Source organism: Ascaphus truei, chromosome 5, assembly GCF_040206685.1.
Source record: "Ascaphus truei isolate aAscTru1 chromosome 5, aAscTru1.hap1, whole genome shotgun sequence".
NCBI classification, from domain to species: domain Eukaryota; kingdom Metazoa; phylum Chordata; class Amphibia; order Anura; family Ascaphidae; genus Ascaphus; species Ascaphus truei.
In genome coordinates, this window is record NC_134487.1 from 271,789,284 (window position 1) to 272,034,225 (window position 244,942).

The following is a 244,942-nucleotide window of genomic DNA, read 5'->3' on the forward strand; positions in this document are numbered from 1 at the left end:
ATCACTCGAGTCTAGGCGCAAAGTTCACATTTCCTGTCTTGCCTGCAAATACTTTCTGGGCAAGCTACCCATCTATCTAACAAGCTCCTCACCCCTACCACATGCAGCACTTATCATCTGAGATCAGACTCCAAAAGACTGTTCATGGTCCCAAGGCTCAACAAAGTATCAGGCTGCTCCTCCTTCTCTTACCGTGCACCCCAAAACTGGAACAACCTACCGGAGACTCTAACATCCACCACCAGTTTAAGTTCTTTCAAAACTAAGGCTGTCTCACATTTTAATCTGGTCTGTAACTGTTATATAAGCCTATAATATACATCTTCTCTAACTGTGCATGCAATGTATTATATATAATGTATACCCTGTTCATTTATGTAACTGTATTTGTAACCATGCATTATTTGTCATATTAACGATGTCCAGGACATACTTGAAAATGAGAGGTAACTCTCAATGTATTACTTCCTGGTAAAACATTTGATAAATAAATAAATAAATAAATAAATATAAGTCCTGTCAGCACTTTATTTGCTATATATTGTGATTACCTTGTGTGGGGATATTTGTGGTAGTGTCACTATCTGTGGTTGGTATGCAAACACCACTAGACACTCATCTAGGTCTATTTATGACTGACTTTTCATCATCATCCTATCAATATCTGGACATTTAAGGATTATTATTTCTACAATCAAGTTTGATATAGAGCCTAATACTGATTTTGAGCACCATGTTCCACACCTCATATTATTTCTAATTATAGAATCATATTCCTGACATTGTGCTTGGGATCATTGTCCTGTTGCATGACCCAATTTCGGCCAAGCTTTAGCTGTCGGACAGATGAGGGGGGAAGGGGGGAGAGGTGGTGGGAAGGGGAGAGGTGGTGGTAAGGGGGGAGGTGGTGGGGAGGAGGGGGGAAGGGGGGGGAGGTGGTGGGGAGGAGGGGGGAAGTGGTGGGAAGGGGGGGGGAGGTGGTGGGGAAGAGGTGGGAAGTGGTGGAAGGGGGGGGAGGTGGTGGGAAGGGGGGGAGGTGGTGGGAAGGGGGGGAGGTGGTGGGAAGGGGGGGGAGGTGGTGGGAAGGAGGGGCAGGTGGTGCAAAGGGGGGGAGGTGGAGGGGAGGTGAAGGGGGTGGGAGGTGGAGGGGTGGTGAAGGGGGAGGGTGGAGGGGAGGTGAAGGGGGGGTGGAGGGGAGGTGAAGGGGGGGTGGAGGGGAGGTGGAGGGGAGGTGAAGGGGGGGGTGGAGGAGAGGTGAAGGGAGGTGAGGGGTGGGTGAGGGGAGGTGAGGGGTGGGTGAGGGGAGGTGAGGGGAGGTGAAGGCCGCTCCCTCACCCGTCCGGCCGCTCACTCACCCGTCCGGCCGCTCCCTCAGCCGTCCGGCAGCTCCCACGTGGATCTGAGGCGGGAGGCAGCTTGTTGTGGCCGCTCCCCCGCTGTGTCCCGGGCGCTCGCTCCCCCGCTGACTGTAGCGGCGCCGGGGGGGGGAGGGGCGGTGAAGGGGGGTTAGGGGTGGGTGAGGGGAGGTGAGGGGGAGGTGAAGGGGGGTGAGGGTTGGGTGAAGGGGGGTGAGGGGAGGTGAAGGCCGCTCACTCACCCGTCCGGAAGCTCCCACGTGGATCTGAGGCGGGAGGCAGCGTGTTGTGGCCGCTCCCCCGCTGTGTCCCGGGCACTCGCTCCCCCGCTGACTGTAGCGGCGCCGGGGGGGGGGGGGCTGAAAGCGCGGGAAACAGGGAGACACGGGAAGAGGAGGAGGTGCGCGCGGGTGTGGAGGCTGATGTTCGGGGAGGAAGAGGCGGAGGCTCCGGGACCGGCGGGTATGTGAGCCCCACCCCCCGGGTTATACATGCTGCTAATGTACACCCCCCCCCCTACTCTGTGTGTGTGTGTGTGTGTGTGTGTGTGTGTGTGTGTGTGTGTGTGTGTGTGTGTGTGTGTGTGTGTGTGTGTGTGTGTGTGGTGTGTGTGTGTCCCTGTGTGTGTGTGTCCCTGTGTGTGGTGTGTTTGTTTGTGTGTGTGTGTGTGTGTGTCCCTGTGTGTGTGTCCCTGTGTGTGTGTCCCTGTGTGTGTGTGTGTCCCTGTGTGTGTGTGTGTCCCTGTGTGTCCTTTGGCCCGTCACTCCGCCTCAGGCCAATGAGAGGTGTGCGGGGGCGGGCCAAGGGACCAATCAGATTTCCCCTAGGGACACCGGACATCCAGGCAGGCAGGCAGGCATACAGTGCTTTCACTAATATAGTATAAGATGTGTTGTTGTTCATCTGAGGTTGTATTTACCTAATTTTTAGACCTGCTAAGGAACAGATGATTGTTATTATGGCCTGATATGTAAAACCATCGAATTCAAAGAGGGTGTACTTTCTTTTTCACACAACTGTATATAGCTAAGCTACACACTGCCCCCCCGCTGGCTCCTCTCTGTGGTGTTCCCAGGATGTGACTCTGTAAGGCTGCGGCCCCGCTGCCTGCGCTGCACGCACGTCTGCGAGGCTGGCGGCGTGTGCAGCCGAGTCCCCTGGTCTGCAGTGAGCTGCAGGGGGAAAGACAGGGGGTGGACGTGACAGGGGCGCGGCCGTGACGTCACCCGGCAGGTGCGCCCTCATTGGCTGAACATCCAGGGGGCGTGACCTAGCGCTCTGTTGCGAGCCCTGATCTCAATTCTCTTGAGAGCAGGAGAAACTGTCGGCGCAGCGTGGCCCCCCCTCGCAGCGGGCCCGGCCCCATTGTGGGACGGCTCTTGTCCCTGCAGCATCCGCCACAGCCACAGCGGGCGCTGCAGTAGCCAGTGGGGACATGGCCTAATGGTCATGGCTTCAAGCCAATGAGTTGACTCCAGAGAAAAGGGACTAAAAGGGTGAGTCTTCAAGGGTCCCTGGCGGAGCACAAGGGGGCAGAGCCGCCACGACCCGAAGGGACGTCAGGCTGATTCATGGCGACCTGAGAACCAGTCCCGAAGGAAACAACTCAGCAGTACTGGGTGACGAGGTCACAGAAAAGCCCTTGTTGGAGTCAGAAGCAGAGCTGCAGCCGACCAATCTCAGAGAGGTGTCAGTAGTTACAGAAGGGATCCTCACCACATGTAAAGGGTACCGAAGTCTCTGCAAAGTGACAGGCCTGGTACAATTCACTCACTGACCTCACAGAGCTCCAACGATAGTGCCGTCACCGACAAATAGGCCCCTCATAACACAGGGTCATTTGGAACATTGGAAGAGACTCTTATACACAACCGTGCAGCGATATATGTGTATAGTATACTGTGGTTAAGAGTGACAGGACCCTCTGTTTGGGGATCACGTATATGCATATAGTTAGTACTGTGTGATTAGGGGTCATATATATATATAATACTAGCTGATATACCCGGCATTGCCCGGGATGTACATGCGTAATAGGTAGTATTATTTATAAATGGTGGAACAATAGATTGAGTATTTGTTGGAAAGGTTGGATAATAATGTTGAAAAGAAAGATGGAAGAAAATGTAATACGATGTTGTATAAAAATGGTTTATTGTAAACACACCACAGTACAATGTATATTTTGGTGACATAAGTGATGTGAGGCGTGTGTCCTGCTAGGGTGTGAGCGTGTGTGAGGCGGCGGGTGGGTGTTCAGTACAGATGGCGCGTGGGTAGTGAGTGCTGGCTGTGGGTTGGGGTCCTGCTAGGGTGTGAGGCAGCGGGTGTGTGGCGAGTGCAGGTGACAGCTGGTCAGTGATGTTGTTGCGTAGTGGCAGGAGGCGGCAGGTGTGTGTCGAGTATGGCGGGTGTCTGTTGAGTGCATGCGGCGGCTGTGTGGCGCAGGGGTGTGAGCGGTGGGCGGGTGAAAGGCAGAAGTGCAGGTGGGCGAAAGGCAGAGGCGGGAGGGCGGCCGAAAGGCGTTGAAGGAGGGGAGGTGAAGGGGGGGTGAGGGGAGGCGGAGGGGTGGTGAGGGGGGGGGGGTGGTGAGGGGAGGTGAAGGGGGGTGGAGGGGAGGTGAGGGGGGGTGGAGGGGAGGTGAGGGGAGGTGAAGGGGGGGTGGAGGGGAGGTGAGGGGAGGTGAAGGGGGGTGAGGGGTGTTGAGGAGAGGTGACAGGAGGTGAAGGGGGGGTGAAGGGGGCGTGGAGGGGAGGTGGAGGGGTGGTGAGGGGAGGTGGAGGGGAGGTGAGGGGAGGTGAAGGGGGGGGGTGGAGGGGAGGTGAGGGGAGGTGAAGGGGGGTGAGGGGTGTTGAGGAGAGGTGACGGGAGGTGAAGGGAGGGTGAAGGGGGCGTGAAGGGGGGGTGGAGGGGAGGTGAAGGGGAGGTGAAGGGGGGTTGAAGGGGAGGTGAGGGGGGGTGAGGGGGGGTGAGGGGAGGTGAAGGGGGAGAGGTGAAGGGGGGGTGATGGGAGGTGGAGGGGGGTGCCGGGAGGTGAAGGGGGGGGTGACAGGAGGTGAAGGGGGACTGACAGGAGGTGAAGGGGGGGTGACGGGAGGAAGGGAAGGGGGGAGGTGGAGGAGGGGAAGGGGGGAGGGGGAAGGGGGGAAGGGTGGAGGAGGGGGAAGGGGGGCAGGGTGGAGGAGGGGGAAGGGAAGGGGGGAGGTGGAGGAGGGGAAGGGGGGAGGTGGAGGAGGGGAAGGGGGAGGAGGGGAAGGGGGAGGAGGGGGAGGAGGGGAAGGGGGAGGAGGGGAAGGGGAAAGGAGAAGGGGGAGGAGGGGAAGGGGGAGAAGGGGAAGGGGGAGGAGGGGAAGGGGGAAGGGGGAGGAGGGGAAGGGTGGAGGGGAAGGGGGGGGGTGGAGGAGGGGAAGTGGGGGGAGGTGGGGGAGGGGAATTGGGGAGGTGGGGGAGGGGAAGGGGGGAGGTGGGGGAGGGGAAGGGGGGAGGGGAAGGGGGGAGGAGGGGAAGGGGGGAGATGGGGAAGGGGGGAGGAGGGGAGGTGGGGGAGGGGGGGAGGTGGAGGGAGGTGGGGAAGTGGGGGAGGTGGGGAAGGGAGAGGGGGGAGGTGGGGAAGGGGGGAGGTGGGGAAGTGGGGGGAGGTGGGAAGGGGGGAGGTGGTGGGAAGGGGGAGGTAAAGGGGGTGAAGGGGGGAGTGAAGGGGGGGTGAAGTGGAGGGGAGGTTGAGGGGAGGTGAAGGGGGGGGTGAGGGGAGGTGAAGGGGGGGGTGAAGGGGGGGGGGTGAGGGGAGGTGAAGGGGGAGAGGTGAAGGGGGGTGACGGGAGGTGAAGGGGGGGTGACAGGAGGTGAAGGGGGGGTGACGAGAGGTGAAGGGGGGGGTGAAGGGGAGGTGGAGGGGAGGTGAAGGGGGGGTGAGGGGTGTTGAGGGGGGGGTGAGGGGTGGTGAAGGGGGGGTGATGGGAGGTGGAGGGGGGGTGCCGGGAGGTGAAGGGGGGGGTGACGGGAGGTGAAGGGGGGGTGATGGAAGGTGAAGGGGGGGTGACGGGAGGTGAAGGGGGGGGGGTGACGGGAGGTGAAGGGGGGAGGTAAGTGACAATTAATGTATCATGTGGCCGCTTGCTCCCCCTTCCCCCAGTGTCTGCCGGTCGTCTGTCCCCCCCCCCGAAACCTTCCGTCTGTCCCACCCCCCCGAAACCTTCCGTCTGTGTCCCCCCCGATATCTTCCGTCTGTCCCCCCCCCCCAAAATCTTCCGTCTGTCCCCCCGAAATGTTCCGCCTGTTGTGGGGCGCGTGCATCATGTGTCGGCCGCTCCCTCACCCGTCCGCCTGCTTGCTCACTCATCCGTCCGCCTGCTCGCTCATTCACCCGTACGCCTGCTTGCTCACTCACCCGTCCGCCTGCTCGCTTACTCACCCGTCCGCCTGCTCACTCACTCACCCGTCCGCCTACTCACTCCCTCACCCGTCCGTCTGCTCGCTCCCTCACCCGTCCGGCCGCTCACTCACCCGTCCGGCGGCTCCCACATGGATCTGAGGCAGGAGGCAGCATGTTGTGGCCGCTCCCCCACTATGTCCCGGGTGCTCGCTCTGCTCCCCCACTGACTGTAGCGGACGGGGTGTGAGCTTGGAGGCAATGCGGGAAGGGACACAGGGGTGTGTGTGTGTGTGTGTGTGTGTGTGTGTGTGTGTGTGTGTGTGTGTGTGTGTGTGTGTGTGACCTTTGGCCCGTCACTCCGCCTCAGGCCAATGAGAGGTGTGCGGGGGCGGGCAGGCCAAGGGAGCCATCTCATTGGCCTGAGGCGGAGTGACGGGCCAGAGGTCCAATGTGATTTCCCCTAGGGAAAGGGAGACACATACAGACAGGGAGACACATACAGACACGCAAACACACATACGACGGTTTGAGAAATATATATATATATATGTAGCCCTGCTTCCTATCGCTAGTAAGCCGCTACACTCTGCTGTGTTACCTGTAGGCTCGCAGGGCCTAAGTCTCTGCCACGGAGAGCCTGGGGTGCGCGCAATATTTATAATGGGTGCAGCGCCTCCACCTGCGACAGCTCCCGCCAACGGGGGAGTGGGTCTTCGCAGGACGTATATGCAAGAATTACACTCACACAGCCAAGTACTATAACCAACCTCCTTTACTTGCCGGCAAAACTCACGTTCAGGTACATACAATAACATTACAGTGAATACACTTTATAACACGCCACGGCGGACGCCAACTCTATCTTGCACCACGGCGGACGCCAACACTATCATGCGCCACGGCGGACGTCAACACTCTCCCACACCCTTCACCGGGTGTTTCCACCCCGTGTCCGATCCTTACGGATTAGTCCCCCCGCTCTTTCTGTAGACAACTGTGTGTGTGTATGGGTGACTGCGCAGCCACAGTGTCTCGAACGTATAATAGGTACCGTTGGTGCACTTGTTGAAATACCTGCCGAGCACTCCAGTGCCCGGGACTGCTACGGTCTTCACAAAGGGTCTCTGCACGTCGACACTGCTCTCTCCCTCTAGGGTCCGAGGCGATCCCACGTGGACTCCGACACCAACAAGCGGGGTCTGAGCCCAGACCTCCCACTCGATAGTATAGTCCCGATCAAGGTCTAAAGATACTACGGGAACAGGAACCTCGCTAGGGCGATCCCTAATTCAGCTTGTCTCTACCGTGACTCAGGGCTAACTGGGCCTGGGGCACATGGCCTGTGCCGGGGCGGATCAACCTCCCCTACACAGACACTCCGTCTCCTCTCCAACCAGCTCTACTCCATGTGCGCACAACCACCTCCCTATATCTCCTTCACCTCCTCAGCCCATTGGCTCAACTATCTCATCTGACACTCCCTGCGGGGTTGCTGGGACAAGGGTCTGCTCCCTCCCACCAATTAGCACTCTCTTCCTTCGCGGGCTTTTGCAACTCACTCTGTGCAGGCGCAACCTCCCGCTCTTTCAGGATGAATCAGGGGTCACGGCTACATCTATATAATATATATATATATTGTGGTGCCATCGCTGTCCTCTAGGGGCTGAATAGGGCAGTTATATGACTTTGCAGCTCTCATAGAGTTAATCCTCTCTGGCATGACTGCTCACCTGCTGGCTGATTAATCAGGGAGTGCCTTAAGAGTATGGAAGCAGCAAGGCACTGTTAGACAGTTTTTCCCAGAGAAGGGATGAGACAGAGGAGCTCCCCAGCTAACGGAGGCTGGAAAAAGAAATCTGAGAGACACTGCTGAGAGAGCTGTGCTGAAGCAGTGACATCGCCGGCTGGAATTACAGATAAATCAAACCCTTATTTCCGGTATACAGAGACTTTATGTGCTAAGCAATAATATCTGTTTGGGGTGGAATGAGCTTAGCTATCCACCCGGGCTAGTAAGGGTTGCTGCTGAAATGTGTAGTTAGCTTTCCTAATGGAAATAGGATTTGATTTTATTATTTGGTTTTTCTCAAAGGGACCGGGGTCCTATTCATATTGTTTATCCCTGTAAATAAACCCCAAGTATACAGAATACAGTGTTTCCTGCCTCATTTGGGACAAAAGAGACTGCAATGTGGTGTTGGCATCACAATATGGTGGAGAATGCGGGCAGTCCCTAAGGCAGAAGCCGTGGAAACTGTGGGTTTGAAGATAAATGCGGGGATTTAAAATGGCCGACCAACTGAAGTGGAAAGCAAGCAAAGTTTGTCCCAATGTGTACGACCAGTTGTGCTTACAGCATGCACAGAGAATGTGTGAAGTGTGGATGCAATAGCACCCAGAGGTCAGAAGATTTAAAGGTACTGAACTCAAGCAGAAAACCAATTTTCTTTTTCTAAAGCGAGTGAATTTGCAGCTAGCAAGTGCTGTGTGTAAATGAAATAGCGCCTCCAGTAGTTCAAGGTGAAGAATACACCTGAAGGTAGAAAATGGAGGATACAATATGTTTTATGTGTAATATGCCTGGCCACACAAAACAATGTCCTTTCAGGAATGAGTATCCTGGCGTGGTCCCACAAAAGGAACTGCACCCGGAATGTTTTTGGTGTGAAAAGCGGAAACACACCAAAGACTGTCCCTTCAGACATGGTGATGATGAGAGAGAATGTGTGCCCAGTATTGCTACTTTAAAGCCGAAGTTACAGCGGAGCCATGATGAGAATATTGCTATGTTAAAGCAGAGTTTGCAACAGATGACGATGTCCCTACACCAGATCCGAGATGAGCTATGGCTCAGAGCGTTTGGCGCAATAGTCACGGGAACGACGACACGCCTAGAGATGACAGAGGCTGCCGCTACCACCGTGTGCAGAGAGCTGAGCGAACCCAAGGGGGTGCAACGTGTCTCTCTGGAGCAGCACACACAAGCAGCGCACCCATGGTAGAGCCAGCTGCAAGGGCTACGTACAAGGCTGCAAGCGACCATGGAGAAGCAGCGAGTGCTACGCGAACGGCTGAGTACCCAGTATGTCCCCACAGAACAGCATGAGGAGCTGAGGGCCACGCTGTGCGCCGCAAGAGCATCGCTGGGGGCAGAGCTTAGGTGCCAGATGACTTTGTATGAGAGGGAGCGCGAGAAGGTCCAGAGACTGGAGCAAGAGCTGGAGAAGCAGAGAGGCAACTCCATCTCCATGAGTCAGTACGCCAAGGAGAAAGAAGCCTGGAAAACAGAAGCAGTGGCGATACTGGCGACAAAAACTGCAGAGCTCCAAAAGATGAAGGAGGCGCTGACGCAAGCCCAGAGCAAGCACCGGGAAGAGGTGAAGGCCCTGAGAGGGGACTTGCAGGATCAAACTGATGTCCTGCAGATGCAGATTGCTGAGTGCAGAATACAGCTCGCCAAGAGGGAAGAGGTGACCGTCCGTCAGGTGGCTTGCCTGACATTGCGCTATCAAACCGAGATGGCCGATACCCGCAAGCTGCTGGACTATACGGCCAATGAGAGGGCCCGACTGCAGCTGGAGCTGGACAAGGTCTGGGAGGAGCACCGGCAGTTGTAGGTCAGAAGTAGAGGAAAATAGACAGATTTAAGCCTTGCGCTAGGAGATGTGGAGTCGTGACTCAACGCCAAAGAAGCTGAACTGGCAGCTACACTAAGTGAAAAAAGAAATGCAGAAGGACAGCTTCATGACCTGAGGAAGGACCTGGAGTCTGAGCGTGCTGACCGCCAGGTGGCAGAGAAACAAAAGCGTGACCTGGACGAGATACTCGAGGCCCTAAAGACTGAGCATGAGGCTATGTTGGACTCTACTACTGCCCAACAGGTGGTTTCTCAGCTGAAGTTGAATAAAAAGGTATTGGCCCAGCCCAAGCTTCTGTGTCCCACAGAAACGAATGCCCATGAAGACAACGGTACCATGAGAACTGGGGACACCGCTCAGTTGGAAAATAAGATTACAAAGCTTAAACTGCCTAGGCAAGTGAGGCGCTCAAGGAAGAATGACTGCAATACCGTTGCAGAACTACATCTACTTTCCACAAGGCACAGAATGGGAAGACCAAGGTGCTATGGAGTAGCACAGTGGGAGTCCCGTCATACTGCAGTGCCCAGGGGACCCAAAGTGAATTCCGTGCCATGAGGGCAGTCACTATGAAGAGACAGCCGCGAATGAGACGGAAGTGTGCCCGTGATCGTAAGAGGAGAAAGACCGCACAGATGGCACAAGACAAGGAGATAGGGAGGTACCAGTCTTCAGGCCCAGATGGCCTGGTAATTACCCCAAAAAGGAAATGCCTAAATTGGAAGGCAAGGAAAAAAAAAAAAGGGGAGGGAAGGGCCGATGTCTGACAAAGAAGTGGGTGCACGGGAATAGTGCACAGCCCGCTCACAGGATAATGTTTCGCTGGGGGGAGGGATAAGTGGTGCCATCGCTGTCCTCTAGGGGCTGAATAGTGCAGTTATATGACTTTGCAGCTCTCATAGAGTTAATCCTCTCTGGCATGACTGCTCACCTGCTGGCTGATTAATCAGGGAGTGCCTTAAGAGTATGGAAGCAGCAAGGCACTGTGAGACAGTTTTTCCCAGAGAAGGGATGAGACAGAGGAGCTCCCCAGCTAACGGAGGCTGTAAAAAGAAGTCTTAGAGACACTGCTGAGAGAGCTTTGCTGAAGCAGTGACATCGCCGGCTGGAATTACAGATAAGCCAAACCCTTATTTCCGGTATACAGAGACTTTATGTGCTAAGCAATAATATCTGTTTGGGGTGGAATGAGCTTAGCTATCTACCCGGGTTAGTAAGGGTTGCTGCTGAAATGTGTAGTTAGCTTTCCTAATGGAAATAGGATTTTATTTTATTATTTGGTTTTTCTCAAAGGGACGGTGGGCCTATTCATATTGTTTATCCCTGTAAATAAACCCCAAGTATAGAGAATACAGTGTTTCCTGCCTCATTTGGGACAAAAGAGACTGCAATGTGGTGTCGGCATCACAATATATATATATATATATATATATATATATATATATATATATATATATATATATATATATATAACTTGGGCCCCGCCTTAGCCATAAGAAGTCAATATTCCTTTGAATAATTAACCTGGCCCCATTCCTATTACTCTGTAACCGCTTCATTTCCAGAAATGCCTGCGTTTTGTCGCAGGTGCGCCTAATGAAGAAACGAATACAGAACTGTTAGCTCACACTGTTACCCCGTGTGACACCTGGATTCAGTCCCCTGCTCCCGGTCTAGTTTTGAACTCACACGAGGGTCTGTGAAAGGAGTGTGTCCAGGTGTTTTGGGGTGAAATCCATGCCCGGCGGGAGCGCGATGACGTAAAATGCACAACCTTGGGTGGGGCTCACGGAGTGTTGTCTTCCCTGCTCACCCTTTTGCATGGCTACTATTTCTATGAAGGAGTTAACTGCCGTAAGGGGTTAGCTGGGAGGGATCGCTCAGGGTTCTCCCATTGCTATTCCGGTTGCCAGTGATGTCACTAAAGTTAGTACAAAGGTTTTATATAGCTCACCCTTTATTCTGGAAGCAGGTTCCTCAGAGTTCTGACTGGGATCCTCACTCTAAGTCCTATAAAGATTGTTAGTGATAGGTATAAGTCGTCTCACTGTTTGTTGTTTGAAAGTTAGTAACATGCCTGTAACAGGCGAATGTTCAGAAATGTGCCTCTAATCCAGCAGTGTGGTGGTTAACTGCTGGTAGACAATTAACCAACACCACCTGGCTGATTACAGGTGTCAAAAAAGCCTGCCTCAGAGACAGGAAGAGAGATTTTCCTCAGTACACAAGGGTGCTGACAAGAGGAAAGAGGTCTTGAGCAGAAAGGCTCTGCTGAGATCAAGACACCCAAAGACCTATATTCCTGGACACAGGGGACCCAGGAACCTATCAGAGACTGACATGAAGGGCCACCTGCTTTATGGTATCTCTTGAGACTTTGGGGAATAGGGTGGTAATGGGATTATCCCTCCAGCCCTGGAAAAAGGGACTGGGGAAGTAAATTAGCCCTTAAACAGGGATAGGCGTTTGTTGTTTTCATATGTTTTGCTGTGGGGACAGGCACAATAAAGCCTTATTTTAATTTCACCTTAAAAACGGTTTCCATTGCATACCTCTGCACACATCTCTTACAATGCCCCTTCTCAAGATAGCATAGAAAAAAATCCTATATTGGAGCACTCATTTAAAAATTAAATAGTAAGAGGGTTAAGTACATAAATACTGGAGCTGCAGATCCAAGGAGTTGTCTTGCTGCTATCCCTATGACACATTAATCCAAAGGAGAAAACAAGGAAATGGGCACTGTGGATTGATCTTCAGAAAATGTATTCCATGTCAGACATATTGCAACGTTTCAGCTGTCTCTCTAGCCTTTATGTCCTTGAGGCCGAAACGTTGGAATATGTCTGACGTAATACATTTTCTGCAGAACAATCCACAGTGACCATTTCCTTGTTTTCTTCCTTTTCAAATTATCGCCTGTAGAGGATCAGGAAACCTACGTTTCTGGGAGAAAGATGCAACACTGTCCTGTTCCCATTGCGTTGCCCCTGACAGAGCCAGAACTCTTTGTCCTCCAAGGGTTACCTATACTGCTCACTTTGAATCTGCCTGACCGGCAGGTTCTCAATGCATCGGCGTCTCCCTGCAAGCTGTTCCCATGTCATCCTTTTCAGTGGGTAACACAAGTCAAGAACCTCCTCTGGCTAGGATCGGAGCCGACTAGGGGTGGAATCCCCTGAAAGTATTATTTGTCACGGTATCTCCTATGTCAATACCGGACATGTTTTCAGACGGCTGTTCAATAATCACCTTTTTCATTGAAAGACGTTCCTGGCGCCCATTTCTATACTGCACTTTCATCCACATCCAGCCAGCAGTTACACGCACAATCTATATGGCTGAAAGACTGAGCTTTTACTTTACGGACAAACCTGATGTGATACCATTCATAGCCGGGGAATCTGGGTTTACATTAATATCACACTGTCGGAATATGTTCAACGTTGTTAGGACTACCAATTTAGTTTAAGGCCGAATGCATAGTGTGCGCAACAGCGTGCGTGCGCAGAACAGACTGCACCTCTATGAGGCCGGCCATAGTGCGCGCGATGAAGCGCGACGGTGTTTTGAGGAGACAAAGAAATGTGTTTTTTCGTGCAACGGCCGTGTCACGTGGCTATTTTTCAACCAACCAGAGCGAAGCTACCCTTTTCTGCCTGGTTACTGCCCAAGTCTTTCCCTTTGGAAGTTTGTACTGTGGAGTTGTACTTTGTATGCACTATGGATAATTCTACCATAGAACAACTAATTTCAGAGGTACTGTATTTAAAAGAGATCCTTTGTGGAATCAGCGGTGCAAGGCATACCACGACCGGTACCTGCACGATAAATTGTGGAGGGAAATTGGGGAAAAATTATCCATCACAAGTCAGTAAGTTGATTTAATCATTTTTAAATTGTGCATAATGTTTAATGGCAGAATGCTTGTTCCATAGCCTAAACTTATGTATAATGTTTAATGTCAGAAAGCTTGTGCCATAGCCTAAAATTATTTATAATGTTTAATGGCAGAATGCTTGTGCCATAGCCTAAAATAGTGTAAAAAAATGTGTTAAATGCAAATGACATTACCATTTGATGTTAACCTGTGTGTTGTCTTTTATTTTTAGATGACTTAGCAAAAGGAAAGTGGGAAAATGTAAGAGATTCTTTTCGCAGAGAACTTAAGAAAATGAAACCTCCACGCTCGGGGCGCAGGTACAAGTGCGTATGAAACCACATCTTCATGTCCGTTCTTCAGGGTGATGGAGTTTCTCACAGAGCAAACGACGCCTTCAAAAACGGTGTCAAATCTGGAACTGAATGAAAGTACAGAAGATACTTCTGGCGATGTCACATTGGATGAAGATTCATTGTGTGAGACTGCAACATCCCCAGAGCCACAACCCAAAAAAATGAAGGCGTCAAGTGAATTAAAAAAACCAATTGATTTCTCTAGAAGAGAAAGAATTAGGAAATGACGAATGCATTTAAAGACAATGCAGATGAAGAGTTAGATTTCTTTAAAAGCCTACTTCCATATATTAAAAAATTGGACCCAGTCGAAAAATGAATGGTGCGGTAAGAGATTCAAGCTGTTTTGAAGGTGTTCCAAGAAAAACGGGGGGGAAAAAAATAGTTAGTAACAACTTGTTGTTGTATATTGAGTTTGTAATTTTTAACCATTGTATCAGTTTTAAAAAAAAATTATATTGAGTTTTCCATGTTTTCCCATTCCACCTGTTTATAAGTTTCTTACTGTCTCTCACCATGTCTATGTTTTTACTCTTATATAAAAATACTATACGAGAACATTTATTCAATGAAAAATTGCAAATTAGTGGATCAATATACTATCACTTAAATCATTAATAAAATACAGGACCACAAGTTCAGATTTATTATGTTTATTGGTTATTAACAATTATTAAACACTATTTTGCCATGGGACAGCTCCTTCAGCATTAAAATAATCTTTGAATGAATCGCGAATGCATTTTCCCATGTTTGCAGGTGAATTATTTGCCCTGCATCTCTGAAGCTGGGTATCAGCTATAGGCACACGATCCGACATTGACACATCAGTATCAGTGCCTTCCACATCTATAACAGTATTATGTAGTAACGCCAGACATTTTACATTTCTCTTTGCATTTGGCACAGGCGTTTCTATACCTTTTAATAGTAATCGCCATTTAGCAGTCATAATCCCGAAGGCGCGCTCCACACAGCGTCTTGCTCTGGAAAGTCTGTATTTAAATATTTCTTCTTTCGTTAATCCTTGGAGACTGTACAGCTTCATGACGTATGTGAGCAACGGATAAGCCTCATCCGATAACAGTACATGGAGGTAATTGTTGGCTTGTTGTACTCAATGGCAAGCTTTTATCCAAAGGCAACTGCACTTTCTTTTCTTCTAAAAGCTCATAAAGTGATGAGGCTCTAAACACCCCGCCATCGCTTTGCTTTCCGTATGCTCTGTCAATGTTCCAAATTGACAAACGGGGTTCATTTGATAATAAGTAGTTTATTGCACAGTATGATCATACTCATTCAAAAGTCTATCAGACTCTCTCTGTCAGGGCGTGTCCAGGCAGCCTCTTTATACATTTCATTGCCTTTGTTCAAAATGTGTTACTAGACAGATTATACTAACACTCCTTAATTCTTAAACCAATCATCTTATAGCATTAAACCTGGCTAGAACTGGCCTCAGAACAGCTATGAATAGGTTCCTTGGTACTCACTATCACTAGAATGTGGGCGTTACTTTAGTCACAGTCGTAAATCTACTTAGAAGCGAAAACCTCCCCTCCACTAGACACACATTCTTACTCACAAAATGGATACTGAAAACAACAGTTTTTACAAAATGAAAACTGAACATCACTTTCAATCCTTCTCCAGAGACCCCCCCCCAGTCCATTTCAATAATATATATCAGTATCTTCATTTTATCAATATTATTTCGTCAGCTCCTACATCAATTGCAATAAATTTACATTGTGCGTCTGCAACAGCTTGCAAGACAATAGAATGGAAATGTTAATAATTGAAATACATGGTGCCTGAATTTTTGGGGAGCTTTATGCGAATATGTTTGCCATCTATACAGACAACGCAATTTGGAAAATTCCATTTACTGTCAAATTCACTAGCCACATTATGCACATTTTGAACACTAGGAAATGGCATATGATCAGCCAGGAATGCATTGTAAACAGCATCGCATGTCTCGAACAATTTTTGCCGCTGTAGTTTTCCCCATCATAAATGAAAATACCAAGTCACGAAATGGTGTTCCAGTCGAAAGAAATCTGTAACGAAAAAAAGAAGTATATTAAGGAATTGTTTAATCGATATCTACAGCATTCATTAGTTTTATTTGTTTATTTGTTTTGCCTAGTACAGAACAATCAGCTTGTTTACTCCCACATAAGAAATACAAACACTGTAAACCCTGCATTCAATGAGAGGGATATTAAATGGCTTAGTTTATTAAGATGTCACAATAACAGTAGTAGTACTAACCTCAAAGCATGAGACTTTCTTCTGCACAAATTGTGTGACAAAAATGAGTCTGAACAAGACTTTATCTGCCCCAAAATATAATCAAATGTAGCTTTTGCCATTCTCATGTACTCAAACAATTTCCTGTCATACTTATGAAGTTCATGAGAGGTGTAGATCCAGTGCTTAGACAAACAACTCTCCTATTAAAAAGAAATAATGAAAAGGAGGACCTGCTATAATGTTCCTTTTAACGTATATTAGCAGGGAAAGTGATGCCTAGTGTCTCCCGTAGGTAAAGCACATGTAGCCCTGGCTAATTTTGGGGTTATAGGTCTGCCCTCCTCCTGGCAATAATACTTAGTAAGGGTAAGTTTGCCAGGAGTAATCATGGGGGGTTTCCCCCCCTACTGCAGCTCTCTGAGTCAGAGAAGGCAGTGCAGTTCTGTCTGTGTCCAATAAGGGACAGGGGCGGGCTCTTGCTGAACCGGATTTAGGGAGAAGCACTTCTTGATTTAGATCAGTTCCTCTCCCCACTTGAGAGAGGTCAGTCACCAAACCCAGTTGTGCAGGGCTCTGCCACACTGTGGGCCCTCCCTTAGGGGAGAGGCGGGTAGACTGTTCCCACTACTCTGATAGGGGGTAGTGGAAGAGCTAGGCCTGCTTCCAGGGCCCTGACTGGGAGTGTATGGCCAGGTCCATCCTGCAGGAGAACTCCTGTGTTTCTGTGTTCCTGTACTGCTGTGTATGCTGCTCCAGTGTATGCTCTTGGTGCAATAAAGTGTTCCTGATTTATAAAGAAGCGGTTGTGAGACTGGAATCTCTCATCCCTGAGTGGGACGTTCTATTCCAGGGATTCCACCCCATATACTGGGGCCTGCAATACATGGAGGCGCTGTCACCGTGAGTACGTACTGGGTATGTCCCCAGAAGCCTGTCCTGACCTTCCCCATAACATCGAGCGGGAGACTCAGGATTCCTGTAACCCAGCAGGTGCACCACACTTTTCCATGTGTAGCCCATCGACCCTGGGGCAATCGCAGATCGGCCCCCCTACTCTGTACTAGGGTCTGGCTACATGACTTAGTGTGGTGCATATCTGCTGGCAACAGGAGGGCCTGAGTCTCCCGCGATGGTATGGGGGATAGGAGGAACAGGTTTCTGGGGTGGATGCCTTCGTTCTCTTCTAGTGGTGCAGTGCCTCCATCTCTAGTAAGCCCCAGGAATGCGGGTGGAATCCTTATATAGAGTTCCCACACAGGGATGAGAGATTCCAGTCTCACACACACGGCTTTCTTTAAAAGCAGCAGGTCTTTATTCACAACAGCAGTAGTACCAGCAACAACCGCAGCAGTAGCAGCAGACAGGTACAGGGTGTCCACTCCACTCTGATTGCTCTCCTTCAGGATGGTCTCTTCCCCTGCCACCACCCTGGGCCAAGGGCACCCAGGGTGGGGCTAGCTCTTCCCTCACCCCCTAAGCAGGGTGAGAGGCATTGGTCCACCTCACTAACTAATACTCTCTCTAACTGTAACTCTCCATACACTAACTAACTGTCACACTCCCACACTGAACTCACTCTGAACTGACACACTAAATAGGAAGTGCACTGCTCTTTATGATTTCAGCAGGCCCCGCCCCTGTGTCTCTTGCCTTGACACAGGGTCAGGTGACCTACCTCCACCACTCAGGGCAGTGCTTGAAGCGGGGGAAACCCATGATAACTCCTGGCAGCCTGCCCTTACCAGGGCTTATTCCAGGAGGAGGAAAGAACTATAGCCCTATTTCTTACCAGGGCTACACATATAACCAGTGTCAGTTTCCCCAAGCTAGGGCCAACATGAGATTGGGTGGGGGAAACACTGTTACACACACATAGCCAAGGTTGGCACATCAATAATCTCCCCCTATTTAGGTACACACATAAATCCAGAAAATAGAGAAGGGAACTCACTTTTAGGAATCCTGTTAAATCCTTTGGAGGTCCTGTGATGTGCTATCCGCTGTGGTAGAAGAACAGGTGAAAGAGGAGAAACGGAGCACTATCAAAACGAAAAATAAGGATCCAGGGAGGGTATTCAATAAAAAAGTGAGAGCTTTAATGGATCATATGTAGACCCCCAAAAAACACACAACGCGTTTCGCACATATAGCACTTCATCATGGTGTATCACAGAGTAGTAAAACCGGCATTTTTAAATTCTCTCGCTGCGGTGACGTCAAACGCTATGCAACAACCCCTTGCATACCTCCGTAAACCGAAGGGCACGCGGGTTATCATTGGCTAGTACTATACAAAATGAGAAAACTTTAATCCTAAAACACGAACAGAATTCCATATTAACTTGCAAGATCGCGTGACGTCACGCACATGCGCACAAAGAAGTACGTCCTCCTCATGGGCACGCACTCCTGGATATTATGTTCAAAAATAAAAAAAACTTTAATAAACAACCAAAAAATTAATATTAAAAATTTAAAAGAAATACATAATAACATACAAACATTCACTTAAAATATATATGTAATAATAACAATGTACAACAAACCACATTTGGGATATCTGCAACTTGGCAAATTGCCAGGTCAGATAAACCCAATGGAAAAAATGAAACTCATGAAACAAAAAATGGACCATAACAAAGCATATAATACTAAAAAAAAACACTAATATTAATATAAACATTATATAATTAGAGATCCGTAATGAATGATAAACATGGAACAGAAATGTTGCTATCTTGTTATATATAGTAGATTTTAATTTCAATCATGGACCAATAAATGGTCCATAATATAATATAACTTAATTCAATTCGAAATTAATTTAGATTAGTTTAATGTAATTTCATTTTGATTGAATTTTAAACTATGGCAGCTTTTTTCAGTGTGCCAAGATATACTAGCAATAGCTAGCCTGGATAGGGAAATCCTAGCATGTCAGAGCCACATTTGTTGCAGCCAGAATAAATAATAAACAAAAAGTCCATAATTGATCACTAGGCTTAGTTGTCAGAAAATGGGGCCATAGACATTGAAATTCTAATTCCAATTTGCTCCTATCAGAGTGTGAAGAGTCACATACAAAAAAAACCAAGTTGGACAGAATGGGTAACAGTCAAAAGGTATGTGTCAAAAACAACAACAATTGAATTGAATTTGGAAACATCTGAGATAATTTAGCCATAGGCTCGCAGAGGGAGGCTCAGAAGATCACAGGAAATGACCCAGATCCCAGTCAGTGTAAACCTCGTGGGACCTGTGTCCTCAAGGTGAAAATCCAATAAGCCTCCCTCTGATCGAGCCTCCTGGTACGGTCATCTCCTCTAGCAAGAGGAGGAACCTACTCAATAGCAGTAAACATAAGATATTTGATGTCTCCCTTTTCACAATTAACAAAGTGTTTAGGGACCGGATAATTAAGGCCCTTTTTCCTAATAAGTCGCACATGTTCCATGATTTTCAACTTCAAACACCTAGTGGAGCGACCCACATACTCTTTGCCACAGCCGCAGGTATGTATATTACAAATGAAGTCATACAGTTAATAAAGTGATGAATTTTGTATACCTCCTTCGTGACCGTGGATTGGAATGTTTTAGTTGGTTTAGAGAATTTACATATTATACAGCGAGAGCAGGTGTATGAACCTATGGACGATTGAATCGGTGCTGAAATTTTGGAAGAGAAGAGGCTTGGTGAATTTGCAAGCGTTTTAGATCTTCTAAATACTTTAGAAGGGCTTGCCTGTAGTTCCTGACCTAAGACTAGGTCTAACCGAAGCACCTCCCAATGTTTCTTAACAATATTCCTTATCTGATCAGCCTGTTGACTAAACTGAGTGACAAACAATGGACTGTTTAGAAAAAATCTTTTTGGGCTTTCTAATGAGAAGTGTATTATGATCCTGTGTGGATTGGGCTTCGGCCCCGCGTCCTGTGACGAGACGGGTGACGAAGTGCAATGATCCCCAGCTACGTGTCAAGCATCAATTGTGCTTCTTGTCTCCTCCAGCCTAAGGCCTCGGACACGCTTACCGTTGGCGTGCTGAGGCGCGCTGAGGCTCAGGGAAAGCGGGTGCTTTCCCTGGCCTTGCGGTTGCTTACCGCAAGCGCTCTCAGCAGGCCGTCAGTCCGGGGGCTGTCCGGGGGCGGGCGCGTCACTGGCCGGGGGCGAACCGCTCACGTGACCGGCCTGTCTCGCCGGCAAGCGGGGGAATTTTAAATTCCCCTAAGACCTGCGCTTCCGCAAGCGCACGGAAGCGCAGGTGAGCCCCTACTAAAGCCGCTCTAATTGCGGCTGTAGGGGCTCAGTGCTGAGCGGGAGTGCGCATCAGCACGCTTCCGCCAACAAGCGCCAAACATGGCCAAGGCCTAACCCAGCTTCTGCTGGGGTCATGCCCCGCTCAACCCCCTGTCTGTCTGAAAATTTATACCCTGTTCCTGCTCTGTCAGTGCTCATCTTAATTCGGCGTAGACTCGCTGCTTCCTACAGTTGTGCCTTGCCTTCTTCCAGTCTTGTCTTTCAGATTAACCTCTTGTGTACAGACCTGGCTTGTAAGTGAACCTCTCTGGATATTGACCGCGGCTTACCCTCGACTACGGCGACTTCTCCAACCCCTGATCACGGCTAAACGGACATGGACTATCCTACCATCTATAATCCCAGACCACGGATAACGAACTTCTACGTTTCTACTCTCTCCAATCCCAGGACCTGCAAGTACACTGGGCCTGGTCTGACCCAAGGTAAGTCTGTATTTGTAAATGTATTGGGGATATTTTTATATGTATTGGGGTGGTTGGGGGTATTGTTATATGTATTGGGGGGCTTGGGGGAATTGTTATATGTATTCGGGGCCTTGGGGGTAATTTTATAAATATTGGAGTGCTTGATGGAGGAAGAGGAGAGAGGGGGTGAGGAAAAGAGGGAGCAAGAGTGAGACAGGGGAGAGAAATACATGCGAGGATGGAGAGTGAGAGGGGGTGAGACAGTTGAGAAATACAAGGGAAGAGGGGGGGGGAGAGAAAGGGCTTGTGAGGTGTAAAAGGGGGGGCCGGCTTGCAATCCCGCCAACACGGGGGGGAGCCTGCTTAAAATGTTTGTCCTGGGCCCCACGATTTCTGTTGGCGGCCCTGCTAACAGCTATTGGCTACCTGTTCCTTAAATGCTCAGCCAAACCTGCTGCAAGTTGGCTGAGCATAAACTTCTGTTTGCTCCAAGCATCCTCCTGCCTTGTTTAACCCGTGCCTTGCCTTCCTTGCTCCTGTTTGACTTTGGCTTGTACCTGGTCCTCCGCCTTTTCTGATCCCTGACTTCGGCTAGCATTTGGGCTTCTACCTTCTCTACTCCTGGACCCCGGCTCCACACTACGACTATCCGATCTCTCCAACCCTAGACCACGGAAAGTACCACGACCATCCCGACATCTCCTACCCTGACCCGAGGCTACACGACCTTCCCTCTGCACTCCGGACTTGGTTACTCGGTTGCAGGTCTGTGGTTACCAACATCCCCACCTCAGCCTCGCGGTCCTGTCCTGTTTGTGGTGAGCACCCGTTATAGATCCATGTCATTCCCCTCATCCCATGTATACATAGTATATTTCTGATAACATCCTACTCTGGATAGCTATTGCTAGTATAGCATAACCTCCGGCCGCTATTTTTCTTTTGGGCCCCTTCAGTGTAAGTTCTGGTAGGTACAGGCAATGTGAGGGGTTAACTCTCTCATAAGGGATTAGCTTGCTATGGCAGCCTGGATGCATTGGTACTGTATCCAGGGGCGGGCCTAGCAACAACCAGAGCGTGTCATCCTGGGGAGGATACTGGTTGGGTCACATGCAGTTAATGTGATGCTTATCAGTATGAGACCTGCCCTGTTATGGGGCAGGGTTACAAGCCCATCACCATGGTATATACAGGCACTCTCCCAGAAGTCAGTGAGTCTGTCTTCCTTCCCCTGAGGAGTGGAAGTGTGGGATATCCTGAACACCATCCAGGATAAGGAGCTGGATGGGGCCTGCAAGGCCTTATCAGTAAAGGAGGGCTGTGACAGTCTGTCTGACTTCTGTTGTGTATCAGTTGAACCATCTCCCTGTGTGGTTAACTGTCTGGACAATAAGAAGTTGCCAGCATGGACCATCCTGGTACCCCAGGATCCTTGCTGGATGGAGGCGCTGTTCAACAAAGATGAATCACACTGAAAACCTGTCCTGATAACTCCCCACACCATCGTGAAGCACTCAGAGCCTCTTGTTCCAACCACACAGGTATGCACTGCACCAGCAACACCAGGTTGCTGGATGAACTCACTTAGGGTGGGGGAAGAGGTGCACACTAGTATATCTTGCACACTATAACAAGTTGCCATAGTTTAACATTAAATTAAAAATAAATTAAATTAAACTAATCTAAATTAATTAAAATTGAATTGAATTAAGTTATATTATATTATGGATTTATTATGGTCCATTTTTTGTTTGATGAGTTTCCTTTTTTCCATTGGGTTTATCTGACCCAAGTTTCAGATATTCCAAGTGTGGTTTGTTGTACATTGGCGGCCGCTTTCATTCACCTGCGGCCGCCACCGCAATGTGCGGGCAGACCCGGCTGATTTTTTTTCCCCGACGCGTGCCGCGTGTCACTGGTGCGCCGGTCACGTGTGTCAGGGTGCATGCGCGCGTGCCAGGGAACCGCCGGCATCCCCGAAGGTTGAAGCGGTGGCGGGGTAAGGGGGGGATGCATGTGTGCGCCCCCGGAACCCGGAGAAGCAGAGGCAGAGCAGCCAGGGGGTCGCGAGGGGAGGGGAAGATGCGGCTGGCGTGCGGCCAAGTTCGGAGTGAAAAACGGGTTGTGTGAAAAACGGGTTGGGGGGGGGGTGGGAGTGAAAAACGGGCTGGGAGTGGGGGGGCAAATGGTCTGCTGTGGGGTGGGGCAAACAGAGTGGTGTGGTGGGGGGAGAAGGGATGGGGAGAAGGGGGAGAGAGGAGGCAGGGGGGGGAGAAGGGGGAGAGAGAGGAGGCAGAAGGGGGAGAAGGGAGAGAGAGGGGGAGAAGGGAGAGAGAGGGGGAGAAGGGAGAGAGAGGGGGAGAAGGGAGAGAGAGGAGGGGAGAAGGAGGGAGAAGGGAGAGAGAGGGGGGGAGAAGGGAGAGAGAGGGGGCAGAAGGGAGAGAGGGGGCAGAAGGGAGAGAGAGGGGGCAGAAGGGAGAGAGAGGGGGAGAAGGGAGAAAGAGGAGGGGAGAAGGGAGGGAGAAGGGAGAGAGGGGGGAGAAGGGAGAGAGAGGGGGCAGAAGGGAGAGAGAGGGGGCAGAAGGGAGAGAGAGGGGGGAGGGGGAGAGGGAGAGAGAGGGGGCAGAAGGGAGAGAGAGGGGGGAGAAGGGAGAGAGAGGTGGGCAGAAGGGAAAGAGAGGGGGGGAGGGAGGGAGAGGGGGAGAAGGGAGAGAGGGGGGGGAGGGAGAGAGGGGGGAAGGGAGAGAGAGGGGGGAAGGGAGAGAGAGGGGGGAAGGGAGAGGGGGGGGAAGGGAGAGGGGGGAGAAGGGAGAGAGGGGGTGGAGAAGGGAGAGAGGGGGTGGAGAAGGGAGAGAGGGGGGCAGAAGGGAGAGAGGGGGGGCAGAAGGGAGAGAGGGGGGGCAGAAGGGAGAGAGAGGGGGCAGAAGGGAGAGAGACGGGGAGAAGGTAGAGAGACGGGGAGAAGGGGGAGAGAGAGAAGAGGCAGAAGGGAGAGAGAGGGCGAGAAGGGAGAGAGGGGGGGAAGGGAGAGAGAGAGGGGGGAAGGGAGAGAGAGGGGGGGAAGGGAGAGAGGGGGGGAGAAGGGAGAGGGGGGGGAGAAGGGAGAGAGGGGGGAGAAGGGAGAGAGGGGGGAGAAGGGAGAGAGGGGGTGGAGAAGGGAGGAGGGGGTGGAGAAGGGAGAGAGGGGGTGGAGAAGGGAGAGAGGGGGTGGAGAAGGGAGAGAGGGGGGGCAGAAGGGAGAGAGGGGGGCAGAAGGGAGAGAGACGGGTAGAAGGGAGAGAGACGGGGAGAAGGGGGAGAGAGAGAAGAGGCAGAAGGGAGGGAGAAGGGGGAGAGAGAGAAGAGGCAGAAGGGAGAGAGGGGGAGAAGGGAGAGAGAGGGGGGAGAAGGGAGAGAGAGGGGGGAGATGCGGGGAGTGGATGAGATGAGGAGGGGGAGATGCGGGGAGTGGAAGAGATGAGGAGGGGGAGATGCGGGGAGTGGAAGAGATGAGGAGGGGGAGGTGCGGGGAGTGGAAGAGATGAGGAGGGGGAGGTGTGGGGAGTGGAAGAGATGAGGAGGGGGAGGTGCGGGGAGTGGAAGAGATGAGGAGGGGGAGGTGCAGGGAGTGGAAGAGATGAGGAGGGGGAGGTGCGGGGAGTGGAAGAGATGAGTCACTGTCATCCACCCACCGCCATTCACCCACCCACCGCCATTCACCCACCCACCGCTATTCACCCACCCACGGCCATTCACCCACCCACCGCCATTCACCCAACTGTCATTCACCCACCCACTCACTCACTCACCCACCCACCCAGGCAGGCAGTCACATGTCTTTTGTTGAAAATATAAAAAATAAACAGGTTGCATTGTAATGTTTTTTTCTGTATCACAATAAGAAAACAGTTAAGTAAAAGTTGCGCGCTAAAAGATATTTTTTCGTTGTAGGTGCGCTATGGGTTCGGGGGGGGGCCTGCTCCTTTCATTTGTCCCGGGCTCCATGATTTCTGTTGACGGCCCTGTGGGTGATGTGAGGTGCATGGCGGGAGAGGGTAATGGGTGATGGAAGGTGCAGGGGGAGGGTGATGGGAGGTGCAGGGGGGAGGGTGATGGGAGGGGCAGGGGGGTGATTTGAGGTGCAAGGGGGGTGATTTGAGGTGCAAAGGGGGAGAGTGATGTGAGGTGCAGGGGGGAGAGCGATGTGAGGTGCAAGGGGGGAGAGGGATGTGAGGTGAAGGGGGGGTGTGATGTGGGCGCTGTGCAGGGGGGCATTGTGTGTTTGATGTGGAGGGGGAGTATTATGTGTGTGGGTGAGGGGGAGAGATGGGGTTATGAGAGATAGATGGGGAGTACCGCAAAGGTTGATAGTGAGGGGTTCTTGGGGAGATATGATGATGATGATGAGGTGCTGGAGGAGAGATGATGATGATGATGGTGATGGTGATGATTTTACCCGTGCGGCCCAATTTTTTTTCCCATGGAGCAGTTCGGCCCTTCTCACTTTACGAGTTGTGCAGGTCTGCTCTAGGTGCTGGAACAGTGCAGTAAGTGTACTTTTCCAGCTCACAGAGAGTTACTCCTCACTGGAATGGCTAATGCAGCTGCTGCCTAATTAATCAGCCTGGTCTGAATGAACTGAATGAGGAAGTGTTTTAAAAGACACAGGAAGCTGCCAGACAGAGAAACTGTTTTCCCCAGAGAAGGGGGGAGATAGAAGTGCTCCTCAGCTGCGGAAGCTGGTATAGAGGACCTACAGAGGAGTTCTCTGGGCTCAGTGTGGGGCTGAGTTCCCCTAGGAAGAAAGGAGGCGAGACTGTGCTGAAGCAGGGACGTCTGCTCCAAAAAGGACTAAGATAAGCAAAACCCTTATTATTGTATGCAGAGACTGTGTTACACTGTGGCATATGCCAGTGCATGTTTTTGGCTTGGGAACCAGCTTAGCTGGCTATGCTATGAGGGCAAAAGCTATGGTCTAGTTAGCTTTCCCTAAAGGGAATAGGTGTTTATTTTCTATGATTTGGTTTTCTTAAAGGGAAAGTGCACCCGGAGTTTATTTTGTTGTGGCTAATAAACCACTACAGTTTAAAGTTTCATACCGTGTCTAGCGTCTTACTGACCCTGCCGCGAGGCCGTCCTGCCACATTACTGAGAAAGTGACATAGGGGTCTCAAATAAACAGTACTAAGCAGCCATTTTGTTCGCAGCCATCTTGGTTGCCTGATCTTGTCAGCCATTTTGTCCTGTCTGATTTTGTCCTCTCTGTCATCCATTTTGATGTGTTTCTGTGAGTTAGTTTGTCTGCTTGGAAGCATAGCCTGGGTTTGAAAGAATATTTCACTCTCAGCAAAAGTTTGTTTATACTAGCCCGCCAGCTGCAAAGGGTAGGAGTATTGTTTACAGCTTTGAGAAAGTACTAAGCAGTTAGGTGGGATCACAGATAAAACCCACTTCTCACATTTAAAGTGTAAGGTGGTGGAATCAGAGATAGAAATAATTTCTCACATTCAACCTCTTAAAGAATGCACAAACATAGCAGGCCCCAGATATATGGGGTTAGAGTTACTGAGCTGGTATAATGAGTTTAGCTGACTTTCTCATTTTCATTTTGTTTTTCTCATACATTTATGTTATTTCTATGACGTACAAGCCATCCCATAAAGGGGCGTGAGCTTTAGTTTTAGGGTATAAATGTACCGTTATTCCATATACCTGGCAGAGAGCTTTGTTTATAAGCCTGTGTGCACCTGTACACCAATAAACTCGCTTGTTAGTCTGTGATTGAACTCTAAACTTGTTTTTATTCACGCTTTCATATTACATATATATTTTAAGTGAATGTTTGTATGTTATTATGTATTTCTTTTTAATATAAATTTTTGGCGATTCTGGGGTTAAATGTTCTTTGTTTTTTTTTTTTGGTTGTCTATTAAAGTTTTTTTTTATTTTTGAACATAATATCCAGGAGTGCGTGCCCGTGAGGAGGACGTACTTCTCTGTGCGCATGTGTGTGACGTCACGCAATCTTGCAAGTTAAATTGTAGTTCTGTTCGTGTTTTAGGATTCAAGTTTTCTCATTTTGTATAGTACTAGCCAATGATAACCCGCGTTCCCTTCGGTTTACGGAGGTACGCAAGGGGTTGTTGCATAGCGTTTCACGTCACCGCAGCGAGAGAATTTAAAAATGCCGGTTTTACCACTCTGTGATACACCATGATGAAGCGCTATATGCGCGAAACGCTTTGAGCGTTTTTTGGGAGTCTACGTATGATCCATTAAAGCTCTCACTTTTTTATTGAATACCCTCTCTGGATCCTTATTTTTCGCTTTGGTAGTGCTCCGTTTCTCCTCTTTCACCTTACGAAGTTCATGGTACAAAGTTGCAAATTCCCCAAGTGATTACTCGCTGACGATTTATTCCATAGACGTTATTTCAGGATTTTTACAGACCATCCCTAACCAGATGAGCTTCCAATCTATTTTTTGATGCCTGAGGCACAGGGAGATAAAGTGACTAGCCCAAGGTCACAAGGAGCTGACACCGGGATTTGAACCTGGTTCCCATGTTTTAAACTCGATGTCATTGTTATCAGAGTCAGTGTCTTTACACACTGAGCCCCTCCTTCAGTCCTGCTCAAAATATAATGAGGACCCTGCTCGTGAGACGCTTGTCCCTATACTCAGATATAAATGGGACTTAAAACTTCTCCTGCACATCAGCATATTAAATAGGGTCCCTTGGGACAAATGTATCAGGTGCATAAAAACCTTTGCCATGATGCACGGCAATTATTTATTTGAACTCTGTTTGTGTCAAAAGTAACACACTTTTTAATCAATGCTCGTACATGATGTGATATAGATAATTAGCCGGGCTGTTTGTCACCTCAGACCCAGCCGTTTTAGGATGGCAAGGAAAGGGGAAATGTTGACAGAGATAGAGAATTTGAAACACATCCTATTATAAAAAAGGGTATTGCCTAACATCCACCGTGACTCCTAACCCTCCTCAAAACCTGCGCTGCCCTACACAGGAAAATGCAGAGAGCATTATTCAATATGCTGTGAATCCACTTCCCTGTGCCGGAGAAGATGTTAGTCCCATTTCCACTACTGCCCAGCTCTTTTGTGTCAACTCAACCATGTATACCTATCCAACAGTGTCATGCAACACCCCCTCCAAAAAAAACAACTTGAAATATAATTCCCCAAACTGCAGAGTGATTTGGCTAATGACATTGGGAGAGGACAATGCTCCCAAGGTCTCCCCCTCCCTCCTCAAATGCTGCAATGAACCAACAGGAAAGTAGATGCAGACTGAGGCACGGGAGAACAGAGGTGATTAAGTGCACCAGAGCTAGGATTCTACAATGTCACATCGGCAAGGGAGGTCTGCTGCATTGATGAACAATTGTGTCAGTTTACACTGTGCCAGCGGTAACTGCTTGGAAACCCCGAGAGCCGCAGGGTAACACGTTTTGCTGCAGTGACAGTGCTCGGATTAATCCTTTTTTTTTTTTTTAAACAGATATCTTCCATGTGCTTGGGTTTTCTTTAGCCTTAGTGCTGACAGCGGGGCCAGCCAAGCGCTGCCGGGGTTTATTAGGAGGGAGAAGGAGCGGCTCAGGGAGTAAAGACACTGTTAACAGCGACACTGAGTTTGAATCAGGGGAGCCTGGTTCACACCCCCTGGTGTCAGCACCGTGTGACCTTGGGCAAGTCACTTTATCTCCCTGTGCCTCAGGCACCAGAAACATAGATTGTCAGCTCTGCGGGGCAGGGACTGTGTCTGCAAAAATGCCTATGTGCTGTGTACCGCGCACTGCGCTGTAATTGTGACGCGCTTTTAGACCTATTGGGAGAAATACACTATATAAAATAAAGGGATTATTACACTGATTTTAAATGCAATGCCCTCGCATATTACCAAGCAGATTTTGACATTACTGGCTGTTTCTGAATCACCAAATGTAAATGCGTTTTGGAAGAGTCCCTACAAGAATCAAGGTGCTTTTAACAACTAGTAGCGCGGTCTATACCCGATTTCAGGAAATCCCAAACAGGTTCAACATTGGGACAAAATTATTTAGTTTTTCTTTTTTTTCGTAGCGTTTTCACAATATTTATGCAGCAACAAACAAGTTGATGGCATATAGGAACCACTTGGTCCATCTTGGGTCAGATCCACAAGGCTCCATGATGTGACTTAACGTGATGTGAACTTAACATCACATTGTGCCCTAATGTGCATCTTCAAAAGCATGCAACGTTAACTCCTGTTTTCGGTCGAAAACAGTATTGTGTTAACCAAGCCGTTTAGTGATAATTCTATGCAAAAGATTCATTCCCCAGCACTCCTAAAAAGGGACTTGACATGACGTTAGGTCAGTTGTCCTCAACTCCAGTACTCAAGACCCCACCAATAGATCAGGTTTTCAGGATATCCCAGCTTCAGCACAGGTGGCTCAATCAGAGGCTCAGTCAAAGACTGCACCACCTGTGCTGAAGCAGGGACTGATTGAGCCAAATGTGCTGAAGCAGGGCTATCCTAAAAACCTGACCTGTTGGGTTGGCTGGAGAGGAGAGGGGAGTGAGAAAAAGAGTGGGAAGAAAAGTACCCAGTGACATACTTACCCAAATACTCCTTTACACCGCACGAGGAGAGATACCTGGGAACAAAACAGATACCAGGGACATAGTCGGACTTGAATAATAAGTACAGCCGGCCCTGTAACAGCCGTCGGTTAACGGACCATCGGATTGTGGCTCCATGTTAATCGGCGGCGGTGACCGTGGGATAAGCAGGTCCGACGTCGGATACTGCGTCCGGCGGACTGCATTATGCGGCGTTGGATAAGGCATCCGGTGGTAAGCGGCGACTCCCTGTATATTCAAACTCACTTATTTCCTGTAACGGTGCTCGTCTCTGTTAGAGTAGTCGTGATCCAGGCAGAGGACAAGGCAGGCGGCAAAGGAGCAAGTCCAGGTACAGGCTGGGGTCAAGGCAGGCGGCACAGGAGCGGTGGTCGGGGTAACAGGCTGAGGTCGGCAACAGGGAATCCAAAGGAACAGGGAGGGCTCAGGAACAGGGCATTCTCAGGAATCAGAACACAAGGAGGCCAGGCACACAAGGAAATGCATACAATGCTCAGGCAGGGGCTGGGAGCCACTGACAGCTATTTTAAGCCCTGGAATAGGTGCAGCCAATTCAGGAAGTTCAGGAAAAGCTTGCCAGGAACCAAGACGGCCGCAACAGCCAAGTAAGGGCAAGCTCAAGCAAAACCCTGGACCGGAACCCTTACATTCCCCAGATATCTAAGGTGTATTCACAGGTATCTCCCCACATGTTGTATTAAGGAGTGTATTGGGGGGAGGTACATCAGAGGCCACTATTATCTCATGCTCAGGATAACGCTGTCATTACACCGTGAAATCATGATGTAGAGAAAGGAACCCCTGCTATCAGCTTTTCTTCTGCGTATATACACACCAAAGGGGCGCAAAAAGAGAGAAAACAAAGACTAAATGAAAAACAAAATAATACTTTGCATGTCAAATATTGAAAACATATAACTTTCACATTAAAAGAAAAAGATCTAATATCTAGTGGTCTGAGTACACACAAAGAGCATCAAGCTCTACACTGAGAAACCCCGCGTTCTAAAAGTGTCCTTAGATGTAGAAAGGAAAAAAAGTCCAGCTGCAGAGATGAAACATAGCTACCAGCCTTAACTTTCAGTCGGCGTCCTCCTCGTGGTGTGCTCTGCTAGCAGCTTCCGGGTATCCGTCGTTACGTGTGTCCCGTTGCTGCCTTGACCTCACCACACAACGCGTTTCGTGTCGACCTGACACTTCTTCAGGGAATTTTCTTCTGCGTATGTTCCTCTCCCACCCTTCCTCTTTATTTTGCTTGGTGTGTTGGTATGTGCTTAGTTATTTTGCTTGGTGCTCGGAAAACAGAAGAATAACACTTGTTTCAGTTTGTCTTATACAATCATTAACTTCCAGCTTTTATCACTTTATGGCACACACAGATCATTTTCCATGGCATTTGATTAACCCCTTGTTATTCTGGGGTTGAACATTTTATATATACAGTAGCTTTAACAGGAGAACCAGGGTTGACAATAGAATTTAACAAAACAAATGTATCCCTGAACAACAGTGAATATCTAACTGCTGGTATGCCCTGCCAGATTAAAAATTGATATGCCAGATTCACTTTCCTTTGTCTGCAACTTTGCCATTGAACCAGGGGCGTAGCTTTAGCCTGGGCAGCCCGGGCAAAGCCCGGGGGCCCGTGTTCTTGGGGGCCCGCTCTCTAGGGTGACCAATCCAAATTTGTCACAGCACTTGCCAACTGCGCACGCGTGATTGGCGTTTTCCGGTCGCGCATGAGCAACCACCAAGTTCCAATTGCGCATGCGCGGCCAACGCAATAGAAATATTTTGCTTGGAGATCCGCGCATACCCAGCTACGCCACTGCATCGAGCCCTATGGAAACTCGAGGCATGCCGCTGTATTTCGAGGTATCTGTGAGAACAGTAATTCTGGCGACATCTGTATATAAACTCAAATCTCCAGGTACCTGCCATTGAAATTCCAACGTGGAATCTGCACTAGTGTGTAATCACTTACACCAGGGGTGGCCAACTCCAGTCCTCAAGAGCCACCAACAGGTCAGGTTTTCAGGCTATCCCTGCTTCCGCATAATGATTGAGCCACTGATTGAGCCACCTGTGCTGAAGTAGGGATATCCTGAAAACCTTACCGGTTGGTGGCCCTTGAAGATCAAGGGCCACCAACAGTTGACCACCCCTGACTTACACTAATTACCTTTAACAGTGTTTTTTGATACAACATATTGTTCTTACTTTCAATTAATTCTAGAAGTATTATGTGAATACAGCCACGAGTCTCTCAAAAAAACATGATGAGTTCTGTTCTCTTCCATCAACGGGCCTGTTAGAGATGTGTGCAGAGGTAAGCAATGGAGACCGTTTTTAAGGTGAAATTAAAAATAAGGTTTTATTGCCTGTTCCTTTAAAGTTTAAACAATACCGCAAACAAAAATATACATTAAACAGGAAACACCTATCCCTGTATAAGGGCTAACTTACTGCCCCAGTCCCTCTATGCAAGGCTGGGGGGGAAAGCCCCTTACCCAATTATCACCCCAAAGTCTCAGCGGTACCTTAACGCAGGTGGCCCTTCAGGTCAGTGGTGTCCGGGTAGGTGTCTGCTTTGTCTTGCTCCCAGAACACAGCCCTCATTTTCCTTATGTCAGCTCCCTTGTGAGCTAAGGAATCTCCTTCCTGTTTCTCAGATCAGGCTTTTTCTAAAAGTCCTAATCAGCCAGGTGGAGTCTGGTTGATTGCCTGTTTTCAATTAACCAGCACACTGCTGGATTTAGAGGCAGTTTCCCTCAAACAGTGATACTGTAAGTCCCTGTTAGAGGGTCCAATAATTGTTGCATAGACACATTTTACGCTGCATCGTTCTAACAATACAGATCATAAGTAAACCAGCGGCGAAGTGAATAAATAAATGGAGAAGTAATTTCCCTATCCTGCAGGACTGGACAGGTCACCGGTAACCCCATTATTTCGTTTTCAGGACTAAAGATGTGTGCGCTCAGGGGCGCAGACAGCCTTCTCAGGGCTTTAAGACCCATTTTAAAACCCACCTCCTTATCGGAGCATACGAGTAGCTCCGTGGCTGATACTATGCACCTCATGTGCATGAGAAAAGATTCTCGATAATGCATGATGTGAACTCATGAGACCCATTATTGCACAACACAAAAAGAAAATGGTCATTGTAGATAAAGAGATTAATGTTATAAAAGAAAAACTAGAACCACTTGTCGAACATCCAGTGTACAAAGGAAATTATATAATTTTACAGAAAAGGTTAGAAACCATAGAAAAAATATAGTTAGTATCAAACAAAATATATTTAAGAGAGACGAAGAAGTTTATGCCATGGGTCGTCATAATGGATAAAAGTTTTTATATAGTATAGTGAAGCAAATAGGATTCTGGGGGACACAGATACATATTCAATTTTAAATCATAACCCAACTTTACAATTTCTTGCATAACTAAAAATATTACTGGCCAAGTGCAAAGACTTAGGGGTTCTTAATGAAAATGAGTATAAATATCTGTGCAAAGATAAACCAAGACTACCTCTATTCTATTTTCTCCCCGAAAATACATTAAGATATTTCTAATCCACCCGGGAGGCCAATTATATCGGCCATAGAGTCATTGACCACCAATTTATCTGAATACACAGACCGTTTTTTTTTACAAAAACATGTTATCTCACTTAAATCGTATATTAAAGACACAACTGATATTATTAGATTTAAAAAAATATTGAAAGGCAAGAGAACTTCATATTGGTTATGGCTGATGTTACATCATTCTATACCTCCATCATACATAAAGATGGAGTGGAGGCTGTAGAAAGAACACCAAAAGCAGATAAGGACTTAAAAGAAGGCCAGGTATGATTTATTGTTGAAACCATAATATTTATCCTACAAAATAACTATTTCTGGTTCAATGATAATTATTACTTGCAGAGCTGCGAAATGGCCATGGGGACCAGGTTCGCACCGAGTAGCGCAAATATTTTCATGGGCACATGGGAAGAGGACCACATTTGGCCAACCATGAACTCTTTGTGAACCGGGTCACATGGCGGAGGTTCACTGATGATATATTGTTCATGTGGAGAGGAAGTATGGAGGAATTAGACACATTCTTCAAATACATGAATTCTAACGAAAAAAATCTAAAATTCACCACTAATACAAGTAGAACAGAAATAGAATTCTTGGATCAAGTCATTTATGTTGAGCAGAATGAATTAAAAACAAAAACATTTTTCAAAAAGGTGGATAGCAACAACTTTATTATGGAGTCCACTTGTCACAATCCTGATTGGATAAAAAATATATCGTACGGACAACTCCGCAGAATTAAAAGGAATTGCACGGAGGAAAGTGTTTATCTTCAGCAATCTGAGGTTCTGATCATTAAGTTTAGAGATAGGAACTACAGTCCCACAATGATAGAGGGAGCTGTAAGTAAAACTAAAAATACCAGTAGGAATGATTTGATAAAAGAGAGAGATAAAACAACCGATAAATATGTGAATTTTAAAATGTCATTCATTACACAATACAATAGAGAGGCAGCAAAAATTAAAAATATATTGAGTAAACATTGGCACATTTTAAAAAGCGACCCCATCCTTAAAGATCATATACCAGATAGACCTAGTGGAATTTTAAAATGCGCCTAATTTTAAAGGAAGACTTGCCCCAACCACTTTAAAAAAGATAGGATGTAATCAAACCTGGCTTGATAAACCTAAGGGTTTCTACGGCTGTACTATATGTAAAGCTTGTACGTATAGAGACAAAGATAAACTATATTTCTCATCTAAAGTAACTGGAGAAACATTCACCATTGATGGTTTTATGGATTGCAAAACAGATTTTGTTACTGTATATATATGTTGGAGTGCCCTTGTGGCCTCCAATATAAAGGTTGCACCTCAAGACCCTTGAGAGTGCAAATTGTAGAGCATCTAGGGAATATCAGAAAAAGTATTTTAACTCATAATGTAATATCAGAAAAAGTATTTTAACTCACAATTTATTCTGGAAGCCAGAGGGTCACGTGGTGATGACTTAGCTCAGATAGTGTCAACTCGCCCTCTTTTCCAAGCACGACAAGGTCTGTTTCTTTTCTTACTTTATTTTGGAGAAAGCAGGGAAAAACAGTATCTTGTGTAGAGGTGTAGATCTAAATATCTCTGTGTGTGCTTAGTAGTAAAGGGAGGTGAAAAGATAATCCTGCAGCACCATTACAGGGGTTACAGCGAGGTACTCACTAGTCCAGTGGTGTGGTGGAAAGGAAATGGCAATGTATGCTGGGTAGTAAGATAGTCTGGGGACAGACCATCTGTGGGCAGAGCAGAGGGGAAGAAAGCAGACTAGCCCATTTGAGAGAAAGGCTGGGGCTGCTATGGCAACTCACAGGAGTGTCTGGGGGAGCTACAACATGTAGCAATAATGTTGCATCTCTAATACAGCAAGCTGCTGGGAGAGGGGAAATGGCACTGTATTTATCACACAAGCACTGTGTTTGTGTGCAGAACCAAACACATACAGCTGGCACTAATAAGCTGGCAAGCAGGGCTGCGAGGAAAGGGGGGGGGGGTGAAACAGAAGTGCAGACAGGAGTATTCCTGTTCCATGACACAATTTGTCTAAACATTTTTATCTTTATCACCAATCGGATCCAAAATGTTTAACTTACAAGGGCATAGAACATGTACCTAGAAATGGGAGGGACTGTAACAGGATGAACATTTTAACCAAAAGGGAGACCTTTTGGATCCATAAAATGCAGACCCTGGTGCCTAAGGGTTTAAATATGGAAATAGATATTGGTGCATTTTTAATTTGATTTTAAATTTAATATAAAGTCCTTTTAACTCATTCTAATGCATATTTGTATGTACATTTTACCCCTTCGGTGTATATGTAAATATGTATTTGCAATATTTAAATATATTATTAAATTCGATATTGTCACATATTAGTGGCATCCCCATCCTTTCTACCATCTTTGGATATTAATAGCTTTATTCTAACCTCAGTGCATTATTACTGTCTTATGTCATCATCTTGCACTTTAAACATATATGTTATATGCTACTTTTTTTTGAGGAGATAGTAACTATGTGTTTCCCGTTCATATTTTAGACTTACGTCATTTTTCCAAACTACACCGAATATATAAGTGCTTTTTAGTCTTTTTAAATGTTTTAATAAATATTACATAAAGAGAAGCCCAATGCTACATCCAATATGACAAAAATACACAGTAAAATACTTATATATTCTCTTGAAAAAGGGTAATTTAATTTAACATTGGGCATCTCTGTCGCTTGTTGTATACATTTGCCACGCTCAATAGCGTTCCTTTTTGACACTTATATACATATATCTTTTGTGGGGGCTCAGGGGTTCCTAAAAAGAGCTTGCTGGGGTTCTGTGTGTTTGATAACTTAATTTCAGCTGTCTCAGCTGTTGGAGGTTAGAAGCTCCTCCTTCCCAGGTTTTAAGCCCGTCCGCCCGCCCCACTTCCCAAGTCAGCAGGTCCCTTTCATTTTGCTGGATATAAATCCAATGTTGGTCTTTCTCCCTCCAAATAGAGGTAAATGAGAATTTTAATCCTAATAGAGGTATATTAGTATTTTATCTGGTAGTTTTAGGACCTGTGGACAGGTGTCTGCCTTGTCGTGGCTCGCAAGCTTACAATGCTTTGGCCAAAGAGTTAAACTAAATTACCCTTTTTCAAGAGAATATATAAGTATTTTACTGTGTATTTTTGTCATATTGGATGTAGCATTGGGCTTCTCTGTCGCTTGTTGTATACAATTGCCACGCTCAATAGCTCTCCTTTTTGACACTTTTATACTGTACATATATATTTTGTGGGGGCTCAGGGGTTCCCAAAAAGAGCTTGCTGGGGTTCTGTGTGTTTTTTTACACACATAAATACATACATATATTTAGGGCCATATTCACTAAGCAGTCTTCTGCCATACAATATTTTACAGACCACTTTGGCCAATGGGCTGTAAGAAATCTGCCAGCACCAGAAAGGTGTCTTAAGGGCTGAAGGAGCAGCTTGGTGGTCATGTCACTTTTAAGCGGGTGAGAACCCGGTTTGAATTCCAGTGTCGGCTCCTTGGGCAAATCACTTTATCTCCCAGTGCCTCAAGCACCAAACCTGAATTGTAAGCTCATAGACTCATTGCAGGAAATGGTATCCCAAGGGAGAGTTGAGGCGGTGCACCACGTTCCAAGCGAAACCGGATGACGGAGGCTGGATCGCTAAAAAAAGTTACTTTATTGGATACACTGCAGCATATTGACAAACAGGAGTCTTGAGAAGAACCTCTGATGCGTTTCGCACATGCGTGCGCTTTGTCAAAGAGAAAAGTTCTTCTCAAGGTTCCGGAATAAGTAGGGAAATCTAAGTCATAATAGATTATATATAAATTGTTGAATGTTCTATCGAGCATCTGACTTTGATCTATATAGATGACATGGGTAAAAGATTAAAGTAAAACATATTTAAAAATGAAGAAATCCTGTTGGTTAAATAACTAAATAAAGAAAATACGTGACAATATTAATAAACTCGTCAGGGATCGAAGTAGTGTAACTACGAAGTGCGTAGGATTGTCTTACATACTGGACACTATCTCCTAATATACTGCCGTGAAGGTGCTTCCGTTCGAGTGATTCACGGGACTGAAATCGGGTTCACTGTTGATTCTATTGGCCATCGCGGAACTGCGGTATGCCTCAGTGACGTCACCCTCCCGGCACCCTCTGCTAAGCAGCACGGAAGCTCCACATTCCTCGGCGGGCTCAGCCGAGTGGAGTTAGCGGCCTCAGGAGAGTTGTTCCAGCTTGTCTTCTATGCGACCCGGCGGGTACTGAGCTACAGACTTTGTTGTATACTTTACTGGAAATTCTAAGCTGTGACAGAGGAGAGAAGGCTCCTGACCAGATCGGAGGCTGTGTATGCAGATTCCCCTCGTGAAGCAAGTCACCTGTATGCAGTAGTGGTAACATGTACCCTAAACATGCCCTGCTTGTTTAAATAATCCTCCAGTACGTGCATAATTTACACTTTATATTGTAACATTATATTTACTTACTTACCCTTTGAGAGTCGTGCGCTTTGTTTTCTTTTCATGATTCCTGTGTGATGTTGAGCCATCCACTTTAACAAGCTGCAGACTCTCCAATAATGAGTTAAGGTTTTTGTATGTTCTTTATTACTATAATTATCACATATCCGCACCTCTGGAAAGCCCTTCCCCTCAAAACCCGACTAGCACCCTCTCTATCCACCTTAAGACACATCTGCTTAAAGAAGCATATGAATAGCACTGGATAATACTAGACACATGATACATAAAGCTTGGCCTCATGCAGACGCACTTACTAGAACTCCCTCCTGCTGTCTCTGTACGTTCTCCCTACCTACCAATTAGATTGTAAGCTCCTCGGAGCAGGGACTCGTCTTCCTTAATGTTACTTTTATGTCTGAAGCACTTATTCCCATGACCTGTTATTTATTATCTGTTATTTATATGATATGTATTACTACTGTGAAGCGCTATGTACATTTATGGCGCTATATAAATAAAGACATACAATACAATACAAATACATCACTCTATTAGGGATTTATTTTTTGTATTCCTGTAAAGCCACTCAGTGCACATTTTATAATTTTTCACTTTTTATAAGAATTGTATTATTATCACATTCACTTCAGTATAGTGTGCAGTTTTTTGTTTATTCTCTTCATTTTCTTTTATTTAGCCCTGGTGCTTGTGAGATGAATTTAACCTTTTTTACATTTGAAACTGACTAGTGAGTGCTGAGGATTCTTTGGATTTTTGTTTGCTGGATGGTGATCCTGGCTGCACTGCAAGCACCCTGATTGTAAAGATAAGTGATTTATCCTACCTTTAGCCATTTTGAGTGCCCTGAACATTTTGTGTTTGATATATACCAAGACAAGTATATACATGTGCAGTTCTTGGGAGACTACAGTACTTATGTTAATACAAAACCTGGATAAACAGATAAGGCTAGGGCCCCAGTCTTGCCTGGCGACGCGTGCACAGTTGAAAGGTGCGCTGTGCGGTCTGTAGTGGAGCGATGAGATGTGCGCGGGGGCGCGGCCATGATGTTGCATATCTACCTTTCCATTGGCTGCGTGGGACGGGAAGACAACATTCTTGTTTCCCCTGCCAGCGTACGTATCATCGTGGTGTGTGGCACACGCCGTAGTGCCTGCCGCAGCCTACACTGGGGACTCAGCCTAAGGCCGAGTTCAGGGTAGATGCTACGGACGCTTGCGTCCGTGCGTGCCTCCCCCGCGTGCTCCTGCAGCTCAGCGATCTGTTCCTTGGCTGCAGGAGTTGGGTCGCGGAGTGAGGGGGCATGGCGGGGGGGGGGGGGGAGGGGGCGTGACGAATGTGTCACGGAGCTAGTTCGCTGAACCAGCTCACGTGACGCGACTGTAGCCCGAAATATCATTTCGGGTTGTAGCGGCAAAATGTAGCAGCGTCAACGCTGCACTTTGCCGCCGGTGGAGTTTTCAGTTTGAACACTCCCACCGAACAACCCGAAATTGCGACGGACGTGCGAGCACATGTTGCGTAGCATCCAACCTGAACTCGGCCTAAGAAGTTCCCTAAATGACCATGCGTAATGGCATATAAGCCAAAAGAGAACATGGATTGGACACATACACCAAATTCGTCACCAGGAAATACAATAAGTTGTTAATTTGAATTACATATAATAAAATATAGTAGAATATGGTATAATTATTAACTCTGGGGACACTATGATCTTATGTGAGAAAGTGTTTCAGTTCCCAATCAGTGTTAATCCCAGCCGGCCTTAATGTATTGAGGGTAAAGATCCAGAACATCTCTCTTTTGTTGAGGATGCTCTGGCGACTATCCTTCCTGATGGGCAATGGGATGTGTCCCAAACCACTAAACGAAAAGGCATGTGACCTTGAGGACATTGGTCTAGATCTAGGGTTCAACGTTGTCAGCCTTTCGGGGGTCTTGGTCCCTGATTCCATGGGTCCCGTAGACTTCCCCAGCGCATGGATCTTCCATCATACCCTCTACATGAGAGCAATCATGACCCTCCTCAAGTTGTACTCACACGAGTGAACCCAAATATACCATTTATATTATCTTTATTATTCGTCAAGATTTCTTGTCTGTATACATCCCATATGCATGATCTATTGCCAAGGATGTATTATTTGCACACTCTAGAGCACTGAATCAGGAAGCCAAGGTTTCCGTTTTTTTCATAGATTCATTGTGCCTGCCAAATTCAATATACAGCGCTGCGTACACTGTCGGCGTTATATATAAGAAAAAAATATGAGCATTATTAACGTGCCTAATAAACATGCGTCAATGACAATGTCCCAAGAAATATTCTGCGGCTGCTTCATTTAATTCCACCAGAGGGCGCTGTGGTCTGCATATGCATGAACTCAGGTTTGCAGAAGCATACAGCTAAGAGAGCATCCTGCTAAAAGCCTCTCCAATGTTTTGATACCCGACATACAGCAGGGTGTACTAATAAGATACACTTATCAAGATCAAGGCAGAGACACGAATACCACAGCGTTCCTACTTTGTGCTGTGTATTTATAGTAGCAGTTTGACAGGAATGTGCATAAATGTGGTTCCTAAAAGGACAAAATGTTTCTGATGTATCCATCTGCTCTTTTTCTCTCTCTCTCTCCTTTGTCTGTTCCTTGTGCTCAGAGTTGATAGATGCTGCACAATCGTGTGGCCTGAGCTGCCGGGAGATACATTGCTTTGCTGCACCTGGAAAATGAATGCCATCAGATGCGTTGATGTTCATGTACGTGTATGTATGTGGCAGCGTTTGACATTGTTTGACCTTAAACTGTGATGGTCTTGTCATTATTTACTTCATTGATTTTTTTTGTGTGTGTAGCATATTATTACTCTGGCACGTAATAATAATATTAATATGTTCTTGTATAGCGCTGCTAGTCTTACATAGTGCTTACATAGATATTTTGCAGGCACAGGTCCCTGCCCATGGATTACTGTACACTCTATGTTTTTGGTGCCTGAGGCACAGGGAGATAAAGTGACTTGCCCAAGGTCACAAGGAGCTGACAACAGGAATTGAACCAGGCTCCCCTGCTTCAAACTCAGTGCCAGTTAATGTCTTTACTCACTGAGCCACTCCTCGCTCACTTGGGGTATGTTACTTATTTTGTGCGCTATATTTCTGCCATAATAATATTTTTTCTTGTATAGAGCTGACAGTGGACTCAGAGCTATACAGAGACATTTTGCAGACACAACTCTTTTGTAGAGTTTACAATCTATGTTTTTGGTGCCTGAGGCACAGGGAGATAAAGTGACTTGCCCAAGGTCACAAGGAGCCAACACCGGGAATTGAACCAGGCTCCCCTGCTACAAACATATTAGTGCCTTTACTCACTGAGTCACTCCTTCAGCCCTACTAGTTACATAGCTGCATAAGGCCTCATTTCTGTTTTACTAGGTTGGGAAGACATTTAAAATGATGACTTATTATCCATTCTTATGTCTGCTTGTGCCTTTTCCGCCATCTTTTGTGGAAGAATGAACTGTGGTTATTATCAATTCAGGTTTACAAAAGCATAATATAGTAAGCTGGTAACGTTTCCTAGCATGTAAGCGACCGGCCACACCTCCTGTCTCAGTCATACGTTTAGAATTCAGGAAGTGGGATCTCCCTTCCCAAATACTTATAGCGAGTAACCCAGAATATTTTTTTTAGATCAATCTTTCCAGCATGGCAGCTACCATTCCTGCTCTAAACTGCAGCAGCTTTACAAAGTTCCATGGCTAAGTAGAAAAATACAATTGTGTCATTCCTGTGCAGCTCTCTAATATGTATGTCAAATAAAAATACCACTTCACATGTCTCCGACGGGTCTGCAGCCCTGCTTTTCACCATTATCTCCTAGCATACAGAGCTTCCACTGCAGCCAGGGATTCTGGGTAATGACATGCAAATGACCACCTTTTTGCTTCTTGTCAACATGGTTCCCTATAAGCTTTTGCCTGCCGTATTACACAGCTTTTTTTTTCAGCACATCATATGTATATGCATCCTTACATATTCTCATAGGATAAAACTGGGAAATGGTCCGGTTCCCCCTTTCGTTGCAGTCTGGAACGTTTGAATTGTACACCATGTACAGAAGGAGAGAGATCTGCCTAACATACACACAGCATCTTCCAGTGCTTACTGTGTCTACACATTACCAGCTACTCAGTGCTATTCTAAACATTGTATGGATTAGTTACCTCATTCTAATGGCTGTATGCATTTTAAAGTCTGCGCTGCACAATCTCATGTTTGCTGTGCACATTCGGATGCCTTAAGCATCTTAAAGATGTCTTGGCACAATGTAACGGCTGTTTGAGCACTAAGAATGTTCTACCGAAGATTCATCACTTGCTAAGAAATCCATTTCCTCTTCTATGCAGTCTCAGAGTCCCGCAACTTGAAATCATTTTTTCACAACAATTTAATTTAGCAGCGACTAGACACCCATTAAACCAGGACTGTTCTACTCCAGTCCAAGACCCCCCCCACCCAAACAGGGCAGGTTTTAAGGATATTCCAGCTTCAGCACAGGCGACTCAGTCCCTGCTTCTGCACAGGTGGCTCAATCAGTCCCTGCTTCAGCACAGGTGGCTCAATCAGTCCCATCTTCAGCACAGGTGGCTCAATCAGTCCCTGCTTCAGCTCAGATGGCTCAATCAGATATAATAAGTGGCGCAATCAGAGCAGGGATATCCTTAAAACCTGACCTGTTGGAGGGGATGGGGTCTTGAGGAATGGAGTGGAGAACCACTGCATTAAATGGAAGCGCTACTTACACTGATATCCGATTTAACGGATTAAAACACACGTTTGTTGTGCAGGGTTTATAGTATATTATTCCTAATATATATTTGTCATTTGACCCACCAACCATGATTATATTCATGCAATTTGATGGCCCCAACACTGTTCCATAGACATGACTGTGTTATGGTTTACTGATTTCCCTGCAGCTTTAGAATAAGGCATTTTTATTTGGCAGCAAATCATTGCAGAGAAATGTTTATACTGGGTGTCATGATAATGTCATGAGATATTGGGTATTTTTAATCCCTCTGGTGCTTGAGGGGTTAATGAGCTACATTTTTAAGAAAAATACAAAATGCTGAGTCTGAAACAGGTCAGAACTGTTTCTTTGAACTGCTCTGAATTTCAAAGGGATTTACTTGGGGAGGGGTGTCCATGTGGATGGCCCACTCAAGGTGTCAATTGAATTAATCATGGTCTACAGACAGGGTTGGGGGAGAACAGCTTCAAGGTATTTTGTAGAAGGGGTGGGCTCATGAAGGGGCCCTAAAAAAGAATTGTACTTAAGTCTGGGGGAGGTTGTTACAAGTCAGATCTGTCCAGGGCCATGCTTGGAAAGCATGGCAGACCTCATCTTCTGAACCAGTGCTTCTCTGGGAAAAATCCATAGCATGTGGTAACGTACTGTATAGGATTTTCAGTTTTACCCCTTTTATTTTAAGAAGCTGCTCTGCCTTATATTGTCATTGTATGTTTATTTTGTAATACCTTTTCTGTAATTCAAGCACTGTATTTTTATATATATTAAACCATTTAATAAGTAATGCTTTGGGCTCTGAATGAACTTTGTGCACGCTGGAGAGAATAACTTGCTAAATTCAGGCACATGTTACTACAACTGATTGTGTGTTAGAGTGCATAGTTTTTCCTATAATAAACAGGGACCGGAGGCCATGGCGGATATTTTAGTCTAAGATCTTTTATCATATCTGCATAACCTCAGGTGGTGGCAGTGGATGGTTATGATGTGCAATTGAGTAGGGGGTTAATGCTAACTCGCTGGTTCCTTGCAGAGGAGAAAGGGGGGTTGCTAGAGAAGCCTTTGTGTATTAACCTTGGTTGCATATCTAAAGTCACGTGCTCACTTGTGTGCTGTTCGTGGCGGTGGTATATTGGGACGGTTTGAGGAGAGATATAACCCATTTAAGGGACCCCTGAGTGGGTGAAGAGTGGGTACGCTTGCGAGCGTCGGTATTAACCCTTGTCCCGTATGCAGGTCGCGTGCTAGCAGGGGGTCTTACGTGACACTGGGGTTGCCCATTTCTGGGCTACCAACAAGTCATGTTTCCAGTGCAAAACATACCTAAGCAAGTTGTCTTTGTGACAATTAAAGAAGGGATGTGGTAAAAGAAAAAACGGAGCACAGCAGCAAAAAGACGAAAGGGCTACAATATCGAAACTAAATAAAATCAATTTAATGAAAAGAGTGACAACATGGCACAGATAGGTGAACTCTAACGCGTTCCACGCTTCTTTCAGCGCTTTGTCCCCAACGAAGCGCTGAAAGAAGTGTGAAACGCGTTAGAGTTCACTTACCCTATCTGTGCCATGTTGTCACTTTTTTCATTAATTTGATTTTATTTAGTTTTGATATTGTAGCCCTTTCGTCTTTTTGCTGCTGTGCTCAGTTTTCTCTCTCACCGGATTTCCTGCGTACGCACACAGCGTGAGGCACGCCAGCACAGAATGGACACCATCTGATTGTATCAAAATTTCCTTACCACATTGTGGTTTCCTACAGTGGGAGGAATATTGCTGGACCTTGCAAGTGTTAAAAGCTCTAGGGAGGTAGTCCTATAAGGAAAAGAACCGGAGAGTGCTGTTTATTAACAGTGGTCATCTGCACTATCAACCAGGACGTTACATACACACCTCCCCTTATTTTGAGCATTACATCTGTATTATTCATCAAACTCAATGATGCCTTTACAGTTTTTCTACAAGCAAGTCGATATCTCTTACCAGTCATTAGACTTGTTACTATGTAGCCAATATTTGGAAGAACCGATCCATGGAACTTTGTTGTCAAGAGAAGGAATATAACATAACTAACCCCCCTTCACCAGCAACAAAGGAAAGGGTTCTTTACAGTAAGGGCAGTTAAAATGTGGAATTCATTACCCATGGAGACTGTGATGGCAGATACAATAGATTTGTTCAAAAAAAGGTTGGACATCTTTTTAGATGGGAAAGGTATACAGGGATATACCAAATAAGTATACATGGGAAGGATGTTGATCCAGGGAATAATCCGATTGCCAATTCTTGGGGTCAGGAAGGAATTAATTTTTCCCCTAAATGGGTTTTTTTGTTTGCCTTCCTCTGGATCAATAAGTATAGATATAGGATAAAGTATCTGTTGTCTAAATTTAGGATAGGTTGAACTTGATGGACGGAAGTCTTTTTTCAACCTCATCTACTATGTAACTATGTATGGGATTAGAACTAAGAGTTCCTTCAAAGCTGAACCGTGCTAGTTCCGGCACCGGGGACCCACTGGTTCTAGTTACTTACCGGTGAAGTTACCTGTTATATACTTAATGGTTTTTAAAGGGGATTTAAATGGGCATCCAATAAGAAGTTCAACCAATGATGCTGAGGCTTCCTATTGGCCTGAGATTTGGCAGCCATTTTATTTTCCCAATTACAGGGATATCGGCTTTAAGTTTATGTTACATGGTTAAAGTGTGTAATTAAACAGCAATCCAACTCAACATTAGAAGTATTTTTCAAGAACTTTCAAATATCCAGGGACGCTCTACATTTTGTATAGTTTATTGCATAAAACTACAAAGATGGCCACCGAGGTCACAACAGAAAGTCGTCACTGCTTTCTATCGGTGAGCCTGGCAATCAATCATATTTGTAGCTTTTGTGCTGACCCGGCAGCCATCTTGGCGGAGCAGGAAGAGTATTCTTTGGGTTCAATGATTAAACTACGTAGGGCCCCTCCAGAGTCACTCACGTAAGAAAATATGAGCAGCACGGATCGCTGCAGTAACCCTTTGCGTGCCAGCAGAGCCCCTCCGGTACTTGTGATCATGTGACCTACCTCGCCACCTCCTCTTCCGTTCCACTTGGTTACAGATCGCGATCTCCCCTAGAAAAGAGCCTGATCATTAGAACGTCATGGGGTCCCCTGGCGTGCCAGATCTCATGATATTGTAGCTACTGTATATCCATAAGGCCAACAAAGGGGCTAACTAGAGCAAGATAATGGGGCTTATGCAGAGAGGATAGATATGGTAATTGCGCCATCTTCTGGCCAAAAAACTCGCCACAAAACCTTTAACAAATGAGAAAATGGCGCGATTTTTAAAATCGGCCAGAAAAGTTTTCAGCAGTGTAAAAGTCGCCAAACACGTGGCGAGAACCTGGAACTCGCCATGCTAATATAGCGTGGTATTCCAGAAGGTCCGATTCGCGTGAACGCGCCAATATGTGCCTTAGTATGGCGAGTTTGAGGTATCCAGGAAAAGATGGCAAGTTGCAGTTTTTCGCCGAAATGTGTAAAAAGAGGTAACGACGTTCTCTGCATAACACCTTAACTAACGGCAATTCTGTGGCTATTTTATAGCCGTTTTAAAAGTAGATAATGTTCGTCTCTGCATAAGCCCCAATGTCTCTAATTCTCTGTCTTTTTTTAGATACAAAGTGACAGTGTTTATAATTTGTCTCCTCCTAAGGCTGCGTCCATGCAGCAGAAGATCGTGCGGAGGCGACCGCGTTTTGTGGCCAAGGTAGATGCGCCGTGGGGTGTGTGTCTAGGGGTTTGTTTGTGACATCACGAAGCTGGCTTGCCCTCATTGGGCGAACCGCTCACGTGACCTGCCCATTGCGCCGAGGAATCAGATTGAACTGATACCTCGCGAACCGCCTCCTGCTGTTGTGCGCGCATGCGTGGTCTATGGGCATGATCAATGCCTTAAGGCAATGTAATCGCGCTGCGCAGTCTTCGCCAGCATGGACGCCGCCTAACACCCTCACAATAAATAAAAACCTGTTGTGCAACATCGAAGTGAATGAACCATCATGCACCTTTCAGCTTAACCCCTTGCACGACCTAAAAAGTCTGCAGCCCAATAAATTGCTGGCTACCCCAGCAGTGACGCAGCTATTTAATCGCTACAATGATGGGGGCCTCTGGGACTTCCACGCCATGTGGTCGCTCCAGGAATGATCACATGATGTAAGCACATGATGCGACAGAGCGACTGGATTCCGGAAGTTGAGGGGATTCCACTACTATTTCCCTCCCCCCCCCCCAAAAATAAATAAATAAAAAAATCGAGCCAGTGCCCACAATGCACCTGGTATGTCATTAGGGCAACGGTCAATATTCAATTAGAATTTTTTTTCTTTGCATTTTTTTCAAAATGTTTGACTTTGAAAGATATTCTTGTGGTTTCAGGGGATGCTTTTATTTTTTTTCAAATCTGATGCTTTGTTCAGGAGATCTGAACTGTTGGAATATTGAGTGTATGCGAGGTCAAAAAAAGTGCCCAGTGCAGTCTGACATTACCATGGTAATAATGGTCACGTCACACGCTAGAGATGGGGGGGGGAAATGGATTTTAACCCTTAAAACATGTGTTTTTTATTTTTAAAGTGCAGAAAACGCTTACGTCTCGACATACTACAATTAGATGAGTTAAACTCATCAGTTAAACCCCAGGATATACTTGAAAACGAGAGGTAACTCTCAATGTATTACTTCCTGGTAAAACATTTTACAAATAAATAAATAAACGAACTCATGTAGGCTTCGGGTGGCTGGAGAATTGCTGCTTTAACTTGGCAAAGCTGCTCTCTCCGGAAGTGACGCTGTTAACTAAAGAGTATTTCAGCATTAGTGGTTACACAATCCCAGCAACAGAAGTGAATTATTACAAGTCTGCCTTCAGGTGATAGTTGAAAGCTTTGGAAAATATTGAGTTATTCCAGTGCAGAGTTAAACATTTACATGCAATGTAGGAGACGTCTAAAATTGTCTTTATTTCACTGGGCTTCTATATCAAGTCTATTTTTATTTGCACAGTAGCCAATGCGACAGATTAATGGGAGTTTTCACACTTTAATGAACAACTAATTTTAAAAAACATGCATTTGACCTAAAAATGACCAAAATGAACCAAAGACTGTACATAATACCATGCTCTTCCCTATAGAAGTTTGCTGCTGGTAAAAAGATAGGTCTTACATATCGAAAAACAAAAAGAACGATTCCTGTGCTCCTAGCAATAAGGCCAAAATAAAATAGTGATCTCATGAATAAGGGTTATTTAGTTAAACCCTTTGGTCAAAGCGTTATAAGCCTGCAAGCCACAACCAAATTTTGCAGGTGCCTACTGTACACTGAATATATGTAATTATTGTCCCATGGACTAGTGAAAATGTGAGAAAGCCCTGAAGGGGTTAAATAAAACATATGCTTTTAAGAGTAGTGCAATTAAAAGCTGGCCAAAGCCAGTATCATAGTTACCTTAATATAGAGGTAAACAGTGGGTGCACAAATTCCCTGGTGTGAATATAATAAATCTTACACATTTTACTGTCAGTCTTATACATTCACCTACTGTTTAATGGAGGGTGATGTGCAGACTGACACTGGGGTGTATTAAACCTGCACTAATTGGAAAATTGGTAGGGTCTCTGTAACTGCTATGTAAAGCAGACGAGCCAAGAAACCTACCCCTATGACGTTTCAGTGATACTACATTAAAATGCCCTTCTGGAGTATGCAGCAAGGAAAAGGATTGGCCTAATATTTGTGAGAGACTGTACATATTACCACGCTCCTCCCTATAGAAGTTTGCTGCTGGTATATATTCACACAAGGGAATTTGTGCCCCCACAATTTACCTCTACAGTAAGGTAACTACGATACTGGCTTTGGCCAGCTTTTAATTGCACTACTCACAAAAGCATATGCTTTATTTAACCCCTTCAGGTCTCTCATATTTTGCACTAGTCAATGGGACAATAATTACATATATTCAGTGTAGGTACCTGCAAATGTGGTTAGGCCTTGATGTGGCTTGCAGGGTGATAACGCTTTGGCCAAAAGGTTTAACAAAATAACCATTATTCATGAGATCACTATTTTATTTTGGCCTAATTGGTAGGAGCGCAGGTATCGTTCTCTTTGTTTTTATAAAATGAACAAAAGACAAGAATATATTTGCATCTGGGTGATCGATGTCCTTTTTACAAAAATAGGGACCCAAAAAGCATTTTGACATCATTTTTAAAGTACCCTTGTAAACATGGTGTGGGGCTGGCGTCTTCTTTTTGAGATTTTTACATTGTACATGAGACAGGATCTTGTGCAGCCAAAGTGCCCACCCTATCCCACCATCTACAGCACTTATTCACTCACCTGCTGTCTCTGTAAGTTCCCCATCAGACCTCTTAGATTGTAAACTCTTCGGGGCAGGGATTTCCTTTCCTATTGTCTGATTTTGCTGCAATTATTGTATTATAATTCCCTGTACTGTATTCTTTGTGAAGCGCCGAGTACACTTTTGGCGCTATATAAATAAAGACGTACAATACAATATATTAGTCCACGGACAGAGCTAATGAGGGCTCCTGAAGTTTGTCAGGCAACAACATAAGGCAAAAATCTCATTGGAAGCCCAAATAATGAGCAGCCCCAATTAACAAAGGATATTTCCCTTCGTGTCTCCACATGCTGGATGTCAGGAACCGTCAGGCAGCCCTGTTTTGTCTCCCAGATCTACTTTTAGAGCTGGGTAGATACTGAACTCTGTTTTTTCTGGACTTTACTTCTAGAAGATATAATTACAACCTGACACTGCAGGGAAACAGAACACCATCCGTGTCATTTAAAGAGACGGGCAGCTTCCACCTAGCACACACAAAGATTATGACCTTGGTTTCTTAAACTAAAGTAATCATGGTTACAGCAAACATGTGGGAGTCCGATATTAAGAGATTAAGAAATTAAGTTGGGGTGCATGAAGTGCAAACTCTGGATTGATGTGCACCTCAACTTCAGAGTCCCTGTTAAAAAGATGATCTCATCATTCGGGACACGCAAATGTTTGCTTTAAACGGAGCAATCCAAGACGGCAATTTTTTGTTGTTATATAGCATTGAAGCAGGGGGTCTCCAGAGCTGAACTCCCTTCATTTCATCTCCAGGGACCCCCTGCTTCCACAGATATTTGCCTAAAAGTAAGTGTCTGTAGCTGCTCCGGCTGAGCAAGCAGGGCTTTCAAGTTTAAAGCTCCTGTGTCACATGGGCCAATAAGAAGCCGCACCTGATGACATAACGGCTTCCTATTGGCTTGCAGGATGCAAAAACTTTCAACAGCGGACATATTGTGAACCCCGGCAGCCAAGGAAAGCTGCTACTGGCATCTAATTTGGAGGTAAGAATCTCCGGATGCAGGGGGTCCCCAGAGCTGAAATTAATAGGGTACAGCTCTGGAGACCCCATGCTTCAATAAATAAATAAATTATATATATATATATATTCTCAACAAAATCTGATGGCTTGGATTGCCACTCTAACCATGATTACATTAGTTTAAAAAACCAAGGTTATATTGTTTATTTGCTTACAAAATCTTTTTGGTGGGCTAAGTGGAAGTCGCCCAGTCTCTTTAAATGACAAAAATGGTATCCCGTTTACCGGCAGTGCCTAATTCTAGTCGTGAAGTCCAAAAAAACATAGTTCAGCATCTACGCAGCTCTAAAAGTAGATCTTGGAGACAAAACAGGGCTGCCTGCCGGTTTCTGACATGTAGCATGAAGGGAAATATCCTTCGTTAACTGGGGCGGCTCATTATTTCGAGTGCTGCACTCGAATGATATTTATGCTTTATATTGTTGCCTGTTAATTTTAAGGACAGGGACCCAAACTTCAGGAGCCCTTCCCTGCTTTGCAGAGACGTCCAGCAATGAAGAGGACAAGGCGAAGAGATTTCAGGTCGCGCACTGTTCTTCCTGATCAAATACATGCCCCTGACACATCACCTTCCACATCCACATCCTACAAATATGTTTCCTTATATAACAACTCGAAGACGGTCCAAGAAAAAATGAATTAGCCCAGAAAAGTGGGTTTTAATGTGTTTTATTCTCAGGATTTTGTTGTGTTTGTATTTCTTACCATTTTGCATATATAAACCGAGGCTGGCACTGCACAGGGCGCCATTTAAATCAGCAGTCCCGCTTACGGAAACCTACAAAATAAGCATGTTTTATACAAACTAACTTCACATGACCTCTATCAGCCGGATCCCACACACCATTAGTGTTCTGTGTCAGAAACAAAATGATGCGAGATATCATTTGTGGGCGTTACATTAGTCGGTCAGATGCTGTGAATTATTTTCAGAGCTATTGAGGTTGTATATCATAGGAATCAAAGGAGTGTTTTTTTGCCTCCATTACAAAGGTGCTGTAAACAAAAGCCATTTAGATGGCACAATGGTAAATAGCAGGGAAAATGCTATCTAAAAGTACATTTTAAAAGGTATTAAATGGATCTTAAATGCTTTCCCTTTATTGCAATTTTGGAGCACCTTTCTAAGTGGGACTGCAGCTTTATCTGGCAGGGCAGTGCTGAATGTTAGCAAAGCCTGTAGCAGCCGTCCTTGCTGTTAAACTCCCCTCCCACCTCCCTTCAACATGAGGTTTTTGAGCCGTGCAGCAGTGCTGATCTGCAGGAGACGAGCTGTAAATTGTTCGGTGCCTTATCATTGTAATTCCAGCCAAGTAGCTCTCAACTGCAAAACATGGCCCTGCAATTGGTCAGGCCTCTACATTTTTCACAGTGGTAACCAATTTCACTGTTACAGTGAGCTGCGAAAAATATCCCCCTTTTCAGGAGCCACTATAAAACCCTGCAATTATTTCAGCTTCTTGATTTCTCACTGGTTATAGCAGTAGTGTGTAAAGCCGGGCCTCGTCTATGAAAAACACAGGTCTAGTTACTGCATAGCAGCCACACACTAAAGTCACAATTGCTGCCAGAGGTCCCTTGCATGGCGTTTCACCAAAGTGTCTCTCGAGGAAGAAAGATGGAACGAGCCACGGGCACGCTCACACGCAAAAGAAACCGGTGGGATAGTCAATAATGTTGACAAGTCTTCAGCCGGTTAGGGCCAACCTTTAAGGACAGCAATGCACTTCTTCCCAAGGGAAATCTTCTGCGTTCTCTTTAGCAAACCGTGGACAAAAATAAGTAGTATTTTGGCCTTGTGTTGCGTCAATGGTTGCCGTACTGTACAATAATCTGTATGCAACATCTATAAAGCTTCAGATGGGTATTCTATACTTAGTCCAGTGGATACGCCTATGATGAAGGTGATTCTGCTCTACAGCTTTGGGTTTCTTACCTTTTGCTATGGTGTCGCTTTATCACAATGTCTACCACGGATAGAACACCCAACAAGGCAAATGAATAAGCATGTGCTTAGTAAATGTCGAGACCCATGTCCAATCATTGGCAGAGGCCACCATGATCACACTGACAGGAGAGTCTAGAAGTAATCTTCAGTTGGAAATCTGCACTCATGATAGTCAGTTATACTCTAGAGCAAACAGCGAGATGCTGCTGTGATGCAAATTTTGGGGTACATTGGTGATCGCATCTACAGGACCAACAATAACATTTTTCGTTCACGTTATGAAACATGATCTTTCTAACAATCCAAAGCTTTTTCTTCAAATGTTTAGCAAAGTTTTATTTCAGTTCTGCGGCGGTAAAAATGTTACTCCAGTTTAACAGAGATGTTTTTGTCAGGTTGAGAATAATTAAAAGTATTCATTGATAAATCTGTTGGTTACTCGGCACCAACGTAAAAACTGAGCATAACTTGAATTAAAACCTCCTCTTTGTGCCTCTTCATGCACCATGTTAGTGAAAAACCCTTGTGCTCCCATTCCTTGTGCAGCTACCTGTCTCAGTAGCGGGAGGGGATGGGGTGCTGTGCTTTGTTATTCTGCTGAGCTCTTCACTTGAGACACAGGACACGTAACAGGGCAGTATGAGTCGTTAATGTAGGGATGAGTGGGTTGGGGAGGAGGGAGTACAGTAACAGGAGTGGGGCAGTGGGCAGACAGGAGGACGAAGAAGACGACTCAGGTTTTGTTCTCGTCATAGATGTCAAGAGAAGGTTCAATGGTGGACAGCTCCGTCTCATAGCCAAGGCTCCGTGGAGATAGGGAGTTGCGGTGAAAGAAGAGGCTACCTGGAAAAGTCACAAGACAAAACATTAGTTCATTGGAGTCTCGCCACACAAGGTCTGGCGGAGCACAAGAGCACAAGACGGAGCACAAGAGCACAAGACGGAGCACAAGAGCACCCGGCCACTACACAAAGTTCCAAATGGTTGCTAAAATATTGTAGCAGGAGAAAACATACTGGCAGTCCAAGTCATAGGTGCCTTATTGCTTTAGATCGTTTTTTTTTTTGGTAGGGAGTCATAATTCTGTAATATAATTTGTGTTGCTTGCATCAGCAGTGTAATACCAATGCGTAAATTAAAGCACAATATATCCATTTACAACAAAAACATTTTATTCTTAAGCTTCATAGTAACCTAGCAGAATGTGCACGGGACAAATATGTATATGCATCTAAATCTATAATTCATAAATATTACTATTTGGAGGATTTCCTATACAAAGGGGAGTACAAACTGTCCATTAAGAAATTGCAGGTGCAACAGTGGACATAGAGTTTGAATGATTACTGTTAAGTATGAAAAATAGTCATAAAGATTTTTTTTCTCACAAGTTTACAAATGTCATCTGTAGCTAATATGTAAATTAAACCAATGAGGAAAATGAGACACCATATCTTTGTAAGCGGGAAAACAGAGAAGAGAAGGGCAAATTGAAGGAATGCCCAAGTGCCTTGATCTCAGCCTCCACAACCTTAAACTATAACTTTAGTTAGGGGAGAATTTCTATTTTCTGTTAGTGGTGGTTAGAAGGAATCAGACGGCAGGTCAAAACAAGGAGGGGGCAATGAAGGTGTTTTTACTAGGGGTTATCTGTTAGAATGGTGCAGACGCGAAATCTGTATTTTCGACAGTGTCGATTTTGGCTATTTTAGTTCTATTTTCATTAAAAGGGGATTTGGTAGGATCAAAGTGCATAGGGAAACTCAGAATCACTATACGATGCACCAATAAACAAGCTACAGTATGTGCCTTATTCACCGGAGCTCATCATGTTCCCCTGTTGTCTGGGGACCTCACAAGTCAGGAGCGATGAGCTGGCCTTCCACAGGCAAGCTAGAAGATTCAAAAGGACCCCTCATTGTAGGATCGCTCTGGCAGAAAATAGAAAGTCACAACGTCATTGGGTAATGATGTTGCAGCTTTCTACTGGTGAGCCCGCAGCCATGTTTGCTGTTCTGTTGCCCATGATCGCAGTTTGTGTCTGTTAAAACCAACACAAAAAAAAATCCCCTGCAATTCTCTCTGGAACTGGGGGGCTTCCCAATAGTCAGGGGACCACAAAACAGCTTTGAATAATCCCCTGGTTCAGGAAAGATAATACCCCCCCCCCCCTCCTAAATCAAGGGATGGCTTCTTCAAACCTTTCCTGCTGACTCATTATACTATAGCACTATGCAAGACACTACATGGTCTGCATAAATAGGAATCTTATCCAGGCACTAAACTACCAGGGCTGCCAGATATTAATGTTAATGTTTTGTTATCTGATTATATTTGTTTCAATGAAATGTAAGTAACGGGCCTCACTATCTTGAGCAAAAGCATAACTGCCAGAAACCCTCCACCCCAAAAACTCTTTGAATTACAATTGCCACCCAGAGATCACCCTAACCAGCAAGACAACTCGAGTTTTAGTATCTGCTCTCAAAATCCTTAGGAAGATTTTATTCAATTTGTACAGGATGTTTTCTTTTCTTCCCCATTGTCACCTGATATCCAAACGCGGTTATGCGAATTATGAAACAAAACACAAAGCATGTGCGCAAAAAAAAGACCCCAGACTAACATTTTTATTATTATATGAATATATGTATTACAGCTACTACAAAGGAAAAATCTAACAGCAAACATTATAAATCCATAATTAGATTAATTTACCATGTGAACCTCTTGGGTAATGGTGTTGAGTAATCATTGTTGCTCAATTTTAAACATATTTTACTGTTGCCTTTCTATAAAATGACTGAAGCATTTTAAATGTTGCATATCAATGTAGCGCACTTGGGATGTAATTGGTACATTGTGGGGGAGACATTTAGTCTACAGTTTTTTGTTCAGAAAACAAATGTCAACCCCTTGCTGCCCTATGGCATATTTCCTGGTGGAGACAAAATGGCGGCAGTGTCTGGTGAATCTATCATATAGAATACTTGTGGGGTTTGTGGGTCAAAACCAGCACACTGAAAAACTACAAATATACCGGAAACAAGTGGGGCAACCAGAGGCCGGGGAACCACAGACCAGGTCACCCCCTGGTTTAGGTAAACTTAAGATAAAAAAAAAAAAATATCTACCCCCAAATAGTTTTGAAATGTCTGCTTAAAGTAACTACTGTATGTAAAGTGATCTGAAGAAATATATTCAGCACCATATTGTTTCTGTCGCTCAAAAAACATACTGGGAAGGATTGGAACTTGATCAGCAAGCAATGATAGAACTGTAATATTTCCTTTGAAGAAGGATTCTCCAAGTGATTTTTGATCAGTGCTCTCAAAGTGATATTTGTTGTTCATACCTTAACTGTCCTACCAACGTTCTTAATGAAGACGAGAATGTTGACCATATAATAAATAGTCTATTGTGATTATATAGCAGTTTTTCACCAAAATGATAGTGAAAAAGTTGTAATGGATCAACCTCAGATGTGACAATCGACCACACACACACACACACACACACACACACACACACACACACACACACACACACACACACACACACACACACACACACACACACACACTTGAATGAAAGCAGCAATCACCTCAAATTAAATTTCTTTCACATTACCTGAACCAAGGGGTCTTCCCAGCTTCAGGAACCTCCTGGTTCAAGTAGTATCCCTACCTAAAGATGTCAGTACATGCAATAAAAATGCAAAGATGACCAGTGACTACAGCAGCTGATATCTCAAGAACCAGAAAGCTCACTGGATCTTGGATCATTCCTGGGGGCCCCCAAGGGATTGTATATGAACAGCAAATATTGTGGCTTTAAAATGGGTAGACACAAAGAGTTCACTCTGTAATCGTTTGAACACAAAGATTCTGCCTGATCCTCTGAGATATGTTCAGCAGCATACAACATAAAGGTACATCAAACCATTGTTATCTAGCTTCTCACCATATTGAATAGGGGCCTGTGATCTACAGGGAATGAATGCCCTGCCTACCTCTTTGCAAACTCATACACCTTAAAACAACCTGTTCCACTCCGAGTACAACCAAGCTAAACTATTATTTTCTCTCTACAGTCTTTGCATCCAAATGGGGTCTTGTTAAAACCAGTTTGATGCTTGGTTTGGCTTGTCCGCATGTATCCCAACAAATCAACAGCAAGAACTTCGTTCATTCTGGTTTAGCCGAGAGCAAGAGGAGTAGCTTCTAATGCTGCCGTGTGTCATCCATCAGAAATCCTTGTCATAGAAACGCATTAAAGGATATTGCCTTAGCTACATATCATTTAAAAAGGAGCTGCAATTGGTTTCCCTATACAAAATTATCCTTCATGCTTTTTTAATAAGGGAAACATACTGTATAGTAATGTTTTATTCAAGTTTTAACATGTGGCCACAGATGGTTGTGAAATTGTACATATTAAGTGCCTATCTTATATTCTTATTTAAAATGATCCGCAGAAGGTGATCTCTCCCACTTAAATGTCTGTTTTAGTCAGCCAAGAACAGCAAATTAAGTCTTTATGGGTGTGTTAAATAATGCTCAAATTTGGTTAAGATGGAAATGTGGTGAACAGGGGGCATTTTTTTCTAGCTTTGCTGTACAATCTGCGTAATGCAGGCAAAAGTTGTGGAGGAATATCAATGTTCAGAATAGAAAGCAAAAATTGACACGCTAATTACCCAGAATCCTCGGCTGTAGTGTGATCACCGTCATGTGATACCGGGATCCAGATGTATGGGACCCGTACTAGACCCGTAACTGTATTTCTGAGTTTCTCTTCTTTGCTGTACATTGTACAATCAAGGGGGTTTTGTCTCTTTTTCTTAACCATCATAACTTATTGTGTCTGCTTTGTTACCTCTCCTTGCAAAAAAATTGACATTCAAGTTTTACATTAGAAAGAGCTTTCCCAACAATACAAGTACACATTTTGATTTGTCAAGTGATTTTTTGCAGCTCGCGACTCAAATCAAGTGCTTTATTCCATCCTCATTAGGGGCGTACTGTATTTACACTATAGCACGCTTGGAATCCATCTAAAAACCAATGTCAGTAGTAACACATAGGACAATGCATAACAGTACAATACATTCTAACATCCTTAGATGGAATCACGGCTTTACACATTCATTGTTTACACAATCTGTGCAATTTCCTCACATTTTTGAAAGGGTGATTTAAATAAAAATAAAGGAGGAAAAATAAGTAACAGAGCAGAAGACGGTCCAACTCAGGAAACAAAAGACAGGAGTAAAATAAAAATGTGCCACAAGTTTTATTTTATAGCGCAAGAGTGAACACTACCGGTTTCATTCGTGGGGTGGATGGACTAAGGCAACAAGAACCGTATACTGTATGTACCTTGTCTAGTTCTATTCGTCCAAGCATTTAACATATGATCTTGGGTAAATAAGGTTGAATGTTTTTAATAGAATGAGAAAGGAGGGTGATGAGTAGCAAACGGTTATTCATAAAATAATTTCTATCGTTTGATACTGTACTTTAGCTATCCCAAATGTAATGTACGAATCAAAATATAGATTTGCCAACTTTAACCATCTCAAGGGGGGTTTTATTGGAGGAGGGAATAAAACACAAAAGCGCACCGAGGGTCAAGATTTAATTAAAACATGTTAGTAGTAGTAACAATAAAAACTTACATATAAGGGTAAGTACATCCAGTATTAAGGTGCAGAGGAAACAGTCCTGGTGGTGTCCTGGGCATAAAGAGATGGTGCAGAGGCTTACAAGGTAGACCCACGTGCTGGGGCTGCCTGGCTCAGCACCATATAGTTCTTACTTCCGGGTTGCAGCTTCTCGCAGGACCCGTGAATAGTAGCCCACTTCAAATGCCGGTTTCCCAGAGAAACTCACTCCGGCGTGCCGAAGGGTCTCTGGTTGTTGATGGGACAGCTGGGGGTAGGTACACCTGTGGGCTGACTTCTAGCTGCACCGTAGGGCTTTCGCAACGCGTTTCACACAGTGTTGTGCTTCATCAGGCTTATCGCCTGATGAAGCACAACACTGTGTGAAACGCGTTGCGAAAGCCCTACGGTGCAGCTAGAAGTCAGCCCACAGGTGTACCTACCCCCAGCTGTCCCATCAACAACCAGAGACCCTTCGGCACGCCGGAGTGAGTTTCTCTGGGAAACCGGCATTTGAAGTGGGCTACTATTCACGGGTCCTGCGAGAAGCTGCAACCCGGAAGTAAGAACTATATGGTGCTGAGCCAGGCAGCCCCAGCACGTGGGTCTACCTTGTAAGCCTCTGCACCATCTCTTTATGCCCAGGACACCACCAGGACTGTTTCCTCTGCACCTTAATACTGGATGTACTTACCCTTATATGTAAGTTTTTATTGTTACTACTACTAACATGTTTTAATTAAATCTTGACCCTCGGTGCGCTTTTGTGTTTTATTCCCTGCTGTTGCCCGCGTTTGGAGTCATCCTGCGACGGGACCTGTGGAGGAGGGGTGCCTTCACATCACATCAGCTGCAAGAGGGAAGAGTTGATCCACTACGAGATCCTGTTAGGAAGCAAGAGCGCGGTTTGACTTTCTTATCTAGGGTTTTATTGGAGGATTAGGATTTAAATTTTTAGCAAGTAAAAATGTTTGTTAATTAAGTTAACGTAACTTATTCTAAGTTAAAAACACAAAATGACAGGTGGTATATGAAACAGGGGAAACATGTATGTAATATTAGCTGTATTCATGCGCATACAACTGATCAGAATTTGTGTGGTTTCAAAATGGATATTAATATCTTGTACAGATTGTACAGTGTTTTAGCTGTGTTTCATATATCTTTATAATCATGGCTGAGGCGAGACCGATATGATCGTCACAAAATATTTGTAATATACAGCTAGTAAAAGAGAACAAACAACAAATTACCAGAGGCAGGATAAGGCATGTCAGGCTGTAATGAGTGAACCTTTAATTCCACTGAGGGGGCTCCAGTTGCAATGTACAAGGTTACAGGAGATTGGGTTACTGTTCCATCAGCCTTTATTTGATATGGATCTTAATGTAGCTCTCCAGTCTGCCATCCTCAATGTTCAAGTTGGACATTGTTCTATTACATCATTAAGCTCCCATTACAGAATCAGATAATGGGAAGTTAAAAACCATTACAAAATAATGACAAGTTGCATGTACTTAACTAGAAATCGGTGTATATGGACAATGAGATATTCCGTTATCCAGATGTGGCATGCATGTAAACATTGGGGGATTCATTATTCACCGTACTCGTTTGGAGCATATTAATAGTTTCACAATGACAAGTTATGGACCGAGTCATACTGAGTCCTATAGGATATGGAAAATAGCTGAAGCGCTCAAATGCAGGTATATCTCAAAATGATAATAAGCCAGACCACTGTACCAGGGTACTAACAATTGATATAGTACCTATTGTGTCATATAATGGGTACTATCCTCCTGAAGACAGGTGGTGTGTGGTGCAACCCACTCACCATCAGTCTCATTGGCAAGTTCCCCTAAAAAATATACAAGTACTCACATCCTGGTAGGGCAGGCAGGCAGGCTGTGCAGCTACTCAATGCAATACAGGGAAAAGGGAGACCAAAAAGCGCACCAGCACAAACGGAGCAGGAAGAACGTTCGAAATGCATTGGATGGGTCTTTTGTCACATTAAAGTGCCCTTTTAATTATTTTTTTGTCCTGGGTTCTTCCTGCTCCGTTTGTGCTGGTGCGCTTTTTGGTCTCCCTTTTCCCTGAGTCCTATAGGACACATCTTCTATGTGTAGATGGCTTGAATAGCCTTAAATGTCAAGTTTTAGATTAAAAGCTGGAACACACGGATTTGCTGTAACACGGAGACGAAAAAAGACTATGGGCCTCATGCAGAGAGCAGCGCTAAAGTAAATCTCGCCATTTTTTTGAGAAATTCGCGCAGAAAACAGCAGAAAATGGCGAGATACGAAAAACGCGGCATTTTTTTTTTCTATTTCTGAATCTCGCCGCGCGGCTGGCGAGAACCTACATCTCGCCAGTCTGAAAAGTATCCGAATTCAGAAAGGCGCGCTCGCCATCTAGCGGCTGTTTTTGGCGCGATTTTCTTCAATTTTCTCCGCCATCTAAAGTTGGCAAGAAGCAGGAGCTCGCCGGCTATAGGGGAAAAAAAAAATGCGCGATTTTTTTTCCCCTTTCAGCTGCGCGCATCTCCTCATTTACAATTCTCCACATGCAGTAATGCTAAAAATAGCGGATTTCGCCCATTTCTGCATATGGAGAATAAAACTCTCCATTAAACCTACTTTTTATTCCCCTCTCCAATTTTAAAAAGCGCTGCTCTCTGCATAGGCCCCTATATCCATGTTGTGATTTCTCATACCCAGAATTCTTTCCACCATCATATTCTCACACAAAGCTATATGTGGCTTCAAGAACAGTCTGAAGAGTCCAAATTTGGTTCAAGAGTTGAAGATGATAATCAAGAAGGATTGATGACCAAACATTCAGAAGAAAAGTCAGTGAGAGGAGACACAGAGGTTAGAAAGCAAAGAAATCCAAGAGAACGATTAGAGGTGAGTGTGAAAGGAACAGGTAAATGTGTAAGGTGATTCACACAAGTGGTTTCTCATGCCAAGGATAAACGTTCAAAGAGAAATGGAAGTGTTGGATGAAGGTTTCATTTATGAAGGGTGACAAGCCATGGAAGGAATAGAAATGGAAAGAAAAACTCAATAGAAGATGGAAAGATAGTTGGTAGGGAGAAAAAAAGATCTTCTGTTCTGGTGGTCCAGCGGAAAATCAACTCTAAAGTGGTCTCCATGATGAAGTAAACTAGTTCTTGGATAGCCTCTTCCACAAGAATTGAATATAAAGTCAATATTTCTGGCCACAGCATCTTGATACGTCGTCTTCAAAAAGACTAATAAAACAAAAGCCAATAACACACAAACAAACGCTACCTATTTAAACATGTTGATAACATCTTTGATATACCGGTTTCATGGGGTTAGTATTTGACTTGCAACACAATGAGTAATTGCGAATAAACTACGTATGGTCAAAAGAATAAGTAAAAGACCGGCGTCAGTTCTATGTGACCTTTAGCAAGTCTTGTTAATCTACAATTTTCACTTCAGTAATCCATATAGTTTCTTACTTTTAACACACAACATTGTCAAACAAAATCTTTAATCTTATTTGTTCCCCCCATTTATTGTATTAGAAATGCTATTAAATGGTATAACAGAATTTGATCAAAATTGGCAGGGTACCTAGTGTATCAAATATAGAAAACTCGGGTTTCGATACTTGAGGCTTTTAATAAATCGTTTATTTTAAAATAGCCGAATATGAAGAATATGTTTAAAAAAATAGAGGTTATAGGGAAATAAGTATCCATTAAATATATTTCAAATTATTTTGAGACGCTCTTCAAAGGGACCGAATTGTCTAAAAACTGCTCTACAACTCACTACTCATAGTATATTGTTTGCTGCTTGGCTTTCGAGTCCGAACAGGAAAACCCAAATATAACAAATATTACACGGATGAGTGCTTTTCATTGTATTGGAACAACATTTTCTGCAAGATGTGACCCCCAGCCCTTAGCTTGTTCATCACAGATTAGATATTGTTTGCTCTTTGCAGGTGCACCAGGTTTTATAGACGAGCTAGCAACTCTTACGGCAATGGCGTGGTTTAAACTGGTATTGTTCTCGTCTATGTGCGAGTTGGCAGTTGGCAAGGAGTTGCAGGATACAGTGTTATAAGGAAGCATCCAAGTTTGCTTCTGAAAAATCGATGCACTCTCCCTAGTTCTGTGCCAATTTAACCCGCCTGGTCTGCTTTGGCATTAACTTCGGCAGTTAAATGATCCCCATTAAAAACGCAAGAAACATGACTAGCAACTTCCTTACATTAAACTACAGCGCACATTATAACAAAGGAATGTTCTTACTCTGCGTTAAGTAAAATATCTTGGCAGCTGTCCACTTATAGTAGTTCCTTCAGTGTTTAGGTTATAGATTCATTAGCGGTATAGTGGAAAAAGGAACTGACATTTGGGAGTTAATCACCTCTAACTGGGAATCTGCAACCCAGAAAATTTAACATTATGTCATTTTCTGGGCTTAGTGACAACAGTGTAAACCAGAGGTGCTCAACTCCAGTCCTCAAGACCCCTCCAACAGGTCAGGTGTTCAGGCTATCCCAGCTTCAGCACAGGTGGCTCAATCATAGCTGAGCCGTCTGTGCTGAAGCAGGGACTGATTGAGCCGTCTGTGCTGAAGCTGGGCTACCCTGAAAACCTGACCTGTAGGAGGGGTCTTGAGGACTGGAGTTTGAGCACCCCCGGTCTAAACCATTATGTAAAATAATGTAGCAACAAGCATTTACAAATGTGCGAACCATCTTTCAAGCTACTGGTTTGTTCCAGGATAACATCTTCAAAGATTGCATTAATTGTAGCAACAAATGAGGGAATTCAACTATTTGTGTCTTCTGCTTTCAAGCCTCTGTCTTATCCTAGCTTGTCCAAGCTCCATTTCTAATGCAAATAACTCAGATCTGTTCCTACTGTATCTAGTGCATGTATCCAACAGTGGCAGGACATTGTAAAAAAAGAAAAGAATAAGAAAAACCAGGCCCAAACTTAGGTTTCAATACATTCCTTTAATCGTCCATTTACATAATCTAATGAAGCTTTGGCACTAGCAATATCATGAAAAAATTAAATATTCTTAATAAAAATGACATGATCTGCAGATTGTTAAGTGATGCATGAAAATCGGGTTTCCTTTTTTTTTTTTTTTCGTCTTCTGTTTCAGAAAATGCCGCTTCACGACCATTCCGCTCTGGAAGGTGAGCAGAGAAGAAGAAGAAGAAGAAAAAAGAAAAAAAGTGTGAGGACAAGAGAGACAATGCATTAATTAGTGTATGCATTTAAAAACACTGTGCTCCAACAGGGGACAGCAGTACTTTAACAAAAATAATGCACAAAGGGCCAGTTCAAAGGTGATGGGGTTAATTTGGGCCATTCAAATTATTCTATGCAGCACAGTAAATAGACCTTAAAAATCTGTCATGCTGATTATAAACAATAAAAAGAAGTCATATACTAGTGCTATCAAGCATATTTAATGCATGGGATAACTTTAAAAAGGCTTTGCTGACAACGGTGCTCCCCCTATGCCCTTATCTATACGGACAGCTCATTTCATTACTGCGTATGCACTCAAGATGAGAACTCGTTCATGTAGCAATCAGGGCTGCTGCGTATTGATTCATGAATATGATAGGTCTGATGGACTGGCTTTAGTTTATCACCAGCAGAAACTGGCTGCTGGGATCATAACTCACGAGTGGCAGACACAGTGCAAAGTGCAGCCACAGGACTGTAAGCAAGGTGAATACATTGAGAAAAATGATGCGCATGTATTTGAACCCTGTAGAGTGAATTAAATTCTTTCTTGGTTTTCAAATCTTTTATTGGCTTGGGAGAGGATTCATGCAATAACCCAGGGGTTCTCAACTCCAGTCCTTAAGACCCCTTAAAAGGACAGGTTTTCAGGATATCCCTGCCTCAGCACAGGTGGCTCAATCAGTGGCTCAGTCAAAGACTGGGCCTTTGATTAAGTCACCTGTGCTGTATCAGGGACTGATTAAGCCACCTGTGCTGAAGCAGGGCTATCTTTAAAACATAACCTGTTGGGGGGCGTGGAGGACTGGAGTTGAGAACCACTGCAAACACCAGTGCTGTATATACAGTACATGTGTGCGCTTTCCAGGCCACTTGGGTATCTTCTCTGGTCTCATGTATATTCAAAAGCATCTATTTAAATGCAATATGCCCATGAGATACATAAGAAAGGGCAACTTATAAATGAAACAGAAATAGTTGATCAGATGCAAAACTCGTTTGGAAGGCTATTGATCAGATGGGATGCAGCCTTAACACAACATCTTAAGGATAATGACTGCAGTTTTTAGAATGAAGGCCTGGACAAATAAACAGGATTTCTACATTTTTGCCTTGGCATATAAACTAGAGGCTTTTCCTGGCCAATAATGTACCGCTAGATGAAATTATTGCATCAACAATTCATACTGTTTGTATATATATATATATATATACATATATATACATATATATATATCAAATGGAAATATTACTGTATGCTCATTTGCATGTCTTAGACAGGTCTGCAACCCTGTCTTTCACCATTATCACCCAGCACACAGCACTTCCACTGCAGCAAGGGATTCTGGGAAATGACATGCAAATGAGCACACAGTGCCACCTTTTGCTTCAATACCATAAACATGGTCTGTCTGTGGGTGGGTTTACTGGCTATGCATCTTAACCATGGCTGTGCTCAAAGCTGTGACCATGCAGCATTCTTAAGTCTATAGGGAACCATGTTTATGGTTTTGAAGCAAAAGGTGGCACTGTGTGCTCATTTGCATGTCATTTCCCAGAATCCCTTGCTGCAGTGGAAGTGCTGTGTGCTGGATGATAATGGTGAAAGGCGGGGTTGCAGACCTGTCTAAGATATGCATATGAGCATACAGTAATATTTCCATTTGCTATATGCTTTTCTGTGGAGGGTTTTAGTCACTTTTTTTACCCACCATAACTTAACTAAATATATATATAAATATAAATATATAATGCAAGAACATGATTTTCTTACAAATTAGTTTAACAAAGTCTGCTTTCTATTATATACATTGTGAAAGCTCGGCCGCTTTTTAAAGAACAACGTGCACACTTCTCTGCAATAAACGGAGTACGTACAAAACAAGAAAGGGATTGTTACTTACTCTGTGGCATATAAGCTAGCTGTGGCTTTGATGATCATGTAGCACAGTGTAAGGGCGCTGAGAAGGCCAAAGCTGGCAATAATAAACCATTCTTCTGTTGACAAAGGAAATGGGAGGGAGTCACTCTTGACAGCTATTTCAGCAGCAAGGCCAACATTCCCCTCCCATGCCCTAGGGCTGAAGGGTACAATGTAGGGGGCGGCTGTAGGGCCACACAACAGGACTGCCCCGATGGCATCAGGATGTAAAGAGAAGCTTAGTGCAAGTGTTACTTTTCGGTGAAAACAAACAGGAGAATCAGAGAGAGAAGACAGGGACAGCCGCAAGACTCGGGACAGACATGGAAACGTGGAAGGGTTAATAACGAGAAAGGACAAGGATGCAACTGAATGAAGACAGAAGAAGAGTCTGCAGATAAAGTGTATTACTGCTAACAGGATACTAAACATTATTCGCCCACCTCTCAAATCTATACCATGGATAATCTTAAACTGTATCCCATTTACCTTTCCGTATGCAGGCAATAAAATGCTATGGAGTTGTACTGTATTCTCAGATAGTGGTGCTAATTCTAGTAAAACATTACAATTGCCTATCAAGACCACAAACACTTTCTGTGGACTAAAAGGTACAAACAAATCTAATACAGAATACACTTGGATATTGCAAAATGTAGACAGAACCCTCCCTATCCTAAGCAGCAACTCACACAGGGAAAAACATGAAAACTGATAAACAAAAGGACATTATCATTTTACAAATTCTAAGTTTGTTAAAAATAGCATCAAACTTTTACAGGTCACACCCATGATGCCCATTTTAATAAAAGGTTTCCATACATTATGCAGAATGTGAAGCATCTGAAAAAGGTCATGCAGGCCAAGACGGGTCAATTTCGGTGTGTGTACATCCCTCCATGGGGAAAGAAACCCGACAGGTCTCATCACCTCATTAAAACTTGAAAACTGTCACTTTCTTTTTTTCTCAGCCCTGCCAAGTAGGGATGGAAACGCCATTCCGGAAAGGCGTCAGCCATCCGGTACAAACCTTGGCCATAACAAAAAATGGCAGAACATTTTGCCCAGTGCTAAATTATTATGTGAGCTGTTAATAGACAGACACGTCACCTACGAAGGACTCTGGTAACATCATTGATAGCTGCACAGTACAGATGTAGAAGACGCTATTGCACCCGTTAGCACAATGCGTTGCGTTAATGCAGGTGCGTTATTTAACAGCAATAAAAACAATGGTTAGGGAGATCGCACGTGTTATTTACCACGTTATTTTGTGGGTTCTCTCGCGTGAGGCCTCGGATATAGTAGGCGAGCGTGACGGAGCGCATGGCGTCCCGCGCGCCTGCTGCAGAAGCGATCCCTGGCCTGTGGGATCTGGAAGACACAGACGTGGAGGCGTGACATCACCGTGAGTGGTTCACCCTCATTGGCTGAACCGCTCAAGTGATCTGGCCGTCGCGCGTCAAAATCAAATTATTTTGTCGCACAAAAGAACGACTGCGCCGTCGCTCTTGTGCACGCTCTGTGGTCATCCTCTGAGGTACAGCCTTTTGTTTGCGGCGCGGACTATGGAAGCGGCCTTAATGGGGGTAATAACATCTACCACATCTGTACACCGCTCACTAGAAAGGGAGAGATGTGAATAGCTGAGCTTCTCTCGCAGTTTAATTAAGAGGCAAAGCTCGGCTGCTGGATGCTGATCTCAGAAGATGCTTCTGTGATCTGCGTCACGGATACCCTGTCCAAATAAAAACATCCAGGGTTTGAAGGAGCTAGTTTGAGATTCAAATACAATAAATGACCACTGTAAATGATCACTACAAACAGAAGGTCTGTTCTTGAGGCAATGTTACCGAGTGTAAAGATTACAAAGCCATTCAAATAAACAGGCCATAGTCTTGAGATTCAAATGTTTAGATAACCAATTTCATGCTTTGGCGCAATAAAATGAGAGTAAATGGTAATTAAGTAATGGATTCCAACCTCTTCAGGACGGAGACTCTCAATACGTACTTTTAGATTGAATGTGCTTATCTCTATATCTAGTAAAAAAAAAAAAAGTCACCTTGAAAAAGAGCTTACGCTCGAAACGTGGTGGTGGGGGTCTGTGTACCCCGTAATGTAGCTGTTTTTTGTAGTCTCCATTAAATTCATTTTAATGGGCACACGCTCTCTTGGATATCTTTCATTTTTTGTTTCCCGAGTTTCTAGTGCCTGCTTTTTCCCATTGTTTTTCTTGCAACTACCTCAGAAAAAACGGAAGCACGCCCCCTGCTGTGGATGAAGACTGGATAGTCTCCAGGACATCTACAACTCAGAGTGAGTTATTTATATCACCTGCTTATTCTCCATTCCGATAATATATGTTGGGGCACTTTATTGTGAGGTCTCTTACTACATTGCTCGTGGGGACCCTAGCCCACTAGTCGGATTATAATGGAGTAGTGATTACAATATTATTGTTCTACATGTTATGGGTTGATATCCCTTACTCATTATTCAGGGGGTTCACACTTCAGGAATCTTCAATCAAAATTTGAACTTTATTGTGGTTTCTTTTAGTACCATATTGAGGCTTTTTTTTCTGAGCACCACACATTTGCTTTTTTCTTATCTCTATATCTAGTATATCACCCAGAATCCCATCTTGTATACTATTTTTGCAAGGTGTCGTGTATATATGATGGAGTTTCCCTGGGGTAGGGAGGACTGGGGCTCTAAAGGGTATGGGGTATACAACTGAAGAAACTGACAAAGTGCTGTTGCGCAAAACATATTAGTCCGATTCTTGCTCTTCCATTTTTGCATTAAATCATTTTATTCACCCTCTATCACTCTTCTACTTTGTGGTACGGTGCACTGACTTCCTGACAATTTTTCTCATCACGTATATGGCACTACTTAGATAAAAATATGCATTTCAGTCCGATTTAACAGTTGGTTCATAAACAGAACCAAAATGGTACATTTTAATCCGTAGGCCTATGTGAAAAAGCACACCACCATAATATGATGCAATATACTATACATACTGCTTGCAAAAGGCGCTGGTTAAGTGTTCATAACTAACTGAGGAGAACTTGCCACAGCTATTCCAAAGACTCACTGATTGGCTCTTAGTTATGCAGCAATTAAAAAAACATGTTAAGAAAATGACAGCTACCCAAATATTTATCCAAAACAAAAAAACTTGAGAATGTGATCAAGGTAAAAAGAGAAAGTCGGTGCCAAGTGGCACTGCAGCTCTAATCTAAGCATGCACGTGAGGTGGGTGTCAAGACAGCCATTGTAAAGTCGTATCTTCTCGGGTCCGGACATGAGCAATGACATTAGCGGTTAGTAATTAGCAATGATGTTAACGGCTGATAATTAATCTTACATGTGACCTGTATGTGCATTCGCAATACCAATGGGTTGGTTTTAAAGCTGGCATTCCCATAATAGCAGCAAAACATGTGAAATCTTACGTTTTTTTTTTTAAATAAATCAGTTTTGTAGTATTAAATAGTAGCTATTTCTTTTTTTTTAATTCAACTCAATGCCATTTTTAATGAGTTTTAAAGCATCCTTTGATATCTATAGCAGGTTTTAGCCCACTTCCCAAGCAGTGCAAGATCTTTGCAACACTTTCCTGTTTGGGATAATTAGTCACACAATCAGGTTTGTTATAGATTTATTACAGGAGCACCAAACGATTGTCGGCTTAGGTAAGAATGTAGGATTATACATTGTCACATGCTTTACACGTGGGACAGTGCGTGCGATTTCGTGCGCTGCGAGAACCAAGTGCAGCAGCTGTTAAGGGCCGGCCATACTCTGCGCAGGCGCTCTGCATCGCGCCCACGTGGCAGATTTTTCAATAGACAAGCTATTTTGTTTTTTTTCGCGCGGTTCAGCCAATGAGAGCGAACCAGCCTGGTGACGCGTCCGCCACGCCTCCAGCTCAGTTCACCCATCTTTGGGCGACAGGCGTGCGCGCCTACAATAATCTTAGCCTAAAAGTAAGAGGGGAAAAAAGAAAGGGGGAATGGGGGTGCAATGTAGTCATGCTACTTTAAAGCTGGCATTATGTAGCAATAATTCTAATTATTAGTCAGTCGTCGATGTGTTATAACATAAGGTATTTTGTATCACTACTTTTTTAGTTATTAACCCAGCAGACCATCGGTTCTTATGTACAAACGCTCTGTTTCCCCTTTTCTTTACTTAAAAAAAAAAAGGATTGATTTTAGAAAGGCTCTGGCCTTTCCTGTTTTTCGAGCATAAATATTGTATTGGTACTTCTAAAATAAGCTTGGTCTCAATGCTTAACAGTTTAAAACGGCTTGAAATCAATCACCGTAGCACTACTTTTAAAGCAAAAATCAACTACAAGCCTTATTAGACACTTCTACTCCTCTAATAAATTATTCTGCTCTGGCAACTAATCCAATACCTGTGAAGTCACTTGTCCATGTCATTGGAGCTCCGAGCTCCATTCATATCGATGAGAAAAGAGCACCAAAAAACTGGCAGACATCACTGTCAGTCCATGATACCATTAGTCTCCAACTGCAGGCAGCTAAGATGATACCAGATCACAACACCAGTGGGTTACTGTACTTCAAGCTATATTTTCTCAATTGTAGGCTCAGGGGATTTTAGTTCTATTGGCTACCAAAAAGGAAGACAGAAGTAACGTATAGACAGAAATGATAAACTACTAGATACAACCAAGAATAACCGTTCCAAACATTATCACACACGCAAAAGGACATTCATTTTGTAATCCATAATGAAGGAAATGCAACTAAAATGTTTTTTTTGTTTTTTTACAGGAAATACAATAGAAAAACAGAGTATTATCCTGGGAGTTTCCCTTAGCTCATTTTCATGAACCATTAGCCTCGAGTTAAGTGGTGAAGATATCTCCAACAGTGGAGCAGTAGTTTGTGTGTATGCGGAATAGATCACCTTCCACATCAACCTCTGTAAAACTGAACATGCTGCGGTGTTTAAGGATCAGAGTATTGATATAAACTTCTAACCCAGTAAGAATAGGAATTCTGCACTCACTTCTAGGGGTTCATTTGCCCTGTCATTTCTGGTTTGCTGCTCTCTAAACTGCATGCATTTCTAATAGAGGAATCACGACCCAAATGAAAAATCTCTGTGTTTGTTAAAATGACATGAGAGAGGATACTGGAGTTGTGAAGTCCAGAAATTATGGAGCACTGTATGTAAGCGACATAATGAAAATATATTTTGCAAGGACACAGAGGGAAGAACTAAGTGCAGCTACAGTACATTCAGGACTTCCTCCTTGGCTTGGGGTTAAATGGCATTCAAACATCCCTAACTGAGGCATCCCAAAACCAAGTATACAGGGAGAACAACAACATTACAATTCTGAGTTGGTACCGAGTCTGTTTAGAAATGGATAAGGTGTAGCATGAATGTGCATAGGGGAAGCTCCATGTATTATCGCTATTGATTCTTGAACCACATAAGAGTTAAAATGCCTACTACATGCCTGGTAGAGCATCCAAAAATAGGCAGTTCTCTTAACATTTTCCCTGCCAGGTGGGTCAACAACACATTGGTCGGCTAGATTTTCTTCTTTGAGACAATCTGTTGCCAGCAGCTGTGGGCAGACATATTAAACCCCCAAAAGCGCAGGTAAGTCATATGTGTATCCCTCCGAATCAGAGGGATCTTGGTGGTAAAGAAAGCAACCCCGTGGGAAACCACATTTCAGGTAGGTAAGTAAATAAGAAAATAAACAACCCCCTGGATATCTGCAATTGAAATGGGCTTCAAAATCCCTACTCTTGTATACATATCCCCATGTGTCCAAAGCAATTGGTCACAGCCCTAGTGTTGCTGGACTCACTTGTTACAGCGATGTTGATCTCTCCTGTCCTGGGGGTAATCTCTCCATCATGAGGAAGCTGGGATATTCCAGATGAGCGCAGGGGTTCTAGGCTCAGGGAACTTTCGTCTGCTGGGTCACTGGGCGCAGATCTGCGGCTGGATATCTGCCCTCTGGTGAGTCTCTCCATGTCAAAAGCAACGTTATCTGTGCATGGCACATTAGCCTGAGGAAAGAAAAAAAACACAGGATGGAATTTTTTTGTATTCCGCACCCCAAAACCCAGAGGCATCCCCATCCACGATATATGAAAACACCCATTGTTAATAAAACAAATTAATTGTACAGAAAAGGAATTCAGGTTATAAAATAACTGTTTATGGTTGTGAGCTGGACTGTAGATGCAGAGAGATGAGACAGAGAAAGTAAGGCCGCGCGTATAGTGCCCGCGATGGCAACGCGTGACGTCGCCCGTCACCGTCAGCGAAAGTTGTATTTCGCTTTGTGGCGGCGTCGCCGGCGACCAGGGCATTGATTGATTCAGGGGCTGTCACATGAGGCGACAGCCCCATAAAAATCAAATATTCCCGGCTTCCGAAAATTGCGTCGCCCCGTCGCCTTCGCGCTTACTATACGCGCACGCGGCGGCGACAATGCATTTGTTTTCGGGCGACGTCGTGTCGCCGGCACTATAAGCGCGGCCTAAAGCATCTCATCTTGTCAACTCTCCATAAAGAGACTGGTGTCGGGTGGCACAGTACCCACATAGATGTAATCTTTAGGTCGACACCACAGCGTAATTAAAAGTATCCTTTATGTCTTATTTGAAAGCGAGTAACCCTACCAATGTGGTCCCAAAGCAGCAGTCCCTATATTCTTAAATCCTACAGTTTCTTTTAGAAAGTGGAACAATTATTCTTTCCAATTATTTTCTTTCTTCTTGCACCTCCAAGGCAGTAACGGACAAATGGGTTAAAATCCTCCCTTTTGCCGAGTGGGACAGGGGGGGGATAGGAATGCTCCCCTCCTACATACATGACATCTCTTCCTTTACTCCAGCATTGTATGGTATTACCCCAGCTGCAACAATACATCTCCAGTAGTGTACAAAACCAATTGACAAGACACAAAAAGGGAGGGAAGTAGCACTGCCAATGAGTTAATTGAAGAAAGGAAATAATCCATAAGAATAATTAATCCACTTTCCGCTTCCTCCTCCATGGCAGTGAGGACAAATAAGAAGTACAATATCAAAGGACTTCCCAAGGGAGAGAGGAAAAAAAACAAGGAAAACCGAATATAACTGCCTCCTCCCATGGCCCATGCACCTACCGCATGCTGCAGAAACAGCCTGTACGGCTTGCCCACCAAAATATAACCTGTATAAATATTGTTACGTAATTTAAATTACATTTCTTAAGTTGGTTAGTAAATATGGGAAGCCAAAACCTGCGAGGGGTCACTTCCTTTTGTCTGATGTTGTATTTTCAACAAGAGTTTGCATAGGCAAAGCCCTCTTCCTTATGTTTATTGGTTGAGAATGACAGGGAAGGATAAGGGTGGAGGAAACACTTTATTGACAAATACTCCCCCAAATCTGACAGGGATGCACAAACTTTTTTGTCTGTGCCCCCCTGACTGCTTGCGCCCCCACTAACCTTTTCTCCGGCATTTGGATATCACGTTTCCACGTCATGTGACTTCGTGGCGTCATTTGATGCCGCGTTGCCATGGTGAACGCGTCATCAGAAGCCGCCGGAGACAAGGTAAGGGACTTAGAGGCCTCGCGTGCTCCACTAGCATTTAATTTAAATGTTGTGGGGAAGAGTGCCGGACCTCTGTGAGTACCGTGTCCCCCCACCCAGAAAACTTTGCACCCCCCCGCCCCCCGGGTGGCACATGCCCCCCAGTTTGCACACCCCTGCTGTAAGTGACTGTTGAGAGATGAGTAACCACCAATCCATGATTCATGCCTCTGGAGGCTTCATTTGGCTTCTAACAACGGCACAATAACAACTGTAATAAAGAAAATCTGGGTGGCTGTTTCTCATATCACATTACCGCCTCTTGACTTTTACTTATGGGTTGGAAGCTTATAGCCATGTAAAACAACACTCATACACAAAGATTGAAAACACTTGTCTGTCTTAAACCGGTGTATGACAACTAGACAGATATGTTATATACCATATGTTCTCAAGCAGGGCCGCTGAGAGGGGGGGGGGGGGGGGGGGAAACAGCTGGGACTGCTGTCTCGGGCCTGGCAGTCAAGGGGCCCTGCCTCCCTACCGGCAACTCTACGGTTTCCTATGTGCAGGCAAGCTGAGCCCTCCCCTTTTCCTGGGCCACTCCCATCTATCCCTCCCTTCCCTCCTGTCCTGCAGGGCCCTCCCTTCCCTCCTGTCCTGCAGGGACCTCCCGTCTCTCCTCTCCTGCAGGCAAGCCAGGCCCTCCCCATTCCTGGGGCTGTTGCCCCATCTGTCCCTCCCCTCCCTCCTCTCCTGCAGGACTACAGGCCCTCCCCTTCCATCAGCACCCCCATTTGTCCCTCCCTTCCTTAGGCTCCGCGGGCCTGCATGGCTCTCCTGTGAACTGACAAAGTGGTTCCAGCAGGCCCATCCAAGGGCCCCAGATAAGCCCACGTGCCCATGATCCCCTTATACCACCCTCCCAGGCCCCTTGCCCCCACCCAAGTGTGTGTGTCTATGTATGTGTGTATTTGGGGAGGGGGGCTTCTTGTGTGTGTATTAGGGGAGGGAGGCTTATTGTGTGTGTATTTGGGGAGGTGGGATTATTGTGTGTGTGTATTTGGGGAGTGGGGATTATTGTGTGTGCATGTGTGTATTTGGGGAGGGGGGTTTATTGTGTGTGTATATTTGGGGAGGGTGGCTTATTGTGTGTGTTTATTTGGGGAGGGGTTTTTATTGTGTGTGTATGTGTATTTGGGGACGAGGGTTATTGTGTGTGTATTTGGGGGGGGGGGCTATTGTGTGTGTGTATATATATTTGGGGAGGGGGGTTATTGTGTATGTGTGTGTGTATTTGTGGAGAGGGTTTTAGTCTGTGTGTGTGTATTTGGGGAGGGTTTTTTATTGTGTGTGTGTATTTGGGGAGTGTTTTTTAGTGTGTGTGTGTGTGTGTGTTTGTGGAGGGGTTTTATTGTGTGTGTGTTTGTGAAGGGGTTTTAGTGTGTGTGTGTGTGTGTATTTAGGGAGGGTTTTTTATTTTGTTAGTGTGTGTGTGTACTTGGGGAGGGGGGTTATTGTGTGTGCGTATCTATGTATTTTGGTAGGGGAGTTATTGAGTAGGGAGTTGGCGAAAAATACACGGGGGCAGGGAGTTTGAGAGAGGGCTGTAAGAGGGAGGGGAGAGAACAGTGTAAGAGAAGGAAGGGGAGAATGAAAGAAAGAGGGGAAGGAAGGAAAGGGTTATGGAGGGGGTGAGAGAGCAAGGATGTGCATCAGAAAAGGGTAGTGTAAGAGAAACAAAAGGGAGGGGGGAGTTCTTGCAAAACCGTCGGCAGGTGGGGGGCCCCGGTGGAAACTTGAGTCCTGGGCCCCGGTAAAGCTGTGTGTGGCCCTGTTCTCAAGGACAGTACCAATGACAGAGTTGTTCCTTGTTATTTTCACCAGCAACCAAGGAAATGGTTCTTTGTAGTAATGGCAGATAAAATATGGAATTTTCTAGCAATGGAGACTGTAATGGCAGATACAATAGATATCTTTAAGAAAAGGTTAGACAAGTTTTTTTTTTTTGTAAAGTAAAGGTATACATGGATATACCAAATAAGTAAACAAGGGAAGGATGTCCTTCCTGGGAGAAATCTGATTGCCATTACTAGAGTCAGGAAAGAATCTATTTGTCTCCTTATCAGACATCATTGGATGATGTTTCACTGGGGATTTTGATTTGCCTTCCTCTGGATCAATATACTGTAAATACAGATATAGGATGAGTAACTTAATCGCCTAAATTCAACATGGGTTGAAACTTAATGGACATGTCTTTTCTCAACCTCATCTACTATGTAACTATGTAACTATACCTTCTTATCCTTGTTATTGCAGCTTCATGGAACAACTACAGTGGGAGTTTTATTTAATAGTGCGTCATAATTAACTCAAAAGCATAGCTTGGACATAGAACAGGGATAAATGATACAAGAAGATGGTTTCTTTTTCTTCATAGAACGTTTTCACTTTAATGCCCTGCGAGTTACCCAAGTGTGGCTTTTTAGGTATTAATATATTCCTGCTGCCATTCCTAGCTTTGATGTGTGTGAGATAGTTGAAGTACTCTCATCCTCTGCTAAACTAATCCAGGGCACTCTAGAAATAGATCTGCTTTTAGCAGGGCAGGCAGTGGACCTTATAGAGAGGAACTGAAACTAATCTTGTATGGCTTGTACAGTATGTGTGTGTAGTGTACTCGTATACAAGGAGAAGTGGTATGTGTTTTCCCCAGTGCTTTTGTTGTTGTTGTAAACACTGTTAAGACTTTATTTAAAAATATATCCCTACAGAATTTTTGACGAGAACAAAAATAATACATCTGGAAGATCCTCTAAACACAGGAAGTTTGTTCAGAAAGTGGAGGGGGATGGGATATTGTCCCGCGTCAATGTTAGACATGCTGCTTCAGACTGAGATTCAGACTTCTGATGCATTTGCCCCTTGATTTTGGAGAAAAAAATAAATAAAAAATAAAGGCTCTAGATCCGAGGTGGGCAACCCTGTCGCCATTCGCCACTTGTGGCCAATTGGCAATCAAAGTGTGGACAATTTTACTGTGCTAGCGTGAGGTAATGGGAAGCGAGTGTGCCGGCATGCGCGAGTGCAGTGGCATGCGCGAGTGCCGTGGCATGCGCGTGTGTCGTGGTATGCGCGAGTGCAGCGGCATGCGCGAGTGCAGCGGCAGTAGCCGTGCCCGATGGGATGGGCTGTGGATAGTAGTGAGTGGAGGAGAGAGAGAACCAATGTGAGAACGATGGGGGCGGAGCACACACCCCGGCAGCGACCTCGCCACAGACTCCTGTTCTGGTGCTGTCTGGCAAGGTAAGAAGCAACACAATGTATGTTCAAGAGATTGAAGGGGGGGGGGGGAGAGGGAGATGTGATGGGAAATTACGTGATGATTATGGGGGGGGGGGGTGAAATTAGATGATGATGGGGGGGAAATGAGATGATGAAGAGGGGGGTGAAATGAAATGATGAGGGGGGGGAATGAGATGATGGGGGGAAATGAGATGATGATGAGGGGGGGGGTGAGGAGATGATGATGGGGGGAAATTAGATGATGAGGGGGTGAGGAGATGAGGAGGGTAGTGGTTGTGGCGTGAGAGGGGGGTCAGAGGAGGGGGGGGGTTGAGAGGATGAGGGGGGGTGCAACAATCTTGGAAGTAGTGTGAGAGAAGCATTAAAATCAGGGTAGCTCGTCCTGTGTGACTACTAGTATGCCATTTATAAATCATCTGACCGTTAAGTCATTTGTTTCTACATTTCACTCCACGTATGCACGAATTTGCACCATTTCATATTCTATTTCGTAAAAAATGCTGGGTGCTCAATCCCCAAACCTCTCCCAGAATGTTTTTACATGGTGTGGCGATTTTCACTTCTCATTCGCCACACCTGTGGCTACATTGAAAAATAGGTTGCCCACCTCTGAACTAGATTATAGTAATAGTTAGAATATGTAGTTCCTAACACTACCTGGTAAAATTCTCTTTTTCCTCTGTTGGAGGGAGAATGACCACAGTGGGTCTGTCCAAACACAAGAAAATGAAAAAGACCTGCTAACTTAGATAGTGGGGAGGGGCCACTAACCTCCAGACAACGGATACCAGCTGAAAATTACATTAATAAACACCTGCAAATTTGGCTATGCCTTGGCGTGGCTTGCAGGCTTATAACGCTTTGGCCAAAGGGTTGAACTAAATAACCCTTACTCATGAGAATATCAGCATTGAAGTATTGTACCAATATATTTTTTGTCAGATTGGATGTAGTGTCTTTTGTTGTATACAATTGGCCATGCTCAGTAGCACTCCTTTTGACACACACACACACACACACACACACACACACACACACACACACACACACACACACACACACACACACACACACACACACACACACACACACACACACACTATATGATGTAGTGGGTTTTGGGGTTTCTTGAGCTTGCTGGGATTGTGTGTTATTAATACCCTATTTAAGGCTGTTAAAACAGCAACCCCCAAAAGCCTATGGATATGAATTGAACACATATAATGTTAGTATCTTGCCCCCTGACCATGTCTTGCGCCTTTAAAAAAAAAGAAAATGTTTTTTCTAGTTAATGGTTTTCTTAAGCTCTAGCATCTTCGTTACCATGGTAACCTTCAGACAGCAATGGGCTCTGGGTTAGCTTCATTTTAACCTCCGGACCCTTCATATTTCATTTTATCTCCTGAAAGCATCAGCTTTAAAAAAAAAAAAAAAAAACATTTCATAAATGACAAGAGATCTCTTAAAGGAAGTTAGAAAGAACATGAAAAAATATGGCAATCAGCACAGACTTCTGCATTAAATCTGGGTTCCTGGCTCTTATTTGTGACAGTGCCCACTCCTCTCTTCCTGCCAAGATTATGCATACGTTACAGCATCCGGGCCATATCCAATGGTCATTTATTGCACATAAACTTTAAATCAAATGGTTTTAAAAACTACAGGGACTGAACCAGACATTATTCCCAAGAAGAGTTAAAGGATTTGAAAGCACCTCCCATTCTCGGAAAACACCTGGTCTTGGATTTTGTAACACACGTGTGGCATGTGTTGGAATCCTTCAGTGCAGACGTAGGCGGGTGCTTATCTTTACTTAATGCAACTTCTCGTGCATTACTGCTCACTTACAACACTAGAAGAATAATTCTGCCCTTAAGTACCATGCCTCAAGGGAGCCGAGGCATCCTTCAAAACGCTGTAAGCCCTTCACTGCTAGCGAAATACTAATCTCAGGTTCCACAGGGCTGCTCAGACACAGTCTGCTACCAGCCACCTATTCTTCTTACTCATATCATGCTTCATTAGTCAGATTTGACTGAGCAGCCCCCAAACACAACACCGTTTCACACTTCATTAGTGTTAGTTTGCACAAACTCACTTACCGGACCAGTGACACTAAGAAGTGGGTGTTTATGGTCGGTGGAATAAAGACACTAGGCAAGCGGAAACGTTAAAGCACAACACACAAACACGATGGGGGAGATGTAACAACACGCAGAAGAGTTTGCTGGAACATGCTGTGCTCTTTTCTGTTTTCTATTTGGACTGCGTCACATAAGTCGTACGTTAATCAATACAATTATAATGTGTAATATAGCAAACAACACGTACCACTTGTGCGTACATGCACACGTCTCAGAAAGGTCTGCAGCCCTGCTTTTCACAATTCTTAGCATACAGTGCTTCCACTGCAGCCAGGGATTCTGGGTAATGACATGCAAAGGAGCACACAGTGTCACCTTTTGCTTCTTGTCCATTTTAACATGGAACCCTATAAGCATATGCCTGCTGTATTACACAGCTTTCCAGCACAGCTTGGGTTAAAGTGCATAGCAAGTAAACCTACTCACAGATAGCTGTTTCGGCCTTTTGGGTCTCTATTACATGTGTGAAATGCAACTTCTTCATAATATTTTCTATTGACATTCCCTTACTTTTAGGTTGACCCACATGGAACCAAATTAGAGCCCTGATGCTAAAAGATGCAGGGTTAAAATGCCACTTTACAGTAAGTTTGCTGGAAAATTGCATCTTCCCCATTGTGTTTAAATGTCTCGCGCACCATTTCCTCAACTTTTACATTTCATTCTTCCCCCAACAACCATGTGGTTGCATATCTGCTTCCTGCTGGTTTATGGAATTGTCTCCATCTTCCAGTAAAAACAAACAAAAAACAAAAACAAATAAATGAAGGAAAGAGCTTTTCAGGAGAAATGACTGGCTTATCACTTACCACAATTCCCAAGGCCTTCAGAATATTCAGTTTGCACATCGGACAAGTGCAATGTTCGCTGAGCCAAGGATCCACGCACAGTTTGTGGAAAACATGCCTTGAAAATGACAACATACAATGTTAAAGCTGAAGGGGATATGGAGACACGCAAAATGCACCCTTTTATTTAGTACAAGCGTATTGTCTGACACACACACACACACACACACACACACACACACACACACACACACACACACACACACACACACACACACTAATCCAGAGGTCTGGATAGGGTGATGCTTATAAAGCACAAATGTAGAAAAATTAAACAGGCACACCAACCTTGCAATAAACGTGTTGCTTTAATCTCCCATTTTACGGCTACCCAACCGTCTTGAAAAAGGCTCCATCGGTTAGCCGAAATGTCGAGGATTAAATTAACACATGTATGTATGTATGTATGTATGTATGTATATATATATATATATATCCTAACTCTCCTCTTGCCTTCCTCAACTCCTTTTCCTCTGTCACATAGACGGATGTGTTGCTACTGATCTCTTCATCCTCTACCACCTGCCTTCTTGACCCCATTCTGTCCCATCACCTCAAACCTCTTGTTCATACAGTAACTCCTACATTTACACACATTTTCAATTCCTCACTCTGCAACAGTTATACTCTCAAAATCAGCAAGCTTAACCCTACCTGTCTCTCTAACTCTCATTCCCTGTCGCAGTCCTGCCTTTTGCCTCTAAACTCCTTGAACACCTTGTGTTCTCTCGCTTGCTCCATTTTCTCACCACCTACTCTCTCCTAGATCCTCTACAATCTGGCTTCCGCACTGCTCACTCCACTGAAACAGCCGTCACCAAAATAATTAATGACTTCCATGCTGCAAAAAAGACAAAGGTCATTACATTTTGCTCATATTACTCGACCTCTCTGAAGCCTTTGATACTGTGGACCACCCTCTTCTCCTTCACATTCTCCATACTATTGGTAACAATAATAGAGCTATATCCTGGATTTCCGCTTACTTCTCCCATCGTACTTTCAGTGTCTCATTTGCTAACACCTTCTCCACTGTTGATCTCTCTGTGGAGGTACCCCAGGGGTCTGTCCTGGGACCTATTCTCTTTACACACTCTCTCTATGTGATCTTATCATATCTCTTGGGTTCAAATACCACTTCTATGTTGATGACACACAAATGTATCTTTTAACCCCTGACCTTACACCTGCTGTATAGACCAAAGTCTCTGAATGTCTTTCCAATATATCTACCTGGATAGCCCTCCGCCGACTCAAACGTAACATTTCCAAGACACTACTCCTCATACTTCCTCCCAAGCCTGGCTCTACTACCCCTTCTACATTACTGTTGGCAGTACTATCATATACCCAGTATCACAAGCACACTGCCAAGAGGTCACACTCGACTCCTCCCTCACATTCACAATGTAGCTAAAAAAGGAAAAACACAATTAATAAAGATAATAACCTTTAAAGTAACCTTAAAAATTACATGCTACAAAACATTACATAAAATAAGGGTTCACATGAACCCACAGTCTCACAGTTGCAGAGTACTACCATGCAGGGTACAGGGTAGTACTCTGCAACTGTGAGAGTGTGGGTTCATGTGAACCCTTATTTTATGTAATGTTTTGTAGCATGTAATTTTTAAGGTTACTATAAAGGTTATTATCTTTATTAATTGTGTTTTTCCTTTTTTGCGCTTTCTTTTTGTTTTCATGTTTCGTATTTACCCCGCTGATCACGGGAGAGTGAGAGCTGCAGTGGGAGACCACCTATTGTGAATCCAGGGGATCTTTTGAGACTGCGCGCATCTTTATTACAATGTAGCTAAAACCTGTAATTTGTACCTCCGTAACATTGCAAAGATACGCCCTTTCCTCTGGGCCTGTACTGGAAAAACTCTAATGTAGGCCCTCATTCTCTCCTGTCTCAGCCTATTATCCGGCCTTCCTGCCTCCCCTACAATCTATCCTTAACACTGCTGTTAGAATCACTTTATTCCCTCCTAAATCTGTCTCAGCATCTTGCTGAAATCCATCTGCTGGCTTCCTATCAAACCCCATATTACTTTCAAAATTTTCCTCCTGTCTTTTAAGGATATAGATTCTTCTGCCCATCCTTGCATGTCAGCCCTAGTTTCTCGCTATACACCTGCCCGACTCTTGTGTTCTGCGCAAGGATGTCTTCTGTCTACCCCTTTTGTATCTGAAGCCCTCTCCCACCTAAAACCTCTCTCTCACTCACTGTCCCACACCTCTGGAATGCCCGTCCCCTTAATATCCGACAGGCACCCTCTCTGTCCACGTTTAAGACCTATCTAAAAACACACCTCTTTAACAAAGCATATGGGTAGCTCCGCTGGCTGATACTATGCATCTCAGACGCACTTACCAAGATACCTCCTACGATCTCTGTAGGTTCTCCCTAATTACCACTTAGATTGTTAGCTCTTCAGGGCAGGGACTCCCTTTCCAATTGTTACTGTCATGTCTGAAGCGCTTATTCTCACTGTAGGTTATATTATTATGTCATGTGTATTATTGCTGTGAAGTGCTATGTACATTAATGGCGCGATATAAATAAAGGTGTGTGTATGTACGTACATATATATATATATATATATATGCTGTGACCATGCAGCAAGCTTAAGCCTATAGGGAACCATGTTAAAAATGGTTTTTGAAGCAAAAAGTGGCACTGTGTGCTCATTTGCATGTCATTTCCCAGAATCCCTTGCTGCAGTGGAAGTGCTGTGTGATAATGGGGAAAGACGGGGTTGCAGACCTGCTTAAGACATGCAGATGAGCATACAGTTGTATATATATATACACAGCATTGGAAGCACTGTTGGGTGATGAGAGGGTGATGAGAGGGTGAGAGAGGGTGATGAGAGGGTGAGAGAGGGTGAGAGAGGGTGAGAGAGGGTGAGAGAGGGTGAGAGAGGGTGAGAGAGAGAGAGAGAGAGAGAGAGAGATGCCCCTGAGGAAGATCCCTTTGTGTGGATCAAAACGTTGGAACGGTGTTGTTATATTATTTAATACACTTTTTGTGCTTTCCTCTCTGAGCGCTGTTGCCTTTTTTGCCATCCATGCTGTTGGTAAAGTATGTTATGGATATATATATGTGTGTGTGTGTGATATATATATATATATATATATATATATATTATACCACAAAAAAGAACCCTCACATAAACCACTCAGACATATCATAAGTAATACAAATACATTTATTTTTAATCCATTAAATCACAACTCGATACAAAAACATAACAAATTCTAAAATAAAACACATGAAAACTGACTCAAAAACCTGACTGAAATAATCTAAATAACAAAGGACAAATAAAGCGGACTAGCAAAATTAAACAAAGAGAAAGGAACAAGAACCCTCTATTTATAAAACCACAATGGGGACGAAGTACCCAGCGTGATTGTAACCGGCCGGTCATGAACTGAGAGGATATCTTAATACCTTAAACTAAATTGCTGCAAAACTATGGCTAATAATAAAGCCAAAGACAAATGACATGAAAACACCCAAGAGGGCACAAATAAACATGCATCAAAGAAAATGCATTCATCTCCAATCATACATGTATTAGATGACAATAACCCCCTAGGAGACTGGAGGCTGCAAACATTGCCTGAATGAGGGGAGAAAAATGAAACACACGAAGAAAAACCAGATGAATAATATCACGGTTGTCCTAAAATATAAAGCCACTAATGTGACAATGCACTAGAGAGGCTGCAGTCTAATGACTGGTATAATATATAATATGCATAAGAGCAGCAGTAATCAGCGTGATAAGTATACTCAGCTCATAGATGTTTGTAGAGAAAGATGGAGGAAGTGTCCTGATAGTCACCCCAAATGATATGCAGCACAAAACGCACAAATCAGCAAAGTCCTTGAAAATATGGAAAATGTCCATGATATAGCAGCAGTCAGCGAGAGAGCGAGCGAGAGAGAGAGAGCGAGCGAGCGAGAGTGAGAGAGAGATCTGCTGTATCTGTATGTTTCCCAACATTCCACTTAGATTGAAAGCTTCCCGGGGCAGGGATATATATAAAAAAAAATTATATATATATCCCTGCCCCGGGAAGCTTGCAATCTAAGTGGAATGTTGGGAAACATACAGATACAGCAGATGAAGGAATAAGTGCCGTAGATGGCAGTGCTTGGCCACAATGGTTGGTAGGATCGACTGTGGGTGTGGGGCAGTGGCCAGGAGTCCAGGCTATTGAAACGCTTCATTTAAGAGGGGAGATTTAAGGTTTGTTTTAAAGGTGGGGAAAGACAGTGCTTGGCATATACTGAGTGTGAGGGAGTTCCACAGGTAGGGTGCAGTAATGGAAAGGGGTTTAAGGCAAGAGAGAGAGTGCAGGAGACAAGCAGCGGCATAACAAGAAATCAAAGCTGATATGTAGGTAGGAGCAGATGAGTGGAGAACCTCAAACGGTAAGGAGTAGATCTTTGTATGTGATCCAAAATGTGATGGAAAGCAAGGAGAGGGATTTAAGGAGGAGATGAGCAGAGACTGTTATGGAAGCAAGTGAAATTGTTATGGAAGCAAGTGAAATTAATGTAGTAGCTGAATTTTGTTTAGCTTGCAAATGAGAAGGTTGTGAGGCAGGGAGGCCTGTTAGCAGTATGTTACAATAATACAGACATGAGAGGATAAGGCATGTATTAGCGTTTATATACACAGAAAACACCCGCACAGCTTAATGATTTGAACCAATGTGAGGTGCTAACTAGGTAGGAACAAAAGTGCATAGAGAGAGAAAAGAAACCTAGTATATAAGCACTCTATTTCACATCTAAATGTATAGTGAATGTTTTAAAATACTTTATTTGTACCAATAAATAAAAAAATGGGGTTTAAAATAGGATATATGTCAAACAGTACGTGACTGTCATTAGTAACGTAACTCTGGTAAGTTAGGTTGATAGAACATATGGGGAACCCTTATGGATATTCGAGATCCTTTGCTATTATACAGCTGCCTATTAATATAGGACTAGGGCCGTCATCGTTACGTCATCGTTACGTTACGTTACTAATGACAGTCACGTACTGTTTGACATATATCCTATTTTAAACCCCATTTTTTTTATTTATTGGTACAAATAAAGTATTTTAAAACATTCACTATACATTTAGATGTGAAATAGAGTGCTTATATACTAGGTTTCTTTTCTCTCTCTATGCACATGTATTAGCGTTTAGCAGTATATTGACAGAGGAAAGGGCGGGTCTTGGAAATCTTATAGAGGAAGAAGTGTGAAATTTTGCCATGAAGGTGAATGGATAAGGACAGAGAGGAGTCAAATGTCTCTCCTAGGCAATGTGCTTTGGCAACAGGATAGATGGTAGTTCCGTTACTGTGATGGAGAAAGGGGATTTTAGGCCAGATTTAGGGGGGAATATGAGGAGTTCCATTTTAGACATATTAAGTTTAAGGTGGTGGAGCGCCATCAACCAGGATATAGCCAGGAGGTAAAATGAGACTTGGAACTCTATTGCAGGAGTGAGGGTAGGGGCGGATTATCTGCTGATCATCTGCATAGAGATGATACCAAAGGCCAAAAGAGTTGATGAGGTCACAAAGTGATAGTGTGTAGAGATAGAAAATGAGAGGTCCCAGAACAGAGCCCTGTGGTACACCAACAGACAGATAAATCTGAGACGAAGAAAATGTTAGCAACAGAAACTTAGATTGTGCAATGGGAGAAGTACGAGGGGAACAAGGATGGGGCTTTGTTGCAGCTACCAAGAGTTTAGAATGTGCAGGAGAAGACGGTGTTCGACAGTAACAAAAAGCAGCAGAGAGATCAAGTATGATTAGTAGGGAAAAATGACCTAGGGATTTGGCTTCATGTAGATTATTGGCTACGTCAGTGAGCACAGTCTCTGAGTGAGCAGTATGAAAGCCAGATTGTAAAGGGTCCAGGAGGGCATGGGAATTAAGAAAGTTGATCATACGGGAGAACACAAGACCTAACAATTTGGAGGCAAACAAGAGGGGGGGGGGGGGATACAGGGCGGTAGCTATGTTCAGACATTTCTGAAAATATACATATCTACACACAGAGATAACAAAACAAGTATAGTGGCCAGTTGGAATTGAACATCACTATCAACTAAAAAACAAAGCTCTTTCTTGCATGAAAAAAAAAGCATTCTGATTGGTTAGTTAGAGCTGAATGTCATTACCACATTCATTATTAATAGGCTGGTATTGGTCCCCTAGCGTGGATAACAACCAATGGCAAGACAGCTGCAAGAGTCCATGCTAACACAACCATTATCATTGTCAAAGCACATAAGTATGATCTATGGCAAGTGCAAAATAATGTAGAAATTTGCTGGTAACCAATAACTGGTGCAAAAAAACTACCCAAGAAAAGCAGCATTACTTTTATAAACAGACAGGCTGGCATTCCAAGATTTACTGGATTGGGACCCCCCTCCCACCCAATTTATAGCTTGGAGATCTATAAACTGCTTTCAGACATAATGACTTTTAGACATTATCGGCTTTGCTTGGATTCCAACTAGCTTTTAGCCACGTTGCTCCCGCTCTTTGGAACAGGCTGCCTCATACAGTTCGAGAGGCCTCCCTCTCTGGAAATCTATAAGAACAGGCTCAAGACCTACCTGTTTACCAAGGCATTTAATTAATGAACCACAACCTGTCTGGCACTTAATAGCTACAGTACTGTCCCATCCTGTATTGTTTCTTTGCTTGTGTTTGATCTTGTTGATAACCTTAAACGTTTTCTTCATTTTGTTACTGAAGTGCTTTGAGTCCCACTGGGAACGAAGCACTACATAAATAAAGTTGCTATTAAAGTTATTATTAGTGAAGTTCTCTGCCTCCCATTACCCCTCCAGCCACTACATAAGCTAGTTTGACACAGACCCTTCTGTATCTGTGTATTCAATCGTGGAAAACAATTTGCTTTGGAAGAGGACATGATTATCACAGTTTGTATTCCACTTTATTACTGATTGTCCTGTTTTTTTGTAAACGCCAACTGAAACATGCCTGCCAATATTCCAGTCATGGGTCGTGGGAAAGTTCTTACTGAAAAAGTAATATGACTTAACTGGCCGCTCAGTATGTGGCATCTATAAACCCTGAGATTGCTCAAACTTTAATCATCTCAAATAAAATAAAAAATCCCTAAATGTATCTCTGGAAAGAAAGCAGTTTTGTGGCTCATTGCTCAGTCTCATTTCTCACCATTTCAAAGACTTGCAATAAAATAGTGGGGACAAAATACAAAAAAACCCAATGCTACATCCAATATGACGCAAAAGATACAGTTAGTTAAATACTTTGCCTTTTCAGAAGTAAGGGTCATTGGGGTTAGAGCTTGTGTGTGTGTTAATAAAATAGTGGAACATCTTCTATACCAAATTAAACATTTCTGTATCCAAGGTATGTTTAACTGCTTTTAATAACATCATGGGATAGAACATACTTTTATTGCGGGAAGGAAGCTGAAGCTGTAGTGATCAGGGCCAAAATAATTATAGTTGTAGTGATCAGGGTTAAAATAAATGTCGTAGAGATCAGAGCCAAGATAAATGTCATAGTGATAAGAGCCAAGATAATTGTAGTTGTAGTGATGAAGCCCAAGGCTAAGGCCCCGCTCCCTCAGTCAGCGCGCCCGCACTGCAGACAGGCGGCGCGCTGACAGGCACAGACCGCGATATGCGGTCTGAGGGAGCTGGGAGCCGGAATGGGAGGGGGGCGGGAGTGGGAGGGGGGGCGTGTTTGAGTGGAGGGAGCCGCTACTCCCCCCCCCTCCCTCCCTCCCTCCCTCCACGGGCTCGGTCTCCCAGGCTGCAGGAGGGAGCTGCTGCGGGCTGCTGGAAGGTAAGCAGCTCCCGCTCCCTCCCCCCACAAATGCCCTCCTCACACACGCTGATACACACACACACACCACCCCCTACCTTGTGGAGGAAGCTGTCTGACAGCTCCCGCTCCTGATAGGCTCATCAGCGCACCACGTGACGCGTCACCGCTCGGGATCACAATTTTCTTGCATCCCCTGGCAGCTGACACGTCACAGCACGTTGTGAGCCGTGCAGCGAGGGGGGACTGAGACCAGCTAGGAAAGGATACCCCTGCTGGTGAGGAACACGCACGCGGCCGCGCGCGCCACCGGACGCAGCGGGACCAAAGCCTAAGATACAATGGAGATCTTAGGATATTCACAAGGGTGATCATTTTTAGAGTGCCTTAAAATATTTTACATTGCCATTTCTCCAAAACAGAAAACAATGAAACCTTTACAGTGCTGTAATGATGTATATAGTACGACATGGGCCCTGGCCCTGCGGAGGCCCTTCTGACTTACCAGGAATGACAGAGCAGCCAGCCTGATCAAAACAGAAGTGGAGCCCCCTACACAACTTTTTCTGCCGTCCAGAGCCTGGTCCCGGTCATGTGGCCACCAAGGACCATGACCTGTAAGTGACGCAGGTCCGGTGGGTGCACTCATGAGCGCCCGGACCCCCAGCTCTCTAAAGGTTCAAGATTTATCAAAGGGAAAAACTCCAATTGACTTCAACGGTTCTTTTTTAACATTTTTTTTGCTTCTTTCAAAACATACGGTGCTTGTCTTGCATCTGGGAGACGTCAGTAAATAGACACCTAAGCGATGAAGATTTCTTTCTGCTTTGTTTTGTCTGAATCAAATGTAACGGCCCTCTAGAAGTTTTGGTGTGCCAAGAATGCCCTTTGTGCCCTTTTTATTCCGAATATTTATATGATTTCCGAATTAATCATGGCTAAGCGCTGTAACAGGTGATATCTCCTCTATTGGCCACTGCTAAGCCACCGTTTTTAATACACATTGCTCCAAACTGCATGCTTTTTAGGGCAGTTTGCCCATTTATATTGTACTAAGCACAGAACCCTGTAGAGCGACAACACTAAATAAAGAATGATTGAGAATATTACTCTTGGAAAAAAAGGAAAAATGAATTAAGGCTAAAAGGAACACACCCTTAACCAGCTCATAATTGCCTGGTGCTTCAATTGTTTAGTAAATGATGGAAAGATACAGATGCAGCATTCATCATTAACATCCACATCAGTAGAGCTGTTGTCTTTGTGCTTTAGCATCCACAGATAATTTAATACAGACAGACATAAAATCATTACTGTGGAGAGTACTGCTTCTCTGGGCCCTGTTACTGGATGCCAGAAGTGCGGGTCAGACTTCTCTACACACAGGCTGCCTTCATATGATGCACAGATGGTGTTTTTTTTTACTGAAGACTTGCTGAGAACTGTGTGCGATGAGATGACCGAGATTTCTTTTTATCAAGACTTTTAAACCAGATAAATAACGCCATTTGGCAGATACAAGCAGCAATCTCTCCCACCGATCCAACCAAATGTCTTTTGAACCGAATTAAGAGGCCTCCCGGACCCCAGTCTTACCTTTCAGAGACCACCACGTTCAGCTATAAGCATCTAGCACTCGAATAATATGACTCAAGTAAATCAATAAGGAGAATGCCCCAGCCAGAGTTCATATGATCCTTAGTGGAGGGAAAGCAAGAGCTCAGAGTGGCGGTGTTTAGAGTAATTGTTTCATAATCCATTGGATTACTGTGTGCTAATCCAACAAATAGGGATATTAATTACACTGATTTGAAAGCAATTGAAGATTGGGTTTACTGGGCGCCTTGTTTGCTATGCTGCCATAAGAAAAGTGTAAACACTGAGAGGCAGTTTACGTGTTTGGCAGGTGTTTACACCAAATGAACAGATGACAGGGCTAAAAGACAAATCAGAGATATCATGATGTTTTGCAGCCAAAAGATCCATGATGACTTGCTGCATCCTTCTGCCAAAAAGGCAACCTGTTGCTCTCAAAGCCTACGTCCATGCAGCAGAAGGCTACGTGGAGGCGTGCGCGTGACGTCACCCGCGTTAAGCGGGAGCGTTTTGTGGACAAGGTAGACGCGCCGTGGGGGGGCGTGTCTGTGACACCACAGAGCTGGTTCACCCTCATTGGGTGAACCGCTCATGTGACCTGCCCGTCGCGCCGAGGAATCAGTTTGAACCAATTCCTCGCGCACCGCGCCCCCCCTCCTGCTGTCGCATGTATGGTCTATGGGCACGGTCAATGCTTTAAGGCAATGTGATCTCGCCGCGCACGCCTTTGCGCGGTCTTCTGCAGCATGGACGCCACCTAATGCAGTATTGGCCACTCCTACACCTTTTCTTTTTTTACTGTGAATTTAAACGGACTTCATCATACCCACACGTCAGTGGTGGAGCTACCATAGGTGCATCCGGGCCCACAACTGTTAGAGGCCCATCCTTTCACAGCCGGAACACTGGTTCTGCCTTTATATTAGCAGCCGGAAAACAGGCTCACACTCTCTCCACCCCACCCTTAGGCTCTGTGTCCGTCTGCGCCCTGCCGGAGGGGGTCAGCCTCGGCTGGTATATCATGGGCCCAATTTTCGCAAATCGCAACCTGGCAAGGCTCCCTCTGCCACTGGAACACGCACACCCGGCTCCACAGGTAGGGCCCGTGGGGTGAAAGGGGGGGGGGGGGGGGGGGTAAAGCAGAGTCCAACAGCAGGGATGGGGTTATTATGTGTCTTAGCGCCAATCTAGCGGTTCCCAAACTTCGACTAAGGATCCTGAGCCAGACCAGATTCCTGAGGCAACCATCCAATATTTTGGATGCAGGTACAATGTTTATTCCAAAAGTGATGGTGTCATGGGGAGTCCACAAGGAGAAGTTTGCACTAAGCTGTCCTGCACAGACGTTATTGGAGACAATATTGTTACTCCTTTTAATAGCTCCTGGGAGATAAAGAAATAAACGTTTAGCAAGACATTGTCCAGGGTTTAATCAGATCTTACAGGAAAATTAGCAGACTTCAGGACTCCATCCAAACCCTGGAAATGACTGCTCTGGATTTGTTAATCGCTTACCTGCCATCTTAAAATGTCACAGAAATAAAAACCCTTAGGGCTCAATGGGCCTCCGTCCTATTAAACTACAATGCATCATCTTTCAAACATGAAGATCTTAAAATGAGTAGGACAACATCCCTCGGTCATTACAAGTACTACTAGATGCTCTAAAAATGACTGATTTATTTTCTCATAGGAATGTTTGCTGCCTTATGATTAAATATGTATCAGGCTTATTTATTGATAATGAATTTTCTAGTCAATAAATATAGGTTTTCAGAATACCTAACTTTTCTGTTCTGATCACAAATATTTGGTTTAGCCGGAGTTGTGTTTCATTCATTCATTTCCACATTAGAACAATAGCAGTATCCTCCTGGGTTTTGATTTTTTTGTCTCTGTATCTTCATTATGATATGTATTATTGTCTTTAAATGTCCCCATACCTGCCCCTCACAGTCTTCCTTTTTGTATCCCCTCCCCAAAAAATCTTAATAAAAAATTAAGTTAATAAAAAAAAATTTTTTTTTTAAATTATTAATACTGTACTTGGTAACGGATGACCTCAAAATTAAATTAGTCAAGTATACATTTTGTTGAAATCGTTTTTGTAAGTCCATCCTTGAAATGAACGTGAACATTGTAAACTGACTTTTATGGTCTGGTTTTAATGCATTATACCTCACTTATACTGCCTCCCCCTTTAGGATGAAATAAATCTGGTTGCCTTTTTGCAGTGGAGCAAAACGAGATCGATAGGTACCACATTACAAACGAAATTACAGGAACATTTAATAATCCTTTAAAAATGCTTAAACTTCTATTGAATGCTTCAGTCATCAATATTATAACACAATAAGTATACCAATGTCATTGGTCCTATATGGGTAATGTACCTTCAACAGCAGTATATTGCAGACTTATCTTGCAGCAAATAGCAATTGATCAGTAAAAATAATGAAAAAGACCATGCTACAGGGGACTGCAGATCCTAATCCATTTTGCTACTAAGGTTGGCAATCTTAACAGGATGACTTCACCATGACTTCATTTCAAGATGGATTCATCTTTACAGATGAAAATAGTTCAAGAAAAATAAAGAATACTTTTTTTTATACACATGTGTGCGTACAGTATATATATATATATATAAAATAAAACATGAATAGACGATACCGTTCTGTGACTAACTAAATGCTGTTATTTGTGCGAGCTTTCGAGATACAGAGATCAGTGTATCAGTGTATCTCGAAAGCTCGCACAAATAACAGCATTTCGTTAGCCACAGAACGGTATTGTCTATTCGTTTTTGATTATTAAGCTTGGCAAACACGGTACAGATACATACATATATACATATACAGTTGTGTGAAAAAGAAAGTACACTCTTTGAATTCTATGGTTTTACATATCAGGACATAATAACAATCATCTGTTCCTTAGCAGGTCTTAAAATTAGGTAAATACAACCTCAGATGAACAACAACACATGACATATTACACCGTGTCATGATTTATTTAACAAAAATAAAGCCAAAATGGAGAAGACATGTGAAAACCTAAGTATACCTTATGATTCAATACTTTGTAGAACCACCTTTAGCAGCAATAACTTGAAGTAATTGTTTTCTGTATGACTTTATCAGTCTCTCACATCGTTATGGAGGAATTTTGTCTCACTCTTCTGTACAACGTTGCTTCAATTCATTGAGGTTTGTGGGCATTTGTTTATGCACAGCTCTCTTAAGGTCCCACCACAGCATTTCAATCGGGTTGAGGTCTGGACTTTGACTGGGCCATTGCAACACCTTGATTCTTTTCTTTTTCAGCCATTCTGTTGTAGATTTGCTGGTGTGCTTGGGATCATTGTCCTGTTGCATGACCCAATTTCTGCCAAGCTTTAGCTGTTGGACAGATGGCCTCACATTTGACTCTAGAATACTGTGGTATACTCAAGAGTTCATGGTCGACTCAATGACTGCAAGGTTCCCAGGTCCTGTGGCTGCAAAACAAGCCCAAATCATCACCCCCCTACCACGTGCTTGACAGTTGGTATGAGGTGTTTGTGCTGATATGCTGTGTTTTGTTTTCGCTAAACGTGGCGCTATGCATTATGGCCAAACATCTCCACTTTGGTCTCGTCTGTCCAAAGGACATTGTTCCAGAAGTCTTGTGGTTTGTTCAGATGCAACTTTGAAAACCTAAGCCGTGCTGCCATGTTCTTTTTAGAGAGAAGAGGCTTTCTCCTGGCAACCCTTCCAAACAAACCATACTTGTTCAGTCTTTTTCTAATTGTATTGTCATGAACTTTAACATTTAACATGCTAACTGAGGCCTGTAGAGTGAGATGTAACTCTTGTTTTTTTTGTAATTTCTCTGAGCATTGCACGGTCTGACCTTGGGGTGAATTTGCTGGGACGTCCACTCCTGGGAAGATTGGCAACTGTCTTGAATGTTTTCTACTTTTGAATAATCTTTCTCACTGTAGAATGATGGACTTGAAATTGTTTGGAAATGGCCTTATAACCCTTCCCAGATTGTTGGACAGCAACAATTGCTTATCGAAGATCATTGCTGATGTCTTTCCTCCTTGGCATTGTGTTAACACGCACCTGAATGCTCCAGACCAGCAAACAGCTAAATCTTTGGCTTTTATAGAGGTGGTTACACTTGCGGATGATCAATTAATCAAGGGCATTTGATTAGCAGTACCTGTCTGCTACTTAGAATCTTAATTCCTACGGAAGCAGTAAGGGTGTACTTAGTTTTTCACACATAGTTCTCCATTTTGGCTTTATTTTTGTTAAATAAATCATGACACTGTGTTATATGTCATGTGTTGTTGTTCATCTGAGGTTGTATTTACCTAATTTTAAGACCTGCTAAGGAAAAGATGATTGTTATGTCCTGAAATGTAAAAGCATAGAATTCAAAGAGGGTGTACTTTCTTTTTCACACAACTGTATATGTACAGGCAGTCCTTGTTTTACAACGCTTCACTTTACAACGAATGGCTTATCCAACGCTATGCAATGCATACCTATATTCATTTTTACAAAGCCAAAACGGCTTATCCAACGCTCTTACGACGCTTTGCAAAGTTGTTTATGTGTATATAATATATATATCATATAATATAATATTATATTATACTATATAATATATTATATTATTAAATTACATGATATATTATGTTATATATTATTTATATATATATATATATATATATATATATATATATATATATATTATATATATATATATATTACAGTATATACACTATATAATGTGTGTGTGCTGCATATCTTATTGCCTGAGTAAAATATTTTGTGTATTTTAGCATTAAAAATGCCTTCAGGAACGGAACCTTTAATTTAAACAGTGTTCCTATGGGAAAACGTGTTTCACTTCAAGACGTTTCGCTATCCAACGCCATTTTGAGTAACGCATTGTGTTTGATAACCGAGAACTGCCTGTATGTATGTATATATATGTATGTATCTGTATCGTGTTTGCATATATATATATATATAGACCTGCCTAAGACATACAGATGAGCATACAGTTGTATTTACATTTGCATATTTGCTTTGCTGTGGAGGGTTTTTGTCACTTTTTTTACTCACCATAACTTAACTCAGTATTATGGTTGGCCCATCCTTTAGCTTCTTTGCATACCCAGTTAATCAACCCCACACTGATAAGACCCATTAAGGTCGAAACAGTTGTCTGTGGGTGGTTTTCTGGGTATGCACCTTAACCCTGGCTGTGCTCAAAGCTGTGACCATGCAGCAAGCTTAAGCCTATAGGGAACCATGTTAAAAATGGTTTTTGAAGCAAAAAGTGGCACTGTGTGCTCATTTGCATGTCATTTCCCAGAATCCCTTGCTGCAGTGGAAGTGCTGTGTGATAATGGGGAAAGGCGGGGTTGCAGACCTGCCTAAGACATGCAGATGAGCATACATTTGTATTTACATTTGTATATATATATATACACACACATATATAATATATACACAGTGTTCGACAATCCTATACATTTACTCGCCCGGGGCGGGTGGATTTAACCCCCAGGCGAGTAAACATTGGCCCAAGCAGCACACGTGTTTTTTTTTTTAAATTTCCCCCGTTCGCGCTGAAATTTCCCTGCTCGCGCTTAAAAAAAACAAACAAAAAAAACTCCCTACCTGACTCCTGATTGGCGCGCACTCCCAGGATTTGTGGGCGCGCGGCCAGGCTCTATATGAGCCCGCCCCCAACGAGCGGCCATTCTTTCTGCCCGGACATCAAGAGTAAGTACTCGCCATGCTGCGGGCCCTCTGCTCCTTCCCTGCGATCCCCCTGGTCCCTACATGGCTCCCTACTCCCCACCGCGGCAGCTCTCCTGTCCCCTGCTCCTGTCCCCGTCCCCTGCTCCTGTCCCCTTCCCCTCCTCCTGTCCCCTTCCCCTCCTCCATTCCCCTGCTCCTGTCCCCTTCCCCTCCTCCTGTCCCCTTCTTCTGCTCCTGTCCCCTTCCCCTCCTCCATTCCCCTGCTCCTGTCCCCTTCCCCTCCTCCTGTCCCCTGCTCCTGTCCCCTTCCCCTCCTCCTGTCCCCTGCTCCTGTCCCCTGCTCCTGTCCCCTTCCCCTCCTCCTGTCCCCTTCCCCCTCGATCCACCGATCGCTGCCCCGGGCGGGAGGTCCCCACTGCTGGCAGCCCGGTTGGCGTGCTGGGGGGAGGGGGGGACTCGGCCCTCACCACGTGACTCCCACCTACCCTGCCGCCTCCCCGCCAGCTAGCTTCATGCCGCCGCGGGCTGGGGGGAAGAAGCAGTCTGCAAAGCTGCTTGGCCGCGCACTGTGAAGACATGCCGGCGAGGGGAGCAGGGTAGTGGCGGCAACTGCGGGGCTGACTGTCCCCTGGGGGATACCTCCCCAAAGCTTCCAATATGCCCGCGTGAGGTATGGGGGGGGGGGGGGGTGTCGGCCTGCCCCCCCTCGAGCGGGGGGTGGGTGGGGGAGGAGCGTGGTGGTGGTGCTGGTCGTGGCCTTTCCTTCCCCCCCCCCGTGTGTGTGTGTGTGTGAGCAAGTGTATGTGTATGGGAGCATGTGTATGTGTGTATGTGTATGGGAGCAAGTGTATGTGTGTATGTGTATGGGAGCAAGTGTATGTGTGTATGTGTATGGGAGCAAGTGTATGTGTGTATGTGTATGGGAGCAAGTGTATGTGTGTATGTGTATGGGAGCAAGTGTATGTGTGTATGGGAGCAAGTGTATTGGAGCAAGTGTATGGGAGCAAGTGTATGGGAGCAAGTGTATGGGAGCAAGTGTGTATGTGTATGGGAGCAAGTGTATGGGAGCAAGTGTATGTGTGTATGTGTATGGGAGCAAGTGTATGTGTGTATGTGTGTATGTGTATGGGAGCAAGTGTATGTGTGTATGTGTATGGGAGCATGTGTATGGGAGCAAGTGTATGTGTGTATGGGAGCATGTGTATGTGTGTGACACCAGAGGTACCCCCCCAATCAGTCACCACCCCCCCAATCAGTCACCACCCCCCCAATCAGTCACCACCCCCCCAGTCAGTCACCCCCCCCCCAGTCAGTCAGTCACCCTCTCTCTGTGTATCACCCACCCTCTGTGTGTGTCACCCACCGTTTCTCCCCTCTGTGTCTCTTTCCCCCACACCCTCTCTCTCCCCCACACCCTCTCTCTCCCCCACACCCTCTCTCTCTCCCCCACACCCTCTCTCTCTCCCCCACACCCTCTCTCTCTCCCCCACACCCTCTCTCTCACCCCCACACCCTCTCTCTCTCCCCCACACCCTCTCTCTCTCCCCCACACCCTCTCTCTCTCCCCCACACCCTCTCTCTCTCCCCCACACCCTCTCTCCCCCCACTCTCTCTCTCTTTCTCCCCCCACTCTCTCTCTCTCTCTCTCCCCCCACTCTCTCTCTCTCTCTCTCCCCCCACTCTCTCTCCCCCTACTCTCTCTCTCTCCCCCCACTCTCTCTCTCTCTCTCCCCGCACTCTCTCTCTCTCTCTCCCCGCACTCTCTCTCTCTCTCCCCCCACTCTCTCTCTCTCTCTCCTCCCCCACTCTCTCTCTCTCTCTCTCCTCCCCCACTCTCTCTCTCTCTCTCTGCTGCCCCCACTCTCTCTCTCTTCTCTCTCTCTCTCCCCCCACTCTCTCTTTCTCCCCCCACACTCTCTCTCTCCTCCCCCCACACTCTCTCTCTCTTCCTCCCCCCACACTCTCTCTCTCTCCCCCCCCACACTCTCTCTCTCTCCCCCCCACACACACTCTCTCTCTCTCCCCCCCACACACACTCTCTCTCTCTCCCCCCCACACACTCTCTCTCTTCCCCCCACTCTCTCTCTCCCTCTATCTCTCTAACCCCCCCACACTCTGGATCTCTTATTTACCCTATATATCTTACTTGCCCTATACTACACCGAAATAACCTATACTGCTGTCTTCCAGATCTGACTCAAGCTTCACACGGAAGATATCGGAATCCCCCCTAACCCAGAAGACAGGTAGGGAACACATCCCCTCCAATGTGTAACATTGCGGGAATGAGGTACCTGGACATTGAGGGACTGCGGATCAGGTAAGATCCCAGGCGGGATTACTGCTTTAGATATTGTGAAGCGGGGACGTCCAGACACTGGTTAAGAGGTTCAGGAAACTAGTCATTCACATCTGGCTTTTATTTCTAGATCTGAAATTTACGCACACACACACGTAACAAGGCCTAATTGTAGTATAATGTAATACAATAAATACATTTATGTCAAAAATGAATGTTGTTCTGACTAGGAATTTATTAAATGTATTTTATTTATATATTTTATTTTAAAGCGGGGTTGGGGGCGGGACTAGGGTTGGGGGCGGGACTAGGGGCGGGGTTGGGGGCGGGACTAGGTGGCGAGTAGATTTTTTGGTTGGGCGAGTAGATTTTTGGGTGATTTGTCGAACACTATATATATATATATATATATATATATATATATATATATATATATATATATACAGTGTTCGACAAACCTATACATTTGCTCGCCCCGGGCGAGTGGATTTAACATCGTGGCGAGCTCCTATTGGCCGAAGCAGCATACGTTTGGTACTAGGTGGCGATTTTTTGGTGATTTGTCAACCACTGTGTGTGTATATATATATATATATATATATATATATATATATATATATATATAAACAGTGTTCGACAAACCTATACATTTGCTCGCCCCGGGCGAGTGGATTTAACCCCCGGGCGAGTAAATATTGGCCCAAGCAGCACACGTTTGGTACTAGGTGGCGAGTAGATTTTTTTGTGTGGCGAGTAGATTTTTTGGTGATTTGTCAACCACTGTATATAAATATATATATATAAAATATATGTAAGGGAAATAGCCGTGTTAATCCAGTTGCGATAGTGCAGAATAAATGAGTTCTTCAGTATTAGGTGATACCTTTTTTATTTGGATAAACAATTTATGTCATAGGACAAGCTTTCGAGAGTTCTCCTCTCTTCCTCAGGTCAGCGATACTGATATACAAAGGTTTCTATGACTTAGACGGATTGAAAAAAAAAAAGGAAGAATAAAATACAGAGAAATGTAGATGAGATAGGGTGCGTGAGGAATGTTAGAAGGCATGGGAAGGGTGTGAAAACAGAGATAAGGAAGGTGAGAATTAGGGCTGGGGGCGCTGTACATCCACAGAAGCACAGAGGGGGAAGAGGATGCTGGGGGGAATGTGGAAGGTGTAGGATGGCACAATGACAGGGAGGACCATTACAAATTATGATCATTTGTGAGAAACCCCGTCTGCATTAAGTCCACTTGTTTTGGTGTCAAAGAGTCTTATCATTCTGAGTTCAAATGTTTTCCATTCTTGGGTGCGCTTGAACATTCCATTGAGGATTTTGATTTTTAAATAATTTATGGAATGATCTGGTTGTGAGAAATGATGTCCCACTGTGAGCAATATCTTCCCTCTTCGTGGTGTAGTATAGAGTGTCCGTGCATATTCATTCTGCCTTGAAGTTTTGGGCTGGTTTTCCCAATGTAGCATCCTTGTCACATTTGTGGCATTGAATCATATAAACCACGGATGTGCAGCTGTATGATCCTTTAACATTGAGTGTTCCATTGTTGTGACTGGCTGTGGGATCTTGGCATATATGTTTGCAGAGTTTGCAACGTGTGTTATTGCACGGTTTTGTGCCATTATCAGTGTCTAAGTTCGTTGTGAAGTTTTCTGTTGACTCATTTCTGTTTGAGGTTTGGTGGTTGCCGGAACGCAAGAATGGGAGGTTTGGGGAAGATTTCTTTTAATGTCACATCCTCTTCCAGTATGGGTTGCAGATCTTTGATTATTTTTCGTATTCCCTCTAGAGTAGGCTTGTATGCATGTGGTAGGTTCTCTCTCTGTATTGTAGTAGATGTTCTCATGGGGCTTTTAGTGCAGATGTAATAGTTCTGGCAATGGTCTTTGGTTTGTATCCATTCTGTCTGAACAATTTGGTCAGGGTTGTGAGATGCCTGTTTCTGTCTTCAGTGTCAGAGCATATGCGGTGGTATCTTATAGCCTGGCTGTGTATGATACCTTGTTTTGTATGAGTGGGATGGAAGCTGGAGTTGTGGAGGTAACTGCATCTGTCTGTTGGTTTCTTGTATACAAATGTGTGTAGTTTGCCACCTTTCACTTTGTATCTAGAAAGTTTACTAGGTTTGCAGAATAATCCATTTTGAGTTTAATTGATGGATGGAATGAGTTCAGGGACTTGTGGAATTGTTTTAGGTTTCCTTCACCCTCTGTCCATATTATAAACAGGCCATCAATGAATCTGTAGTATTTGTAGGGGTATGTAGTTAGGATTTTTTGTTCAAGATTTGCCATGAAAAGATTGGCATATTGCAGTACCTATTAGTTATACTGTAGGTACATTTCCTTGTTGAAGCTGAAGTAGTTGTGTGTGAGGATGTATTTTATCAGTTTGGTAATTACATCAGTGCTGTATTTCTGATCCAGGGGAGATGTTGTAAGGAATTGCAAGCATGCCTCAAGACCATCCTTGTGGGGGATGTTGCTGTAAAGGGATTCTACATCCATGGTACCTAACAGTGTGTTGAATGGTAGTTGGTTGATGTTGTTAAGGGTGTTGAGAAAATGTGTGGTATCTTGTATGAAGCTGTTGGTGCTTCTGCCAAAAGGTTTGAGGATATTCTCCACTAAGCCTGATATTTTTTCAGTGAGTGTATCCATACTTGTTATAATAGGTCTGCCGGGGTTTCCTGGTTTGCTGATTTTGGGAAGGATCTAGAAGATCCCAACTCCTGGCTTGTCACGTATTAGTTGCTTCAATTGTGGTTGCAGGTGGTAAGGGAATGACTTGATGAGATTCACAAGTTGCTTTGTATATTCCTGGGTTGGATCACGCATGAGTTTCTTGTAGTAGGTGTTGTCTGTGAGTTGTCTATTGCCTTCTTCTATGTATTTATTTGTGTTCATAAGCACCACTGCACCTCCTTTATCTGCTGGTTTGATGGTGATGTCGTGGTTGTGTCACAATTCCTTGATTGCAGATCTCTCCATGGGGGATAGGTTGTACATTGTTTTTTTTCTGCTGTGCTGATGCTATTGAGGAAACTCGCGATCTGAAGCTCTGAATGTAGCCGTCTAGTTTGACGTTGCGTCCTGTTGGGGGTGTGAAATAGGTGTTCTTCTCCGTCATTATGGGAGGGGCTCTCTTTTTTGTGGAAATATTTTCAGTCGTAGTCTCCTGAAGAATTCTTCTAGGTCTGAGTACAATTGGATCTGGCCCAAACCCAGGTCTGATGAAGAAGACTCGGCACTCCAGATTGAAAAATCAAAAAACCTGTATTAGGTATCCATAATAACCAACATTTCAGTCCTGCACTGAGGCCCTTCCTTAGGGTTTATACAGGACCTCAGTGCAGGTCTGAAAGTTGCTTATTATGGATATCTAATACAGGTTCTTTTATTTATCAATCTGGAGTGCTGCGTCGTCTTCATCAGACCTGGGTTTGGGTGAAGTATTTCTGTATTTATTCCATATCCATACATATAAATTCATCCAAGAGAAAAAAAAAATCTCTTCCAGGCAGGCCTGAAGCAGGAGATGGAAGATGCTGCATTTTTAATGCAGATCACCTTACACAGATTAATGTGAGTATTTGTTCAAATGCTATTACTGTACTGTTAGCTAATACAGAGACGAGACAAAAAACTGTCATTCCATTATCTGTATGTAGAGGGGAAGAAAGGTTGAAATATGATGGCTTTGAAGCACTTCGGTGCAATTAGAAAACCATTTATGGATATGATGAGCGTTAAAGTGCAATAACCCCCTTTGAAGAGAAGATAGAAGCAACAAAAGGGTTAACATCAGAAAAGATTTAAAAAAAAAAAAAAAAAACATCCATTATCACAGTTATCTATGTCTAGACACCTCTGCCTGCATCTTCCTTCTCTGTAACAAGCAAACTGAAATATACAGAGCAGCAAAAAAATATGAAAGCATGGCCCATTCATGCTTCATGTTAATATTTTCTTGAAAGCCTACATAATGCACCATCCTCACAATCAAGAATGGATTTGTGGAAAGCTTATGCTGCCGTACTTATACACACAGTGAAGTTGAAAGTGAACGATATTGGGAATATATTTGAGGAAGGGACATGTGGTCTCCAAAAGCTGTACAACATAATGTACGTTTTGCTGCTTGAATACACGACTGCATTAGGCGTGCAATATAGTGCGCATGTAAATTACAATTGGCTGTGTCCAGGCATGGCGTTCTATACTTCAGCCGCGCGCGCGCACACGGCAGTGAGCGATGGCGCAGCAGAACACTGCAAATATATGAAAATTTATATTTTCATGCTGCTGCCACGCCATCTTAAGTTGCCAAGCCAATCACAGCGCGGCTATCACTGTGATGTCTATAGCCACACACGTCACTGCTTACAACATATAAACGAAACACGCGCGCCACATGCATGTGCAACGCCGGGCACACGCCCGCACGCGCACCAGCGCCTACTATATAACCTATAGCCCCAGGTCAAGGCTATAGTGCAGGCGCGCACGACGGAGTACATGGCGTTGCGCGCGCCTGCTGCAGAGGTGATCCGTGGCCTGTGGGATGGGGAGATACGACGGGGAGGCGTGCCCTTAACGTCACGTGAGCGGTTCACCCTCATTGGCTGAATTGCTCACGTGACCCAGCCGTCGCACGACAAAATCAAATAATTTTGTCTGCCTAGGAATCGCGTGCTCTATAGCCTTCCTCATTGAGGTACGGCTTTTTGTTTGCACCACGCGCGGCTATGGACGCAGCATAAAGTGTAAGACAAAGCCGATGAGCTGACAATCAAAAGGTTCTATTTATTAAAGTCTCCAGGTTGCAGCTGGAGCACAAATACTAGGCCATATTTACGAAAGGAAAAATCCCCATTGCATCGTATGGGACCTTTTTTCTTTGGTAATCCCGATGCAGTTTTTTGGCCCCCCAGTTTTGCAGCTGGGAGACTTCTATAAATAGCAGTCTACGCAAGTAAAATAAAAAAAAACCTTGGGTGGAAACAGGTTGTTTTCCCAAGACATTATATAGACGGGGCGATTACTCCTCACAATATTTTTTTTTTTGTATCTGAGGCACCTGAACATTAAAGTGATTTGCTTAAAATTACAGGCAGGTACCTTAACTACAAGGCTACTCCCTCCTCCTAGGTATGGCAAATGAAAAGATGACTGTCTGATGACAAGTGTGCAAGCCCAGAATCAGACATGTGGTCGCAGCCATTTTTCCGCGACCAAGTAGGCGCCGATGTTTGATTGCCGTGGGACCCTTCGCCACTCCGCCGCAGGGTTTTTTGCAGTTAGGGTAGTGTTAGTATTGGGGGTTAAGATTAGGTGTTTTTATGATCAGGTTAGGGGCTTACCTTAGCGGCGAAGCAGCGGTGGAGAGGATTGGCAGCTCAAGGCCGGCAGTGACTCAGTTGCGAAAAAATGACCGCGGCCAAATGTCCTAGACCATCGCAAAGCCCATCAAACCGACCTCCCTTTATGTCTATAACCATGTATTGTCATACTCTAATTTCGGTATTATGTGGGTGGCTCGGAGACTGGTAAAAAGAGCGGCCCCTTTGCTATGCTGAGAAATGGGACAGTAGATGGAATACACTGCAGTGTTCTCACACAACTTACTTGCAAGGCAGGACGCGGACAATGTCATTCTGCTTGTAGCTCTCAATGCACACGGCACAGTGGTCGAAGTCTGGGTCGGTTTCCTAAACGGGATAATACATAGAAATACAATATATTCATTTGAATTGCAAAGCACAATACAAACATACATACATATGTGCAGCCGCATCAGACTTATAATTCTGGCAGCCTATTTCTGTATTGCCGACACCTTTAGCACTGACTGGTATAAGGTCTTTGCATGTATATATTTATTTCGTTTTAATTCTACCTTTAATGCAGATTACAACAGGTCTCAAAATTACTAAAAGAAAAGGACTGCTGAGGACGAATAGAAAGAAGCAAATTAGATGCGTGTTACACAGTTGAGAAATATTAAGTGAATGAAAACGCCGTTACTAGCAGTTAGCATTGCACTTTAGCTGTGCATCTCATTTGTGCACCTAATCTACACCTCCTGAGCACTTGAACTCTATCTAATATACCTTCTCCAGACACACTTGCTTGCACGTTCTTATTCACATCAGCTCATATATTGTTTGATAGCTGCAAAAAAAGTGAATACAAATAACATTTGTCTTCTGTGCTTCATGTGTTGATTGGGCTGTTTGGGCAGAACTTAGTTAATTGGGATCATGTAACTTCTTAGGCCTATATATTTAGAGACAGACTGGGAAAGTAGCGTCTGCAGGGGGCAAGCTGCGTCCCATCTTTCAGGTGGCCCATTTTTAAGTGGGATACACTTCAGTAGTCCAAGCTGCCGTATATTCCTTCCCCCCCCCCACTTTAATATGTGCATCAATACAATCCACACATTGATAATTAATTAGCTAAGTTGGCGATCGATCCGTTCTCCTGTGATCGATCGGCGAAATTCGGCTTGGGGGATCACTAAATGGCTGTCAGTGCAGCAGAAGAGAACCAAAGATGCAAAGTTCTGTGGGGAAGATCATGTGACCAGGCTGTCACAAGATACAATTGGTGCACTGCTAGAGAGCAGGACTCAAAAAGGGGTGCGTCAGAGTCTGTTTCAGAAGAGGAAGGGGATGTGACTTTGTAAATGGTTGCTATACAAAGAAAAATGCTTGTTACATTAGAATACATTAAAAATGTCTTTAAAAATATATATATATTTTTAAATGCTACAAGTATTTTCTCATAGTACAGATTTAAAAAAAACAAAACAAAAAAAAAACATGTAGGATATTGCTTGAACTGCAGCTTTAATGAAGCATATGGGTAGCTCCACTGGCTGATACCATACATCTCATAGCGCTATATCAATAAAGATATATATATATATATATATATATATATATATATATATACATACATAGCTATGTAGCGGGGTACCCCATGGCTACTATTCTACTCTATGGTCTGGCAATAAACCCTGGTAATTACAGGTTTGCCAGTAGTTGGTATGGGGTTTTCCCCCTCACCTTTGGTACTGCACTTGAGTGACAGCAGAGGGTGTTGTAGCTGGGACAAGGGGGAGCCCGCCTTCTGGCTGTACTTAAGGGCAGGACCACACTAAATTTGGAGGTTGTTCCTTCCCTCTGAGGAAGGCAGGTCACACGACTGGGAGCCTGGGATTGGGGTCTACAGGGAAGAGCAAGTGTGATTATACCTCTGCCTCCACTAGGGAGGTGGGGAAGAGCTAGGATGGCTGCGGGTGGCTTGTAGTGACGGTCCAGGAACCATCTCCAGTGAGAGCTGATCTAAGGAGACTGTATCCGACAGAAGACAGCTGAGTAGCTGTTGTAGTAATAAACCGTTCCTGTTTGCAATATACCTCTGTCCCGGTTGTGATCTAACTGGGGGGAGAGGTACAAGTTCTACTGTGGGAGATCATCACATATCCCTGGAGCCTACGGCAGATGGAGGCGCTGCATTGATAAGTATTATGTGGGGTATGGACCCCAGAAGCCTGTTCCTGTGTCCCAAAGTCATCACGGACGACTCAGCCCTCTTGTTGCCAGCAGGTATGCACCACACACACACACCCTGTAATGGCCCCTATCTGCGATTGGGGGGGGTGGGGGGAACACTGTTACAGCTATATGCTGCAACAGGAAATACCTGGCTGTATTTGGACCTACCAGCAGTTAGTATTTGCACTTTGGCTGTGCATCTAATCTGCATATCCTGGGCACTTGAGCTCTATACTAGAAATCATTCACAGGCTTGATAGTGATTGCATTTACAGCTTGTGTGTGTCTAGTGGTCTCGCCTGAGCTAATTAGCTTTACATCTGACTAAGCAACACCAAACTACTATGCATTTGGCTCCTTCATTTGACATTTAATACACCTCTGGCTAGTAATTTAGCTCATAGCATTGAGTGTCTCACATTAGATGTTTCCTAGCCAATTATAGGGACGCTTTATTGAGGTATACAGTATGTCTCTGTCTATTTGCCTTGCATTTCCTCATTCCCCCTTCACCCTCCATTTTAAAGTTGTATATATTTTATTATTTACGTATTAAATGTTATGTTTTAGAATATGTAGTTTACGCATACTCACTGTGAATACAACTAATTAGTGTGCTCATAGGAAAGATCCCAAAGATATGACTCTTCTATCTGTACAACAGGTCCCAACATGTAAAAAAAAAAAACAATGTCTTCTAGAAACACTACGATAGTCACAAAATTATTTATTAAATAAAGTGTGTGGTAGCTTTATTTTTCTCTTTAAAGCTTGGATTTTGCCATCTTTGATTTGTGATATCCTTTTGATGCTGAAAGGATCAGAATTGTTGGAATGACAACTTGTCACCAATCCCGCTGGTCTATTTATTTTGAAACCGCAAATCTGTGTAAACGAACTAGTTGAAGGAGTTTGCGGAAGGGAACTCTAACCTTATTAATAGCAACCTGATATTAACTCAAGTGTTCACATGGCAGCCCCTCGGATACGAACAGTCACAAATGGCATTAGCAATTAAAGATGACGGAAAAAGTAAGATCTCAAACGCATTGAGATTTAATGTTGTACTGTATATGGATATCTCAAGTCATCTGATATCTCAGTGTGCCGCAAAGAGGATAAATAATATGCGTGAGTTTGGTGGGAGAGAGGTGGAGTCATTCAAGGCTTCTGACTTTCCTTCAACCTTTGTCATTATTTAGTACTAAAATTGTGGACTTTTTTGGAGTTTACATGATTTTAAAAGGTTTAACATTTAGGGTGATTATTTCCTCTATATCCATCTATCCCTCCATGTCCCTATAGGTTTCTGATCCACACTGGTGTAACTATCGTGGTCAATAGTGCGTAGCGATTCTTCCATGTGTGAGCCGCTGCCATAGACACCAAACTCAATCTCTGAATGTTAACTAAAAGCTTTCCACTGAAATTAGGTAGCGTTATTGACAAATGTGAAGTGCAGAGGCAAGGGCAACAGAAACCACAGCCGAATCTAAATTAGCAGGCGGTCAATATTTCATGCAGACGAGTCTGATGGGACCAACGTGATGAATGATGGGCGTAGCCCTGTGTTTCTTTCAATTACATGTACGGTAGCTCTCCTGCTGTGTGTAGGGGCCCCTGTATCACAATGATTCTAGCTGTGAAGGGAGTACTGTCGTTTGTTTAGATTCCAATGACAAGACACACACAGCTGGTAACCAAGGAAGATGCCTTGTGCCACCAATGTATTTAAATGAACTGCTGCAAGCTACTGTAGATTTTCCCTTGATGGTTGCATTTTCCAGTAGATGGTACTTAATTACACATAACCAGTGGAAAAAAATGTAAGTTTACTTACAGTACTATTGTCTGTGATGCTATCAACGGTGACCGCAATATTTCCCGTAACATTCAGTAGTATTGCCTGTACAATAAATCGCAACATCTGTTTAACACTAACGCATCTGTGTAATGCATCTCATGTAGGATGCAACTACACGTGATCATTTCCTGGAAGGTCTTATTTTACCTTATGTTAGGAATGCAATCAATCAATTAACTGGGGCGAGAAGGGGCTCCTTATTTCGTTACTAGTCCAGGGTTTTCGGGTCTCTGTTTTGCGGCACAATCTTGTTGACTCACTGCATTTAACGTTTTTTTTTTAACGTTTTTTACAATGCACACGGCACTACAAACATGATACAGATGTCATTTTCAATCACTAACTGTTCGTTATCAGTTGTATCTGATCGCATTTTAAAATCTAGTGACGCTGTTTGTCTCGCTGCAGGAGGTGGCCTAAAAAAATGCATTTGGGGCCCCTGAGGGAAGTAAAGTTGCCAAATACTATGTAATAATCTAAACAAGGTAGCCTTTTTCTTTAGCCCCATATGATTTTTCAAGGTAGTACAATTAACTTTTGTGCCGGCAAGGAAATTGAGAAAACACCACTGTTTTCTTTAAAGCTTTGGATTACACCAGGGGTGGCCAACTCCAGTCCTCAAGAGCTACCAGGTTTTAAGGATATCCCTGCTTCAGCACAGGTAGCTCAGTCTTTGACAGCCACTGATTGAGCCACCTGTGCTGAAGCAGGGATATCCTGAAAACCTGACCTGTTGGTAGCTCTTGAGGACTGGAGTTGGCTACCCCTGCACTACACAAAAGCAATATAGTGTTTAAGATCTATAGTTTAGGGTGTTCCAAGTAGGGATTCCTTGCACTTTTGGTTAAAACCAAAAACAATGGGAAATTAAGCCTCATTTCCTATTAAATTCCATCTCTTGTGGTGGCCCGTCCACAGATAGAAGACAAAAGGCATCATGGGAGAGTATGGAAACTAAAAAAAGAAGGGCACGACAAATTCAAATGTGTAAATTCTTTGTCGAGTGTGATTCTTTTAAAATAAAATTAAAAACACCACAAAAAAATAGAAACTAACAAAAACACTCTAAACCGGAATCCCTTGTTCCAAGGAAGAAATAAAGCATGTACAGTAGCTTCCTCGCCCCCCCCCCCTCCTTTTCTACTCCTGAATAGTTCAGGGACTGACTGTTATAAACGCAATCACACTGGATATGACAGCACAGAGTGTACAGAAAGCGGAACATAGGAGTAATTCACAGCCGTAGGAAAGAGGAAATAATCAGCATCAAATGAAAGATCTTTGCAGCAGTGAAAAGATTAACACCTTCAGTGCTAATGGGGCATTTCTGAGCCTATATATTGCATACTGGTTACGGAAGAGGTTATACTGATCTTACTAGTGTCTCACAAGGGCAAGTTTGCAGGAGCGTATGCGTATAAATCCATGTCTGCACACTAAAACAGAACTCGCTCCTCAATTATGATTTATACACTTACAGCCGTTATTAGGCTGCAACTTTAAGTACCTGGGACTGATGCTACGCAGAGTGCCCCAAACCACACACACACATCATGATACCAGACTTCAGGTCAAACATGATTTCAAACGAGTGGAATTTGACAGAACCAAAATCGGAAATAAAATGGATTGGGATATCCTTATTCTCATGATCCGAGCAACCTGGAGGCAGCCATCTTTGATTTGGGATATCAATCATGACACTGCAAGGCTAAAGTACATTGAGCATCAGAGTCATTACCAATTCTTTTGACTCCCCTTTCTCAAGTCAATATACAGAATAGCTATATTATTAATAATGATATTATTAGTCAACCAGTTGCTGTTGGGTTAACTGCAAATACGTCCTTCTTTTGTTTACCTGTTGGGTTCATGCTGCGTAACTATACAGGTGATCACAGATATACCGCCATGTATGTATAACTATTTATATAGCGCCATCCAGATACATAGTGCGTTACAATACATGTGCCATCTAACCTGTCTCCAGTCCTACACTCTCAGAAAATACAATACTTAACTGTACCAGTCAAACAGTACCAGGCAGCTGCGTTAAAATGAACACGCTTGTCTGTTGGTTTACACTGTAACATAATGTGAAATCTATATATTTTATATATTGGTAGGCATAGAGATTGAACCTGTCTCTATTCTACCAGTACACACCAATCAATCAGTTCCGTTTTTTTTAAATTATTATTATTAACACACCTATCTGTTGGTTAGATTTCATTATCATTATTTTTGATAGTTTGCAAATGATACAAATACTTAATATAGGAAGCAAAAAACAGCTCCCTCCAGATCAGATTCATACTTTCTAGCGTAACCAAATCCTTTGAATGCATTTCGGCAAAAACAAATTTAAAACAGGGAAAACGCATTATTTGTTTTAAAGAACCGAACCCAAAAATAAAACACGGGGTCAAGTGCACATATAATCTCAACGCACGTCAGCCTTCCCGTCTCCTTACTTATATTATACAAAGATGTCTGATATCACTGTGTGTTTAGCAAGTACCCCCCCTCCCCTTATCTTTATTGGCTCTCTGATAAGGATAACTTGGGATAAGGGTAAAGAAAACACTTGAATGACCAGCACTTTCCCTGCCAGAGGCACATAAGAGATGCAATTTGTAATAAAATGATATTACTTGTGAGCACATTTACATGTTTTAGACCAGGGGAGCGCAAACTTTTTAAGCTGCGCCCCCCTGCCAGGCCTCCCCGGTCTCGCGCCCCCTCTCCTATCTTCCACATGCGTCAAATGAAGCTCCGGGGTCACATAGCCTGAGGCGTCATCACGTCACATGACTCCGCAGCGTCATTTGACGCTGCATTGCCATGGAGACGCGTCTGAAACAAGGTGTCGTTTCCTTGTTGCAGAGGCCTCGCTCTGCAACGGCCCGCGCCCGCGCCCACCCCGAACAAAACTCCCGCCCCCCCCCCTGGGGGCACCCCCCCCCAATTTGCGCACCGCTCTCTTAGACAGGTCTGCAACCCTGCTTTTCGCCATTATCATCTAGCATACAGTGCTTCCACTGCAGCAAGGGATTCTGGGAAATGACATGCAAATGAGCACACCGTACCACCTCTTGTCTCAAGTCCATTATTACATGGAGCCCTTAAGCCAATGCTTGCTGTGTTAAACACAGCTTTTAAACATAGCCTGGGATGAGATGCAAAGCCAATGAACACACTCACAGACTTTTGGGTCTCATCAGTGCGATCCCTCTCTCTCTATAGATATATAGATATATACCAAACAAATCATCACTTTTAGCATGGTTAGATTTGCTTCAGGAAGCCAATTAGACTATTACACCTTAAGAATAATTTGTTTTTTTTGCTGGCTATGTTGGCCAAAATTTCTCCAACAAAAAAAATAATGCAGTATGGTCAATATACTTAAATTAACTTTATTTTCAAAATCAGCAATTCAAAAGACTCAAATACAAATACCCAATTCTATTGTAAACTGAATTTTGTATAGTCCCAACATTGCAAATAATCACGTTTAAGTGTTAAAGCGGAATATCAAAAAGGGTGCCCTGTGCCTTAAGTAAGTACACTGGCATGATAAATGGAAATAGCATATCCCATCTCCCTGTACACATTCTGAGAGAGTCCAGAGAACAAGGGGATCCCTCAGAGCTGAAGTTAACGCGTTTCAGCTTCGGAGACGCCTTAATTCCCATTTTAGAGGAGCAATCCAAGCAGCACTTAAAAAAAAATAATATATTCCGCCTTGATTACCTTTATTGAAAACTAATTACCTCAGCTGCTGATTGATTAATTCTCCTGTGATCGATCAGCAAAGATCCCGCTTCCCAGGGCTCACTAAATGCCCGTCTTTCAGTTTCAATCAATCCATCAGACTGTGTAACTCAGCAGCTACAATGTATTCTTACATTACTAAGGTAACATTATCTATTGTTACAGTTTGCAGCTCAAACTGCTGGGAACATTGGCAACAAACGATCACAAACAGGAGAGTGTTGCAAATACAGTATCTTGCACTGCTGGGGAGGTGGGATAAAACCGCTATACCAAACAAAGGATGCTCAGTATATTACAACTCATTAAAAACGGCATTAAGCAAATAATTACATTTTTTGGTTACATGTAGTATTATCTAATCTTACAGAATTTATTAAAAAAAAAAACATGTAGGATATCGCATGGATTGCCCTTTAAAAAAGGGGTGCATTGAACTTGGAATGCACGATGATTTTAGTTATTAATGCATCAAAGCTTTCCCAGTTGCTCTGATTACAGTATCACATCGTCGTTATTTTCATCTAGTAGGAGGTGTGATAATGGAAACTAGGCCAAATTACTCCCGTTTTACGGAAATCTGTGTTGGTGAGACAGGCGTGATTAACGGCTTGGGAAACCTGCAGCATTTCACCAGAACAAAAATGCTCTTTTAATCTCCAGAAAACATTGCAAAGCAATGACTTGTTTATCACTTTAGAGGTTACTGGGCATAATGCCGTCCTCCGATTAAACCTTATTACTGTATTATTCAAAACAAAACTGTTGGAGAGAATGTCAATGGTAAACGGAAAATGACACATTTGCTGTTCTACAGAAATACCGCAAGTTCCATCTACTTTCTTAGTTTTGCTGCTTTTTGCTACTGTAACTGGGTTGTGGACGTTTTAAAAAACATGTTGAAGAAATATGTCACCGAACACAGGCACCAAAAATAAAGTGTCACAAATATATACACCCCACTGGATTAGGGCCACAGAAATGCTGACCTAGCAGCACACCGCATTGCAGGTTTCTTTGCCAGGATCTAAGGTAGAAACAACAACTGTTGTAGAGCTGAACACAGCAAGACAAAGAATGTAAAGCATCTTCCTGGAATATTCGCAAACCTCTTTGGGGTCATTGAGTGAATGATGCCCTGAGGCACAGGCGCTATTAGAAATATACCTGAGGGCAATAAACAAGTAGGGTTGCAAGAGGTACTAAGGAATTTAAAAGGGAAATCCCTCCAAGGACCAATGTGTTCTAATGGAAGTGACATTTAATGTAGGGGTGCAAGATTTTTTTGGGGACACAGCGGTTACAGAAGTCCTGCGCTCTTCCCCAAGGCATTTAAATTAAATGCCAGCCAGCGCAAGGCCTCTGTAACTCACGTACCTTTGCGTCGGGCAACGCAGCGTCAAATGACGCCGCCGGGCCACTTGAGGTCACATGACCCCGTGGCGTCATGACACTGGAACAAAGGTAATGGGAAGCGCGAGCAGTGGGGGAGAGCAGGCAGGGGGGCGCAGCGCCAAAAGTTTGTGCACCCCTGGTGTAAGGGGTTTGATGTCTTTTATCTCTTTTAAACCAAAATAGTGCAAGTATATTTAAATCTTGTTTTAAATTTCAAATGTACGTATACAAGGAGAGCAGAGACTTGGGAGGGGTTTGATATTTCTTCTGGCTACTCCTACATACTTATGTCTGATGTCACCACTGTGTGTTTAGCAAGTACCCCCAACCTTCCCCCTTATCTTTATTGGTTCTCTGATAAGGATGAAGTGGGATAATTGTAAAGAAAACACTTGAATGACAAACGTTCCCCATTCAGAGGCACATAAAAAATGCAACTCATTACTTTAGCATGGTTAGATTTTCTTCAGGAAGCCAGTTAAAATATTACATCCTTAAGAAAAGTGTGATAAACTAGAAAAAGATATACCCTATAACTCAACGCAAAAAAAAAAAAAAAATATATAAAGTGTAAATACAATATGTGAATAATAAGCTTATTGCTAAGTGAAAGCTGCCACGGGGTCTCTGCCAAACAAATTCCTCACAAACTCATTACAAACAATTATACAAAAAATGCAATGACCCGGCGCTTCAGGCTACAACAATACCCCAGTCCAATGATTAGTCCATATAGATATGGAAAGTTCTTTTCAATATTCCAGCTGGTGGATCGATGGTGATCCAATTGCTGGCTGCTGGTTCCGAACTCCTCCTAGTATGTAATGGACAAAAAGGAAAAGACCATTGCGCAGCCACTAGAATCCATGAATAACTCCACAACAGATTAAAGTAATGAATTTACAGACTTGCTGTGTTGTTGTTCCTTTGAGACAATCTGTGCTTTTAACCTCTTCTCTTCCAGATATCACGAATCCCACGTGTTGTATGTCTATCCTCCAGGTTTTCTGTATAAACCAGGCTGTATAAAAACAGCTGACAACGTGCCGTCCGCAGCTTGATACAATCAGGTAGGCAGGCTTCTGGGAGGATGGCGCTATTGTTGTTTGCAAACCCTGAAGTGGCGTCTAACTCTCAGTAGTCTCTTAGTAGACCACATTGCGTCACGAAACGCGTATGGAGAGGGAGGAGTTAGAACTGACACGGTCTTCAGAAGCAGGAACATAGAGATCAGGAGAGACGCCAGAGTGTGACATCACGAGGCGTAGCGCGGGCTGACGGCAGTTACCCAGACAGGTGAGCAGAGCACATTCTGCAGTGCTGGCCACCTCAAGCTGAGATAGAGGAAGCTATAGCAAATAGAGGGGGCGAATCTCGCAGAGTAACTACTGAGAGTTAGACGCCACTTCAGGGTTTGCAAACAACAATAGTGCCATCCTCCCAGAAGCCTGCCTACCTGATTGTATCAAGCTGCGGACGGCACGTTGTCAGCTGTTTTTAGACAGCCTGGTTTATACAGAAAACCTGGAGGATAGACATACAACACGTGGGATTCGTGATATCTGGAAGAGAAGAGGTTAAAAGCACAGATTGTCTCAAAGGAACAACAACACAGCAAGTCTGTAACTTCATTACTTTAATCTGTTGTGGAGTTATTCATGGATTCTAGTGGCTGCGCAATGGTCTTTTCCTTTTTGTCCATTACATACTAGGAGGAGTTCGGAACCAGCAGCCAGCAATTGGATCACCATCGCTCCACCAGCTGGAATATTGAAAAGAACTTTCCATATCTATATGGACTAATCATTGGACTTAAGAAAAGTGTGTTTTTTGGCCGGCTGTGTGGGATTACCCAATTAATTTCTCCTATGGAAAGTAAAGGAGTACTTCAAATAAAAAAAGGTATCGCCTAATACTGGACTGTTGATATTATAAGACAAGATTTCCAGAGCTCTCTTCTCTTCCTAAAGTCAGCAATACAGATTTACAGAGATTCCAGGAGCATAACACCGATATAAAACAAGAGAAACAGGTAGATGATGTGGAGAAGGAATAAACAGACAGGGCAATAAACAGATGCAAGGGACAGTGAGAGTGCAGGGGGTGGGGATGCAGGGGGGGGGGGGGGGAGAGAGAAGAGGGGATTAATTGTAAAATTCCCAGAGAGGAATGGGAGAAACATTACAAAAAAAATGTATGGTAGTGGGTTAAAAAACCCATATCAGCCTTCTCGCTTTAGTGTCCAAGTGTATTATTATTTTGAGTTCAAATGTTTTCCATTATTGGAGTGCTTTCAAATATTCCATTGAGGATTTTGATGTTTAACTTTTGGCACATAAAAAATGCAATTTGTAATTATACAAAAAAAACAAAAACACACAACTCATTACTTTAGCATGGTTAGATTTTCTTCAGGAAGCCAGTTAAAATATTACATCCTTAAGAAAAGTGTGTTTTTTGGCCGGCTGTGTGGGATTACCCAATTAATTTCTCCTATGGAAAGTAAAGGAGTACTTCAAATAAAAAAAGGTATCGCCTAATACTGGACTGTTGATATTATAAGACAAGATTTCCAGAGCTCTCTTCTCTTCCTAAAGTCAGCAATACGGATTTACAGAGATTCCAGGAGCATAACACCGATATAAAACAAGAGAAACAGGTAGATGATGTGGAGAAGGAAAAAACAGACAGGGCAATAAACAGATGCAAGGGACAGTGAGAGTGCAGGGGGTGGGGATGCAGGGGGGGGAGGGGGAGAGAGAAGAGGGGGTTAATTGTAAAATTCCCAGAGAGGAATGGGAGAAACATTACAAAAAAAATGTATGGTAGTGGGTTAAAAAACCCATATCAGCCTTCTCGCTTTAGTGTCCAAGTGTATTATTATTTTGAGTTCAAATGTTTTCCATTATTGGAGTGCTTTCAAATAATCCATTGAGGATTTTGATGTTTAACTTATGTATGGAATGATCTGGCTGTGAGCAGTGGTAGCCCACTGCAGTGCAATATCTTCCTTCTTCATGGTGTGTTATTGTGTGTCTGTGTAAGTTGTTTCTAGTTTGCAGTTTTGGACTGGTTTCACCAATGTAGCATCCTTGGTCACATTTGCTGCATTGAATCATATACACCACATTTATGAACGTGCAGCAGAATGTCCCTTTGACATTGAATGTTTTATGTTTATGTTTGTGCGATCTTGGCATATAAGTTTGCAGCGTGTTGTTGTTGCATGGCCTTGTGCCATTAACAGCGTCCTTCAGTTCATTATGAAGATTTCTATTGACTAACTTCTATCTGAGGTTTGGCGGTTGCCGGAATGCAAACATGGAAGGTTTGGAAAAGAAAGATGTCTTTTTATGTTTCATCCTCATTTCTACTCAATCCTTTGAAAAAGTCATGCACAAAGGTCAATATACTTAATCAACTTTGTATTCAAAATCAATTCAAATCTTTTAGGAGAAAATTATATACAGCAGGATTAAAGTTATCTTCTAATGGGATTCTGCACAGCAAAATAAGACTTTATTTCTGAACTACATCCGCCTACTACACAAGTATAACTAATGCAGGAATGGAAATACAATTTTATAGGTTGATGACCCTCTTCTCATTGGCTTGCAACAAAGTCAACACATAGTCCTGTAACTACTCTCGAGCTTAACTGAACCAATTAAAGCAATTTTTATTGTATAATATGTGAAATTAGTTGTTTTGCTAATGGGCACCATAGAAATCCTACTTAACATCTGTTTAAGCAGCAATTCGTGATAAAACGTTAATTAACGTTTCGGTTCTCTTTAAAAACCTCTCAAGACCAGTCTTGTCTTGATAGGTTCTAAAGAGAATTGGAACGTTGATTTCTGAATCAACAACCGATATTTTGCATACTAGTCTTGGAGTGGCTCTCTTTCTCTCCAATGTTTTTTTTCCCCCTCACATGAACCGGGAGGTCCCAGGAGCTGATCTATGGACCCCCAGTTCATGAGATAATTGTAGCTTTTTTGTGCCGGTTTGTGGCAAAACAAATATTACGAATATTGCCACGGGGTGACAAAGAGAAAGTGGTAGATTACATCTCCGCGTTTAATTGGCCCGGACCCTGCGGCCATTTTTCTCCAGTACCACATCCAGGAGATCCACTGAGGTCATGGAACAATGAATCAGCTCCAGAGGGCTTAGATCATGAATATATTGACAGGCGTATCAAAACCTAAGTCTGTAAAGCAGCATGCCACAAACAAAATCCTCAGCCTACACCTAACAATGATTTTTTTTTTTAAACAGCTGCCGGAAACAAACGTCAGAGGTTTTGGTCCCTAGAATCCCAAAACCCCTATCCTTTGCTCTAATCAAGACACGGCACCACCATTAAGACACTTCAAGCAATGTACTCACCTAAGATCATATTTTTATCCTGACTGATTTAAAGTCTCATGTTCACAGATATATTATATATTACAGTCATTTCAGATCTGTTTTTTGTGGATAGACACATTTGTATGCAGTTCTTGACGCAGTGATGTTGATTTCCCAACCCCCCCTGTTTTCTACCATTTAGAAAGTCATATCCACTTCCTCTTTTGAAACAGGCTCTGATACACACGCCTTTTTGAGTACAAGGTATCACAAAAAGATTTGTTGATGGGTTCCACACAGCACTGTCTATTAATCTGAAAGCTGTAATAATAATGCGTTACACTTCGTAATAGAATGTTACATATCAGCTGCAGCACTTCACAGACCGAAGCACACAGTTAGAATGCAGCCATTTTGTTAGGCACACAATCAAGATTTTTACAGATTTATAACAGGAGCCCCAAACGATTGCCTGGGTCATTCCGCAATATTCTCTAGTGGTTATGTCCAAATTCTTCTAAGTTACAGGATTGTTTAAATGTCTGTGGGTTTTGTACATGCATTTTACATTAGAAGCAGGTGACATTGTACACTACAGTGAGGTGTCTATAACCATTTCACGAAGCACTTCTGAAATGTGCTTAGCTAAGTGGAGAGAGCAGGTTAGGCAGGGTTGAATTTCAGCTGTGGAAGCTAAAAATAGATTGTTCAATTAAATGATCCATCGTTTAAATGTTTGGTTTTGTTACAGGAAACAACACTAGAAACATTATCTTTTGCGCAACCTCAGTGCTGAGACAGTTTGAGAAAACTGTTATCTTACCGTCTCACTTTCGCTGCTTGTTGCCATTAGATCCTAACTCACTGGCTTCTACGAATTAGTAAAAAGGACACTGTTGTTGAATACTCTATGAATACCCCACTGAATGAATACTCCATAGGGGTGGCCAACTCCAGTCCTCAAGGGCCAACAACAGGTCAGGTTTTAAGAATAACCCTGCTTCAGCACAGGCGGATCAACCTGTGCTGAAGCAGGGATGTCCTTAATATCTGACCTGTGAGTGGCCCTTGAGGATTGGAGTTGGCCACCCCATGCCCTGTAGCGTCATTGAGCAAATAGCCATCTACACAGTGCTCTGTAGTCTGGCTCTCAGTCACAGCCGTCGATGCATCTTAGCAAAGCAGAATCAGGAACGCAAGTGGCAGAGTTCCAGAAGGCCCAGCACATTTGTTCTATAGTAAAGCATTCAAAGTCTCACTGTTAACACATTGCTTGGACTGTGGCTAAACGTTGTTGCAGGCTGACCATCCAAGTGGAGTGAAGCGGAAGTTCTGAGTAAATGGCTTCTGACAGCTGTTACCTTATCGCCCTTCTTGACGGTTCTTGTTGTCAGTTTGCCGATGGCTTTCTTAGCTGCATCTCCGAGCCGGCGCTGTGAAAATTCAGAAGGTGAAGGAAAAAATGATTCAATATGAGAGACTAGACAGAACACAGGATGGGCATATACTAAAAAGTATGGCTTTTCTTAAATATGAACCTTGTTAGTCTTCAAAACATTGTGAGACACGTTGATTCTACTCCAGATGTGGTACATTCACTGGAAAACTCAACTATGAAAACGTCCTATGATGTCATCAATTTGCGCTCTTTGATGAGCGTTTAAACCCTGACAGAGCCACATCTTCAAATCTTAATTGTAGACCACCCTCCCTCCCTTTTTATTCCCAAAGAAGAATTCAAGTAGAATAGTGCTAATTGGCTATACCATTTTCATTCTAAAATATGCGTATTCGGCACCTTTGTGTGCTGAAGAATCTTATGCATTGGTGTCTGTTTCCCCCACCTTTACATCACATACAGTAGATCAGGGGCGGCCAACTCCAGTCCTCAAGGGCCACCAACAGGTATCAGGTTTTAAGATTATACCAGCTTTGTAAGAAAACGGTTTGCTTCTTTCGATATATATCAGAGTCGACAACGCGTTTCATCAGTTCAGAATAAACTTTATTCTTCAGTCAGCATGCAGCAGCATTTACTTCACAGTAGTATACATGTAGTTAAATGTGTAGTTTTAGTATGATTATGAGTCACTCATTATAGCAAAAATTCAACAAAAAATACTACAGTAATAGTTTCTACTGCGCAGGCGTGGCCACATCTTGTCTGATAAACCACTGACAAACATATAAACAACACCTGGTGTTTATGTGTGTATTCTGCCACAAGCAATTTAGTGGAATCCTATCTTCTTCTGCCAAGTTTAGGATCTCATTTATCTGTATATTTTCTATCAATTCCCCCTTTGTCACAACGTTACACTTGTGACACTTATGATTTTCCCATACAGTACGTGCTTTAATAAACTCAGTGGGATCTTCTGCGTGTTGTATATCTGCCTTAAGGGCTAGCATACGAGTCATTAGAATAGATGCAATTGATCAGAATTATCATTAATCCTAACAAGAGGATAATTGGATGTCAAAAAAATGTACAACACCTGCTATGCTTCCACTAGAGGAGACACCTCCAAACCATCAATACCACCATGATTAGTTTTCGTTTGAGTATCTCAATTTACCTCATTCAAAACAGTGTTAGTATATTGGAGTTGTAGAACATCTTTAACTCCTTCATACCTGTCTTGGGCCAGAATATTAGCCAGGGTCTTACTACTTTTAACCATAGGAAAAGACTTGGCAAACGGCCAAAAAATGCTCGTGGTGCAGAGCATTTTTTGGCCATTTGCCAAGTTTTTTCTCTCTTGTTACTACACGCGACGCACACTGCTGGAGACCGATGCCCTGCAAGTTGAAACTGTGGATATATCAATTCATCTCATAGTGAGTACCATCTCATTTGTATTAGAGATTGTTTCCACTTAATGGAGGTAGTTTCTATTAAAGGCAGTCCTCGTTTTACAATGCTTCGCTTTACAACGAATGGCTTATCCAACGCTACGCAATGCATACCTATGTTCATTTTTACAATGCCAAAACGGCTTATCCAACGCTCTTAGAACACTTTGCAAAGATGTTTATGTTTATATTATATTATTATATTTTATGTTATATATATATGTTACATATATAATACAGTATATACACTATATAATATATGTGTGTGCTGCATATCTTATTGCCTGCATAAAATATTTGGTGTATTTTAGTGTTAAAAATGCCTTCAGGAACGGAACCATTCATTTAAACAGTGTCCTATGGGAAAACATGTTTCGCTTTGACGTTTCGCTATCCAACGCCATTTTGAGTAACGCATTGTGTCGGATAACCGAGGACTGCCTGTACAGGCATTTAGTGGGTGAGGGAGAGGGGGAAGTGGATGGACTGGGCGCTTCCTAAACAGTATATCAATCAGTGTGATAAGTGACACACCTCAAGTACACACAATAAACCTTACACCATAAAGTGATAAATAAAATGAAATACAGTGTACAATAGCAGCTCAACTTCCTCTGGTGGGACCGTTCCAAATCCCAGGATGTGGAGTATTCTTTTCTTGGGGTTGAGGAGGAGCGCAGAATAAGCTTGTGATATGCAAAAAAATATAAATATATATAGTGCAGATGGTAATTCACTGCTACAAAAATTATAAAAAACGTAAGAAATGAACTCACAAAAATCGTGTTAAATCACTGCATGTCAGAGATCCTTCTCTCTCTGACTGGAGCCCTTTGTGTAACTGGAGTCTGTATACCTCTCAATGAAGTGGATGATATGCAAATAAAGAAAACCACAAATAGTGCATATAGTATAAACTATACATATGTATTAAACACAGATATTAAGGAAACTCACATTTTCCATAATTAAGATGGGTAGTGGAGAGAACCGCCGATAGAAGGTTGGTAAAAAGTAAGCTGCTGCTCAGTGCTTCACTTTCCCCTCACAGTGTAGTTCCGTATCAGTCAGTGCCGTCGCGTCACTTCCGGTTTCGCGTCACGGGTGAGGGTGGGAGGCCAGAATGGGAGCAATCTCAGCAGTAGTTTGCCAGTCCTTCCAGGCGCAGGATCTCTCCAAACTCTAACTCTACGCGTTTCGCAACAGCTTCGTCAGGAGTACCGGCATTTGTCTGACTCAATACATGCTCTATGTAGAGCTAGAGTCTAGTCTGGTAATATCCTCCACAACATGAGCAAAGCTGATACTTTACATTTGTGTCAAGAGTATACCTCATATACTTGCTAAAGGGTAAGGCTCTTTTAAAACTGTTATACCTACGAGTGAAGGACTGCTACTGTTGTGTATTAAGGTTCTCTCACAGATTACAGTGTATCCCATCCCTGTGTGCCCCAGTGTATCCTTTTGAAAGGATACTTTTCTTTACTTTTAACCATAGGATAGGATTTTTTTTTTACCATACCCCAAGGGTGGTTTGTACAGATTTCTTTTCAACATGTCTGTGTTCCGTTGTTTAAAGCAGGGGAGCGCAAACTTTTTTCACTGTGCCCCCCGCCGGCAGTTCCCCTCTCTCCGCGCCCACCCACTCTTACCTTAGCTCCGGCGTCATGACATCACATGACCTTGCAGCGTCATTTGACGCCGCGTTGCCATGGTGACGCGTCTAAGAAGCCGCCGGAGCCAAGGTAAGTGAGGTTTACAGAGGCCTTTGCCGCTTCCCCGGCACTTAATGTATGTGCCTTCGGGAAGCGCCATGAATACTTCATCATTTGGGTTATCAATGGTTAAAAAGATACCATCCTTTACCTTTGGTATGGAGAGGATACGAGTGTCTAATGTACAATTTCCACCATGAGTTTGCACTGAATTATTTGTAGCTGGACTTCCAGTCCACGGATTCTGACCAGAGACGGGAAGAATTATTCTGCAAGTTCGATTCGTTTCTGTAGTTTGCATAAATACTTTAAAGCTCACTTCCATCCCTTCTCCTGCATCAAAAGTGCACTTATTTCTTGTGTCAAAATGGGTTAATAGACTACGTTTTCCTTTTACATCCATCTGTAAATGTTAAGTATGAGTTATATTGGTTAGGTTAAAACATGTTTGTTGACCTACTGTATATGCACTGTCCCATATGCCATGTAATTTCCACAACATAGTCCCATATTCACACATTTAACACGGGATGCCAGGTAAACCAGCCTTTCAGGCTGCCTTATACAGTGCCTGGAAGTAAGTCCAGTATCTTTTTGCTAAAAAAAGTCTTCATTCCCTTCAGGAATTATAGTTATCAGTAAAATCATGAAAGTTATCAACTTCCATGAAGACATTATTGTTCGACTGCCACATTGTCCTCTTGGGTTTTTTGAGTGTGGTGGGGCAAGTGTTCTTTCATCCGGCTGTGTTCGTCTTCCAAAGCAATAGAACTTTCATCCAACCACTAGTATCCAAACCTTCAAAGACGACATCTGTGGAAAAAAGAAAAACAATTAGTACCTGTTGACTAGATTATTCTGCTCTCTGGATTTTAGGGACAAGTTTGCATTGATCTATATGAACCAATTGTCGATTGGTATGCTTTTTGTGGGCAGATCTTTGAATCTAGAACAATTGAGTGAAATCCGGGCGCAACAATCACAAAAACACAAGTCCAATAATAATATTATACCAGTCCTCCTTATACCGTGGGGGAAAAAAAGATAAAGAATGGAAATCCAAGATAGTTCTAATCTCACTGTCACTTCTTTTCTGTGAGGTTTTTCTTAATACTTCTTGCTTGCAGGTTTCTGGAAAAATAGAAGACAGAACACCATTGCGCGATATCTTCTGAATATTACAAATTTTCTCCCCCAGCTGCTAGCTACTTACAGCAATTATGCAAAAAACAGGTACTGATTGGTATTTGTAATTTTCCAATAAGGTCACTACAGCTGGCGCTGAATCTCTACACACTCTGCGTTGTTTCCGGATCTCTCCTTCAATGGTTTTCACTCAATTCGTCTATATCGTATAGCGTCATTGGATAGACTTGTTTTTTGCATTTCTAGGCTGCCATCCCATTGTCCCAAGGGGCTGGGTTGGGATTGTTATCACAGTTATTGATTAATTTATCACAGATAGGTGTGGTGATACTCACTATCACTTTTTCTATTATTACGTTGAGCGCAGTGTGTAATATAATTCTCTTTTGTTCCAGATCTTTGAATCTGTAATGTGGTCTGTCCTATCTTTTGGAGAATGACACCCTGCTTCCCATCGACCCGTCTTGCAAAAATTGCACACCAGGCATTCATTTGGAAGGCAGAAAAACCCAAATGCTACAGCCAATGTAACAAAAACACACAGTGAAATACTTATATATTCTCTTGAATAAGGGTCATTTAGTTAAACCCTTTGGCCAAAGCGTTATAAGCCTGCAGCCACTTCACAGCATGACCAGTAAGCAGGTCCTAACACTACCTATTTCAATTCTCATTTACCTCTGCTAGAGGGAGAATGGCCACAATGGACCTGTACTGCACGAGAACATGAAAATAAGCTAACTGGGATTGTCTTTATTAATTTGGAAGCATTATTTGGTTTAGGAGGCTTGTCCGCTGCTAATTTAGTGGGACCAGGAACATAGGGAAATTTTAGTGCCACGATTCTCCCCCTCATTAACTCATAAGGAGTCAATCCTGTATTTCTATTAGGGGTTGCTCTTATAGACATCACTGCGGGTAAATTATGTACCAAATCTTTTCCATGGGAGACCAGCATTTTAGCCAATCTGCTTTTTAATGTTCTATACATCCGTTCAACAATTCCTCCTGATTGAGGATGGTAAAGAATGTGAAATCTTTGCTGGATCCCCAGCAGGTCACAAAAGTGTTTCATAACTTCACCAATAGAATGTGGTCCATTGTCAGATTCCAAAACCCTTGGAAAACCCCAATGTGCAAAAATATTTTTTCAGAGCGCAGAGGGGGTTACCAGGGCCATATCTGACCGTAAAGGAATGGCCTCCACGCACTTGGAGAAAATATCCACCACCACCATACAATAGCGGAAACCCCCTTTTGCAGCCGGTAGAGGCCCTATATAATCAATCTGCAATCATTCCCATGGGCCATTTGCAACGGGAACTCAATGTAACTGTAGGGACGCTGTCCCTTTGTCGAGGGTTGAGTTGAGCACTTTGAGACAATTTCTCCACATATCTTAGTCAAATCTGGTGAGTAAACCTTTGTTCTTGTATATTCTTCTAATAATTTATCCCCAATGTGTCCCATTGTAGTGTGCTCCTGCAACAATTTCCTAGGGCTGTAGGGAATAAATGCCAAACAAGGAGATAGGCAGTGAGTACTCGGACCACATAAGATCTATTACAGGACCATCATATTGCCTGTTGGACCGCCTTTAGCTCTGCTTTGTGCAAACATATGGCTGGGCAATCTGTATTTTAAAATCGCATCCTCCTGAGGTAGATATAAAGCAAATCCTTCCTGGAAAAATCTAGCCCCATCTACATACAAATAGGGAGCACCTGTTTGTTCTATCATGGAAAAAGGGACAGCCTGCGTTTGTATTTTGAGGCAACAGACATGTCGTTCCTGAATACTGCATCAACCGGGAAAGACTATATTTGGCACTCATTTCAACTTGAATATCCTTACCCTCTAGTTTTATCAACCATTGTACGGATCTCAGAATTTAAAGATACATCTGTTTGTTTTAATAGCAATTTTAAAGGTGTGTGTTTGGTCTGTAAAATGATTCTTCCGAATCAGACATTATGTTCTGTAGCCTCTACTGTCCAGTAGAGCTCCATTGTTTCCCACATTCATACATTCCTTTTTCTACTGGTGTCATAACTTTTGAGAAGTATCCAAGTATGCGTAGGTCAGTCCCCTTTCTCTGCATTACTACAGCAGATATTGAGTCACCTCCAGCATGACATTGAATAAATGTACGAAAGGTATCTTATAGATGCCGCTGATTGCTTTTGCAAGCTCTGTTTTTAAAGTTTCCCATGCTATTTGTATTGTATCTGTCCATTTTATAGGATCGTCATTAGCTGGTCCCTTTAAAAGGTCATAAAGCGGTTTGGCCTTGCCTGCCATATCTTCTATGAACCCTCTACTGAAAATTACCAATCCCCAAAATTTCCGTAAACCGGAAATATTATTGGGCAGGGCAGTTCAAGCAGAGTTTCAATTATCTTTTGCCTTGGTTTCTTGCTTTTAGCTTTAAACCCGCAAAAGCTGCACACACATCCATGAGAACACACAAAATGTTCTTCTGAGGTCTTAGTTTGAATCAATAAATCATCAACATACAGTAATATTGTATTCCATGCCCTAGAGATTCCAGCACCTGTGCTAGAGAATTATGGAAATAAGCAGTTGAGGAGTGATAGCCTTATGGTAACACCTGAAACGATATTGTTTATTGCGGAAGGTGAAGGCAAACCTATACTGCCTTTCACGGGTTAAATGGGACCGAAAAGAAAACGGTGGAAATATTCAGGCAGCTGAAATATTGTGCTTTTCTGTCTACTTGAGACATATCTGGAGGAGATGCCACAATATGTACAGCAGTTTAAAGGAATGTATTTACGATCCTTAGATCCACCATCAATCTCCCTGAGTCATTAGGTTTCCTTACAGGCAATATAGGTGAATTACATTTTTAATTCCCTTACCTTACAACCCATTGTTCTTCCAACCTATGTATGATTTGAGCTACTGGTTCTTCTGCCTCGGTTGGGAACTTGTATTGCCTTGTTACTGGAGGGTCTGGACCCTCAATTGCCACTTGCATTGTCTCACAATCATACTTTTCAATGGCTCATATTCCTGGCTAGTTCTAATACCGGTTTACCATACATAGCAACCTTTTCCTTTATGGTGAAGATCCCTTCCCCATAATTGTGGAAACAGACCGGTTCCATGGCATTTCAGAAGTAATTTCCTTTTCTACTTGGGGAACCCCCTTCTCCTCTCCATAGGATCATCTTAAACAGATCCACTATAAGGCAGTTGGCATTTATAACATCCGCTCCTAGGAGCGTTATATGAAACTATATCCCAAAATGTCATACCTCCCTCAAATTTAAGTCTGTTTGGGTTCCATTGAAACTAATCAATGAAGTAGAACGTGCATCATCAGAGACACATCTATCCTGTCCAGTTCATGAAACTACCGCACCTGTATATATTAGTATATCCACTTGAAACCCCTCCAACCTCCCCTGCATTTAGGGCCGACCATCCGTGCCGGGATTAACTTTGGCAAGGAAGACCAAGGATGGAGATGTTACACCACTATGGGAGCATGGGTGCTTTTCCCACTTCTACCTGTCCCTGTGCATAGGGACTAATACCATCCACCCTGTCTTGTATCTCTAACAGTGGAACTACATTCTTGATGCAAAGTGGGCTGTGGATTTAACAGAACTGAGGCTGGGGCTGTTGGCGTGAGATTACAAAGAACTGCCACTACCCTCCCGGGTGTATTTAGAGACTGCAGTTGAATGCCCTTCACCCTTCCCTTTCTTAGTTTCTGTCTATCATCCCAGTAGGCAGGGCATTGTTTCGTGAAATGTTCCTCCTGCTCACAATAATAACAAATCGGAATATTTCTTGGGGAACCTCATTGTTATTATTATAATTTGTTTGTTTTGGAGGACATACACAATTTGCATATTCTCTTTATTTCCTTGGGACAAATAACCTTTTTGTTCCCCTCTTCCCAATAACCTCCTCTTCAAGCTCTCCTTTCGAAAATACCTCTTCCTCTCTGTACAAAAGCAATAGGCATCAACCCCGTGGGTTCACCTGACTCCTGTTGCTCAGAGAAGGAAAATCCTTTACTGGTCGTGACCTTTTCTGCACTATTTGTTGGGCTTGCAAAATACGTCACAGCACCCTGTACTGTGGAGGCATCACATGCTCTTAATTTAATTTCATCCCCCCAATCCTGATAATCTGGACACAAAATCAGTCACACTTCCTTTGCGATCTTCCAAGTCATTTTATCAGAACCCATTTTCATTACCAATCCCCATGCTTTCTGCCACATACTTGCAGCTGTACGCATATCATCAGCTTGATCAACCTTAAATGTATCAAGCGTATTTGGACCCAACTTTTCTCTTCCGGTCACACACTGTACTACCAACACCAACCTCTCATTTGCATTAGGGTATCTGGAATAATCATTCTCATCCTCGGTTTTAAACAACATCTCAGCTACTTTTCCTCTCACCGATTCACTAACTTGTGAGGGTAACCACACGAGGAGTGCATTCTCTGCATTTGTCATTTAACTACATTTACCCACTTCACCCTCAAATATTCCACAATTTTGAAAGGGGCATTTTTGTCATCATATTTAATAATAAGCTTTGCAAATTTGTCCATTTTCATTTTATCTTTCAGAACTTTATACATCCCTCGTCATTTTGTGTTTATCGGCTACATTTTCTAATATTCTTGAAAGGCATCCCTTTCAAACATAACATCCTGTGCTGCCTGTGGCTCTGCTACCTTCCATAGCAATGCTGTACTGGTTTTAAGCATAATGTAGCAATTTGTTCTTGTAATTTAGCCATATCCTTATGAATTTTATCTGAAATGGTTCTACTCATTTGCTTTTCAATTGTATCCAGGGTTTTTAAATCATCCCTTAAAGCTTGTACCCATTTATCTGTGGGGATTGCATCTGTAGCTTTCATACCTGTTAGATCTTTTATTAATTCTATATGGGTCTTTTTTGTTACTTCGAACACCTCTGCTAAAGCCTCTTTCTCCGTATCGCCATCGTAAGAAAAACAAGTTCGGGTTAAAGGGGGTTGTGGAGTACCAGCAAAGGTATATGGAAAAATCCTAGTAGGTGTGAATAAACCTGCTCTGGAGCGTTATAACGCACATACCCTGGACAATTATTGGAACAAAGTGTCCCTTCACTTGCTTGTTACTGTACAAATATCACACCCATTTTTCAGTGTTTGGGTGAGGTAATTACTGTATGCATCAACTCAGTGTGCAAGAAACCTTTTGCCAATGCTCCCACATTCTGACAATCTTTACCATAGATACCCGCTTTGTATCTATTTCTTTTACAGCATCCAGAAATCCCAACATACACCGATTCCGTATCTGAGCTGGGAAATTGGCTTCTAGGAGAATCACCCCATCATATTTAGTTCCCTTTTTGTTTAGCCACTCCATAGTGGAACAACACGTAGGGTAAAGATCTATAGGGACAGAGGTAACCAATAGTGAGGTATTCTGATATAGCTTTTCAAAAATGCAATAGCATACCTTTAATGAAGTAGTGTTTGCAGCGTGCATTCTTCCTCAGCTATGGATGCACAGAGAAATCCGTTCCGTCTCTGCATCCCACTTTATCAGTGGAAGAACCAAGGGTGCGGACCTTTTTCCCTTTTTCCTTTACTGTGCACCGGTCCATCCGCGTCTGGTTTCCTTTTCGATCGGTAAATCCTTCTCCTTTATCCTTGGGGTCGGCAGGGACAATATTTAACTGGTCAAGAGAAACCCACCTCCTTTTTCAGGAGGGTCAAGTCTAAACACACCTAATCCGTGCTCACATTCTCCACCATTATGTAAGAAAAAGTATGCTTCTTTCGATAAATCAGAGAAGACACAACTAGTTTCTTCAATTCAGCATAATTTTCAGTCAGCATGCAGCAGCATTTACTATGCAGTAGTAGACATGTTCATGTAGCAAGCATCACAATACAAATAAATATTTGTGAGTCACTTCCTTAGATTATAGTACCAAGTTTCGCTTGTGACCTATCGCAGGATTATGAGTCACTCATTATAGCAATAATATAATAAAAAATACTACAATCATAGTTTCTACTGTGTAAGCATGGCCACATCTTGTCTGATAAACATATAAACAACATCTGGTGTTTACATGTGTATTCTGTCACATAAGCAATATACTGTAATACTATCGTGTTCTGCCAAGTTTAGGATCTATTTTGGCTGCATATTTTCTATCAGGCTTCAGTAGAGGTGGCTCGGTCAGTGATTGAAACACCTATGCTGAAGCAGGGATATCCTTAAAACCTGACCTGTTGGTGGCCCTTGAGGACTTGAGTTGGCCACCCCGTGACTTAGATACAATCCCTATCCCCAAAGACTTAATCTATCAACATTTAGTTTTAACATATGTCTAGTGTTCTTGACCATCTGTATCTTTTGTATACTAAACTAAGGTGCAAAGTAAACAAATGACACATTTTATTTTTAAAGAGCACTTAAAAGTATAACTGCATTTGAAAATCACTGCAGTGTTTTTAATGATTTAAGAGGCAAAAAAAGACAAAATTGGAGCAGCGCTTTTAATAATTTTAACCTGAATTCTTTATGGCGACAAGACATGTAGATGTTTTTACTATAGTCACCACATACTGTATTAGTCACTTGCATGTACTGTGTAAGATACTACCTGTTGCAATAGAGAAGAGACTTAAGAGACTGTGTGGCCATGAAAGTACTCATAGAGAGGAAGACATCAGGAGGCCGATACGTGCATCAAACTTCATTAACAATTCATTGATCTTTGTGAATTAGTCGAATGGTGTGAAAAGAAGGGAGCATGGCTTGAAAATATACTCAATTAGCTGAAAAAAAGGCATTAGCTACTAATGAGGTCCTCACTGATCTTCAAACACAAAGCACGGACTATCAGGGGTACAGAACAAAGTTGCTCTCTTATTATTTTAGTAAAAATATGTTCCAGCTAAAAGCCTCTTTAATTTGAAAGAATCCAATTGATCAGTCTTTAGTCCAGGTTTGAAAACAGCTGGTAAAACCAAATCTCACGTTTAGTATGGAAAGGTCAAACCTAATGTGCCCATCAAAGTGGATGAAGGTCAGCTGTAATCTGGTTGTTCCCAGTGGCTGTAATAAGGGCTAATTCCATTAATCAGGGAACAGGCATTAAACTTCATAGAGCAGTTAACCCCTTTCAAGCTTTACTTTTTTGGAGAACTGCTCAGTAAAATAAATATACTGCTCAATTAGTTTGTTTTATTTGGCACTGCTCACTTACGGTGAAATAAGAACCAAATTGGTTATCTTTTACAATTGAAAGGAAACCAAATTCCTGTTGTGTTTAATATGGCTATTAATCCCTTTTTTTATTGCTTATAGGCAATCTATTTTTTGTCGATACAGTGCAAATCCATGAAGGTTAAGAAAGGCTTCTTGCCAGACACCAATAATGATCCAGAGACTGCTTGGAGGCAGGAGAGTTTCAGGTTTCTGCCTCAGAGCAGCATGCATCACCTTCCTAAATAAGACTAGCAATTTCATATTTTTATGTTACTCTGCTTCTGATATAGATATTACCAAAGAAATCCTATGGGAATTACAGGCCGACTCCCCATCCACTGGCCCAAAATTGATTTTCTACAATCTGTACTGGAAGGCTGGGGGGCAGGAGTGTTGTAGCACACACGGCTTAAATAAGGAATAACCAAGTGTGTGCGCTCGATTCCACTCACACACACAGTATGACTGCGGGTAAAACTTCTTCATTTCCTGGTGCTTTCTCCGGACATAATTGAATACGTAATGAGTATCTCAATGTATCTTTGCTGGGGAAAGATCATGATAATATGATACCAGACTCTGGATCGCAGCCAATAGTATTATCCAGATCAGTGGTTCAGCAATTCTTACATTGTGCGCCCCCAAAATATTTGTTCTGCAAACCCTTAATTAATATTATGGTGGCCTAAGCTCGTGGAGGGAACACGTTTAATAAAGCCCCAGACTGCACTCCGTGTGTGCAGACCGCATGGGTGGTATGGCTGTTAATTACTGCAGGAGCTTCCAAAGTCACGCCCCACAATGCCTTGCCCCTGTAAATGAAAAGCATTGTGTGGAGCAACTCTGTAAGCTCCTGCTGTCATTGACCGCAATACCACGAACGCTAAGGTGCAATTTGGGGCCTTACCAAGTGCTCAGACCCCCCCACAGGCACAGGAACCCACTATACTACCTGGGATTTGCCATTACCTTTTTCCTTTGGTGAACCCCTGTAGACACCTCACAAACCCCTCGGGGTTCCCAAACCCCCTGCTGGGAATCAGCAATCCAGACAATAGTAGTAGACTTTTATAAATAATGCCAGAATACTGTACAGTAAGTCATATCAACATTAGGTATCATGACCCAAGGGCACTAAAATAGTAATTGTATTAGCCTATATCCCTCTCCAGAAAAGCTGCCTGAAAAGCATCAACTCTATTTACAACTGTAAAAAAAAAAAAAAAAGGGCTTGCGGGGATCTGGCTTTAAATATGCCAAATGGAGCCTTTTTTTCTCATAGCTAATAGCTCTGTCTTCTCCTTTACAACATCTGAGCATTTCAAACCGAGCTCCTTGAGTGCTGCCACCTCCTCATTAAACATTCATCTGCTGCAGCTTTTTCACCACATAAAAATTTCATCAAGTTTCGCCTGACCTTTGAAAACAGTCAGGATAAAAGGAAAGGTCGTTTCTTACATAGCAACTTGTCTCATTTGTGAGACTTATTTAATTTTTTTGGGTTCGGCTTTGTTTTGTCTCCCAGGTTTATACTATATATTATGCTGGTTACAATTTCCCTGCTGTTCTTTTGAGACACTCCAACTGGTCTCTTTCACTGGGAGAATAATGCAGTTAACTGAACTGTTTCATATTAAACGAAGAGGCACTAAAAAAATACATTTAAATACAAAACCTCCTTTTTTCCCCCCAGTCTTGAAACACGTTCCACTTTGCTCTTGGCCCAGACCCAAACTTAAAGAATACATGTTCAAACATTTATCTTTACATTTCAATGAATCGGTTCATGATTGGAAAGCATTCAACAGCTTGTTCAGAGCCAAACACAGAGCGGAGGGTTTTCTTATTTGTGTAGTTACCATGTGGCCATCAAACAGAACTGGTAAACGTGCCACACACATTTTCAGTTTCTTGAAAGGACTCGGCACTAATTAAATACAGGACAAGGATGTCTGGGCCCATCTAGAAAAATAGGTTCCATTTGAGGGACTCGTTCAGACTTTCAGATTCAGAGTTATGGCATCTTTAGAACTAGGCAACTTTCTAAAGGAGCAGTCCGAGTGGACTTCCCAACTTGTTATCGTAAGGCACGGGTATTGAACTGGTGCCCCAAGTCCAGCCCGTGAAGGACCATGGAGTGGCTCTTGGACTTCTAATGTAAATAAATATTGTACCGGTGTTAGAACTGCTTGCAAATTTGTTACGTTTAATCTATTTTAAGTCTTTAAAGTACGTATCCAAAATTACATTGATTCACCTGTGGCACTTCTACTACAATTTTAAGAACTAGCCCCTTTGTTAAACCAATGTATACATTATAGACATCAAATATTGTGTCATTAAGTTGACAAGGCTCATATTACCTCGGAGTAACACTTTACTCACCACAGGAAAATACTGTTTCTAAGAGAAAAAAAGATACCCTGTGGCACACAATTTAATGGTTTCTGTTAAAAGTTCAACAACTCACAGTTCATTTATCATGCCTCATACTGTATATTGGGGTTTATTCAATACATATACAGTACTTCACTTTTTATGTGACTGTATCTAATGTTTGGCAAAAATGCATATGCACAGGCACATTATTTGAGTAGCCTAAAAAGGGAAATTTGCAGAGATAATGTGGGCCTGGTAGTGATAGATAATGGTTCACCTGGTTCCGATCACGAGCGCTCGTGTATCTGATCTTCTGTATGAAGTAAAAGATCAACCAGGCTGAAGAAATGATCATCAGGACGATGAAGGAGATCGAAACGAAGACCAAGGAGCCTCGGCTAAAGTTCTTTGGTGAGCTGCGAGACCCCACCGCTATGGCCATGAGGACAGAGATGTTCCTCTCCACGTAGCTTAAGATCTCTCTACCTCTTATCTCGGTGATCATTATGGCGACTATCTCTCCCGTTCCTGTAGTGAGACAAAAAAACACCCATTGTTGTACACAGAGCTGTGGAACAACAAGCTACAGATGACAGACTTGTAAATCTCACTCAGATTGATCAGATTGGTAGTGAGATCATAAATTACGTGGCGTATCATGGCCCGGTTATAGTTTACAATACAATTTATGCCATAATAGATAAGTACTTTATTTTGTTAATCACGGTCTTAATAGAGCTAACTGCTTAAAGCACGGATACGTTTCTGATTATGAAGAAAGAGCCCCAGACAGGATGTCTTAAAAAAACATGGCTCTGTCTTTTAATGGATTCCTCAAACTAATAAAACACCATCTACAAGTTCCAATTGCCTAAAAAGGTAGCTTTACTAGTGCCTAATTGATGCCATGCACAGAACTTTATTTTTTATGTTCCCATTTTTGTACAACAGTTTAAAAAATTTTTTTTAAAATACACCATTTTATGGTTTTCCTCATTTTAAAGCTGCAGTTCAGACAATATCCTGCATGTGTGTTTTTTTTTATAATAAATCAGTTCTGTAGTAAGAAAAAATACTTTTAGCATTTTCTGTTTAAAAAAAAACAACCTTGAAAGACCAATTTTCTTGTATTCTATTTTAACAAGCATGCTTGTTCCTATAGCAACGATTTACATTCCCCATATTTAAAGATGTTGCCAAACTTTGCCGATCAATAGACGGAGAACGAATGAACCGGCAGCTATGCAGTTTTTTTTAGGTAAGTAGAGATTGCCCAGATAAAACTATTGAAGTTAAAAAAAAAACTAAAAAAAAAAAAAAAACGTGAGCCTGAACTGCAGCTTTAAATATTATGGGTTTACCACTTTTTACATTTCTAGTTACAACATCCTGAGGTTTCAAGATTCATTCCTCCTATTGAATGTCACATGAAAGCGTGGGCTTGCTTTGTAGCATCTTATCATAGCGAACAGATGTTGTAATATCCACCCGAAGAATATTGCATCAAGACGACAGGCGGTGTGTGACAAAGGCGGCATTGCGGCTACAAAACAGTGCTGCAATTTCTGAATTCACCAACATTATCTTGTTGTTAGGACAGATAACACTGCTCAACATGACTATCAAAAATGCATTGTGACTCATATGTCAAACATCTGTCTTCGGTCTACAGATAATGCTTCGCCATAAAACTATCAAATCCCACTGGTTCTAAGCAGGTGGCTTTTCTTATAGAACGTATAAAGATCTGAAACAAATTGTATTTCACTATGCTGTTCCATGCAATGGATGGACCTTGCCCATTATAGCTCTCTAGCCGCTAGTCTAGCGGGTTAAACTGCACAATGCAATGGTTATTATACTGTAACAAAGTGCAGTAGGTCACGGTTAATATTTGCCAACACATTCAGTAATATGAAAGCCTAACTATATTATTCATACATCTTAAAGCAGCATCCCCCAGAGATGAACCACACTATTTTTATCCCCCGGTTCCAGAGATATATACATTTTTATGGGCCAATGTTACTGGTCCATTTTAGGAAATCAATAGGGCTGCTATCTAAGGCTAAGGCCCCGCTCCCTCAGTCAGCGCGCCTGCACTGCAGACAGGCAGCGCGCTGACAGACACAGACTGTGATATGCGGTCTGTAGGGAGTGGGAGCCGGAGCGGGAGGGGGCGTGGCTTGAGCGGAGGGACTCGCTACTCCCCCCCCGGGCTCGGGCTGCAGGAGGGAGCTGCTGCGGGCTGCTGTAAGGTAAGCAGCTCCCTCCCCCTTCTGACACACACAAAAAAAAAAGAAAAACACACACACACACGCTATCTTGAGTAGGAAGCTGCCTGATGACAGCTCCCGCTCCCGCCCCCGCCGCTGATTGGCTCATCAGCGCACCACGTGACGCGTCACCGCTCAGGATCACAATTTTCTTGAATCCCCTGCCGGCTGATGCGTCACAGTGCGTAGTGAGCCGTCAGCGAGGGGGGACTGGGACCGGCTAGGGAGGATTCCCCTGCTGGTGGGGAACGCTCGGGGGGCCGTCCGCGCCGCAGACCCCAGCGGGTCCCAGCCCTAAGCCTCACTCCTACAGGGCAATAGGAAGCTGCAATGGCCTCAGAACGTGACAAGCCACTTCCAACTGGATGACACCAGTGAGCATCTTTGAATTTACTCTCATTGTGTTTACCCTGAGAGAAATTTAGAGCTGATAATATCACCAGTAAATATCTCGGGCACCGGGGCATCTGTAAATAAAATAAAGAGAAAGAGAGAGAGAGAGAGAGCATGACACACAACTAACCATGTTTTCTACTTAAGTATTGTAGGCTTAAAAAGCATTATTACAGTCTTACAAAATGTGCACGAGATGGGCACCAGGTACATGGCTGCCTTTTAGCTTCTTCCTGACACCAAAATAAACATACTACTGTAAACTAGGGCTCTTCTGTTATGTATGGCTGTGCGTTAGATAGCCAGGGTGTCACAACCCCTTGTTTGAGGATCACTGAACCATTTAACATGAAAGGTGAATGGCTTTAAATCCATGCAATGCTGGAGTAACATTTCAGTTATAAAAGTATTTTTTAACGTACAGTACAGTGTATGGTGATATATAGAGATATACTCAAATATATATAGAAATCAGACACTGGGTCCAAAAGACACACACACACACACACACACACACACACACACACAGTGGTTGACAAATCACCAAAAAATCTACTCGCCACACAAAAAAATCTACTCGCCACCTAGTACCAAACGTGTGCTGCTTGGGCCAATATTTACTCGCCCGGGGGTTAAATCCACTCGCCCGGGGAGAGCAAATGTATAGGTTTGTCGAACACTGTATATATATATATATATATATATATATATATATATATATATATATATATATATATATATTTATAAAATATTTTACCAGGAAGTAATCCATTGAGAGTTACCTCTCGTTTTCAAGTATATATATATAATAAATGGAAATATTACTGTGTGCTCATGTGCATGTCTTAGACAGGTCTGCAACCCTGCCTTTCACCATTATCACCCAGCATACAGAGCGTCCACTGCAGCAAGGGATTCTGGGAAATAACATGCAAATTAGCACACAGTGCCACCTTTTGCTTCAAATCCATTTTGACATGGATCTTTATAAGCTTGCTGCATTGCACAGCATGTTCAGCACAGCCTGGGTTAAGCTTCATAGCCAGTAAACCTACCCACAGACAGCGGTTTCAACCTTTTGGGTCTCATCAGTGTGAGGCTGGTTATACTGGCTTTGCAATTTGAAGCTTTGGACAAGTATCCACCACACATTATTGAAGTTACAGTATGGTCGGTAAAAAAAAAGTGACAAAAAACCCTCCACCGTAAAGCATATAGCAAATGGAAATATTACTGTGTGCTCATTTGTATGTCTTAGACAGGTCTGCAACACTGCCTTTCACCATTATCTATCTATCTATCTATTTAGATATATACACACACACAGATATATGTATGTTTTATAACATCAGGTTTCTTGTCCCATTTCTATCGATCACTTTGGCTACTATGAGCCCCCCTTTGGTGAACACACAAAGTCAGGTATATGAACTATGCAGGTCGTTACATTTTTATTTCTTGTGAAATAAATGTTCTGCCAAGCCTCAAAGGACTAATAATGGTACCAAATGAGTTATTTTTCAGCAAAAACATCGCCAGATAGTGAGCGAAACGTGGTGTGTGCCCTATTTATAGACTTCACATTAAATGAATCTAGTGATTTTAAAGCATTTAGCAAATTAGCATATTAAGCTAAATTGCAATGCACGTTGACTTAATTGCTTGGCGAATTGCTTGAAAACTCGGAATTGGGTGCAATTATTTTGCGGCTGAAAGGAGAAATGCTGCCCGTATCGTCACCCTGGGCGAAAGTTTTGCAGATCTACAATGCCAATATTACAGGACTAATAGGGAGTTTAACATCCACAAAACCATTTACCTTTTCTAATATTTGAAGTTTTGAATTCATTTTTTGGGCCATTTTCACTGAGCTCCGGTTAGGGGCATCAGAGCTTGATCACGCGTTAACAGCCAAGGACTTGTATTGGTGTTAACTCCGGACTGAGATCTGATATCACTTAGTGGATCCCACCCCCCTAATAAAAATAGAACATTGCTCCTTTGGCCACGGGGAGATAATGGCTATTTTCGCTGTACAATTTTTCAAAACGAAAAAAAAAAAAAAATACCTGGTTCCAGACACTGACTTCTGATACAGTCCATGTCCTTGTAAAAACTCAAGCATTATGCCTGTGATTGTGAAGTTTGCAATGCTGCCATCATCTCCATAATTTGATGTGGGTGTTTTATGATTGTTATATGCAGTAGATCTCGCTGTTTAAGTAAAAGCCTTGTTCTCCACAGTAAGTGCTCCACAAAGTACTGTGACAAACTAAACCTGAATTACCAAGAGCTACCCTGCAGACAGCAGCTGGCTGAGGTGAAAGGTATGGGAGGCTTAATGTGCATGCGATCTAGCCCTGAAATATAGGTAAAAAGCACATGTATCCATGTACTACCCCCCCACCCACCCCTTCTTTTTTACGTACCCTTTTTCTTTAATTTTGGAAAAAAATGATCAATAAAAAATTCAAGTAATATTTTTTTTTTTAAAAAGCACAATGCCAAAGAAACGCACACATAAATCAGGCTACTGCTATTAAAGCCGTTGTACATTTTGGAGTCTGTAGACTAGTAGTTCCCAAATTCAGTCCTCGAGAAACACCAGCAGGTTAATTTTTAAGGATATCCCTGCTTAAGTGAAAAGGGAGCCTCAGCCAGGCGCTCCTTGTGAATATATCAACATGTGCACAAATGGAAATCAATTAGTGTATCAATAGTGTCTTGTTATTTGCTAAATAAATAAAGGATTTTGAATAATCACTATAACAGATGAATGTGATATCAATAAATAACAAAAATGTGATAGAAATGATGGTGACTGCTGCTCAAAACCTGTGTGCACTGTCCTTGTAGTGCCTAGGTAGCATGATGTGTTAGGCCGCGGATATAGTAGGCGCGCACAACGGAGCGCATGGTGTTATGTGCGTCTGCCGGCCAAGCGATCTGTGGACTGATATCCACAGCGACGGGGAGGCGTGGCCATGACGTTACATGAGCCATTTGCCCTCGTTGGCTGAACCGCACATGTGACCCGGCAGTCGCGCGACAAAATCAAAATGTTGTGTCTCCTCTAAAATAGTGAGCGCCGTCGCGCTTCATCTCGTGCTCTATGGTCTTCCTCATAGAGGTACAGCCTTTTGTTTGTGCCGAGAATGGGGAGCGCTGTACTTCTACCACTCAATCAACAAATATATCAAATCATTAGAAATAAAAGGAATACTTAAATTGGAACAACGTTGTTATGTCATCTTGCAGCTTTTCAGCTCCCAGCAGCCTCACTGGAATCAGCTGCAGTTGTGTCACAGATCCCATCTGTGTAAAGCAGGGGTCCCTAACATGATGCCCGTCAAGCCTTTTGTGGGTGCACGCGACTGCCTGGCCAACCAGTTGATGAGAATATGGTGTAGTTCAAGGGTCTCCAACACGTCGATCGCCAGCTAGCTGTAGCTCGCCGGCTGCCAGTGAGTACCTTGCCGCAATGCCGCCGACAGCTGCTGCGTGCCTCTCTCGTGTGCCCGAAGTCGGGCCCAACTTCTCGAGTGGGACTGGCGTGGCCCTGGAGGCCTCCCCACAAGGTAAGTGTATTTTGTATGTGTGTTAATTGGTTGGTGCCCGCAACTCTCCTGAACTCTAAATTGTGTCCTTGGCCACAAATACGTTGGGGACCCGAGGCATAAAGAAACCCTTTCTCCAAACAGATAGGGAAGAGAGAAAAAAAAATGTGCAGATCGTTCCAAAGGTTTATGTACAATAATGGCGTGCCTACTCACACTTTACAAAGACTTTACAGCATTTTTAGCAAGTACACCACGCAAGGTTCTGCTCCTTGGTACCGGCACCTACTTCGGAGGTAAGTATCTCCGGAAGCAGAGACACCCTGCTTAAATTATTATTATTATTATTATTAAATATATACATAAATAAATTTGCCGGCTTGTATTACCCCTTTAAAAACAACCCCAATTGCTTTTGCCCCTCCTTTCGTATCATGCTCCACAGTAAAATTCTGCAGTAGTTGCTTCCGTTGGGAAGCAGCTCCTGTTAAAGCAGCAGTCCAAGCTGAGTTTTTTCGCCCCTTTAATATGTGCATCAATACAATCCACACAATGATAAGTAATTAGCCAAGTTGCCGATCTCCGTTCTCCTGTGATCGATTGTCGAAGATTGGGCTCGGGGGTTCACTAAATGGCTGTGAGTGCAACAGAAGAGGACCAAAGATGCAAAGTTCTGTGGGGAAGACCATGTGACCAGGCAGTCACTAGATACAATTGGTGCACAGCTACAGACAGGACAGGGCTCAAAAATGGGTGTGCCAGAGCCTGTTTCAGAAGAAGGGGGTGTGACTTTGTAAAAGGTTACTATAGAAACAAAAAATGCTTGTTACGATATAATACATTAAAAATGTCATTCAGAGTTTAAAAAATAAAATAAAAAATGCTACAAGTATTATCTCATCGTATAGAACTGATTTATTTAAAAAAACACATGTAGGATATTGCTTGTCTGCAGCTTTAATGAGGTATGCAATAGACACAGATTGACACAAAACAAATACCTATTTTAAAAGTAGTTTGAGGGTACAACACCTATAAAGTGTTTGCTTTCATAGAGGCTGCTCTGGCAGCGAAGGTGTTAAATGCACACGAGTCTTACTAAAAACAGAAATGGTCACTGCCCTCCAGTGCAATATATGTTTTGCTGTGCGGTTTCCAAGCTCATTGCAAACAACTTGGCTGCGATTATACTAAGGAACTGCAATGCGCATGCGCGCATCTGTGACGTCGCAGAGCAACATGTGCTCAAGCACATTCTTCTACGCGTGCAACTGCAGGGGAGACAAGGCTGACATCTGTACTTTAATTGGACGGCTGCGTCAGGTGACTCGGCCGTCGCAACCTGAAAACAAATGTGCAAATCTCTTCAACTGTCTCCAGCAGTGCAGTAGAACGCAGCGCGACCGTCGCCATAGGTATAAACACTTTGCAGGGAGGTATACTCCTTGTTTTGGCGTCGCTCCAGGCGTTTCTTGGTATAATCACGGCCCTAGCGCTGGCAGACTACTTCCCCCTTTTCTCTTTTTCATGTTACTTAGCATTATCAAGCGGGCTTGGTTTCTTGGCATATTGCTTTCCGTGCACTACTTTGCAGGCGTTCAAGGGGTTTGTGGTGGCCCCATAATACAAGAGAGTGCTTCTCATGCTAGAGACAACAATGCTAAGTTATACAGTATGAACAAATACAGCAACCAAGGGGTTAACTTTCTTGGTTAAAAAAAAAAATGATGTTTCTGTGTTTCCTGTGAGGGTCGTCCAATAAAACAATGAAAAGCGATGTTTATAATGGAGGTGACTGGTGAGAGTGTGCAGATGTACAAGATGTTTGACTTGATCTCGCCATGATATCTTTATTAAAGGGGGCATCATAAGAGCCCCTAGTTCCTCTCTGGCTTGTAGACAGAGGTGATAAGAGGGTCACTATATTATTATAGATTCCCCTATATTGTAAGATAATTAAAATCTGATGTAATTCACAGGGATAAAAGATTGTGCTGAGCTAAAATACAAAACTGTACTGACCGTAAATATGACAGGGTGTCAGGGTTACATATCTACCATATTTGTTTCCTCTTTGAAAACTAAAAGTTGTGTTAGGAACCGACTGATTTCGTGAGCACTCTTCTGATCGATCGCGTGAGCGCTCTTCTGATCGATCGCGTGAGCGCTCTTCTGATCGATCGCGTGAGCGCTCTTCTGATCGATCGCGTGAGCGCTCTTCTGATCGATCGCGTGAGCGCCTCCGGGTTCCGGCAGCCGAACCAGAAGTGAAGAGGAAGGTTCCCCCCTTCAGCGTAGTTCGCAATCAGCCCCTAAAAAAAAGGATCAAACCATGACATATAGTGCACCAGGGGTGGCCAATACCATTCCTCAAGGGTCACCAACAGGTCAGTTTTTAAGGATATCTCCGCTTCAGCACAGGTGGTTCAATCAGTGGCTCAGTCAGATTGAGACACACTGTATGTCAACAGGGCACTGAAGGAGTTCATTTGTTTCTATTTGCAATGCGGAGTATGAAAGAGGAAGATAATCTTCATATGGTAATCGGATTTATAGATTTACGCTTCTCGTAAAAAGTTTCATTAGGAAAAAAAGAACTGAAGGAAAGAAATAATGGCAATTAAACTCATTTTAACCTTTGTTACAATGTTTTAGGGATACACTTTTTTTATTTAAATGCATTCAACAAAATACTTGTCCGATTCTTTTTAAGGTGACAATCAATTAGTTTAACGTCAATCATATCACTGGCATTAATGAGATTTGCTATTACATGCCACTTCACCTTCAAATGAACTTTCCAAATATTTACTGGCCTACATTTATCCTTTTAAATGGTTAATGCATTAAAAAAAAAAATATATATATATATATATATATATATATATATATTAAAAATGGTAACATTTTAAGGAGGAAAAGTATTGACCAAGTATGGAAGAAAAACCTACAAGATTAAATCAAGTCTGATGCTGTACATTTCCAGACAGAACAAATGAATCTCTAGTGTATTATAAATGACGAGGGGACATTCAATAAAAATGACTGATTTATGACTGGTATGACCCACTAAAGGCATTTAAAATAGAAGGCTGTTATGTTGGAAGTGGTAGCTACAGTGTACATACACATACATACAGAGAGAAAGGAAGAGAGGGTAGCTAATGTGTACATAATACATACAGTACATACTGTACAAAGAGTGAGAGAGAGAGGACGAGGGAGAGAGGGAGAGAGAGAAAAGGAGAAAGGGAGAGAGGAAGGGAGAGAGGGTAGCTGGAGTGTACATAATACATACATACATACATACATACATACATACATACATACATACATACAGAGGGAGAGAGAGAAAAGGAGAAAGGGAGAGAGGAAGGGAGAGAGGGTAGCTGGAGTGTACATAATACATACATACATACATACATACATACATACATACATACATACATACATACATACATAGGGAGAGAGAGAAAAGGAGAAAGGGAGAGAGGAAGGGAGAGAGGGTAGCTGGAGTGTACATAATACATACATACATACATACATACATACATACATACATACATAGAGCGGGAGAGAAAAGGAGAAAGGGAGAGAGAAAGGGAGAGAGAAAGGGAGAGAGGGTAGCTGGAGTGTACATACACATACAGAGAGGGAGAGAGGGAGAGAGGGAGAGAGGGAGAGAGGGAGAGAGGGAGAGAGGGAGAGAGGGAGAGAGGGAGAGAGGGAGAGAGGGAGAGAGGGAGAGAGGGAGAGAGGACGACCTGTTTGAGGTCAAAATCAAGTTTTACAAAACAAACCTTTCCTCGCTTTTCATCTGTTAATTTAAATGGACAAATTAATTTAAATGGACAAATAGTATTAACAGAATAGATTTAAAAGCAAAGATTTTTCAGTACTAACCCTTGGTTGTCTGTTTAACCCTGTGCTGACAGAACACTGCATTATCAATTGTTTAGCAAGATACGGACTGGCGACCCCGGTGAGAGGGAATGGCAATGGTCATAGCGACGCACCCCTCCCTAAACTACCACCCAGGCAATGATGCAGCTGATTGCCTTTGTGACGGAAAATTAGCCCTCAGTTTCTGTTAACGGTTTGGTACCCCATGACATAGTGGCTACTGTACGTTATGGGCTTTCTTGTTTTCTAGGGGAGATGTGGTCGGAAGAGAAATAGAAGAGGACCACTCTTCCAGTTGGTCTAGAACATTTGGTCGCGGCCGTTTCGCTGCAACCAAGTGACAGCCGGTGTTCAGTCACAGGGGCACTCACTTTGCTGCCAAGGTAAGTGCCTAACCTTAGCCCTTACTGCAAACCCCCCTAATCTTAACCCCGAATACTAATGCTACCCCAAAAACCTTAATCCTTTACTCTAGAACCCCTTACCCTAACTGCTAAAACCCCTTAAGTCAACCCCCTACCCTAAAACTTACCACATCGCAGAAGCGGCCAGCAGTGGCGGGGGGTCCAATGGGACTTGGTTGCGGCGAGAATGCCATTACCAAATGTCCCAATGAGGTCGCCTTATCAGTGGTCACATGATCGGGTCACATGATGTACTAGAGGCGCTGTGGCACTGGCGCCATGGCATTTCTGGCACTCAAACAGTTAATTATGCTGAAACCAGGTTTGCTGGAAATCCTTGTTGTACAGTGCAATATTCATAACGCTAGAAATTGCTGTACCCTATAAAAACATTCAATGTACAAATTGGAAGTGCAGGAAGATGCAAGCTGGGTGACGGGCGCTGCAGAGATGCAAATTATTCTTTCCCTGCATATTTCCTCTTGTTGTTCACATTTCATTTTGAAATATGGAAGGGCTCATAATTAAGGAAAAGTTGAAGTCCCTCCTGTATACAGTGTATTTTTATCTGTGTGATGCTGGCCTCTTGCTATTTCCAGCACACACTCTCCCTCCCACACTCCTCCGCTACATCTGGAAACAAAAGCACTCAATTCAATTAATGTCATTTTATAGTCCCAGCTGGAACCAGTAGATGTGAACGCAGGGTTCAAGTCACAGTGGAAAATCCTTACTAAAGAAATGTTTTGGGACAGACACCACTCTAATTAGAGCTTCAATTAAGCGAAAGCACTAGACCTCATCCTATATCACTTTCACTGTTTCACAATGTAGGGCAATGTTGTTCAACCTTCTAAGAACTGTAGAATCATTAATACAGGTTTTATGACCTCCTAGAAACCATTATATTTTTGTGAGTAGAATAGAATCGTGCCAAGTGTAGCCATGCCTGGTCTGGCTACCAGTCTGCCCTCCCTGACATGTAAGTCCTGGTAAGTGCAGGCAGTGTCAGGCCCAATCTTGGGTTTTCCCCACACTAGCAGCGTCCTTGAGTGACAGGGGTGGAGGTGGGACAGGGTCAGTGTTCTGCCCAATCAGGCATTCTACCTTCCCCCTCTGTACTAGGGAAGCTGCAAATCTAAATTGAGTCAGTGTGTGTTGTCGCCCTCTGGGGTGGGACTATAACCTGCAGCCTCATCAAGTGGCTGTGGTAAAGCAAAGGCAGCTGGAAAGGCCTCAAGCCTTAAAGCTGACACAGGAACCATCCAGAGGTCTGGGACCTAAAAGAAGTCTGTAATCAGTGTATATCCATTGTATGCTGGTTGCGGAATCTGTTCCTGTTCAAGTACACTCCTGGCCTGAGTCGGCAGTCTGTCAGGGGGAGTATGTGATAATTCTTCAGCAGGGACTGCGTCCAGCACTCATCAAGTCTGCTGATGATGGAGGCGCTGACTTCAAGAGAAAGAACTATGCATTGACCTCCACAAGCCTGTCCTGTTTCCCCAACAACATCAGCAGGACCTCAGCTCTCCTGCAAGCCAACAGGTATTATGCACCACTACACACCTACTAGCGACAACATCTCCCATAGGGTGGGGGAAAGAGGGCCAAACGAGTTTAGATTAGATTTCATGATTAAAAAGATTTCTGTATGTATACAATTGATTTAATGACTTCATAACCTTCAAGTTACTTTACTTCATAAATTAACAACAATAAAAAAAAGTTAGTGGATCTTCAAGAGTAATTAAATTGTTCTCAGAGAGACACCTAGGTAACCCCGCACAGAACCTCAGGGTTAACAAAAAAACAACATGATGAAAACATCCGATAAAGGATATATATTATAGCCTCGCAAATCTAGGTCCTTATGCCCAACACCCCAAAGATAGGTGCCAAATTCTTCACTAAGCTGACGAGCTGTGCTCCAAAACCAGGTGCTTTTTTTACCTACAACATTTGCTGAATCTGACTTTTCGACTGAACCCTTTCTCTTGCCAACTGCAGTTGCCTCTAAAACACACCAACACTCAGAAAAGAACTGTAGTTTTTGGAACGGGTTCAGGATCAATGTATTCCCATTTCCCACATCTGCAAATAAACTGCACCAATGCATATATACATATATACAGTATGTGTATAAGGAGAAGGAGTGGCTCAGTTAGTAAAGAGTAAAGACACTGACTCTGGCACCGAGTTTGAAGCAGGGGAACCTGGTTCAATTCCCGGCGTCGGCTCCTTGTGACCTTGGGCAAGTCACCTTATCTCCCTGTGCCTTGGGCACCAAAAACATAGATTGTAAGTTCCACGGGGCAGGGACCTGTGCCTGCAAAATGTCTCTGTAAGGCGCTATGTAAAACTAGTAGCGCTATACAAGAACATGCTATTATTATTATAAAAATAAAAAAAAAGCTCGCACAGATTGGAAAGTAAATACTGAATTACAGGCAGAGAATGGCTAAGCTTTTCGAGGATGCTTTGTAAGTCATTCTCTGCCTGTATTCTTGCCGTCTTGTTTTCTGGCCAAAGAATGCATTCTGGGTTGATGCCAGCAGAGCTGGAAAGCTGACAGAGTCGGGTGAAAAACAACTCTGGTTATTGTATGTGTCTTCTCGTTTCAAAAACAAAGGCAAACATCGTGGTGGCATGTTTACTAAACACAAACAATTGAATTACATTTTGGACTAATCGGCTCGTTACTGGAATTCCTAGAGAAAACAGGACGCTCTCCGTCCTTATGTGCAAAGAGCGTATCCAGGCTTAACACTGCAGGGTTTTCACGGAGCGGTTTGCACAACAACACAAACAAACCTGAACCAAACATATGAGCAGAGATAACTTTGGATGTATCATCACAAATAAAAGGGTTCCATTATTTACTCATGGTTGTGGCACATATGACAAACTTGGCAGAATTGTTGTTGCATATCAATATAGCAAAACAAGGGTACAACAGGACTTTATACACTGCAGCAGTATGTGCCAGGTAAGTCCTCCTATTGACACTCCCCAAATCACAAGCTGCTGCATATAGTTACAGCAATGTGTTTTTATACGGAGTTGTAGGCGCCACAATTTGCTCTACACATTTAGCCCCTCTGCTCACCTTGCAATTGCAACGAATGGAGGAGAGTATAAAGAAAAGTAAAATGCCAATTTAAAGAAACAACCAGAACTGCATTTATTTATTTATTTTGATCTGAGTGCCTCTATGTATATTACGGCCATGGTGTTACCTCTGGGAAACCCATGGTTCCACCAGCCTGATCGAGGGGTGGAGTGTGGTGGGGGTTGGGGGCTAGGGGGGGAAGTGGGGGGAACAGAGTGTTGGGAGGAGTAGGGGGGGAGCGTAGGGAGGTTTGTGGAGAGCGACAGATGGAGGGGAAGCGTGGGTGGAGAAAGAGCGAAAGGTGGGGGAGAGAAGGAGGACTTTAGGGGAGAAAGAGCTGAGGAAGTGTGGGGAGAAAAAGTGGTGGGGGAAAGAGGGGAGGAGTGTGAGAGAGCAACGGGGGCATGTGGGGGAGAGAGAGAATAAAAGGTAATCGGGGGGGGGCTGATACATTTTTTTGGGGGCTGATACATTTTTCTCTACTGTTCTGCAAAGCAGTTTTAGATACTTGCAGCTGGTGCATAATAGACAATATTACACCATTAAAAATACATAAGATTGGGAAACAATGCGTTTCCTGGATGATGGAACAAAAGCTTCACCATTTCAATGCTCAAGAGGCTGTGAAATTCGTACCGCAGCCGTACACTGTGAAACTGAAATAGCTTGGAAGGAAGTAAAACTGATGCAGGCTTCTGGCAAGACAATTAACAACATTTAGCATAACTCACTACACGCGAGTCAGCCAAATTGGACCTGTGACCTGAAGTGGAACGACATGTTCGCAGTCATACATCAGTCTGTGAGACGCTTAGAGTTACAGTAGCTTTTCTTTCCATCAGTGATTACACCTATTGTTCTGTCTCCCCGCTTCCACAGTCTGACAACTCCAAACAAAAGAAGGAAGAACGTTTAACAAATGACACTGTGTGGGTGACTGCAGAGCACGCAGGGCATGCGCAGATGCGGTGATGTGTAAACAAGCACACAATGGGGCTTGTCTGGCGATCACTGCATGGTTGCCGTGGGAGCACATAACTTTCAGCCCCATTTGATCTCCAAGAGCAGCTAACATGCAGCAGTTTTGTTACAAGCCTCTATCACTATCTTTCAGTTGCATGGCGCCAACATATTCGGCAGCGCAGTACAATGAGGGAGGACAAGAACATTGTATGACAAAATAGTACATATACATTACGACAAAAAGACAATAGGAAGGAGGTCCCTGCCCGAGGAGCGTACTCCTGCACTGATGGAGTTAGATCATTTATATTGAAGTCTTGATGAAGTGAAAAACACTGAAGTAACACCCACTGTCAAGCTTCATTATTTAACCTTTGCAATGCTGGGGGTCTGGCAGCCATGCGATCGCTCCATTATGGCACAATACAGGGTAAAGCATTAATTTCCCCCAAAACACATTTTTGTTTTCTACCGTAAGTACAGCCAGTTGCTGGTGAAACAAACTTTTCACAAGAAATTATAAATATGGCCGTAGGGTCACCAATAGCAAGCTGGAGCGAGCCTTATCCTGCTGCCGTTTTATGGCCACTGGTCAACTATCCTATGTAGTTGCACAGAGTGGACAAAACCTTTTGAAGCTCAGGAACCAGGAGGGGGGCTCTGTGTAGGTCTGGGAACCACTGACCAGCTCTATATTCAAAAGCCCACTGAACCAAGAATCCCGACACATTGTATCTCTACACCCTGCCTGAGAATTCTATCTACAAAAACCTTCCAATCCTGCATCATCTGTGTCTTGTATAAGAGGGGGCGCTCCTCCCTGAACTACAGATTGTACCGACAGGGGGCTCTGTGAGCATCTTGTAGCATGGTAGATGGGAGGGGTGGCTCCTCTTCTTTTTCGGGGTAGTTACAATGATATTCTCAGCTTGAACTTTCCTTTGCATCAGGACTGCATTGTACATATAGTGTGAAGGGGCAGCGGCTGTTTCAGTAAGAATATAATCAGCAGCGTATATACTTTCACATTATTGTAATAGCCACTGGGCTGAAGAGAATAGGCTATAATACACTGCACTACCAAAGAATGGCTTTATTACAAGGGCAGTAGATGAGGCAGGGGCAGTAGATGAGGCAGGGGCAGTAGATGGGGCAGGGGCAGTAGATGAGGCAGGGGACAATCCTGCACTTACTGGAGGTGTGGAAAAATCACGCCTGTGCTGTCACAGCCATTCAAGACCTCTGGTGGATTTGATGCATTTTAACTCAGCATTTCATTTTGTTCAATCATTAACCATCCCCCCGAGGTCTACTTTGCAGGTTGCTGCCGAATTTGTTTCTGCCGTTGTGCAACTGTTCGGCTACAGCTTTAAAATGTCCAAATTTAGATTCAAAATAGGACTGATTTAGAGTTGAGTGATAAAATAAACCAGAAAATGTAGGGGCAACAGTAAAGAGCAGAAGAAGTTTGCTGAAAAGGCACACAATGCTGTATACAGTATAAAGCAATGCAAATTATGACTATACCATTCTTACAGTACCTTCCTTTATAGCCCATCGCAAATGATTTAAAGGTCCAAAGTGAACTGTAGCCAGTGTTATGGTTAATTAGTTAAATGTAGGCAAGTAGGAATATTTTAAATAATGCTTTAAACTTAGCAAGGTTAGTGCCACAAAGCTCTGTTACAATCGGGGCTCATAACGGGACATGATCTAACGCAATAGCAAACGTTAATTTCCCCTGAGGTTCCCGCGTGTCATCAAAGCCAATTGTATGCAAAAACAGCGGGCGAAACTGAGCTTATTAGTATAGGTGGAAAGTCACATTACTGTAGCACAACATTGCGTTGGATTTCAATAACGGGACGTTAAGTATGTCTTACTCCCCTCCAGACCTTGAAATAGGCCTTGTTGAGGAGAGAGTGGGAGAGAAGGGGAGGGAGAGAGGGGCAAGTGGAGAGAGTTACATTAACGTCACCTAACGGACCTTTGTGGATCTGGACCTTCGAGTATTTCTGTTAAACAGATGGTAAAAAGACTCTTACAATTGTGATCAAAACTTTTTTGTGATAAGACCCAGCCATTTCCTTCCTTGTCAATGCGTAATTATGAAGACATGATCAGCAGTGATACAGGAGTGTGATAACTGACTTATAAAAGATAGCGTATCACAGCACTCCCGTAAAAACAAAACCCCCCACAAATTTACATAGGCCTCTAAATTGCAAATCTGCAAACTTGCACACCATCCAGCCAGTACTGTGGAGACCCATGTCGTAACTAGCATTTACACCACCTCACCTATGCTAGACATAGTTTAAAGCAGTCAAACAGGCTGCATTGCGTTTCCATTTATTACATTTTTTTTGTTTACTTACAGTATTGAAGAAGGGGGTTTCCGGAGCTAAACTGTGTTCATTTCAGCTCTGGGCACTACCTGATTCCAGAGATACTTACCCCCGTAGCGATGCCGGTATCCCTGTGCAGTTTAAATGTTCCGGTTCTGCTGGCCAATAGGAAGCCGCAACAGATGACATCACGGCTTTCTATTGGCCCGCCTGACGTGAGATATTTAAAGCCGCCATTATGTTGGGTACACAGCTCCCTTGCTGCAGGGATACCGGCACCGTTACAAAGGTATCTCTGGAAACAGGGAGTCACCCGGAAACCCCCTGCTTCAATCCTGTAATAAAAAATAATACAACTAAAAAGAACATTTAAAAACACAATGCAGCATGTTCTGCCGGTTTAAATTCTATTTTACCTAAGGAGAAGCAGGGGGTGTTCACTGTAATGACCAAGTAACACATCTGAAAACATTTCCTTAGTTTGTACATTTCAGGGAGTCTTATTGAAAGAGAAACTTCTTGGCAATTGAAGGCGAACATCTTTGGTTCCCTGGATTAATTTAAGATGTGCTGAATATAGACATGGTACTGTACCACCACATGATATATTGCTCTTGACCAATACTTGCATGCGCCACTGAAGCAGCAAACAAACAAACATTTAGAAGAAGGAAGAAAAATAGTGGCACTCTTACTTGAAAAAGGTTCAGACCATTTATTCAATATACAAGAAACCAGTAGATGCACTACGGGCACCTACTGGTCTCTTGTATATCAGATAAATGGTCTGAGGACCTTTTTCAAGTAAGAGTGCCACTATTTTTTCCGTCTACAAAACGTTTGCAACTGTAGTGGTTTTAAGGGGATCCTCATCCTGCCATGAAGATTTACCCTGTACCTCTGAAAATTAAGCTTGTGTCAAAACTGTTCAACAACAGGAGTACTGCAGGTCAAATATATTTCTCCTGGTTAGCAAGCACATGTGTAGGACACCTGTGTGTCTTGATTCAACAGCATCAAGTTAAGAATCTCCTGGCTTACTGACCTCAGATTTCAGCTTTATACTTCTTACCTGCAACTTATGGATGAGACACCCTATTGCTATATAGGGAAAAAGTCCATTGCACCACAAAGCATTGTGATATGTTCATACAGTATGTTAAAGAGGCAATCCAAGCAAGCTTTTTTACTTTTATTTTATTACATAGGAACGAAGCAGGGGGTCTCGGGAGCTGAACCCCAGAAATTTCAGCTCCGGTGACCCCCCGCTTCCGGAGATACTTGCCTCCGTAGGGGGTACTGGTAGCCGTTCTGGACTCACTAGCAGGAATCACGTAATAACCGCTTTTCAAAGTGCCCCCGTCCTGCGAGCCAATAGGAGGCCGTGACATCGTACGGTGCAGCTTCCTATTGGCCAACGTGACGTGGGAGCTTCAAAGAGCACACAAAGTCACTTCAGAGCTGGAGAAAATATTTAGAAAGAGACGGGGTTGGGGGAAAAAACATCCCCCGATGTATGTTTTAAGAAAAAATCTCTCTCCAATTAATCTTTAGTGACAGGCAAAGGAAAAAAAAAAACTCTTAAATATATTCACCTCCCTAGTTTTCTAAATTTGCTCCTTAAATCTCAATGGATTGCCGCTGTAGCAAGAATTGAAAAAGAATTAGACAATGCACAGCAAAACTAAAGTGTAATATAGAAAGGAGGTTACAGGGTATCCCGAGAGAGGCAAGAAGCCATTTGTCAATATCTCATAAGAAAAATATCCAGACACGCCATGAATATTAATCTTGATCTGCAGTATTTATTTTCGAAAGATCTGATAGACAGACGTTTCGACACAAATATAGTATGTAGAGAATAAATACTGTATCAAAATAAATATTCTTGTAGCGCTGGAGACTTCCTTTCCGTTGTAGTAAAACAATCATTGTTTCTTTAGAAATAAACAGCATTTTTCTGTCTACCCCCCCAAATTGAAAAAAATAAATAAAAAACAGATATTTCTGCAGTGTAGAAAAATAAAAGGCAAGAACCACTGCAATGAACATGAACATATTGAAATTTGCATTCATTTAAGCTTACCAACTAGCATTGAAAAAAAAAAAAAAAGATTTAAAGAGGCAATCCAAGGCGGTGGATGTGGATATAGATCTATACAGTTGAAGCAGGGGTCTCCAGAGCTGAACCCCCCGTAAAGTCAGCTCCGGGGACCCCCTGCTTCAATTCTATATATTTTTTTTTTAAATAGATACTTACCTGCGAATTAGGTGCCGGTAGCAGCTCTCCTCGGCTACCAGTGTTCACAATATGTCAGCTCTTCAGATATTTCTCCGTCTGCAGGCCAATGTGACGCGGAAGCTTTAAAGCCATGCTTGCTGAGCAGCTACCGGTACCTACTTCGGAGGTATGTATCTATCTCCGGGAGCAGGGGCTTTCCAGAGCTGAAATTAACGGAGTTCAGCTCCGGAGACCCCCTGCTTAAAATAAATAAATACATTTAAAAAAACACACACATATATATATATATATATATATATAATACTGAGTTAAGTTATGGTGAGTAAAAAAAGTGACAAAAACCCTCCACAGGAAAGCAAATATGCAAATATAGCTGTATGCTCATCTGCATGCTTAGGCAGGTCTGCAACCCCGCCTTTCCCCATTATCACCCAGCATACAGCACTTCCACTGCAGCAAGGGATTCTGGGAAATGACATGCAAATGAGCACACAGTGTCACTTTTTGCCTCAATAACCATTTTTAACATGGTTCCCTATAGGCTTAAGCTTGCTGCATGGTCACAGCTTCTCTTGCATTCCCAGTAAAATCAACCCCACACTGATGAGACCCATCAAGGTCGAAACAGCTGTCTGTGGGTGGTTTTCTGGATATGCACCTTAACCCTGGCTGTGCTCAAAGCTGTGACCATGCAGCAAGCTTAAGCCTATAGGGAACCATGTTAAAAATGGTTTTTGAAGCAAAAAGTGGCACTGTGTGCTCATTTGCATGTCATTTCCCAGAATCCCTTGCTGCAGTGGAAGTGCTGTATGCTGGGTGATGATGGGGAAAGGCGGGGTTGCAGACCTGCCTAAGACATGCAGATGAGCATACAGCTATATTTGCATATATATATATATATATATATATATATATATATATATATATATATATATATATATATATATATATATATATATATATATATATATATATATATATATATATATATATATATATATATATATATATAATCACCACATTTATTAAGGTTATGGTGGGTAAAAAAAGTGACAAAAACCCTCCACAGTATAGCATAAAGCAACTGTAAATATTCCTTTATATTCATTTGCATGTCTTAGACAGGTCTGCAACCCCGCCTTTCCCCATTATCACCCAGCACACAGCACTTCCACTGCAGTAAGGGATTCTGGGAAATGACATGCAAATGAGCACACAGTGCCATTTTTTGCTCCAACACCATTTTAAACATGGTTCCCTATAGGCTTAAGCTTGCTGCATGGTCACAGCTTTAAGCACAGCCAGGGTTAAGATGCATAGCCAGTAAACCCACCCACAGACAGCTGTTTCGACCTTAATGGGTCTCATCAGTGTGGGGTTGGTAACTGGCTATGCAAAGCTGAAGCAATGAGGATGGTATATATATTTATATATATTTTTTTCTTTTAATCGCCGGCTAAAAACGACTTAAATGCGTTTTCATTATGTTTACATTTATTTAAAGCAAAATCAACCATCCAGATTTAGCTTCTAAACATGTCATTGGTTTTTAGGAGTCCTACACTTGTATCGTCCTGAAGTTATACGTCTAGTACAATAATAATAACAATAATTGGCTTTTAGCTCCGTTGCTGCCTAAGGATGAATGCCGCTCTCGGTGTAATTTACCTGGGTGAGTCATAGTCACTGGCTCTTCCTTGGAGACGTTGTTGTAGATGACGACAGCTGTGGCATTGTGTGATGCGGCTCGCAGGATCTTTTCCTTGAATGTGCAGTTCCCCCGCTGCAGTAGCGCAATCCAGTGCTTTGTGTTTGGCGGCACGTGGAAGCGGGTTTGAGGGTCACAGCCCAGGCGATCGGCCACTGGAGAGAAGGAGAAGAGGAGTAGAGAAGTTAATATTCATTCAGTTTGTTTTAAAACCCCATGCTTATGGAGTATAACTTTTCCATAATGTCAACTACTTCAGTGTTAAAGCAGTATTTCATGCATACTACTATGTTTTTTTAATACACAACTAATTATTAGATACTTGCAGCATTTTTTTTACATTTATTCCCACTGCCTTTTTTTTAAACGAATTTGATTGTAATAAAGCATCAATACTACATTCCCCCTTTTTTTCTTTCATTTTATATGTAAAGCATTTATATGTAAAGCATGTGACAATGTATAATTCTACATTCTTACTTAAGATGGAAATCGTTTGGTGCCCCTGTTATAAATCTGTACACATCCTGATTATGTGGCTAACTAGATGGCTGCATACTAACTTCGTGCTGCAGTCTGAAATGCTGTAGATGATATGCAACATTACATTAATAAGTGTAACGCGTTATTGTTACAGATTTCAGAGCAATAGACAGTCTTCTGTTTAGAGCACAGCAGCAGGTCTGATTGTGATACTTTGTTGTCAAAGGGCAAAGCTCAAAAAAAAGGTTCTTGTCAGAGCCGGTTTCAAAAGAGGAAGTGGATTTGACTTTCTAAATGGTTGCTGTAGTAACTAAAAGGATGATCAATACATTAAAAAAATCATTACAAATGGCATTAGTTTAAAAAAAAAAAAAAACAAAACTTGCAGACAGTATAATCTAATACTACAGAATTGATTAAAAAAAAAAAAACACAGGGGATTTTCTTGTTTTGCTGCCTTAAGCTTCCTTGGGTTGCTATACCAGCTATCTAGGAAGATACACCACGTGCGCTTTTGAAATACATAGGCAGCCATATTGCATGCCCTGGGAAGCAGGATCGATCAGCAGTTTAGATAATTGCACGGCCATAAAGTCAATGAACTGCTGCATTTATTGTAACAAAAAACTCAAGGAAGAGGAAATGCCCCTTTAATAAATATTTGGAAGACCACCATACTAAGTACACCAACATTTTAGCTATGAAGAATACAAATGTTTTCCCCTAAAATGCACAACAAACCCACATTTCTCCAGGCTACTAGAACATTGAATTACATATATAAATATTATATATAATAAAATATATATAATAATATATATATATATATAATAAAATATATACAATAAAATATATATATATATATATATATATATATATATATAGTGTTCGACAAACCAATACATTTGCACGCCCTGGGCGAGTGGATTTAACACCGTGGCGAGCTCCTATTGGCCCAAGCAGCACACGTGTGGTACTAGGTGGCGAGTAGATTTTTTTGGTCGGCGAGTAAATTTTTTGGTGATTTGTGTATATATATCTATATATCTATATATATATAGATATATATACTAGCTGAGAGACCCGGCGTTGCCTGTGAGTTAAATTTCCCGCTAGGAAAAAGGGGGGGGGGGAGAGGGGGGAAAAAGGGGGGGGGAGAGGGGGAGAAAAGGGGGGGAAGGGGGGGAAAGGGGGGGAGGGACAGTGGACAGGAGGAGGGGAGGGGGGGGACAGTGGACAGGAGGGGGGGACAGTGGACAGGAGGGGGACGGGGACAGTGGACAGGAGGGGACGGGGACATTGGACAGGAGGGGACGGGACAGTGGACAGGAAGGGACGGTGACAGTGGACAGGAGGACAGGAGGGGACGGTGACAGTGGACAGGAGGGGACGGGGACAGTGGACAGGAGGGGACAGGACAGTGGACAGGAGGGGACGGGACAGTGGACAGGAGGGGACGGGACAGTGGACAGGAGGGGACGGGACAGTGGACAGGAGGGGACGGGACAGTGGACAGGAGGGGACGGGACAGTGGACAGGAGGGGACGGGACAGGGGGACGGGACAGTGGACAGGAGGGGGGACAGTGGACAGGAGGGGGGGGCAGTGGACAGGAGGGGGGACAGTGGACAGGAGGGGGGACAGTGGACAGGAGGGGGGGACAGTGGACAGGAGGGGGGGCAGTGGACAGGAGGGGGGGACAGTGGACAGGAGGGGGGGACAGTGGACAGGAGGGGGAACGACAGTGGGGAGGAGGGGGGGACAGTGGGGAGGGGGGCAGTGGGGAGGGGGGGACAGTGGGGAGGGGGGACAGTGGGGAGGGGGGACAGTGGGGAGGGGGGACAGTGGGGAGGGGGGGACAGGAGGGATGGGGACAGTGGACAGGAGGGGGGACAGTGGACAGGAGGGGGGGCAGTGGACATGAGGGGAGAGACGGGGGACAGTGGACAGGAGGGGGGACAGTGGACAGGAGGGGGGATGACAGTGGACAGGAGGGTGGGGACGACAGTGGACAGGAGGGGGGGACGACAGTGGACAGGAGGGGGGGACACAGTGGACAGGAGGGGGGGGCACAGTGGACAGGAGGGGGGGACAATGGACAGGAGGGGACGACAATGGACAGGAGGGGACGGACAGTGGACAGGAGGGGACGGACAGTGGACAAGAGGGGACGGGGACAGTGGACAGGAGGGGACGGGCACAGTGGACAGGAGGGGACGGGGACAGTGGACAGGAGGTGACGGGTACAGTGGACAAGAGGGGACGGGGACAGTGGACAGGAGGGGACGGGGACAGTGGACAGGAGGGGGGGAGTGAACAGGGGGGGGAGAGTGGACAGGGGGGGATAGTGGACAGGGGGGGTGACAGTGGACAGGAGGGGGGTGACAATGGACTGGAGGGGGGGGCAGTGGACTGGAGGGGGGAGAGTGGACAGGAGGGCGGTGAGAGTGGACAGGAGGGGGGGTGAGAGTGGACAGGAGGGGGGGGGGGGGTGACAGTAGACAGGAGGGGGGGTGACAGTGGACAGGAGGGGGCAGTGGACAGGAGGGGGGACAGTGGACAGGAGGGGTGGGGGACAGTGGACAGGAATGGGGGGACAGTGGACAGGAGGGGGGTACAGTGGACAGGAGGGGGTACAGTGGACAGGAGGGGGGGGGACAGTGGACAGGAGGGGGGGGACAGTGGACAGGAGGGGGGGACAACAGCTATCACCCCCCCCGAACAACCCCCCCCCCCCGCGGCCGAGGTGGCGCCAGCAGGTATCGGACCAGCGGCCAGGCCGGGAAGCCGGGAGCGCGAGAAGGTATCAACAACCACCTCCCACCCCCCTTCGCGACAGGGCAGAGGAAAAAGCAGAGGGGAGGAAGGGGGACACACACACCACAACAAACTGACTGATACACGAACTGCAACACGAACTGCCTGTCTGAAACACACACACACACACACACACACACACTGACTGACACACAAACACAGACTGACAAACACACACACTGACTGACGCGCACACACACTGACTGACGCACGCACACACACACACACACACACACACACTGACTGACGCACACACTGACTGACGCACACACACCCACTGACTGGTGCCCCACTGACTGGCGCACACACACACCCACTGACTGGCGCGCGCACACACCCACTGACTGGTGCCCCACTGACTGGCGCACACACACACCCACTGACTGGCGCGCGCACACACCCACTGACTGACGCGCGCCCACACCCACTGACTGACGCGCACACACACCCACTGACTGACGCGCGCACACAATTACTGACGCGCGCGCACACCCACTGACTGACGCGCGCACACACCCACTGACTGCTGCGCGTACACACCCACTGACTGACGCACGCACACACACTCACTGAATGACGCGCACACACACACTGACTGACGCGCACACACACACTGACGCGCACACACACACACACACACTGACTGACGCGCACACACACACACACACACACACACTGACGCGCACACACACTGACTGACGCGCACACACACACACACACACTGACGCGCGCACACACACACACACACACTGACGCACACACACACACACACACACACACACACACACACACACACTGACTGACGCACACACACACACACACGCTGACTGACGTGCACACACACACACACACACACACACACACACACACACACACACACACACACACACACACACACACACACACACACACACACACACACACACACTGACTGACGCGCACACACACACACACACACTGACTGACGCGCACACACACACACACTGACTGACGCGCACACACACACACACACACTGACTGACGCGCGCACACACACACACACCCACTGACTGACTGATGCGCACACACACACACACACTGACTGACGCACACACACACTGACTGACTGACGCGCACACACACATACACAGACTGACTGACGAGCACACACACACACACACTGACTGACGCGCACACACACACTGCATGAAGCTGTAAAGGAGGGGGGAAACGGAGCTGGAGCTGGAAAGGGGTCGGGGGACCGGACCGGTAAATGGGGGGGAGGGATCGGACCTGTAAAGGGGGGGGTAGCTGGATTGATGGGAACGGGGGACAAACAGAGAAGGGGGAGACAGGGGAAGAGAAAGGGGGTAGACAGGGGAATAGAGAGAGAGGGGGGAAGAGAGAGGGAGGGGGGAGACGGGGAAAGAGAGAGAGGGGGGAGGAGAGAGAGGAGAGCAGGAACATTACATCCCGGGCAACGCCGGGTCTCTCAGCTAGTATATTATATATATATGACCTGTATCTAAAAATTGGCCTTTAGTAATGTAAGAAAATGAGAGCTTGCAGAAGTGAATTGTAAATGAAGACCTTGGCGATTACCAATAAAGTCCGGGGAGGCCAGGTTTGATAACCCTTGAGCTACAGTAAACTCTGGTGCAACTAAAGCAGCACAGATGTCTGTAGAAAGTATTTCCTTCCCCATGAATATGCAACACCACACGTAATGAGTCTCTTTGTACTTTCAACCTGCCAAATTTCTCTCATCTAAGAGGAAACTGAACAAAATATCTAAACACATTTAATTAGATCATGCTGATTTGTGGCACAAACAGAAGAAAGTCTCTCTTTTTTTTTTTATTGTAGCATGTTCTCAACTGGTGATTAAAGGAAATTAGATGCTAGGGGCAGCAACGACAATTAGATTTGTTTTATAGTTGATGTGCAGGGAGATTAAATTAACCATCAAATACCAAAAGACTTGCTTAACATATAATGCTTATTTCGCCATATAGCACGGCAAGATAAAGAACAGTTTCATATAAAAAGCTATTTCATAGAATGAGTTAACAATCTAAACTTTACAACACAAGTGAGGGATGCAAAATAACTTCCCTAAAACCACATAACATCTCCTGGAGTAGTTCCCAAGCTCATCTTCTTATTTACAATATCAAAATATTTTTTTTTTTTTAAAAGAGACAAAAAACATTCTATGGTTATTCCAACGTTTGCCCACACGAAACCGTACAGGATGTGACCAACGTTATTATAACCAGAGGAGCAGCGGAACACACACAACGCACCAGTGGGAGAAGCGGCCACTGTTTTGAACCAGCCATTCACAAGAAGGGGGTGGAGCCATCAGGCTATTTCACCCGCAGAACAGGTTGTAATAACGTTGGCTACATCTGTATGTACAGCATCTAATGTTTTCCCCCCATGTTTACAGGTTTTGTGAGGTTAAACATTATTTTAGATAGACCATGGGTTTCCAGCAAAAAAATAAAAATAAAAAGTACTTGGACACAAAGAACATCAACACTGGATCCTTATATTCCAGCATTGGCTGCAGTGAGATCTGCTCCAGTATTAATGTCAAATTACTAAAAACATAAGTAGTGTATGTTTTGGGGAGAGGGGTATGTTGTGGGGATTCTGAGTTTAACTGGTCTTTACAAGTCATTGTGAATGTAGCATTTATTAATCCACGTACAATAGATTAAACGTAAACGTATGTAAAGTAGGATTCTGGAATTCTTTCATCTTCCAAGACAGCCAGCATGGACGTTCAAATGATTCTCAGAGTCTTAAAGTATATCAAAGTTGAACACCTGCTTTCAAATAGATCTGCTCAGAAACCAATGAATAATATCTTGATTAATAATTTACAATGCTATCTTTGTTTATTCAAAATCACATTACTTTAATGCGTATGTACAACTGTATGATATTACATTAGATCCAGACATTATGTTATGGCAGTTTTAACTACTGTTGTCCTATAATTAATCAAGAGAGTACACATTCAACTAGCTTATTTATAATACATTTTTATATATTTAAAATTGTATTCATGTTTATTATTACTGTACTCCGTTTGCTGTTTGGCTTGTAATTTGTGAAAAGCAAAATACATTATTGAACACCTACAGTAGTTGAAGGTTAAACAAAATGAACTATGCCGCCATGAAAATGAATGCTGAAAATGTATTTTAAGTACCTGACGGAAAACGGTAATCTAATAATCTTCTGGTGTATACAAGAAAACTAGTTTTCTAAGAAGGCCACTATTTAAAAACTTAATTGAAGCAAGTCTGATTATCAAACTGAAAAGCAGCTCTGGATTGCAAATGTGGATGCATAAAAACAAAGAGAAAAATAACCTTTCAAGAGGAATTTTAAAAATCACACATAACATCATCACTTATCAGTGCCATCTGGTCAGAGTTAGAACGTTTAAAATATAAAGAAAACCACATAAATCTTTATACTGTATATGAAAACATCGGGCCAGATGCAACAAGCGTCATTAGCCTATTTAACCTAACGTTAACGGTAGATAAATTATAATGCCTATGCACTAAAGCAAATAACCCAATAATCCCGTGCTAGTCCTTAAATGTATGGTTTTCTGTTTCCAGACATTAGTGGTAATGATATGCAAGGTTAGGAGGAACGCCTCTTTTGCATATGTGATGGATTTTACTAGAGTCCAAAGAGATATAGATATATATTGACATATAAAAGAATATAAGACAGCGCCCGCACTAGCATACACCCAAATTGCTGCAACCCTGGTCCTGACTGTCAAGACGACCCACCCTGCACAGATGCCTATTAACAATCATATAAATATATAACAAATTGTGGTATGGAACAGGATGATGATATATATTAAAAAGAAAAATAAAAAATAAAAAAAAGTGAAAAAATTATGCAAACAAAAAAAAATATCCCCTGATGAAATCCGCTGAGACGGAAGAAACGCGTAGGGTCACGTGGTATAGGAGCTACGGTGGTGGAGCAGCCCAGACGCCTGAGTGCAGACGCCAGTGCAGGAGTTTCCTGTTATCCCATTGGAGAGGGTTCGTGTAGAGCCTTGCAGACAAGGAACCGCAAGTTGCTCATCCGGGTTGTCGGAGAGACGCTGAGACGGTGACACCAGCAGCAGCAAAGCCTTGCAGTACACACAACCGCATAAAACGGAAGGAAGCAGTGGAAGTCTGACGTCTGTCTGGTGCATGGGCTTGTCCCATAAAACGCTTTTAATACACTTGAAAAGTGTGAGTGTGCAATTGTCTATGTCTATGGTAAATTAAACCTTTTATATCAGATTTTACACATGGATCAGGCGCTTTTTCTTTTGTTATATACAGTATAGACATATACAGTGTTCGACAAACCTATACATTTGCTCGCCCCGGGCGAGTGGATTTAACCCCCGGGCGAGTAAATATTGGCCCAAGCAGCACACATTTGGTACTAGGTGGAGAGTAGATTTTTTTGTGTGGCGAGTAGATTTTTTGGTGATTTGTCAACCACTGGACATATATATATATATATATATATATATATATATTCCCTCAAACTCCCCTCCACGTAGAAACATATGGAGAGACAGCTCTGCTCAAAAAGGAGCCACCATAGATACCTGAGAAATATGTTAATGTTGCATGCAAAGTATATTTAAATGACTGACACACCCACACCTCCTAAAAGATTTCCATAAGACCTATACTGATAAGTCCAAGGTCCCTTGTGATGAAGGGGGTACTAGCGCCAGGCCCAACAGGATCAGAACCTACAACGCCTACTACTTAGGGCGGCAGCTCTAGCAATTAAAAATCTCAGATGCTGGATACAGTAGCTCCCCTGTCACAGCATACTGCAGAGCCCTACCACTCACACCAGGAAATGGTCTACTTTTAAAGGAAGCAAGGAGAGTGTCCACTAGTATGGATTAGTTACAGATGTGAGCAATAAAGCTCTAAAGTACGCTGTGACAGTGGAGCTATCCAGTATAAATATCGCTCATTTTTCAGTGTCTGTATGGAGCCAACACCACTGTTAACCAAGACAGGCATAGTTTGAGCCATGTTAAGCTAATTTAACATGGTGTTGTATATGTTTCGCAGATGCCCGTTAAATTCAGGGAAAAGAACGTCTGTTACCTACTTAGGTAATGTCACTGTCACATATAACACAACAAACCCTCTCATCTCCTGTACCCAATGTCAACTTACCCTGCCTATACATTGTAAGCTCGAGTCAGGTCGTCTTCTAACACATTGACGGTCTATCCTACCTCTTCTAACACAATTTTAATCCTGTCTGTAAATGTTACTTATGCCCATAATCCTATCCCTGACAGTCGAGGAATCTTTGCAAACAATGTGTATAACCTTTGTTCATTTAACGCTACCACTTATTATTATAACTCAAGACTTTTTTCCCGTATGTCTCGTCTAACAAAATAATTGTATTTAATTGTAGTTGTTCTCAAACTAAGTATTGTGATGCCCCCTTAAGTGGAGGCCTGCATTTACTTTAAAAAAAATAGATGATGGTGATGAAAGTGGTTAATAACATCCAAATATTCAGCTGACTTGCTTACCTCCCCATAGGGTACTAAAACGGAGCAATAACTCTCCAAAAATCGTCACACTACACCTCAATTACGCTGCCACCACCAAGAATAATTTAAGGTCTTATCCTCAGGAGTCCCTGGTCCCCTTGATATTAGAAAAAGGATGTAATTAACACAAACATCCATTGTAAATAAATGTATCAGAAAATGTGGTTAATGTCTTCAAAAAAGTACTGGGTTTATTTAGAGCACAAAGAGCACTTATTACATTTTAGATTTAATAGAACAAAAAGTGTACAGTGCCTGTTACAGAGAAAAAAAGGTTCGAAAAATATATTATATGTATGTATGTGTGTATTTTCATAAAATAAAAGGGAATAAGCAGAAGACCTATACGTTACCAACAAACAATATCAGATCCTTTCAAATAGGTCTTGAAGTTGAAGATATGAGAACAAAGATGTCCAACACTGAATACAATATCAACAAAATTCCAACAGACAATATGATCCAGTCCATATTTGACTTGGGGAAAGAATTATGATAGAGACAGAGAAGGGTAACAGGAGCACATTAAAATCCAGATCATGTGCAACCTGCAGCTGCTTTTCGCTCCCTCGCACTAGGTAATTTCTCATTTTCAGGCTGAACGCTGGAGTTAACCACACTAGGTTTTTTCCTTCCTTTTTCAGCCTGCACATTCTGTAAGGACGCAAGACAAATTATTTCTGGCCTGCAAGATGTTGAATTACCTCCATGTTTACCCCCTGTATGCACTCAAAAATCTAATTCTGGTAAGGGGGAAAAAATTGCAAAACAAATTAGAACGGGCTGTTCAAGTGGTAGCTCTCAGGCTGATAGCTCTGTGTATTTCTTTTTCTGATGCTCTAAGACTTCAGCAGGAGAAATTGACCTTTCACAGACATTAGATGCACATTTTGTGGCCAGATGGTTCGTATTTGTACAATATTGTCATGAGAATAAGATGTAATAAACACACATTTTCTTTTCAGTGCCGTCGGGCATCTTTTTCTCCCATTCCAGCCATTTTTCATAGCACAAAAGGAACCTTTTAAATTAGGAGATCAGGCACACAGGGATATTTTTCTTATGAACATGTTTTACCATATTATGATGCAAAGAAGCGCTTAACAATTATGATACGTTAAATTTGGTCCACTAACCGTGTCGGCACAGAAAAGATTAGTTAGTATTGGTCCCAGCAATAAATGGCTCTTTATCCAAATGGGGCAAATGTTTATCAAAAATCCTAGAAATAAATAGATATCTATAGAGATGAAACAAAAAAGTATATTGATTCCTGTATATTTATCAGGGATGCACAGTACACGATCAAGTAAAAAAAAAGTGAATACCCTTATTAATAGGATTTAAGATAAATTAGCACACATATTTAAGTCAGATCTGCATGCATAGATATGATTTTTATTAACCACAAGTCAATATGAGTATGCCTTACTTCATCTTCACTACCTCCACCAAGATTAGTGCTTTGCTTCAAAAAGTAAAGGTGTAAAAATACATACATACATTGTCTACCTTGGCCAGCAAGTATCAATACATGGGAACCTTTCAAATGAAATCAAAAGGAGAATTACAATGGGATAGAGCACATTTGGAAGAAACACAATCTTTCAGGGGAACTTTTCACTGTGCCTGAAGAGGAAAAGATTTGCTGGGAGAAGGAGCGACTCAGTGAGTAAAGACACTGACTGGCACTGAGTTTGAAGCAGGGGAAACTGGTTCAATTCCCAGTGTTGGCTCCTTGTGACCTTGGGCAAGGCACCTCCCTGTGCCCCAGGTACAAAAAAAATAGATTGAAGCTCCACGGGGCAGGGACCTGAGCCTGCAAAATATCTCTGTAAGGCTATGGCCCCAGTGACCGCGCTGCACGCGCACCTGCGAGGCTGGCGGCGCGTGCAGCCGAGTTCCCGGTCTGCAGTGAGCTGCAGGGGGAAAGACAGGGGCGGGGGGGGGTGTGCTGCCGTGATGTCACCCGGCAGGTACGCCCTCATTGGCGTGGCCTAGCGCTCCATCGCGACTCCTGATCTCAATTCTCTCGCAGCAGCCCCATTGAGGGGCGGCTCTCTGTCCCTGCAGCGTTGGCGGTGCAGTAGCCAGCGGGGACCTGGCCTAAAGCTCTACGTAATAACTTGCAGCACTATACAAGAACATGCTATTATTATTATCAGTGTACAGTACTTTGCTTGTGCTCGTGCTCCCGTATGGATGTAAAACTTAGACTCTAAATGTAAAGATAATTCAGAAGCATAACACAACTCAAAGTAGTATGGAGAGATGCCGAGACAGGAAAAAGAATGAATAGGCTCGGAAGCAAACAGAAGTCAGTCCTCACAAGGGTGAAGAAATGAAAATGGCAGTGGGCCAGACATAACACAAGAAGAAATTATAATCGTTGTACAATTATAGTACTCTACTGCAGGGGGGCGCAAACTTTTTTCCCTGCACCCCCCTGCCGGCAGTCCCCCTCTCTCCGCCCCCCCCCCTCCTGCTTACCTCGGCTCCGGCGTCATGAGATCACGTTGACATAGCAACGTGACATCACTGCTATGGCGGTGCATCTAAGAAGCCGCCGGAGCCAAGGTAAGTAAGGTTTACAGAGGCCTACACCGCTCTCCCAGCACTTAATTTAAGTACCATCGGGAAGCGCGTGGGGCCTGTGTAAACCTCGTGCCCCCCGCAGTCAGGTCCCCGAGATTGCGCACCGCTGCTCTACTGGATTCCAAAACATAAAAAAGACCAAGATGATGACCAAAAGTAAGATGGGAGGATGAAATCAGAAAAGATTTTGGAGCAACGTGGAGAGGCTTGCAACCACTGTACCTGTAAGATCATTGGAAAGGCCATCATCCAATAGTGGATTGACAAGGATTAATAGATGATGATTAGATATAGAGAAGGAGAGGATATCTAAAAAAAAACAAATACAAAACTATGTACATACACATTGCTTGACCTTTGATAAAACCCTTGAGTGGTCAAAGACAGCTGAAGTGGGGGGCCTTGAGGAAGAGTCATTTCTATGATAACCCATCAGAACATACTGCTGATTTATACACATCCATAAACCAACACCCTCCATAGCTTCCCACGCAGCTTAAAGTAGGTTGCTTAGACAAAGCGATTTACACTGTCATTTTCTAAATTATCTTTAAAACTACTTGTACATTTTTCAATGCAAATTGATCCCCATCATACCAAGATTATTATTGTCGCTCTATGCTTCATTAGTAATGAGCACGGTTTGTTTCTTTCACAGTTTTACACCGTTACCGTTTTTTCCGTTCATTGTTACATACAGTATTACCAAGAGTCCTATAATACATAGCACTCCTGATAAATTGGAATACACATAGGCTGTGATGCACCAAGCTCCAATAAGGGATACCGGGGTGCACCCCACTTTGAGGTTTGTATGTTCGCAAAGTTTATATTATAGCTCCCGTGTCACATGGGCCTTTAAGAAGCCGAACTGGATGACGTCACGGCTTCCTATTGGCCAGCAGGGCACGGGAGCTTTGAAACTCCATCAGTACATGATCCCTGCTATCCGAGCAGCTACGGCACAGCCTACGGAGGTCTGGATCTCCAGAAGCATGGGGTCCCCGGAGCTGAAATTAATGGGGTCCGGCTTTTGAGACCCCCTGCTTAAACCCAATGTTAAAAAAAAATAACTTCAAAAAGCACATTAATTGCTTATGTTAGACTTGTTTGCCTCTTTAAAGTATGTTAGTGACAAACAATCATCAAATACGAACACTTTTTTTTTTTTAAAGATTTAAATGAAAGACATGTTGGAAAAGTTGGGGGGACCATACCTGGTTTCTCTCTCTTTAAAAGGCACTCTTGCTCATTAGACAAACTTTACTAATGTTACAGGCTTCTTTAAAGCAATGATCTGCAGATCTGCTACAGTATATGTGGTTTGCCCAGTACTTATACGTACTGTATATCTTTCATTATATAGCGCAAAACATGTACATAGGGCTTTTCAGCAGTAACACACGTGACATAATAGGAATAAGCGCTTCACACATACAGGTTGACATTTAGGAAAACGAGTTCCTGCCCAAAGAGCTTACAATGTAACTTATCTTCATTTATTTCACTGTGGCTGCTGTCGAACAGATGTTCCCAATCCTTCAACCACAGCAAACAAGCAAAAACTCTATACAACCCAATCATTTTTGCAAATGCAGGCCTGTCCCTAGGCTATGTGCCGCCCTCAGGCAAGCACTTAAGGACCTCCCCCCCCCCATCTCCAGATAGGACGCAGAGGTCTCTGTAGCTGAACCCCGTTAATTTCAGCTCCGGGTACCCCCTACTTCCTGAGATACCTCCTAGAGGGGTGCTGGTATCTCCTGCTCAGGTTTAGATGTCCCATCACATGTGCCAATTAGAAGCTGTGATATCATAGGCTGCTTCGTATTGGCCCATAGTGACTAAGGGTTTTAAATCTGAGCTGAGAAACTGGCACCCCCCTTCGGAGGGAAGTATCTCAGGAAGCAGGGGGTCCCCTGGGCTGAAATTAATGAGGTACAGCTCTTGAGACCCCCTGCTTCAATCCAACATATATTTAAAAAGAAAAAAAGAAACCAAAGCAGCAGTGCTGTTACGCTCTCCCTCCTGCCACCCCCCGGGACCTGCCGCCACTAGGCAGTGCATTACCTGCTTACCGCCTATAGATGGGCCTGTCCTAACGCATCTATGCCTTTCTTACATTATTTCTACATGTTATTTTGTAACTTCTGTGTAATGATTTCACTTTAACCAAAATCATGTTTAGTGAGGTTATTTCAGGGAAAGAAGTGCTGAAGCTGGAGGGTGGCACGTTAAGGGGAAATGCGAGGAAGTACTACTTTATGGAAAGGGGGGGTGGTGGTTTCGGGGAATAGATTCCCAACAGTGGTGGTAGAGACCAATATAGATAGGGAACTAAAAAAAACAATTGGAACAGACATGAGGCTAAATCCTAAAATATAAAAAAAAAGCCAAGGATCAAAAAAAGATCGAGGTTTTTTTTACAGCAGATAAAAAAAAATGGGCAGACAAGTGGTTCTTATCTGCCGTCAAACCCACGTTTCTGTGATATTGTAAATCGCTTCCCATGTCTCCCACAATAATCTGACACTAAAGCCATGAGTATAGAAAATCACTTTGAAGGACTTCATGTAACAGGTTGGAAACTCCAACTAGGAGAGACTTTTCTTTGACTGATCTCTGAGCTTCCTTCTGTCTGTCTTTGTTTCTGCTGACAGTCAGCATAGAATATTCAGAATTAGGAGGTTCCCTTGCCTGCTCCTATTGGTCGAGGCTCAGAACCTTCAAGGTACTGTAATTGGATCGGCTGAAGGGAAGACAAACTTGCTATACGTGTGCACACAGAGGTATTTTATACAGCAAACGAATGTGTCCAGGCAGACCGCCTGATAAACATATATATCAAAAACAAATGTATTGTCATTTTTGTTGAACAATCATGTATTTGATCAAACCCAAAATAAAAGAAGAAATGGAAAAAGAATCATTACGGGTCGATTTCAAAAAGCTCGGAAATGCAAAATCTCCAGCCCATAATCCTGCCATTAGCCAATTTATTATTACATCAGAAATATGTCACCAGAAACCATACGTCATATTTAAGTCCGAGAGAAAGGATCATAGGATGAATAAATCTGCAACTCCACACTCTTATCCGCTTTGAAGTCAGGCCACAAATTGCCACTTAGGTATTTGTTTGAAATAATTAATGGTAGATAAAAAAATATATATATATTCAGACAAAAGATGCATTTCCAGATGAAATATCTGAAATCTGTTTGGTGAGTTTTGTTTGAGAAGAGCAAAGAGACTAAAACATCCCCACACCAAAAATCTTAAGGCATCATCTTATTATATTGCTAGGGTATTATGCAACATGACTGACACCACATTTCATATTGCACAACATATTTACAATAGGAGATGATGTATTGAGATGATGGTGTTTGGCGTGTTGCTGCTTATTCTCTTGTTGCTGTGCAGGAGTTTGGGTGTTGTAGCCTGACTTCATTTACAGTACAAGCACCCTGCTTTTATTTATTATACGGACCCCCAGTAACAAGACTTGCTATGGTGGGGAGCGTTTTACCATTTTTCTGCTACACACTTGTTTGATGAGGCCTAACGACTTTGTATGTTCAATGGGTTGTTTTGGTGATTGACATCTCTCTCAATTACATTCTAAAACGGATCCTAGCACTGTAAATATTGACATGCGAGTTCCTTTAATGCCCTTATTTTCTTCCAGTTTGTTTTACTGCCTGTTCCGTCCCTTCCATTAGTGAGGGGGAAAGGGGGCAACTCAGTAAAGTCTCTTGCAGGTTCTCTCTCCCGATCTGGCCTTAACGGCCATCATGTTTAATGCCTGATCTGGTCTTTGTAAATAACTGCCATAGGCCCCTATTTCATGTCAGTGAATGCCTTCCCCATGCCGAAGAATATTAGAGTCCCATTCATTTGAATAGAGCTCCGTTATCCAGCATAAGGAAGACAGCATATCATATAAAAACCTTAGTTGGTTTGAGATCTCAGATGGGATGTGCAGAAATGTGTTTACTTGATTATTAGGGTGCAGGAGACAAGAAAAACAGGAACCACCATTCCTTTAGTGCCACTACAGTACTATAATTAAACACTTTAGCCGAACAGCCCGCATCCTATTCGCTCAGTCCCACCGCTCAACAATCACTTAGCTAAAAGCAGAAATAAATCCCGCTAGTACTTGCAATTCCAGCCAGACACAAACCATATGCTAATATTGTATCAGTGCTGGACGTGACTCTTTAGGCAGAATCATTATGACGCTTCTATGGTTAAGCCGATTATAAGATAGCACTGGGTGTAAGGAGTTGCGATTTTGGTATGTTGCTGTAGTCATCCTCAAGGCACAGAAATAAAAAGGGCAGATTCTTCATCATGTTCAGATGAGGGTATCACACCCCCATCCGCCGTTAACTGCTTTTCACGTCAATGGCAGTTAACGCCAGATCAGAGTGGGATACCAGAATTCGAGCTTGATAAATCCTGGCGATAGTCGACTATAAATCTCACTCTGCCTTCTGTGTTCAGTACAGTAGCAGGGATGAAAGGAGCAGCCTGCCACAGGTCAACAATTGCTATTTGCAGACTGACCTCTCCCGGAGTCTGTCCGCTTTGACCGTTCAATCAGCTGCTGTGACCGCAGCTCCTCTACAGCCGGACTGTCTATGTCCCATTTAGGCAGCATTGGGGTCTGCTCTCCTGCCTACTAGGTATCATTTACCCACCAATGACTGAACAATTAGATTGTAAGCTCTTCGGAACAGGGACTCCTTTTCCGAAATGTTAATTTTTATGTCTGAAGCCCTTATTCCCATGATCTGTTATTTGTATTATTTGTTATTTATAGGATTGTCCCGTGTATTACTACTATGAAGCGCTATGTACATTATTGGCGCTATATAAATAAAGACATACTGTACATACATACATACAGAGGCGAGAACGGTGGGCAGAGGGGAGTGTGTTTGCATGGACAGTGAGCATGTGTGGACAGAGGTGTGTGTTTGCAGGCACTGTGAGTGTTTGGGTAGGAGGGTACAAAGTTAAAGGGCCTATCAATGAGGTATAGAAGACATAGGACATTAACTCTTTCAGAGGCCTGATGTACTACGCACTGAAGGTCTAGATAGGTCTCTTTTTGCCCTTTCCAACACGGTTTTTATTTATTTATGATGCTCCGCTAAGGAGATCGAAGCGTTTGAAATATCAAGTGTCTGGGAGGTTAAAATGGAGCTCTCCCCAGAGTCCACTGCAGTCTAAAGGTTACTATGGTAACCTCACTAGCTAAAGATTAAGAAATTCATGATTAACACCAAAAAAAATAAAACATTTATATATATATATATGTAGCCATGTGTAAAATTGGTATACATATCTCTTTCTCTTGCTGGCAGTAAACCTGGTAAGTATGCAGTATTGCCAGCAACAATCATGGAGGTTTGCCCTCAAACCCTGGTGAGGTGTCATATGTCCCAAAGGAAGTGACAACATGCTTTGTGTCCACCCTTAGTGACAGAGAGGGTGTCTGTTTTCTGGAGGTGATATAAGACACAGCACTGCCTAAAGTTAGCAGTTCAGTTCAGTTGGTGTTTTGACTCTGTTCAGGAGAGTCATGTGGAGGTCTGCAACAGTGTTGCAGAGGCTGATGCAATAGCTGTGAGTCTGGGCAGCTCAAGAGAGACAAGCTGGTGAATCTCCCTGAGGGGAGAGGTGGAAAGCAACTCCATTAGGACAAGGAGGAACCTTCCAGATGGAGTGCAGCAGAGAGATGAGCGACTGAGCTGTTTGCTGCAAGGGGCCATCTGCCCATACCATCATCAATAAAGATGTCCTGTTTCACGACAACCCCACTGTGTGAGTGTGAAGTTACTCCACAGCGGAAGGCACCATCAAGAAGGAGTTCCTCATCAGAACCATCTCCTTGCAGACGCAGAGATCCTGATGAGGTGGAGGCGCTGCACTGTATGTAGGTAGGACTCTAACACACTACCTCAGCTGCCTGTCTGGGTTGGCAATCCCCACACAACATCATGCGGGAGACTCAGGAGTCCTGTTGCCAACAGGTGCACCACCAGACACGACCATGTAATGGGGACTGGTTAGACCACAGGGGCCAATGTGAGATTGGGTGGGCCAGTCAGGTCAGAAAATCCGTTACATATACATATATATATATGACAAGAACAAATTGGAGTAGCGCCTTAGTATAACTGATTTAAATTATAATCAGCTGTATCAGACAGATAGGAATATTAAGGCTATATGACCAATGAATGCCTAAAGGCGAAATATAAATATAGCAACTGACCTACAATAAATTATATTATATTATAAACTGGGATATATGACAATAATAAAAATATAACTAATAAATGTTATAATAAAGCAATACAAAAATTATAAATAAATAAAAATATATAAAAACCAGTTCACAAGTTAGAGTCCACAAGTATACATAATCCACCGGAGACTTTCAGCCTGAATGTGACGAAACGCGTAGGGCGTTTCCTAGAGCAGCGAGTATACTGTAGCAGCTGATTTTATTACCCACGAACAGAGAGCCTATTTTGCGGCTGTTGAGATCTTGTATTGGGTTGCCGTTATTCCGTTCACTGCAGTTGTCTGCTGGTTCCTATGGTGAGCAGTACCAGTTGAAGGAGGTGTAGCCGGAAGAAGTCTCTGCATGGGACACTGAGTTATGACACCATCCGGTTCCTGGTGTACTCACACATCCTGCTAGATCACCGGATACACCAGAGGTGGCACCAACGGGACATTTGGCGTGGACCCCTGCAGTTCTCAGGCGATTGAGTATATCTCATACATGCTCTTTATTGAACTCTGTTAGTGAGTGCGTTTTTTATATGTTACAGTCCTATAAAACCTTTTTATACTTTAATACACTAGGAGTGCGCCTGTTTTTCTTTTGTTTTTGCATATATATATATATATGCAAAAAAGATGATCACAGGACAAGGTATTAACATGCAAAGTAAACTTCTGGGCTTGTAGAGGCAGTTACTGCTTTAAAGCATCATGTATTTTCTTTTTAATGGACTGTTTAAAATAAATATTTATCCAAAAAGTACTGGAGGCTACAACAATGCAATATGTGATTCCCATAAAAAAAGGAAAGGCGATTTGGACAGAACTTCTTTTTTTGGCTAATTCTGTAAGACTGGAGCTTCCAACAACAAGCGGAGTTTTTGCTGCTCATAGCAAACAAAAATCAGATTTAAGATTAAATACTATAGACAGCCCATCAACTAAAATAATGATATATTTTCACTGTTAAACCAAAAGTTGTTTTGCCTATGTAAAATCCTACACCTAGCAACAGTGAAGGTCAGACTTGTAAAGCAAACATTGGGGAAACTTCCTAGTTAGCAGACTGGCCAAGAGCCATTAAACTCCCGGTGACAAGGTCAAATGTACATAATGTGTGCACTGTTTGCCAAGAAATGACTCTCCGTGCACAAGAGGTCTGCAGCACAATCCAAGCAGCCTGTTATACAGGATGGACGCCTCTGAACAAGGTTCCCTATACGCAAACCTTTAAAGGTGCAATTCCACATAGCCATCAAGAAAACATACTTTTTTGTAAAGAACTAAATAGTCTAATTGGCTTCCCTGAACAAATCTAACCATGCTAAATAGCAACAGTTTGGCTGCTTCCATTTCATTGGAAAATACAAATTGCATTTCTTATGGGCCTCTGATGGGCAAGCTTTTGGCAATCAAGTGTTTTCTTTGCCCTCATCCTTATCAGAGCCAATAAAGACAAGGGGACAGGGGAAATAGGGGTCTCGGGTTGTACAAACTGTTGTTGAACACAGTGACATCAGACAAAATGGAGAAACCAGAGGAAATACAAACCCTCCCAAGTTGCAGGTCACCATGTTTAATAACAAAGTTGAAAAAAATAAATAAAATATAAATGCATACAGATGACAGATTTGGGTTTAAAAAAATGCATTAAAATCAGCTACAGTAGATGTATCCCTGTAATGCAGATCACTGCAATTAATACACCTTGGTTATAGGACAGATTGCCCTTTTAAAGTCAACAGCAATAGATTTAGTGGGTGGGAGTTGCTTTAGTTCCCTTATTTTCTGAATGTTAAGTAGTCAGTCCTTTGCCGGACTGTTGTGCTTATAGCCGATTATAACACCAGTGGGGTGGAGGAAATAAGATAAGTAAAAATAACCTTCCATCCTCCGTCTCCACTCTAAATAACGTCATTAGCACTTTCCAAAAGAATTTTAAAAGCGTATACGTCTGTTTTTTTAATGGGAGCTTTCAACAAGATTTAACCTAATAAAACATACCATAACTATTAGATTACTTTGGTTCTGAGTGGGCTGCACCATTACATGATAATGTGAAAACCCACCTTTTTTTGCCAAACATGGCCTTTTAACTTAATAATTCTGTTAATTATAAGAATAAATTAATTCTGTAGCTCTTAAAAACACACTGTAGACTTCAAGTAACTATTATCTTTGAACAAATCTAGCAACCAGTAAGGTTGGTTTCTTTCAAGATGAAGAAAGTTCTGCAGGAAGCGAGGGGGAATTGCTTGTCGATCAGTTTCCTCTCCTTTTAACCCATCGCATGTCCCTCAAAGCCAATTAAAAATGGGACAAAAGGGAATATGGAAGTTTTGACGGCGCAAGACCTTGTTGAACACAGTGAAACAAAAACTGGAGCCAATACCTAGAGGAAATCAAACCTCTTCTTAGCTCATGACGTCTACAAACGAACTTTAAACAATTATGATTTAGAATTACGTATCTGATTTGGTTCAAATAAATGATGTATTCAGATTAAACCCATGAAACATGGTACATTCGTTTCTAGAAAGGTCGGCACCTTTACATATTTGAGAACACTAGACATTAGTGAAGTTGACTTCCAATGAACGAGACTTCACAGGCCCAGAAAATGCACAATAACAAATATATACTTTACATCTTCTATTAGGGTAGGCAGAAGTAGAAAGATCTCCCTATTATGTCGCACTAAAGAGACACCCCTATCTGATTAAAATTTTATTTTATTAACACATTAATTAAAATATAAATGTAGTGAAGTAAACAATGAACCAAATAATTAAAAATGAAAGGAGACGTCAGTGTGCTAAATCTGAACGCTATTATTGGAAATTAAAAGAGCTATCTAATCTTTATGTACCACAGTTATACTATTGAATTAATTGTGTTGGTAGCTACAGTATTTCAGTATATCCTTAAGTCGTCAGATACCCCCGATGAAGCCTATCAGGTGTAACATATGTTGGGTATGTCCTAGCGTTACTCCCTGGTGCGCAGGCTAATCGGAGAGGTCGGGTGCGTTACCTTGTCAGAGCGTTTTGGAGCCTTCACTGTGGGAAGCGCAACGCTCTGACTTTGATCCTATTTAAAATATTTTATGTACCTTGCAGTGCTAATTGCATCAATATGGATATTATAAACTCTAACATTGGGAGTGTTTGGTCAGTACTTGCCAAGTGATTCACCATTACAGACCATCAGGTTCAGCAGTTTCTGCACCTGTCGGTCTGGTGACAAATTATATGTATTGAGGGGTGTGGACTATGTTTACAGCTGAAATAGACCTCAGTCTTCATTAGTCCACTTTTTATCAAGTACCCCACAAACCATCACTATACATAGGCACACAGAGTCTCCATTCATCACGAAGCAAGCACTCTCACACAATATTATACTACACATAGGATCAGGTATCTGACGACTTCAGGATATACTGAAATAGCTACCACCACAGTTAATTCCATAGTATAACTGTGGTACATAAAGATTAGATAGCTCTTTTCATTTCCAATAATAGCGTTCAGATTTAGCATACTGACGTCTCCTTTCATTTTTTATTTATTTTAATTATTTGGTTCATTGTTTACTTCACTACATATATATTTTAATTAATGTGTTGATAACATTTAATTTTAATCAGACAGGGGTGTCTCTTCAGTGCGACATAATAGGGAGATCTTTCTACTTCTGTCTACATTACGATTACACCCAGTCAGCACCACCCCTACACCAGTTCTTATAGTGAGGTTTTTGGTTTAACGGAATATAATTACACTCTCCTTGGTGTGGTGCGGGGTACACACATACCCCTCAGGGGGTACCCTTTTCCTTTTTATCTTCTATTAGGGGCCTCACAACTTTCTCCCAAGCAATCAATCCAAAATTCGGCTCCTAGAATAAGGCACTATCTCCCAAAACAGTATCCGCTCATTTCCTCTTTAAAATCCTCTCCTCGCTTTCCATCAAATTTCAGATCGCCTACAAAGATCTCCTCCTTACCTCTAGGGCTCTCCACTCATCTGCTCCTCCGTACATATTAGCTTTGATCTCTCGTTATGTTTCTACACGTCTCCTGCGCCATAACGGTCTCCTTTCTACCCCTTTCACCTCTACTGCTCTTTTTCGCCTTATACCTTTTCTCCCCCACTGCACTCGATCTGCGAAACTCCCTCACACTCTGTGTACGCCAAGCACCTTCTCTTCCCAACTGCAAGACAAACTTGAAAACCCACCTCCTTAAATGAAGCATCCCAATAATCTAGACTTATGGCTACTGTCCCAGTCACTCCTACCAGGCACTGCCATCACTGCACTTATTCCCTCACCTGCTGTCTCTAAGTTTCCCAACATACCACTTAGATTGTAAGCTCTCTGGGGCAGGGATTTCCTTTACGTTTGTCTGACTTTGTTGCGCTTATGGTATTACAATTTTCTGTACTGTATTGTCTTTGTAAATTGCAGAATACACTGTGGGCACTATATAACAAAAGATATACAGGCATACCCGCATTAACATACGCAATGGGACCGGAGCATGTATGTAAAGCGAAAATGTACTTAAAGTGGAACACTACCTTTTTACCACTTATCGATGCATGTACTGTACTGCAATTTTCCTATACGTGCATAACTGATGTAAATAACGCATTTGTAACAGGTTCTATAGTCTCCCCGCTTGAGCACAGCTTCGGTACAGAGGGAGCCAGTATTGCTGTTCAGGACGTACTGACAGGCGCATGCGTGAGCTGCCGTTTGCCTATTGGGCGATATGTCCCTACTCGCGAGTGTACTTAAAGTGAGTGTCCTTAAACCGAGGTATGCCTGTATGTACATACAGAGAATAGAGTGCTGCAAGAATACTGCAAAAAAACATCCGTTCCTGAGATCAGCAGCTTTTAGAAATTGGTGTTTATTTTAAACAAAACCCCTGACAAAACATATTTTCACACGAGTACTCCTCCACAACAGCAAACTAATGGAAGATTTTGCGCTCAGGGCAAAGAAAGTGAATGTTTTTAGTAAAAAAAAAAGTGCCTGCATATGTTTTGAATCAAGTAAAATAAACTGCAACTTGAATTTATTCTATCTGAAAACCGAGCTCAGATTTCAGGCCAATAAAAGGGAAACAATGTAAACAAACCAGTAATAATTGCATTAAGCAGAGATAAAAAGCCAAAATAAACTGTTCTCATAAGCGAAGAGACGCATCGGAAATGGGAAGGTAGAAGTAAATCGCTTTGTAAAAGGTTTTTCTTGACCTAGTTCCTAGAGCCATGTCAAGATTTCCAGTGTAATAACCGGATTTACTCTATAATGTATGATAAATCTACGGCCAAATGTCATAGCCCCTGTGGCATGACCTTTGTGAAGTGAATGGAAAGGAATGGAAAGATAAGAAAGGTCCCACTCTTCTGTTCAGATCGTGGTCACCGCTCCAAGTAGGTAAAACGAGCAGTATATTGATGAGTTTACTGAACACCTTGTGATGTTCAGTGATGGTCATAAGGGCACTCAGGAGGTCAGAGGCGGAATGTGGGTGGGGCGAGCGGGGCAGCTGACCCAGGCGTAGAATAAGCACAGAGATCGTTATTGAAGACAGACCATCAAAAAGGGGGTGAGCGGGGACAGTCTGTACTGGGCCCGACAGGAAAGAGGGGCCGAGCCAGCAGCCCCATCCCAGAACTCAGACCCAGGCTTCCAGTATCGGATGCATGGTTGGGTCCCAGGACGCACCTAAGCCACACTCTACAGGTAGGGCCTAGGGGGTAAAAGGCAGAAGAGGGCAAAGGTGACAGAGAAGGGGGAGAGAGAGCGAGGGAGAAAGTGAGGGAAAGTGAGAGTGTGAAGGAAAGGCGGTAGAGAGTAAGGGAGAGGGGGGAGAAAGTGAGGGAGAGGGGGGAGAGTGAGGGAGAGGGGGGAGAAAGTGAGGGAGAGTGGAACAGCGAGGGATTGGGGGGAGAGAAGGAGAAGGGGGGAGAGAGCGAGGGAGAGGGGGGGAGAGAGCGAGGGAGAGGGGGGAGAGAGCGAGGGAGAGGGGGGGAAGTGAAGGAGAGGGGGAAAGTGAAGGAGAGGGGGGGAAGTGAAGGAGAGGGGGGGAAGTGAAGGAGAGGGGGGAAGTGGAGGAGAGGGGGGGGAAGTGGAGGAGAGGGGGGGGAAGTGAAGGAGAGGGGGGGGAAGTGAAGGAGAGGGGGGGGAAGTGAAGGAGAGGGGGGGGAAGTGAGGGAGAGCGAGTGCGGGAAAAGGGGAGAGCGAGTGAGAGGGGGGAGCAAGTGAGGGAGAGGGGGAGATAGTGTGAAGGAGAGGAGGGAGTGAGGGAGAGATCGAGGTAGAGGGGGGGGGGGAGGAGAGAGTGTGGGGGTGAGGGCGACTCAGTTGATAAAACTTGCCCGGGTACAAAAATGCCTAGTTGCGCCTCAGCAAGAGGTTAATGTTGGCAAGTGGTGAAACATCAAGTGTTATTAGCATAATACCAGCTCAAGTCTGTTTCAAATCAATCGGTCATGAAAGAACATTGATCATGTAACCTGGCAAAATATTATTGTCGATTATTATCCATTATCAGTCGTACATACTGTACTTCATTGTTCAAAATGCACTTGGGACATCGTGTACTTTCCACGGGCTAAGGATCCAATTCTGAATGTTTTGAATCTTCATATTTGACATAATGAAAAGAGAGATGAACATGTCAGGATACAAATCAATGGCCGAGACAGGTACCTTCATGTCCAAGATTACATGCAACAGACGTCTACTTAATGTCAGTGCTGTGAAATACAATTTCACTACTTCATTGACTTGGTACAACAGTCCACTACCTTAAAATCGTAAGATCACATTTATCTGTTTTTGAAAAATATACAAGCCAATTGGTTTAGATTGTTTATTTTTGACAGTTGTCTTTTGACGTGTGCTTAGACATTCTTTAAAAAAAAGGCTACCAATATTTTAAGATAACCCTTTATGATGCAGTCCTGTTCATACAACATTCTTTCCCCATCTAAGTGTGAGCCAATAGCCAACTACTAATAAACCACCACTGCATGGTGAAGGTGATCGAATTTGGTTTATTTCATAGAATTTATATTATTACCAATGCCCACACTACACGGTCTACCAGTTGCACTCCCCAGATCTCCCTCTGCTCTACCAATGGTATCCCCCACCCTGGAGTCTCCAGAAGACAGACTGCCCTCCCTCCAGATGGCCTGCTAATGGTGTGTCCCCCAGCCCATCTATTGCCTTCACAATCCATCTTGCACAAATCGCCTCCCCCTATTGATCAGGCATGGCACCAGTGAGCCAAACATGGAGCGTCGAGTATTTAAATGTTTGTCGAGGTGCTAAATATTTGGGGCTTCACTAGCCATTAATGCTTCTAATTTTTACCAATCAGGAGGCAGCATTGCAAAAATGCCCTACTGTTTTGCCTACAATTACCATTACCCGTTACAGATAAAGCCGGTCAGTTTCATTCCACAAGTGTCCATTTTCTAAGTTAAAAACCACTATCAAGAAGGCGCATGTGCGCCGCAGATGGGAGCAGATTCTTGTTAAGAGTCGCTCTGTGCGGAGATTGAGTAACAGGACTGTAAAAAGTAACAGTTCACAATAACTCAACAGAAGACGGGACCACCGAACAGTGAAATATCCAGAGCATATGTTACGCCGGCCAAGCATAAAAAACAAACCGACTCACACGGAGGAAAGCAGCTTTTTTTAGAAGGCGCGAGATGGGAAAGATTCCTGACAAAGATGGCAGATCGCCACGTGCCGCAGACTCAGAGTGGGAACATCCTCCACACAGTCAATCCTCCCTAGGAAAGAAATAGACTTAACTATACTTCAATATAACTATACTCCAATATAAAAGTTGTTTCAATCGAAACTTCACAAAGCCATGAGAGAAGTCAATCTCGAGCTTACATATATAAGGGAGAGATCTGATGCAGTGGAAACAAAGATGGAGGAGCTTGTGTACACGCATAATGCTGCAGATAGATGCAAGAGCTGTAAAGACAGATTGCCGACCTGGAGGATAAAATGTGAAGATCTCAACAACGGGTTACGCAGGACAAACGTAAGGATCTGGGGGTCCCATAAACAATCAACCAAATTGAGCCATAAATATAAGAGCCCAAGGGTCATTGTTACAAGGCTGCATTTCTTTAAAGCAAAGAGGGAGATTGTTAGGGCTTCCAGAAATAAAACCCACAAGACCATCCCTCTTTAAATATATGCTATTTATCGTACTATGCTAGTCAAGGAAATGAAAGGAACTCCAGATGTTTTGAGAAAATGAAACATAAAATACCACAGAGGATTTCCTTTTTGTCTTTATGAACGAGCAGCAAGTACAATCAGGGATCCTGCGTAGAGCAAGATACTACTGGATAAGCTAGGTCTGCAATAGCCTGCAACATGGTCTAACCTGAGCTAAAGACCATTCAGCCCAGAGAAACCTGGACTACTGTCAGGAAAGCACCTATACCAGCCAGATCTACAGTACAATGGTCTGAACGCTGGAGAAGGAGATCGAGATATTAAACACATGCTTAAAGCCGACTGGGCCCCAAGGGTACAAGTTAATAGAGAGCTATGCTAAGCCCAGTTATGATCACTCCGGTGAAAGCCTGGGGTGTTGGCTTGCTGCAGATTCGGTGCGCTCCCAGAGGGGGACATCCCCTCCGTGAGTCAAGTTAGCATTGCTGGACGGCTTCCCTCTTTTTCATTCTATACAGGCATACCCCGCATTAACGTACGCAATGGGTCCAGAGCATGTATGTAAAGTGAAAATGTACTTAAAGCTGCAGTTCAGTCAATATCCTGCATGTGTGTTTTTTTTAATAAATCAGTTCTGTAGTAAGAAAAAATACTTCTAGCATTTTATGTTTTTAAAAAAACAACTTTTAAAGACCAATTTTCTTGTATTCTATTTTAACAGCCATTTGCTAAGGCACTGCCCCTTCATTTCCTGTCACAAGCCCTGGCACACCCTCCCTCTAGCACATGTCAGTGCAAGATTGCTCATGAATATTCATGAGTTTCCACTGACAGACAAGCAGAATATAAACAGATCCCTTCACTAATTATGTCACCAAATTTCGACCTATCAATACATGGAGAACGAATTGACCTGCAGCTATACAGTTCTTTAGGTAATTAGAGATTGCACACATAAAACTATTGAAGTAAAAAAATAAATTTAAAAAGAAAAAAGAAAAAGACTGAACTGCAGCTTTAAAGTGAAGAACTACCTTTTTCCCACTTATCGATGCATGTACTGTACTGCAGTCGTCCTATACGTGCGTAACTGATGTAAATAACGTATTTATATACGCTCTATAGTCTCCCCGCATGCGCATAGCTTCGGTACAGGTAGGGAGCCAGTATTGCTGTTCAGGACGTGCTGACAGGCGCATGCGCAAGCTTCTGTTTGCCTATTGGGCGATATGTCCTTACTCACGAGTGTACTTAAAGTGAGTGTCCTTAAACCGGGGTATGCCTATAGTTCATATTTATATGTTGTTGTATTACCATAAGAGGCATATTGTTCTTGTTTGTTGTGTGTGAATGCATAGGGTCACTTGCCCCGTGCCAGGTCCCAGAAGTCATATAACTTTTTCTGCAGCACAATCTGGTTGGACCTACCATTTTGCCTCATAGGTCCTTGAATAGCACAGGTAGAACTACACCTTATAGACCACTGTAATTACAGATCTGGTTTAAGCTCACATAAAAGACCATTGCAATAATTACTTTAGGGGTATTTTGGCCTGGACAGAACAGAACCTGTGTGTTAACTCAGGGCCCCAAGAGTAATTTTCCCACCAAGAGTCAGTCTCTTATCAATCAAGAGGTTGGGCTTTCTATGTTCTCATTTTGAATAGTAGTTTGTCCTGTGCTGCCTTCCCCGCAGGGACTGTGCCCTTTTGGTCCCAAGGCTTAGCGAGCCTCATACGAAATTTTTGCCTACACATCCACCCTTCTTTTTTAATTCGGGTTCAGCGCATTTTTGTATTGGAAATTAATGTTCTCCCAGTGCCTCCGTTTCTGATCACTGCTACTCTTATTCTCTCTCCTAGCTAGCTCCATTATTTTTCTTAATTCCCCCCCCCCCTTTTCCCCCAGGACGCATCAGCATTTCACACCAGCCACATGTAGGTACAGATTTGAAAATATTATTAACAACGTATTGGTTTACTGGATGGCTTTAAAAACAGTCCCTCGTAATGTTAAGGGACTCAATAGTCCTCACAAATGCAAATTAGCTATGTTGGTTTATAAAACTAAGAACCTAGATGCAATTATTGTGCTACTTCAGGAAACACAATTTAAACGCAATACCTCCCCCCTTCTTCCTTTGACAAATCTTTCCCTCAGGTATTTTCAACATGTGCACCATGCAATAAACAAGGGGCATCTGTCTTGTTGAATAAATCTGTATTGTTAATCCCTTCAGACATCAAGCGAGATCTTGAGGGAAGGGTACATCATTTTAGTTGGTAAGGACCCGACATTTCCATTGATAACATATATGCACCAAATGATTCTGGAGAGCACTTCAGCACCTTCTTTGGCACACTTTAGAGGTTATGGGGAGGTAGGTTGGTCATGGGAGGGATTTTAACAAGTGTTTAATGTGCATGCAGACAGACCAAGCACTAATTTTGTGGCAGTAAGTCGGATCATGTCAGGTTTGGCATCTAGATCGGAGTGCGAATTTAAAACATCATACTTTTATTAATGCATGAACACATCTACACCCTACACTTAAAGATTTTACGTATTTTTCTCACAATTCATATTCTACAATAGATTTCATACTTATATAGACACAGGACTTCTTCCTCTGCTCACATCTAGTAAAATACATAGTCTTAACATGGTCTGACAAGGCTCAGCAAGAAATCACTTTAAAAGGCCTGGTACTTCCTAAAAGGCCTCCCCTATGGAGACTTAACAATTCTTTACTTAACTTCCCTGAGGTGATAACCTCTATAACAGACAAACTTCATACACACTTCTCAATAAATTGCTCCATTGAGATCCCCCAGTTATGCTATGGGAGGCTCAAAAGGCAGTTACTGTATGTGTGGATCGCTCATGAAAATAGCATCTCGGAAAGAAAATCAGGCAAGAAACAATTAAAAATCGTCGTGAAAAAAATAGCAACTTTGAAGCTACATAAAAAGTAATTTCCTCCACCACACTCCAATAAATTACAGAGATCCGTCATCAGGAACTGAATATTTGTCTAACAAATCAAACTGAGAAGGCCCTTAGGTAGACGGGCAGCATGTTTATGAAAAGGGTAACAAACCCGACATTTTACTGGCAAACAGATTAATAAATAAACAAAACAAGTCGTATCCCCGCCATTAGATTTAACAGTGGTCTTGTCTCAGAATCCAATTTTAATAATATCTAAATGCCATACGGTTTTTACTGCTCACTATATGATGATTTATGACCATCTTCGAGTTTACATGCGAACTCAGCTATACAGAACTTCCTCTCTGATTTTAGTCTACCTAGGCTGACACACACTAAGATGAAAGGACTCAATAAATTAATCTCTCTCAGTAATAGGTGACTGAGGCCATTAAATCCCTTAAAGTTTCAAAGGCTACAGGCCCTAACTGATTCATGGGGCTCTATTAGAAGAAATTTGCAGAAAAGGTTGTTTGTTCCCTCATCTCACAAGCCTATATAATGATATATTGAAAGGCAAAATTTTCTCTAGCGAAATGCTCATGGTTACTATATCCCTTATTCATAAGAGCAGTAAATAGAATACCAACAGCAAGAGCTATAGGCCAATATCCTTAATCAACTGAAGTGTGAAATTGTTATCAAAAATTAATGCTTTAAGACTGAACACATTTTTACCCAGGCTTATTACACTCTGATAAAGTGGGTGTCAGCCCAGATAGACAGGCTTCCGACAACACAGTAAGGGTAATAAATCTTATTCATCAGGCTAATCATGCGAATATTCCCTCAACGTTTCTAATGTTATACGTGGAAAAGGCATTTGACAGTCGGCTCGACCTAATTATTCAAAACACTTCAAGCCTTTGCTTTCTTAAAATGTGTAAAAGCATAGTATGGTGACCACTCCGCAGCTCAAGTTTCTCCTCTGACCCTCTTATTACGAGACAGGGTTGCCCTTCATCACCAGTGCTATTCGCGCTCTTCATTGAACTCCTTGCTATTACTATTAGACAGAATCTCAACATATCAAGTATAACTATTCACAAATCAGGAGTAAAAAGCTAGTCCGTTCTCAGAGAATATTCTCTTTACGATCACATAACCTCGGATAACCCTCTCCAATCTAAATACAGTGGTGATAAAAAGTTTGTGAACCCCAATGATAATTACAGAAATTCCATAGTTTTTCCCATGGTAACTGTCTTGAATCAAATCCAGGTCTTTTTTTTAAGTATCCAATAAGGTTTATATTAACAAATTCCATGTCTTTCAAAACAAAATGATGTATGAATTAGACAAACAATGAATAAATAAGAGTCAGGGTATGTGCAGAAGTAAGTGAACCCCTGGTTTTATTAGCTAAATTAAAGGGGATAATTAGAATCAGAAGTCTAAATAATTAGATAGATCTTCAGGGATGAGTTTGGGAGGCCCCACCATCTATATAAAGATCAGAAACTTGGCGAGTTTGGTCTTCACCATACAGGTGTGTGGAAACACATCATGCCATGATCAAAAGAAAATCGGAGGACCTCAGAAAAGCAGTTATTGATGCTCATCAGTCTAGAAAGTGTCACAAAACAATTTCTAAGGTTTTGGGGCTCCACCAATCCACTGTCAGACAGATATTCTACAAATGGAGAAAGTTCAAGACCACAATCACGATCCAAGGGCGGTTGCCCTACCAAAATCTCTCCAAGAACAAACTGGCAAATCATCCAGGAAATAACAAAGAACCCCAGAGTAACATCCAAGGATCTGCAGCACACTCTCGCCTTGGCTAATGTGAGTGTTCATGACTCAACTATCAGAAAAAGAATGAACAAGAATGGTGTTCATGGAAGGATAGCCAAGAGGAAACCACTGCTCTCTAAAAGGAACATTGCTGCCCATCTGAAGTTTGCCAAAGAGCACACAGATGATCCACAACACTTCTAGAACAATGTTCTCTGGATAGACGAGTCAAACATAGAACTTTTTGACCTCAAATGAGAAACGTTATGTTTGGCGAAAACAAACATAAGAACCTCATCCCAACCGTCAAGCATGGTGGTAGGAGTGCGATGATTTGGGGCTGCTTTGTTGCCTTAGGACCTGGACGGCTTGCCATCTTTGACACAACCATGAATTCAGCATTGTATCAGATGATTCTAGAGGAGAATGTCATGCCATCTGTCTGAGCTGAACCGAAAATAGGTCATGCAGCAAGACAATAATCCTAAACATACAAAAAGATCTACAAAAGAATGGCTGCAGAAAAAGAAATTCAGCGTTTTAGAACGTCCTAGTTAAAGTCCAGGCTTAAACCCCATCAATATATTGTCGCAGGACCTGAGGACCAGAAGCAAGCTGTCCATGCAAGAAAGCCCTCAAATGTCACGGAGTTGAAGCAGTTCTGTAAGGAGAAATGGGCCAAAATTCCTCAAAACAGATGTGAGACTGACCAGCTGTTACAGGAAATGCTTAGTTGAAGTCATTGCTGCTCAAGGGGGGTATACTGAATCCTAAGGTTCACATACTTTTTTTCACACATGGATATTGAATGTTGAATCATTTGTGGGTAAATAAATGTTGAAAAAGTATCGAGTTGTGCCATTTTTTTTGATCAGGTTATCTTTATCTATTATTAGGACTTTGATTAAGATCTAATAACATTTTATGTTTGAAATATGTGAAAATCTTAAGGGTTTACAAACTTTCTCGCCACAGTAGCTTGCTAGAAAGTCTGAAGCCATGAACATCAATCTACCCAGTGATGTAGTTTAAATTGGTATCATTACATTTTTAACTTCAAGTGGCAGAAGAGCCATCTGGGAATTAACATCTCACGGTCATACCATTCTCTATAGCAGGCAAATTATCCTGCAATGTTAAGAAGGTCACTAGAGAAAGATTTACAAACATTGTCTAAGTACAGAATGTTGTGGATAAATGAGTTCTATTTGGTCAAAATGACCCTACTGCCTAATCCTATATTTATTTAGGACTATCCCCATTTCAGTCAATTATGTGGATGTTAAACTTGTCCCAGGGGGCAATAAATTCCTTTATTTGGTCGGGTAAAAAAAAGATCCCCACATTTTATAATATTTGCATGATCATTAAACTGACAAATTAGACTACAATATTTAGTAGTCAAAGTTGCTTAAAACATATGGTTACACACCAACAATTGTTGGTCCAATACAAATACAGTATATACTGTACTGCCTATTCTTTCATGTTCCTTCAAATGAAATAAGGGACTACCATTCTTTGTCTTCCATTACATAAATAGGAAAATATATTTAGTATAAAATGCAGCCTCTCTTTCATCCTCAGCAATCTGCATACACGTTATCCAAATTATTTAATTGTCAAAATTGTAAAGAATTAGATAGTAAAATAAAAAAACAGCATGTAATGTTTTTGTCTATGGTTCTTAATTTGTTACATCGCTTTCGGAAATTAAACCAAGGTGCCTAGTCCAGCATGGGAGCCAGCATGCAAGAGGTCCTTATGCCGTACCAGATCTGATGTAGATTTCCCTACAGGGAGCTCCCTCGGCTGAGAGGTAGACCCCGGGAGCGCATTAAAATTAAAGGGGTGGGGGAAGAGAAAAGAACATGTGCTAGGAATTGCAAGAACAGTCACTTTGGAGTGTGTGGCCTGGCCTCTTTAGCTCTCAGTTTGAATCAACTATATATCTTGGTGCAGACTGGACGTCTGCCAGGATCTCCGATGCACACAAGTTGCAATACTATAATCATTCATCACAAACGATCAATACATTTTGTTTGAAAAGCTTTTGAACTTTTCATGTTGTCTTCATTAAGTTGAGAAAATGGTAGCACAACATTTCGGGGATCGCAGCCCTTTCGTCAGGTGGACGTACTCACTATGTTCCTGTGACGAAGGGGCTATGATCCCCGAAACGTTGTGCTACCATTTTCTCAGCTTAATAAAGACAACATGAGAAGTTTCCAAGCTTTTTCAGATACATTTATAGAGTATGACAGATTATTATCTGCGTATGGCATGTGTTATCTGCCCACAGCTCCCATTAGATGGCCCAGGAGCTCTCCGATTACCTCCCATGGCTTGTCATGTCACACCAGTTGGCTGCTTTGGCCAATCACAGTGGTGCAATGGCAAAGTTGCCTCCTACATGTAAACACATGGGAATACACAGGTTCTCCCTGCAAAACATATAGGGAGCCAATAGAGCACTCCTGTGCCAACTGATGACTTATATGGCCAATAAATGATCAGATGACACAGGCCCTTCCTAAACTTGATAAAATCATGTATCAATAGTATCATCATATGTCGTTTCCACTTGTGAGCAGAGAGAGAGAGAGAGAGAGAGAGAGAGACAGAGAGACAGAGAGACAGAGAGACAGAGAGACAGAGAGACAGAGAGAGAGACAGAGAGAGAGACAGAGAGACAAAGAGAGAGACAGAGACAGATTGCTCCTCTTACGCAAAATACTTTGTTGGAGTTGTGTTACATTGATTTCACGATCCTAGTGTGTTAAATGTTAGTGTACATTTATGATACAACACACACATTATCTGGGACCTATTATACTTCTGTTTTATATATTTTCATTTAGTTTAGATACTAGGAATTATTTTATTAGGTTTTTGGTCTACATCTTTTATTTACTTATATACAGTACTTGTGTCAGTAATGACTCTGTTGGCGAACATTTCTCTGACTCTGGCCATAAGATGAACGATCTGAGGGTTGCCATACTCAAAGGTAATCTTAAAACACCGAAAGAGAGACGGTTGCATGAATACAAATTTATGCAACTGTTCGGGACACTTAGCAGTGGCCTTAACAGAGATCGAAATTTTATGAGTCATTACTGACACAAGTGAACTCCCTTCCCATGAGCGCTAAAGGCCATGTCTGTACATACTGTGCTATATGTTTGCACACACAGCTGTCTCTTACACGTACTAATACTCCTTGTTTTTCCATCCCTATATACCAATAGGGACCACATAGTATCCACACACACTTTTAGTTGTGCTACAATCTCTCACATTTCCACACCTAGCCACACCATTTATATCCACTCCCACTCCACACACACCTTTTGTAAAGCACTGTATATACTGTGGGCTCTCCATTCATGTTAATTCACACTGATACACATGCACACTCTTTCATCACTTGCTTTCAGGAACCTTTTGACACCTCTAGCCATAAAACACATCCACACCGGGGGAAGGACAAGCACAGATAACATTCCAAGAGGCACTGTTTTTAAGTATAACTTTTGCTTGCTTCATTCATTGTAACATCGCCGGAAGAAGAGATCAGTGTATCTCGAAAGCTCGCACAAATAAAAGCATTTCGTTAGCCACAGAACGGTATCATCTATTTATGTTTTGATTATATATATATATATACACATACACACACACACACACACACACACACACACACACACATTATTTCTAGGTGCATGTTCCATAAGCATCAATAGAACAACATGTTTCCCATGAGAGAAATCAAGGAACAGCACTAAAAGGTAAACATGAAAAACCTGTATTAGTGAATCCAGGATTTAAGTGTGCTATGTATTCTCTAATACAGGTTTTTCATGTTTACCTTTGAGTGCTGTTTCTTGATTTCTCTCATGGGAAACATGTTGTTCTATTGATGCTTATGGAACATGCACCTAGAAATATTTTGGATTGTTGAGTGCCAGCTGCTTCTCTTTTGGTGTGTGTGTGTGTGTGTGTGTGTGTGTGTGTATGTATATATACAGTGTTCGACAATCCTATACATTTACACGCCCGGCGCGAGTGGATTTAACCTCCGGGCGAGTAAATATTGGCCCAAGCAGCACACGTGTTTGGTTTTTTAAATTTCCCTGCTCGCGCTGAAAGAAAAAAAAACTCCCCCTACCTGGCAGCTGATTGGCGCGCGCTCCCAGGCTTTGTGGGCGCGCGGCCAGGTTCTATATGAACCCGCCCCCAACGAACGGCCATTTTTTCTGGCCGAAGATCTGTTGGAGAGTACGAGAGTAAGTACTCTCCAATCCTCCATCCTGCGGCCCCTCTGCTCCTTCCCTGCCTCCTGCAGTTCCCCCTTACTCCCTGCTGGATATGGTAGCGTGGGTGTTCCCCCTTCTCTCCCCGGCCCCCGCTTACCCCGGCTTCCCGCGCGGGGCGGAGGTGTCCCCCCCTTCTCCACCCCCCCCCCCGGCTTCCCGCGCCACTTCCCGCTTCCCCCGATCCCCGGGTGATGGTAGTGGGGGTGTTCCCCGCTTACCCCGGCTACCCGCGATACCCTTGGGGGGCGGGTGATGGTAGTGGGGGTGTTCCCCGCTTATCCCGGCTTCCCGCGATACCCTTGGGGGGCAGGTGATGGTAGTGGGGGTGTTCCCCGCTTACCCCGGCTTCCCGCGATACCCGCACGGGGCTGGTGATGGTAGTGGGGGTGTTCCCCGCTTACCCCGGCTTCCCGCACCACTTCCCGCTTCCCCCGATCCCCGCGCGGGGCTGGAGATGGTAGCGGGGGTGTTCCCCCCTTACCTACTTGGTCTCCACTTCCCCATGGTCCCGTGGCTGTCCGCGCAGGGCGGGAGATGGTTGCGGGGGGGGGGGGGGCGAGCGGGGCAGTGGTGGTGGTGCTCGGTCTCGCGGCCTTTCCTCTTCTTCCCCCTGTCGTGTGTGTGTGTGTGCGCGCGTGCGCACGTGTATGGGAGTGTGTGTGTGTGTGTGCATGCGTGTATGGGAGTGTGTGTGTGTGTGTGTGTGTGCATGCATGCATGGGAGAGAGAGTGTGTGTGTGTGTGTGTGTGTGTGTGTGTGTGTGTGTGTGTGCGCATGCATGCATGGGAGAGTGTGTGTGTGCATGCATGGGAGTGTGTGTGTGCATGCACGGGAGTGTGTGTGTGAGTGTGAGTGTGAGTGTGAGTGTGTGTGTGTGTGTATGCATGGGAGAGTGTGCGTGTGTGTGCATGCATGGGAGAGTGTGTGTGTGTGTCTGTGTGCGTGTGTGTGCATGCATGGGAGAGTGTGTGTGCGTGTGTGTGCATGCATGGGAGAGTGTGTGCGTATGTGTGCATGCATGGGAAAGTGTGTGCGTGTGTGTGCATGCATGGGAGTGTGTGCGTGTGTGTGCATGCATGGGAGAGTGTGTGCATGCATAGGAGAGTCTGTGCGTGTGTGCATGCATGGGAGAGTGTGTGTCTGTGTGTGTGCATGCATGGGAGAGTGTGAGTGTGAGTGTGAGTATGTGTGTGTGTGTGTGTGTGTGTGTGTGTGTGTGTGTGTGTGTGTGTGTGTGTGTGTGTGTGTGTGTGTGTGTGTGTGCGCATGCATGGGAGAGTGTGTGTGTGTGCATGCGAGGGAGATAGAGAGAGAGAGTGTGTGTGTGCATGGGTGTGTGTGTGCATGCATGGGAGAGAGTGTGTGTGCATGGGTGTGCGTGGGAGTGTGTGTGGGTAGGATACCAGAAGTGTCACATCACCCCACCCACCCAATCACCCCACCCAATCACCCCACCCAGTCACCCTACCCAGTCACCCCGTCCCATCCCCCCAGTCAGTCACCCCCCCCCCCAGTCAGTCACCCCCCCCCCCTAGTCAGTCACCCAGTCACCCCCGCCAGTCACCCAGTCACCTTCGCCCCAGTCAGTCACACCCGCCTCAGCCAGTCACCCAGCCAGTCAGTCACCCACCCTCTCTCTCTCTGTGTATCACCCACCCTCTGTGTCACCCACGTTTCTCCCCTCTGTGTCTCCCCCCTCTGTGTCTCTCCACTCTCTCTCCCTCCCTCTCCCTCTCCCCCCACACTCTCTCTCTCTCTCTCCCCCACACTCTCTCTCTCTCTGTCACCCACACTCTCTCACACTCTGGATCTGGATCTCTTATTTACCCTATATATCTTAACTGTCCTATACTACCTATACTGCTTTCTTCCAGATCTGACTCAAGCTTCACACGGGAGACATCGGAATCCCCCCTAACCCAGAAGACAGGTAGGGAACACCTCCCCTCCAATGTATAACATTGCGGGAATGAGGGTACCTGGACATTGAGGGACTGCGGATCAGGTAAGATCCCAGGCGGGATTGCTGCTTTAAATATTGTGAAGCGGCGGCATCCAGACACTGGTTAAGGGGTGCAGGAAATTAGTCATTCAAATCTGGCTTTTTTTTCTTGATCCGACATTTACACACACATACACACACACACACACACACACACACACGTAACAAGGACTAATTGTAGTATAATGTAATACAATAAATAAACTTATGTCAAAAACGAATGTTCTTACTAGGAATTTATTCAATTTATTTTATTTATGTATTTTTTTAAAGCGGGGGCGGGACTAGGGGCGGGACTAGGTGGCGAGTAGATTTTTTTGTTCGGCGAGTAGCTTTTTGGGTGATTTGTCAAGCACTGTATATATATATATATATATATATATATATATATATATATACAGTGGTTGACAAATAACCAAAAAATCTACTCGCCACCTAGTACCAAACGTGTGCTGCTTGGGCCAATATTTACTCGTCCGGGGGTTAAATCCACTCGCCCGGGGCGAGCAAATGTATAGGTTTGTCGAACACTGTGTAGTAATATATATATATATATAATCAATGATGGAGTCCACCCTTGCTATAACAGTATGTCACACCTACACACCATGTGTTCGATAACAAGAATATGGGTGGTACGGACAAACCATTACAGCTTTACAACGCCACTAGTACAACTTTTGCACGGTATACATAAAGTGGCCATTTATATGGCACAGATGGCTGTATACAATTCCTGCATTGTATATAAAACAGCAGTAACAGATGTTAAATGTTCATTTGTGGAATACCAGCGATATAGCTCATTCCTGTCCTGCTTTTTGAAATTTCTGAAATACCAGAAGTTCTTAGTAGTGAGCACATACTGTAGTCAGGCTGACTGGGAAACAATTCATAGGAAAAATACCCTCCCCTGCAGGAAAAGTGAAGGCAAAGAAACCTACACAGAGTTTACTATAAAAATAAAAAAAAAGGGAGGAGGTGATAACCGAAATAGGATTGAGCTCAGTGCTCAACCAGGTCTGTGCATAGAAGAGTGCTTTAATTATTTATTGCATTTTTATAGCGCTTTTATCCAAAGCGCAAAAACAAAGAGAAAACAATATACCAAATTCAACTTGAATAAGAACAATAACTGAATAGATGCAGATGAACAACAACAAGAAGCCCCAAGAGATAAATAATTACCGGAAGTTAGAGAAGGAAAGAGAGGAGTTTTAAGCTTTTGGCGGAATATGGAAATGGAGGGGGAAAGACGGATATCAAGGGGCAAGGCGTTCCAATGAAGAGGAGCAAGAAGAAGAAAAGAACGGAAATGAGAGAAAGCACATGGGGGGGACAGGGAGAAGCCATGAGAAGCTGAGAAAATGATCGGAGAGTACGAGAGGGAGTATAGAGAGGAAGTAATAGATGAGGAGAGAGATCGTGAATAGATTTGAAGGTAATACAAAGACATTTAAACAGAATACGCTGTGAGAGGAGAAGCCAGTGAAGTTGATGGAATAAGGAAGAAGAATGGGCAAAATAGGGAAGATTAGAGATAAAGTGTGCAGCAGAATGCCAACGTGTCTGGAGAGGAAACAGTGAGTAAGCAGGAACACCAAGAAGAGAATTGAAATAGTCGAGACGAGCAAGGGCTAGAGGGAGAGCAAGAAGTTTAACGGATTCAAATAAAAGAAAAGAGCGAATACGACACAGATTCAGGAGTTGGAATATGAAGACAAAAGGTAAGAGAAGAAGCAAAAGTAACAGAATGTTACAGAACAGAACAGTGTGCAGAATTTGCAAAGGGAATATCCAGAGAAGGGAAGGAAATAGAAGAGGGCATAGATGCAAGCGAGCAACAAGAAGGAAAGAAAAGAAATCGGTCTTGGAAGGTTTTACACAAAGGAAAACGAGAATGCCTCCTTTGAGAATGCCTTGAAAAGTATAATACCCTCCGGAATTACTGGCAGTAAATTACAGCTACAGTACCCTTAGAAATGTGTTGCAATGTCAGATGGCACAATGTGAGATAAAAGCCAAATTCTGAAAACCGTGTAACCAGTTGCACTCGCAGATTTTGGAAATCATTGCCGTTAATGTGGCACCGCATGTGGTCTTGCTAATTTGAAACCGATTTCGTTTAAAAAAAAAAAAAAAAATCCTATACATATCTGGTATTGGTAAACTCAGGAGACCCGAAATAATAACATTTAGCATTCCTGACATGACAGGACTTCGCTTGTGTGAGCAATTTTGGTGCAATGTCTAACGTTTGATTAAAACAGAGGTCTTCATATTTTTCTCAGGAATGTTCACAAAGATTCCCAGCCAAGTTTTTATGATGAGACATATTGCCAATGTGTACATTCCTTAGGGGTTGTACTTTTAGAGAAAAAAAACCACTTGTGGGGGTATTTTATTACATGTGGCTGCTTATCATTCCTGATAGTGGAGTGCACCTTATACCACAGTAGATCAACCGATACATATCTGGTATCAGTGTCAGGGCAATAACAGTTAGTATTCCTTTCCTGGATGATCTTGTATGAGAAAGTTGGCAAAAATCTGAAGTTGGTATAATTTAGGGGAAAAAATACCAGGACCACTTTTCAGAAAAGATTCCTAGCTACACATTTTCATGGGGAGGAAGACGGTATCTACAGTATGTCTAAATTCCTTGGGGTGTGTAGATTCGGAAAACATACTTTTGTTGGGGTCATTTTTTATTCTAGAAGGGTTTTTTTTACATGGTCAATGATGGGGGGCGCCTTTTTTATTCGGTTCTGAAACATTCAGATGTGCAGTCCTGCTACTTACAGGCTTGCATTGGTCAAACAATATGTAAACCTATGAAGTACCATGTATCAATGTATTCGGGGGAACACAGGGTAATAACAGCATTCATTTTAAAGAAGGGAGTACATTTGTTGGTGATATCAAGGACAATAGTACAAAAATAAGATATATAACCACAAAAATATAAATATACATACATCATATCTTGGTTACATGATCTGTAATCCATCTGAGACAGATACCAAACAAAAGCTCAAACGTCAGCTGAACAAAATAAGTTTTCCTAAGTAAACAAAGTCTGTTATGGGAATCATGGTTCAATAAATGTATATTTAAAAAAATGTGTTTGGCCTGGAAGGTGGCAACTAGTTTTGGCAGCAGAAGGGGGTTCATTTTTACCCGTCCACATTAGAAAACTGTTAAAAACAGTTGACAGGGGGTTACTTGGATGTTTCATTTCAATTTGCTGCAAATTCAATTGAGTCAATTCAATGGGGGTTATACGTTAAACTGCAGTAGTGTTGATCGGGGTACTATCGAATGGAAACTCCCATTGAGTTCAATGTGCAGTTTCCATACTATATCGGCCAGGGGTGTGCAAACTTTTTTTTTTTAATCTGCGCCCCCCTGCCTGGGCCACCCACTTACCTTTTATCCGGTGTCATCTGACGTCACGGTGTCATGTGATGTCACGTTGCCATTTGACCCCACGTTGCCATGGCGACATGTCGCCAGAAGCCGCCGGAGACAAGGTAAGGGATATACAGAGGCCTCACGCGCTCCCCCAACATTTGAAATATTGTGGGGAAGAGCGCAGGGCCTCTGTGCCGCGTCCCCTCTACCCCGCCCCCCAGAAAATGTCATGCCACGTGCCCCACAGTTTGCGCACCCTCGCTATATCCCCCTGATCGGCACAACCAGAGTTTGATGAATAACCTCCCGAGTGTCACTGCTCCTTTAGAGCTGGCGTGCTCAACAGTCCTCGAGCCCCCCCCCGCCCCCCCCCCAACAGGTCAGGTTTTCAGGATATCCCTGCTTCAGCCCAGGTGGCTCAATCAGTCCCTGCTTCAGCACAGATGGCTCAATCAGAGGCTCAGTCTTTGAGCCACCTGTGCTGCAGCCAGGATATCCTGAGAACGTGACCTGTTGAGGGGGCTTGAGGACCGGAGTGTTGGCATTAGAAAAGGAGTGTAATAATACTGTACCTGTAATTACATCACAAGACACAGTTGCAACTGTGAATTTCCAACACAGCGCTTCTGTGATAAAAACGCATGCACAGAAAAATGTATCAACACCAATCTGAGTATGTACATACTGTATATATATTTAAAAAAACATTTATTTTAACCTTATTTTGACATTTGCTAAATAATTTAATACACAGAAAAAAAAAGAAAACAGCCCAAAAATACTTAGTGTAGTAAGTATAAAATGGTATTGAAATATTCAGTCAGCAGGCGAGTATTGCACGTACATCAGGGTAAGGATAAAAGAGCATGACATGTTAGGGACATGTTACCGCAATGGCATCTACAGCAAATTCCCACATTGATCGTCCGATCTCACGGGCTGTACCAGATGAGGTGTCCCGGATCCCCTCTCCACGAACCAGTGACTCCTGCTGGAAATGGTGTCGGCCCTGGTCTGCTAGGCTTCCTGCGGTGTGAGCGCTATTGCGTGGTCCCACCACACTGTCGGCGAACGCCGATTACATGTGCCAGAGTTTCTGCGACTTCCGATGACGTCACAGGTTCAGTCGGAAGTTATTACGACCCGTAGTTAACAACTACTTCGAAACGCGTAGGAATTGTAGTATTATAGTGCATGCTTTGCCTTTATTGGACATACCAGGAACACACTAATTGCATTCAGAGTGTATGGCTATACTGGATGTTTTGGTCATTTTACCCAGCGGGTCGCAATAACTAGCGACTGAACCTGTGACGTCATCGCAAGTCACTCTGGTACGTGTGCATTCGCTGATAGTGACGAGGACCGACACCATTTCCAGCAGGAGTCCATGGTTCGTGGAGAGGGGATCGGGGACACTCTCTGGTATAGCCCGTGGGATCGGACAATGGATGTGGGAATTTGCTGGAGATGCCATTGCGGTAACATGTCCCTAACATGTCATGCTCTTTTATCCTTACCTTGACGTACGTGCAATACTCACCCGCTGACTGAATATTTCAATACAATTTTATACGTATTACACTATGAGATTTTGTGCCGTTTTCTTTTTTCTTGGTGTACTAGTGCTACTGTATAGGTTACTGAGCCATCCTATGTAACCAGCTACAGCTTCTCATGTCAGAACTACACAAGTTCAATATACTCCTGTTGTTTTCTATCCGGCACTTGTGATTATACATAGTTTATATCACCATTGTTTATTATACACAGTCACTGTATATAAGAATCTTGTAATTTACTATTCACTTATTTTTCACATTAAACACAAATTGTGTATTTACTTACGAAATTATTTTTTCTATATATTTAACAATCACTATCTGGTGCGCGGTGTTTTTGTCACTATAAATAATTTAAGTTCAAGAGGGAAAAAAACAAGTTAATGAAGTCTTTCAATGTTGCAAATAGCACATTTTTGCAACATGAGCAATTACATTCAAAGGGCAAAGTAAGATGTTTCTAAAATTGTCTATTTTTACAAGAAATGACCTTTCTACAAAACAGCGGGATGGGAAGCATGCGCTTTGTAAGTAATGTGCACACTGATAAGTACATTCTTGGGAGGCATCACTCTTGATCTTTTGATCTGTATTATTGAATAACAATAGTCGTTGGATCCCAATAACCAGGACTGGGAAGTGCTCCATCCAACTAGCTGTGGGCAACAGCATTTTTCCGTTTAGCCAGCAGAAATACCACGGGAGGCTTTCCAGCCATCAACAGGCCTCTTCCAAAAATGTTGTGATCTCCTTTGATGGGCAGTCTCGTTTGTGGGCTTCTAATAAGCCAAACTTTCAAATGTATATATGTATGTATGTATGTATGTATGTATGTATGTATGTATGTATGTATGTATGTATGTATGTCTTTATTTATATAGCGCCATTAATGTAAATAGCGCTTCACAGTAGTAATACACGTGACAATCATATAAATAACAATAATACAAATAACAGATAATGGGAATAAGTGCTTCAGACTTAAAAGTAACATTTACGAAGAGAAGTCCCTGCTCCAAACAGCTTACAATCTAATTGGTAGGTAGGAAGAACATACAGAGACAGTAGGAGGGCGTTCTGGTAAGTGCGTCTGCAGGGGGCCAAGCTTTATGTATCATGTGTATAGTATTAGCCACGGTTCTACTCATATGCTTCTTTAAGCAAGTGTGTCTTAAAGCTGCAGTTCAGTCAATATCCTGCATGTTTGTTTTTTTTAATAAATCAGTTCTGTAGTAAGAAAAAATACTTTTAGCATTTTCTGTTTTTAAAAAAACATCTTTGAAAGACCAATTTTCTTGTATTCTATTTTAACAGCCATTTGCTAAGGCACTGCCCCTTCATGTCCTGTCACAAGCTCTGGCACACCCCTCTGTCAGCCCTGCCCTCCCTCTAGCACTTGGCAGTGCATAAATGCTCATGAATATTCATGAGCTTCCACTGCCAGTCAAGCAGATTATAAACAAATGCCAGCTTTTAATATGTCACCAAATTTCGACCTATCAATACATGGAAAACGAATTCAGCTGCAGCTATACAGTTCTTTAGCTAATTAGAGATTGCACACATGAAACTATTGAAGTAAAAAAATAAATGTAAAAAAAAAAAAAAAAAAAAAAAGACTGAACTGCAGCTTTAAGGTGGGTCTTAAAGGTGGATAGAGAGGGTGCTAGTTGGGTATTGAGGGGAAGGGCGTTCCAGAGGTGTGGGCAGTCAGTGAGAAAGGTTTAAGACGGGGAGGGCTTTAGATACAAAGGGGGTAGAGAGAAGACATCCATGAGCAGAAAGCAAGAGCCGGGATGGGGCATAGCGAGAAATTAGGGCTGAGACATAGGGAGGGGCAGAAGAGTGTAAAGCTTTAAAAGTGAGGAGAAGAATTGAGTGCGAGATGTGGGATTTGATAGGAAGCCAGGAGAGTGATTTGAGCAGGGGAGACGCTGAGACAGATATAGGAAAGAGTACTTTGATTCTTGCAGCAGCATTTAGGATAGATTGTAGTGGAGACAGGAAGTCCGGACAGCAGGAGGTTACAGTAATGGAGACGGAAGAAAATGAGGGCCTGAGTCAGAGTTTTAGCAGTCGAGCAACAGAGGAAAAGGCGTATCTTTGTAATATTGTGGAGTCCTCGTGGAGTTGGGGAACCCCTGAAGAAGAGCCATTTGGGCGCGAAACATGTTGAGGTCATCATGCAGCGACGCAGGATCGTGACAACGATACCAGGAAGTAGCTGTACCCAACTCCACGAGGACTCCATCATATACCTCCTAAGATAAGCTTGCTTTTTCCATCCTATGCGGCTAAGGCTATGTGTTATTGTTTAGCCATATCATCTGTGCTACTGAGCAGCTTTTGTATTGTCCATATCTGCCTCTCTTTCTTATGGAGTGGCAGACAGCGGGGAGGTTTTTTGGTGTGTCTGTATGGGGTTTTTCCCCCGTGTTGATGGGTGCTTTTGAGAAGAGGAATTACTGATCTTGTGATCCTTCCGCTTTTTCTATTTTTATGTCATATGTTTTTGTGTCATTATTAAATTATTTTGCATTATCACTAATTTTGCTTTTTTCCTTTGTATTCCCTCCTGCACCCTTTTTTGTATTTTATGTTTCTAAGTGACACCGTTGATCGCGGGAGAATAGGAGCAGCGGAGGGCCCTTATAACACCTTTGGGGAGAGTCTTTGGGGATAGCGCACACGGAACCTTCTATCTCTACTTGGCAGTTTTAGCCTTAAGGCAGCTCGCAGCGGAATGGGACAACTTGCTGCAGCCAACTCTCCACTAAGGCAAGTTATTAAGGGGTTAACTCTAGGGATTTTTAGGGTAAGGGGTTAAGCTTTTTAGGGTAAGGTTAGGGGGTTAGGTAAGGAGTCAAGTTTAGGGTTTTTTAGGGTAAGGGCTCCAGTGTTTTAGAATAAGGCGTTATGGTTCTTAGTATGAAGATTAGCGTTAGCATTAGGGGTTAATGGTTTAGGGTAAGGACTTAACGTTAGGGATTTTCGGGATAAGGGGTAAGGTTAGGGGGCTAACTTTGTGGTGAGACGGCAGCAAGCTGGCTGCGGCAAATCGTCCTTGACTGCCTCCCAGCCCACACATTTGTTAATCTGTATCTTTTCCATCTATATCTATATAATTGAAAAGTGTGAGATTGTTAGTAGTTGTGGTGAATCTGATTGGCCCGTGGGTCCGCCCTCCCCCGACTGTCATTGGCCAAGAGGTACGCTCCACTGTGACACACACATACACACACACAGACATTGGTCCCTGTGTCCGCCCACCCATAGTCAGCCTCCCACACGACTGATTGGCCAAAAGGTACACTGACATCACTGACACACAACTAGTTCACTGTCACACCATACCCCCAGAGAGCATCATATGAGACTTGACCCCTGCGGAGTCCTTGGTAAATTTAATCCATCTCACACTGTCACCCCTGTCTACACACTCACACCTGAGACTATCACCCCTGTATAATATTTAACCCTCCTGCCTGCTCCACACTCCCTCTGGCTGCACTCTCCCTTCACTTAGCCGCGCAGCTGGCTTCTTCACCACCGCACACACGCCCGCCCGGGCCGCACACACGGCCGCCCGACACACTCCCTCTGCCTGCACTCTCCCTTCAGTTAGCCGCGCAGCTGGCTTCTTCACCTAATAAAAACGCATAGCACACACTGCTGCCGGACACACTCCCTCTGCCTGCACTCTCCCTTCACTTAGAAAAATGCATGCATAGCACACACCGCCGCCGGACACACTCCCTCTGCCTGCACTCTCCCTTCACTTTGAAAAATGCATAGCTCCGCACACACGCCCGCCCAGGCTCTCCCTTCACTTTGAAAAATGCATAGCTCCGCACACACGTCCGCCCGGCCCGCACACATGGCCGTCACCCCACTGTAACCAACGCCCTCCAAACCACACCTCCGTCCGCTACATAAAAAATGTCGCCTTCACAATCTTTACAGCTATGCACTTATCATAATAAAAATATCACCATCCACAAAATGTCCGCCTTCAAGTGCCTTCCCGCTTCATATAGCACTTTTTATTTCCACAGACGCACTTAACCTGCACGCACAAAATGGCCGCCCGCCTTCACCTACTATGCCTTCACGAACTTCACCTAATTTAATTTCCAACCTTCACAAAATGTGCGCCTTTATGTTATTGCCACCTTCAAGTTCAACACATTTTCACCTAATAAAAACGCCACCTACACACACACTGTTAATGTTATTGCCACCTTTACATTTACACATTTCACCCTTCACCTAATACAAATTTCAAAATTCACAAAATTTAACCGTTCCCGCGCATTAATTCCCACCTTCACATTGACAACATGTCCGAGTTTGCCACGTTCACCTTCCACTACTTTACAAATTTGGCCCATCTATCTTATACTATATTAGTGAAAGCACTGTATGTTTGCCTGCCTGCCTGCCTGCCTGCCTGCCTGCCAGCCTGCCTGCCTGCCTGGATGTCCGGTGTCCCTAGGGGAAATCTGATTGGTCCCTTGGCCCGCCCCCGCACACCTCTCATTGGCCTGAGGCGGAGTGACGGGCCAAAGGACACACAGGGACACACACACACAGGGACACACACACAGACACAGGGACACACACACACAGACACAGGGACACACACACACAATGACAGACACACACACAGTGACACACACACACACACACACACACACACTGTTACATACATTAGCGGGGCTCACAGTTAGCAGCACCCGCGCGCACCTCCTCCTCTCCCCGTGTCTCCCGCGCTTTCACCCCGCCCCCCCCCTCCCCCGGCGCAGCTACATTCAGCGGGGGGGACACACACTATTATTACCCCTTCAGCGCCCCCCCCCCCACCCAGTGTCAGCGGCCGTGCGAGACCCCCCCTCTATATCTCCCACCTCTCCCCCCCCACACATATACATGCCCCCCCCTCCCCGGCGCTACAACTCACCCCTCCCCGGGCGGGGAACAGCCAGTGGCCAGGCAGGCTGCCTCGCGGCGCCGAGTACCCAAGATGGCGGCGCCCGGGACACAGCGGGGGAGCGGCCACAACACGCTGCCTCCCGCCTCAGATCCACGTGGGACCTGACGGATGGGTGAGTGAGCGGCCTTCACCTCCCCTCCACCCCCCCTTCACCTCCCCTCCAGTGTCAGTGTCTCCCCGATACCCCCCCCCCCGGCGCCGCTACAGTCAGCGGGGGAGCGAGCGAGCGCCCGGGACACAGCGGGAGAGCGGCCACAACACGCTGCCTCCCGCCTCAGATCCACGTGGGACCTGCCGGACGGGTGAGTGAGCGGCCTTCACCACCCCTCACCCCCCATCACCTCCCCTCACCCCCTTTCACCTCCCCTCACTCCACTTCTCCCTTCCACCCCCCTTCACCTCCCCATTTACCTCCCCCCCCTCACCTCCCCATTTACCTCCCCCCCCTCCACCCCCCCTTCACCTCCCCTCCACCCCCCCCTTCACCACCTCCCCTCCACCTCCCTTCCACCCCCCCCCCCTTCACCTCCCTTCCACCCCCCCCCTTCACCTCCCTTCCACCCCCCCCTTCACCTCCCTTCCACTCCCCCCCCTTCACCTCCCCTCCAACCCCCCACCTTCACCTCCCCTCCACCCCCCTTCACCCCCCCTTCCCACCGCCTCCCCCCCCCTTCCCACCGCCTCCCACCCCCCGCCTTCCCTCCGCCTCCCACCCCCCACCTTCCCACCTCCTCCCCCTTCCCACCACCTCACCCCTCCCCCCCTTCCCCCCCCCCCTTCCCACCACCTCCCCCCCTTCCCACCACCTCCCCCCCTTCCCACCACCTCCACCCTCCCCCCTTCCCACCACCTTCCCCCTCCTCCCCCTTCCCACCACATCCCCCCTTCTCTCCCTTTCCACCACCTTCCCACCACCTCCCCCCTTCCCACCACCTCCCCCCTTCTCCCCCTTCCCACCACCTCCCCCCTTCTCCCCCTTTCCACCACCTCCCCCCTCCTCCCCCTTCCCACCACTTCTCCCCTCCCCCCCCTTTCCCCCCCCCCCGCTCCCCTTCCCCCCCCCCGCTCCCCTTCCCCCCCCCCGCTCCCCTTCCCCCCCCCCGCTCCCCTTCCCCCCCCCGCTCCCCTTCCCCCCCCCGCTCCCCTTCCCCCCCTCCGCTCCCCTTCACCCCCCCTCCGCTCCCCTTTCCACCCCCCCTCCGCTCCTCTTCCCCCCCCTCCACCTCTTTTTACCCTTTCCCCTCCCACACTTCCACCCCCTCCTCTAACCCTTCCCCCCCTCCTCTAACCCTTCCCCCCCCTCCCTTCCCCCCCTCCTCTAACCCTTCCCCCCCTCCTCTAACCCTTCCCCCCCCTCCTCTAACCCTTCCCCCCCCCTCCTCTAACCCTTCCCCCCCCCTCCTCTAACCCTTCCCCCCCTCCTCTAACCCTTCCCCCCCCTCCTCTAACCCTTCCCCCCACTCCTCTAACCCTTCCCCCCCTCCTCTAACCCTTCCCCCCCCCCTCCTCTAACCCTTCCCCCCCCCTCCTCTAACCCTTCCCCCCCCCTCCTCTAACCCTTCCCCCCCCCTCCTCTAACCCTTCCCCCCCCCTCCTCTAACCCTTCCCCCCTCCTCCTCTAACCCTTCCCCCCTCCTCCTCTAACCCTTCCCCCCTCCTCCACCCCTTGCCCCCCTCCTCCACCCCTTGCCCCCCTCCTCCACCCCTTGCCCCCCTCCTCCACCCCCTCCTCCCCTTCCCGCCGCCCTTCGCCTTCATGCCCGCTTTACCGCCTCCCCACCCCCGCCTCTGCCTTTCACCCGCCCTTACTCCGGCCGCCTCTGCCTTTCACCCACCGCCTCACAGCCGCTGCACGCACTCAACAGACACCCGCTACACTCGACACATACCTGCCGCCACACACACCTGCTGCCTCCCGCCCCTACCCCCTGACATCACTGACCCACCGCCTCACACCCTAGCAGGACCCCCACTCACAGACAGCACTCACAACCCACGCGCCAGCCGCCGCCTCACACCCTTGCAGGACCCCCACTCGCACACAGCACTCACAACCCACGCGCCACCCGCCGCCTCACACCCTAGCAGGACACACGACTCAGATTTTTACATCACTTATGGCACCAAAATATACATTGTACTGTGGTGTGGTTACAATAAACCATTTTTATACAACATCGTATTACATTTTCTTCCATCTTTCTTTTCAATATTATTATCCAACCTTTACAACAAACAGTCACCTATTGTTCCACGATTTATAAATAATACTACCTATTACGCATTTACATCCCGGGCAACGCCGGGTCTCTCAGCTAGTCTACTATAAAACTCAAAAGTCAAACGCATAAACCTATATTAGTTAACAATCTTGCTAAGACAGCTGACTACATTATTAATTTTTTTGACTGCTCACAGATTTTTACGTGGAGTTGTTCTTTTAAACCTAAAAGATCTGTATATATACCAGGAGTGGACAAAAATGTATTTTAAAAAAAAACCCTAGAATTTGTAGGAGCCAAAGTTTGGTTAAACATCACGGGGGGGGGAGGGAAAGAAATGGGGGTGCGGTTGTTCTGGATTCCCCCCTCTGTCCGTGGCTTTGCATGTCAGTGTTTGTGTGACACACACTGAGACACTTCCCCTCTATCCCTGACACTGTCAGAATTGAAAATAAGGGTGGGCAGAGTCCTGGAGCGCTCTGTGTCGTTCCCTCCCCCACCCTCGCTCAACTCTACCTCTTCTCCCCCACATGCTCCACTAGGCGGCAGAGCTCTGACCGAGCTATCAATTACCACCACCGCCGCTCAAAGGGTGCCCGATCTTGCCTTGTGCTCGCTATAGTAAAGCAGGATTAGGCGTGCTGTTGCTGGTGACCAACAGGTCATCGCTGCAACACAGGTGACATTTTAGGGCCCATGGTTTTACCATCCCTGATATATCTTCAGTTGCTTTAACCCTTTGAGTGGCTACATCATGGGATCTGGCACTCCAGGGGCCCATGATGGAGCTGCTAAATTATGAACTTTTTTTCTTTTTTCCCCAGAGAAAATGGGAGACACACTTCCGTTTCTGTAATAAGTGACGCTGTGATTACGTGATCGCGCTGTGCCAAAGGGTTAAACATAAGTGTACATCGCCCCAAAGGCGGACACCTGAAAAGGCTCCCCAAGAACGGCTCCCCTGGGATTGCTTGCTGCAATGTGTTTCGTCAACTCCACCCCCTGGACAAAGGAATTTCAACGGTTCGGCAAAGTATCCGGCAGCTCCTCCTTCTGTTACCGTGCACCCCAAAACTGGAACAATCTAACGGAGACTCTCACAGCCTCCACCAGTCTAAGTTCTTTCAAAACTAAAACTTTCTCACATTTTAATCTGGTCTGTAACTGTTACATTCGCCTATAATATATATTATCTCTTAGGCTGCGCTTATAGTGCCGGCGACGGCGGTCAGGCTACGGTCGCTGGAAAAATCAAATAGAGATGACTTCCAGCGATCGCGACCAAACCGTCGCACCGTCGCATTGCGCTTACTATAAGTAAAATGCATTTGTTTTGCCGCGATTAGTTTTGCCAGCACTATAAGCGCAGCCTTACTGTGCATGCAATATCTTATATATAATGTATACCCTGTTCCTGTATGTAACGATGTACTTGTAACCATGTATTATTTGTCATCATAACTCTATGCCCAGGGCATACTTGAAAACGAGAGGTAATTCTCAATGTATTACTTCCTGGTAAAACATTTTATCTTATACTATATTAGTGAAAGCACTGTATGCCTGCCTGCCTGCATGCCTGCATGCATGCATGCCTGCCTGCCTGCCTGCTGGATGTCCGGTGTCCCTAGGGGAAATCTCATTGGTCCCTTGGGCCGCCCCCGCACACCTCTCATTGGCCTGAGGCGGAGTGACGGCCCAAAGGACACACAGGGACACAAACACACACAGGGACACACACACAGGGGGACACACACACACACACACAGGGACACACACACACACAGGGACACACACACACACACACAGGGACACACACACACACGGACACACACACACACGGACACACAGGGACACACACACACACACACAGTAGGGGGGGGTGTACATTAGCAGCATGTATAACCCGGGGGGGGGGGGGGGCCTCACATACCCGCCGGAGCCTCCGCCTCTTCCTCCCCGAAATCAACCTCCTCCTCTCCCCGTGTCCCCCCCACCCCCCCCCCCTTCCCTGAGGCGGAGTCACGGGCCAAAGGACACACAGGGACACAGACACACACACACACACACGTAGACACACACACACACAGACGTAGACACACACACACGTATACACACACACACACGTATACACAAACACACACACGTAGACACACACACACATAGACACACACGTAGACACACACACACAGACACACACGTACACACACACACACGTACACGTACACACACACACACGCACGTAGACACACACACACGTACACGTAGACACACACACATGTACACGTAGACACACACACACATGTACACGTAGACACGTACACACACACACATGTACACGTATACTCACACACATGTACACGTACACACACACATGGAGACATACACACACACACATGGAGACATACACACACACACATGGAGACATACACACACACACATGTACACATACACACACACGTATACACTCACACACGTATACACACAGGTATACATACACATAATGTATACACACACACACACACATGTATACACACACATGTGTATACACACACATGTGTATACACACACACACATGTGTATACACACACACACATGTGTATACACACACACACACGTGTATACACACACACATGTGTATACACACACACACACACGTGTGTATACACACACACACACGTGTGTATACACACACACATGTGTACACACACACACATGTGTATACACACACACACACGTGTATACACACACATGTATATACACACACATGTATACACACACACACATGTATACACACATACACATGTATACACACACACACACACATGTATACACACACACACACACACACTTATACACACACACTTATACACACACACATACAAAGTATACAAACAAACATGTATACACACACACAAACATGTATACACACATGTGTATACACACACACAATATATACATACACACAATGTATACACACACACATGTGTATACACACACACATGTGTATACACACACACGTATATACACACACACACGTGTATACACACACATGTGTATACACACACATACGTGTATACACACACACACACACGTGTATACACACACACGTACACATACACACACACACACACGTATACACACACACACATACAATGTATACACACAAACATGTATACACACACACCCCAGCACCACCACATCAGCACACCGGTATCCCATGCCCCCCCAGCACACTGGCATTCTCGGCTCCCCACCATTCCCAGCCCCCATCAACACCATCAGCACCCACACATCGCCACCTTTGCACCTCCCCCATCGGCACACCCACATCCGCACCCCCACATCAGCACCAAACCCTCCCAAATCAGCACACCAATACAATCACCATCAGTACAGCCACAGCAGCACTACCACCTTACATGGGCCGCGTGGACCACTCCCCACCCAAATCACAAACATCCCGGGCAACGCGGGGGCTCTCAGCTAGTATTATTATATAAATCACACACAAAATACAAACAGTTCACCTACGCACTCTTAATTCCCATTAAAAAAATGGCCGCACGCCTATGCCTTCCCGCCACCTTCACACACTCTTCATTGCCATTACAAAATGCCCGCCCGCCTATGCCTTCACTTCACATTGCCACGTTCACCTACGCACTCTTCATTTCCATTACAAAATGGACGCCCGCTGGCTCCCCCCCACCATCACCTCCCCTCACCCACAGCTCACCTCCCCCTCCTCACCCACAGCTCACCTCTCCACCATCACCCCCTCTCACCTCACCTCTACCTTCCCCCTCGGCGCGCCTTCCCCCCTCGCGGCGCCCTTAACCCTGCTTGGCCTTCCTACAAGCTATGCCGCCATGCACCCACCAGCGGGACCCGCACCCTCACACACTAGCGCAGGGGTCCCCAAACCCCGGCCCGGCCGGCACTCACTGCGGCCCCTGGCCCTTCCCCTCTCTCCTCCTCCCTCCTCAGAGCGTGCTCTAGGCACTTCCGGTGCTTCCTGCACGCTGCTGCCACCTGAGCTGAGGCGATGCTCCCTGGCGGATGTTGCTGGCGGGGGGGGGAGGGGGGAGGGGGGAGTTCCGTTTTTGTCCCCCCCCACAGCTCCGTTTTCTCCCCCCCCCCCACAGCTCCGTTTTTGTCCTCCCCACCCAGAGCTCCGTTTTTGTCCCTCCCCCCACAGCTCAGTTTTTGTCCCTCCCCCCCCCCACAGCTCCGTTTTTGTCCCTCCCCCCCCCCACAGCTCCGTTTTTGTCCCTCCCCCCCCACAGCTCCGTTTTTGTCCCTCCCCCCACAGCTCCGTTTTTGTCCCTCCCCCCACAGCTCCGTTTTTTTGTCCCTCCCCCCACAGCTCCGTTTTTGTCCCTCCCCCCCAAAGCTCCGTTTTTGTCCCCCCCCACAGCTCCGTTTTTGTCCCCCCCCCACAGCTCCGTTTTTGTCCCCCCCCCACAGCTTCGTTTTTGTCCCCCCCCCCAGCTTCGTTTTTGTCCCCCCCCACAGCTCCGTTTTTGTGTCCCCCCGCCACAGCTCCGTTTTTGTGTCCCCCCCACAGCTCCGTTTTTGTGTCCCCCCCACAGCTCCGTTTTTGTGTCCTCCCCCCACTGCTCCGTTTTTGTCCCCCCCCCACAGCACCGTTTTTGTCCCCCCCCCACAGCTCCGTTTTTGTCCCCCCCCCCCACAGCTCCGTTTTTGTCCCTCCCCCCCAAAGCTCCGTTTTTGTCCCCCCCCACAGCTCTGTTTTTGTCCCCCCCCCACAGCTCCGTTTTTGTCCCCCCCCCACAGCTTCGTTTTTGTCCCCCCCCACAGCTCCGTTTTTGTGTCCCCCCCCCACAGCTCCGTTTTTGTGTCCCCCCCACAGCTCCGTTTTTGTGTCCCCCCCACAGCTCCGTTTTTGTGTCCCCCCCACAGCTCCGTTTTTGTGTCCCCCCCACAGCTCCGTTTTTGTGTCCTCCCCCCACTGCTCCGTTTTTGTCCCCCCCCACAGCTCCGTTTTTGTCCGCCCCCTCCAGCTCCGTTTTTGTCGCCCCCCCTCCAGCTCCGTTTTTGCCCCCCCCTCCAGCTCTGTTTTTGCCCCCCCCCTCCAGCTACATTTCTGCCCCCCCCACTCCAGCTCCGTTTTTGTCCCGCCCCCCCCCCTCAGCTCCGTTTTTGTCCCCACTCCCCTACAGCTCCGTTTTTGCCCCCCCCACCCCACACAGACGCAGTGACACAGACGCAGAGAAACACACACGCAGAGACACACGCAGAGACACAGACACGCAGTGATTGACGCAGTGATTGACACAGTGACGCACACACTGACTGACTGACACACACACTGACTGACACACACACTGACTGACTGACTGACTGACACACTGACTGACACACACACTGACTGACTGACACACTGACTGACACACACACTGACTGACTGACTGACACACACACTGACTGACTGACTGACTGACACACACTGACTGACTGACACACACACACACATACACACACACACACCGACTGACACACACACACACCGACTGACACACACAACGACTGACACACACAACGACTGACACACACACTTCCCCTCTCAGTCAGCTCAGCTGCCAAACACACAGGGGGAATCCCAAGTGTTGAACGGGAAGTAGGGGGGTGGGGGGAGAATCTGAGATGTGAACTGGGGGGGGACCAGAGCTGTGAACAGGGGGGGGTAACGGAGCTGTGAAGGGGGGGGGGGGCGTATTCCTGTGGACGGGGGAGAAAGATAGGGGGAGACAGTGGAAGGGAGAGTAATTATGATGCCATCATTAGCTCAACAGATTAGAGATATCAGATACAATTACAGCTGCAGTCCCACCTGCTCATTCATATATACAATATCATTTTTTTTAGCCTACCTGAATCAGGGGGTCCCCCAATATTCAGAGAACAGCCCCCCATCCCCCCAGCTGTCCACTTCCACTTTAAGTATGACATCTTACATAAATATATAATACAACATAATATATTTACATATGTCAAACATGGAACACCGCAGGGCGTTTACAGTTATGTACTCTGAATTTGTTTAATACATTTTTTTTTAACCTAACTTTTCCATGGTCAAAAAAAGCATTGAATTGTTAATAAAATCTTTATCTAATGTCTTTTGATAGGACTGACAGTCCTCAAAACTAGAGGTGAATTTTGTTGTCTGTTTTGACTTGTATAGTAGTCCTACTATTAAAATCAGAAAACCGTAAGTAGCAGATACGCCTGAATTCTGCAGATCTGGAAAAAAGAAAGCAAATTCATTTTAACAGGATGCACATAAAACCGTTACTTTAACGGTGATTGAATCTAATCAGGTCAATTACACCAATACAATGCTTAAAAATGTGTGTTGACCTGCTATGCCGGACTGACCCTTTAAAAACTACAAATAGTTGAGTCATCAGATGCAAGAACCGAGTGAACCTGGATGGCCTCCAGTCTAACTCTAGATTAGACCTTGGTTCTGAGTCTGCTATCGGCTACAGATAAGGGAAAGCCAAATAAGAGGTGAACTACAGCAACGATTCAAATAATGCAGAGGGGAGAGAACAGGATTCTATCCTATGTCTTTCAAAAAACAAGTCAAAGGAAAGTTGTAGTGACCAACAGCATGGTGTACGTGTCCTATATAGCAGGGCTGCTTAACTCCAGTCCGCAAGACCACCCCTCTCTCCCCTCACAACAGGTCAGGTTTGAAGGATATTCCAGCTTCAGCACAGGTGGATCAATCAGTGGATCAAAGACGGAGCCTCTGATTCAGACTCTGCTTCAGCACAGGTGGCTCAGTTAAAGACTGAGCCTCTGATTCAGTCACCTGTGCTTAAGCTGGGATATCCTGAAAACTTGACCTGCTGGGGGGGCGTTGAGGAATGGAGTTGAGCATCCCTGCTCTATAGGTGTAGTCCATTCTAGGGCCAACAGCAATAATGTGCTCATGGAGTTAATAAAAAAAGCCGCAATGATTAAAATTAACACAAAATCAAACATCTTTAAAACAAACTATATCAAGTTTGTTTCTAAAGATAGTATAGCTTGTCCTCGGTATCCGACGGCCCACTTTCCATCGAATGCGTTATCCGACGCCGCAAAATACAGTCCGCTGGATGCATTACCCGATGTTGGAACCGCCGCATATTAACATGGAACCGCATTCCGACGCTGGTTTGTGGGACGCATTATGTCAGATATAAACTGATATTATGGTGAAACATACTATAACTGGTGATATCCCAGGACTAAAAATAAATACATTTAAACAAAAATCTGAATGTCAGAGGTTGCACTAGGTTTCATTTCTATGGAATAAAAATGTTGGTATTGCCAGCTCTCCCTCCAATGGTGAAATGTTGGTAAGCATTGTGGGGCGCAACTTTGGAGGCAGATTACCGCTCTGCTTGACATAGCAATTCTATGCGCGCGCGTACACTGCTCTCTCGTTGTAGTAGCGTTATGCGTACAAAACGCACAAGGTTGATTTTGATACGTGGCTGGCACATTTGAGGCGTTTTAGACACTGGTATATGTGGAAACTTCACCTCTGAAGCGGAATACCAGAATTGGCACAACATTGCAAGCTGGTGCCCAAAAATAAACAAGATTTTCACAAAAAATGAGTGGAGCTATATGGTAAACGCCTTCACATGGTCCATTTCTTTTGCATTTAACAGACAAATAAATGTTCAACGCTTCAAGTGTTACAACAATGTCCTGAGCATGCCCGTATAAAATTTAAAAATGAGATTTGTATGGTGTGTTACAAGAGGCGACTTAAAGGTTTCAAGCCGTTTGTGCAACAATACAGTGTGACCAAGCTAGCTTTCTGCTAAATGTATCTATATGCATACGCCTTATACCATGTATGCAACCATAATAAAATTGATATCAAATAAAGTAAAACAGGAGGCAAAACCGAATGAAAAAGGTTTGTGGGATCTTTGTAAAGCTGAAGTTGTTTCTGAATGTATTATTCATTTGTTGAGGGAGGTTTTAAAAGGGGGTAAAAGGGGACAGTGAGGGCAACAAGTATTTTCCACATTTTATAAAAACTTCACATTTGCATAGTAAACAAATGTTTTGGAGAGGTTGTCACAAAATTTCATGTCACCTGGTGATAAGACTGTTTTGTTGTTAAGCCTCAAAGTAAAGTGTTCTTTGTTGGCAAAGTAATTCTGAAGCCATCATCAGTCACAGATAAATAAAAGTAGTCGGTATGCTTAAATACAAAAAAAGCATACATTTAAAAAAAAACGTTCCTTTGAGAGTGAATGATTCCAATGAAGGCAACCATTTATCTGCTACATAGAACTGAATTATAAAAAAAAACCACAAGTAGGGGAAGGGAAATGCACTTTTAAACAAAGTTTATCTCTCAAATTCATTGGCTTAAGGCCGCGTCCATACTGTGCGCGAGCGTGGCACCAACAAAAGGCCGCAACTCAATGAGGCAGGCCATAGAATTTTTTGTTTTTGACACGTGGGCGGTTCAGCAACTGAGGGCCAACCAGCCTCGTGATGTCACAGCCACGCCTCCCCATCGCTGTGGATCTCATGCCACAGATCGCTCGGCCGACAGGCATGCACGCCCACTATATCTAAGGCCCAAGGCCTCGGACATAGTACAGGCGATCGAGCGTGTGACATCACGCGCACCTGTGCTTGCCGAGATCCGTGACCTGCAGTTTTGCGCGACGTGGCGTGTGGCGAGGGCATGAGTGAGCCGTTCACCCTCATTGGCTGTACAAGTTTGTCTCGCCATGCATTGGTCGCCTCGCGTGCACATGCGCATTGGCCTCCATTGCTTTGTATTTGGCGCTCGCGCTGTAGCAACCACTATGGACGCAGCCTAAAGGAGCATTCCAAGCAGGCGATTGTATATCTATTAAAAAAAGTTGCAAACAGCACCACCAGAAGATAATAAATAGAAAATCTCTAAACATGTGGTGCAGGGGAACAAGACAAAATCCCTGTAAATTCCTACAACTACAATAAATACAGTGATGTTCCCCGCACTCTAAAGATACATCGCTCCTGCCACCAACGTGCATTTCGCCCCCCTCAAGCATAAGGTGCTTCTTCCGGCCTTCATGCCTCATGTCACCTCATGACCTTTTTAATAGCAATCTGCACCGGAAGAATATCTAGCGGCGCCTACAACATTTCTAAAATAAATAAGCAATTTCCAATACAAGAACACTAAATAGAAAACACAAAAATCTAAACACTGTCACCAAGTAGATTTGCCCACAGAGTGAAATTCTCACAAAATAACACCCACATTGAATTCCCTCATTCATACCCAAAAGGGCACAGCCTTGAAGGTTATAAATCCACTGTGTTTAATTCTGAAATTAACTTTTTCTACCCCCCACATACCAAGCCACTTATTGGGCCACCATGTGTTTGGTTGAAGTGCTGTTTGGTACTTTACTAAATTCTATCATTTTTAATGTTCAAGAACTCGCCTCCGTTCACGCACAGTTTTGTCTACATAGATCTTTGGGCACGAAAATGTGAGCATATACACTACTCACTTCACTTTTGCAATTCAGAAACGCTTTGATTTTATAATTCGATCGCTCATCAAAGATACTTAGATCTTGTGTCATCACCATAAAATTTGCACGCAAGCGACTTGCCCAAGATCACCAGGGAGAAGGGACACAGGGATACGAACTGGGATTTATCTTCTTCAAAGGAGTGACATTACACCCGAGCTTCAGGCAATATGCTTAAAGAACAACAGCATTCCTTTTGTAATTAATAATATTTTATACACATTACAGATCAAAGTACATTGCAATCTTCCATCCAATGAAATTCCTTGCTCTGTATACATTCAGAAATTGCATTGCCCCGGAGTTTAGTTCTAGGTGTTTTTCATTACCAAAAACAGTATCGCAGACATCACATTTTTAAAAGTACAACATTAAGGGAATAAAAGAAATGGCAAAATGCACGATAGAAATTAAACCTACAGATGGGCAAATATTTGTATAGGTGCGTGCCTCTGTCAGGTCCCTCAAAATGCAAAGATCACCCATCCCATCCGGTGCCTTCTATAAATGGCATACAGTGACTCACACGGAATGTAATTTACTTTCAAGAAGTCTGGTTTTTATCAGCAGAGATAAGGAAAATCGCTGGCATGGTTAATGAATAGCTTTAACTTATCAGAGTGCTAAATGATGCAATGATTTGGTTAAATAATCTTTACAGCTATTATTCACTTGCTGAGGTGTGAACAGAAATGTCACATAACTTTACCAAGTGTATATACTGTACATACAAACATACCGTTGAAAAAAAATGCACTCAACCACAAATTATGAACAACATTGTTTTTTCCTTTTCCTCTAGTGATGGCGCGATACACCACATACAATCAAAATGACTGAGCCACCTGTGCTGCAGCAGGGAAGCACCCCTGCTCTACACTAGGTGTCCTCAGCTCCTTTCCTCAAGCCACCCCAAAAGGTCAGGTCATCAGGATTTCCTGGTTTCAGAACAAGTGGCTCAAACAGAGGCTCAGGTTGAGCCACCTGTGCTGAAGCAGGGATATCCTTAAAAAGTTAGCCTGTACACGTATGTATGATATCAATGTACGATCTATCAAGATTGTCTATTTATAATGGGTTTTTTTAAATGTAAAAATGTCATGTATAACAACTCTGGAAAAATAAACGCTGATTGGGGAAAATAAAATAAAGTTGGCCTGTTGGAGGCTCGAGGACAAAGTTTGAGCACCCCTGGTGTAGACGGTAGATGAGGCAATGAGATGTGGAGAGAAAGGGTACATTGGGTACAGGGAAATGGAGATGTGTCTGCGATTCCTCGGGGTCGAAGCAATGGAGTGCAAGCATGATTGCCTCGGTCTGTGAGGTGCAGGAAGAGAGATTGAGACACCTGTTTTAGTCTCTGAGCCTTTTGTCCATGGGCAGAGACACAGAGACCATGCATGAGATGGAGGGAGAACACAAGAGACCATAATGCAAAACAGTTACTTAGCATTTTATTCCCTTTGATCAATTTTTTGCAGGTTCAGAGAAATAATTTTGCCTGGCTATATATAGTATACACAGGCAACACTGCATAACTTGTTGTGGGTATAGTATAGTGACCAGAAGATGCATTGTTGATGGTGTTCAAATAAAAAGTGCACATTCTACGTGTCACAGAAATGTGTCAAAGCAGCAAAATCGTGAGAAGATCCTTTGTACATCATTAGTCACAGGCCAGCTACCAGATTTAACGTGTAGGGGACTATCCAGATCAGGAGCCCGAAACACATTGGTCGGGAGTCATCGAATTGTGCCCGAATTGGCAATATCTGCAACGGACTAATGGTGGTACAGGGGAGAGAAGATCAGACACAGGTAATAGGGTTCAGGGGAATAGCTAGACCGTGAAAAGTGTGAACGCCAAGAAAAAACTAGTGTGTTTTAATGCATGCATGTATATTTTTATAGCACCTAGCACCAACCAGGTACATTACAGATTTGAACCGTTCCATAAATATGTACCTACATTTTAAACAGCAGTGTAGAACTGTGTGTAAGTAAATAGCCTCTGTGATACTTTGTTATTCCTAGGAACAAGAACACCAGCTGCATCTCCAGATATGTATATGGTCAGGGGGTGGGGCTCGTAGCAATATGACCATCTTTACAGTGGCGGGATCTGGATGTGCGATCTTCATCGTGTCACTTTCTCTTTCGTTTTGAGACACAAGAACTCTATTTTCCGCTCCAGAATAAACCATCAGCACTAGATACAAATGGTAACGTCTTTGGGTCAATCCTCTCCTTCGTTTAAAGCAACAATGGTCCCACCCCATGCATTGAAAAGCTCAGTTCAGACTGTGGGGTAGTCTTGCTATACAAGGCCAGACATTTTTTTATTTATTTTTATTTTAAAGTCTTACAGATGGAGTTTTTCTTTTTAATCTTTCTGTTGCCAAATAGTCTCTCTCTCTCTCTCTCTCTCTCTCATGGGGCCGTTACTTTCGGTGCGATTTGTTTGTTGAAACTCATTAACGAGGGGGAATAAAAATAGAGATACTGCACAGCAAAACCAAATGTAGAATTCCCCCAAAAAGTGGGATTATATAAAAGGAATATACTGCCAATGGCATGAACTTTTCAAATTCTCTGCTTCCCATAAAGTTACCATCCCACCAAAAATAAGCTGCAGATTACACGTCAAAATGAAAGGTTTCGAAAGTTAGAACGGATTCCCTATGTTTTTTTCCAGAAATGTTAGTGTTAAGAATTATTGCTGTAGAAGGCAGGCATAAGCTCATAGAGGTCGTGTCAAAATGGAGGAGAAGAGTGACACTGTGCTCATTTTATGTCATTACCCAGAATCCCTCTCTGCAGTGGAAGCACTGTTTGCTAAGCGATAATGGGGAAAGACAGTGTTGCAGATCTGTGAGACGTGAAAAAGGTGAGAGTACAGCGCTACTACTGCGAATGTGCCAAGAGAAAATGGTGTTAAACCAATTGTGTAGATATAGAGCGAATTGCATCAAAATCAGTCTGACTATCAATGGCTGCCAAACAAGTTTTCTGACCAACCATGTCATAAAAGATACATGCGACAAAAGGAGTGACTAATGGAGACTCTGATGTGCAACACAATTGGTGACTATTATCAAAGTGATAAGGGGATCATATCAAACCATATAACGTCTTGAGGTATTGGTCAGACTTCTGAATTCAGACGACTCCACTTGAGAGATGTTAGATGTGGATCAGAAAATGGGGAAATTGGACGAACACCTGCACAGCACTTGTTTTTATATATGCATCATGTGTATGCATTGTTTTTAACAAATTGTATCTTTTTTCACTTTTCTGTCCATGTCTCCTAAACCTTGAGACATTCTATTCCTATTTACTGATATATTGTAATTTTCCTTGATTCCACAGTACTGTATTACACTACAGTATGTTTTTTTTTCTCTTTTCTCCCCGTGTTCTGATCTACATCCAACATCTCTCATGTGGAGTCGTCTGAATTCAGAAGTCTGACCAATACCTCAGGACGTTATATGGTTTGATTTGATCCCCTATCACTGTGATAATAGTCAGAGGCTCCGTTCCAGTCACTCCTTTTGAGACCTGGGAGATATACACATGTACCCACAAGTGGTATTTTTATTTACTGTGCTATATAAAAAGGGAGAGACTACAGTTGATATTACATCTCCCAGAGTCCCCCTGCTTGCTTTATCCTCACAATTGATGTCTCGCTCTCAAATAATATTTTTTTTTAAAAACGGAGATAAAAGCTTTATTGGTTCAGTTTTACCATTTAGAAAAGTTCAAGGAAGTTTAGAAAGGAGCTGCAGATTTGTGAATCCCAAAAATAAATATATATTTTTTAACACATATATACCTGTACATATGTCTCTGTAGAGAGGATTGAACCGTTAACCTTTGAATGCCCCAGACTTACCATCCACATCTTAAGGGCAGCAACTCTAGGGGCCCTATGACGTACAGAGTAAGTCATGCATTAAACGATCGTTTTCATTCGCCGCTGCAAAACGCGATTGGTCACATCTTGGGGTGTGTGCGACCATGTGTTCGCTATGCCAAGCGAGGTTGAGTGCTGGAAGACCAATTATACTCTGTTGACAGTTAGCACTCAGAGTTAAATGGCAGGACTGAATCTGGCAAATGTTTCACACACAGTATTGTCAACCTAGCTCCAGGTCATTGTGAGACGGATTCATAAACAGGTACACAGTTAGGAACTTTCTGCAGCACATAATCACTCAAAGGGGGGGGAGGGTAGAAAATATCCCACAATGTCAATAGCTTTCTCCCCTTAACAGATCCAGTTTGCAGAGCAAGTGCGACAGGACCTCTGGCACAGAAAAGGTTTACCAAGCTGATGTCACCCCTGGCACTGCCAGACAGAGCATATTGTGTTGCAGATGTTTTTTTTCCGGCATGGGAAAATAAAGTAACACTCTCTCCTCCCGCAGCTCCAGCAGAAGAAATAATGCTGTTCACGAGGGACTGGAAAAGTCAGATTGCAAAGGCCTATGAAGTAATGAGGCCGCCTCTACATACAGTGAAAAATTACGCTTAGCCGGAAGAAAATCTTTTAACCCAGGGGTGGGCAACTCCAGTCCTCAAGGGCAACCTACAAATCAGGTTCTCAGGCTATTCTGTTTCAGCGCAGGTTATTTATTTATAAAATGTTTTACTAGAAAGTAATACTGTACATTTAGAGTTACCTCTCGTTTAAGTATATCCTGGGAACAGAGTCATAACAATACATGGTTACATTGAATGAACAAGGTTATACAGTCAACTCACAGACATTTCATGGACAGTTGAATTGGAAAATTGGGTGCATGGGATAAAAGGGTTGGAGAGTTTTAGATTGAAATACAGCAATTTTAACACCAACAAACATCAGCAAACGGCAGAGAAACGGCTCACACCCGTTGGCTGTCCTTCGACTGCGCCAAAGGCTGTCCGCCTTTGGGGCGACGCAAATGTAGACTGAAGGGGTTCAGAATGAATGCAGCTGTGATTTCAGTGTCCTTTTGTCCTCCAGGGCATTAGCCTTGCAGACGGTGGGGCTGACGAAACACAGCGGAGATTAACCCTTAGCACGCTGGTTATGGGCAGAGGGGATCAGCTGTTAAGGAACCCTATCTGGTGTCCTGATACAAGAGGAGTAATCAGTGCGCAACCATAAACAGTGCTGTGAAGGGTGTGAAAGTGCATTAAAATAATATTGGCGATAACAAATATACAAAGTTATACATGAACTTGTGAAAGAGCGTCTGCAGCTGAATGAGGGGTGGCGCAACACCACGAGGAGCTAAAACAGAGAAACAAAAAGAAAACAGCGCACAACGCTCATAGTGAAGTAAATCAAGGATAAAAATGTATTAAATATCCAAGGATAGGTAATGTGCGTACATCAGGGAAATAGTAAAACTGCATTTCATGGGACAAGTTACCGATACACCACACCAACATGAAGATCTGGACAATCACGGATCAGTCATCAGGCTCCACAGGTAAGGACAATCACAGGTCACCACAGTGATAAAGCTGGTCCACAGGTGGGGTGCGGTGAGGGCAGCAATCAAGTGCCAAATATCAAAGTCCCCCAGAGGCAAGTCTCAGTCCATCTCTACCACGGCAAGCTGAATCCACGTGTAACTCTGGGGCTTCAGTCGGCGTTCGAGTGACGTCACGCCGAAATTGACGGATCCGCAAGGGGGAGCAGGGTGGAATGATAGGAGCTTGGGGGACTAGATGTAAACTCAGTATCTTGAATAAAAAGCTAATTCCAACATGTTTCAAGGCTCTAAATGTCTCTTCATCAGGGAATAAATGCAGTATTAAGCATTGGTGGTATATACCCCCCAACCTGTCCTGATTGGTCACATAATTTAGGTAACTCTCCAAATCGGAGCTGGTGTGGGAGGGGATACACGAGCCATGCCAAACAATGATCATTTGAATTACAAAACTTTAATTAAAAAAAACTTAAATGAAATACATCAGTAAGCACACGGGCTAAAATTATTATGCATATTATATAAGCATATTAAGCATATTTTATAAGCAATGTGCATCAGAGGCAGATCTTAAACATGGTCTCTGGACCTGTAAAAAATATCTACATTTTTAGGATCTTGTTCTAATCTATATCACAAAGATACTTAAAGTTCCCTGGGTGAAACATTCGCTCCCAATGTTGTTCGCAAACACAGAACCATGGACATTAATGATCAATCAAAATAGAAAGGCAATTAGCCCAGCAGAACGAAATACTCCTAGCCGCAAGGAAAGCAATAATGATAAAATGGCTTGATCCAGATGCGCCCAATGTGGAACTAGTTAAATCACTGCTATACAAACTGGAAGCCATTGATAAACAGACAGACCAGAATATGTTAGAACCACAAAAGAACACTTTATAATCAGATGAAAATGGTTTATAGACTCGCTTCCACAGGAAGCACAGGGAAAGCTTAAACATGCTCTAAATTAGTCCCAAAGGAAGTTTGGAAAAAGATATGAAAGGGATATAAGGTTTAAGAGTTACCGGTAGGATATAAGAGGTTCAAGGGGAATTTGAAAATGGGAGAATCTGAGACCCTTGAATGAACACAGAATGCAGACTAGATAGTACCAGGTAAGATATAAATTCACATGGAAATACACAGCGAGTTCGAATAGACTGATGGTTAGCAGTTGCCAAGTTAAAATGTCTCAGTTTATTAGAGGTAAATATGAAAATAAGGGACTTTGCATACACCCCAGAATATTATTTATTTTATGTGAAATATGACCAGGTTATGATAAAGTGGGATAAGATTTTTATAATATAAATATCTGCAAAAAATATTAAGTATTCTGTACTGATTTGTATCCGACGTTTACCCAAATAAAAATGTGTTAAAAAAATAAAACATGTGCATCAATACAATCCACACATTGATAAGTAATTAGCTAAGTTGTTGATTCGGCTCGGGGGTTCACTAACTAAATGGCTGTCAGTGCAGCAGAAGAGGACCAAAGATGCAAAGTTCTGTGGGAAAGATCATGTGACAAGGCAGTCACTAGATACAACTGGTGCACTGCTAGAGAGGGCAGGGGTCAAAAAGGGTGTGCCAGAACCTGTTTCAGAAGAGGGAGGGGATGGGACTTTGTAAATGGTTGCCATAGAAACAAAAAAGTGTGTTACATTATAATACATTAAAAATGTCAGGTTTTAAATAAAACAATAGGCTATTGCTTGTCTGCTGCTTTAAACGGAGCAGTTTCTTACAGTGAACTCACGGCAGGTGTGTGTTTAACCCTTTGAGTGTCAGAGGGCCCGGAGCACTCCACTCCTCGGAGCGATCCCTCTGCCTGCTAGATCGGGTTAGATACTGATCTCCCCTACGTCACGATCGGTCTTGCTCATTTTCTACACATTACGTCAATGGGCACCTGGGAGGGCCAGACCCCATGATGTGGTGGTTAGGTCATGGGCCATCGAAAGGGTTAATAGATTAATTGGCGGTGTTAGAGTATTTTAAAACTATTAATATTTTCATAGTGACCAAATATTTGAGAGTGTTTTAGACTTCTACCGAGAACCGTTCGTAATCTCTCGCATATACCATGAGATTGTTAAACCACACTTTTCTTCCTTTTGTTGCTTTGTGCAAATTAATTCTGCTGCTTTCAGCAGCTAATGGGGGGAAACCCACAAGTGTCTGGATCCAAGCAACTCCAAAATTATATCAAATAAAAACGGTTTACCAGGAGAGTAAAATGTGTTACTTTAAGAATGATTATATCTTGCCAAGGAAGAATATTGCATTAATAAAATTGTCAATTAAAAATCTTGGTGGTTTTTGGTCGCTATGTGGGACTGTCCCTTTAATTGGCTACATCTTGCACTGTCAAAACAAATATTCACATTTCCCGATGCAATTAAGAACCCGTTTTAGGTGATCGTAAATACAAATAAAATTGGGGATTGCTGCTTTCATTTGGTTAGATGAAATGCTGGAAGCGTTTGATATTTTTTTCCTTTCAATCCGCTTTTTGGTCCGATGGCAGCGTGCCCTCCCCCACCTGCCATTGTAAAGCGCATGGTTTGTTTATCTGTAACGAATTGTTATGCTTGGAATGAGGACAGGAACCTAAGTACTAGAAAACATCCGCAAACATGGAGAACATGGTAAAAATTGTACTGTAGAAGATGTCACATGATTGAGCACTTTTACTTTATTACAACTCTGCTTATATAAAGTATGGTTCTAAGTAGAAAGAAAACATGGAAGTAGCACTATCCACTATATTACAAGCTAATAAAGGGTGAAAACTTAATGTGTGACGGGCGAAACTCATAAGTGAGCACACCAATTAATCACGAGGTAGTATAATGTCCCAAATGGGATGATTCTTAACTCCGGCAGCCAGAGTCCAAAGGAGGGATTTCCACGTCTCTCCAAACAGTAGCAGAAAATAGAAGAATGACCTCCGGCCACAAGCTCAAGCAAGATTTCCAAGCATGGGGGAAATACAAGAAAAAGAAAACACAGACATAACAGTGTATTAATAAACAAATAAATCTATTGACTAGAAAGTCAGACCAGTGTGATCATAGAACTGCCTGTATTGAGTCTCTGTCACTATAGTTGTTATTCAGATATAGGCCAATAAAGTCAGTGCAGTCTCCAATTGAGGAATAGATTACGGATAGCACACCGGTGATGTAATAACTTTATAGGAAACTTCCTCAGATGTTTATCCAAATGGCAACAGTTGGAAATGTGGCTGTATACATTTGTTACCCAATTGGAATTTGAGGATAATCTTATATATTCCTCTGGTTATCCTTATAAATTAAAGAGAGATGACATGTTATAATAACATTTAATAAACATGAACTGGTATAAAAACAAGTGAACACTCAAACGCCCGGTATGTTTGTGCATTTTGAATAAAGCTGTAACGGGAGGGGGTAACCAGGCTATACAATAAAGGTCAAGCCCGTTTTGGTTAACCCTGCTCCGTGTATAAGGGTCCAAGAGAGTTAGCTCTTTGGCCCAGTAACATTGTACCATTCCATTTATGGTCTGTAATAAAAGCCTTTTTTGTGTTTTTCCCTTTACGCGCATGCAATTAAGCAGGTATTGCTAGGGTATGAGTTTCATGGGGGGGGGGGGGGGGGGGGATTTGCGGAGGAACCGTTGACAGAATGTGCCAAGAAGGTTGGGGTCCGGAGTGGTCGGGTTCCCCTATAAACGTACCCGGGAGTCATGCCTGATTCTCGGATACATGTAGGCACATTGTCCCGGCAATATCTCCTTTTGAAAACGCAAGCGCGACTCATCACTAGGGTACCCTGCCCAGAAAGGAGAATGAGGCACAGGGATAAACCTGTATTCTTATAGCTGAGGGAATCGCTAGGTTAAGGGGGGTAGCCCAGCTAGAGCCAAGGTGACCCACAACCAGTAATGTGTTCATGGGTGCACCAACCGTATATAAGGTTGGGGGGGGGGGGGACTCTGAGAGTCCAAACCGAGTCCAAGGGAAAGTGTGTGGGGAATAAGGCAGATAGAAATAAAATGACAACATTTTTCCCTTTTCTGTTCCCTGTCCCCCAAGACTGAGAAGTGTATTAAAAGATACTTTACATTATATTAATTTGCTTTTTACATTCGGAACCGATGTCCAAACACGCAGTCCGTGCTAACCCATAGGCGCCGGTAGGTCTGTTGGACATCGGAGTTCAAAGCAGCCAGAGGATGCCCAAAAGTGTGAATAGTATTTGGTCTGTGGGCAAAGGCGGAGTACCAGGTCCGGAGATCAATGGCAGTCCTCCAGGATGCCACTTGTTCTGCCAGACCAGGTGGAGCCTGCCCAGCGGCTGGCATTGAGATAGCCAGGGAGCCTGCCCAGCGGCTGGCATTGAGATAGCCAGGGAGAAAGGTGGCAGACTTGCGCATGTCTCTTAGCCATTTGGGATTTCCCACTGGCCAGGCTTTTCTAGCCGGCTTGGTTCTGATTGGCCGCTTGTGAAAGTTGCCACACGTTGATTAGCTGGTCAGTATAGTGAATGAAACGTAAAATACTATAAGAACCTGTGAGAAAATAAGATTCGGAGTCCCCGGTAGTAAGTGGTGGGCAGGTTTTTCAAAGTTGCTTCTGTGTTAATAGCAGAGCAATCGGATTCGATTTCAAGCCTTTAAAGTCTGCCCGCCAGAGTCGAAGTCCAGCTTTTCGGAACCAAGTTCTCAGAAACTAACGTAATGGTCGTGGCTGGGATTTTATGTCGATTTGAGTTCCAGGAGATTTGGACTAACTTGCGGTGAGGCGGAGCCAAGTTCTCACAAGAGAACGTTGCGGTGGCGTATGGAATTTGATGCCGATTTGGGTTCCAGAAGATTCCGGGCTAAGTACCGGTCAAAGTAAAACTCTCCCATAGAGTTTCCTGCACCTAGGAAAGTCTAATTTTCGACCCTGGTCCCAAAGCAAGTGTGTCTTTTTGTCTGTATTTTGTGTTCCATTGTGTGTAAGCGAATTTATGCCGAATAAATTACAATTTATTTCATTACCTTGTTTTGCTCAATGAATGATCCTGGTAAAAAGGTATAAATAACCTCTCCCATGACAAAAGCTTTCCAGTATTGAATTGCTTTGTAGCAGGGACAGGGTCTTTCACGATCGCTAAGATGTTGCCGTCAGCTGACAAGTTGTGTCTTTCCACGGTGGGATAGTGTCACTGCCTCTCTCCTTCCCCTGCTTGTGCACAGCTGGGGGCGGCGGCGTCTCACTGGATGGATCCGCGTCAGCACGATGGTGCTGCAGAGACTGATGTCAGTGTAACAGCTCCGGATTGGCCGCGCGTTCCAAAAACCCCGGTGGCCTGCGAGTGTCAATCCAACGCGTTTCGCTAATTCGCTTCCCTGACAAAAATAAAAGGAAATACTTCATTTTTCCTTTTGACCTTAGATATATCTAAGTGTTTTTGGTTCCTTTTGGGAAGTGAATATGCCTGCCATTGAAGCCTTACTCTTGGTGCCAATAGGATACCGCAAGGTCACCAGCCTCCTATAGAACGTTCCCCACGGCCATCTTTGATTTTTCCTTAAATGTTACCGTCACAAAAAAAAAGAAAAAAAGAAAAAGGGACCTGGGACACCCTTGAGCTAGGAATAGTACAGCTCAGATCTGGGGCCCACCAGGTCCAATAAAAACAAAAATAGGGGTGATTGCTGCTTTAACCCTTCAGTGCCACAAGCCCTCCTGCACATCACAATCACGTGACCACCACTCCTCAGTGATCAAAATGATCTCTGCGTCATGAATTACGGAAGGAGTGTTCTTCTTCTGTTTTCCCTGCATACCATATCGCCCAATGTCAAACCGAGTGCCAAACCCCATGGACATAGTGGCTGTGATGGGGCACACAAAAGGTTAAACTGCCATGAACCGTTACAACCTTTTGTAGGGCCAATATTAAAATGATACCTACCAATATAACAATATTGGATTCAGAAACATGGTTACATTCCTCAGATTTTGCCAAAGTGACCAATGTGGGCTCAAAGGCTTAATGCCCAACCCAGTCTACACATCGCCTTCATTTAATTGTAATCTGAATCACAGCTTCCAGTGTTGATTATTTATTACTAGTAACCAGTGGATTACCATACTATTTTGGCCAACCACCACTATTTTGCTGGGGTGACAGCCTCCTTTTCTGCAAGAAGGGGTCATCTCCGGACAAAATGTTTTCAACAAGGCCTCATGGCATGCTGTCGAGGAAACCACCCCCCTGAAATTGTAGCCATGTCCGCATTACTCCCATAACACTATTCACTGAACAGCAGCGGAGAACCGTTTATATTTAATAGTAAACCGCATCAATTGGCAAATGTACCATATACCTTCTAAGACATGTCACCTTCACGATTACAGTGTGTCAAAAAAACAAAGATTCCATCAGGTGTGCATGTGCAACCAACTGTGAAAAGCAAATGTGTCCAAGGAGCCTGCAATTTGACCAAATTGTGTTCTTTCCTCCCTCATTTCACACAACTGTCTCATCTACATGTAGGTGGGGAAATGTAATTGGCAAAATGTTATTTTTCAAGACAAACATTTAACCCATTTTCAACCAGGGTGAGCATCAAAAGTGTTGAAAGCTGTAGGTTGTATATTTGCCAAGACCACACATGCATAAGCAATTTAATGCAAACAAACGGTATACATATTTTACCTTGCATGTTCTAGGGATCCCTGTTCATCTATTCATACAAAGCTGCCTGAATCGCAGGACCAAGATGCATCTTTAAAAGGAAATAACTACAATCGGACTATGCTAGGATACATAAAACTGCTCGTGTTAATGGAATATTAACACAGCGGAGAGGGTTTTAAAAAAAAAAAGTAGTTAAAAAATATTTGGAACAGAAACAAACCGCAGCGTAACTGTGAAATAGGGGATAAAGGACTCAGATTAAGTAGTATCTAAGACTTTACAGTAAATAGGGAATATCAATCAGCAGATTAGGTGAAAAAAGGAAAATGTACACACTTCTAATTTCTATGGGTACATTTGGATATGACCCTATGGTGAAATCAACCACATCATAGAGCGAATTAAGTTGAATAAAAATTATATGCACATGTCCACTGCTGTATTTACTAATCTGTTAAAGTGACCATTCTGCAAAGCGTTGCTTGTGCAATATAGGTTGATAAGATGCTTCGACACAATAACCATCACGTAGATGCACTGTTTTTGAAGTGAAGAAAATGGTTTCCCATAGGTTTAATTACCTATTGATATGAAGATTATAGCTCCAAGCTGGAAAAAGATGCTTGAACAAATGCTTGAGTTTCTCTTTGATAGCGTATGGGGGCTTTGAGACTTTTCTAAAGATGGGGGAGAAAGCATACCATCTGCTCTAATGTTCTTTGAGATGCAGATACTCAACAGAAAATGTAGTACTCGTTTCTTTTTGCATTAAAGGGGAAACCTGTTTTTTCTCTTCACATCAGCTAAGGCTTAAAGAGAAATAGAACAAAATTCAAGGAGCCAGTGCTACCGAGTAGTGAACAATAACAGCATTTACTGAAGCTGTAAATAAATGAATGGGACTGATCAATCTTCTGTTATGGGTGCTCAAAATGTGGGCATATGTATCCAGACCCATGCAAGTGGGGATAATGTAGCCAAAAATTACCTATATGGGCAATGTTGACTAGTTCTCTAATGCAGGGTGTAATCCCCAGAGCTAAATAATGGTATACATGGCAGAGTAAATAAAAAAAAACTGGTATGCTACTCACATGATGGTCAGTCTCCTTTGCGTACTTCCAATTGGATTTTCCCTATCTGCATCTATCAATGAGGAAAACACGGAGCACTGCAATCAAATGAGGGGGCTATGCACAAAGCAGAGGATTAAAAAATACTTTATTAGAATAAGGGTGACAGCATGGAGGTGCGGCATAGGGGGAACCTCTGACGCATTTCACGGTCTTGGCGCTTTGACAAAGCATAGCCCCCTCATTTGATTGCAGTGCTCTGTTTTTTCCTCATTGGATATTCCCTATCAGCTAAGGCTTACATGTGGTTTTAGCATTTGGGGAGAAAGAGGTTCTGTTAATTGTGGGAAACGTTGAAACATTAATATGAACATACAAAAGACCTCTAAACATGGGTAGCTCTGTACAGTGCAAAGGTTTTGTTAAAACAAAAATGTGGCAGCTTAGGACATGGACGACAGTGGAAACTATATTCTGTCGGGCCTGTAGCGGTGCCTGTATTTAAATTATTCCAAGCTGGTTGAACATAGAGATCCAACAAGAACAAAAAGGTATCACTAGTTCTGGTGCAATGTAAAAGCGCTCGTCATTCAAGCCAAACTGTATAAACATTCAGATGTCTTGTGAAGCCATTAGCAGGGCAGATAAACCTACGAGCTAATGACACGTGGTGTATGTAAAAACAAAAAAAGTGCCACCCCAGAGGCATTGGCCTTTGCTTGCTTTCTTAGGAGCTGAACGCAAATCAGAGCTGCCGCCTCCCAGTCACATCCAACCAGTTTTTTGTTCCGGCAAGTGGATCACGTGATCGCTACGTAGAATAGACCCGATAGAAGTGCCATACTGTGCATGGCAACAGAAGTGACCCGACTTTCTGGCACTGAAAATGTTAAAGATAGCCTTTTAAAAGTTGCTTTTATTTACAGACGGATACAAATTGTTTTAATAATGCCAGTTCCTTTCCATATCTAACATTTTCAAACTTTATCATATTTGTTCATAGTGTCTGGGAAAAAATATCGTGCTCAAAGACCAGCGAAACCAGTATGCCACCGGATCTATGGCATTTGACGTCAAAGCCACACGGCTGACAAATGGAAGTGGAGCCCCACTTCTGTCTTGATCAGGCTAACCGGATCTGCCACTGGAAAACTAGCATTTTGCCATGACGTACTTGGTACATCAACATGGTCTCTGGCGTGCCAGGGCACAGAACGTAACATGTCTGTCATTAGCGCACTGAAAACCATTGCTCCCTGTGTTACCATTATGATTGTGACACGATCTCTGATCCGATTCCAATGCTTGACAAAAATTCTGGGATTTCTAGTTCTGCTCCAAATATAAAACTACAGTTCCACATCCACATATAGAAATAGTTTAAATACACAATTAATCAAAAGGACAACAGACCAGTTTCAACTCTCCAAATGACCTTGAAAGGTCACCATCATTCTGATTTGAACAGGGACTCATTGTATCTGTACAATTTTATGCACAGCCCTGCACACATCAGGAATTCGTAAGACAAAAAAAATATTAATCATGCTCTTTGAAGGATTATTTCATTATGTGTACGGTTTTATGGTTCTAAGTGAACAAAGTGTTCCATACAATTATATAAAAAAAAAAAAACATTTTTAATTAAAAGTAGCAAGTTGCAGGCCTTTTTATTTTATTTTTTTAGACTCCTTGGTACAAGGCTAGAGTACATTATTTTTTAAATACACAATTTTTCTGCAAAAACCTGAGCTCAAGACAGTTATTTTTTTTTTTTTTTACCAGATGGGAAATTATATGTACAGCTCAATGCAGCATTCCCCTCACCGCGTATCAAATTAGAATGAATACTAGCTACAAGTACACTCTTTACATTTCGATCTTCCAGACTAAACAAATACCGAACAATTTCTATATAAGGCGGTGGTAAAAACGCACAGCACACCACACATTTCTTGTAATTTAACCCCTTCACCAAACACACAGCCGGGGCTCAATTTTAAAAACGGCACAAACTCAGGATAGTGAGATCTTGTCATCACCCACAAGCAAACATAATATTGTTTGTAGTCCATAACCGTACTAGTGGTCTGATAAGGTGCCACGGCATTAACCTTTTCCAGTGCCCTTCTCATACACGTGTCACGCATGGGGCCGTTCTGACATACTAAGCAAGTCCTGGACAAATGCTCATTGTCATGGCGGTGATTAGGCACTCCGATGGCTCCCTCCATATCAGTTTCCTGTATCCAGGGAGCAGCCACGTGACAAGGAGGCATCACTGTGTGGAAGTGCCAGGGGTTCGGTGACACCAGACCGTCGCTGAAATACTTACCCAACAATAACCGGCATTGTAATAAATCAATAACACATCATTTCATAAAGAAGTATTTCTAAAAGATCTGCAAATGTACCTGTACATGCTCCATTCTTACAAAATAACAGCAGGTATTGTTTTGTAAAGATGCTCACATCTTAATGCAGTAAAGTAGCCAAGAAAGGAGATGGTCCTTTTATTGGACCAAACAGATACAGTAGTTAAGTTACAAGCTTTCATACCTAAAATGTTTCTTTGTCATGCACTAGTACAGAAACAGAAGGTATTATACAGTATTGTAGACCGATAATATCTAGTTGAATATTGAGATGTGTGATATCACATGGTGGATGCTGGCAGGCAAGTGTGAAAATTAAGAGGAAGCATAAAAGGCTGCAATGTGTTGTTATGCAACAGTGACCTAGACAAACTGGATATACAGGATGTATACACATATACGGTCTTGTTCCCTTCAGGATCTTACTCCACTGTCTCAAATGTCTACAGTAAAATTATCATGATTTTGAGAGAAATGGTACATCAGTTTCTTTGCTTACCAAAAAGGAAGTTCTTAAGAAGCCGAATGCAGGTGATAGAAGTCTTCTGCAGGGACCGGTATCACTTGTCTGAATCTACCATGTCCTCTCTCTTTCTCTGTATCCCAATTACTGGGCATAACATAAGGTGCCGCAAAGTACTACTTTGCTGGCTGCTAATAACCAAGTTAGAACCGAAAGGACAGGTTAATATATCCTTTAACGGCGCTGGATGCAGTCGCAGGTCTGTCCAAAGTAACATTTACATGCATTAGTTCCGAATTCTAATTTTGGTGCTTGGATTATAGGGCAAAACACCGGCTTTTCAAAAGAAGCCTGCACTGGCTTCTTTGATCCTGTACCACAAAAACACTCTTCCTCCTTAGGAGAGTGCCAGCAATCAGCTGATCTTTGCCAAACATGCAGAAACGTGACAGGCAGTCTCGGCTTGTTGAGCAGTGCAGATAAGGTTTAAAGGTAACTGCATTCCTAAAAGCATAGACGTACCTCAGGAACCTTTAAAGAACATGTTATGGATGGATTTGCAACAACCAAACAAAGACCACCACGCTATTGGCAACTAGCAAGCACATTGGACTTTGGGAAATTATTTTTTTGTGTAATCAACATAAAATGAATTCTACAAATTGTTTGGATAAGTACGACACAGCAAATCTGCCCTGTTACCGAGGGTGTAACCAACAGGTTAGCGGCCACTGATGCAATATTGTGGGTTCCAAAGTACCGTTTGGCATGAAGCCGCATGAGATACATCAAAGGTTCCCCTACAACAGTTAGATGTGCCCTTTTCTGCAACTGTTTAACTGAAACTGATCCAGCTAATATGTGAACTGCTACTTATTCTTGACCAGCTCTTTCCACTCCAATGTCATCCAATCATTTTGTGCTTATTCATTTCAAACTTATGTCATTGAGAGAGATAACATCTTAAGGGTTGACATTGTAAAAATGTTTAGTATGTAATTTTGTTTTAGAGGTGATACCATGTGATTCATGTGTCGCACTCACTGTATTATTTCCACAAGTAACTATTCAGTCCTTTTAGAGCCTACAGCAAATGGAAGAACCTATATGAAGCTTGATACATACAACTTAGGGCCTGATTCGATAGTTTGAAGCTGCGGTTTGCACAGCGATTGGCCGAAAACTGTTTTGATCGGCCACTTGGGACATAGACCTATGGCCGATCTGGTAGACTAGTTTTTTTACGCTGCCTAAGATTGCCTGTTAAAATAAAGCACAAAAAGTGGGAATAAATGACAGCAAGACATGTAGTAATTGATACATATCATCAACATATGCAGGAAATAGCCCTTCCCTAGTCTCTATTGCACAGTAGTGATGGGCGAATGCTTTGTGCAAATTGCGGACATTCGTGACTGTCAAAAAAATTTATAAAAATATGTCAACCTTGCCAGAAATCCTCACTGGCGATAGTTTCGGAGACAGCAACTCGATACCAACTTCTCCAAATACTTCACCAACATACTGTTGTGACATGGAAAATTGTTGCACAAAGAAGTTGAGAAGAGACCGTTTTAAAATCTGCGAATCAACAAAAAGCCTTTGCGCCAATATTTCAAGATGAGTACTAGCGCAAGCTTTGCACGTCTATTGCTCAGTGATGCAAGTAGGGCAAAAATCAATGCACAATACTGGTTGCACTAAATTAACCCTTAACCCCCCCCAAGAACAATATGTCTGCCTGGTTAGCCTTGCCAAAAAACTACAAAGCGGTCTACCAGGGTCACCAACAGAAGTTTGCGATATATATTCGGGACTCCGACGGCCATATTGGCAAGTAACTATAATAAATAACTTATATACATTTTTACTGGCAACCAGGGTTCTCTGGAGCAATACGGGGGCCGGGGGATTGAGGCTTTAACCTTTTGAGTGCTCCGTGACCTATCCCGCACGTTATGGAGGGATGGCACTCTAAGAACCCTACGACATACTGTGTACATCAGGCAATAAATGCCCATTTTCTATAGCGGGACAAGATTACATTCACCACAAAAGCAAAATTAAAGTGGAGCCCCATGCACTTCCGTTCAAATCATGTCAAGCCAACGCGATTGCTACATTATTTGACCACGTGGGTACGATCTTCTGGGACTCACAGGTTTAACTTAGAAACCAAAAACTTAGATTGTAAGAATTTTAATGGGGAAGGGACATAGGATGGAGAAATTCTATGTACAGCGCAGCATGCACTATTGGCACTAAATAAGAAAATGATTTTTAGTATCCTTCTGCCATTTCCCGTTCCTGAGACAGTCTCGAAACTACAAAGAAAAGGGTACGAAAGATGGAAAACGGCCACCGACAGCAATACAAATCACAGATGCAAAGAAAAGATACTATCTTTCAATAACTCATCCCTAGGAATTTGTTGTTGTTTTTTTGTCATTAAAGCGGCTTTGGACTCCGGATATAAAGGCCGCATGATGTAGTTAGAATACAAAAAACAGTAAGCCTTGTTCTCCACCACCTAGTGGTACGTATCAAGGCAAAAGTGGAGCAATTCTGGGGCAAAATTACTGCACCATATGTATAAAAGAAAAAAATCCTATTGGTTTCAATACAACGGAGATTATAGGTGGCACACCACTGTTTTAAAGAATTTTTTTTTTAAGGAGTTTACATTTGGTGCTCACCTTCCGTTGATCCTGGCGTCCCAAAGCTGGATCCAAAGTAATAGCAAGATAGGAGAAAGGAAGAGGCACAACAATTGTAGTGGAATCAAATGACAGGTGAGGTGTTTGGTCTGAGGAAGGGACTGCTTGTCCTGAAACGTTACTATTGTTAGCTCTGATGCATCAATACATTTGAAATCATTTGATTCCATTACAATTTGTGTGCCTCTTCCTTTCTCCTATTGGTTTCAATGAAACTTATACATATGGTGCAGATAGTTTGCTCAAGATTTGGCCGGCGTTTGCCTTGCTGTATTGGGGACCTAGTCCAGTACAGGAAACCAGTCTTCGGTACACAGTGATAGGGGGGTGAGGAGATCTGTAAGGGTGCAGAGGGGTTTGGGGTGGGGGGTCGTCTACGAGGGTGCCTAGAGCAGTGGCGGAGGAGGAGGGGAAAACAAAGGGTCTGTGAGGGTGCCGAGGTGAGTGCTGGGGGATAAAATCTGTAAGGGGGCCAAGTATGGGGGGCGGGGTTGGACTTAACTGGAGTGGTGTACGAATACTTTGGGGGTTTACATATGAGATTAGGGGGATCTGAACCGACTATAGGGGTTTTGGTACGAGGAAGTGGCATCTGCATCTTTTTTTTTTTTTTTTTACAATTACATCACCACCAACAAATTTTAACAGATGAAATGCAATTGGAAAATAATCGTACAGTAACTCTTCTAGCCAAGTATTTTTCTTTCCAAACATATGAAAACCTGTCCGGCATCTACTGTTGCTAGCCCACGAGAAGGGACCTAATGAACCGAGATCGTCCCCCACATATAAACGAAACGTTACCGCCGAAAGTTTCATGCATGTGACACAAGTGCAATAAGCAATCGTTGGCGCAGATTTTGGAAACTTGATACTCGCGTCCCTCCCCCCCCCCAAATCAAGGATAAAATGAAACGATTCCTTTTACAGGCGAACATTACTAGACAAATACCTCCGTGGATGGGCACCGGTGTCAGGACGAGCCCTTTCGCTTCGGTTTTGGGGGAGTCCAGACCGTAGCGGCCACCGTCGATTTTGAGGAGCACGGAGCCCGGCTCCTGTATGGTCACATTTACTACGGCATTGTAATATTCCATGTTGCTATTATCTGCTCCACTGAGGACCATCGAACAGGGCAACAGGACCAGGACGGGCAAACAGTTCAGACACCACCTTGGAATCATCTTCAACCAGTGATCAATGTATTAAATAAAAAAAACAATCCCTTTTGGTAGTATGAAGCCACAACGTGTGATGAGAATGGTAATCTGCCCCCCTTATCTGTGCAAGCCTAAAAGATCCTTATAGGTGAATTGTAACTGTTTACATCATGCAGTCTCAAATCAATGGTTGGTGCCAATGTTGGACTGATGAAACCAAAATTGGTGTTGGCACTCATTACAAGAAGCAGCCTTTGCAGGAAATAAGCAGATGGGATCTTGCTTGATGCATCTTTCTGGGTGCTTTCCCCAATAATAGGATTATGACTTAAGACACACAGTAGAACATCTATTTTCCGTGATTTATCTCCTGGCTTTACTCCTCTTCCAAGGAAGGCGTTTGGGAAAGGGGAGAGGGGGATGTTGCTGACCTCCTTGTTTGCAGGAGGATGGGAAACCTCACATGTTCTGAGTGAGATGGGACTGCAGGAGGATGGGATGGGGAGCGGGGAGCAGGGTGCAGAGGGGGTCCAGTATCACAATCACATCCTGGGGTGCCAGGGCACAATGGAGGCAGGGGGGTCGGGAGGGTTAGAAAGGCTAAAGTTGCCCCCCCCCCCAAAAGATGGCACAGTCACCGAGGACCTTGTGCTGCGCTGTCTGGGACTTTGCCCCACGGTGGTAACGGCGGCTGCTGGTGCCTCGGGCAGCTCTCGGGGAGCCGTTTAAGGGCAACAACAGCAACCACACAGTTCTTTTTTCCTGTCCCACCTTCGGGATGATGATGGAGACCCGGGTCCGACGTGAAAGGGGGAATCAAAGTGCCTTCGGATGCAGGGAAATTGCACAGCAGGGGGGTCAGGAGCTCTGCTGCTGCCGCTACTACTGCTGCTGCTGCCGCCGGTGCGAGCAGATTGAAGGCTGATGTGAGATGAGTGTGACAGAGGAGGAGCAGAGGCGCGAGACGCGCAGGCTCCTCCCACTTGGTACGAGCACGCGCCAGCGAGGGACAAATGGGAAGGCGGCGCGGCATTGGTAGGGGCTGCTCGCGCCCAAGGAGACGGTTGCATTCTTTTATACTCAGCGCGCTCCCGCCGGCCCCGCCAGCTCCTGTCATCCCTTTCACGCGCATGCGCGGTCTGGCCACTGTTGTCAACCTGGTGCACATTAAAATACTGACCGTTACTGACTGTTTTTTTTATTTTTTACATGGGGGTCATAGTGTTGTGGTTTCGTTTGAAGTCTCAGTCCCACTGACTTCTATATGGTCTTATGGATAAACATAATCACTCTTCCATTAAAATTACATTTGTTTCGGGCCCAAAAACTCCACATCTCACTCATTTTGGTGTTTTGAGGTTGGCAGCTGGCTGTGCCCAAGGAAAGCTTCCCCCAGTTTAGTTTGGAATGCTGGACTCGGTCAGCAGTGAAGGGAAATGGAAGAGGTTGCCTCTTCCATTTCTGGGTTAGGCTGAGTCCCCGCTGGTGCTGAGCTCGCTGAGCGGGCGGCGCTTGGCGCAGTTACTTGCATATATATATATATATAAGTTGGAACTTGCATATATATATATATATGCAAGTTCCAACTCACGCGATGCGCTGGCACACACGCTCGGCGCTTATGTAAATAAAATATTTATACTTTCCCGCTTGCTCAGATATCCCGCAATTGCGCCTCCCCCTCCCCCCCACGCATGCGTGCGCAAGTTGCAGGACACCCGGCGCTCATGCTCTATGCATGAGCGCTCTCAGCGCCAGCGGGGACTCAGCCTTAAAGGACCGTGCGGCGGTCACGTGACCGCGCTTTGCCGGTAGGGCCGTGATCCTCTGGTGCTGTGTCCCCTCAGGCACTCGAAGGGTTAAACCAATGTAACTGCGCTAGATGCAAAACAGTTACGCGTTTCCCTGCAAATGAATTCCAAATCCCATTTCTTGGGGTCCTTGGGGTTTGTTAATTAAGTGTTTTCTTTACCCTTATCCCACCCCGTCGTTATCAGAGAACCAGTAAAGATAAGGGCAGGTGCTCTGGGTGTGCAAGCACTTGTTGAATAGATACTGACATCAAACGAAAACGGCAGGCAGAGGAACAAACTAACTTTAAAAAACTGAGTCAGATTTGGGTAGAAAAATGCATCAATCACCCAGATGTGTAACTAGTACACTTTGGTCCTAGAACTGCCCTTTTAACCCAAAAGGGAAATAACCTGAAATAATAGAGGTGTCACATACCAGGCTGCCCAGCTCTCCCTGTTTATGAGGGAGAAGACCCTCTCATAACTGACTGAAAAAGCATTTTTTTTTAAATTTCGACATGAATGTATGTCTTTATTTATATAGCGCTTTAATGTACATAGCGCTTCATAGTAGTAATACACATGAAAATCATATAAATAACAAATAATACAAATAACAGATCATGGGAATAAGTGCTTCAGACATAAAAATTAACATTTACGAAGAGGAGTCCCTGCTCCGAGCTTACAATCTAATTGGTAGGTAGGAAGAACGTACAGAGACAGTAGGAGGGCGTTCTGGTAAGTGCGTCTGCAGGGGGGCAAGCTTTATTATGTATCATGTGTATAGTATTAGCCACGGTGCTACTCATATGCTTCTTTAGCAAGTGTGTCTTAAGGCAGCGGCGCGCAAAGTGTGGGGCGCGACCCCCAAGGGGGGGCGGGAGATTTTGCTGGGGGGGCGCGGTCAATTGCAGAGGTCCCGCGCTCTTTTAAATGAAATGCCGGGGGATCGCGTGAGTCCTCTGCAACTGTTTACTTACCGGGATTCCGACGCTCTGTGACGCATCGCCATGACGCCGCAGCGCCCTGTGACGTGACGCCACACGCGTCAAATGACGCCGCGGGTCACATGACGTGACGTCACATGATCCCGCAGTGTCATATGACGCGGATGAAGGTATGCGGGGGGGGGCGCGAGAGTCGGAGGGAGAGAGACAGGGGGGCGCAGCACGAAAAGTTTGAGCTCCCCTGTCTTAAGGTGGGTCTTAAAAAGGTGGATAGAGAGGGTGCTAGTCGGGTATTGAGGGGAAGGGCATTCCAGAGGTGTGGGGCAGTCAGTGAGAAAGGTTTAAGGCGGGAGAGGGCTTTAAATTCAAAGAGGAGAAGGCATCCTTGAGCAGAACGCAAGAGTAGGGATGGTGCATAGCGAGAAATTAGGGCTGAGATATAGGGAGGGGCAGAAGAGTGTAAAGCTTTAAAAGTGAGGAGTAGAATTGAGTGGGAGATATGGGATACGGGATTTGATATGAAGCCTGGAGGGTGATTTCAGCAGGGGAGACGCTGAGACAGATTTAGGAAAGAGTAGAGTGATTCTGGCAGCAGCGTTTAGGATAGATTGTAGTTGAGACAGGTGAGAGTCAGGAAGGCCGGACAACAGGAGGTTACAGTAATCGAGACGGGAGAGAATGAGGGCCTGAGTTGAGTTTTAGCAGTCGAGCAACAGAGGAAAGGGCGTATCTTTGTAATATTGCGGAGGAAAAAGCAAAGGTTTTAGATATGTTTTGAATGTGATAGGAGAATGTGAGAGAGGAGTCGAGTGTGACCCCTAGGCAGCGTGCTTGGGCTACTGGGTGAATGATGGTACTTCCAACAGTAATGTGGAAGGAGGTAGTAGGGCCAGTTTTGGGAGGAAGTATGAGGTGCTCTGTTTTTGTCATGTTAAGTTTAAGTCGGCGGAGGGCCATCCAGGATGATATCACAGGGAGAAATTCAGAAACTTTGGTCTGCACAGCAGGTGAAAGGTCATGAAAATGTTCTCTCAAATCATTGACCGTATTCTAGTGCAGGGGTGCGCAAACTGGGGGGCGTGCCCCCCAGGGGGGTGGAAATTTTGCTGGGGGGGGGGTATGCGGGTGGTTGCAGAGGCCCGTGCTCTTCCCCAAGGCATTTAAATTAAATGCTGGTGGATCGCGTGAGGCCTCTGCAACTCTATACTTAACAAGATTCAGTCACCATGGAAATGCGGCATCAAATGATGCGGCAGCGTCATGTGACGCGATGTCACACGCGTCAAATGACGCCGCAGGTCACATGACGTCACATGACCCCGCAGCGTCATTTGACGCAGCTCTAAGGTAGGGAGGGGGGACGCGAGCATCGAGGCAGGGAAGACGGGGGCGCAGCAGCAAAAGTTTGCGCTCCCCTGTTCTAGTGTATGAAATGGTCGCCCTTGTTTTTCTACTAACCTCCCTAAAAAAAGACACAGCAATGATGACATCATGTAGCATATCCAGCAGTAACTTACAAGAAAATACATTGAAATTACTTTCTCCCTGAAAAAGTTGCCCCACCTCAATGTATTATTTATTGATAAAAAATGTTTTACCAGAAAGTAATTCATTGAGAGTTACTGCCTCATTTTCAAGTATGTCCTGGGCACAGTGTTATGATGATAATACATGGTTACATTAAATGAACAGAGGTTATGCATTCAATTTACAAACATTTAATGGACAGTTAGAGATAGTGAATGATTATCGATGAATGCAACAGTTACAGACAATGTGAGACAGCTGAATTCTTTGAATTACTTAAACTAGAGGCGGTTTTGAGAGTGTTGGGTAGATTGTTCCAGTCGTGAGGTGCACGGTAAGAGAAGGAGGAGCGGCCAGATTCCTTGTTGAACCTTGGGACCCTGAGCAGTGTTTTGTAGTCAGATCTCAGGTGATAAGTGCTGCGTGTGGTAGGGCTGAGGAGTTCGTTCAGATAGCTGTGTAGCTTGCCCAGAGAGTATTTGAAGTCAAGACAGGAAAAATGTACTTTGCGTCTGGACTCAAGGGATAGCTGATCTAGTTCGTGGAGCATTTTGCAGTGGTGAGTGTTGTAGTTATATTGTAGGACAAAAGCGGATGGTTAATGAGTACACCTCCCCCATTATCCTCCCACCTCCTCCTTGATAGGAGTATTCACACGTTGGTCAGTATATATATCCATAAACATTCCAGATTCAACATATGGCACCTAAAAATAGGTTTAAAAAAATCCCTCTGATTAAAACATTTGCCAGAGCTACTTTTTGATTGACATGTAGCATGTCATCACTTGTCAGCTGCTCTAATTAGCTGAACTTTCCGAGCTTGAACCAATAATTGCATGAGACAGACAGTGGAACACTTACCTGCTCTCACACACTAGCAGAAATAGGTATTATCTGTATTTTTTAAAATCAAGATCTGTACCTATTAAATAGGTATCTTTAGTAGTAATGTTGTAGGAAAATAGGTGACAGAGCCTTATGCAATTTTTGTTTGAATTTATCTCTAAAATACAAGCAATAATACAGGTTTAAAGATCATTAATGATCTTCCCACAGCTTGTAAGGAAGCCTCAATACACATGTATGCAGATGACACAATCCTATATGCACACAGCCATAGCCTCTCTGACCTTCAACAGAAACTTCAGTCTGACTTTTTGAGACTCGAAAACTGGATTTTCCAAAACAAACTGTTTTTAAACACTGACAAAACTGTAACAATGGTATTTGGGACCAAGACTAAATTTTTAAAGCTCCCAGTGACTGAGCTCCTGATTAGAACCAACGCTAACACCACCCTAACCCCTGTCACTAGTTTTAAATACCTGGGCTTATGGTTTGACTGCCACTTAACATTCGGAATGCACATTGATACCCTGACAACCAAGACCTATGCCAAACTAGGGGTACTTTACAGGAACAAATCCTCCCTAAGTCTCCTGGTCAGAAAGCATATCGCACAGCAGATCCTATTGCCAATTATTGACTATGGAGACATAGTATATGGCTCGGCACCTCAAACCCACCTTAGCAAACTTGACCCCCTCTACAATTCAATTTGTCGTTTTGTTCTCCAATGCAACTACAACACACATCACTGCGAAATGCTCAAAGAACTAGATTGGTCATCACTCGAGTCTAGGCGCAAAGTTCACCTTTCCTGTCTTGCCTTTAAATTCTTTATGGGCAAGCTACCCAGCTATCTGAACAAGCTCCTCACCCCTACCACATGCAGCACCTATCATCTGAGATCTGACTCCAAAAAACTATTCATGGTCCCAAGGCTCAACAAAGTATCCGGACGTTCCTCCTTCTCCTACCGTGCACCCCAAAACTGGAACAACCTACCAGAAACTCTCACATCCACCACCAGTTTAAGTTCTTTCAAATCTAAGGCTGTCTCACATTTTAATCTGGTCTGTAACTGTTTCATACGCCCATAATATATATTTTCTTTAACTGTGCATGCAATGTCTTGTATATAATGTATACCCTGTTCATTTATGTAACTATATTTGTAACCATGTATTATTTGTCTTAACTCTGTGCTCAGGACATACTTGAAAACGAGAGGTAACTCTCAATGTATTACTTCCTGGTAAAATATTTAATAAATAAAGAAATAAAGAAACATGATGCAAAAATACACTGCTACATTTTTATGTTCCTTTGACCACTGATTGTAGTTCCCATTCCTTTTAATCATTAAATTGTCTTTTTTTTTAATCACTTAAAAATAAATAATGTAACTCGGGGGGGGGGGGGGGGGAGAAAGTGCTGGAATTCAGTTCCCCTCAATAATAATAGATACAACAAAAGACAGCGGAGCCCAATGCTACATCCAATTAATAAAACATATATGGTAATAAGTATTAAGTTAAATATGATGTGGTGGGTGTTGGGGTTTGGGCTTGCTGGGAATGTGTGTGTTAGTCCCCTCAATAATAGCCCTGAAGCTTGAAACCTGTTGCAGATGGAAATTCTTTCCTACTCCCGCTGGCAGTAAAATGGTTCGTAGCTCTGTGCTGCTTAGCAAGTCTAAACTTGTTTTATTCTATAAATTGCATTTACTTATCTCAGTCAGTGTGTCCATTTCATTCTGCAAATAAAAATATCACTTGTGAGCACATTCACATGTCTCAGACAGGTCTGCAATCCTGCTTTTCCCCATTATCTCCAAGCATACAGTGCAAGGGATTCTGGGAAATGACATGCAAGCACATTTCATTCTGAAATCCTTCAGTAGTTTCTTGGCTGTGGATAATAATTCTACGCACTGCATAAAGCAGCAGTTTTACCCCAAAATGATTTGTTTTTAAGCTTACCTGAACCAGGGGTTACCTCAGAGCTTATTCATGGTCCCCTGACCTCCAGGGACCCCCCAGCATCCTGCTTTTTTCGTGCCGGTTTTTACACACACAAAAAATATGGACTCGGAGTCAGCTCTCAATGACGTTGCAACTGTCTATTGGCCACTGGAGTGAGCCCTGAACTTGTGGCAATTTTGTGTCTATTGGGCAGGAAGTCTTGCCTGGTGGACAAAACAAGGACATTGCTCAGGAACTGGATATCAGGGCCAGGGCCGGCTGGGATGTTTGCGGGCCTCTGAGCTGGAAAATTTGCGGGGCCTCGGCTCTTACCTTCTCCGCTGGAATTTCAGCATCCCGTTATCATGGCTCCGTGATGTAAAATGGTGTTGTGTTGCCATGACAACATGATTTCATGTGACGTTGCGGCGCAATGCTCCATCACATTGTCATGGCAACGCGGCACCACAGGGCATCCCGTTGTCATAGTAATGTGCCGTCGCATGGCATTGCGATGTGACACAATTTGACGTCGGGAGCCATGAGGAGATGCCGCGGGAGAAGGTAAGGCTGAGTCCCTGCTGGCGCTGACCCAGCTCATGCCTGATTGTGGTGACGTCACCAACACTTCAAGCATGAGCGTTCTGCTGAAGAGTAGGTTGGGGTAAACGCACCCCCCCCCCCAAAATGACGAGTGCTGCAGAGTATACAGTCCCGATTAGGATAAAATGTTAATTTTGCCAATGCATCCGGATATCATGGAGCGAGAACAATAATATTAGTGAACTATTGAAGTTGACAACTTCTACCCCTATTGTGGGAGGTGGCCTAGCGATGAGACATCATGAAGGAGAAGGGGATGACCAGTGGAGGGCTCTCAACCAAACCGGGCCTCCATCTACAAAGTCCCGCATATATGGCCAATTTACCTTGGGTAATTGAAAAGTCACTTACTGGATCTCGTCGCTCCGTCCGGGTAGGTGTGCTCCTGGCTGTATGCTGTCAGCGAACGAACCTCTCAATGAAGAGAGAGAATCAGCGGGCACTGCTGGGCAAAAATGTAAGGCTGGACTGTGCTATTGCAAAAAAAATGAATTTATTAAATCATGCACAAAAACGGAAGATAAAAGAGGATGGCCCCGGTAGAACTCTGATTTTTGCCCAGCAGTGCCCGCTGATTCTCTCTCTTCATTGAGAGGTTCGTTCGCTGAGCGTTCTGCTGTCCTGCAAATTTCTTTGAGCAGGAGGGGGGGGGGGTGTCATTGGCTGGAGATCGGGGCTGTGTGTGTCTGTGTGCCTGTGTGTATGTATATGTCTGTGTGCCTGTGTGTATGTGTGTATGTATATGTGTCTGTGTGTCTGTGTGTGTGTGTCTCCATTCTCTCCCTCCCCCTTCCAAAAATGCAATTAAACCATTTGTGCAAGAAAAATTAAAAAACCTCTCTCCGCTCCTCCTCCCTTCCACCTCTCTCCGTCCCCCCCCCTTTCCACCTCTCCCACCCCCCTTCCACCTCTCTCTATTACACCCCCTTCCACCTCTCTCCCCTCAGCCTATTTTGCCTCTCTCTCCCCATTTGTCAGAGCAGGGTCATGTGACCCTGCTCTCTGCTCCAAAGTCAAACTCTCTTGTCTTGCCAAGCCCCAAGCTTGGGAGAGCGGGCGTGCCCGCGCATGAGCGCGCGCGCACAGCGTGAGCGTGGACGGGAGGATTACCATTCACGCAGGTAACTGCGCCAAGCTCCAAGCACGGTCAGCGCCAGCGGGGACACGGCCTAAGAGTGTTACAGAGGACCCGCGCTCTTCCCCGGCAATCAATTCTTGTGTAGGAGTCTCTGTGGCCTCGGGGCTCGGTGCACTGACGGCACCGCCATCCAGCCGGCCATCATTGTGGGTAACCTCCCGCCTCATTTAAGCTAATATTTAAATAAACGAGCAGAACGGACTGCTGCTTTAAAACTGGTCAGCAAAGCTCCTGAGCAATCCTTCTGTTCACCCCAATCGCTATCTTTGCTTTAGGCCCTATTTTGGGGAAGTAAAGGATAGTTCTAACGGAAAACGATGTTTGAACCATCTAATTGTGTTATACAGGCATACCCCGCATTAACATACGCAAGGGGACCGGAGCATGTATGTAAAGTGAAAATGTACTTAAAGTGAAGCACTACCTTTTCCCCACTTATCGATGCATGTACTGTACTGCAATTGTCATATACGTGCATAACTGATGTAAATAACGCATTTGTAACAGGCTCTATAGTCTCTCCGCGTGCGCACAGCTTCGGTACAGGGAGGGAGCTGCCTTTTGCCTATTGGGTGATATGTCCTTACTCGCGAGTGTACTTAAAGTGAGTGTCCTTAAACCGGGGTATGTCTGTAATATAATGTATGTTGTATCATGGGAACAAACAAGCATAGGGGGAGCATGGGATTAGAGAAGTATACAGCACATCAAATAAAAATGATATAGTAGTGACAAAGGTCTTTTTAAGTTGGGCAGGGGGCAAAAATAGGATACTAATGTACTTACACAGCCATGTGTAAGCAAAGATAATAAATGGTATCTTGCTTTAGGCAGTTCTGGCCCCTCCCAACGTCAGTGCAAGCGAATCAGTGTGATTAAAGAATATATATAGAAATATATATACTCACACGGCCCAGCGTGAGTAGTTGCAGAGGGTTGGTAACTTTGGGGTTAAATTAGCCCATCCACATCTGCTGGCCGCACAATAGGAACTGCCCTCGAGCTTGACGTCAGCATGGGGCTCACTCCCCAGTCTCAGGCGTCAGGCAGGGTCTCTCCCCGGTGTTGTGGTGGAGGGGGGAGCAAGATACCATTTATTATCTTTGCTTACACATGGCCGTGTAAGTACATTAGTATCCTATTTTTGCCCCCTGCCCAACTTAAAAAGACCTTTGTCACTACTATATCATTTTTATTTGATGTGCTGTATACTTCTCTAATCCCATGCTCCCCCTATGCTTGTTTGTTCCCATATCTTTGATTATCCCTCTATTGGGGTCGAAGCAGAAGGGATCTTAAAGTTGGCTCAAAGCATCTGCTAGAGAGCAGTTGTTGATTTGATTGCTACATTGTAAGCACACTTTTGTTTTAAACTCAAGGTAAGCGCCTGGTTGTTTTTTCTATATTGTATGTTGTATCATGGTTGAATGAGCTTCATTTTAGTTATCAAATTGCAGGACATGCAACATTTCATTATTTGCTATTTTTTTAATTTCCAAACCTGGACAACCACTATTAATTTTGCAAACCTACAGCTTCACTTACATTTTAATCAATCCGTACTGCAATAAGGCACATTTTGAGCCATATTTACCAAGCGGTTTATGCCATAAGAAATGTTACAGCCTGTTCAGTTGTCTTAGGCCTCGGGCATGGTCAGTGCTCGGCAGTGAGCCCCTGCAGCCGCAATGAGAGCGGCTTTAGCAGGGGCGCACCCTTCCGCACGCTTGGGGAAGCGTGTGTCTTAAGAAATCTTTAGTTTTCTGCGCTCACGGGAGCGCAGGGCCGGTCACATGAGCGGTTCGCCCAATGAGGGCGAAGCAGCTCCGTGACGTCACTGACCCGCCCCCAGACATGCCCACGGACGGCGCGCGCTCTAAGGTCAGGGAAAGCATTGCTTTCCCTCAGCCTCAGCACGCCTCCGCATGGGCGAAGTGTCTATGGACTAAGCCTTATGCACTCCCCATTCGCCAGCTGGAGAAAGTCCAGCAGCAGCCAATCAGAGGGGGGATACCATCATCGCAATGCTTCTCTCACTAATTGGCTCACCGTCAATGACGTGACCAGTGGCCATTTAGATTTTGCTCTCTACCAGCAAATCAAAGCCAAGTTGCACGTTGATTTGGGGGTTACTGGATAAGAGAAATATAAAACAGATGCAAGCGCTGTCATCTGCAGTATCTAAATTCAAAATAAATAAATATTGTGGGTATGTATTTTGGGTATTGCTGCTTTTACCAGTTATGGTTCCTTTACACTAGAGGTTGAGCACCACCTAGTGAAACAAATCAGGATTGTAAGACTTAGTAAATCCTTCCAGGATATGTACTTTATGCTAACATTTTCTCGGTTTGATTTATTTTTACTTAGCCGAACCAGGGGACCTCTAGAGCAGTATTGTTCTGATCTTAATTGCAGGAGACATCATCCCATACAGAGCACAGTTTTCCATGCATTTTTGGGAAATAAAAATGGCCACGGATGACATCATGTTGGCAAGCCAATAAAGGGACCGCTATCATGGTAAATAGTAATTGTTGGTTGGGGCAAAGGCTTCTGATTCAATAGTAACAAAAAAAGAAAAATAATTCAGGGGAAAAATTGCTGTAATTGGGTAACCATAAAAACGAATTTCAAAGCAGGGGAAGATACAGATGTAGCAGCATTAATGTACCGGATAATGTGTTAGGTGATTGTGGATAACACCATTTTTCTATGAGTTTTGGTGTCACGACTCTTTGAATGGGAGCACTGAAATATTGTGTTACAGATTTCCCGCTCAAACACGTTAATGGCTTAAACAAAGGCTGCTACCTCTGTATGCAACCCCCTCCTAAGAGGGTTGGAGTGTATCGGGCCCCAGCCTGTGTTGCCATGGGATCATGACATCACCGGGAGTATATAGAGAAGGGGAAGGTTTGAGAAGGTTAGGTTTCAAGAGGACAAGAGAAGGGGAGCTTCGGGGAGAATAGATAAAGATGTTCTTAAAGTAATAACCCAAACCAGGCCCTTTTTATTTAGTTCTGTTGAAGATAGGGACAGTGCTCCTGAGTTAGGATCACAGGTGAAAGCAGATGGAGTTCTACAGATCTTAAAGATAGGAAAACGGCATGCCACAGAGGGCCTCAGGAAAGAGGACTCCCGGGTGTCCATGGATCGGTTCTAACCGTAGAGTATGGAAGTGAAAGTTTCCAAACAGGCTAACGGTCTTATAACCAATCGCAAAGGACCCCCTTGGTTTTTACGTAGGGGCCTAGGTAACTCAGGTTAATACAGAAGATGGTACTGAAGTAATAAGGAGGACCGGGTCCGACATAAGCTAGGAGCTAAGTGAATACACCTCCTTTGTAGTGTTAAGTGTGGGCACTATTACAAGTAACATAAATCCTGTATGTTTGTGAAAAAGAAGTACAGCGTCTATAGTTTGAATGTGAACGGTCCCCGTGCCTGGGAACCAGAATAAAAGACAGTTGTATTACAAAAGTTCCTGGCGCCCATTATTATACATCCTCGCTACCTCAACGCCCAGCCGCCTCAATCCAGCACGAGAGTCAAGGTAATCCATGCTGAGTATCCAAACATTGCACAACGATGTAACTCCCTAGGATTCAAGCAGGGAGGGTTACCTGTACATGTTGATAACATTATCTTCAGGAGCTCCTGTGTGCCTTTTTCACCTAAGACAAAAGCTTGTAAATACAGGCATCTTTGCCCTTGTTTCTCATTAGGTCACAAGCCATGTATTAAATGAGTGTATGTGTAGCAGTTTAATATCATTTAAAATTCATAGGCTAACAATTTTAAAACACACAGAACTCCGATTTGTGATATAAGAAGTCTTTAAATGAGAAATAAAAGGTTGAGGCGGTTATTAACAGTTCCGCATTTCCACACTTTGCCTCAATATTTTCCCATTATATAGCTTTTTCTTTAAAATGATATTAATGACATTTCAACACAAACCATGGCATAAAGATAAGATACACTCACATGGTGTGAATAAAAACAGCGAATTTCGAACAGATCATAGAGCGCGACCGGCAGGAATGTAGAGGCGTTCTCTCTGCCCTCCTTCTCTGCTAGACGCGCGTTTCTCTCTCAGGTCCCGCAGTTCCGGATGCAATCAGCCGGATGGATGACGGGCGGGCGGGTGGGCGGGTAGGCGGCCCGGCGTTCAGCGTCCTACTCAAAACGGGTCTGGCTTCCACTCTACGCGTTTCACCGGGTCTACCGGTTTCCTCAGGAATCTGATCTGCTCGAAATGCGCTATTTTTATTGACACCATGTATGTCTTATCTTTATCTATAGATATAAAAATAAGTTTTATAACCAGTAGGGTTACTGGTTATGCACTTTAACCTAGGCTGCACTGAAAAACTGTGTAAGACGGCAGGCATTACCTTACAGGTGTCCATGTTAAAATGGACAAGAAGCAAAAGCCGACACTGTGTGCTCAATTGCATGTCATTACCCAGAATCCCTTTCTGCAGTGGAATCATTGTACAGTATGCTAAGAGATAATGGTGATACGCAGGGTTGCAGACCTGTCTGAGACATGTGAATGTGCTCACAAGTGATATTTTTATTTGATAGTGTCAAACAAAAAGTAATCATCATTTTTTTGTTGTTGTAACTGAAGAATAAAAGTATGAAATTGTTGTATCTGTGATACGATATGAAACGCTTTTCTTCCTTGATGCCTTCATGCGTGTCCTCGCTGTTTCCAGTTGTTGCAAAGCTCCTGTCACCCCATATTTTTGGACCTGGAAAGCAATGCGTTGGAAACCCAGCTGGTATTGAAAGCATTTGTATGAAATTTTCACTTGTTATAACCTACAACTCATAAATAAAAGGCATATATCCCGTGTGTGTTTAAACAAGAAATCCTTTTCTGGCCTCAAATTATCCTAGGAGACACAATAGTCTCATATTGAAAAAGGGAGCATTAAAACACCCTTACCAATGCATTATCATCTATGGCAGAGGTGGGCAACTCCAGTCCTCAAGGGCCACCAACAGGTCAGGTTTTAAGGATATCCCTGCTTCAGCACAGGTGAATCACCTATACTGAAGCAGGGATATCCTTAAAACCTGACCTGTTGGTGGCCCTTGAGGACTGAAGTTGCCCACCCCTGGTCTTTGGCATTGAAGAGAAAGAAGCTAGTGCATTATAAACTGTGCAGTACACCAACTCTCACTATATTGACTGGGGCTCACGAGACTTCCTGCATTAAACCCTTCTCACTGACTGCCCCGTAGCTCTGGAATCCCCTTCCCCTCAATAACCGACTAGCACCCTCTATCCACCTTTGAGGCCTCGGGCATGGTCAGCGCTTACGCGCTGACCCGTGCTGAGGCGCGCTAGTGCTTACCAGTGAGCCCCTGCAGCCGCAATGAGAGCGGCTTTAGCAGGGGCTCGCCTACGCTTCCGCAAGCGTGCGTCTTATGAGAATTTTAGATTCAAGCGCTCAAGGGAGCGCAGGGCCGGTCACGTGAGCGGTTCGCCCAATGAGGGCGAACCAGCTCCGTGACGTCACTGACCCGCCCCCCGACACGCCCACGGACGGCGCGCTAACCAAGGCCAGGGAAAGCACACGCTTTCCCTCAGCCTCAGCGCGCCTCCGTACGGCTGCTGCAACCCTGGACGCAGCCTAAGACCCACCTTAAGACACACTTGCTTAAAGAAGCATGAGTAGCACCGTGGCTAATACTATAAACGATACATAAAGCTTGGCCCCCCTGCAGACGCACTTACCTGAACACCCTCCTACTGTCTCTGTACGTTCTCCCCACCAATTAGATTGTAAGCTCTTCGGAGCAGAGACTCCTCTTCTCCAATTTTACTTTTATGTCTGAAGCACTTATTCCCATGATCTGTTATTTGTATTATTTGTTATTTATATGATTATGTCACGTGTATTACTGCTGTGAAGCGCTATGTATTTAATGGTGCTATATAAATAAAGACATACATACATAGTATGCCCTGAAGAAGCCGTAAAGGAGAAACGCGTAGGGCGGGTTATTTCAGTGTTCACAAGACTGCAGGAGTTAGTAGACACACGCCAACCCTGTGTGTATTACCGGCACCTGTGACGTCACAAACAGGAGCGCGGAGTTCGCGCGAGATGGAGTGACATCATCAGGCCGCTCAGAGGGACCGGAGGAGCCCCGGACGTTCACAGAGACACCCACTGGTGAGCAGTGAGGACC

General features: G+C 44.0%; 1 protein-coding gene across 6 annotated transcripts; it reads right to left on the reverse strand.

Moving 5' to 3' along the window:
* Nucleotides 1-50,255: 50,255 nt before the first annotated feature.
* RNF130 (ring finger protein 130) lies at nucleotides 50,256-230,865 on the reverse strand. 6 transcript variants are annotated; one of them, XM_075602056.1, is made up of 9 exons: nucleotides 229,702-230,864; nucleotides 151,018-151,212; nucleotides 130,432-130,682; nucleotides 116,148-116,219; nucleotides 101,464-101,546; nucleotides 78,252-78,348; nucleotides 70,266-70,470; nucleotides 64,377-64,470; nucleotides 52,273-52,393 (listed from the first exon to the last, which is right to left on the reverse strand). In XM_075602056.1, the coding sequence occupies exons 1-9, from the start codon at nucleotides 229,931-229,933 to the stop codon at nucleotides 52,390-52,392; spliced, it is 1,233 nt and encodes a 410-aa protein (XP_075458171.1). In that variant the 5' UTR covers nucleotides 229,934-230,864; the 3' UTR covers nucleotides 52,273-52,389. The 6 variants fall into 6 exon arrangements, with proteins under 6 accessions (XP_075458170.1, XP_075458171.1, XP_075458169.1 ...); XM_075602054.1 differs by lacking the exon at nucleotides 52,273-52,393 and adding an exon at nucleotides 62,206-62,407; XM_075602055.1 differs by lacking the exon at nucleotides 64,377-64,470 and having other exon boundaries at nucleotides 50,256-52,393; nucleotides 229,702-230,863.
* Between the last annotated feature and the right edge of the window lie 14,077 nt (nucleotides 230,866-244,942).

Coding starts and splice junctions, on each gene's coding strand:
- RNF130 (XM_075602053.1), bottom strand. CDS start 229,933: ATGATTCCAAGGTGGTGTCTGAACTGTTTGCCCGTCCTGGTCCTGTTG. Junction 101,547..116,147: donor CCGTCAAGAAGGGCGATAAG/GTAACAGCTGTC, acceptor TATCCCGTTTAG/GAAACCGACCCAGACTTCGA. Junction 62,408..70,265: donor GATCAACATCGCTGTAACAA/GTGAGTCCAGCA, acceptor CTCACCTTCCAG/AGCGGAATGGTCGTGAAGCG.